Below are 288,358 nucleotides of genomic sequence, written 5' to 3' on the forward strand. Positions count from 1 at the left end.
ACAGATAATATCTTTTGCCGGACATGGTGGCACATGTCTTCAATCCTAGCACTCAGAAGGCAGAAGCAGACAGATCTCTATGAATTCAGGAGTCCAGCCTGGTCCACATAATGAGTTCCAGGACAGTCAGGGCTATGTAAAGAGAACCTGTCTCAAAAAACAAAAACAAACAAATCTTTTGTGCATATTTAGTCCTCTATGGAGTTCATCAGAAGTTTTGTTGTATTTACTCTGCTGAAAGCTGATGCAATTGTTATAAGATTATTTTTTACAACAGTAGAAGTATTTTAATGTGTTATAATTGCAACATCCTCTTAATAGTTGTTTAAAAAAATCTCAAAGATGATAACATTGTAATCCCTGGTTCTACATTAAGGAGCAAATTCTTCCCAAGATACTAATGCATAAAGTAGGATAGTAATAATAGGTATGTGGAAATGTGTGCCTGGGGAAAAATATAACCTTTAAAAATTACTTACAAGTAGAAATGCACGCCAAAATACATTTCATCACAAGTAAAACTAATTTTCTTTTCTTGCAAATACAATTACAAAAATATCAAATGAATTCCAAGGAGTAACTTAAGATCAAGTTCCCTAATTTTAAGTGCACATGTAGCATGGGTGGGATTGCATGAACCATTCTCCAACACAGCCACCATTTCCAGGGTTTACAAAAAATAAATTTAGAGTTTTTCCTTAAATAACTCTTATCTAGAGCATTGCTTAATTCACAATTTTAAACGAATGCTTTTCTACTTAAAACAATGGAAGAAGAGACAAAAGGCCTCCAAAACAGGCCTTCTGACCCCAAATTCCACCAAGTAGGTTTTCAGAGAGGTTCACAAAGCACTTCTGAGAAATTACCAATATGCTTAGACACGTCACCAACAATATCTCATTGAATAAGTTTTACATAATATATAGAAATTCTTTAATGGTCAAAAGCTCTAAACTTAACTAAGGTGTAATTTTAACCTCTCACCAAAATACCAAATACAGATCAAACAAAATAGATATTCTATAGCATTAGTATATTTAATATTCTGGCTAGGTTGCACTGAGAACATGGTAATTTACAGTAATTACAAGAAGATATATTTTCCTAAAGAGCTTTTGATTCATGAGGAGTTTGGTTTAGGGCAAGAAATGTGTGTGGTTATTTTTCTTTATTTGGTAGGAAGATATTATTTTGGTTATATGTTTAAAATGAGGGAAAATGTTGACTATCCTGGACTACTAGGGATAGTGTCTCCTCACCTATCTGCCTCATTAATTGTTGAGTGTCTGCATAAGAGAGTTTAGAATAATGTTAAGGATCAATGTTGTCAACATTGTTCTTAGCCAGTATACTCAGTTTACATTGCACACTTGCTACAGAGAATGGAATAGGAATGTTATGGGGGGTGGGGGGTGATACTGATCATGACAGAGAAAACACCTCAGAGACCCTTCCTGTCCCCAGATCTTGCTTGGCCACCCAAGGTGTTGAGAAGATCAGTGTCTCAGTGGTGGTCCATCATCAGGTGCAACATACCTTCTTAGAACAAGCACATAAGCAGAAATAGCAACAAGACCTAAGATGAAAAACATTTTCCCTTCCATCAAAAGCAACCCCAAAAAGTATCCTAAAGCCAGCTGGCCACAGCAAAGACCATCTGTGTGTAACAGAGCAATGGCCCCACAGAGAGCGCGGTCAGCAAGAGTACTCAAAAGCATTGGCAACAATTGTTGAAAGAAGCATACAAGTACCCCCATTGCTAAACACAACTGTATCATTATCATCTATGTTGTCAACACTATAAACTAAATATTCTACTCAAAAAATAAAAGTCTATGCCTCAAAGAAGAAACTCCAAATTAAAAACCATTAGGATTTCCATACCAAATAACATATTAGCTGAAATCAAAGATAAGAAATTTATACAATGCTCTCTGATGAACCAATCTAGATTAAGCCTGCTGTGTACAAACCAGGTCCATTCAGTGATGCTGGAGACAGGGAAGAAAATCAATTAATCAGTTCAAACTCCTTAATCATTTTAGTTCTGTATAGACTAAGATAAGTGTAGCTAGAGTTTTCCTGCCTGGCCCACAGTCAGGGCAAATCTCTCTCACCTGCCAGTCCCACAGCCACTCAGACCCAACCAAGTAAACACAGAGACTTATATTGGTTACAAACTGTATGGCCATGGCAGGCTTCTTGCTAACTGTTCTTACAGTTTAAATTAATCCATTTCCATTAATCTATACCTTGCCACGTGGCTCGTGGCTTACCGGCATCTTCACATGCTGTTTGTCATCGTGGCGGCTGGCAGTGTCTCTCTGACTCAGCCTTCCACTTCCCAGCTTTATTCTCCTCCTTGTCCTGCCTACACTTCCTGCCTAGCAAATGGCCAATCAGTGTTTTATTTATTGACCAATCAGAGCAACACATTTGCCATACAGAACATCCCACAGCAGATAAGCAATGCTGGTTCTGTGTGACTGTTTGCCTATCCACGAATGTCTATTGTAAGGACTACAATTAGAGTTGTTGAAAGATTAAAGAATCACCCAGGGCTACTGTACTGACCCTATGTTCTATACCATATTGGTTCAAATGCTAACTTCATTGCATGCAGATATCTGCAGGTGCCTGGCTGGCATCTGATCTTCTGTTACCTGCTTACTGCAAGTGCTAGTCACTGTCAAGTGTCATGGCACATCTATCCAAATGGTTCTTTTACAGTCCACACCTGTTCACATCCACAGCACACACATGAGTGGCAATCATGGCTGCAGGTACACTAAGAACTTATAACTCTGGGTAGGACAGAAAGAACTTTATGAAATTAGGCAAGCAGCTCAATATGAACATTGGCTGTTCTTGACACACCCATGATAAAGAAATGCCTAGTATTTGCTGCCCTGTCTTTCCCTCAACTAGCATTGCTTGACTGGCTTGAAGAGAAGACAGGAGATGGTTTTTCTTAAATAGGTAGACAGCTAGGGAGAGAGATGGTGCGTCAAATCAAATTGACCTCTGAGCAATTACACTTTAGATCCAAGAGGATTTACTCCCTGACATTTGCCCAAAAGAAAGCCTCTGCTTTGGGAGGCATTTTTCCTCTCTGGCAGCACCTGGGCTAATGGCCAGTTTGCATCCTCGCTCCCTCCCCATTCCAGCTTTACTGCAGGCTACTGATAACAAGGCTGAGTGGCCTCCTCAGCTTTTCTTCTTTGCCACCCCTGTCTTTCCCAGTCAGGTCCTTGATGTCATTTAAACTGGTTAAACGAAACCTGCCAGATCCAATTCAAGAAGGAGCCTAGTATTGATCCACATCCTACGAAAAAGTGTGTACACCCAGACTCCCTGTCTAGACAGCACCCCCTCCCTATGTTATGCTGGGGGTCCTGGCTTTGTGTGCTATGTATGCTGTCTCTGCTGCAATAAATCTTACGTGTGATGGATTGCAAACTTCTGGTCCTGTAATTCTTTACTTGACAGAGAAACAGCCTCATGGAAGGAGAGTAAGCAGGCACCAGTATCTTTTCTCTTCCCCTCCATTCCTCCCTTCTTCTCTCTTTCTTTCATTCTCTCCTACAAAAAATAATAGGAAAACACAAAAGAGGCTTCAATTAATTAATCCATATAAAGATGTGAAAGAGCACAGGTGAGAAAAAGAAAAGCTCATCTTTACAATAAACACTAACTAGAAAAAAAGGGAAGGTTAATATCAGGAAAAAAATCACTATTTCTAATGGGCACCTCTAATTTAATAATTTAGTCTCCCAAAAATCAATAAACAGATCAAAGTTTTGTGGGAAATAAGGTTTCTAATTTGGCACATTTGTGGTGGTTAATCTTGATTGTCAACATGATGGGATCTGACATCACACAGGAGACACCTCTGTCTGTAAGGGTATGGCCAACAAGAATGAACTGAATGGGGAAGACCCACCCACAGAATGAGTGGCATCTTCTTATTTGTTTGTTTGTTTTGTTTTTCCAGACAGAGTTTTGATGTGTAGCTTTGGAGCCTATCCTGGAACTCACTCTATAGACCAGACTGGCCTCGAACTCACAGAGATCCACCTATCTCTGCCTCCCGAGTGCTGGGATTAAAGGTGTGTGCCACCACGCCCGGTGAGTGGCATCTTCTGATGCGCAGATCCGAGGGGATGAAGTCCTAGGAAAAAGAAACGTGACTGCCTTTGCTCTTCTTGCTGAGCAGGTGCAGCAGCAGCTGTGGCTGCCTCCATGACTGACATCAGACTGCTGTCTCTACTGCCTTCCAACACTGGGCCTAGCTCAGCTAATTCCTCTCCCTAGGCCAGTGGTCTTCAACATGGGGTTATGACCCCTTTGGGGGCATCAAACAACCCTTTCACAGGGGTTGCCTAAGACCATATGCATGTCAGATATTTACATTATAATTTATAACAATAGCAAAAAATGACCGTTATGAAATAGCAATGAAAATAATGTTATGGTTGGGGGTCACCACAACATGAGGAACTGTATTTAAGGGTTGAAGCATTAGGGAGGTTGAGAGCCACTGCCCTCGGCCATCAGTACTTATGGACTGCCACTGGATTCCCAGCTTCATCATTTCCCCAACAATCATACAAATAAGGAAAATTCACTGTGTTAGGACAAAGAGTGTTTTACCTGTGAGAACTGACCATCTCAATGTTCCTTGGTTTTTTTTTTATACGCTATATCACTTACTCTACTTTTGTTGAGATAGAATACTTGACCAAAAAGTAATGTAGAGAAGAAAAGGATTTAGTTAGCTTACAGTTCCACAGGGTATTCAGTCCATGGAGACAGAGAAGACACCGCAGCACAGAAGAGCTAGGCTGGCCTGGCAGTCAGGAAGCAGAGTGATGATCACATTTCATTCTGACACAGGAAGAAGAGACAGGCAGAGAGACAGAGAGACAGAGACACACACACACACACACACACACAGAGGGAGGGAGAAAAAGAGAGGGGGACAGAGGGAAGGAGGGAAGGAGGGAGGGAGGGAGAGAGAGAGAGAGAGAGAGAGAGAGAGAGAGAGAGAGAGAGAGAGAAGGAACAACAGATAGAAGGTGGGCCATGCTATAAAACTCTGAATCACACCCCATTGACATACTTCCTCCAACAAAGGTTCACCTCCTAAACACTCCATAATCTCCCCAAACCACACTGCCAACTGGGAACCAGTGTTCAAAAACATGAGCCTATGGGAGACATGTCTCATTCAAGACACATTAAGAACTGTGTTTATAGTACAAAGAGATTAGTTATCTGACTCCACATTCCTGCGGAATGATGTTATTGTCAGTTCCATTTCACAGATTGGGAAAGAAATATAGGAAAGTTAAGCAAATAACTTCAGGGACTAAGACCTGGTTGTAGTATTTTAACTAAGACCTTTTAAATCTAAGATCTACTTTCATAGCTCACACACCGTGACTTACGTTGCATAAGATGAACATCACTTTTATTTTCTGTCTGGCTTATGCTTTTACACGTGAAATAATGCAGAGTTTGAAACTATTTTCTGTCTTTTGTGCACTTTAAAGATGAGCTGACAAGCGCATTCACTAAGAAGCGAATGTTAAATGACCAATGTGGGCAAACTGTGGTCCCCAGGGGTTGTTCATAACATCTTCTTGGTCCTGGCCTGATCTTCTTTGGCCCTAGTTTCTCCCCAATTCTAACTTCTGGCCTGATCCTAATATTTGTTGACTTTTCCTGCCCTCAGCCTGCTTTTGCTTTTGTGTTTGCTGAGGTTCTCTCCCCCAGTCCTTTCCTCTCCTACTTGAGAACTCTTTAATGAGCTGACTGGATGACTTTAGTCTTACTGCACTTGGCATTGAATTATTTAAGCTATGAGGCTGAATCAGTCATCAAAGAGCAAGATAATTGCATTTTAATGCAGCTAGAACTTTTCAAAGTTCAAATAATATTAGAAAACACATGAAATAGAAATTTGTTTCAGCAAAATCTGTAAAGATAAAAAAACAAAAAACAACAAAAAAAATGAGGGTGATGATGTTGATACAATACTTGGAAATAATGTCTGATAAGTTATGCAAGTTACTTTGATTGACTTAAAGATTTGTTTTATTCTCTCTCTCTCTCTATGTATGTATGTATGTATGTATGTATGTATGTATATGTGTATGTGCACATGAGTGCAGTTACCTACAGAGGGCAGAAGAAGGCTACAAGGACCTTTGGAACTGGAGTTACAGGAGGTTGTAAGCTGTCCAGTGTAGGCACTGGGAACTAAACTCAGTCCTCTGTAAGAACAGCTAGTACTCTTAAGCACTGAGACATCTCTGCTGCCCATTTTTCCTGGATCTGTAGAAGGCAAGGCCCCTCACTTCAAGGTAGGCTCTTGCAATCCAAGTCATGCTGTGAGATCACTGAAGCCTTTGTCACATTCAATAGCATTCAGTGCCTCCCTTTATCCAATTCTATTTTTTTTTAACATTCCTACCCAGGTGTGGAATAATAACCCCAAAGTTATTTTCCAGCAAATTTCTTATTTCTCAGGAAATCTGAGAAACGAAAAAAAAAATCTTTAAATTGAAATGTGTAACAAAGCTATACCTAGAGGTTAGTATTTAAGAGTGTTTTCATAGAGAAACTTTCTTTCTCTGAAAACTTTGCAGACATTTATCTCTAAAAATAAAAGCAACAATAAAGGTTCTTTTTGTTTGTTTTTAATATAGGGTCCTGTCCTATAGCCCTGGATGACCCTCCACACAAGGTCCTGCTACCCCAGCCTTTTATGGAGGAAGCACAGAAGTGTTGCAGGGCCTGGTAGAGATGCTCTTGTTATGCAAACGCACCAGCTCTTCTATAATGTCACCATAGACTCTGCTTGGCTTTCTTCTTTCCAGTGTGGGTACCTTGGAGCAGGAGCTGGGCCCTGGCTTTCATTTGTGTGGTTATTTTAGTGCCTGGTTCTTAGCAAGTTCTCAACTGTCAGTCATTAAATAATGAGAGGTAGGCAATTACCTTATTGCTTCTCCCTGCCATGACCAAGCGTATCTATTACTTAACAGTAATGAGACAACAGCCTAGAAGGTCATGGCTGCCTTTACTAAAATAAGGTATTGTGTATTTCTTTCTGACCTCTTTGATACTGACTACTGTATACAAATTTCAATAGTCTCCAGAGAAAATATACCAGTTCTTATACAATCTAGTCTCTTTTTATATTCTCCCAAATCTATCTGATGTATCTCAGTTTAAAAATCCTTGATAATTCAGACAGTCTGTGTGTTGCATATATATAGAATTATTCTACAGTTTAAAACTAGAAATGTTATTATACATGCCAAGCCAATCTCTCTATGTTACTAAACCATACATTATTTATAATGTTATCTAATCCCAGCAATTTGAAATATTCCATAGCGACATGGTAACAATTGCATATGTAAAGAGCTCAAATTCAGAGCTTATGGAAGAGGCAAACTCTCTTCAGTAAAAACTTAAATATTCTCTCATAAGGAACGATGTCACTGTTTTACTAGTTTGGTTTCTCAAACTTTCACCCAGTTCCTTTCAATTTTCAGTTTCATTTCTTACTGAACTAAAATTTATTTAAAAATATGTATTTATTTATATGTATATATAAGCACGTACATGCAATGGTGTATGTGTGTGTGTGTGTGTGTGTGTGTGTGTGTGTGTGTGTGTGTGTGCATGTGTGCATTTGGGTCTCTCCTTGCACTGTGTGGTTCGTGGGGACTGAACTCAAGTCCTCAGGCTTGGTAGCAATACCTATACCTGCTATACCACTTTGTTTTTCCCACTAAACTAGGGTTTCTAAGAATGCACCATGTTCAACTAATTTTGAATCCTTTTTCAGAAAAATGCAATCCCATGTTTATTAGACAACAAAGATATTGTAGATTAAGTCCTTCATTTTTGTTTGCCAACATTTATTTTAATTTTTCTCCAATTTGAGAGATACTATAACGGGGAAACTGAGATGTGATGAATTGGAAGGCAGAGCCTTGCAAAGAGATGAGTGTAAACTAGCGGAGCAGTTCAAAATAACCCACTTCTCTGTTTCTGTTAAAACAGCAGCGGCACGTGTGCGTCCGTGTGTGCGCTCATCCGTATGTGCTTATGGATACCAGAGGCTGATGGCAGCCTTCTTCCTCAGTTGGCCCACACTTTCCTCTTAATAATAACGAAGGGATATCATTGTCAGCCTACCTGATTGACAGGGTGGAAGACCGGCACAGAGAAAGCAAAACCAACAGATTTTATTCAAGCAAGTAACAGCCCCGTAAGGATGGGAGGAACCCCAGAGCTGGAAGTGGGATGGCTGTTTTCCAGGCCCCCTGGAAGCCCCTCCCCCACTTCCCTTCTCTCTTACTGGTGCCACCTGGGTATCCTCCCTTAGGCAAGTCCCTTCTTCCCTAAGAGATGAGGGAAGAGAGGTTTTTCGCACTACCAATGGCAAACAGCAACCCTGCTAAAGAAGCAGCCTTTGATTTCTTTCTCTCAGCCTAAATTCTCCTAACTCTCCCTCAGTATAGATAAAATTCCAATCTAAAAAAGCTAGGTAGTTTTCAAGAGTGAGAATATAACAAGGGATGGATTCTAAAAAGATTGTGGTAAGTAAAAAGGAAACAATACTAATCCTGAATGAGTTCTTTACTAAGAATAACAACGTCTGGAGCCACAGTTAGAATCCCAAACAAAGTTGACACTTCCCTAAGAAATCCCAGCTGGGAGTTATCCTAAATAGCCAATGTACAATGGGAAATGTTGCCAGAGATTCAGTAAGTGACATGTCTCTCACCCAGCCCCCTTTCTCTGAGTTGTCAACAAACTGAAACAAAAATGCCCAGCAGCTCTGTTACTCTTTGAAAGAAAGAGGATTAAACGGCAAAAATGCCTACACAGAGGACACACAGCTCAACTGCTGGATTGTCACTAGCCACCATCCAGGAAGCCCTGGGCTCCAGCACCAACTAAGTCCCATGTGGTGGCAGGTCTATAATCCCAGGTCTCGGGAGGAGGACCAGAAGTTCAAGGACAGCATGGGCTGCATGAGACTGTCTTAAAAATAAAAATTGCACTGGCATATATCAGAAAGCCTCTTCAGACCCAGAATCAGAATGGACACCAAATGAGGGCTGTTTCTGTTAACAGTTTCATAGAGCCTCTGGCTATGAGGGGCCCAGTGAGTTACAATATAGTTACTCATCCTCCACAATTCTAAGCACCCTAACACACACACATACACACACACACACACACACACACACACACACACACACACACACACACACACACACACAGAGAGAGAGAGAGAGAGAGAGAGAGAGAGAGAGAGAGAAATATAATGCAAAATTAATTACAGTTGAGTTGAATAGTTCCTAGTAGGTTTTACTGTGACAGAACATCCCAATAATAGGCACCATACAATGTAGTTCTCACACAAGACGACAGAGCATCTCCAATGTCAATTAAAATCAAGTTAAAACTTTGGCAAGGTGCCAGATCTGGAGGCCCAAGGGATATTTGACCCACATGTGCTAAGCAGAGTGATGGAGAAAGCCCCCAGTGCTGCATAGGTCACTCCACTTTCAGGATACACTGCAAGTGGAAATCCAAAGGGAAGTTTTCAGAGTGAGAAATTCTTTGGAAAAACTGTATATTTAGTAGGGAGTGTCATTCCTCCTGGTAGGCATGGTCTTGTTTCCTCACTCTTTCCCTAGATAAAACTAGGGGACCTTCAAAAGAGTCATTCAGAGAGTCTGGATGTTCTACTAATGGGAGGCACTTTATCTGTTATCCAGATGCTTGCTGAACTATAAAACTCCTTCAGTCTTGCATGGTGCAGCTATTAAAACTGATCCCAGTAAGAGAGTTTTTGGAGACTTGATGTGGGTCCCCTGGAATTTGGGGGGAGGGGGAAGGAGATCACTGCCTGGCTCTTCACAGATAAGCTGAACTATGGAAGTCTGTATGGTCATGGGTTCCACATCATAGATTTGGATATGTTGAGTTCGTCTATGGTCTTTGGCAGGTATTCACCCTAAACTAGTACCATGTTGAGATAACTTTGACAAACAGAACTGCCTTCCTAGATGTATGGGCCCTGGCAGGAAAAGTAGTGGTATGTGTACCAGGAAAGTGGAGATTCACAGGCATTTTTATTAGGTCAGTGAGAACATACATCATTCCCATAATGGGCAGATATCCAAGGAGAGAGAGAGTGGAGGAGGTCTCCAAATAACTCACTAAATCACTGGGTAACAGACAAAGCCGGCCTTGGATATCTGCCATTGAAGGAAATTTTTGTCATCCTGTAGAGTGAAAAGATACTTTGGCTCCTTTTCATATCATCTGCAGATCCATACCCTAACGGAGAAATCAGAATCAGCAGTAAATAGAAAAGTTATGGTGAATAAAGGTGGCTTATCCCTCTGAACATGAGGGCAAGGTAGGTTTGCTTTAAACAGAATATGTGATGATTATTTAAAATGAAATAGCTTGGAGGTTAGGTGTGGTGGTGCACACTTGTAATCTCAGTCGTTTCGAGTTGGGATCAGGAACATCAAGAGTTCAAGGCCATTCTGGGCTACCTGAGTCTGTGTCTCTGAGGAGGGTGAGAAAGAGGGAGATAGATAGACAGACAGACAGACAGACAGACAGACAGACAGACAGATAGATAGATAGATAGATAGATAGATAGATAGATAGATAGATAGATAGATAGACAGGCAGACAGATAGGCAGACAAACAGACAGATAGATAACATGTAAGAATTTAGTTTAGGCAGAGGTGTTTAACACTCTGAATTAAAGGCAATTCTCTGCCATTCTCAGCTACAAAAATAAAAGAATTCCTGGTGATTTTAAAGCATGTATACATTTTTGATATATGTTTTTAAATACCAGAGATAAAATCCCTATACTCTCTCTGTCTTGATACCTGGCAAGCCTTTGTGACTGCCGCCAATGAGGAGAGGCAGGCTGTATTAGTCCAGACATTCAGCAGGCTTGCCAGGTTATCTGAGGATTTGCTCTGGAAGCCTGCAGCTGCCATGAAAAACCTGAGGTATCTGAGGTTACTCTTCAGAGGGTTTTCGGAGATCAAATTAAGGAACTGGAGCGATGGGGGCTGGAGACCGACAGAGTCTATGCTGCTGTCAAAAGTTACCTGGTGGCATGCTTCAGATTTGCACACTTTGGGCTGTTATAACTGTACAGCATGCCTGAATGTCTAGAACAGACCTGGGACCCATTTCAGTCTAAGAAATGCTAGAGAAATGCCTCAGAGGACCACTGAAGAGAAGTGTCCTTATCCTGAAAAGAACAGTTGCCACATGCAAACTCTAGACATTGTTCATTGTGGGCATGATAGTTGGAACCGCCATGGCTGCTTAGTTCCCAGCCTGGGTGTGAAACAGAGGACAGACCTTGGAAGAGTCAGGTACAGAAGCTAGAGTCCTCCCTGAACTGTGTCCGATAATGGTGCTTAATTCTGGATACTCTGAGATACACAGATGACAGCCTTTTGATTTTATAAACCAGTTTGAGTGGGTCTTTCCACTATATTAGAGAGGGCAACAGAGACAGTGTGGCAGTACCAGCCAGGAGCGAGCAGAAGTTTTCAGGCAGGCAGGAGGGTACAGGTGGCATGGAGTGCCACCTCAGGTGTGGTGCTTGCATGGGCTAAGGGCAGGAAATAATGATTTCTGCTTTCCCGGAGCTTGTTTCCTAATGGAGGTAGGCAGATCAAGGGGAACAGGAGGACAGTAATTCTAGATACTGGAAAATGATACAAAGATAGTACAGAGCAATTCGAAACCCAAGGGGCCACTGCTTTCATTGGAGAGCAGAGAAGTCTTGACTACAGAGGTGACACTTGATCCGGATGAGAAGATTCTAGTCCATTGAAGCTGTGAAGAAAAAGCTTTGCTAAAGACAGTAGCACATTCCTGGAAGGCAGCAACAAAACAAAATAAAGATAAAGAAATGGGAACTCTCTATGAACTTTAAAATGAGAATAAATCACCTTAGGACATAGTCACAGTGAAAGATGCTGGTTGGGTAGTAGGTCTAAGCTGGTGTCTGTGGTGTCTAAGCTGATTTATTCTCCCCCTTCCCCTTCACTGTGCCCTTTCCCCCTTTCTCTCTTTTCTGGGGACTTGCCCTAGGCTGACTTTAGCTCAGGATGGCTCTAAGCCCATGACCCCTTTCCTCGGCTTCCTGTTGGCTTATAGGTGTGTGTCATTAAGCCTGACTGGTACCGTGCATCAGTAAGGAGCCTCAGGTCCACAAAGATGTTTCTAATTTACAGACCACATATTGAGCATTGCTTCCAAAGTGGGCTCTTATAGCTTGGCCCACAGAGAAATTAAAACATAACCTTTACAGGTACCTGTAGCAGTTTAACATTGGAAATAACAAAACACAACAACAAACACCAAAATCCTGAATGTTCACAAATAGTTTGAGAAGTATTGCCCTCGGCTGAGTGCTACAGTAAAGGGGTAAGCTAATTTAGCCACCACCACAGCAGAGATGGGGAACTCTTAAAGACCAAATACAATGGAATGAAAATGTCAGGTTTCTCTGTGTGACTGAAAGAGAGCAGTATCACAAAAAGTCCACCTTCTGTGGGTGACACCTCGGAAAAGCTGCATCCTTGGAGCTTCCTACATGGCTTGTAGGCAGTTCAGCTGGGTAGCACTTGCTCTTTACTATGAAAATTATAGTTTCTATAGTCTTGATAAGGGGCTTGTGTCTTGTCACTGCCTCAGTTTCCTGTGTCTGGTGTGTATTTTTTACTTCCTGCCTGTCATGAGCATCCCTCCTCCTTCTGGGAAATGTTTCTAGTCCCAGGAAATAGTCATACAGCAATTTTCAAGGAACAAATTAATCAAACACTTTTGGAAACAGAAGGAAGGCAAGATACAAACAGGAGTATACCAGATTACAATTAGGACAGAAACACCAGCCCTGTGATAAACTAGGAGAAAAACTTCACCTCTAGCTCTGTGTCTTCTGACAGGACCTTCAGTTTTCCTCTGTGCTTCTGTGTAAACTGAGAGGTCCCACACCTCTAGGTGAGACCAAGATCTTCCTTACAGACTCCTGTTTCGCTGCCTTTTCTAGCTATCTTATTACAAACTTCCATACCCTGAGTAATCTCAAGTGCTTTTTTTTTTTAATCTAAAAGGATTTATGCTGTTAGCTTGTTATGGATAGTTTAATATGTATATTTCTTCATTGTGAATGTTTCTATTTTCAAATAGCAAAATATCTAGTACAAACTAGTTTAGGAATGAAAGAAGATTTATAGACTTACATGGAAAGAGAATCAATCGCATGGACTTGAGGTAATATGCAGATATAGGAATCAGTTTATCATAACTACTAGGGCTGATATTGAATACCCAGTGCTTCAATATGTTACAGTGAGAACTGACTTTGGAATTAAATACACATCAGTGTGAATGCAGTGAGGCCAGGAACACTAGGGATGATAAGCAAAGAAGGTCACAGCTGGGCATAAGACAGAAAAGTAGATCTCGTAAAGGACAGATGGGTTGTGAGAAGGTCTGTGTCAGCGGCACAGCTGTTTGGCTTTCAAGAGACCTCCCCCCCGCCAGGGAAACACATGCTGGACATTATTTCCCTTTCACATATTCTTACTCCAAAGAAAGCTAATAGTAAAATTTCCTAAGAGGGCCTCTACCTGTTTTACAAAGGAGACCCTAGACCATCCCATAGATGAATAGTTAACCAAAAGAAGAATAACCATGCCTTGTTTGCATAGCTATGAAAACAAGCAGAGCTTGTACAACAAATAGCAATTGAGGAGTCTGTAAGGTCAAAGTCAGCAACACCAGCCAATAACTGCTAACAGACAATCAAGGTCAACAACCCAAACAGCTGGCTAGAGTTGGAAGTGGACAATGAGCGGTTTCAGCCACCTCTGAGCAAGTAAGAAGGAAGTGAATGTGGCAGGTGGACCAGGAGAGTATGCTTTGAATGTGATCTTCTGTACGGCCAACTAGTAACATCTCCTTAGTCTTTGGCCATAACCCGATAAAAATCTCCGGAATCAACTTGCCTTGGCAATCTACTCATTCCCTGTCTCACCGGAATTAAGAATTTAAATGTCCTTCTATACTAAATATATCTTAAGAGTTTCTCTCACCTTTCACTAATTTCTTAATTTTCTCTGGTTATCCTTAATAAAGTTTGCCTCAATTACTCCTTCAAGTATCAGCATCATTAACCCTCATTGGCATAAGAAGAAACTTGAGACCCATTGTCCCAGTCTGTCTTTGGTGTCTGTGATACCCAGCACTCTATGTCCTTAGATCAAGCACAAATGGCCTATGAAAGTCCCCTCTACTCTAAAAATCCTGAATCAGTGTGATCCAATGGCTCAATGATGTTCTCAAAAACCAGTTTTAAGGGCCAGGGAGATGGCTAAGTGGGCAAAGGGAGATGGTCAAGTGGGCAAAGGGAGATGGTCAAATGGGCAAGGGGAAATGGTCAAGTGGGCAATGGGAGATGGTCAAGTGGGCAATGGGAGATGGTCAAGTGGCAATGGGAGATGGTCAAGTGGGCAAAGCCCTTGCAGGCATGTGTGAAGATAAGAATATAAATCCCCTGTGTCCATGAAAGAGACGTGGGTACGATGGCCTGGCATAGGTTCCCAACATATCTGATGGAAATGGCAGAGGTCATAAAGCCAGCACACCTGTTTGACAAAGATCCAGCAAAGCTGAGCCACATGATGGCTGCCATGCCACCTTTGGTTTTCATTTCCACCTGTTGCATACTTGGGAGACTTCTAATATTTGTACAATATTAGATTGATGGAAAATTTCTTATGAGTCATTTATACCTTCTCCCAGGAATGATGCTTCTAAACTTCCCCAGGGCAGTCCTGAACACACTATTCCCCCAGCTTCTAGGGGAGATATCCTTATCTACTTGAAGGTCTTCCTCATAACTTAGAGGTTGTGACACACATGAAGAAGCCAGAGGTCTCTTTATGAGGCTGTGAGACATTTTTTGAAACATCTGTCCCTGTATTTACACAAGAACAAGATACTCAAAACAAAGTAAACGCAAAAAGGTCAACAAGATTTGGTGAGCTAGAGGAGTTGGCCGCAGTTTAGATTATAAGCTTCATCCAACTGTGCACTCAGACAATTATGTGGCATATACCTTTGCCCTACACAGAGACATATTGATGAGCAAAGTATGGAGTGCAAAGATTATAGAAATATGATGTGTCAGGACCTCCTTTTCTTAGAAAAGTCAGCACATGCAGAGCCAATCTGGTGTCATATGACTAACAAATAGCAGAATACCAGGATTAGACATATAGACAAATTCTATAAAGGTATAAACATTGTATTATGTCAGAATTTGAATAATAACTGCAGCAACTTTGGCCTAAGGATTTTTATTGGGCACTCTGACCATTAAGAGTTAATAATACACTGCTTGGAGTATGACAATATGCCCAGGCTGGGTTGAAGATTTTGTTTTGGTCTAATGTCTTTGTAGCCACAAAAGTCTGAAAACAGGCTGTCACGTGCCTCTAGATTCTTAAAAATTGGGTTATATGGTTAATCAATAAAAATGATAACTCTGTTTATTAATGATGTCCAAACCTGAGGGAAAATGATTAGAAATGAAAGCTCTGTTCTGTCATAGTTTATTAATGATGACTAAACGATGAGCAAAAGGCAGTGAAACACATGTCCAAAAGCAAAAATGATATGATCTGTTTTGAAACATCATGAAGGCATCCCTGCTCACTAAATTCTGTATGAATAGAAAAGCACTAAGGCTGCTAGTCAGTCAGACTGCAAGTTTCTCCCAGCCATCATGCCTGGCTCACCTCCTTCCCCTGACAACTCCTTACATACTTTGCTGGGACCTCTCCACCGCTGGGGATGGCTCCTGGCAGTTGCCCACCTGTCATCCCAGCATCTGAGGGGCAAAGACATGAAGCAGCAAGTTCTGTGTTCAAGTGAGAGACTCTGCCCCAATTTATATGGTGGAAAACACTCCAGAAAGGCACTGACAGCTTCTATACACATTCAAACTCTCTCTCTCTCTCTCTCTCTCTCTCTCTCTCTCTCTCTCTCTCTCTCTCTCTCATTCACACACACTCACACAGACACACACACATGCACATACACACCACATACACACACAATTATGTACACACATACACACCACATATACATACATGTAGACATCCAAGGGGGTGTACTTTTAAAAAGCATATACATTCTGAACATATTTTCACTCTCTTATTTATTATTTACTTATTTTTATGTGTATGGGTGCTTTGATTGCATGTATGTATATCTGTGTACCACTTGCTGCCTAGTACTTGAGAAGGGCAGAAAATGCCATGGGTAAGGTTGTGAACCACCATGTGGGTGCTGGAAATCAAATACAGGTTATTTGAAGAGCATCCAGAGCTATCAACCATTGATCCGTCTCTCTAGCCCCAGACCTGTACTTCTTGCCAAAGGAGGACTTTTACCTGAAAGATACTATACAACAAAAACAGTCCCTTTCTGCTATGTTATTGCTTATATTTCTTGGGGACAAAGGACTTATGACCTCAAAGCATAAATAGCAGGGAAGAAATGTTTTGTGTAGATAGATTCCGAGATGTTATGGTCTCTGACATAAACTGAGATGGGGATTCTGGAATAGTGTTTATGTTTCTCCTCAAAACAAACCTCATTCCAATGCTTTAGAATGCCCTTCCTCACCAGAATGATGTGGACCTTAAAGCGTTTGAATTTAAGGTCAGAAGGTCATGGCCTCCTAATGCCTTTTCTTTCCTCAGAGGACTAACACACAATCAGGCACACTATTGGTTTCAGAGCCTCCATCCTGCTATAAAAACTTTGTTATATGAAGAAAGACAGATTACACCTTCTCAAAAGAAATACATTTTACATTTTTCTCATACTTGGGATTCCCTGATCCATTTTCTCCCCCTTAATGGCTTTCTCCTCGACGCTTGTACATCCAGTCTCCCCTTTCATTTCCATCTTCCCTTTTCCAATCTTGTCTATTTCAAATGGAAAAAAAGATGTCTTCTAATATGCTTTATTTTTTAAACGAATAAACTATTTTCTTTGAGAAACTAGAAACCAGTTGAAACTGTAAAATCAGTCAGCCAATAGGTGAGGTTTTAAAATTAAAATTTAAATTTAAAAATATTTCTGCCAATTATAATAAACTAGAGCTGCACATGTGTTGGACATTAGCTACCCTTAGGCGGAGGAAGCTGCAAGCATGCCATCTAGTTTCCATTTAAACAAAGTATTGATAGTAGGAATCATGCTGGGGAAAGGTAATGGGAATAGTTCAGTGTTCCACAACTGGAACCCCCTAAATCACATGGCCCTGAGGAAAGGCTTTGGTACCTAGATTATACTAACCTCAGAGTCCTACAGAAACACCTACCTGCATGTGGCTAACCACTGCTGGGATAGCCGAATGAAAGCTGTGTTTGGGAAGCTCCTAAAAGAGACCTCTGACTTTCAGGGGAGCAAAAGTGTGATCTCAGGGATGTGTCTGCTCAGCTGACAGGAGTGGACATTTCACCTGTTTTCAAATTAAAGAGTAGCCAGAAAAGTAAAACTAGATATGCTTAGTTTATGTTTGTACTTGATCAATTATACTATCATAATTTATTTTTTTAATTTAAGCTAGTAAAGAAGTCACCAAAAACTTTTTTTTTCATATAAAAATGGCACAAAATAGAGTCTCTTGGCAATCTGCATGAGACTGGTTTACCTGGGTCACATAGTGCATCAGGTTCTAAATATTTTTAAAAATTATTTACATTAAATTAGTTGTAAGTGTGTGTTTGTGCACATGTGGGTCTGTGCACATGAGTGCAGATGCCTGTGGAGGTCAAAGACATCAGGTCCCCTAGAGCTGCAGTTACAGGCAATGGCAAATGGATGATAGGAATTGAATCTGGGGCTCCTTCAAGAACAAAAAATGGTCCTAACCACTGAGCGATCTCTCCACCTTCTCCAGCTATTTGAAGAACTGCCACACTGATGTCTATAGTAGACACACTAGTTTCTCCCCTCACCAACAGAATACAAGAGTTCTGCACCCCCCCTTCTCATCAGCATTTGCTGTATTTTGTTTTTTTAATCCTAGCCTTTCTGATTGAGGTAAGGTGAAGATTTAAAGTAGTTTTAATTGCTTTTTTTTAATGGCTAAGGATTGTGAACAGTTGTAAACATCTTTCTCAGCCATTTGTATTTCTTCTGAGAACTCTCTGTTTAGTTCCATGTCCCACTTTTAAATTGCCTTGTTTTCTTGATGTTTAGTTTTTCAGCTCTTTATAGAATGAGACATTTGCTCATTTACGTTCATTGCTACTCTATTTATAATATCGAAGTTGGAAACAGCTTAGATATCCACCAGCTGACGGATGGATAATGAAATTTTGGTACCTATACACATTTAGAATCTTATTCAATTATGAAGAAAAAAATGAAATTATGAAGTTTACAGGTTAATGGGTGGAATTGGAAGACATTTTATTGAATGAGATAACCTAGACCCAGAAAAACAAAAGTCACATGTTCTCATTCACATGTAGATCCTAATGCTGAATCTGTGAGTTTAAGTTGAAGCATCTGTGAAACCAGGAAACTAGAGAGGGACTGTAGTGGTTTGAATGAAAAAATGTCCACCATAGGCTTGGGTATTTGTTCCACTTGGTCCCCAGGTGGTGGCACTGCTTGAAGAGGTTTAAGAGGTGTAGCTTTGTTGGAGAAAATACATCATTGGATGTGGGCTTTGAGATTTTATAACCTGGCCCTACTTCTAATTCACTCTCTCTGTGTGTGCTTGCATTTGAAGATGTGAGGTATAAGCGTGCTGCTTTAGCTATCTGCCATGGCTACCTGCTGCAATGTCTCCCTGCCATGAAGATGAACTCTTATTCCTCCGGAACTATAAGCCAAGAGAAATCCTCTCTTCTTTAAGCTGCATTGGTCATAATACTTTTATCTAAGCGACAGAAAAGTAACTTCTACAGAAGTCTTTGGCGAAGTGGGGAATAAATATCTTAAGGGATGGTAGCAAAATGCAGGTAATATGAAGAGGAACGGGGGAATAATGGAGATGGAGGTTTAAGTGAGGAGAGGGATGGCAGGGTAGGAAGAGGAGTGATGAGTAATGGGATAACCAACACTAAAGATGTTTAAAAAGTTGCTTGGGAACCTGGTTATAAGACATATATCTAATTAAACTCTTAAAAGAAACCTGGGATCAGTTCCCATGAGTTTAGTTGGAGTTACCCCACACAGGGAATAATGCTCCTCCCAGAAGCCACAAGCTGACAAATAAAAAGTCAGGTATGCGATGCTTCCATGGAGTTGTTGGTCAGAAGTATTCCAGAAAGCACCACAATAAAACAGGATTCTGTCATTGCTCTTCAGAGCTTGATAGTAAGACTCCATTTGAAAGACAGTACATGCTTTGGCTGCAGGACATGGAGACATCAGTTTGGTATTGATAAGGGAGCTCTTCACCACTAGCCAGATTTCATAGTACTGGGGGTGCTATGCAGGCTACTGGTGAGGGGGAAATGTCAGCAATGGACTTACCTAGTTGTGAACCCTGTTAGCTACAATAATCATCAGCATGCCAAGATGTCAAGTGTGTAATAGTGGCGTGAATGTTATGTGGGTAACCGACTGCTTTCTGATTGGGTTTAAGGCCTGCTCCTCATGCCTGGTCTTGTAAACCTGCCAAGAACCAATTGTTGGGAAACTCACAAGCACCAGGGAAGAACCTGCTACTAATGTTCTGCTAAATGGACACAGGATCAAACTGACCTCTAAATCCATATCTCTCTACTCATGGACCAGTATAGCTCTATGACCTTACCATATCTCCGTTTCTTTGTGCAGTGTATGGTGGTTAATGTAAAAACTCACAAATTGTAAAAGGATAGGAGGTAAGTGTCTGTGGTGTACTTCTCCACAAACAGGGCTTCTATATCATACTCACTTCCCCAAGGTTGAGGAACCATTACAGGAGTGGGCACATAAAGATTGTAAGAACTGGAGGTCAAGGAGGACCAAAGCAAAGCAGAGTCTTCTTGACACAAAACATGCTTTAGTTAGGGTTTCTATTGCTGTGAAAAAACACTGTGACTAAGAGCAACCTGGGGAGAAAAAGGTTTATTTGGCTTACATATCCTGCATCATAGCAAACTGAGGGAAGCCATGACAAGGAACTCAAACAGGATAGGAACACGGAGACAGGAATGGATGGAGAGGCTGTGAAGGAGTGCTGCTTACTGGACACAGTTCCTTGTGGTTTGCTCAGCCTGCTTATTTTTATAGCACCCAGTACCACCAGCTTAGGGATAGCACCACGCACGGTGGAGTAAGGACATTTTCTCAATGGAGGTTCCTTTTCTAAAAAGATTCTAGCTATTGTCAAGTTGTCATAAAACTAGGCACCACAACTGAACCGCACTCATGAACTCACAGTGGCTGTGGTTACCTTCACAAGATCAAGCTAGACAATAGTCCACCACGGAAGGGGAAAGGAATCATGAACCCTCACCCCTAGTTGAAGCACTGTTTACAGCTGATGGTTTCTTGGGGAAGAAGAGTCATTCTTTTAAAGATGTGGCCCCAGGTAGGTCAAACATGCTCCCTGGCATGGTCCCACACCCAGCAGTATATACATAGCATAAATTGGATTTTATAGGCTATTAAAAATTTTAAAAAGAGGATGTAAAGTCAGGAGGGTGTGGAAGTGGATCTGGAAAGATTCAGAGGGGTGGAATGGGAGCGAATATGATCAAAATATAATGTATGCATTATCAAAAAATTAAATATTGTTCATTTTAAAAATAAGAACAGCTTAAGCATTATTTGGATCTAAGAAAAGTGGATGGCTGTGGAAAATGCCTCACTGGGGCTATGACTGAAATGTGGGCATTGTAATGTTCCTTTTGCTTTCAGATCCCCGAGTCTATATCCAATATAAAATATAAGGAATCCTTAATAGTGTGCATTAGGCAAAGCAAGCTGTAGTTGTTTGTGTTTGTTTATTTTCTTTCTACTTTTTTTGTTATTCTTTGACTGTTTTAGGGGGCTACCACCCAGCTCCCAAATAAATGTATACAGAGACCTGTTCTTTTTTATGAATGCCCAGCCTACCTTGGCTTGTTTCTAGCCAGCTTTCCTTAACTTAAATGATCCCATCTACCTTTTGCCTCTGGACTTTTTCCCTTTTCTTTCTTCTGCGTATCTTACTTTCACTCTTACTCCGTGGCTGCCTGTGTGGCTGTGTGGCCCCTCGGGTCCTCCTCTACTTGTTCTCTTGCTCCTTCTCTCTGTTCCTTTTTCTGTTTAGTCTCTCTGCCTGCCAGGCCTGCCTATCTTCTCCTGCTTTGCTACTGGCTGTTCAGCTTTGTATTAGACCAATCAGATGTCTTAGGCAGGCAAAGTAACACAGCTTCACAGAGTTAAACAAATGCAACATAAAAGAATGGGACACATCTTTGCATCATTAAACAAATGTTCCACAGCATAAACAAATGTAACACCTTAAACTAATATTCTACAACACCAAGCTATCTCACAGTTTGGCAACTCTTTCTTATCTCCTTTATGCTGGTCTGTCTTCCTCTGTTAGATTTTACTTCAAATTTGAAGTGCAGTGACTGGCCCAGAAGTCAGGGTCTCTTCCAAGGCTCTGATGAAGAACAAGCCTGGTGGAGACAGAACCATGGAGAAAGCCCCTCCTGCTTCTCTTTCCTTTGTTTCTAAGATGGGAGACCTGACAGAACAGACAAAAGTGGGGGGAGAGAGATAAGATAAGATGAACTTTCCCTCATCTGAACTACATTTTCACCTTCAAAATCCTACAGTTGATTCATATCCATGGATTCTGAAGACAACCAGTTAAGAGTTTGTATTTTCCTGCCGGGCAAATCTATGCTGATTCAAGTTTGTGGAACCAAGGGACTTGAGGGCTTGGGCTACACGTTTAACCAACTCCCATCAGCAGGCAAAAATATCCATCGAAAGACACCAGTTTCATTCCGGAGCTTTGTGTATTTTATGTGCTGTCTTTCTCCTTAAATATTTAGTAAATGTTAGAGAAATGCAAATTGATTTTTAGTAGACAAAACAAAATTACAAATCTGCCAAAAAATAGTATACTTTTATTCAGTGTTATATACCATTCTTGTAAATATTTCAGATTCTGAGAGTTTTAAATTATACACTCTAATATTAGACGAGAGAGAGAGAGAGAGAGAGAGAGAGAGAGAGAGAGAGAGAGAGAGAGAGAGAGAGAGAGAGAGAGAGAGATTTTCTTTCCTGGGGGTGGGGCTGGGGATGGACTGTGGGACTCCAGAACTGAGGTCAACAGAAAGACAATTAATTGTAAAGGGCACACAACAGAAAGGGGCATCCACTCTTCCCAGCAGCAGACAATTCTGAGCACTTCCCCATGTTTACTGTTTTGTTTTTCCTTTTAATTGGCTCACCCGGCTAAGAATGCATCTTGATGTGCTAAGTAACTTCTCAAGAAAGGGCTTCCCTTGGCCACCGAGTTTCTCAACAGGCCACTAATGCAGAGCACGGTCCTCACGAGGAACTAAGAAAACTGCAGCTAGTATATGAGTGCAATAGTCCAAGAGACCCGGAGCATAAAACACAAAAATTTCTTTCTCAACCGAATTCAAGTTTTTGATAAAATACGAGCAACATTTTAGAGCAAGTATTTCCCGCGCAATATTTGGAAAATACTTCCACTAAACAAACAAACAAACAAACAAACAAACAAAACCCATTTCCTTGGGAAGTCACATTTAGGAGCCTGCCCCACACCCTGCTGCCGCCGCCGCCGCCGCCTTCGCGCTGTCCGTCATCCACGCGGGCCGGGAGGCCGGGGCGCCGGTCGGTCGTTCCATCCCGGCGGCGGCTGGGCCGCGCCCCTGATTGGCCAGCGCGCCCCGCCGGCGTCACGGCTTCCCGCAGCCCCGCGGCCTCCGGGAGCCTGGTCGGCGCGCAGCGAGCCTGGCCGGCCGCGGGCTCCGGTTCCCCGGCCACGCGTGAACGTGCGCGCTCAGCCGGAGCTGCCAGGGCCGGGACTTCAGCGGAGAGGGGCGCAAGCGCTCTGGCCAGCCCGGGAGTGTCCGGGCGGGCCGCCGATCCCGGTAAGCGGCTGCCCCGCCCGAGCGAGCACTGCCCCCCCCCACCCCCCCCCACCCCCGGGACTCTGGAAGTTTCCCCGGCTGCGCGCTCCCCGCCGGGCTCTTCCCGCGGCCTGCGCCCGGGCTTGCTCGCCTGTTGCTCTGCGCGGGCCTGGGCGGTGCAGGGGAGTGCGGGAGGGTCGGGGCCTGGTAGCTGGGAGGGGGCATGCGGGAGACGGCTTTGTGTGGGAGCGCTGCTGCGCGGGACACGATGGTGCGCTTTGGGCTGGCATTCTCTTCTCGGGGGGCTCGGGGGCTGGGCAGTTCCTTCCCGGGTCACGGGCGGCGTGGGGAGGAGGAGGGGGCGGCGGCAGCAGCTGCGGACGCGAAGGGGGCTGCTCTGCGCTGGGAGGACGCTGCGTGGGCTTGCAGGCCTGCAGGAGGAGGCTGGGGTTTCCTTCTAGCATCAGATATGAGGACGGTGACTTCACCAGCTAGAGGGAAAATCCCTCTCCGTGTTTTTTTTTTTTTCCCCCAGTGTCCTGAGGGGATGTGTCAGAGAACTGAACCCAGGTCACCTCATCCGGTGTTGTAGGACAGCTGTCCTGTCAACATCACCTTTGTGTGTCCATAGACCTTCATTTAGGATGATGCCCTTTATAAAATGAGTAATCTGGGAACAGAGGGGATTGGGTCTCCGAGTTTGGGAGGTTTTTAGGTGTAGAATTTGTTCAAAGACAATGAAGATTGTGTAATGATCGAATTATCCAATTTAGTATATTATGGTTTTAGAGGATCCCTTAAAACCTTAATAAAATGTGAACGTCCTTGATTCGAACTTCTAACGCAAAGTTTTGGATAAGTGCACCTGGGCTGTGTGTCCCTTGATAGACTAAAGCTAATTTGGGATGCCCTGTAACTTGTCTTAATGTCTCTTCCTTACCTCATTGTTAAAAATAAGCAAAAATTGATGGGACATTTTCTCAACATATAGATAAATAGCTTATATGCGCACTGTCTTTCATAATGTGCTTTCTTTCTTGGATTCTACTGGTGTTTCATCTGGTTTTCTTTCTTCTTTTACCATGTTTTTCTTTTGGCACAGAAACCCTGGTGGTGGCTTGGGGAGGGAGTCAAGTTTGTTTTTAGGGTGCTCCAAATTCCAGGCACACAGATAATGATCTACTGAGTCCTTAGATGTGTCTTGGCATTTTAATGCTTTTTAAAAGGGGGCGCACCATGAGGAAGTAAAGGCTGTCTGTACAGCATACTTCTCTGCAGGTTGGAGGTTACTAGAGAGATAATTTTAAAAACGCAAATTGCATTGATTCAGTGCTGGTTGGCACTTTCGCCATTTAACTAATAAGGTAGGCAAACTGGTTTGCAACTGAAAGTTTGGACACATGGTTTGGAGGTAAGCTTAGGGGGTTTAGAAGCTGCTGAGCAACAAGCAATGAGTTGCTGGGAAGGTAACCTCCTGAGTTAGAGAAAGATTTTTCTGCAGAACACATCCCAAATCTGTCATCAAAGATTTAACTGGAGTTGGCTTGCAGATTGGCTCCACTTTTTACATTCATAATATGGCCAACAAACTCTGAATTTCATCAAATATTTTGAGGCAAAGTTGACATACTGGACTGGATATGCCTCCAAATATGGTGTTTACCCCATCTGCCAGTGAAAGATCTACACTCAAGAATGGAGAAAGAGTTCTCAGTGAATTCAGGATTGCTGGATAGTGCATGGGAAAAGGTTATATATGCCCCACTTTCATGGGTTTGTAAAAATAGACATTTGGCCTTAGGTAGAATTTCACTGGGTATAGTTACTTTGTTTCAAGCATCTGTTTGCTGATAAGAAAGGTATTTTCTCTTGTAAATTTAAGCATTGTGTACTGAAGAGTTATTTACACAAAATTGAGAAACTCTATGCACTGTGGCAAAACTATTATAATTAGATGATTTTAGTGGGGCTCCATGGGAGGAAAGGCGGCTAGGAGAAACCAGTGCTTGTTAACCAGTTGCCCTCAGTGTCTTAGGTAGTTAGTAGATAATAGTTAGATAGCAGTAGGTAGCTTAGGAGACTTGTTGCATTGGTTCAGGCATTGCCAGGGTTGTAGGGGGTTCTGGAAGGGGAGTGCAAAGTAAATATAAGACAGTACTCTGGAAGCTTGTTTGATGCCTTTACTGATCACAGGGGAGAATAGAAGCTCTTACATGCGGTCTTGAGATTCATAAAAAAAAAGCAGCCGATAGGTCTTAGGTCTCCAGACATGATGAAGTGACGTAGTTATGTTGCTGATGTCGCTGTAAATGTAAGTTAGTGGTTTTTTCATTACGAAATGGGCATAGACCTGTAGGTGAAATGGCTGAGAAGAAGGTGGGCAGCAGGGGCTAGAGGGGATCTCAGTTTTTACCTTTCTAGAGTAGAATTGAAGTTTTCTGTCAAGGGGAAATGTTTGGGCGATGAAGCAAAAGTGCTAGGAAGCATGGGAATACAGGCTGAGTTTTGTTTTTCCCGTGTTTTTCATTTCCATCTGGGACCTCAGGGAAGTCATCCAGTTGCCCCCCACTACCCTTTTACCAGCAGCCCCTTCAAGACAATCCAGACTTTCCTGTCAGGTGCTTCAGGACTCTTCTGGCTTCTACCCATTGGTTGCTTCCAAAGCCACATAGTTTTGGGTGTGCATTAAAAGACATCCCATTCCCAGTCTGCTGTAGTTGACTCAAGAGCTGGAGAACTAGAAGGGATGTGCCCGAGACAATAGGGAGTGATAGCCTTGGTTTCACGCGTGTGGTATTTGGTTGGTTGGTTCCTGTCTCCTTACCTTGTAGGACTTCTCTCTGTGTTTTTTTCATGGTCTTCCCTCTGTGTATGTGTTGACCTAATTTCTTCTTAAGAGGATGCCCAGTCTCATTAGATGAAGACCACCAGTTACCCCATTTAATCTTACTTATTTCTTTAAAGAAACTCTCCAAATAGAGTCATACCTTGTCAGGTACCACAAGGATTTGTATTTCTCATGAGCTTTGGGGAAAGAGATGATGTATTCCTTAGCCCCTAAGAAAGAGAACTGTCTTAGAACCAGAAAAAGAGGCTGGCCCAGAGGGAAGGAGAGAGGTCACGGAGGAGGATGCTGGGTAGTCTAAACATTATTGTGGTAATATGATTCTTGTTAAGAAAGGGAGACTGCTATTTGAGGAAAGGCTATTTTGTCTCTGGCCCAAGGCCGATTGTTTTAAGTGTTCACTGGGTACTGTATGTCTAGGGCTCTTGCTTTTTTGAAGATAGAACTTTAGTTCTTTTTAGTGTTTTATAAAAGCATAATTTTCTTAAATTATTTTTCTAAGCCTTAAAAATAGTGAAGCATTCAATAAAGAAGAAAATGTTAATGTAAGTATGATGATTTTCATGTCTGATTAAAACAACACAGTTTGTTTTATTAACTTTGTGTTTCTGGAGACAGGGTCTAATGTAGCCTCAGCTGGCCTTGAACTCGCCTCGACCTCTGTGGTGCTGAGATTATGTAGGGGCACACTACCACACCTAGCACAATTGCATTGATTTAGAAACTATGTCCCATGTGTGTTTTGTGGCCTAATCTTTGTCATAGTCTTTTCTCCTTTTGAAAGTTCCCCTTTTCAGAAAAAAAAAAATAGAAGATTAAAAAGGCAGTGTAATCATATGTAATCAAATAACCAAAGCTCTCATTTGGATGTTGAAATTACATTTGATGATTTAGACATGGAAAAACCATTCTTCCAGTTCTGACCATCTGGGTGAAGAAAAATCAGCTAAACAAAAGAGAAAATCGAGACTATCATTCGTACATTTTCTTTCCTGTCTGTCTTTTTGCTTATGATAGTTAGACGTGTTGGGTTTAGGGAATTTTTATCTTTATTTTTCTTACTCTTATAAAACCATTTTACCTCCATGTTTAGGATATTCTATATAAATGCATGAAGGAAAAGTAAGAAAGCAAACATTTGTAAGAAAGATGAAAAGCACACACAGTAAACTAAATACACACGGACCCACGTCATTTTAAGGAAAAGGCCAGTTAGTTGTGTTGAATATTTACTGTTGGTAGTTTTGAGTATGTAGTAGATAGATCATTTCTTCTATTGATTACCTTTTTAGGGCTATATTGGCTATTAATAATTGTTTCTTTTTGTAATTCCCTTTTAAGGGTAACGGATATGAATGCAGAGGTAGCTTAATTGATTGTGTGTGTTTGTGTTTGTGTGTGTGTGTGTGTGTGTGTGTGTGTAGAGTGTGTGTAGAGCTTAGTAGATTGTTGCCTTGTCCCCCTTCTCCTTCTCTACCATGTTCTCAGTTTTCATGGGAGTATTGAGCATAGTCATCCTGTATCGCTTTAGAAAAGTATAGCATCAGGGGATGTGGAGAGATGGCTCAGCTGATGGACTGCCTGCCCTTTAAGCATGAGAATCAAAGTTGGGAATCCCAGCACTCATGTAAACGACAAGAGCAGGGCCATATGTCCAGTCCAGGATAGAGGGGGTAGAGACAGGAGGCTTCCTGGAGATTATTAGCCAGCTGGCTTAGGCAAGTTCAGTGAGAGACCTGTCTCAACTATAAAGGAAAACACCTGAGGTACACCTCTAGCTTCGACAGGTGCATGCAGCTCACCCACTTAGGCATGCATACACAGGGACATGTACATACATCTTACATGTATAGATACATGTCCATATATACAGCATTGCAGTGCTGCTTATGTAGCTTGCTGAGTATAGATTGGATCAGGCTGAGTCAGGAAGCATCTTTCATTCTGTCTGGTAGCTGACATGAGACAACAGGACAGATCCTCTGAGCCTCAGCTGCTCTCCGACAGCTCCATTACATTTGGTGAGTATCTCTTTTCAAGACAGGGTTTCTCTGTGTAGTTTTGGTGCCTGTCCTGGATCTCACTCTGTAGACCAGACTCACAGAGATCCACCTGGCTCTACCTCCCAAGTGCTGGGATTAAAGGCATGCGCCACCGCCGTCTGGCTGGTGAATATCTCTTTAACTCAGGAGTGTCAGACTTTAAGTTTGCTTAAGGAGGCAAAGGGCTGTTTAACACATTTGTTAATCTAAGACATTTCCCTATGAACCCTTATATTTCTTTCTTGCTTCCTTACCTACCGATGTCCCTTCTTCAGGGACCACCAACTCTCTCTGTCACTACAGATGAGCTGGCATGCACAGAGCTTGACTGAACGGAAGGAATTGATTTTACAGGCTGCTCCAGAGTTTTCACTATGTAATTATTTTAGAGTTCAATGATGTTACTTATAGTTACAGCTTAGTTCTGTTTATTGCTCAGTGCTAGTTCATTGAATGGATATACCATTAAAAAGACTTTGATGGTTTAGAATTCTTCTGTACTTTCACCCTTCAATTGCAGTATATTCATTTTCACTTCTGTGCGTGAGTAGAAATTTTATCCTTTTAAGTTCTATAGTTGAGAAATGAAGTAAAACAACACAAGACAGATTGACTGGTGAAAAAAATGTACACATTTAACCAGTGCTTGTAATTTTACTTGCATGAAGGTTACACAGTAAAATGAACACCTGACGTGGTTAGACCTGGGGACAGATCGGCATGTGTGCATGTGTGTTTGTGTGTGCGTGCATTGCGTGTGTGCATTGTGTGTGTGTACAGTAAAAATTGTTATTTTATTAGTGTGGGAAAGCTAACATATTTACTAGTAACAATAAAGTATATGTATATTATAATAGTAAGTGTGTGTTATTTTAACAGGAGGTGATTTTTGCCTCATTTGGGGTGGAAATGGAGAAGGCAAGGAATATTTCTATCTTCTGGAACTCACTGCCTTCAGATCAAAATAATCTTATTTTGCCAAAGGAGCATATTTTAGGATAGTGTATTCTGATCCTTGTGTTTTGGACTTTTATATTTGGCAGTATGTCTTGGTCTTCTTAAGGTATTCTTGGATGGTCATAGAATTTCAATGTCTTTATTAGATGTTACTTGATTTTTTTCAAGATCTGTAGTCAATAGTTTTAAAAATACTACTGGGACTTTAAAAAGATCCAAGATACTTAACTTTTAATAATATCAGGTGAATAAGTCAGAATAAATAAAGAAATAATTTGACAAATCCTTCCTCATGAGGGTCTGAGCATAGTAGATTGCATAATAAACCCTGTGCTTTATTTCCAGACTTCATGCCAAATTCTCTGCATGTGCTTGCATATTTTTAGTATTTATAAAATCATTTTTGTTAGAGTTATCTTTCAGTCCATAAGAAAAACTTATATAACAAGCATGTCTATGGCATTAAGCAGTAAATGAATAACTTAGTGTTGGGATTATATAAGTAATAGTTATTCTGTAAATGTTCCAATTAAGACCATTGAATATACCAAAAATCAGAGATGGAATAAACTGCACACCTATTACAATTCAATCTATCTGAACAGCAGAAAAACAGGAGACATATACGATCAAAAATGATTGCGTGTGTGTGTGTGTGTGTGTGTGTGTGTGTGTGTGTGTGTGTGTACTGCATGTGCAGATGTAGGTACCTGTGGGTTCATGTGGAGGTCAGAAGGGGATAGCTGATCCTCTGGAACTGGAGGGAGTGGCGGTTGTGAGCCAACTGCTGTGGGTGCTGGGAACAGAAATCTGGTGCTGTGTGAGAACAAGTGCTCTTTATCCCAGACCGTCCCTTCAGCCCCCAAATACATACATTTTAAAAGTTCCAGGAGCCACAATAAAGAAAAAAATGCAGAAATAGCTGAAATTTATTTCAACAGTATTTTATTGAGGCCAGTTTCTTCAAAAAGTTATTTAAATATGCAATAAAATATGAACTATAGATGAAGCATTTGTCTTCCTGTTTTCATAAAATGATGTCTCTGAAGTCATTTCTGTATTTTATACACAGAATCTCTCAATTTAGAATTTGCTGTATTTCAGAAGCTAAATTGAAATGCTGGCTCCTGGCTGCCATATTGGTCAACGCAGCACTTTAGAACATGCGTCTAAGCCAATTTTTCTCAACCTGTGGGTCATGACACCATTGGAGTCACATATCATATATCCTTCATATCAGGTATTTACATTAAGATTCATAACAGTAGGAAAATTGCAGTTATGAAGTAGCAATGAAATAATTTATGATTTTGGGTCACCATAACATGAGGAACTGTGTTAAAGGGTCACAGTGTTAGGAAGGTTGAGAACCACTGTTTTAAGCAATGAGGAAGGTGCAGTCAAAAAGAGATGGCTTCATTGCATCTGGAAAACGTGTTCTCCTGGCTGGACCCATTGAGCCTTCTTTGGGTCATCTTTGTCTTTAGTTTTTTGAGAGAGGGTGTCAGTGTCAGGCTGGGATCCTCCCGCCTCAGCCTTAGAAGTGCTTGGAACCTCGGGCTAGGCCATCTGTCCTTCCTGGCCGTTTTTAGTGTTCATATGTGTGTTTCTGCTTTCTGACCACTTAGTTGAAAGTGTGAGAGAAAACACAACAAAGCAACATTTTAAAATTAAGTGTGCTCTTTTGAGAGTTACGAAAACACAGCTAGTGAATGTAGTTGAGTAGTAGATGAGTTATTTAAAGAGATATGTTTATTGAAAGAGCAAAAAAAAAAGTTTTTTAATGACCTTTTCAGAGAGAAAATACCACATGTCCAAGTGAACCAGGAGATTCCTAGAGAACTGAATTTGGTAGCTAAATAATGAGGTTTATCATGTTAGTGAATCAGTAATTAGGACATTGCCTTGATGCTGTTTATCTTGACATACCTAAGGTTTGTGATCAGGGTCATATTACCATATACTTTTAAATAAGTTTTTCCTTATCTGACCTACTTGGAACCATGCCGGCAAGCCATGCCTTGCCACCCTTTGCTGACTTTCCTCCTGGCAGTCCTGGCTGTCAACAGCTGAGCTTTCTGTTGGACTTAGGCATAACATCTCCACTCTCAGAGGAGTGCAGGGTTTTCTCTAGCAATTATTCAGTACAGTCCATGGAAAATGCTTCTTGTCGTATTTAATCTTCTCCCTCTGTGTGTGCATATATAATTAAGGAGATCCAAGAGTAAATTTGCTTTGGTTTAGTAACTGAGATTGTGGCAGATTTTCTCTCTTAGATATGTTTCATTTCATAATATGTGAACTTTATTCCATCTTGGGGTTTATGGGAATATTTTTTATTCTGATAGGAGTGTTACATTTACCTTTTAGATGACTGACTTTTTATTTAGGGTCCTTTGATTTCCCCCTAATTTTAACTTGACTTTTAATCATTAAGATTATCTCCTATTAATATTTTTTTAATTATTGCAGAAGCCAGAGTGTTATCAAGTGAGTCGTATTTGGTATAAGCTAAATAATTCATTTGGTTTGGTTTTTGCATTCCTGACAATTGAATAGTAAGCTGTCTACTATGAACCATATCCCAGCATCTCCCCCACATCTTTACTTTGAGTTTGAGAAAGCGTCTTCAAGCTGTTCATGCTGCCTTTGAACTTCTAATTATCCTGAGTAGTGGAAATTAGTGATCTATGTCACCAGACCTGGCTTAATTGAATGTTAATACTATACCCTGCCTAGTGTTTGGCAGCAATAAATGCTTTACAAATCAGGACTGTTCAGCACACTCAAACATGAAGAGCCTAACAGAGTTTTACCACTAGTATAATTCTTACATGTAGCATTATATTTTTAAATATCCATTTTTGGAGGGAGTTTCTAACCTCAGTTCTCTCCTCCACCTTTTTAAAAAATAGAATCTTTTCTCATACACTATATCCTAATTACAGTTTCCCTCCCTCTACTCCTCCTGGTTCATCCCCACCTCCTCTCTCATCTGGATCCACTCCTTTTCTCTCATTAGAAAACAAAGCAGAATTCTAAGAGGTAGCAACAAAACATAACAAAATAAAATAAAGTAAGATAAAACAAAAATCATCACATCAAAGTTGGACAAGACAGACTAACAGAAGGAAATGAGCCCCAAGGGAAGGCACAAGAATCAGAGACATACTCAGGAGTCCCATAAAAATACTAATCTGAAAGATAGGGTATATGTGCAGAGGACCTGATGTAGACCCTGATGCAGGCTGTATGCATGCTGCTTCAGTCTCTGTGAGTTCATATGAGCTCTGCTCAACTGATTCTGAGGGCCTTGTTCTCCTGAAGTCCTCCATCCCCCCCTGGCTCTTACACTCTTCACCTCTTCTTCCACAGGTTCCCTGAGCTCTGAGGGGAGGGATTCGATAGAAACATTCTATTTAGAGCTGTGTGTTCCAAGGTCTCTGTATAAGTCTAACCTCAGTTTTAATTCTCTTTTTCATCTTTGCCTTCTTCATTTGTCTTTATGTTGAGGACCGGTTTAGAGACCACTGATTATCTGCTTGGTCCATGTTATTTTCTTTCTTTAAACTTTTTCTTAGATTTAATTATGTGTGTGTTTATTTTGCCTGCATGTATGTATGTGCACCATTTGTGTGTCTGGTGCCTGTGGAGGTCAGAAAAAGGTGTTGGATCTTCAGGTGCTGGGAACTGAATGGTCTCTCTGCAAGAAAACGTGAGCCGTCTCCCTAGCCCCAGGTTACTTTCTTGTGTTATTGGTCATTGGCACATGTTTGTGTGATGTCTCCTGTAGGTGCCATTCATCACAGGTTTGTCCAGTGTCTACTCTGTGCATCAGTCAGCACGTGGGTGAAGGTTTGGGCTGCTGTTGATACATCTCCAGTTATACTCTAGTACCATTTCAAATTCACTATGTCTGCAAGGAACCATTTCTAGCTCTCTAGGAGGCTGTGCTTTCCTAGCTCCTCTCATTAACTCACTAAGAGTGACAGCTGTACTGTGACCTTTTGAATTCTTTATGGTTTCTTGCCTTAAGTGTCATTCCCTCAGCAAGAAATTCCTTTCCTTCTCCTGAATCCCTCCTTTTCTCCCTTAATCCTTCAGGGTTGGGTTCATGGGTCACATCTCTAGATTCTGTTGATTCCAGATGATGATGTTGGGTGCTTAGCACATCACAATGTAGTGGTGGGATAGCCATTTCACAAGATAGGCTTGTGTCCTTATTCTTGGCCATTCTTGTGCCTTCAGTGACAGGCAAATGAAGTTTTTTTTTTTTAATATACAGTCTGGGTATTTGTCTTAAAAAAGATTGAAATTAATTATGAAAATGTGTAAACACTGGTCACTAAATTGTTCATGAAGATAAAGGAGATAAAGTTGTACAGATGGAAAAGAAGGAGGTTTAAAGTTGGAGACAGGGGTATTTAAAAATGTACTGTGATTGTGTAAGAATTAGTCCACCAGTGAAACTGTGAGAAATAAAGACTCATGCTTAGTCATGCTGAAAAATACCAGAATCTTCTTTTGAGGGTGAGAAGTGTGGCTCGAGTGCATTTCTAGTATGTGCGAGGCCCTGTGTGATCCTTGCTGTTGGCTGTCGATGGGACATGGTATAGAGTCACTCAGGAGGGACACTTCTCAGCACACCTGGGAGCCATCTTCTTGATTAGGTTAACTGCAGTGCATAGACTCTTTCCTAAAAGGAGGTGTCACCATTCCTTGGCTTTCGATCCACGCTGTAATATAAAGAAAAGGTGAACTGAGCACAAACATCCATTGCTCTTGGCTTTCTGAGCTTGGGTGTAATGTAGCCGTCCACTTCAAGCTCTAATTGAAGTGGACCCATGAAATGCAAATTGAAAGTAACTCTTCTCTCTTGATTTGTCTTTTAGGGCACTTCGTCATGACAATAGGAAAAGAAAGTTAGATTCTCTCTGTCATATTGGAATACCAAAAGAAGGAAGAGAGGAGGAAGGGAGGGTGAGGTGGGATAAAGTAGTTATTTGAAGGAGATGGAAGAACACTGGACTCTGAGCTTGTTTTAACAGTTACTAATTCTCCTTGTGCCTCACATCTAGGAAGATTTCAGTGTTAATACTTGATGAAATAATACACTCATTAACTTTGGACTTATTAGTTTGTGTCAATGTCCACATTTCTAGATTAATATGTGTAATTTTATTTTTGTGGTTGATTTTTCTAAAGCAACCAATAACATCAATTAATTTTATATGGTTAATATTGTAATAAGAATGTCTGACACATCCATAGTATTTCCAAGCGTTCACATCTTTTTTCAAGCTACATGCTTTGTTCTGTGGTGAGAAGAGTGAAATAGAATTACATGTTTTTCTTTGAGACAAGATTTGACCTTGGTGAGGAAATGAATTGGTTCCTTCCTAAACAGGCGTCACCTCATTAACAACACCTGGCTGTGCTCACTCTTGGCTTGTGAATGATAAGGAAGTTTGTAGGGCATCCTGAGCTCCATCTCTCTCTGTCTTTCAGCTTCTTCACTTTATTATATGCTCTTCCCTTCACCTCCATTTGCTTCTCTGTGTCTTACTGTCCTTCAGAACTACTGTCTTTCCGTTGACTTCTCTGTGTCTTACTGTCTTTCAGAACTATTCTCTTTCCGTTGACTTCTCTGTGTCTTACTGTCCTTCAGAACTACTGTCTTTCCGTTGACTTCTCTGTGTCTTACTGTCTTTCAGAACTATTCTCTTTCCGTTGACTTCTCTGGTTAGTACCACTTCATGTGTCAGTACTTTGACTAACCTGAAATCTGGAATTTGCAATTTGTCAGGTTTACTCACAGGGAAGGCTTTTTTTTTTTTTTTGAACCTTCAGTAGTATAAAAAGTGTTTCTGGCTGGGGAGATGACTCAGTGGATAAAATATTTCCATGCAAGAATGAGGATTTGAGTTTGGATCCCCAGGACCCATGTGAAAAAAAAAAAAAATCCAGGCAGCATTGGAGGTCTCCCGTGGTCTGAGAACTGGGAGGTAGAGGCAGAGTTGTTTGGCTAGAATAGCTGGGGGTCCATTAACTCTGGGCTCAGGTAGAGACCTTGCATCAATTAAAAAAAAAAAAAAGCAGAGATCTGTCATGGTTAACAGCCAATGTCAACTTCAGGCCTCCAAATACATGGGCACACATACACTCTTACACACATGTGAAGACACATATACACATATCATACCAACCATCCATACAAATGCAAAAAAGTTTTCAGTAAATGGGAAAGGTGTCAAAAAAGCTTGTGCTTTTCACATAGGTAACAATAGGGTAGTTTGCAGCTCTTACTCCAGAATCGAGTAACTGATTAAATTAAGCACTTATTCTGATAGCTGTTTGTCTTAGTTTCTGTTGTTTTGAAAAGACATCTTGACCACAGCAACTCTTATAAAGGAAAACATTTAATTGGGACTGACTTACAGTTTAGGGCTCTAATCCATTATCATCGTGGCAAGAAGCATGGCAGTGTGCAGACAGACATGGTGCTGGAGAGGTAGCTGAGAGTTTTACATATGGATCTGCAGGCAGCAGGAAAAGAATTGGCTTGAGCTTCTGAGACCTCACAGCCCACCCCCTAGTGGCACATTTCCTCCAACAAGGCTACATCCACTCCAACAAGACCACACCTCCAAGTAGTACCACTCTCTATGGACCAAGTATTCAAACACATGAGTCTATGGGGATCATTCCTATTTGAACCACCACACTATTGGAAATACAAAAATATAGAGATTAGTGTACAGACATTAAATAGAATACGAACTTGTAATCAGAGTAGTTTTGTATGTCTACTGCTCATAGGCATTTTACAAATGTTTGCTATAGCTGACATTTCCAAGGGGTTAGAACAGCTCAAAGAGGTCAAAACTCAACCTAAGATCTCATAATTAAGAAAATGAAAGTGTTTATTCAAGAGCATTATTTAAAATGCCACTATGAAATGTTGGAAGCACAGCTGTCTGAGCTACTTAATCTGAAAGCATACAACTGTTGCCTGTCCGACATAATTATTATTAGAACCTAAAAGTGGGACTTAGTGCAGGGGACTTCCTTACTTTTGGCCTATGGATTCCCAGGTTAGATGTCCATGCTGGCTCAGTTTATAGACTTCCTGAAAGGAGAAAACATTGGTTTCCTGAGCCTCTTTCTTATCCGAAAATGGGAGACTCTGAAAGCATCTGTGGAAAGGACATGTTTTCAGCTCAAGGAAACAGGGACATATGACTGATATTTCACAAATAGTCCTATTTTATACATTAAAAACGATGTGCATAGTGTTTTGTTCTCAGGAAGAGTCATTATTACAGTAGACTTAATTACAAGTAATACTTAGATGCAATTTTGTTTGTTTTTCAAGACAGGGTTTCTCTGTGTAGCTCTGACTATCCTGGAACTCTCTAGGTAGACCAGGATGGCTTCTAATTCAGAGCTCTACTGCCTCTGCCTCCTGAGATTGGGACTAAAGGTGTGCATCACCATACCTGGAAAGATACAATTGTATTAACAGCTGTTAGTGAACAGCACATTTTATTTATTTACTTTAAACTTTGGCTGTTATTATTTTTCAATTTATTTTACATACCAACCACAGTTTCTTCTCCCTTCTTTCCTCCTGTTCCCTCCACCACCTCCTTCTACCCCACTATCCACTACTCTGAAAGGGTAAGGCCTCCCATGGGAATCACCAAAGCATGGCATAGCAAATTAAGGCAGGACCAAGCTTCTCCCCTCTGCATCAAGGGTGAGCGAGGCATTCCACCACAGGGAATAGGTCCCAAAAAGCCAGCTCATGCACCAGGGACAGATCCTGGTCCCACTGCTAGGGGCCCCACAAACAGACCAAGCTACACACTGTCACACCCACATGTAGGGGGCCTAGTTTAGTCTCATGCAGGCTCCCTGGCTATCAGTCTAGATTTCGTGAGCTCCCTTGAGCTCAGGTCATCTGTCTTTGTGGATTTCCCCTTCATGATCTTGACTCCCCTTGCTTATATAATCTCTCCTCTCTCTTCAACTGGACTGACTCCTGGAGCTCGGCCCAGTGCTTGGCTATGGATCTCTACATCTGCTTCCACCAGTTGCTGGATGAAGATTCTATGATGACAATTAGGGTAGTCACCAATCTGATTCCAGGAGAGAGTAGGCCAGTTCAGGCCCCCTCTCCACTATCGCTGGGAGTCTTAGCTGGGGTCATCCTTGCAGATTCTCAGGAGTTTCCCTGGCACCAGGTTTGTCCCGAACCCCACAATGGCCCCTCTATCCATATATCTCTTTTCTTGCTCTCCTTCTCTATCCCTCCCCCAACTCAACCATCCTGATCCCTCATGTTCCCATTCCCCATGCCCTTTATCCCCTGTGCCCCTGTGCCCCTAGTTATCCATGATATCTCATCTATTTCCGCTTCCTAGGACGACCCATGCATCTCTCTTAGGGACCTCCTTGTTACCTAGTTTTTCTGGGGCTGTGCATTGTAGCTTGGTTATCCTTTGCTTTATATCTACTATCCACTTATGAGTAAATACATACCGTGTTTGTCTTTCTGGATCTGGGATACCTCACTCAGGATTTTTTTTTTTTCTAGTTCTATCCATTTGCCTGCAAATTTCATGATGTCATTGTTTTTTCTACAGCTGAGTAATACTCCATTGGGTAAATGTACCATATTTTCTTTACCCATTCTTTGGGTTGAGGGGCGTCTAGGTTGTTTCCAGGTTTTGGCCATTATGAATAATGCTGCTATGAATATAGTTGAGCAAGTGTCTTTGTGGTATGATTGAGCATCCCTTGGGCATATGCCCAAGAGTGGTATCATTGGGTCTTGAGGTAGATTGATTCCAAATTTTCTGAGAAGTCACCACATTGAATTCCAAAATGGCTGTACAAGTTTACAATCCCACCAACAGTGGAGGAGAACAGCACATTTTAAATAGTCAGACTGTTGCTTTTATTTGTAGATTACAACTTAACCTGCATTTTAGGTATTTCAGTGGTAAATATATTTAAGGGAATATTTGAGGGTCGATTCTGTCTGAGGAGCATGGTTACTTTTCTCAATCAGGAAAATGATGTGGAATATGGCCAAAGCTTTAATCTTTCCTCCTTCCTTCCTCCTCCATTTCCAAATTCTTTTGTAGCCAAATTAATTTTAGATAAGTTTTGATATTTTATCATATACAGTCTTCATATGTGATATTTTATCATCTGGAGGCTCACAATGACAGCTACATTAAAGTCTCGGGTATTGTGCTTTAAAACCTGGTGTTAGCAGGCACAGAGAGAAAACTTACAGAGATTTTACTATTCTAAAATAATTAATAAGTGTTGGTATATACCAGCTGAATCTGAGGGGTTTGAAGTGCTCCTTGGAAACCATTGTGAAGAGTGGGCTTAGAAAGTGAGGGTATACTTGCCAATAGCCCCTCCACCCCCTCCCAGTCCCTGCGTGGCCTTTCTCTGAGCTGACCTGGAACTCAACCAAGCCATTAGTCACCACAATCATAGTACAGGAGAGAAAACAGCCACATTAACTACCACTCTAATGTGCTGTTTTCTTACCAGACAACTTCTGATCAGAAATATGAGCCTGCCTTTTCTTGAGTTACTTGTAAACTTTCTCTTTACTCCTATCCAGATTCAGCAAAGGGAAATCATGAAAGCCACAAACTGAATTTAGAAGCGCTGATTGATGAGGCAGGATAAAAATATCTAATTACGGGCAGTGTTTTATAGCTCAGGGTAACTACGTAGGCGATATGATAGACGATACTCTTGATAATTTTTGTAGAAAAGATTCAATAACTGTAGAACCATTTTGGAAAGATAATGGACAGTGTTTGAGATCGAGTTACTCTTAAGAACTAGAAGGAAAACCCTAGAAAATGTCCTCGGAAGAGTTTTATAAACTTGAGGTAGTTGGACAGAGAGAACCTTGCCTCCTGCTCCACCCCAGTTTCCTAGGTCCATAGTGTTCTTCAGTGAAGGGAAGTTTGTCTCTATTACTACCTTTTAGGACTCCAGTGAGGAATCTCTCAGTTAGAGCTGAAAAGCCACATATTGTTCTGCCTCAGGACTGGCACTTCCATCTCACCAACGCAATGAAAATCCTGTCACTGAGTAGGCAGCCACGGAATGACAGACATCTTCAGTACCAGCCCCCTCTCATGCAGCTACAAACCATTACAGACCAACTGCCAGCTGTGTTTCTGTGTCTGTGGGGATGTGTGAGTCTCCATGCATTTTATAAGCACCAAGGACACAGTGTACCCAGGCTCCCTGGGGAATTGCCTCATTCCAGGCAGGCAAAAGGGCAAACAGCAGGAGCCAGAAGTAACTTCTCTAGAGAATTCATTTCCAGTGTAGGAAGTACACCTGAGACTTATGTGCCACAGAGTTTATCCTTCTGTGTCTTTGAGGTCTCCCAAGAAAACACAGTGGCAGGAGTGAGTGTTTTGTGGGCTCCTGGCTGCATCTGGACTCTCGGATTGACACATTTATCTGCCAGAGCCACCCTCGGAAGAATCCCTGTGCCTGGTTCTGTCCAAGAAATATGTGTGGCATCTGGTATTTTGGCCCTTAACGTTGAAAATATGGTAGAGCACAGGGGCAAACTGCCCAACAGCCCAAATTCCTTTGAGTTTCACTAGGGAGTGAGAGAACAGAAGAAAGTAAATCTTCATTCTTAGAAGTATTTCCTGAGTCAGTATGCTGATGGGAGTTGACTTGACAGCAGGGTCCTGTTCTATAGGGGTGTGGGTGGGAAATATGTGAGATGAGGGCCAAAGACGAGGTATCAGAACCATATTTTAATGTTTATCCTGGATTCTTCAACAAAAACTTGATGAAGGTGGAGGACAAAGGACATAAAGTGATACAGTGACGATAAGTAGAATTAATTTATCTGATACACTTTAAACATGTCCTGCCAGCTTGATGGTTGAATGAAAGCAGCAGCCCTAAGTTGTAAGAAACTCAGAAACCAGCGATTTATGTGGACCAACCCCGGCGAGGCCACAGTGTGTCAGCTGTAGGTGTGCTGAGGCTTCTTCCAGCTCTAGAATTGACATCCTAGTGAAGTCCAAGCAGGGAATAAAGGAATTTAACTCAAAAACACTACAAATGGCAATTTAAATGTGGAACTCAGGAAGTCGAAGTAAGTCCTTATAAAAACAGTACTTTGATGTTTGGGGGTGTCTGTAATTTAGGAAAGAAATACATGTGTTTTTGAGAATGCCTCTCATCCAGGCAACCATCTAAAAAAATGAATGTAGACACACATGTAGACCAAACACCCATACAGAGAAAATAAAAATAAAAGGGAAAAATAAATAAAAGTCAATTCAAAACCTGCTTCCAGGTAATCTGAAAGTTATAGCAAAGTTAATGAATGTTTGTTAGTTTGAATGTGTTTGTTGTATAAACATATCAATAATTAATAAAATGTTCAAACTTTATTTTCCATATTTTTTTTTTGTTCTACGTGGGATCTTTGTCTCTCTAAAAAGGGGAGAAGTCTTAAGAAAAGGAAGGAGGTCAATAATAGTAGGAAATTTCTAAGAGATGGAATGAAATAATACTATTTTTATTCAAACTTCTTTAAAGCACTGGATTCTCAGTTAAAGCAATAGTTTCTGTCTATGAACTTGTTTATGTAACTACATTAATACAGTTTCCTATGGTAATGTCATATGTTATAACTTCATTATATTGCTTTGACATTTGAATATATGTGAAAGATAATGAATTTCTTTTAATTGAAACAGGTTTATGTTTTGGGTTGCCCATCAATTCCTTGAATGAGATTTTTAAATGTTTGTGTTGCGTTCACATCTAGAAGCGAGCTGCAGCAGCAGGAGGGCCCAGCCTACTGTGGGTGATCTGAACCTGGGAAGGTTGTCTTGGGTTGAATAAGAGCAGGCTGAGTGGCCATGGAAAGCAAGCCAGTAAGCTGGATCCCTCCATGGTCTCTGTTTCAGTTCCTGCCCTGACTTCCCTTCATGATAGACTATAACCTGCAAGATGAAATAAACCTCTCCACGTTCACTTTGGTCATAGTGTTTTCACCACAAATAGAAAGCAAACTAAAATACTAGAACAGAGCATTTTCATTTGCTAGTTACTATGAGATCTGCGTTGTGAGGATGATTTGCTGTTTGAAGCATGGATAGATTCTTTACTGTGTAAGTTCTGTGCCTGCATACTTCCAGAACAGCTTGTCAGAAAGCAAAATTGCCAGTTAGTACCTGCTCCTCAATAAAACCAAATATTCATATTCTGTTTATTTTTCATTCCTTGTGAAAAAGTATTATCAACTCATTGTTGGGGGATCGTACGGTCACAGGTAAAGTCTTCAGAGACTTAGTAAGGATTTTGGAACTGACATTATCATAAACATTTACAGAAAGCACACAGACCTAAAATTATAAATACTGTTTTAGTTTTCCTAAACAAATACAAAGATAGTAGGGTTGTCAATTAAAAGCTCACTTAAATTTTTACTTAAATTTGAATTTCATATAAACACCTAATTAGATTTTAGTATACACATCTCTGAAGTATTGGAAGAGATATACACTTCAAAATTATTTATTTTCTTATAATTCAAATTTAAGTAGGCATTGTGTTTATTATATTTGTTCAATCTGGCTGTGCTCAGTTAAGATGCAAAATTAAAGAATGCAGTGCTCAGTGGTTCTTCTCCCCTCTGGCCTGACTGTGTTTCACTGTGAGCATTTTTATAAAAACCATGGAAAAAGTTTTTATAAATATGTACTTTATGCTTCTTACAAATATGTCTCTATTTGTCTCTACCTATAATACATTTTATATTCTCTTATTTTATACAGGTTGTAACAACTTAATATACCATCTTACACATTTTTTTTAAAAAAAAATTGGTACCTCTACCAATAAGTGAAATGTAATTTTATTTTCAGTGTAATATGGAAAATAGATGGTAAAAGCTGCATTCAGCAGCACATACTTATCCTTGGTAGGCTGAGGGAAGAGGATTAAGAGCTTGAGGACTACATAATGAGATTGAGGTTGGCCTGTGCTACATGTGAGAACCTGAGTAAACAAATAGGGGCGATATGATAGAGTGTGGGCCTGGAAATCAGGCAGAGTAGATTTCAAGTACAACTTCCCGCCCTCAAGAGCTCTGTGACTTTGCAAAGCCCTCACACCTTTCTTGTCTGGAAGGTGGGAGAACAGTATATGGGGCACCAAAGGGTACTGTGGGCAACAAGATAGTCAGAATCCTTCTGAATACCAAATCCACCGAGTGATGATTGATGTGCCCTGTTCTTCCTCGTGCGTGGCTACAGACACAGACCTTAGGTTCAGTGATAGCCAGATGGCAATACAGCAAAAAGTAGAACACGTGGTGATTGGATGGGGAGCCACTACTTCTGTGACTCTCCCTGTGTTGGCGGATTAGTCCAGCACTTGAAATGCAACAGCCATGTTTTGAATGTTAGTATTAGTAGGCTTACTTTTTCTTGAGGAGTTTTCTTAAAATACTGCATTTTAAAAGTGATTTGTTTAAAATATGTGAATGTCATGTAAGTGATGAATGTTATCTTTCTTTGACAGGACTTACCAATATGTTCTAAAGCTACATAGTTCTGACTTGTTCAGATTGTTCTGACAGCTAGCTGTGTTGAATGTATATTCGAGTCTATTTAATTTTAGACTTTATTTACATTGAGTTTAGTTTTCTTCATTGGTTTAATCTTGTATAGGTGTGCTGGTTAGTTGTTTTTTTAAAGTTTTTTTAATCAACTTGACATAAACTAGGGTCATGTAGTAAGTGGAGGGACTTTTTCTTGATTAATGATTAATGTAGGAGGGTCCAGCCCACTGTGGGCTGTGCTACCCCTGTGCAGATAGTCCTGGATTGCATAAGAAAGCAAGCTGAGCCAGCCTTAAGAGCAAGAGAGTAAGCAGCATTCTTCCATGGCCTCTGCTTCAGTTTCTGTCTCCAGGTTCCTGCTTGAATCTCTGCTCTGACTTCCTTCAGGGATGGACTTTGTTAGGGAAACACAAACCAAATAGACCCTGCTCTTCCCAAGCTGGTTATGGTCAGTGTTTGGTTACCACAGCAACAAAGAGCAAAGCAGGAGATCAGGGAATGCTTTACATGGCAATTTTACCATCGAAAAGGGGAAACTAGGATGAGGTGAATTTTTCTCCTGTTGAGAGGCAGCATTTTGTAGTGGTTGAGCTGTGCACTCTAGAGCCAGACTGTGTGTTCGCAGCTTGACTTCATACTGGTGATGTCAACTGAGGCAGGGGACTTACCCTGTGTCTGCTTCCTCTTGTTATGTGTGAGTGGACTGTGAGGACTAAGAGAATAATTGAATAATGTGCTTTGAATGGTGCCCAGCATGCTGGGGGCTTTTTACTTGCCTGTGTAATTGCACAGTTAGAATAATGTTGAGCTGTAAAAAGGGAGGGATAATTGAAAGGTGAGTAGGAGAATTAGGGTCAGTAGTTTGGAGGGAGTAGACTTGATTTTTTTTCATACCCCCAAAGTTCTGTTCTTACAGGTTTGTTTATAAATAGAAATGGATTTTTTGGGATATTATCCTGTCACAGTTGTTGATATATAAATCCCTTGGAAACCTCTGAAGGCTACGTTTTTATTTTAGGGACATCAGAGTGGGCCAACTGTGGAACTGCTTTCTGTTGTTTTGTTTTAAATTTCTAAGTAATGCTTTTATCTGCAAACTACTGTCTGTGGCTTGCCCCTGAGCTGTCTTCCTTTTTGACACTTATGGTAAGTGCTCTTTGGTTGGGGAGCCTGAGGTTCTGTTTCTCCATCACTGGCTTGTTGCTGAATGTGGGCAATAGTATTTATCTCAGTTGGGATCTGCTTTGCAGATTCTTCATAAGCCTGCTAGCCTTGGAGCATGTCCTTAACACTGCCCATATTTCTCTGAGTTTTCATAGGGTACTTGTATTGTCCAAGACTTTATTGAGTATACCAATAGCATTTTTTCTTTCAAAACCTTTTTCATGTTACTTATTTCTAAATATACTCAGATTCAGAATAGATAAGTAAATTAACAAGGGATGTTAAGTTTATATTCTTTTATTTGATTTTTTTCATACAGTATATTTTGATCATGTTTTACCTCCTTCAGCTCTGCAAGTGAGCACACAGTCACACACAAAATCCACTAAACAAAAATCAAGCTAACAAACAAAAGACCAATAAGACCAAAAAAAAAAAAAAATCAAAACAAAGCAAAATGAATCAAAAAAGCACACAAAACCCATGAAGTTCATTTTGTGTTAGCCAGCGATTCCTGGGTATGTGGCCTGCCCTGAAGTGTAGTTGCCATGCCCAGGGACAGTCCATTGAAGAAAACTAATATTTTTTCTTTGCCAGGAGCCATCAGTTGCAAATAGCTTTGGTTAAGTATGGGTCCCTGTGACTCCTTCCCTCTTCTAGTTCTGCGACCCCGTCCAGCATGAGCCTGTGCAGACCTCGTGCCTGCTGCAGCTGTCTCTGTGAGCTCCTATCCGTCCTGTTGTGCTCAGAGGATGCTGTTTCCTTGGAGTCATTCGTCCCTGCTGGCTCTTACAGTCTTTCTGCCTCCTCTTCTGCATAGATCCCTGAGCCTTGAGTGGGGAGGGCTTTGATGAAGACATACCATTTAAGACAGAGTGTGCTCCAAGGTCTCTCCCTCCCACTGTCCAGTTGTGGGTCTCTGTGTTAGTTACTGTCTACTGAAGAAAAGCCTCTCATCTCAGGAAGAAGGTAGTTTTTGAAGGGCTGATTGTGTAGAATGCACAGACTTCTGCATTTGATCTCCAGCAGCATGGAAATCAATAAATCAAGGGGTTATTTTTTTGAAAGGGTATCTAATAATATGCTATTTTATGAAGATGATTCAAATTTCTTTGTAACATTAAAATATTTGTGATTTATTTATAAGATCTCCCTGCAGCATTTGTAAACTAAAACTTGCCATGATATCCTTTTTATTTGTTGTAGAACACATAATAAGTGACTTTGTTCGCTGGACAGTTGAGATTGAGATGCTAGGCCCATTGTTTATAGTCACATAGCTATTTTGATTTCGATTCTAGGTCTGAGCCAGGGTCTTCTCTTGATACTGGGGAACTGTTTCAAGGAAGCACCAGTCTTTGTGATATCTTTCTACTTAGAATGGAGCTGGTATTGTCAGAGTAATTTCCAAATAGGAATACAGAAAGTAAACACTGCCCTCTGTTATTGCCCAGAGCAAATTGCAGGCATTGGTGTTCTATGCAATTGTTTGACCACATTATGTACTGCCTGGTATTCTAAGTGTAGTTTCCTGTAGAGAGGTGGTTGGGCCAATTGGTGATTCTCAGAGTAATGACCTGTTTTTTCAAGACCAAGAATGAAGAACTTTGTTATTTATTTTCATATATGTTGTAATATTTTATATTTTAAGGTAGCATATAAAATAATATGCTTCACTATGGCATTTTTGTACATATGCCCTTATACTGTGTGATATTATTTGGTCAATAACACTTGTTGTTTTGTGGTCAGTAACAACTTGTTCTACTTTTTAAAATGAAGAAGAATCGTATAGACTCCTTTTGGCTCTGGACCAGGGACTGGCTCTCTCCTGGAGACTCTGTCCTTCCGTAGTGAGGAGATCAAGCTGTGGAGGTGGCTGTGAAGAATAGCTAGGGGATAAGGTTGGAGATGGTCAATGACAGTGGCTTTGCAGATTTGTGTCCATTATTTCAAGGGGCTTAGTGAAGGAAGTGTTACCTTAGCAAAAGACTTGTGTCAGTTGAAACAATTGGGAACATTTGGGGGTTGGCGTTTTGTTTTGTATTGTGTTTTTGTTTTTTGTTTTTTGAGGGAGAACATTATAGTCAGGAGACATTTTGAAAACCTTTGAAAATGTAACACTGTGCTTTTTTTTATTTATTCAGTTTATAACCCTTGTACTGTGGTGGTGTCATAGTATATTTTCAGAGGTGTGTGTATTGTCTTCCCAGTTAGTGCTGTGAGCATCTGGGGTAAGATAACAGCTTTTCACAGTTTGTTCACAGGATTTCTTCAGTGTACACAGTGAGCCCTCTTGTTCTGTGGTGTGAGGGTCTTGCTGTTAATTCAAGACACCAGTGGTCCACCTTGAGAGGCTCCTAAGGAAATGCTTTGGACACTTTGCCATCTTGTTTAGAACAGAACTTTCTTTCCTTCTTTTTATTGCAAGTATTATAGAAAGTTTTAAAATGATTCCTTCACTGCATATGAAGAAAACTGTTAAACTTAAGTCAATATAATTTTAATAAAAGAATTATAGTAGCACCAAGCACTTTTTAGTCTTTCATTTCTTATTATAACATAATGACTCCATTTTATTTCCTTTCTCCTCAGAGTTTTATTTTAGTTGGTGTTTTGAGTCATTATAGAGAACACTGAACTCTGAAAAAGATGCTAGAAACCATAGGTAAGACTTTTCTCCTTGTTTTTGTCAGAATTGAACATGCTAACACTGCTCTTTCAGTATGCTGTGTTCTACATAGCTACAGTAACATAGTTTAAATTTTTTTATCCAGTAGCATTAACTAGACAGTGGATTTCTGTGTTTGTGGAAATGTATTCATGTGGTTATAAAAAACAAACCATTCATAATAAAAAATAAACATGTGAGATAGTCTATAAATTACGAGTTTTAATAAGCTTCATGGAAGCCCTGTTTTGTTTTATGAATACAGTCATGGCTTTTGAGTATCACTAGAAAGCTTAACAGGAAGTTAGTACTGAAGCCTTCCTGTTAGTGCAGGTCAGGTGCTGCTGAGTGCTTGGTTCTGCCCAATAGGACTGTAATCATCTCTCAAATCCATTTCAAAGAGTTTAATTTCTGCATGAGAATTTGGGCTGAGAGATCTGGATTTCCATTGCAATGTATTACTCTCTTTCCCAAACCACAGTGTAGTTTTAGAAACGATTATAGAAAGCTGTCGTGTGTGGCACCCACTGCAGAATCTGCCTTCTCCAGGTCGCTCTCGGGAGACAGTACTGAAGGGCATGTGCACTTCACTCTGGCACTAGGACAATGCCTCAACAGTTACCAGTTTTGAGGGATTAGGACAATAAAGGGAAAAAAGAGCTGTTCGTGACATTGGACTTTTGATTCTGTTCCTACTCGGATCATAAAATTCTGTGTGGATACATTTTCCATGCCCCATTCTGTGTTGAAATAGGCAAGTTCCTTATAATACAGGAGAAGGAAAGGGAAAGTATGGCTTCCATTAAACCATTGCTTTCTGGATTTTATTGTCAGCAGTTACTAGTTATTAAGTAGCACAACTTTTAAAAATTGATGTAGATATTAGTAATGGATTTGTGTTCTGAGTTACCACGGAAAACAGGACACAGAACAAACAAAATTTTCATGTGTGTCTTTATCATTCTTCACTTAGAATTTCTGCAGGAACAATATTGTTTATTTCAGCTTGTTTTTGTGTATGTCCTCATTATTGATATGATTTTGTATTTAATTACCCAGTATCTGTGGAATGCCAGATGTGGTGCTACAAGTACTGTCTCTGGTGATCCCTCTTTTCTGATTACTGTGCTTGGCAATAGATGCATGTGCTGTCGTCATGACTGGGTTGTGACACATTTGAACAATCTCCATTTGAAGAAACAAATTTGACTCAAAAATTGTAACAACCTGTGTTTGTATAATTCAAGGTGTGTTGAAGTTCACTGGTAGAAACATGTATGTAGGTTGCTAGGACTATTAGGGCATACTGTGACAATGCTCTCTTCCATAACGTATCTGATTTGTAACATGTTTAATAGTAATTTGAATTATATTGGTTGGGAGCATTTGTAAATATGCGATTTAATTTTAGGGTAGAGCATTCCAAGAGTTGAACCAGGACTTTTGAAATATCTATTATTTAATACTCCTAAGTTATCAAGTATAGAATACTTTATTTTTTAATATGTGAAATTATTATATTTTGGAGATGATTCATCAGCGGCATTCACATCCACTTATTAATGGGTTAATTATCCATTTTTTCTTATGTGTAAAAATAATTTCATATATCCTTTTTTTAGAAGAAGAGATTTAGATCTTTAAGGCCATGCAAGGCTTTATGCGATTTTCACAAGAGCTGAAACATCTGGCACTGAGTTCAGTTACACATCATTTGTGTCAGTTTCTGTGACTTTACAACTATTTGCCTAAGTGTGTACTATACCCTGTTCCTGCTCTTGAGTGAATTTCATTGTAAGAGACTTAAAGGCTTACAGTGAGAGGTTGTGGTCTCCCTTTAGGTACTAATTCTATTGAAGCAGCTGGATTGTTTTGAAGCATATGTAAATATGCTACTTAATTTTGAGAAAAATATCTAAACATTAAAAGAGTGTCCTTGTACTGAATTAAAAATACGTACTGCTGTATAGTTTTGCACTCAGTTAAAATATGACAAGGCTAGGCACTTAGGGGGAGTTGTTTTAGGATTTCTAAAGGCGCAGCGTCTGTCTTCATAGATTTGACAAGTCTTTTGAATCCTGTTATTGACTGGTGCTTCTCTTTGGAGTAGACAAAACCAGAGCCCTGCAGGCAGCAGAGCGCTTGCAGAACAAGCTCAAGGAACGTGGGGATGTTGCAAATGAAGACAAACTGAGCCTCCTGAAGTCTGTTCTGCAGAGCCCACTCTTCAGTCAGATTCTGAACCTTCAGACTTCTCTACAGCAGCTGAAAGACCAGGTAGGATGTCAACCCCCAAGGTGGCCCTCATGATGTGTCCTAAAGATCTTGTGAAAGGCTTGTGCTTTTCCACAGGCTGGCTTGTCTATGCATTAATAAATAATGAAGTCACTTAAACCACTCACAGACATTTAGACTCACTGTGGCTTTTTCCCTGCTTGTTATTTTTGTCCCCGTTGTTGTGGATGATGTGACATTATGTTGAAAGCTCGTGTGGATGCTTAGACACGAGCTCCTACAGGAGGAAGGCTGATGAAAATGTTTGGGCTGGGTGGCTGCAGAATTGGTTTTCATCATCACTGAGCCCTGTTGTTATGTGATCTTGCTCATTCAGATTCAGACATCCAGTACAGCTACAGGATTTCAGAGTAGCACGAATTTGTATGTTTAATCATGTGTGTGAGGAAAGGAAGTCACCTCTATTTTGACAGCAAAAGGATAATTACATTGTCATCAGTTAAAGGAACTGCAATTCTCACTTCTTAAGAGTGTGCAAGTAGCACTTGCTTCCATGACAGCATCAGATGGTGATAAACATTAGGATTTCTAAATGTAACACCACGTTTTTATTCTCTGTAAAAATTATGAACATTAAAAAGTTTGAACGTTTATATTAAAACTGAAAGCATATCACATGACAGAATGAAAACCAAAGTCAGATGTTCTTTGAACTTACTTAATTTAATCACCATTTCACAGGTTTTAAAAATATTTTTAAAACAGTTCTTATCCTCTCAAGGTTTGAAGTCAATTTAATTATGTTCTCAGGTTTTTAGAATTAATTTAATGGTTATGGATGACTTGCTAGCAAATATTCTGCCTTAAAAGGATAAAAATGAAACTTAAAAACTAGTTTCATAATTCAGTGAACGAACAATTCTAACAGGATGGATGTTCCAGATGCCAAGAGATAGAGAGTAGGGCAGCACGCTTGTTGTCCTCCAACCTAACCCAGATTCTGGGTTTGAAATGCTTTTGAAATTCCCCAGAAATAAAAATCTTCAGAAATATTTTTTTATTGGGCTGAGGAGATAGATCAGTCAACCGAGTGTCCCGTCTCCAGGACCCTGTATTAACAAACAAACACATGAAAACAACAGCCACAGACAAGCTGGGTGTGAGTGCTGGGGAGAAAGAAACAAAGGATCCTGCATGCACATACACCTGCACATGGTAATGTGTAGACACTCATGCACCCCCACCAACTATTTTCTGTTGTAAAATTTCAGCTTAATTATTTAAAAAGTCATGGTTGTACATTTAAAAAAGAGTTTTTGTTGTATGTATGTGTTTCTCTTCTTGATAATTTATTGTAAAGATTGGTTTTCAATATTAATGGATTAGCAACCTTTTGGAGAAATTAGTGTCTAGAATATAAGCATAAATATGGTATGAGAAATTATCTGTTTTTTTTTGGTTTCTTTTCCAGAGTGTAAGGAAATTGAACAGAGGTCTTCTTAGTGTACTGTGTGAGCACATAGTTGAAATGAATGGAAAATTAAGTCCTATACCCAGTGTTAAAATAAGCTAGTAGTCAAGCAAAGTAGCTGGATCTCTGTCTACTAGCCAGCCTTCTGCAGGGAAGAGGGTTTGTGTCCACTGTGTCTGATGAAAGGACTCCAGTGGCCTAGAGGTTGCACTGGTTCTGCTGGTTCTTTTGTTTTTCCTTTTTTCTTTCTTGATATTTTTTTGTTCAATGTTTACATGTATTTTCCTGAGTATATTATGTGGACCATACATATTCAGATGCACCACAGAGGGCAGAAGAGTTTTACGAGGTTATGTGCTGCCAATTATGGGTACTGGGAACTGAACCTGGGTCCTCTATAGGAACAGAAATGGCTTTTGACCACTGACCCATCTCTCCAGCCCCAACAGTGCTACTTCTTATAAAAACAAATCTAAAAAGTGAGACAATTTCTCATCATATTTCCCACATATGGGAAAGAATAAGGTTTGGGTTTATCAGTCAACAAGAACAAAAACAAACAACAACAAAAAATGAAGACAGAAAATGTGTTACTGGGAGTTGGTTAGAAAGGTCTGAGGATTGAAGATGCTAACACTCAAAGTGAACTTGAGGAAGTGTGTAAGACAAATGCTGGAGACTTAGAATTAAACAATGGACTCCCGGATTTTAAACCAGGTGTCTGAGGAGAGATCAGTGTCCCTTGGTACTGCTCTCTAAGGGGGCACAAATTGAAAGATTCTGAACGTGACAAAGCTAACAGAACCCTGTTTTAACTGACAAAATGAAGAGCATTTCCTGGGATGACATGGGAATAGCCATCAAACAGCATGAATTCTACACATTGAGTAGGGGAGAGAGGTGGCTGTGGAGCCTAGAAACAAGTAGTAATGACCACTCTGCACATCTGCAATTGTGGGACCCAAAGGTGAACACAGAAAGAGTAAGAACTGTGTACTTTCACTAGATAATATGCACCAAGGCAGTAAAGAGCTTGCTATATAAATGTAGGAACCAGAAGTTGAGAAGTTGATCCCCAGAATGCATATAAAAAGATCAGTCATATTGGGAGGCACTTATAATCCAAGCCTGGGGAGGCAGACACAGGCAGAATCTTGCAGCTCACCAGCCAGCCAGCCTGGGCTAATCATTTTGCTCAGGCCAGTGAGAGACCTGTCTCCAAGAACAAAGTAGATTGCTATTAAACAGGACATTCAAAGTGGATCTCTGGTCTCCACATGTGTGTATATTAGAATATACTCATACACATGAGTATATATGTACACACAAATTATATGACAATCTTATGCATTTGTTTCTAACACTCAACTCAAAAGAAAGCACATTACCACAGTCCAGGTGTTCGTTTGTTTATTCATTCATTTATTTATTTATTTTTGGTTTCTCAAGACAGAGTTTCTTTGTGTAGTTTTGGTGCCTGTCCTGGATCTCGCTCTGTAGACCAGGCTGGCCTTGAACTCACAGAGATCCGCCTGGCTCCGCCTCCCGAGTGTTTGGATTGAAAGGCATGCACTACCACCACCTGGCTCAGGTGTCCTTTTATGGATGACAATTCATGCTTTTCCCCCTGAAATCAAGTCAATATCTTACATGAATGAATAGTTTATTTCCTGAGACCCAGTTGTAAAGTTAAAGAGCAGAAACAACATATGCCCAATCAGGAGACGCAAGTTAATTTAGGTGATGAGAAAGTGGCTCAGCAGTTACAGCTACTTGCCATTCTTCCAGAGAACCCAGTTTAGTTACCAGCACCCATTCACAACTAAAGTAACTACAGCTACAGGAGATCCAGTGCACTCTTCTGGCCTCTGTATGAACATATATGGTGTACATTCACATAACCATACACATAAATTGTTTCTAAGTGGAAATAGGATGTACCTCTAAGGCTGTGTGGAGCTACACAATTCATATGAAGCCTGCTGGGAAATCTATTGAGTATTGTAGGGAATCTCCCATTCTATGACCAAACATAGCCTGCTGTGATTTTTGCTACTTATGTAGGAAAATCTCTGATACTGTAGAGGATACTGAGACAGATTATTCCATAGGGATGTAAGCTTATTTAACTCTATAGACGGATCGACAGATGACAGCATGGACAGAGCTCTGAGAAGTGTTCAGGTCCCAGCACCAGAAATAGATAGCATGATGGGGATTCTGAAGAGAGACAAATCAGGCTACACATGGATCTTCTTACATATTTATGAGGATAGGGGATGTTTTGTGGAACAGTTCTGCAGTCAGTCTGTTGAATTCCCAGGCAGGAGGCAGGGTGCGGGATGGGAGCAGGATGTGTGTCCATCAATACCTCCTTTGATATAAACCTACTTCTTAGGTACCAGGAAGTCTTTTAACTAGGAACTCACAGACAGTGCCTCAGTAATAAGGCATCCATGAAAGGCGGGAACTATTGCAGACTATTGTGTCCTGAGTAGCCGCTGGACTCTACATTACATTCTTACAGTACATGTTCAAGATGAAGTTGTGAGGGCCTTGAATTCTGCTGCCGTGTCTTAGATAGATTTGAACTTGTGTTTCCTTGGCCATTTGTCCTGTAGAAGAGAAAACTAGTAGAAAAGGAGGGAGATGGGTAGCTGTGCCCTGTTTGTCACAGGGGCCCAAGAGGGTAAGTGATACCTTTATAATGCAGAGCTACAGGTAGATGGAGGTTTTTTCACTGCCTTTGGGATCTGCAGCCTGTTTTAGATCTCTGGTTTGTTTCTTTCAAGGATAGACTTGATGCTTGTGTGTCTCTCAAAGGTTGGTGACTTTTCCCAGGACTTTGAGATTTTGGATTTGCATATGTATTCTGTGAAGTTTCTCCAGTCTAGTATAGGTGCATGCTATCTTTACCAATTCCTTTTATTTACCAGTTTCTAAGTCCTGGTCCTTTTTATTTTTTATATGAGTCTAGTAAAATTTCAATAATTATATTATTTTCTATTTTAAAATTTAATTATAAATTTCTAGACATTATTATGTTAAATTTAAGAATACTAATTCATGAATGTTTATAATTTAATAATGTAAAGAATAAAATTTTTTCATGCTTTTAATCCAGTGACCATACAAGTTAACCTTTGCTAGTTTTAATTTGTTACCTTATACCTATCTTATATTTTCAATGTACAATATATGCACAGTAGGTGGAAATTACTGCTTGCATCTTTTTTACTATTGCCAGCACCCCCCCATGCCCAATATCATTCTCTGTCTTTTAGAAAAGCAGAGGAAGTGAATAACTGAAAAGCTTGAGGTATATATGGCATACTGAAGAACATGATCATATTGTTGCATTAATGACAGATGCTGACATGCCTTGTTGAATTAAACCTGCAATTTTTCCCCTCCAATCCTTCTCATTACTTCTATTCAATGATGTTTAATTTTTCCAATTTGCTTCTACAGTATTAAGATTGCCCTTAGAAATCAAACTGTTTCCCTTTGGCAAATTAAACACTTGACAGGTGTGTAACTGAGAGGGCAAAGAAGCCGTGCCCTGAAGGGATGTGCTATTTAAATATTGTCAAAAATATTAGCAGGTCTGAGAGTATAATTGATGCCTCTGTTTAACTCTGCCACATTGTGTATTGTTCTAACGCCAGCTAAAAGGATGTATGCTATTAAACCTGAATAATCTCTAATCGCTCCAGCTCATTTCCTATTGCATGATTCTTGTTTAAGTGAAAAGGAACTGCGACTGTGTGTCAATGATCTGTCAAATGCAGGTTCTCAAGAAGTGTCCTCACTGTCACCTAGTCATCACAGCTATTAACTACAGGGTTTAATGCGTATTCATGAAAAAATCTAGCTATTGTGGGAGAAATAAACACATTAGCCGTTTAATAATAGAAACTTGTCAGCCTTGAGGATATCGGATTTGCATATTTATTCGGTGAGGTGGCCCCAGTCCAGTATAGATGTGGATGCTGCTTTCCTGATTAATTAATTGCCTTACTTTATGAATGACCATGGCCACTAAATCAATCCCCTATGCTACTTGTAGGAACACTGTGAATTAAAATTATTAATTTTAAATAGAAATTTAGGACCAGGGCTTAGAAACTGGCATTGGCGAGATTATTTTTAAACCATGGCAACAGAGACTAATTCTAAGATCGGAGAAATAGTGTGGCTAGCTCAGGTTACCAAGCATGCTTCTCTGGGAAATGAGCCTTGGGCCAGGAATATAGGGGGCCACATGTTAGGGATCTTGTTAGCGTCTGTGGCATATGGTGTTCTGCTGCAGTGGTGGTTAATATATCAAGGATCCTAGTTCGTCCACTCCCACTTTCAAAAACATGTTGTTGAGTACACGTTTTATTTAGATGTGTAATGTACATGTAGATAACCTAAGATAGACTTCTCTTTGAAATTTAAAATATCTTTTGAAATAACTGAAGAGATGCTAGGCTTTACATGGGGTAAGAGTTGGCAGTTAGAGCAGTTAGATCATTTAAAAAATCACTTTCATTTTTGAAGTGCCATCTGCATACTGTAATATTGTTTGTACATATTTCTGTATTTGTAAGTTTTACCTGTTTACATTCTGAACCACTCCTATGACAAACAAGTGGAACAGTGGACAGCAGTGAACACAAATCCACACACACTGAAAATATAGAAGTAACCTGTGGACACCTGAGGACCTTGGTTTATAAAGCCCATATCATTGCATTTCAGTTCCTACGGGTTGGGGCAAAACCAAACCAAATGACGTAAGAACTGGGGTTATAAACTTCTTATTGTGAGGCATTCATTGAATTAAAAATTTCCATGGCAATGAGAGTTTTTAGCACAGTAATGGTTTTATAAAGCATTTATAGGCATTTATGCTGTCTTTTTGAATATCTAGAATCAATGAAAACCAAGTAAATAGTAAGATAGAGTTCTTACTATCTCAAGGGGAAAACAGAACACAGGAAAACAAAGTGGCAAATGCTATAATGGAAAGTATTACTTAGCTTTGACTAAAGGAATAGTCGCCGCTACAAGGGACAGTATTTAAGATGGATCATGAAAAATGAGTACTTTTCTGCAGAGGTGGGGGAACAATTTCAGATGGAAGGAAGAATAATTACATGTGTAAAAAGTGCTTTTTAAATGGGGTAGATTTTGGGAAAGTCATTACATACTCATCAGTGCCTAGCACAGGCTTGTCCTCCCCCACTTAGAACTGCTGGGTTTATTAGTCTGCAGGGCCCAGATTGAGAATCCCTTGTACAGAAGAGCCACATGCACACCTTTATTTTCCAAGGTCCCTTCATAATAAAATCTCGGAGAGAATAGGGATACAGGAGACATATTTCAGCATAATAAAGTCAATCCATAGGAAGCACACAGTCAATATCATCTCAAAAGGAGAAAAACTCAAAATTAGGAATAGGACAATAGTATCTACTCTCCTCCTTCCTATTCAGCATAGTACTTGAAGTCAGAGTTAGAGCAATAAGAAGTGAAGGAGATAAGAGGGATACAAATTAGAAAGGAAGGCAACCAAAGTTTCCTAATTAGCAGATATACTATACGTAAGACCCTAAATGCTCCAGCAGAAATGTCTACTATTTGTGGTCTTAGCCATAACAAAATTAAGGTAAGAGTTTTAGTAACATTTTGAATGTAATTTTACAATATATGAATTGTGCTCCAAAGGAATGTTATTTTTCATATTCTTGATGATAAGAATGCACCGTCACATCTTAATTTAGTAGTGGCCTTCCTTATGAAGGGTACATGAAGTCACACTAGGGATAAAGGTAAATGCTGCATGTACACCTTAGAGAGTTGCTTTGGTTGTCTGACATGAGCAGATTCATGCCTAGAGTCTACTCTGTGCATAGATATCTGTAAAACTGAAGAATCAAGTTCTTATCCAGATGTGGAGATACAGTGCCTTTAAGTCACAGCATCATCAGCTCTAATAACTTCTTATGCTTTGGATTGATGGAAAGATACCGTCTGGGGCTATGACTCAGGGGACAGAGCACTTGCTTCTCAACTGCAAGGACCTGAGTTTGGATCCCCCAAACCTTCACACAACCTGGATACGTTAAAATGTGTCTCAGTCTCAGCGTTTCTGAGGAGGTGGAAGGTGGAGACAGGAGAAGCCCAAACAGCTCAGGAGCCAGCTACCGTAGCACACACAGTGGCGGAGAACACAAGACTGTGTCTCAAATAAGGTGAAAGACAAAGATGGACAGCCAAGGTCTTCTGACCACCACATGTACACACACACACACACACACACACACACACACACACACACACACACACATACACACACACTTTTTTAACAAAAGAGGGACGAGAAATTTTGGTACTTGGGCATCTAAAATATTTTAGTATGGGGTAGGGGCGGGGAGGCAAGTGTGTGTATATGCCATGGCATGTGTGAAGAGGAGAGAAGACAACTTTGTGAAGTCAGTTCTCTCCTTCCATCTTCATGTGTTTTGAGTATTTGATTCATGTTACTAGATGTAAGTGACAAAAATGTCCTCACTGTCTTGCTGGCCCTGATACATACATACATAAACACACACACACACACACACACACACACACACACACACACACACGCACACGCACACGCACATGCACATGTACACAGAATTTATTATTGTGTGGAAAATGGACATGGGCGTATGTGGAGGTCAGAAGACAACTTTGTGGAGTTAGTTCTCTCCTACTTCTGTATGAGTTCTGTGTGGGTTCTGGGGATCAAACTCCGGTCACCAGGTGTGTAGGCTGGCAGCTTTACCCACTGGAGCATCTCACTAGCCCAGTACCTGAGCAGTTTACTATGTGATTTGACCTTGGTAATCTGAAAGATGCTATTTTGTGGTGTTTCTCTTAAAGAGTGGAAATGTTGGTATTTCCCCAGCTTTATTTATTACCTAACAAATTTGCCCCGTTCCTTCATTCTAATTGGCGATGAAATGTCCATTCTGCATTTGTAGGCTGCCTGCTAGCAGTTAAAGTGAAATGACTATCATTTCCTAGGAGTGTCTAGTTAAGTTAGGACTTGCTCTTGTGGAAGATGGAGGACAAAAAGAAAAAAATATATCTTGATCCCATTAACAGAATTATCCAAAAAAAAAAAAGCAATTTTCCCCAGTGTTCATTGCATATGAAAGTGGAAAAATATTTTTCTTGCTTCTGAAATAATTTTAAGATAAAGCGTTGTACCTGGCTAAGGTGAACATATATCTGTGGTTGCAAGGAGATAAGGGAGATAAACGGGATCAGAATGCATGGTATGAGATCCACAAAGAATATCTATTAAAGTTTAAAAAAAAAAAAACATCTGTGGTATTTCTTGAAATTCTGATGTACATTATATAGAAGTTAAGAGAATGAGTATTTTTTCACTTGTCATAAAGTTAGTTTACTGCAGAAATTTCCAAATACTTTGTTTCAGTACAATACCAGCTTTAAATGCTTGTTCTTAGCTAAGTGGTAAATGCAGAGGCACTGAGTGGACGGAGTTGTTGTTTTCTCTGACCAAGAAAGCACTGTTCAAATGGCTCAGAACTGAATTCAAATCCAGCCGCGTTTTGCTGTTGAAATTTCCTGTGCTTCTGAAACAACAAATCGTGATAATTATATGACATTTTGTGATGAAGATAAAACTACAGAGAATCAAAAATGTAAGTGAAGAGGGCTTACTGCTCTTCCAGAGGATTTGAATTTAGTTCTCAGCACTCACACCAGATAGCTCAAAGCTGACCTGTAACTCCAGGTCCAGGGACTCTGATGCCTCCTTGTCTGTACATGCACCTGCATGCAGAGTGCGCATAGACCCACAGATGCCTCCTTGTCTGTACATGCATCTACACATATGGTGCATAGAAACTTACAGAGGCCTCTTTGTCTTTACATGCATCTGTACACGTAGTGCACATAGACCCACAGGGACATCCTTGTCTGTACATGCACCTGCATGCATGGTGCACATTGACCACAGAGGCACACACACATACACATAATTAAAGATAAACCTTAAGAAAAGAATTTAAGAACAATATTGACTTTTGAATCTATAGCAACAACAATTAGCTTTAAGAAGCATTTAAATGCCTGGACCTTGGATTACTTAACTGGTGTGTCAGTCGGCCTTATTCCCATCTTGTCCAGTGAGGAGGCTGGAGCTTCTCCAGGTTGTGAGTCTTACTCAAGACCATGTAGATATACATAGTTGACTGAGGAGGAAAGAGCAGCTCTGTCTTACCTGAAAGTTTGCCTCTAAGTTTCCATTATTTCTGACTTTGGTTCTTCCTGTAAAAGAATGAATGAGACTTAAAGAAAAATTGAAAACAAATGTCATACCTGATATTTAAAATTAGATTAATTAAGATTTGCAATTACTATGAAATTCTCTTCCAAAATTTAATCATTCTTCTAATTATAAGACAGACGTTTCACCCTAATTTTATTTATATTTATTTTTTCTAGATATTAAAGGTCTGCTCAGTGGAATGGGTTAAAATGATGTGGGGATGGAGAGACAGTGAGGTGGGAATGGTATTGGTTTCTCTGGGACTCTGCCCTCCCAGCTGCATTTGTCTGCACGGTTACTTTGTCTTTTCTCTCTGAGCAAGCTGAGAACAGTTAATAGTTTCATTTGTCTTCTGGAGATGTGAGAATGATGGGAAAATGACTGTTAAGCCCTCATGTCTTTTCTAAACTCCAGTTTGCCTTGGCATGGCAAGGGATTAATTCCTTTAATCTTGATACTTTTGTTGATGTAGAACATTTGAGTGTACTTTGATGGTAATATTTTTTGTCAAGATACATTCCTTGAATTTTTCCTTTGAAAATTTGGCTGAGCAAACACATTTTGGAGATTTAAATGAATAAATGCTATCCTGAGCTGTGCATGAACATGTGCAGACTGCTGTGTGCTATTATCCTTGAGTTGGTCCTAGCACACACCAAGAAGAGCTTTGTAGCCACAAAATGTAGTCAGCAGTCAGGTTGGCTGGAAGTCCATTCTCTGTGCCTGTTTATCTTTAAATACTTTATATCTCATATATACTCAAGCTCCAAGATGATTGCTTAGCTAATTAACATTTAAATACTATTAAACATTTGAAGTATCATTCTTTTTTCCAAGAGAGAATTTTTAACATAAAAAGACGAGTAACCAGTGTTCCTTGGAGATGCTATGTTTTCTCTGAGTAGACACTTCCTTGAAGAACTATCTAGCGTGGTTTCATCATCGTCATGGTGGTGAACTGTTAGAATCTTATTCTGTGCCAGGACATACACTGGGTACAGTTCTGTGTCATCATCATGGCAACCTTAGAAAGCAGATGAGAGGGTATTCCTCACGTTCTGAGAAGGATATGGGGGCACAGTGAGATTACATGACAGAGCTGCTATCTGGACCCAGCAGACTAAGGCCAGGACCCAACTCTTGACTGTAGAGCTTCCTGTTGTTTATGTTTTATTGACTTCATAAATTATTGAGCATAATTTAAGGATTTCCTCATGACTTGAGGGCCCTTTAGGATTATTTATTTTCAGATTGTTGTAGTGTGATTTTGTATTATTTAGAGATAGAATGAGATTTGTATTCTGTTACTGATAGGTTTTAGTAAGTGATCTTAAGACTTTAATTGTATGATCTACACACACACACACACACACACACACACACACACACACACACACACATCACCAGTTTCACCACCACCACCACTACTACTACCACCACCACCAGCACCACCAGCACCACCAGCACCACCACCAGCACCACCATACTTCTTCGATGAGCCCTTCTCTCTCTTTACTCAAATAATGGGACTTAAATGAAATGAACCTGAAAGGCCTAAAGAATAAGCCCAATTCTTTATAGCACTAGTAAATATTAGCCTTCTGTTTTATTGGCTAACTTTTCTTACTGAAATTTAATATTCTAAGGCAACAGTTTTCAAACATTTTGATTTCATGATATGTCCTTAAAATTTATGAAGCACTCTGGTTAGGAAATGGTTCAGCAGTTAAGAGTGCTTTGCAGTCATGAGAACCAAAGTTTGGATTCCAGCACTCATATAGCAAGCCCTGCATTCTTAAATGCCTACAGCTCCAGTTCTTGGGGATCTGATGTCCTCTTCTGGCCTCTGTTACAGTGGTGCAGGTCCCTGTACAAACAGATACACATCCTCTCACACAGACACATACACATGCACACACACATAAATAAATCTTTAATAGTATTGATAAAGAGCTACAAATATTTTTATGAATTTTACTCCCAAGTATTGAACATAATAAAAATTAAAGTTGTGAAATGCTTTAAATATTTATTAATTCATATAAAATAATCATGGAAAATCCACTTTATATTTAAAAATTAGTGAGAGTAGCAACTTTGCCTTATGTTTTTTTGCACATTGCTCTAATACTTGATAGAAGAAAGTTGGATTTTCTTACTTTTGCATTGATTGATTCATTGATTGATTTTTTGGTTTTATCTAATATATATGGGAAAAATTGAGCTTGCATGGCTGTGTACACTGAAAAAGGAAAATAGCTTTTTAATTATTGTAGCCATTCCAAAAGCAAGAAAAGGTAGTCAGATTTGTATATTAGATTCTCTTTTGAGAAATCAGAGGCTGTGCTTTTCCCATTTTATTTATGAAACTATAAAACTTTTAAATGTGTAATCCATATAAATGATTCAAAAGTATCAGAAAAATTGACAAAAACTGTTAACTCTTCTTTTATTTTAAAGATTTATTGCTTTTGCCTGTGTCTTTGTGCAGGGATGTGCATGCACATGCAGTGCCTACAGAGGGCAGAAGAGGGCATTGCATCACTTAGAACTGGGGTTACAGGCAGCTGTGTGCTGCCTTATGGGTGTTTGGAACTGAATTCAGGTCCTCTGCAAGAGCAGCAAAGGCTTTTACTGCTGAGCCATTTCTCCAGCCCCTGCCGTTCTTTGATAGTGTGCCAAGAGTTGTGATGTTTCCCTAAAGGTAGATAGAATATGGAGCCTGAAAGTTAAGAGTATTTCATACTCCATTGCAATACAACCTACTTGTCTGTCTTGCGTTTTTATCTTTGTTTTTTTACCCAAGCATAATTTTATGTTACTTTGGCCATTTGAAAATTTGGTTATTGACAAAATTGAATTTTATATTTGATTATATAATATTTGAGATCTAATAACATTTGACATCTTATCGACAAAACCTCTTAGATATGGAATGGTGTCAAAGCTCAGCTGGCAGATATCGGTTCTAAAATTGTAATTTTCACTTGAAAGCTGAAGTTTCTTTATTAGTAACAACTACAGTCAGCTATTTTACTTGAGGTTGACCCCTGGTGTGACAGCTGCATTTTGTTCATTTTTGAGGAAGTGTCTTTCATCTACGCAAGAATACATAATCATAATTTGAATGTGAATCATATTTTCCGATATACACATTAAAAACTTGGCTGGTGCAGCTTGCAACTCAAAAGTATTAGTTTTCCTTGATCCCTCCACTAAGGTTTTTTTTTTCTTTTATATGATACTGTCATTAAAAAGACATGAACTCAATGTAAGATCTTTTTTAAAGGGCTTTTTACCACTACATCAGGAACTTTGCGGCCAGATATGATGGTTTGTGTCTATAATACCTGCATTTGGGTGGCTGAGGCTAGAGCAGTGCCATGAGTTTGCAATCAGCCTGGTCTTTACAGCAATGATCCAGTGTGAGACTTTGATTCCAAAAGCCAGACTGAAACCAACCATTCAACAAAGAAACAAATACACCTCTCTCCTGGCCCTAACATTTGCAAAGTGATTTAAAGGGTGGGAAGATAGACTGGTACTCTTGGCAGAGGGGCTGGAAGTATTTGTGGTCATTTGTCTTTTAATCTACCCCAATACAAATATCCCCCATTAAAAACAGTCAAAGTAAAGACACCATCAGTGCAGATGAGAGCTGGTCTGGGGCTAGGACACGGTGGTAGGAGTCCTTGCCTTGCACACCCGATGCCTGGAGGTGAACCCCATGACTGCCAAGACAGAACTATTAATTTTGGAATTAAAATCTCAGTGGAAACTAAGGGAGTAGGTTAAAAATCCTTTTATACTTCACTTAATTATTTTATTACATTGAGTTGTGTGTGTGTGTGTGTGTGTGTGTGTGTGTGTGTGTGTGTGTGTATGTACATGTGCTCAAGTGCACATACACAGGCCATAACTTGAATGTGGTGATCAGAGAACAACTTGAGGTAGTAAGTTTTCTCCTTCATGTGGGTCCCAGGGATTGAACTCAGGTCATTAGGCTTGGTGGCAAGTGCCCTTCTTCTCTTGCTGAGCCATCTCACAGGCCCAGAACTTGATGGCTTTAAAAGGTAAACTTTAGGTTTCTTTTATAACACCAGTGAAAAGAGTTTGAAACACAGTTGGGACTCTTCAAACTTCAGTTTCTTCTTCACAAAGATTACTCAATTATTTATACATATGTTATCAAACTGGGGGGAGGAGAGTCCCAAAATTTTCACTTGAGAATCCTTTAGAAACATTTTAACACCACAGGCCTTCTTCAGAACATTAATTTGTGTAGTCAGATGGAATACATTGAATTTGCTGCTTGGGTACACAGTTTAGTGTGTCTGGTGGCTGGATACACACACACACACACACACACACACACACACACACACACACGTATTGTAGTTTCAAAAATGAATAAAATTTTTGTAGATATAGTTTTGAGTGAAAACGAAAATGTCATAAAATAACATAACTTGTGAAGTGGCCGTTCATTTAAATTAATTGACGTTGTATCAAAGCTGAGTCTACAGTTTTGCACTTGATGCTGTCATTTACCTCACTAATCAGCCTTGCACAGGATAGATTAGTGATTATCCGTATGTACTAAATACCAGAAAGGAAAAGTCAAGAGCCTTACACCCTCTTTAATTCATCTCCTTCTCTAGGCTTTAAGTGTTCTTTGCCTCCCATCTTGAGTTTTATAGTGGGTAATTTATGCTTTCTAGCACTGGGAATGTTATAACAAATAGGCCACAGAAACTTAGCACTCAGCCCTAATAGGCACAGGTGCAGAGACTTTACGTCCCCACTACTCAGAATGACTCCTTGAATTCGTAGGTTAAGGAATTATTTTCTAAATTGAATCCTCTTATTTGTTAAATCTATCAGTTGAAGGCTGTTAGACTCTACTTTACAAATATCTGTAAATTACAGGTTCTAGACCACTATCTACTTTGCTTTTAAGAATTCATAGCTTAGAAAGAAAGTTAAACATCTCAGTAGTTGAGGGAACTAAGCTGCTTGAAGTATTTTATAGTTAATCTAAATACAAATTTTTATTTATATTTAGAATTGTGACTAGGGAAAGAAGTTTGTCACTTAACTGCCCCCAATACTGCACAGTATCATATAACTTGATGCTTAACAAATATCTAAATGTGTGAAAGGGAGGCCTCAGACAACATGTAAAATTGTGCTTATACGTGACAATGTTGTCCTTCCATGTAACTACATTCCATTCTGTCTGTATTTCATAAAGTTTAGGAAGTATGAGTTCCTTTGGTCCACGGTTGTCTCCTGATGGAACACACAACTCAGTTTCTCTAATTAGTTTTAAAAACGAGGATAATAAATCGGAGGGCTTCCATCAACTCCTGTTCAGAGTTTGTGTGTTCAACAGTACATCCAGATTGGCTCTAATCAGCACTGCACTGGAAGAGGTGGGGGGAGGGGGGCCTCCAGGTCCCAGGCTTGACATGGAGTCCTGCTATGTGGCCATTGTTTTCTTGTGCTGGCTGTCATTTCACTGGTAGATTTCATTGAGAAGTCTCAGCTTCTCTCCACCTTTGCATTTCATAGTTGGGATCAGTTCCAGAGAGCATTTTACACATTTTTGTAAATTTGCAAGAAAATAAGCACATTTTTTTTTTGCTCTGTTAGAAGAAGAGACACGTTGAAGGTTTCAAATCTGCTTCTCTTAAGAGGTGCACCTGGGGAGGCAAAGTCCCCAGGCAAGTCCCCCTGACGTTAGCACTAACATGGAAAACCACTGATACTGACAAGAGTTTCTCCGAAATTTACCGAAGCTACATTGTAAAAACAATGATCATTGCTTCCTTGCTAACACAGTTGAAGATGACATATTTTAGCATTCAGATGACAGGAACACAATGCCTGTCAGAGGCACACAAGCACTGTTACTACCATGTGTGTTCTCTAAGAGAACGGTGCTTTCATGCCATGCATTAGAAAGCACTGGGTTCTGTGCACTAATCATATGTCTCACATTGTAAACTTCAATAGAATTGATAAATAATGGTTTAGAAAAGATTGAAAGCTCTACCTTTTTTATAGATTGAATATGTATTTTCAGTTGTGTTAAAAGTGTAATGTGTATTATTTATATAGTCAAGACAAATCAATTTATAGGAAGTTAGCAGCATTCCTAATGCCCTCTTGAACATCTTCTCACTTAGAACAAACCCTTTCCTCCAGAGAAATCTCTGTGACTTTTATGTTATGGGAAGAATTTCAGTTTTATGTAAATGCAGGCTTTTGGTGTATATGCTTTGTGGCTGGCATGTTTGTCTCAGCTTGTGTCTGAGGTTCATTCATATTGCATGAATATGTAGTTCCTGCTCATATTTCATTTTTTTTGAAATACACTGCAATGTATTTATTCCACCTTCTGTCAGTTCAAATTATTTCCCAGTCCCCACTTACTGTAGATAACACTACAGTGAATACTGTAGAGGCTTGAAAGGTGCTGGCTACCAAACAACCTGCAGTAGGAACAAATTGAGACTTGATTTCATCCAGCAATCTACAGAACCTTGGTTACTGCTTTAACATCTGGGTACCAAGACAGGTAGCATTGAATGGAAAGGCTGAGAGTTTCTGAATATGTATCCAGGGCTCCTGTAGAATGGGCAGGCCACACCCCACAAGGGCCCAGATCAGTGATTCCTAGCTCTTGTCTGAGCTGATCCCTCAGTCAGCTGGAGGTAGTGGCTTCAATTGTTTTATCCCCCCTTTCCCAAGAGATCACCTGTACCCAAGGTTAGCCATCATCTCAGTATGTAGCAGAGGGTGACCCTGACCCTACTCTCTCCACATCCCAGGACCTGGTTCAGTTCTCAGACTCTACATGGTAGCTCACAGTCACCTATAATTCCACTTCCAAGAACTGTAAGGCCTCTCTGGCTTCTGTGGGCACCAGGACTGCATGTGGTGCACATGCAGGCAAAACATCATATACATGAAATATAAGTAAATGATAAATCTAAAAATAATTAAAAAATCTACTTGGGAAGTCTTCATGCCCAAAATACAGGTTTTTATCTAAAAAAATTTATTATTTTTACCTTATAAAATTTGGATATGATATGACAAAGACATAAAATATGTGTGTGTTTATAATTTTTCATATGATCCAGAGCATTTTACTGAAAATACCTTCCTTTTATCATCTTTCCTTTACTCTGATATTATTGTAAATCAATACAAATGGATCCTGTGATTTGTTTGTTCAATTAAGAAACCAATGTCTTTTCAAAAGAACAGTTTAAAACTTACTAGTTTCCAATTATTCTCTTTCTGTCCAGCCATGCTGATTTATATATTAACTTTACATTGACCTGCCTTATGAAATACATTGTTTCTATCATTGTACCTGTTCATCCATTGGTGTTTTTGTTACATTTGGCTATGTCATCTGCACAAAATTTCAGGGTTTGCTTCTTTAGTTTATACCTCTTTATTTTTCTCTTGCTTTATTGTACTATGTGAAATGTGCATGTAATAATGAATTAGAATTGTTGAATGTGTGATTTCTTCATTATTTATTTCTGCCTTTTTGGGTGACTTTGGATTTTTTCTTTGTTTTGGTAACATGGTGAATTAAACTAAATGCTTTTCAAATATTAGTTCAACTTTGCATTTCCAGAGTGTCTGTCTTGTACTCTGTCATTATCTTTGGATAGTGACACTCTTGCCTGGTATTTTTGTATCAGTCTTTAAGGGAGATTGATCAATAACATCTCTTTCTAGTAAAGTTCTTAGTAGGTTTTGGTGTCGAGGTGGAGCTGACCTCAAAGTGGAGAATAACTTCTTACCAATGAAAAATTTTGTATTAAGTGACAGTTTACAAAAAGAAGAGTCTGTCACTGTAAGCATTTAGAACTATTATGTTTGATGAAGAAGAAAAACAATTTTATTGACAATTTGGAAAATTGGTTTTTCAGGAAATTTCTTCATTGCATATAGTTTAAAACCCTTTTTGGCATAAGGATATTTGTTTCATGCTCTGCATTCTATTTGTATTCTCCTTCCTCATTCCTTTCTGTTTTTTACTTTGTCAAACATATTAACATATTTCTTTTCTGTGTTTTACTGTTTTATTTTAGCTTATTGAAATGAATGCCCAACACATTAGTATTTACATTTCCTCTGACATAACCATTTAACCACATAAAGTGATTTCTAAGCATTTTCTTTACTGCATCCAACAGTTTAGAATAACATGTTCATATTGTCATTCAGTTTAGAGTTGTTGCTTCTTCTTTGCCTCATGGGTTTGTATAGAAATATATTGCATACGGGCTGATGTTCGTATAAGGGAGAACATGTAGTTTTGTTTTTGTTTGTTTTTTTTTCTGAAATTGTGTGACCTCACTTAACATTACACATTATAAGTCTACCCATTTTCCTGAAAATGTTGTGATTTCATTTTTCTTTAAAATTGAATAGTATTCCATTTTATTTTTATTTATTATTTAATTGGTTTTTCTTTTTCTTTTTTTTTAAAGGTTTATTTATTTATTATGTCTACAGTGTTCTGTCTGCACATATCCCTGCAAGCCAGAAGAGGGCACCAGATCTCATTACAGATGGTTATGAGCCCCAATGTGGTTGCTGGGAATTGAACTCAGGACCTTTGGAAGAACAAGCAGTGTTCTTAACCTCTGTGCCATCTCTCCAGCCCCCTTTTTGGCTTTTCAAGACAGGGTTTCTCTGTGTAGCTTTGCGCCTTTCCTGGAACGCACTCTGTAGCCCAGGCTGGCCTCGAACTCACAGAGATCTGCCTACCTCTGCTTCCCAAGTGCTGGGATTAAAGGTGTGCACCACCACGGCCAGGCAGTATTCCATTTTATATCTGTACTAGATTTTTATTATCCATTTATCTATTAATAGACTACTAGATTGGTTCCATTTCTTGCTATGGTGAATGCTAGAGCAATAAACAAGGAGGTACAAATATCTTTATGGTAGTGTATGTAGCTCTCTGGATGTGTGCCCAGCTTTGAAATAACTGTGTCATATGATATTTCCATTTTTAATTTTTTGAGGAATATTGAAACTGAATTCTACAATTTCTGTGTTAATGTACAAACCCACCAACAGTGAATAAAGATCCCTTTCTCTTCACATCATCTATAACATTTGCTATCTTTTTATTGCGGCATGTGGTTTTGCCAATTTTGTTAACAATTAAGGGGTTTTAGCTTTGTTGTCTTATTTCCAGGTCCTCTGTCCTACTCTGTTATTTTACCTGTCTATTTTTATGCTGGTATCACTATAGCTCTGTAGTATAGTTTGAGGATGGGTATTGTAAAATGTCCTGTAGCATACTTAGTTTTCAGAATTGTTTGGTTGTTTGTGGACATTTGCGGTTTTGTCTGAATTTGTGAACTGTTTTTCTAAATCTGTGAAATATGAAGTTGGAATTATGATGGATACAGAATTAAATCAATGATAAATTTTGGTAGTATAGTCATTTTAATAATAATCTGCCAATCCAGGAGCATGGGAAGTCTTTCCATTGTCTAGTATGGTCTCTAATTTTCCTTTTCATTATCATGAAATTTTTTGTTATGGAAGACTTTCTCTTTGGTCAGGTATATTTCTAACTAGTTAAATTTTGGAGTTATTAATATCAGAGTATTGTTTGTGTATATAAAGACTATTTTTAAAAAATATTGACATTGTATCCTGTAACACTATTGTATTTAATTAGACTCAAGAGTTCTAGTAGACTGTCTTTTTTAAAAATAAGCCGGGCGGTGGTGGCGCACGCCTTTAATCCCAGCACTCGGGAGGCAGAGCCAGGAGGATCTCTGTGAGTTCGAGGCCAGCCTGGGCTACCAAGTGAGTTCCTGGAAAGGTGCAAAGCTACACAGAGAAACCCTGTCTCGAAAAACCAAAAAAAATAAAAAAAAAATAAAAATAAGTTATCATTTCATAAAGACAGAATATTTTAGATGATTTTTCACATAGTACAAACTCTTGAAATTTATCCACATTGTATCAATGTTCCTTTTTGTTACTAAGGAATGATCCATGGTATGGATATATCTACTGAAGGGAATTTTATTTGCTTTCAGTATTATTACTATTACAGATAAAGTTGCTACTTCCAGCAGTTTTGTAGGTTTTTTTTGTGAATACAGATTTTTGTTGCTGTTGTTTGTTTCGTTTTTGAGGCAGATTGCCACTGTGTGTCTTAGGCTGTTCTGGAATTCACAACCCTCTTGCCTTGGCCTCCTATATTACAGACATATACCACAAGTGTTTGGACTTCAACTTAGGATTTTGCTATTGAATAATGCTCAGGAGGTTCTTTGGTAAATGCATGCATATTTTTTTTTCAGAAACTACTAATTTATCTGCCAGTAAGAATGTATTTATGCTTTTCTACATCTTCCCTATTTCAGGAGGTGTAAAATGGTAATTTTATGCTTTAATTGACTTTTCTTAGCCACACTGACCATCTTTTGGTGCTGTTGTCCATTCCTGTATCCTACTTAGTGAAATGTTTCTGCTTTTTGCTCATTTTTAAATGACTTCTGAGTTTTCTCATATATTTTGTACACTGGCTTCTTGTCCGGTCGTTGACCTATTCTAGATTAGTCAGTGCTGTTACCACCCAGAAGATTTAGAGAACTTAAACCCTTGAGCCTAGTTTATCTCATCCCTGCCTCTTGTGTAAATGCAGGCCCTGATCCCCTCTACAGGTTTTTATTGTCTACTCTACTATTTTAGTAATAGGTATTAATTCACTCACATTTTAAACCCTTTTTGTGTTCTTTAATTATGGACCATCTCTATTTTGGACCTTCTATCTAAGATTAGCCTCTTTCTGCACCCAAATTTACTCTGGTATTTTTTCCCCTCTCGAAATTTAAGGCAACAGCTGATTTTCATACATGTGTTGTGGAAAAGGGAGGTATACCTACTTTCTTATACTTTTATTTATTGTTATGTATTTATTTATTTGGAGATAGAGTCTCTTGAACAAAGGATCCTCCTGTCTGTCTTATGTTGATATGATGGGTGTGTGCAGTCACCTCTGGCTTATGTCTTGGTTTTAGTCACCCTACTCAGTTATGGCCTGATTTCTCTTCTTTGATGACAAACTGAGGCTTTGCTATCACGGCTTTTCAGATTTTCTTTGCCTTGGATGTGTGCTGTGTCACTGTGATATGTTGTAGCCAGGAGCCTCTTAAAGTAAACGGCAGTGGTCTATATTATTGTACATGACCGTCTTCTACATTGTGGGCTATGGCTACTTCTCTGCTTCTCATTGGTAGAACATGCCACAATTCCTGATTTCTTTTTATACTTGATATATTTTTTCTTGCCTTTTTGCATACTTTCTCCTTGTTTGTTTGTTTTTGATAAAAGGCTTCTCTGATGTAAGCATTCCCAGAGGCTACTCTTAATTCCATTTTGAACTAAAGTGAGTTTTTGTTGTCTTGGAATCCTGCTGTGCAGTGGCTCCCTAGTACAGTTCCACCTGAGTGGGTGACTTAGGTAGAGATGCTGCCCATTTCTCCACTAGACAGCCACTGGACTTCAGCTGCCCAGTTGCCCTGGTTTATATGCATCTTCAGCTCGTGCCAGTTACATGTAGGTTTGTTTAAAGATAATTTTAAAGCTGTCTGCTGTCACTGCTGTAGAGGCAGTGGGACCTGGGGGAAATGGAGCCGATAAATGAGGTTGACTGAAAGTCTCATGCCATAACCAACTTTATTCAGAGCATCAGACAATTTATACTCTGAGAGTTAAGATAAGTCACCTGAATAATGTGTATAATCACAAGGATAAGCCACATGTGGAAAAAACATGTGTTTCCATAGAGGCATATAAACAAATAACAATCAACAGCTGTAATGAATCATCGGAAGAAAACTCACTCCTTTCTGCTACACTTAGGAGGAGCACAAAAACACATTCCAAGAACAAGTCTGTGTTTTGAAACAATGGAGGTCACAAGATTTGTCTGTTGTTTTCTTGGCATTTTCTCAAAAGCACTCAGAATTATCCTGACATGACTCCATTCTTGGGCCGTGTTCTGACAATCTGCCATTTATGTTTAATTTTATGTTTTTATGAAGCTATGTGATATGTGTGATGTAAACTTTTTCTATAGAAATATAAAATTCTATATAGGTGAATAAATTAATTGTGGTGGATTGGTTATATTGACCAAACTTTAAGATTGAGGAAAGATCTGTAGTGATGCAGAAAGTCTTGTAAGAGGGATTCTTATATTTTTTTTGTTTGTTTGTTTTGTTTTGTTTGTTTTTTGAGACAGGGTTTCTCTGTGTAGCTCTGGAGTCCTTCCTGGAACTCACTCTGTAGCCCAGGCTGGCCTCGAACTCACAGAGATCCGCCTTCCTCTGCCTCCCGAGTGCTAGGATTAAAGGCGTGCACCACCACTGCCTGCCTTGGATTTTCATACTTTTAACAACTGGCACCAAGCTAGAACCTGTCCTTGTATTACAGTTGGAAAATTTTTCTATTCAACAATGTACATAATCTTCATTTAAGTTCTAATTTAAGTAGCAGCATTAACCAAAGTTCACAAGTTAATATATGTGTTTATTGGGCACAGAAAAGCTCTTTGGCACTCAAATAATCTGCCAGAAAATATAAGTAAGATTCATTCCTGTGTCTCAAATCATATAATGAAGAGCACCTTTCTTCTTATTTCATACTGTTTTTTTAGACAGGGACATCCTTGCTACCCCCGGTCGTCCTAAAACTTGAGATCTTCCTGCCTCAGCCTCCCTAGAGCTAGAATTGTAGGTGTACATCCATGCCTGGGTTAGGAAACGGTTTTAATAAATCGTTGAAAATGAATCCAAATGTGCCTTTGTGCTTTTCCCTGAGAGTATAAGTTTTCAAACTTAAAAAGAAGTCTTTTGATGGTGTAATTAAATGACAGTTTTAAAATATGCGGGCTGTTTTCTGTAGGTAACCCTGGCTCTCCATTTATAGGAAAGCCCAAGAGCAAGCAAGAAGCCAGGGAAGTCGGTGACCTCTGTGAGACCCTTCCCAGATGATCTTCATAGTGCAGCAACACTTGCTCTCCAGTGACTTAACTCTTGCACTGCCCCAGCCCTGGTCCTCCGTAACATCATAGCTTGTACTTTGGTGGTTCATTTCTTGTAGAGAGAGACCATCTATTCTCGGGATGGGGTTTGTTCACTCTGGCTTACTGTAGCAGAAGTCCAAATATTTTTCACTATGCAAACATACCATAGGCATTAGGTCCTAGTGTGTGGGATCTTCAGCCTGTCACAAATTTTATTATGCCATCTGCTTCAACCTGAGCAGTGTGTCTTCTGCCGGCAGACTTTACTGAAGTTGCCATGGCTCAGAATAAAAAAAAAAATCAGTCTTGGCAAAAGAAACTTGCTTTTGAAAAATAATAATTGATCATGCCTGCTGTAGATTTTAAAATAAACACTTGAAAGAATTCCCAGAAGCTTCTTCCCTCTTTTTCATGGGTGACTAAAGGTAGCTGATATAATGGCAAATTTTTGGTAACTTTGGTAAGTAAATAAGTTTTCTGTTTTATTTTTAAAAATGGGTGATGAACTCTTATTGGGGCACAGGATGAAATATTTTCATAGAGTTCATCATTGGATGCTTTTTACCTTGTCTTTATCCTGGAATGGTATTTCAAGTGACTGTATTCTGTGTGTCACAAAGATGATAGCCACATAATGAAAAAGCGTCCTTGTCACACAGTGTTATTAGGTACAGGATTTTGTGTAATCCTGTCCTCTATGAATTGGAACCAATACCAGTGGAGGAGTTGTGTGGGTAAGTGTTTATTCTGCAAATATATGTTGAAGGCCTACTCTGTGCAAGGCATTCCTCTAGAGGACAGAGACCTGGAAGTAAACAGAATTTTTGTTTGGATCCCTCCACTGGGGAGTTTTACGTTCTGTTTACTCCCACTGGCTGAAATGGAAGTGATTTGACAGTGGATGATTTATCAACAGCATGGAAGTGCTGTCCTAGTTACCATTAACTGTCAGTTTGACACAGCCTAGAATCCACTGAAAAGGGAGTCTTCGTTGAGTGATTGTCTTTATTAAGTTTGCCTGTGGACATGTCCATTTTCTTGATTGGCAATTGATGTAGGCGGGCCCAGCCCCCTGAAGGAAATACATTCTGTGGGCTGGTGGTCCTGATCATAGACCTGAGAGAGAGTGAGCCAGAGAGCAAGCTGACAAGTTGCACCCCTCCTGGTTCCTGCCTCCGTGTTTCAGCCTTGAATTCCTGCCCTTCTTTCCTTCAGTGATGGACTATGGCCGGGGTCTAAGCCCCATAGACCTTTTTCTCTCCAGGTTGTGTTTGTTCAGAGTGTTGTATCTATCAAAGCAGGATAATGAAACTAGAATAAGAGCTCTGAAGAGAAGCAGGGCAAGGGCTGCCCCCAAAGCAAGGTGGAGGGTCCTATGTGGGATAGGCTATCAGGGAGGGCTTCTGCATGGTAAGGTTGAGTAGGCATGAATGAAATAAGTGAATGTGAATATTTTGACCTGGCTGGTGGTGTGAAAGTGACAGTGAGGATGTCAGTATAGCTGAGGCTAAGGGGATGAGGAAGAGGGGCAGAGCTGTTCTCGACATAACACTTATGAATCTTTCTGACACATAGTTGTAGACAAAAAGTTGCATCCCTGATACTTTGCAGAAATATCTAGTTAGGACTGACTGTTTACACTGCACGGGAACAATTGACCATCTGCATGGCAAAGGTAGGGTTGACTGCATCCACTGCTCAGTTAGGACTGTTTATGCTGTAGAGTTAGGATTGACCATTTGCGTTGCACAGTTAGTTAGGGTTGATGACTGTCCACACCGCTTTCAGTTACCTTTACGTGGAGCCATGTTAATCGCTATGGTGATGTTCTGCTTTGCAAAATGAAAATAATCATTTTTGGTGTTGTTATTCTAGGTGTAACAGGAGTTGGCCAGGTGGAAGTTCAGTCTAATACTTTTGAGAAACATTAACACAAAATTAAAGAGAAATGTGGCTTCAAGGCCCCTCTTGTATCTCAGAAGAGGGCAGAGCTGCTGCAGTTGGCTTAAACACACTAGCATTGTTGTTATTAATCTCTGTGTCCTCCTAGGTAAACATCACCACTTTGGCAAGTACAAATGCTGACCCTGCCCACACACCTCAGCTCAGCTCCGCTGTGATTCCCACTCTGCCAAGTGAATCGCTTTTACTATCTCCAAACAATGGGAACCTGGAAGCTCTTCCTGGACCTGGCGCTCCATCTGTCATGGATGGGAAGCCTGCCTTTGAGGAACTTGATCAGCTCATCAAAAATATGGCCCAGGTAAGAGCATTTCTCCCTGTGACTAGCACTGGGTGTGTTTAAGAAGGTGCCTGAGTCCTGGATAATTTGAGGAATGCAGTAGCATTTATAACACCTGAACAATTTTGGAGTGAAAAAGAATTTTGGGGAATTTGTATAGTTCAGATTTTTCTATTATCTTATATATTTTTTTTAAGATTATAATATATCATTTCCCCCTTCCCTTCACTCCTGCCAAACCCTTTTAAATTCATGATCTCTGTCTCTCTTTTTAGTGTTGTTATACACACACACACACACACACACACACACACATGCACGTTGAGTAGATGACATCAATGAAATATTTTTACCTGGCTGGTAGTGTGAGCACTCTGACTGTGTGGGTGCAATGAGGTTAGAATAGCTGGGGCAAAGGGAGTGAGGGACAGAATTCTGGGTGACAGGGCAGAGTGATCTGGACAAAACACCCATGAATCTTTCTAACGTGAAATTGTAGATAAAAGTTACATTCCTGATAAATGTACTTAGGATTGATCATCACTGCTTTCAGTTAGCTTCCTCTCCTCTCCTCTCCTCTCCTCTCCTCTCCTCTCCTCTCCTCTCCTCCCCTCCCCTCCCCCGCCCTCCCTCTTCTCCTCCCCTCCCCCCTCCTCTCCTCTCCTCTCCTCTTCTCTTCTCTCTCTCTCTCTCTCTCTCTCTCTCTCTCTCTCTCTCTCTCTCTCTCTCCTCTCTCCCTTCTCTCTTTCTGTGTGTGTGTGTTCGTGTTCCTAAATACATAAATATGTCCTGCTCTGTCTGTATAATATTACTTGTGTGTTTATGTTTTGAAGACTGATCATTTGGAAAAATGATCACATTTTAAATTTGGTATTTTATGCCACATTCCAGAAATATTCTTCTGGAAAAATGAAATGTTCTATTCTAGGTGATGAGTGTTAAACTGTTCTTTTTCTACTTTCTTCTTTTTGATAAACAAAGTAATGTCCCAGTAAGATGACTGTTAGCTGTAATAATGTTTCTTGTTTTGTGCAGCTTTGATTTTGAGATTTTTAGTTTGATTTTGATTTTGCTATGTAGTCTGGGTTGTAATGCTGGATTGCATTCCCTGTGTAACCCAGGCTTGTATACAACTCTCTATCCTCCAGTCTCAGTCTCATGAGCTCTGATTTGAAAAATGTGCTTGTGCTGCCTGCTTGTAATTGGCTTTTAATTTTATTTCCTGTTTTGTTTCCTGAACAGGGTCGACATGTGGAAATATTTGAGCTCCTCAAACCTCCATGTGGAGGCCTTGGGTTTAGTGTTGTTGGGCTCAGAAGTGAAAACAGGGGAGAGCTGGGGATATTTGTACAGGAGATTCAAGAGGGCAGTGTGGCTCACAGGTAAGACTGTCACAGCAACTTCCTTGTTTTTCATGTAACATTCAGGAGGGTTTTGATCACTTTGGGGGGGAAATGAATACTACCCAAAAAAGCTGAAATAATCAGTTATTTTAGAAGTCAATAATATTTTGGGAGTATAAATCAAATCCATTAAAGTGAGTCACAGGGTGGGTAAGATGGCTGAAGTGTTTACTGTGCAAGTGTGAGGACCGAGGTCTGGAGCCCCATTAAAAAAAAGAAAGAGGAGTACCCTTCCTTGCCCCGGACCCCATCCCTGGGCACCAGCCACTCCAGGGAAGACCTGCCCAACTTGGCCCCAGGTTCTGGCCACCGGGCAGGTTCCCTGCTAGCCCCACCGGGAAGGATCCCCTTCTCCAAGACCCCTGGCAGACCCTGCAGTCTCCACGCCCTGCCCCCACTCCCATCCCCCTGAGCCCCAAGCCTCTTCCTGAGACTTAGAGGCCGGCCCCCAGCTCCCATCTTGCTCCGGACTTCCCTTTTGGAAAACTGGTGAGTGCCCTTCCTTGCCCCGGACCCCATCCCTGGGCACCAGCCACTCCAGGGAAGACCTGCCCAACTTGGCCCCAGGTTCTGGCCACCGGGCAGGTTCCCTGCTAGCCCCACCGGGAAGGATCCCCTTCTCCAAGACCCCTGGCAGACCCTGCAGTCTCCACGCCCTGCCCCCACGCCCATCCGCCTGAGCCCCAAGCCTCTTCCTGAGACTTAGAGGCCGGCCCCCAGCTCCCATCTTGCTCCGGACGTCCCTTGTGGAAAACTGGTGAGTACCCTTCCTTGCCCCAGACCCCATCCCTGGGCACCAGCCACTCCAGGGAAGACCTACCCAACTTGGCCCCAGGTTCTGGCCACCGGGCAGGTTCCCTGCTAGCCCCACCGGGAAGGATCCCCTTCTCCAAGACCCCTGGCAGACCCTGCAGTCTCCACGCCCTGCCCCCACGCCCATCCGCCTGAGCCCCAAGCCTCTTCCTGAGACTTAGAGGCCGGCCCCCAGCTCCCATCTTGCTCCGGACTTCCCTTTTGGAAAACTGGTGAGTGCCCTTCCTTGCCCCGGACCCCATCCCTGGGCACCAGCCACTCCAGGGAAGACCTGCCCAACTTGGCCCCAGGTTCTGACCACTGGGCAGGTTCCCTGCTAGCCCCACCGGGAAGGATCCCCTTCTCCAAGACCCCTGGCAGGCCCTGCAGTCTCCACGCCCTGCCCCCACGCCCATCCGCCTGAGCCCCAAGCCTCTTCCTGAGACTTAGAGGCCGGCCCCCAGCTCCCATCTTGCTCCGGACTTCCCTTTTGGAACACTGGTCTGGCTGAACCAAGTGTGCGGATAAGGCCAGTAACGAAGCACAAGGAGATGGGCAGACGTCAAGGCAGAAACATATACAACAAAATGAATAGCAATACAGCATCACCAGGCCCTAGCCCTCCTCCAACACCTAGACCTGAACATCAGAAATTGGAAGAAGCAGAAGAAAACAGCCTTATGAATGACATCATGAAGAAGCTAGAGGCTTGTGTAGAGGAAAAGACAAAAAAATGTGAAGAACGCTGTAAACAACTAGAGGAAAGGGCAAACAAATTAGAAGAAATCAATAAAGTCCTGGAAGAAAACAATAAAATACTGAGAGAAAATCAAGAAAAATCAATGAAACAAATGAAGGAAACAGTCCAAGACCTGAAAAGGGAAATAGAAAAAATGAAGAAGACACAAACAGAGGGAATGCTGGAAATAGAAAATCTGAGAAAACGATTGGGAACTTCAGATGCAAGTATAATCAACAGAATGCAAGAGATGGAAGAGAGGATCTCTAGCGTTGAAGATACAGTAGAAGAAATACATTCATCAGTCAAAGAAAACACTAAAGCCAACAAAGTCATGAACCAAAATGTCCAAGAAATTTGGGACACCATGAAAAGACCAAACCTAAGAATAATAGGGGTCGAAGAAGGAGAAGAATACCAACTCAAGGGCACAGAAAATATATTCAACAAGATCATAGAAGAAAACTTTCCCAACTTAAAGAAGGAAATGCCTATGAAGATACAAGAAGCTTATAGAACACCAAACAGACTAGACCCCCAAAAAAAGTCCCCTCGCCACATAATAGTTAAACAACTAAACGTACAGAATAAAGAAAGAATATTAAGAGCAGCAAAGGAAAAAGGCCAAGTGACATATAAAGGCAAACCCATCAGAATAACACCCGATTTCTCAATGGAGACTTTGAAAGCCAGAAGAACCTGGACAGATGTAATGCAGACACTAAGAGACCATGGATGTCAGCCTAGACTAATATACCCAGCAAAACTTTCAATCACCATAGATGGAGTGAACAAGACATTCCATGACAAAGCCAGATTTAAACAATACTTATCCACAAACCCAGCCCTACAGAAAGCACTAGAAGGAAAATTCCAACCTAAGGAAGTCAGATACACCCTCGAAAACACAGGCAACAGATAAAGCCACAGCAGTAAACCCCAACGTATAGAAGTACACACACATCACCACCAAAAAATAACAGGAATGAACAATCACTGGTCATTAATTTCCCTCAATATCAATGGACTTAATTCACCTATAAAAAGACATAGGCTTACAGAATGGATACGAAAGCAGGACCCATCTTTCTGCTGCATACAAGAAACACATCTCAAATTCGAAGATAGACACTACCTAAAAATAAAAGGCTGGGAAAAGACTTTCCAATCAAACGGTCTTAAGAAACAAGCGGGTGTAGCCATCCTGATATCCAGCAAAATAGACTTCAAACTAAAATCAATCAAAAGAGATCAAGAAGGGCATTACATACTCATCACAGGAAAGATCCACCAAGATGAAGTCTCAATTCTGAATATTTATGCCCCAAACACAAGGGCACCCACATATGTAAAAGAAACATTACTAAAGCTTAAATCACATATAAAACCCCACACATTAATAGTGGGAGACCTCAACACCCCACTTTCACCACTGGACAGATCTCCCAAATTGAAACTTAACAGAGAAATAAAGGACTTAACTGATGTCATGACTCAAATGGACTTAATCGATATCTACAGAACATTCCATCCTAACAAAAAAGAATATACCTTCTTCTCAGCACCCCATGGAACCTTCTCTAAAATTGACCACATACTTGGCCACAAAACAAATCTAAACAGATACAAAAGAATTGGAATAACCTCCTGTGTTCTATCAGACCACCATGGTCTAAAGTTGGATTTCAACAACAACAAAAACTACAGAAAACCTGCAATCTCATGGAAACTGAATAATACCCAACTGAATCACCAATGGGTTAAGGAAGAAATAAAGAAAGAAATTAAAGACTTCCTAGAGATCAATGAAAATGAAGACACCACATATCCAAATTTATGGGACACTATGAAAGCAGTACTAAGAGGGAAATTCATAGCACTAAATGCCCACATAAATAAGTTGGAGAAATCTCACACTAGAGACTTAACAGCATACCTGAAAGCTCTAGAACAAGAAGAAGCACAGTCTCCCAGGAAAAATAGACGCCAGGAAATTATCAAAGTGAGAGCTGAAATCAATAAAATAGAAACAAAGAGAACAATACAAAAAATTAATGAAACAAAGAGTTGGTTCTTTGAGAAAATCAACAAGATAGACAAGCCCTTATCCAAACTAACCAAAAGACAGAGAGAGAGCATCCAAATCAACAAAATCAGAAATGAAAAGGGGGACATAACAACAGACACTGAGGAAATCCAGAGAATCATCAGGTCATACTTCAAAAACCTCTATTCGACAAAACTGGAAAACCTAAAAGAAATGGATAACTTTCTGGATAGGTACCACATACCTAAGTTAAATCAAGACCAGATAAACTATTTAAATAGTCCAATAACCCCTAACGAAATAGAAACAGTCATTAAAAGTCTCCCAACCAAAAAAAGCCCAGGACCAGATGGTTTCAGCGCAGAATTCTACCAGATCTTCAAAGAAGAGTTAATACCAATACTCTCTAAATTGTTCCACACAATAGAAACAGAAGGAACATTACCAAACTCCTTCTACGAGGCTACAATTACCCTAATTCCTAAACCAAACAAGGATACAACAAAGAAAGAGAACTACAGACCGATCTCCCTCATGAACATTGATGCAAAAATACTCAATAAAATACTGGCAAACAGACTCCAAGAACACATCAAAACAATTATCCACCATGATCAAGTAGGATTCATTCCAGGGATGCAAGGGTGGTTCAACATACGAAAGTCCGTCAATATAATACACCATATAAACAAACTCAAAGAAAAAAACCATATGATCATCTCACTGGATGCAGAAAAGGCATTTGACAAAATCCAACACCCCTTCATGATAAAGGTATTAGAGCGATCAGGAATACAGGGAACATACCTAAACATAATAAAGGCAATTTACAGCAAGCCAACAGCCAACATCAAATTAAATGGAGAGAAACTCAAAGCAATTCCACTAAAATCAGGAACGAGGCAAGGCTGTCCACTCTCCCCATACTTATTCAATATAGTACTTGAAGTTCTAGCCAGAGCAATAAGACAACATAAGGAGATTAAGGGGATACAAATTGGAAAGGAAGAAGTCAAGCTTTCCCTATTTGCAGATGACATGATAGTATACTTGAGCGACCCCAAAGATTCCACCAAGGAACTGATACAGCTTATAAACACCTTCAGCAACATAGCAGGATACAAGATCAACTCAAAAAAATCAGTAGCCCTCCTATATACAATGGACAAAGAAGTGGAGAAGGAAATCAGAGATACATCTCCCTTTACTATAGCCACAAATGGCATAAAATACCTTGGGGTAACACTAACCAAGCAAGTGAAGGACCTATATGACAAGAACTTTAAGTCCCTGAAAAAAGAAATTGAAGAAGATGTCAGAAAATGGAAAGATCTCCCATGCTCATGGATAGGCAGGACTAACATAGTAAAAATGGCAATCTTACCAAAAGCAATCTACAGATTCAATGCAATCCCCATCAAAATACCAACACAATTCTTCACAGACCTGGAAAGAATAATACTCAAATTCATATGGAAAAACAAAAAACCCAGGATAGCCAAAGGAATCCTGTACAATAACACAACTTCTGGAGGCATCACGATCCCTGACTTCAAGCTCTACTATAGAGCTACAGTAATAAAAACAGCTTGGTACTGGCATAGAAACCGACATGTGGACCAATGGAATCGAATTGAAGACCCTGACATTAATCCGCACACCTATGAACATATAATTTTTGACAAAGAAGCCAAAAGTGCACAATGGAAAAAAGAAGGCATCTTCAACAAATGGTGCTGGCATAACTGGATATCAACATGTAGAAGGCTGCAAATAGATCCATATCTATCACCGTGCACAAAACTTAAGTCCAAGTGGATCAAGGACCTCAACATAAATCCAGCTACTCTGAACCTGCTAGAAGAGAAAGTAGGAAGTAGTCTTGAACGCATTGGCATTGGAGACTACTTCCTAAATAGAACACCAGTAGCACAGACTCTGAGAGAAACAATCAATCAATGGGACCTTTTGAAACTGAGAAGCTTTTGTAGAGCAAAGGATACGGTCAACAAGGCAAAGCGACAGCCTACAGAATGGGAAAAGATCTTCACCAACCCCACATCTGACAGAGGACTGATATCCAGAATATATAAGGAACTCAAGAAATTAGACATCAAAATGCCCAACAGTCCAATTAAGAAATGGGCTATAGAACTAAACAGAGAATTCTCAACAGAGGAAACTCAAATGGCCGAAAGACATTTAAGGAATTGCTCAACATCCCTAATCATCAGGGAAATGCAAATCAAAACAACTCTGAGATACCACCTTACGCCTGTCAGAATGGCTAAGATCAAAAACACTGAAGACACCTTATGCTGGAGAGGATGTGGAGCTAGGGGAACTCTCCTCCACTGCTGGTGGGAATGCAAGCTTGTACAACCACTTTGGAAATCAATATGGCGCTTTCTTAAAAAATTGGGAATCAATCTCCCCCAAGATCCAGCTATACCACTCTTGGGCATATACCCAAGAAATGCTCAACCACACCATAAGAGCACTTGTTCAGCTATGTTCATATCAGCATTGTTTGTAATAGCCAGAACATGGAAACAACCTAGATGCCCTTCAACTGAAGAATGGATAAACAAAATGTGGTACATATACACAATGGAATACTACTCAGCAGAAAAAAACAATGGCATCATGAGGTTTGCAGACAAATGGATGGATCTAGAAAAAATCATCCTGAGTGAGGTAACCCAGACTCAGAAAGACAAACATGGTATGTACTCACTCATAGCAGGATACTAGACATGAAACAAGGATGAATTGTCTGCTACTCACATCACCAGGGAGGCTACCCGGAAAACAGGACCCCAAGAAAGACACAGGGATCGCCCAATGACAGAGAAATGGAATGAGATCTACATGAACAGCCTGGACATGAATGGGAGTAATGAAAGGCGAGGGTCGAGGGAAAGAGAGCCTGGGGGAGCGGGAGATCCCAGCTGGATCAACAACAGAGAGGGAGAACAAGGAATAGGAGACCATGGTAAATGAAGACCACATGAGAACAGGAAGAAGCAAAGTGCTAGAGAGGCCCACAGAAATCCACAAAGATACCCACACAACAGACTGCCGGCAATGGTCGAGAGACAGCCCGAACTGACCTACTCTGGTGATGGGATGGCCAAACACCCTAATTGTTGTGCTAGAAACCTCATCCAACTACTGAGGGATCTGGATGCAGAGATCCATGACTAGGCCCTGGGTAGATCTCTGGGAGTCCAATTAACGAGAATGAGGAGGGTTTATATGAGCGAGAATTGTTGAGACCAAGGTTGGATAAAGCACAGGGACAAATAGCCAAATGAATGGAAACACATGAACTATGAACCAATGGCTGAGGGGTCCACACTGGATCAGGCCCTCCGAATGGGTGAGACAGTTGATTGGCTTGATCTGTTTGGGAGGCATCCAGGCAGTGGGACCAGATCTTGTGCTCATTGCATGAGTTGGCTGTTTGAAACCTGGGGCCTATGCAGGATTGTTTGGCTCGGCCTGGGAGGAGGGGACTAGACCTACCTGGACTGAGTCTACCAGGTTGACCTCAGTCTGTAGGGAAGGCTTTGCCCTGGAGGAGATGGGAATGGGGGGGGGGCGTTGGGGGGAAGGTGAGGGGGACGGGAGGGGGGAGAACAAGGGAATCCGAGACCGATATGTAGAACTGAATTGTATTGCAAAATAAATTAAAATAAATTTAAAAAAAAAAAAAAAAAAGAAAGAAAGAAAAAAGGCAGGTGAAGAAGTCCATGTCTCTAACCCAGTTCTGGGGTAGCAGAGATTGGCCAATGCCGGAGTCTGCTGGCCTGCCAGTCTAGCCAGGAAGATGAGCTTCGTTTTCTCTGAGAGACTGTCACAAAAATGAGGTGCAGAGCCATAGGGGACACTTGATGTCCACCTGTGGCCTCCCTACACAGGTGCACAAGCAGTCATGCACATACATAAATACATCACACACATACACACAAGTAAAATGAGAGCTTTTAAATTGTCATAAACTAATTACATTTTAGTTCGGAAAGAAACTTTTGAATATAATCTTTTCACTGTTACATTTTGGGCTCCTTTGGAGTAGAAATCACCAGGACTGCCCCATTATAATTTGAGCTGTGCTTTATTAATATACTCAGAGCAGAAAGAAATACATGTTTATGTAACAGGCTTTGTCAGACCACCAGCCCCCAAATCATGACACAGAGACTTATTATTAGTTATGAATGCTCAGCCTTATCTTATGCTTGTCCCACTAGCTCTTATAAATTAATTTAACGTGTTTCTCTTCATCTACATTTTGCCTCAAGGCTTTTTACCTTTCTTTCATTCTGTATGTCCTACTCCGCGTCTGGCTGGTGGTTTATTTTTAAAATAAAGGACCTATTATAATGAGTGCTAAAGTAGCCAGTAGTTGAGGAAAAAGTGGCCTTTGACAGTGGTTCAGGGAGCAGTGGAATTGCCACAAGCACTGGAGTCAAATCATGCAGTAGAAGCTTTAAAACCATGTGTGTTCTACAGTAGGTGACCTGAACACTTAGGCCACAGGAACTGTCATTTCCTTGAGTGTTCACATCTTTCGTTACTTCATTTCTTTCCTTGATAGAGATGGCAGACTGAAGGAGACAGATCAGATCCTCGCCATCAATGGCCAGGTCCTAGACCAGACAATCACACACCAGCAGGCCATTAGCATCCTGCAGAAGGCCAAAGACACTGTGCAGCTCATAGTCGCCAGAGGCTCCTTGCCTCAGGTCTCCAGCCCCCGAATTTCCCGCTCTCCATCTGCAGCCAGCACAGTTTCAGCCCACTCAAATCCAGTGAGTAGACAAGGAACAGGATGCATCATCTGTGGTCCTTTTCAGCTGGGCTCCCTCTCTGATGCCTGTCATTTCCTCATGTCTCTTAGAGGTTTTCTTGCTTTTAGTTTTTAAGATTTTTTTTTTAAATATATTCCTACTTGGGATATTTATTTCTGAATTTTGATTAAGTTTTGAATTTCTAAAATAGGCTTTACTTTGCATGATACTTTGACAGCATTCATACAAAATAGTCTCTTAGTAAAATTTACTTTGCCAGTAAGTAGATAAAAATCTTTATTTTGATTTGTTTTGTTTTCCTTTTTCTCCCTTCCCTCCCTCCCTCCCTTCCCTCCCTCCCTCCCTCCCTTCCCTCCCTCCCTCCCTCCCTTCCTTTCTTCAGGGTGTATGTGGTGAGTGTGTGTGTGTGTGTGTGTGTGTGTGTGTGTGTGTGTGTGTGTGTGTGTATGCATGCACATGCTTGATGGTATGTGGCACCATACCTCATGTGGTTACAGTTAGCAGTTAGTGATGGTATAGACTTACACAAATTAGCATCCTGCCTCAAGGCATGATTTGACAGAGGACTCTCCTAATCTAGTGCAGCTGTTGTGCTGGAACTTCTTTTCAAGGAACTTTTACAAATATCTTGCAGAATCAGTGCCTGTTTGTGTGGGTTAAATGCAGTCACACTATAGTGATATATTGATAACCATAGGAAGGATCATATCAGTAGTGGGTGTGGTCTTTTGAAAGGGAAGTATACCAAATGAAAAAGCTGGACTTGGTTAGCACTCATGATTCTGTATGAACTCCGTATTTAACACGAACGAACTGCTCATCTCAAGCTTTCATTTTAGATTCATTGGCAGCATGTGGAAACTATAGAACTGGTAAACGATGGGTCAGGTCTGGGATTCGGCATCATAGGAGGAAAAGCAACTGGTGTGATAGTCAAGACCATTTTGCCTGGAGGAGTGGCTGACCAGGTGAGCTACTGTGATAGATGTTTTTCTGTTCACCCAGAAGTGTGGCTTCATCATTTAGATTTTCTGTTAAAAGAAGGAAAATTTCATCAACTAAGACTCTTTTGTTTTATTGAACTGACCTTCAAGTATTCTCTAAGACTTGGAAGAGAATACTTGAAAGTGGATAGGGATCTTACTTAAAATACAGTTAGAGGCAATGCACTGAACATCCTGAAGAACCAGGGACTGAATCAGGGTGAAAGTTTCAATCCCTGTAGAAACTTCAACCCTTTGTTTGATAGTTATATATTTGTAAACCTAGCAGCTGTCTACAACCACATTATGTAAAATGTACATTATTGTTGAGGTAAAACCAACCCATCTTGTCCCTTTAGTGCTGTGCTGTGGGATGTTCTGTATGTTAAATTTGTTGCTCTGATTGGTTAATAAATAAAACACTGATTGGCCAGTAGCCAGGCAGGAAGTATAGGCGGGACAAGGAGAGAAGGGAATTCTGGGAACAGGAAGGCTGAGTCAGGAGAGATGCTGCCAGCCGCTGCCATGACAAGCATCATGTGAAGATGCCAGTAAGCCATGAGCCACGTGGCAAGGTATAGATTTGTAGAAATGGGTTAATTTAAGATAGAAGAACTAGATAACAAGAAGCCTGCTGCGGCCATACAGTTTATAAGCAATATAAGTCTCTGTGTGTTTACTTGGCTGGGTCTGAGCGGCTGCGGGACTGGTGGGAGAGAGAGATTTGTCCTGACTGTGGGCCAGGCAGGACCAGAAAAAACTCTAGCTACAGTGCTGGGTTCCTGTTTTCACCTTTGTTTAGGGCACACGGCGTGTTTTCTGTTTAGTTTGTTGAGGTGTTGGTGTTTATGAAATGTGCCATTTATTGTGTGTAGGAAATCGCTCAGTGCATTTATTACCTGTGTTTAATATTTTAACTTTATAGAGCTATAAAGCTATTGTTTTCACTCACAGATTTGAACTTAAATTGGAAGCTGAGTTCATCAGTCATCCTCATATTCATGAATGAAAGCCCCAGTTAAGCAGCAACTCTTTAAATAGTGGTATTAACAGTAACATAACATTTCAGTGTTAGCCAACATCTAGCAATAGCAAATGAACTTCATATGCTTGAGAAGGGAGAACACCATTTATATATTTTCCTTAGTACACATAAAATATAAAAACATTCAGCTTTAAATCCATTAAAGTTAAATACACAGTTAATCCTTAGTTGGACTGGCCACATGCCTGGTGTGTCCCTCAGCCACATGTCACTGGTAACTGGCACTGGACAGTGCAGAGTAGCCTGTCATTTCAGAGTTTTTCAGATAATGATCTTATCTCTCATCTATCTGAATTTTCCTTTCACTAGTATGTTATCTGCAAATGCATTCTTTGGCATATTTATCATTGAAATGGCCAGATAGAAACTGTAGGAGCATTCAAGTACTTTCTTGTATTTTGTATTACAATCTAATTAATATGAGCTGTGTTTGAATAGTTGTTGGAGCCCACTGAGGTTTCCTAGTAGCTTTACCCAGTAGGACTGCATAAGAGGATGATTGGACCATGGGCCTGAGTACCAGGTGTTTGTAAGTATCTAGGAAGGGGGAGGTCTTTACCCCTCCCCTTGGCATTGTTATAAAAACCCTTTTGAATAAAGTTCGGGGCTGGTGGGTTATTGACCCAGGTCCTCCCAAGGCTATCCTGTATTCTGTCTTTCCTCTTGCCTTCTAGTTATCTCTTTCTTCTAATATTTCTCACTTCTCCCTACTCAAGAGTACCCTGGGTCATAAAAGTGGGGGCAGGTCCACCAAAAATAGTAACTTCATACTTCATCTATGCCTAATGACACTTTCTTCTTGTTCTTCAAAAATAAAAAAGTCACACAGAGTCATCTTTTGTCCTTGTGAATTCTTAACTAGAAATCAAATTGAAAAAAATCACATTAGCTATTGATTTAACAAATGTAGACAATTTCTAAACAGTCTTATTAAATAAGAAACACAGAGCCAAGTACAGGGGTGAAAGCCATAGAGATCAGAGAAATAGCCACCAGCTAACCTTAGCTCACCACATTGCTGTAGCTTCCCAAGAGAGCCTCTTCCAGTCTAACCTGTGCCTTTATTGCCTTCCTGTTCTGCCTTCTCATTGGCTCCAACCCTAGCCACATGACTTCCTTGACACTGCCTTTTTATACAGACCTCCAGGTCTCTATGGTTGGTATTGGGATTAAAGGTACATGTCACCATGCTTGGCTGTGTCCTTGACCACACAGAGACTCTGCCTGCCATGTGATTGGATTAAAGGCGTGTGTTACTACCACTGTCTGACTTCTGTTTATGGCTGACTATGACCTCTGATCTCCAGGCAAACTTTATTTATTAACATACAAATAAAATATCACATTTCAGCACAAATAAAATATCACCACAAATAAACTATCTGTGAGTTTCATTTGCTTTCACAACATTGAATGGTGCTAGAGTGATTCAGAAGACAATTAATAGTACAATTACACATTTAATTCCATGATTGACATATGCCTTATTATTTCCTTTTTTATTATTGTCTCTAGATCATTTAGAATTTTTCTAGTGCAGTTATAATGACAGTGCCTTAATTATTTGAACTCTTTTTTTTTTTTAATGCAGCATGGGCGATTATGCAGTGGAGACCACATTCTAAAGATTGGGGACACGGACCTGGCAGGAATGAGCAGTGAGCAAGTAGCACAGGTCCTCAGGCAGTGTGGAAATAGAGTTAAGCTGATGATTGCCAGAGGTGCTGTAGAAGAAACTGCAGCACCCTCCTCTTCGGGTATCACCCTCTCCTCTTCTCTGGTTTCTACATCAGAGATGCGTGTAAGTAGCTGAAAACAATGAATGTAAAGGTCTAAGCAAATAGCATGCAGAAGTTAGACTTACTGATATGGAATGTAAGTTTTTAAAAAAGGAACAAAAATATATGTAGAGATAGCAATGTTTTATTTATTGACAATAGCTTGCTTAAAGATTCTAGGTGACAATTTCACACTTTCCTGTAAGTAGCCTTTTTATAAGGATAATATTTTGAAGCACATATGAAATTTTAGGGTTCTGTTCCCCTAATGCCCATATTTGAGTCTGTCTTTATCTTAATTAGAAGCCTCTTTGTGAACTGGGTCATCATTCTAATCACAGCCTTTCAACAATTTTTCTTTAGAAAGTTTATTTGTGGAAGTTGGGAACTGGGAGGTTGGATTGTAGGAGTGAGGTTTAAGAAGCTCCTTGTGTCATTGTTTTAATATATGCAAGCTATGAACTATTACCAGATTGTGACGAGTGGTTGTCATTGTAAATATTTGGTTAAAACAGCAGCAGCTGTGCTTTGGCACGGTACAGGAACATGGTTCGTTGGTGGTGTGTCCCATTTGGTCTTAAATTGGATATGGAAAATTTCAAAATTCTTGGAAGTTAGAGGTCATCTCAGTTGGTTTAAAGGCCATAAGATTATCTAATGGATAAAATTTTAAAAAGTCTATCCAGAAGTGTCTTAAATATTTTAGAAACAAATTCTACCCATTTCTAGATCTTTTTTTCCTATTGCATGCCAGTCCTGTATCCATCCCCCATAGATGTAAAATATCCATGTTTCCTTTTATTGAAATTGCTCTAACCACTGGTTACAAATTCTTTTTTTTAATAGCCTAACATCTTCCATAAGCCCTTTAAAACTTTATTAGAACACTTGAATTTTCCATGATTCTGTTGTTTTTAGGACTAGATTTGGTTGCTATTTTTTACAGAGAGAAAGAAGAAAGCAAGCTTGTTTATGAAAGTGTTTAAATGGCATTCTTTTGTGGAAAACAAAACATTTTATTCAGCAATATAGAAATGAATGCAATACCAAAAACTACTTGATGTAATGAAAGCTTAGGACAGTGTCTATTCTCTGCATATCATCATTTCTGAAGCTTGTGCCCTGTTTAAAACCATTCGATAGTCAAATTGCCACCCTCTAAAATAGCACTCGAATAACTTATTAAAAATAGAAAACACATTTGTTTCAATTGAAGCAGATTTCATCCTGTCATTTTCTTGTAATTATCTAAACTTTAAACTTTTGCTAAGTTTGCACAGATAATTATGTGCAATAAAAAAAAATGAGTCCAACTTTACTTGTAAAATTATACTTCATTTAGGTGGACCATCAGTGAGATAACGGTTTACTTTAAAGGAAGTCAGAAAATGTTACAGGCCAGCCCCAACCTACATGCCTGTTAAAGCCCCTTGCCTTGATTTTTCTAGGGTTTACTAGAGAGTCTGCTGACATCACACCAATGTATAGGACCAATGACTTATTGATAACATCACATGCCAGTTCACTAATGCTTAGTTTAGGGAGTCTTTCCCTTTTGTCTAACATACAACTAATAACTGTATTAAGTACATGTTAGAGAAGGCTCAGACCCAAGAAAGCCCTTTTCAGCTACCATCCCAGAGCAGGAGGGTGCCAGTGTAGAGAGGCACACGTTCTTTGTGAATATCTTTAATTTACAAACAAATAAGAGACCATTTTAAAAAAACTTCCTTGGTGCCATTTAATTCTTTTTAAAATAAGTCACCAGTCTATTTATAACAAAGCTGTAGGGGAGACCCACTCATATTTATGGTGTTAGAATCAACTACAAATTGTAGGTAAGAGTAGGAGCTCTCTGTGGCCCTGTGTTGTACAGTCTTACACACTGTACCTCATTTACAAACTGGAGCCCTGCAACCACACCGTTGGGATTTGAGTTCCACCTCTCCAGATATTAACAGTTTGTCCTAGGAAATATGTATATGCCTCCTCCCCCAGGGAAAAATCACTGCAATTGTATCTGTCTTACTGGCTTATAAATGATGTAGGCAATTCTAGGTTGTTAGAAGAAACAAGAAATAAAGACGTGCCAAATGCCTTATAATGAAACTCCTCAGTAGATGGCAGCTGGTCATTGCTCTTCGTGGTAGGTGGCTGTCCAGAAAGATTAAGTGACAACACTGGATCTTACCTTTTTTATATCAATTCAAAACATGACTTCTTTGAACTTTAAACATCCCAACTCCTTTAGAAATGATGATGAGCTATGTATGAAAATACTTTGTTAACTAGAAGCTATTTAATCTTTAACATTTTGTGTATACAGTAACTTTGTCTGAGAAGGGGAGGTTCCACTTTCTTCTCTACATTCTTTTCTGAATGAAACTGTGATGCTCAGTTTATATTGTCTGGATGTAAAGGGCCAATTCTGCAGTATAGTTGAACTGATACCTTAGGCCAGACTAATCCTGAATTGCATCTTTGTTTTTTAAATTTGACCTTATTTTTTTCTTATATGTTGATTTTTCTAAAGATTTATTTGTTAATATTTCTTTAGGTTGATGCATCTACTCAAAAAAGTGAAGAAGGTGAGATGTTTGATGTGGAACTCACAAAAAATGTCCAAGGATTAGGAATTACCATTGCTGGTTATGTTGGAGATAAAAAATTAGGTAATAATGAACTTTAAATATTTTCTAAACATTGCAGTGGCCTCTAATATCTGTCTTATGAGATATTCAATCATTGTATAGTTTCTTTTCTTGAATAAAGTTGTTGGCAGCTTTCTTAGAAATAATTTGGTATAAGTGACTCTGATATGACAGGCTGAACAATCGCCTTATTCTTTCTACTAGATGCCTTTGTGGCTTGTTACTAAATACTTATTCATAATTAGGATTTTTATTTGGAAGGTAGAAGATGGCTATTCTTTGTGTGTGCTTATAAATAGTGAAAAAATACTTATTTCTAATCTTAGAACCTTCAGGAATCTTTGTAAAGAGCATTACAAAAAGCAGTGCTGTGGAACATGATGGAAGGATCCAAGTTGGAGACCAAATTATAGCAGTAAGTTGCACATTTAATAAAAGTTTTTGCAATTTTCATGATTAAGAATTATGTCCCCTGGGAGTGGAGAGATGGTTTGGTGGTTAAGAACATGTATTACTCTTCCAGAGAACCTGGGTTTGATTCCTAGCACTTGTGTTGGGTATCCTAGAACCATATCCATACACATCCATGTAAAGAATAAAATCTTAAAATGCAGAAATAATTTCTTATGTATCTATGTATGTACGTGTGTGTGTGTGTGTGTGTGTGTGTGTGTGTGTGTGTGTGTGTGTGTGTGGTATGCATGCAATTGCATGTTTTTGTGCACGTGTACTCACTGTTCCATGTGTGCCGGAGGCCAGGGGTCAGTGTTGGATGTCTTCCTCTATAGCTTCCTATGTTTGTGTGTTTGTTTACTGGGACAGTGTTTCTCACTGAGCCTGGAGCTCCTCAGTTGGCCAGACTAGCTGGCAAGTTAGTTCCCTGGGATCTACCGGGGCTCCACCTCTTCCGAGTTGAGGTTCAAGACTATGCTGCTATGCCTAGGTTTTATGTGGGTCCTAGGAATCTGAACTCAGGGACTTCCGCTTGTAACTAAATTTACCCACTGAACTGTGTGTATCAAACATTTTGATTTTACTTTGTAAAGAACTAAATTAATTGACATTAATTTTGTGTGTTTCTATTTGTGGTATGTACATGTACATGCATGTGTATATGCAGATGTGTCTGTCTGCTGGTGTTCGCTCGCACACATAAAGGCCAGAAGTTGACACTGGGTGTTTTCTACTATCCATCTCTGCCTTGTTTTTGAGATGGGGTCACCAATTTGCTGGAAGGACTGAGCCCCAGCGATCTTCCTGTCTCCGTCTCCTAGCACTAGGATTATAGACTTGTACTACCACACTTTACACCTTGGTACTGTGATCCTAGCATTGGTCCTTGTGCTTGCTCAGGAAGCACTTTCCCAGATGAGCCATCTCCCCAACCCCAGATCCGTTAATTCACTCTAGCTTTAGGGGTTTGAGGCTGACATTATAATTGCCTGTTTACTATTGTCAGATTAAATGGAACATTGGATTCAATTTTACTTTTCTGAAGTCTAAAATGGAAATTTCTTATATAATTTTTCTAATGTATTTGAATTATGATCATAATGAATTTGTTACAACAACATTATATAGTACATTTTCTTGTGGGTATTCTGAAGGAAGACTAGATGTTTACTGTACCTGGACCTACATTTCAGATCTGCATATTTTTTTAACCTTGCAGAATGACACTGTCAATTAGATGATCTCCTTTCAGTCCTTTAAATGAACAGAGTGAAAGAAATTAATCCAGACATCTTTAATCTGATCATTATGCTATTGTAGTAGCACTGTGTTTTAAGTATGTGGCTGTTTCAGGTAGTTAAGAAAAAAGAAAAAAACTCACCTGCTGTTCAGTGGATACTGACTTCTTCAAATTACTCTGATCTAGAAATTACTTTAGGTTAAGTGCACTAAGGAAACCTGTAGATGATATGATCTTTTAGGGATTCCTAGCCTACAATGAAAAACTTCAGCCTTTGAGGTGACCCACAGGTAGGAAACCTGTTTGTGGACCTCCTCTATCTAAACGTTTGTAATTATAGGATCTTTCTCTTTGCCAGTGTTTATTTTAATATTCAATGTCATTTGAAGACATTGGTGGAGAATGCTGACTTACAGTTTATCATTAATTAAGTTTATTAGTCCCTTGGAATCTTACTAATCAGAACAAGTCAAGTTAAGATTAAAGTGTCTTTACTCACAGCAGACCAAGTGGCAGCCCAGATACTGTTGGTAGATACTGGATAAACAAAATGTAGTATACAGATGCTACTGTGGCTTGCTTTTTGACCTGCTAAAGAAGGAAATTCTGTCACACACTGCAATGTTGATCAATCTTGAAAATGTTATGCTAACTGAAATAAGCAAGTTGTAAAAAGACAAATATGTGATCCCACTGACATGACCCAAGCTTGTCAGAGAACAGGGTGGGGGTGTGGGGGGGTTGGGTTTGTGGAATTGTGTGATTGGAAGTTGTCATTCAGCATGACAGTGATTCATTTACATATTGCAAAAAAAACAAAACAAAAAACCTAGAGATCTTTTACAAACTAGTCTGAAAATATTTAACACTAAGAACTGGATGGTTAGAAAATGTGAAATTGGTAGGGTTTTTTGTTACATGTTTTCTATCACATTTTAGGGAAAAAAGATTAAAGATTATTATTTCTGTCCTTGGAAAGTCTACAGTGTGTCTCCTAGAGTGTTCCTGACATCAGCCCTGTGAATTCTTAACTTTATCTGCTTTAGTCCAATTGAAAGATCAAGTTGAGTTTCTGACCCATTTGGGTATTAGCTGGGAAGGGTCCTCCAAGTGTTTCTATCTTACCATGAATGGAAATGAGCCATCACACACTTTTTATGTAGGGAGTAAGGGAGAGGTGAATACAGTGTGAATCCATGTACAATTGTCCTAGTTAGGATTACTATTGCTACTGATGAAACACCATGACTGAAAGCAACTGGGGAATGTTTATCACTCTAAAAGCAGTGGGACCTGAGAGAATGGAGCCCATAAGTGAGGTGGAATAAAGTCTCACACAATAGCTAACTTCATTCAGAACATCAGACAGCTTATACTGTGAGAGTTAAGAGAGGTCACTTGAGTAAAGTTCTCATGAGTTCAAGCTATATATAATCAACAAGAACAAGCCACATGTGGCAAAACCACGACAGTTTAAACACTTCATTGGATAACAGCAGAAGCAATGGTGAGCATCTGAATGAAACTCCTATCTACTGCACCTGGGAGGAACACAAAAACACATTCCCAGGACAATTCTGTGTTTGGAAGAAACTGGGATCACAAGACTCTTGGCCTGTTTACTTGGACTGTTCGTACAAGCACTCAGGATTCCCCCCACATGACTCCATTCTTGGACCATTTTCCAACAGAGGAGGAAAGGTTAATTGGTTTAATATCACTGAAGGAAGTCAAAGCATCAAACAGCAGGAACCTGGAGGCAGGAGCTAGTGCAGAGGCCATGGACGGGTGCTGTTTATTGGCTTGCTCCTCATGGCTTGCTCAGCCTGCTTTCTTATAGAACATTGAATTAACAGTCCAGGGATAAACTAGACCCTTCCCCATTAATCACTAATTTAGAAAACATCCTATAGGCTTGCCTACTGCCCCATCCTACAGAGGCATTTTCTTAATTGAGGTTCCCTCTTCTCCGATGACTATCAGTTGTTTTTTTTTTTCCGTTTTCTTTTTTTTAAGACAGGGTTTCTCTGTGTAGTTTTGGTGCCTGTCCTGGATCTCACTCTGTAGACCAGGCTGGCCTTGAACTCAGAGATCGGCCTGCCTCTGCCTTCCGAGTGCTAGGATCAAAGGTGTGTGCCACCTCCACCCAGCGACTAAGTTTTAATGAGTTGACAGAAAACAATCCAGCACAATAAATGAGTTAAAAGTTTACTTTTTATTCCTTCAGCTATCTACATCAACTTACTAGATGGTGTTTCAAATCAGAATTATAAATAATTTATATATTCTATAATTTGTACCATTCAATTGTATAATTCAGTGTCTGTTCATATGCTTCCAGTGTCGGACATTCAGCATTGCAGTTGGGTATTGATTATTTTCATGGCTGTATTCCTTGCTCCCTGCTTCCGCTGTCCTAGGCCTATGCAGTCCGGGGTCTGTCTCTGCAGACTTGCCTTTTCTGGGTCATTTCCTGTCCGTCCAGTCACATAGGATTTGGTACTTTGTGACTGACTGCTTCATTTAGCAGAGTGTTTTCAAGGTCCGTCTGTGTTGTAGAGTCAGTTTCCTTTGCCTTTCATTGTTAGTAGTTCACTGTGGGTAAGTTTGCCCCATTTACCTATTAGTCATTTCAACCATGAGAGGTGTTTGCACTTGTTGACTGGTAGAGTTAATGCTGCTGTGAGCAGTCTTGTACAAGGTTTTATGAGGATGTGTTTTCACTTTTCTTTTGTATATATTAAGGAATGGAGTTGTTGGATCTTAGCAATGATAGCTCTGTTTAATTGTTTAGCAAACTTTTTAAAAATTTTTGAATTATAATTTAATTGGGTCATTTTTCCTTTCCCTTCCCTTTCTCCAAACCTTCCCATATACCCCTCCTCTCCTTCAAATTTATGCCTCTTTTTTTTACTTATTGTTATTCATACACACACACACACACACACACACACACACACACACACACACACACATATACGTATTTCCAAATATAATCTGTTCAGTCTATACAGTGTTACTTGTATGTATGTTTTCAGGACTGGCCATTTGGTACTGGACAGCCAATTCTCTCCTCTCCTCTCCTGCCCCCAGCTTTCTTCACTTGCCTATAGGTTCTTTGTGTAGGTTTGAGGCTCATGGATTTTTCTCAATCCATTTTGGATATCCATTGGTGTCGTCCTTTAGAGAGCTTCTTGATTCAGCTACATTACCTTAAGGCAGAATATAATGCCCCTTTAATTTCCCTTAAGAGAACCACATTAGACCCTCAAAGTAGCTGGTATAGGACTTGCTGTATTAGTGTATTTTAATTAGGGAAATGTTTACTGAGGGAGTAGGTTTATTACAGATTTTTAAGTCTCACAGTAACTTGCCTCTAGGTTGTCATTATCTTTGTTCTTATGTGAGTGACCCTCAAAGATTACTTCTCTTAGCCAAGGAAGGTGATAAAGAAATGTACTCACAAAGGGGAGGTGTACTTTGCCTGTCTTATATTTCTTTTAATAAGACTGTCTTCACTGTCATCCATATTCTAATTTTACTTTTTAGCAATTCTTTTCAAATTTAGAAGCGCCTTAACCCCTGGGAAGCATTGTGCAGTGCTCTTGACCATGTGTTCACTTAGTGCAACGTGTCACCCTCTTGTGGTCCTCCCATAAATTGGTGGTATTTCCTTCCTTCCTAGTTGCAGTTTTACAACTATAGCCTTTATTTGTTCTGGTTTTGTTTTGACAGCAAATATTGGAGCTATGGTCTATTTTTAATTTGTAGTTATTGAGGTGCTGAGAAGATTAAGAAATTATTTACGATTTTGAGGAAGCCTTTTAAACTATTTTGCTCTTTACAGATTGTTGTCTGTGGACCCCTAGTGTTACGCTGTGTACAGTACAGGGGCAGGAAAGTACGAGTGTTTTCCCCCCAAATGCTCTTCCATGTTGGCATTCTGTGTAACAATTATTTGATAAAGGGCTTTTTTTTTCCTCTCAGAATGTTAGCTAATTTTGTCAACAAATAAAATCAGAATTCCTATTAGTTATTTAGTGTGACACATAGTTAGAACCAATATAGAATTATGATTGATAATGAGAAATGGCAAATGTACCTTTTCTGTGATAGATACAGATTCTCAGTCTCTGTTAGTAGATATAGGTTCTTGGAGGATGGTTTGGCAAGCTACATGGAGTATGCTAAGGAAGCAGGTTTTCTCAACTGTGTGCTTGGTATTTCTTCTCCAGAATTTCTCCTGCTAATTATGGAGCCTGTATTACATGTTGAAATGGTGGTGGTTGTGCTCTTTTCATGAATAGAGGCGGTTTGCCTTTGTACCTACCTCTGATATTCTCCTCTGTATCATATCACTAAGGCAGAGCTGACCCCATGGCTCTTCTGCAATCAAGAGTGGCCAGAGTTAGATGAAGTTTCTCAAATGGTGTTTTGTGTAAGGTTTTTCTTAATGAAACTTCTTAGAAAGAGTGATAAAAATTGGTTATAGACCAAAATCTTGAAAGGAAAAGTTCTGTGCATTTTAAGAATTTTCATGGGTCTTCAGTGTTCAGATTTGTCCAACCCCTGCCTCCCCCCGCCCACACACCTCTGACAGCAGGATTGGCTCTATAGTGCTGCCAGGCAAGGTGCTGGCCTGCTCTCCTGAGTGTTGCAGTTGGTGGGAGATAGGGGCAGCTCTCCCACCTGCCTCAGGTGTTGTTGTAGGGGGGGCATCTCTCCCCTGCCCATGCCACCATATGGCAGTTGAAGGGTAGGGCCAGGTCTCCCGTGTTCACATTCTTGGGGTGGTTCACCTGCTCCCCCATCAATAGGCTCAGCTCCACTGTGCTGCCCAGGCGAGGTACAGGCTCCACTTTCCCCAGTACTGCAGCTGGTAAGGGGAGGGTCAGCTCCCTCACCCACCACTGGTGGCAGGGGCAGGTGGAAGGTGGGCATCTTTCCCTCACCCTTGCCACCACAGGTGGATGGGGGTGTGTGGCCAGCTTTTCCACTCTCACACCCTCAGGGCTATCTCACCCATACTTCTGCCAACAGGGTCAACTCTATTGTGCTGCCCAGGCCAAGAACAGGGCTGGCTTTTCTGAGGTCCAGCTGGTAAGGGGGAGGGTCAGCTTCCTCATCTGTCAAAGGTGGTGAGGGGCAAGGGGTAGAGGGGGCCATCTCTCCCCTCAGGGCTGGCTCACTCCCACTTTTGCCAACAGGATTGGCTCTATTGTGCTGCCCAGGTGAGGTGCAGGGCTGCTCCCCCAAGTGTTGCAGGAGGTGGTAGGCAGGTAGGTAGGTAGGGGGCAACTCCTCCTCTCCTGTGATCTCAGGGCCAGTTCTACTTATCTCAGGCATTGATGGGGGTGGGGTGGGGAGGGCAACTCTCCCCAGCCTGTGCCACCATATGGCAGATGAGAGGTGGGGCTAGGTCTCCCATGCTTATATTCCCAGGGCCAACTCACCTGTGCCCTATTAACAGGGTTGGCTCTGCTGTGCTTCCCAGATGAGGTACAAGCCCCACTTTCCTGAGTGTTGCAGCTGGTAAAGAGGTCAACTCTCTTGCCAGCTGGAGGCCGTAGGGACGGAGGGGGGGGCATCTTTCTGCTGTGGGATGTTCTGTATGCTCTGAATGTGTTGCTCTGATTGGTTAATAAATAAAGTGCTGATTGGCCAGTAGCCAGGCTGGAAATATAGGCGGGACAAAGAGAGAGGAGAATTCTGGGAAGTGGAAGGCTGAGTCAGGAGAAGCTGCTAGCTGCTGCCACATGAGAAGCAGATGTTAAGATACCGGTAAGCCAAGAGCCATGTGGCAACTTATAGTTAAATAGAAATGGACTCAGCAAGAAGCCTGAACCATTAGGCCAAACAGTTTAAGTAATATAAGTCTCTGTGTGTTTACTTGGCTGTGGGACTGGTGGGTGAGAGAGACTTGTCCTGACCGTGGGCCAGGTAGGACCAGGAAAATTTCAGCTACATCTTTCTCTTGTCCCCACCACCACAATGAGGCAGTACCAGCTATGTCCCTCTCATGCCCTCAGGGCTGGCTTACACACACACACACACACACACACACACACACACACACACACACACACACACACACATACACACAAAACTAAAATCTTTTAAATTCAGAAAACTTTCATGTATCTTTGTTTAAGTATAATTGTATTCTATTTGGCATCTAATGTACCTTTTGACCACCTCCAGTATGTGTGTGTGTGTGTGCGCACATTTGTGTGTAGGTGCACATGTGTGCCCATAAATGTAGAGAAGTCGATGTCAATCAAGTGTCTTCCACAGTTTGGCAGTCAGTCTCTTACTGAACCTGGAGTTTGATGATTTGGCTATACTGGGTGGTCAACAAGCTCCAAGGACCCCCCTTCCTGTGCCTTCCATGTGCCATGGTATACAGAGGTTAGAGGGCAACATGCAGGACTCCATTCTCTCCTTCCACTAAGTGGGTCTTGGAGATCAAACTTAGGATGTCAGAATTGACAAAAAACATCTTTGTCTGCTAATCCGTCTCCTTGGTTCTGTTCCCAGCTTATGTGTAGGGGTTCTAGGGGACTGAGTTTGTGTCCTCATGCTGGCACAGCTAACCCCTTACCAACTGTGCCATCTCCCCAGCCTGGAACCCCCTCTTTCTTCTCTGAGCAGATGAGCCACTGTTAGGCACACGAAGATTCAGCTGACTTGCCTTCAGCCTGCATTCCCAGACCATTTCTAGCAGAAGGTGTTCCAGTTACTGCTGTAGGAACCTTTCTTCTTCCTTGGCTATGGATTCTGTTGCAGTTTTTTTCTTTATTACTCTAATTTGCTAATCTTTCCAAAGGGAATCAGAAAAGTCAGTAGTGGAGAAGAACAGAGTCAGGTACCCGTGTCCAGGATCCCGTGTAACTCAGGGATTGCACAAGAGTTAAGGAATCGGAGTTTGAGACTCGTCCACAGGGCAGTCTCTAGTGCCACTGACTATTTCCACTAGAAGAAAAAGTAATTAATTACTCATTTCCTCTTCTGTTGCCTTCTTCTCTTCTGTACGTTCAGATGTCATGTATTGTTATATATGTTACATGTAGACAACAGATGTGTCTATGCATCTATGTACTTATTTACACTTAAATAAAGCAAATGGGTTTAAATGTTAAATTTGAGGTTTTAATATATCCTTTCAGAAACTTTTGTAGTTAGGCTACACTGGTGGAGGATGCTAGTCTGGATCTCATAGCTTTCTATTCATCTAATAAATATGTGAGTGCCGAATGTTTCGCTTCCCTTGTTCACAGACCATGTGAAGGACTGTAGGTACATGCCAGGGTGTGGGGTGAGCTTTCCTCACTACCTTCTGTGTCTTGATCCCCTGGAGTGCTGGTTTCCAAATTTGACTGCATATCAGGATCACCTAGGGAGTTAGAGAAATGATTTTAAAAGTCACACCCTGAAACTCTACCACAGAATCTATAGAAATCAACGGAGGTTCCCGCAGAAAAGTTCTGAGCAAACCATCGTTGCCCCTAGACACTAAGTGTGTGCTAGGGCATTGTGTCCACTTCCTAGTTATAGAAATGTCCATTCCCTGCCCCTTTCTCAGTACTAAGCAATAAATCCATTTTGTGAATTAGTGGTACAAAAGCGCTGTTAATTCTTAATGTGCCTTGTTATTACAGGTAGATGGCACCAACCTTCAAGGTTTCACCAATCAGCAAGCAGTGGAGGTGTTACGTCACACAGGACAGACAGTGCGCCTGACACTAATGAGGAAGGGAGCAAGACAGGAAGCAGAACTCACCTCTAGAGAAGACACTTCAAAAGATGTGGACGTGCCACCTGGTAGTGCCACTGTAAGCAAAGGTAATTCCGATTGGACCTGGAATTAAGTCTCACTTAGACTTAGCGTTTTCTCCTAACTCTAAAGTATTCACTTCAGGGGGATGCAGTTCTGTTTGATGCTTTTAGAAAGTGTGTATGTGCGTGTGTATGCATGTGCTGCACGTGCATGTGCAGGATGCCTATGGAAGTCAGAGGACAGCCTCAGGTGCCAGTCTTCTTTTCCCTTGTTTGAGATGGGTCTCTGTGTTGTTCACCATGGTATATGGCTGAGCTAGCTAGCCCACAAGCTTCTTGGGAATCTCCTCTTTCCACCTCTCATCTCACCATAGGAACATTCAAATTATAGACCCAATTTACTCTGCACAATTTTACCTGGGGTTGGGGGATTCAAACTCAAGTTCTCATGCTGTGCCCACTGAATAATCTCTCCATTCCATGTTTGAATTTTTATTTGAGACACTGATAACTAATTGCACAGAATCTCCTTAAATTATCAGATTGAATTCTAGAAATGCCACCCACAGGGTTTTAGAGATGTGTCTGCTGGTAGAGTTCCTACTACTCAAGCATGAGAACCCAAGTTTGATCCCCAGCACCCATAATAGTAGCTGAGTGTGGCAGCTTGTTTGTGATCCCAGCACTAGAGGGCAAGAGAACCTGGGGATCCCTGGGAATCTTTAACCTAGCCTACTTGGCACATTCCAGGTCCTGGGGAGAGACACTGTCTCAAAAGCATAGCTAGCCAGCTCCCGAAGAATGGCATCTAAATTTGGTCTCTGGCCTCCACAAGCGTGTACACATGCATCTAAATATACGTGAAGACACACATCTATGCTCACACTCACAAATTCAAACGCAAATGCCGTTCATAAGCTGAGATCCATGGATACCCCCCTACAAATTACTGAAATAATCTTCAATGTGAGGCTGTTGGCCAGAAGTTGTTATTTCTCACACTATTGAGTTTGTTGATGTTTGTGCCATGTACTGTGTAACACATTCCTGGGAGATGGGCAGGCAGGCTTCAGTAAAGTCCTAGCCTACATACAGGATGATGATAAACACATATGATTACTATGGAGTTTGTCTCTTTAAAATTGACTCTAATCAGTGATTCAAACAAGCAACGTGGGTTTAGAAAAATTCAAATGCTTTTATTATCTTATGGATATAACTATTATAATATTTTTATCTTTAAGAAAATTATGAAAAAGATGAAGAGTCTTTATCTATGAGGAAAAATCCCAGCATATTGCCGTTTGAAGAAGAAGGTAACACTTAGAGCCAGGCTTCAGTGTTTGTTGTGTTTTAGAAAGGATGTTTGCAAAGAGCTTAAGCCTTTATGACAATCTGTGAGTTACTAAACCATGATAAATATGCTACTAACCTCTCAGGAAAAGGATGTTGATATCCAGATTTGTCAATAGGACTAACTACTTCTTCATATTAAAATAATTCATTTATAGTTGGTTAAATTTCTTGCTGAATCAGTCTGTTCTTTGACATGTGTACATGGGCATGAGTGCACACATACATGCACACACACACATACATGCACACACACACACACACACACACGTACAGGCATATCCACCGGAACTACTCTTGAGGCAACAATTGGTAGTGTATGTAGTTTTAACTTAGTGTTTATATATAGTTGATGTGTCTCTACCCAACTATGAAACAATAGTAAAATATAAATTATATAAAAAACAAACATGGAGACTCTTTTAGATTTTTTGGAATGAAATAATTGCTTTTTGTTGTGATGATTGTTTTCTGAGACAGAGTCTTGCTATGTGGCCCAGGCTGGCCTTGAACTCACGACCTGTCTGCCTTAGGCTCCTGAGTGCTGGATTTCAGGCACATACTACCACTTCTGCATGAACTGTCTCTTTGGGGAGGCTGATATTTACATTTCAGTTTTTCAGGGGTTGCAAGTTTTAACGTTAAGGACTTGGTTTGAAAGCAGTTCTGCAGAGAAATTGTTAAGCCTGTCTAAGCATTCTTCTTACTGTAGATTTCCTAGGATCCCTTGTTTTAACATATTTCACACCAGATATGCCATGTGCCTCCTGCCTATTTCCCCTGTCCTATTTTTGGGTATTTGGTGACTTAACTCCTCTGAGCAAATGGAACCATTCCTCTCTAGCAGTGTGGATTCTGCTGTTCAGCAGGTACGCTGAAGCCTCTTCAGTGTGTCTGTGGTTTCATTATGGCATTTCTTCAACTGCCGAAAGTTTTAGTTTACTTTTATTATTTAAAGAGATTTTTGTGTATGTAACGATATCCTGGAAGGAAAATGTGTAGTGTTCATACATATTAATTACATTCTGCCATTTTTACACTAATTAGTAAAGAAAATACTTAGGCTAAAGTGAATATCAGGAGTGGGGGAAAGGATAAAAATACTTAGAACATGACTTGAAATAGGAAGTGAAGATGGGCACGAGGGGTTATGTTAAAGATTCGGAATCATCTGTTTTGCTATGGGAAAGGCAGCTAATGAGAAATTTACATATGTATGTGGAAGGGCAGTTGGTGGTCGGCACCTCCAAACTTACAATCAGGAGTCCTTAAATTATTAACAAATAATAATAATAATAAATCAGTAACCTGGAAATGGTTCTAATGTGCCTGCTCTGTCCATCCTGTCAGGGTGGGATGCCACTGCCCTTTTGCAGAAAGGTGACTCTGTGTAGGATAGTCACTTGACTGTTCATTTAGATTGGAGAGCAGGGCTCTGTGACTTTTTGTTTGTATTTTTAAATTTCTGAAGTGTAGTCTGGGGGGAGATAAGAACAGCATGGCTTTGGGTTTGCTGGATGAATATGAATCTCAACAGTGTCATCTGATTCCCCACATTACATTTATAATCCCACATTATATTCTTGTTGAGCTGTGTGAATACAAAGGAATGATTTAACTGGGGAACTCCAAAATGACCTCTGATCCCAGAATTTGGTTTAAAAATTCCTTATGAGCCCTACTCACCCCTCATGGAACTAAATTTAATTTTGAAGAGCAAACACGTATTCACAGGGATAGTTTCTGGCCCTGTTTTACTTTGTTCTCTAAGCTAGAGATTGAACCTAGGACTTTGCACATGAGCAAATTACTTGCTGTCCTGAATCCTTTTTAAAAATGGTTATCAACTCTGTCCATTTTCTCCAGAAAAAATCAGAATCATTAACCAAAGCATGATGAGCTCAAAGTTCCCATGAGAGAGAGAAGGCAGCTGGCTGAAATCTGAATTTTGAAATATTCTTTAAGTTCATTTAGAGACTGGAGGAGAATAGAGGTTTTTAAAAGAAAGCCATTATGAGTAAGCATGGAGTGATGTTAGACATGTTGTAGATTGGAGCTGGAGCTCAGCTGAAGAGCTCTTCTGAACATAGAGACCCACAGAGATGCTCCTTCATCACTCCCAGCTTTCAGCTGCACGATCTGCATTTGGAACTACTTCCGTCACTTGCTTGATGCCTTTCTTTCCTTTTTGGCTAAGTAGTGGCATTCTGACAACAGGCTTTTATCTTAATATACAGTCTCAGTTTCTCATTGTTTCACTCTTATTTATATTGTCCTATTATTCATGGAGTTGTATGTTATCAATTGATATTGTTTGTGATTGAGGTAATATCATAGCTCCCCTTTCTCCTGACCACACATTTTACTGTAATATCACCAAATATCATCAGTAGACCAACTTTTGTATCTGAGAGCAGCCCAGAGCCCTTACCATTTTAATGAATGTTAGATAATATATGGAGATGCTAATGAAAAGTCTAGTTAAAGCTTAAAAGGTGTCCATTTAAAAAGAATAGTGTTGCATATTTAAAAGGTGTCCACTAAAAAAGGATAGTGCTGCATATGCAAGCATTAGTCTAAATTAGATCATTAAAATTCAGTAAACTATGAGGAACCTATGCATTGACTAAAGAGTCTGACACAGTGTAACACAAAGGGTTTGCTAGATCTTTCATTCCAAAAGGCGGAGAAGGTGAGTTTGGGGTGCTGGCAATAACTTCAGTATTTGGACTATTTCAGGGTATCCGTTGTTGTCAACTGAGCTGGAAGAAACAGAAGATGTGCAGCAAGAGGCTGCCCTGCTGACAAAGTGGCAGAGAATTATGGGAATTAACTATGAAATAGTGGTAGGTTAGCTTGCTCTTCATGTTTCCTGAATTTGCCTATGTGGGCAGGAAATCCTTGGTGAAAATAAGATAGATAATCATTGAAATGAGCCCTGGAGAGAAATCAAATGTCTAGAGCTCTTCAAAGGCTGTAATGGTAGCTAAGAAAACAAAATACATGGTTTGTAAGCTTGAGAACTCATGTGTCATCATCCTTTAATATTTCTGGGAGTGGTGTAAGTAATATCTACACAAGAACGGTTTTCCTGATTTTTAAGCATGTGATTTACAGAAAGAACCACAATAGAATGACACTTTACTTCAAATAAGCTAAAGTTTATCATGACAGAGTTGTAGGCTTGCTTTCCTTTCTTCCTCTCTCCCTTCCTTCCTTTCTTTCCTTCTTAAAAAAATCACTTCAGGCAAGGTCTCATGTAGCCCAGGCTGACCTCAGACTCTCTGTATAGACTAAGAGAACCTTAAAATCCTGGTCTCCACTTCCCTAGTGCTGGGCATACAGAAGTGCACCATACTCTATCCCTCATCCCTTTTATCATTCTCGTGTGTTTATCTTCTGTAATAGATTGGTTCTGCTTATTTTTTCGTACCACTGATGTCATGGCAATGTTTGATGTTTACCAACAGTGTTTGTATCTAGCTAAGATACTACAGTTTGCTATTCTAAAAAGTTACAAAGTTGACACATTACTAAAATATCAGGAAACTCAAAAGCAAAGTAAAATACTACATGCAGTATAATTTTTCATATGTACAATATCCATATACCCTTGGGTAAGAAAAGGTAAAGAGAACAGATAATATATATTAAAAGTAGCACCGACCTTCATTGCTAAACAGTATTCTCAATTTTGCACTTACTTTCATAACAATACCTACTTTTAAAAGCTCAAGGTAAGTTATAGTTAAATAAAAATAAGTATAGCCATGAACATTATAACTCTAAGTTGTAGAGGAATACAATGGGATCCAGGTGAAGAGTGGTTCATTTAGCACTGACTTTGTGGGTGAGATTAATGTGGCTGGCATGTACATCAGACACCTGCTGTTCAGGTGGTAATTGAATAAGGGGGCCCTTGACAAGCCCTTTCATCTAGATCAGAACCAAGACTGAACTTTTAATGCCTTTTGTGCACCTGTTGTCTGGATGATATTCCCAGTACTCTGTTAAGAGTAGATGTGTGTTATAAGACAGGACCGTGTAATTTATGATCCTTGCTCAGGTAAATGGGAGCAACTGTGCCTTCTCCTTGCCTTTTGTGTACTTTATAATCACAAAGGGGCGGTGTAGCAGAGAGGGCTGGCGACATCAGTGGGGACCTGGCAGTTTCTTAGAATAAGTGAGCTCTAAATTAGGTTTCCAGGGCTGAGAAGAATGTTGCCCAGCATCACAGTTCAGAGTCAGGTGATTTCATTCTGATATTGACCTTCCCCCAACTACCATTAAGATATGAAAGGTCTTGTTTGGGAAATTTGTTTGTGAGGAACGGCACATGGCACCCCATGGTATTCATAGCTGCAGTATGCAGCTTTTCAGGCTGTCAGCTTCCCTTGGGTCTCTAGTAGTTTCTGCCTGCCTCTTATTCATTACCTGCATTCTACCCATTTACTACTTACTACATTCTCAGTAGGCCCTGGAAATGGTCCTGAGTGCTTGTGGCTGGGCACTTCCCTTTAGTCTTTGTTGGTCTGTGAAACTATTAGACATCAGTATTTTCCACTGGCAACTCTCCAATGATATGCAGCTTACAATAAGATTTTTGAAGTTTTGTGAGAAATTTGACTATTTTGCGGGGTGGTGTGTGAACTTATAATATTTACATGAGTAGAAAAAAAACCAGAAGCATGTTAGAGTAATGATTTTTCTCATTTCAGGTGGCTCATGTGAGCAAGTTCAGTGAGAACAGTGGACTTGGGATAAGTCTGGAAGCAACAGTGGGCCACCACTTCATCCGATCTGTTCTTCCAGAAGGCCCTGTGGGACACAGTGGGAAGCTCTTCAGTGGAGATGAGCTATTGGAAGTGAGGAGCTCTGATTTCCCTTTTTTCTAAAGATACAAGATGGGAAAGGCTGCTGGAGAATTAATGGTGATGAATAACTAAATCTTAAAGTCAACCCAAAGCTGAAATAGCAAAACTGTGTGTGGACACCGAACTACAGATCTGGTTCTGTACATTCTGTTGTGGTGGTATTTGTTGTGTTGTGTTTTATGCTGGTTTAGCTTCCAAACCAGACTATGAAACTCGCTTTGACAGTTTTTCAATGTGTATTCAGTTCTTAGAATAGGCAGCACTTTCATATGCTTCCATAGAGAGTAGCAGCAGTGCGTGTGTCCTTTCTGTCCCCACTCGCTCAGTTCTTATCACTCGGTAGCTATCTACTGGTATTTGTTTCTCTGCAATCTGTCAATGTTTTTTAAATGTAGAAATAAAAAAAATGAAAAATTTTTGTTCTCAGTTTTAAAACTGGTTTCACATACTATATATGCCATTTTTAGGTTTTTTTTTTTTAGTAAATTGATTAAATGCTAATTCTTTACAGTCTTTTCTACTACATCCTTTGGGAATACTGTTATTCTTTCTTCCTACCATACACTAGCAGATCAACCCTAAGGATAAGTTAAGGCGTTTGCCCTGAGTGCTTGAGAAGCTCCAGTTACAGCAAGACTCTAACTGTGCATACAGACCCTGTTAGGTAGTACTCACAAGGGTCTAAATGTCGTACTGGGCACAGCAGAACCACAGCCATCACCATAGTGAAATTATGTTCATGGAAAAATGGTGCTCTCATTTTTCTTTGTATTATGAAACTTTATCTTATGGGGACCATGTGTGTTATTCTGCAGGTGAATGGTATCAATTTGCTTGGAGAAAATCACCAAGATGTGGTCAGTATTTTAAAAGAATTGCCTATAGATGTGACAATGGTGTGCTGCCGCCGAACTGTGCCACCCAACGCCGCATCAGACTTGGATGGCCTGGACATAAGTGAACTTGAACTAACAGAAAAGGTATCACTTGCAGAAACAAGGCTCATTTGAACATGTCACGGCAAGGCTTAGGAATGTTCAAATGTTAAGATTTTTATTTTCATTAATACTTCATTGTTTTCACATAGTCTATGCTTATAGAATAGATTTAGAAGTCACACAGCCCTGGGCTTGAATCAGAATTGATGCTTAACTAGACAAGTCACCTGTCCTTTCAGAACTTCAGTTTTTGTTTCTGTAAAATGTAGGTTAGGAGGATGACCACCTCATGGAGACTTTCTCTTCCAGTTAAAGTAGTTACACTGGTTACCACTGCATACTGTGTATTTGATGATAGATACCACTGAATACTGTGTATTGATGGTAGGTACCACTGCATGCTGTGTATTGATGGTAGGTACCACTGCATACTGTGTATTTGACGGTAGATACCACTGCAGGCTGTGTATTTGATGGTAGGTACCACTGCATGCTGTGTATTTGATGGTAGGTACCACTGCATGCTGTGTATTTGACAGTAGGTACCACTGCATACTCTGTATTTGATAGTAGGTAACTGTGTTCTTGCAGCATTCCCACTGACTAGTTTTGTCTTAGTTGACAGAAGTATGCAAATAGTGTGTATGGTGGACAGGTGGAAAAACATACTTTTATATACCTACCCAGGTGTTTCTGGTTTGCATTTAACCATTTAGTGACTAGGTAAAATATAGAAGGATACATTCCAGTGTATATATAGGTTTTAATTTATTTGTGCATTTTAGTGTGAGAATGTAAGAAAGTTGAACTCATACTTCACATCAAATAATTTTCTGTGATATCCATTTTCCTGTCTGTATATTCTTATCTGTTTGTATCACAGTGTTCAGAGGAAATCACCTTTTTGGAAGATGTGCTGAACACATTTAGCATAGGACCCTAGTCAGTTCTCAGGAGGAAGGAATTCCATTTACATTATCCTGAAGGACTCAGTACAATGAAATAATTTTATACTTAGAAGGATAAAGTACATAGTTTATTTTTAACATCATAATAAGGCAGAACAAGAAGCAGTATTCTAAATTGTGTGCCACTTGAAGGCTGAGCCATGTACGTTCATGCACATGTTCACGTGGTGTCGATGGGATGGTCCCAGGAGGGCAGGGGAAGGAGATTTGTGTCCATGGCTCTAGGCAGTGCAATAGAATATCAAAAGCAAAGGCAGCACACAAACTAGAATTTTATTCTGACAAACACCTTCTTTTAAAATTTGCATGTTCATACAGATGAATAGGGTTGGATTGGCCAATTTCACTTTGACTTGTTTTTCTTGAGAGAAGCTAATGTTTGAAGTCCAGTTTCTGTGTCAAGTGTCTGTAAATGTCTCCCTTACTTAATCCACCTATTTCTATGTATTCTGGAGACCTTACTTGCATGCAACACAAAACTATACACATACCTACATTTCCTTGAATTTATCTTACTTATCATGAGTTCTTTTTAGTTAGTAACAAAACACTTCTTTTTATTCTTCATGTAGAGGTGATTCAAACTTATACAAGAAGGGAAATTCACCCGTAAACCATACTACAGATGCATAACCACTGAATAAGCATATAGGAAATTCCAGGTTTTGTTTCCAAGGCCTTTTATGACATGGGTTTTTGAGAATGTTTTGTTCTGTACAGATACAGGAACTCAACTTTTTTTTTGCAGTGTTGGTACATGTGTCAAATGCTATTCCCTCTGAAATAAGAGATGCCTTATCTGTTATTCAGCCTCATATAGATTTAGGTGAGTTCATTGGGTCCTCAGAGACAGAGGATCCCATGCTGGCAATGACTGATGTGGATCAGCATGCTGAGGAGAGTCAAACACCACTGGCCATGTGGGAGGCTGGCATTCAGTCCATAGAGCTGGAGAAAGGGAGCAGGGGCCTTGGCTTCAGCATTTTAGACTACCAGGTAAATAGATCCTATTTTCCTAATTGCTGAAAGGATACCATATTTTAAAAGTAAATTGTTGGTAGCAGATAACAAGAAAATACTATTTTACAGTTCGTAATGACATTTAGTTGTTCAAATTAATTGCTCAGCATAGTAATGTAATTGGTATGATTTTTTTTTGTCATGAAAGGTTTCTTTTATCGTTACATTTATTAAACTATTTTATGTTTCAGCTCAAGAATTTGAGCAAAACACAGAATGATTTTTAGGAGTATCATAATACAGTGGGTTCTTTTTGTCATTTGAGGAATCTTTTTATTTCTATGCTTTTAACTGACAGTTTGTATTTTAGTGGTGAGCCATAAAGTATTTGCTATTTATTTCTTTTGTATAATATGGAAGATGAGCTTATACTTGGACGTATCACAAATTCTAACATTCTGGTCATTTTACTAAATTTATGATTGTTTATAAATTGGCTCAGTGTGGCTTGCACCCTTCCCTGAATTGTTTTGTGCCAAGCAAATGTGGAAATGCTAATCCCTGTTTGATAAAACACAAGTGTTACTCTTAATAGTTTTGAACTCAGGCTATCTCTAATGATGTCAGACCTTGTGCTTGTAGCACAAATACTGCATGGCTTCTTTTTGTATTTCTTCATTTCTAAAGAACAAGACATATGTCAGAGTGTATCCATCTACTATACAAATACTATGGTTACCAATGCCCTTGACATCCAGCTTCAAGTCATAGCATAAAACTTTTTTTTTTTTTTTTTTTGGTTTTTCAAGACAGGGTTTCTCTGTGTAGTTTTGGTGCCTGTCTTGGATCTTGCTCTGTGGACCAGGCTGGCCTTGAACTCACAGAGATCCACCTACCTCTGCCTCCTGAGTGCTGGGATTAAAGGCGTGCACCACCACTGCCTGGCCATAGCATAAAACTTAACAGTTTGCCAAAAATTAAAATTTCATCTTGAAGTTATTTAATATTATATAGTGGTCTATTCACCAACACTAGCAAATGAGGCTTTCATTGTTTCTGGTGAACTCCTCTGATCTCTCTAAAATGAAATAGACGTCAACTTGCCCTAGGTATTTGTTAGAACCTCCATGAAAGCCTTAAGACACTCAACAATTAGAGGGGACAACTTGTAAAATATACTTCTGGTGTCAGAATGAGCTGACTTCTTTTCGCCTTCCTGCCCTGTTAGGACCCCGTCGACCCAGCAAGCACTGTGATAGTAATTCGTTCTCTGGTGCCTGGTGGCATTGCTGAAAAGGATGGACGGCTTCTTCCAGGAGACAGGCTCATGTTTGTCAATGACATTAACTTGGAAAACAGCAGTCTTGAAGAGGCCGTGGAAGCCCTGAAGGGAGCACCCTCAGGCGTGGTGCGGATAGGAGTGGCCAAGCCTTTGCCTGTAAGAACTTGGATTTTATTGATTTCTTGTAAGGGAAATGACTGGAGAGACACTTTACTGCCACTAAGAAGAAAACAATAGTAATTTAGAAGCAAAATCTTTTTGTAGCTAGTTTCAGGACAATATTTGTTTCATATTCTTTTTGCACTGAAATATACCATGAGTATTTCTGTTCCTTAAAGTAGAGCTTGATTAATAATAAACTTAAATCTGTAGGCAAATAAGAAAAATGCGGTGGTGGCGCACGCCTTTAATCCCAGCACTCGGGAGGCAGAGCCAGGCGGATCTCTGTGAGTTCGAGGCCAGCCTGGTCTCCAAAGCGAGTTCCAGGAAAGGCGCAAAGCTACACAGAGAAACCCTGTCTCGAAAAACCAAAAAAAAAAAGAAAAATGCTTTTCTTATAAAAGTCCTACATGGATTACTGATACCAGGTGATGTAGCAAGACAATTAAAATTTCCGTTTTTGTTAGAAAGTGGAATACAAGTGTAGAGTCCCCAGTGTCTCAGGACTGCAGTATGAGTTCAGGAGAGGAATTCAAGCAGATGCACTCCTGTGCAGGTAGTTTCATTTGGTCCTATGAGCTGTGTTGTATTTTACATCTCAGGTTGTCCCCTCTTAATTGTAGGGGAAGGTGATTGTTTTAAGTGTTTTCAAAGTTTCTTTCAAGAATTCTAATGGCTACCTGGGAAGAGGTGCTTTCCACTTAGGTTAGAGAGGTTGGATGGGGTCATCATGTCCTCACTAACATTCCTTATCAAGTAAGTTGCATCCTTTACAATACTTGAGAAAAACATTGATTTTCTTTAATGGTTTATTCTGCGGCTTTTAAAGGCACAATACTTAACTTTGCCTTTAATTATTTTGCCAGAACAGTTAGCAGATAAAAATGACCAGAAGATTATTATAAAAATCATTGATTATGATTGTCATTTGCAAGAATAAAAAGATAGTAGAAAGGGATTCTCATCTAATATTTGGTGCTTATCCTAGGGGACAAAAGGCCTCTGTATCCTTTCAAATGAAATGATTAGGGTCAGTATTTGTCTAACTTTATAGTTTTCGCTCTATATTGAAGTCATATGTTATCACGTGAAGACTCCATTTCCTCCCTTCATTCTTCTCTTACCCTCCCTTCCCCTTTCCCATCCTCTCTGTTGTTCTTTCTTTCTCACAAACCCCTTCTCCACACCAATGTCCTGCAGCTTTCTCCAGAAGAAGGGTATGTTTCTGCCAAGGAGGACGCCTTTCTCTGCCCACCACACTCCTGTAAGGAGCCAGGCCTGCCTGACAAAGCCCTCTTCAGGGCCGACTTGGCTCTGGTTAGTGGCCAAAACTGATTGATTTTTAATAAAAGTTCTGCTGCAGATTTATTGAATCGCTTGCTTAGTATATGTGGAATCTCAATGTGTACACATGCACACGTTGCTTTAAACTAGAGAGTGTGAATTAGGTCTTTGACATTAAGTATTATGCCAATATTAATTTGGAAGGAAGATAATTCTTTTTGTTAATATTTTTGAATTACAAACTCTTGAACAGCTATTTTCGGAATGTTTTGATGTATTTATAAAGATACCATTCATTCACTCATACATTTTTTTTTTTCCTTTTTTGAGACGGGATCTCACTATGTTGCCATGGCTTGTCTGCAACTCCCAGTCATCATCCACATGCCTCTTCCTCCTGAGTGCTGGGATTAAGGGTATATGTAGCCATTCCCAGCTCATCATCTTTAAAGTACAACATGAAACAATATCCTCTCTAGGCTTTGGATGGCATTTTTGAACCCCTTTTAATGAAAGCCATTTGAGAGGATTACTTCATTTCATAGAAACTCAGTGCCTTGTAGTAATCACAGGAGTCCTCAATATTCTAATGAGCTCTGTTTCCTTGAACTGGCCACTCAACTTCCTGAGGGCTTTATGTTTCATCTCTGCAGTAATTGAGCTAATTGAATTTTAAGATTGCTAAGATTTAAACGTATCAGCGATAGCTGTACACATTCTGTTGGACTACTCTTTCTAGTAGTACTTTAAAACAAATATTCATCTATAATCTGACATAAGGCTCAGTTAATACTAGATAGAATACACTATTTATTTCTCAAATTATTTTACTTAATGTCCATTTGTAAAAGATATCCTCCATATTGTAGCTTATTAGTGAATTTGAACAAATATTTAAAATATGTTAACAGCCTGTGAATTTTATTTTGAGACTCACTTTGAAATGTTTTAGTAGTATTTTAATAGCTTTTTACAGTAATATGGCTTGCCATGTAAAAATGTTTAATTACTTAATGCTTCTGGTAACTAGTCCGTGATTAGGACCCTTCATTGTTAGTGTGATTCTAGCTCAAACACAAAGCTGCCCTTGGTTTCTATATCTTAGCTAGACAATCACATAGCTGTCTTTATGAATAATGGTTTATTAGCTGAATATGAAGAATGATAACCAAATTCTTGGCATCATAAAATGTTGTGTATTTTCCTTGCTTATGTAGCTGTTTAAACTTAAAATTAATTCCTTTGCTAATCGCCACCGTTAGTTCTTTAGTTGATGGGATGCAATAGTGTCCAATGGCAGCGGCCTCTGCTGTGGGTGGTCTGCCCATCTGGGTGCTGCTCTATCCGTGCAGCTTTCAAGTGGGTAGGAGTAGGGAAGGCACATGCAGCAAGCAGGACAGACCAGGAAGGTGCAGCTGTGCCTTTTAGCTCAAGTAGTGACAGTGACATGTGACGGGGTGTGGTAACCAGTTGCTCTTATTTTATTCCCAGATAGATGCACCTGATGCTGAGTCAGTAGCTGAGTCAAGATTTGAGTCTCAATTCTCTCCTGATAACGACAGTGTCTATTCTATCCGGACCTCCGTGTTATCTCTTCATGATAGTGCCTGTAGTGATGGCATGAACTACGGCCCCTCTCTTCCATCATCTCCTCCCAAGGTACAACAGAAATATCACTTCATTTTAGAGAAAAGTCTGTGTATAACTTTGGAAGTACGAGTTCCTCTGAATTGTAGGAGTAGCATGTCTTAGTCACTGTTGTATTTCTATGAAGAGACACCATAGCCAAGATAACTTAAAAAAAAAAAAAGAAAGCATTTAATTGTGGGCTTGCTTACAGTATCAGAGGATAAGTCTACTATCACGACAGGGAACTGGTAGCAGGCAGGGAGACAGGATGCTGGAGTGGTAGCTAAGAGCTTATATCTTATCCACAAGCAAGAGGAAGGTAGATGATGAGAATGGGCCTCGAGTGAGCTTTTGAAACCCCAGAGCACACCACCAATGACACACCTCCTCCAACAAGGCCACATTTCCTAATCCTTCTAGACAGTCCAGTAACTGGCAACCAAATATATAAGCCTATAGGGGCCATTCTCATTGAAACCACCATATAGCATATTAATGATGTCACATCTCTGCAGTCACAGATGTAGCTGGAGTTTTCTCCAGTCCCGCCCATGGCCCACAGCTACACAGACCCAAATAAACACTCAGGGGCTTATATTAATTACAAACAGTATGGCCTATTGGCTCAGGCTTCTTGCTAGCCAGATCTTACAACTTAAATTAACCCATAATTCTAATTTATGTTTAGCCACGTGGCTTGGTACTTTTTCCTGGTTCTGCCTTCACATCTTGCTTCTTCTGTGTCTGGCTGGTGACTCCTGACTCAGCCTTCCTGTTCCCAGAATTCTCCTCTCTCTTTGTCACACCTATACTTCTTGCCTGGCTACTGACCAATCAGCACTTTATTTATTAACCAATCAGAGCAACACATTCACAGCTTACAGAGCAATATCCATAGCACTTCCCCTTTCTTTTTTTTCAAAAAGGAAGGTTTTAGCTTTAACATAGTAAAATTACATTTAACAAAACAACTATCAAACAAGAATTACAGTTACAATATCTAGTCTATTTATAATATCTAGTCTCTTTGTATTTGGCAAAATTAAAGAGGATATCCTATCTATCTTATATTTGTGAGTCTAAGGTTTCATATCTAACTTATCTTTTATCATAACTAAGGAAATTATAACGATCTAGTCTTCAACTACATCAAAGACCTCAGAAGGATATAATATTACCTGAAAAATGGGAGAGGGATGCAAGCAACCTTTCGGGAGTCTTGCAGGGTAGACAGAGATAGCTGGCAGCCTGGACAATCATCCAAAGTTCCTCTGTAAAGTTTGGGCATCTGTCTTCAAGCCATAGGCCTAGAGTCTCTGAGTCACTTCTCTCTGTGTCCTGTAGAATGTCTGGCAGTTTCCTCTGTGAAGCAGGAACCTGAAGGACCATTTTGCTAAGCAAAGTTCAGTGGTCACCTTCCTATGGGTCCTGCATGTCCAGTCAATCAAGCAGTCCAGGCAAGAACAGTTTCTTTCCCAAATGGCTATTTTTGCCAAGAAGAAAATAAATTCCATATAGTGTGTCTTTAATACCCATCCTCCTCTCTGAAGTAAATCAGTGCTGCAAGGAGCAGACATGTCTCACTGTCCAGAAAGTCTAAATTTTTAAAACATTTTAAATGCCACATTCTATAGGTCTTTGAATTATTTGAAGATTACCTACCTAATTGAATTATATCTGTGTATACCTAGAAAACTTAATATGACTAAAAGTTTGACTATCATAGAAGACTAATTATTAATCTGTATTTTTTAATTATCCATTACAATCTAAATGAGTTACATAAACATAATACCTCAAACAAGAGTAGAAATATATATACAGTATAACAAAATTAAGTTTAAACTTGGATCAATAAACTAAAATCCATAGCAATGTAAAACATTTCTAAACAAGTTGTTGCTCTTTAAAATTAGGTTCATTAATCTACCCTTTCATCCTATCATATCTATATCATATCTTCTTTTCTTCTTTAGAAAGAGATCACATTTATAATCAACCTGTTTTAAATAAAAATATTGGTTTTCCTCTGTCCCACACCAGAGGGCTCTTTTGATATGGGACAGAAGAATCTCTTAACCTTTTCTTTTAGCAATATGCTTGAGTTTAGAGAAGGAACAAGCCAATTCCATCTCCAAAGCCAGCTTGGTATATTTGGGAATTTGGGCGTAGCTTCTCATACTACTTCCTGCTGGATGAGGGTGCTGTATTCTTATGGGGACATAAAGAAAACTTTAGGATTATGGAGTAGTCTGTGAGGCTGTATTGTCTGAGCCAGTTGCCTTGAAATGATTCTGGATGTTGGATCATCTGGGCCCTGGTGTCATCGGAGACCTTTCAGGCAGTCTTGGCTAGTCAAACCTGATGTATCTTAATCTGGAACAAATCCATAACCTCTTGCTTTCTGTGGAAACAAAAGCAGAGCCTCCTTTCCAAAGCAACATATGCTTAACATCCAAATTTTGAAGTCAAAGTACCTTTAAAATATACATATTGGTTTAACTGAGCGGCCTTTACAATCAAATATCTTTCTGCAGTCAAAAATCCCAAAGACAACACAGTCCAGATTCTCTGTGTGATATCCATCTTTATGTGCCTACTTTTTTATATTACTTTTACTTTTTCTTTAAAGACTTTATTTTTTAAAACTATTTCTTTATATAACTGCATATATTACCTTTTTTCTCTCTTCCAAGCCTACATACATTTTTACACACATTGCAAACCACTTAGAGGTTTATCCAATCTGAATCTGTCCTATTGTGAATTTATTGCTTTAAACTGCAGCATTTTCTGCCCACCTCAGCTTCCCAATATGGCCGTGGTACGTTTACCACCAGTTCTGGGTCTGGGAGCCATATACCATCAACTCTTAGAAGCAGTGGGTCTATGCTTCTATCAAAACAGCATGTAGCGCAGAAACCTTTTTTTTTTTTTTTTTTTTATACTAGCAAAGGCTAAATCCATCACACAGCATAATGTGCAGCTTGCAGATGCTTCATTCCTGCCATGGTGCAGGTCAAACCCGCATGCTGCCAATCTTCGAAAGAGTAGCTCAAGCACGCAGGCTGTGGCTAACTTGAGAGAGACAACTAGGAAGCTGTTTTTAGCTCCATTTTAGAATCTTTTTTTTTTAAAGCTTTGTCAGATTTTAGGTGGAAACTCTTGCCCCACGTTCTGGCGCCATTTGTAGCTGGAGTTTTCTCCAGTCCCACCTGGGGCCCACAGCTGCTCAGACCTGAATAAACACTCAGAGGCTTATATTAATTAAAAATGTTTGGCCTATTGGCTCAGGCTTCTTGCTAGCCAGATCTTACAACTTAAATTAACCCATAATTCTAATTTATGTTTAGCCACGTGGCTTGGTACCTTTTCCCTGTTCTGCCTTCACATCTTGCTTCCTCTGTGGCTGGCTGGCGACTCCCGACTCCTGACTCAGCCTTCCTGTCCCCAGAATTCTCCTCTCTCTTTATCTTGCCTATATTTCCTGCCTGGCTATTGGCCAATCAGTACTTTATTTATTAACCAATCAGAGCAACACATTGCAGCATACAGAGAGATATCCACAGCATACAGATTCATGTCAGATCCGAATAGTTTCACTGTTGTTGATTGTTTAAATTACCGATGACTGGTTCTGATGTTTGCTAGACAGACTGATAGAACAAAGATTCAAAGGGTTTTCTTTTTTAAGATTTTTCTCAATGTATTTCTCAAATTATGCTTTTAGCATCGTGTTTGGAAAACTTAGAATGACTTTGTTGTTTTAGTGTTTTTTTTAACTAACTTTTAGACAAAAGAATATACTAAGTTTTTTATTGTAATTTAACAATTTATACTTAGTGTTGCACATTTTAATGTAAAGTGATGTCAAAGAATATTCTACATAAAGATTATAGTGGAAGGCAGTATGTGTTGATGTCAGTGGATATGAATGAAGGGCAAAGTCACTGTGTGACATACCTGCTGTCATTACTTTAAAAATGGATTATTAATGTAAATGCTAATACTCTATCAGTGTTCTTGGTGACATAATGTTCAAAAATAATATTTTAAAACCTGTGCAAACTTATAAATATAAGCTGGCATGTTGATGTGTATTTTAATTTGGATTTTCTGATTCCTAGAGATTGTGCTTCTCTATATTTTAGCCATTATTTTTCATTGATCTCTACATCTATTCCAGTCATTTTTACTTTATATTGGCTGCTTATTCTGTTGATTTGTTAGAATCTCAGAGAATTGATTTCTAAAGCAATTATACATATATACATGTATTCTGAATATTTGTGTACTTTTGGGTAGAGAAAAACCTAAAGTGTGTGATGTGGTACTTCCCAACCCCACGTTACTTCCAAGAAAACAAGGACATGTGGGGTCTCTGCTCTAGCTGATTTCTCTATTGTGTACAGTAGTGACTGAGAATAGAGCATCTAGACAGTTTATGTGTGAACATAATTTCTTTTCTGTGTTAGAAATACACAGTAAGCGAACATGAAGATAAGGAGACCTGACAACATTTTTTCTTAAATTAATACTATGTTTTCTGCTACATTGAATTCAGTGGGAAAGGGCTCCGTTCATGAGCAGGTTGAGGAACAGAATCCCTGGTGTCTGGCTTTGTTTCCCTTCTTTCCTGATTAACAACTGGTTTTGGCCAGGACATTTGCAGAGCATTTTGTGTTATGTCTGAAGTGCACCTGTTACCCTTGCCCATGCCACCGGGCACCCTCCTGGAATTGGTTTACAAGGCACCATCTTTAGTGAGCAGCCACTCCTCGCCTACACACCTGAGGTCCCTGGCTACAACCTGTCTGGACTGTGTTCATCCTTGACTGGCCTCAGGGCTGGAAGCTTGTTTCCTATCCTGGTGGGATCTCCTAATGCGTAGCATTGCATACTTCTTGCCAGTGGGACAGATTGCATTGTTTAATGTAGTAATTATTACTTAAAGGGATCGCACAATCTGCACACTGAAAAGCATATATTTTACAGGGCAAACACTGGCTATATGCAGCACAACATATTGACTTGCTGAAGTCTGTTGCCTCATTTTTTTTTCCTAAGCAGTTTACTCTTTTGTTGAATCAAAGTTTGGCAAGCTGGCCTGACAACTGAAATATTTAAACTAAAAAGCAACAAATAAAACATTAATGAGGGTGTTTAAACCTCCTGTGGGCTTTCAGTTTCCTTAGTTAGATACTGCAACTCTGGTGATTTCTTGTGTTTTGCTTTTGTTTGTTTTTGTCTCTGAATTTTGTTACCTAGATTTCTACTAGAAAAAATTATAAAACTGAATAAACTATATGATCTATCCTCCCTGTTTGCATTAAGTTTATCATAAGGAGTTTGTTAAGGAATTAAGAATCGACTTTTACATAAAATATAAGCTCACCTCAGGACTTCTCAATGAATAGAATGAGGCCATTACCATCTATGGCTGTTTAAGCATGTGTGGTTGTACACTATATGAACATATTGTACATATGGGTATTTAAGAAAAACAAAGATGCCCATGTTCAGATTTTAAGAAAGACAAAGCGGAACCCTAGGACCTCAGTATTTCCTCCAGTTTTTTACTTAATATGTAGACTGGAAATGGATCTCCCGTCTGTGGAGACATTTCTTTACTGCTGGGTTGGTATGCCTTGGAGCATGAGCTTGCCTTTGGGGGAAGCCTTGAGCTTCAGAGCCAGTTTAGTACAGCAGGCTCAGCAGCTGTGAGCTGCTGCCTCTGTTTACAGAAGTCTCCCATTTTGGCCTGGGGAGTGTATATTGTATTTTAGTTTTATTCATTAATACTTACAGATTTAAATTATCCACATCTGTGTCATCTGAATTACAGGCAGTTTATTAAATACTCATTTTGTTTGAGCATGGTGGCCTCCTCATCACTTGCAGGCTTTTATTTTTTTAAAACAGGGTCTTAGTATGTAGCCCTGGATAGCCTGGAACTTGCTATGAAGACCAGGCTGGCCATGAAGAGTTCTGCCTGTCATTGCCCCACCCCCACCACACCCCCAGTGCTGGGGTTCAGGCTTGTGCCACAAAGTCCAGTCTGTCAAAACTTTAGCAGGCAGATTTAGAGTTCTAGGCCAGGAATGATTTACATAGTTAATTCCTGTCCCAAGGAATGCAGGAAGTAAAAAGAAATAAAAGGTATATTTTCGTTGTATCAATTAGCTATAGCCATTGAACTTTTTTCCTTTTTTGTTGTTCTAAGTTTAAATTTGGGGGATTAATTTGAAAAATAATTTATTACTTTTTATTTAGTGCTTCTAAAAACATGACAAAATGTAGTAATAATTGTTTTCCAAAATTGAATGTCAGTTGACATCTGTTTAAAGATTCAACATAGTTTCTGAAGAAATCCTTGCTTTAAAGAAAAGGACCGGGGATGGGGATTTAGCTCAGTGGTAGAGTGCTTGCTAGAGCGCAAGGCCCTGGGTTTGATCCTCAGCTCAAAAAAAAAAAAAAAAAAAAAAAAGGACCTAAGAAAACAATTGGTAAAGATTTAATAGCTGTATGTTATGTCCCCTGCAATCTATTCTGTTACACTCACATTCTTAGCCTGTCACCAGGGATGAAATTGTCTGTCATGACTGACAACTAGTTCTCCAGGAAATTTTGTGTGTTCTAGTACAGGGGAAGTTTTGTTTGTTATGATAAACCTTCCTGTTCACTTACCACAGCAAGCACTTTTTATTATGCATTCCATCATAATAAAAAGCAGCCCAGGCATCCTACAGATCTCTGCTTTGTGGCATTCTCTAGCATGTGATTCTGCTGCATATATGGTCCCATCTATCCTGGGATGGTTTTGGAGACGGGCATATGATTGAAAACTACCTGAAGCACTTGAACCAGCAGGCAGAGAACAACAGTCAACTGTCCATGCAGGAATTGCTGGCTATTAAGAAGGAAAGATGCTGCCCTTAGCATATTAGGAGCCATATGAAAATAGTAAAGAGAAGCGTACCTTAACTCAGAAAATGGGACAGTGGTGGTAAGGTAGGAGTTGTGACTGTAAAGTGCCGCAGGGATTCTCTGCTACATTGCTATTGCAGCTGTCAGAAACTTTATCATTTGAGTAATCTATATCAGTCATTATCCAGAAAAGGAGTTTGGTAATGAGCAACATTCAATCTTGCATTAAACTTAAGAAATGAGAAATTTCATTTATATTTGATCTTTTAATTTCTCACCTCTCTCCATTTTTCCTGAGAACAAGAATATATCAAGTATTAGTATATATTTTTGAAAGACTTTATTTAAGATACCAAGAAGCATGGGAAAATGGAAGGATTATTTTGAACACTGGATTAGAAGAAAAACTGTTTTACTTTTAGATCCTTATGATGTATAAACATAAAACAGTAGGCTATTCAGCACCTATATGTTTCTGAAGTAGGCGTGTGTTACCTGCCTTGTTGATTAGCTGTTCCCTTTCAGTGTGTCTGTGCCACTTTCCATGAATAATGCATGGACATTTTGTCATAGAATTTCCAGTAGGCTCCAGCTAACAAGGGTGGAGAGACTGCTTTTTTTGATGAAAAGCAGTTTTGATTATGTTTTTTCGAGCCATGGGTGGGATGATTTTCCAGTAATTATTGTAATTAATTTAGTAATTCTGAAACTTACCAGTCCTTTGGTAAGTATGTTATTTTTTATAAGAATAAAATAACTGAAAAAAATTTAAAAATTGAAAAAAAAAAGAATAAAATAACCGAAGTTGGATACTGGAGCCAACAGTCCATCTAGATTGTAGGGTGTTGAGGTGGCCTTGTCCTATCCTTTGTTCCTAAGGATACTAGTAATGTTAAATACTTCTGTGAGAGACCACTACATCTATTCTCTGTGCTAGGAATATTTGATAATTTGGAAAAATGGTACCTTAAATTGTAGACAGGAAGTACAATAGATTGTTTCATATAGTTAAGTTCATAACAAAAAGGAAGAGACCCACATCTGAAGTAGATTCTAGATGTCTAAAATGTCAAACAGTTATTTGACAAGTAGAGGAAAATACTAGAAGGTGTCACCCTTCTTTTGTGTGGAATTGTGAGTAACACATGAAGCCCAGAATCCCCAAAATGACAAATTTGGTTATATAAAGAACTTTATCTCAATAAAAATGACATATGCAGACTTAGAACCCTGGTAAAGCTTTCGGGCCAGACTTCACATCCCAAAAAGAAGACGTGACTGCACCTGGTAAAAGGTGCAAGGAGGGATGTGGAGAGAGTATTCATATGGGGTGCACAGGTTCACCTACACTAATCGTCAGGAGTCTGCATGGTAAAATGTTGCCCAGTACACTTCTTCCAGATCTCATTTCTAAGAAAGTATAGTCTTTATAAGAATAGTTCATAGGCACTCCACTGTCTCCTTCTGTGAGAGAACAGTGTGATGGATGAGCAATTGCTCTACTAATTCAAGCTTGGTTTGGCTATACAACATTGTGTTACGTAAACAATTGTAGTAGCTAAGGTCTGTTGGGCATTTCCTATTAAGTCAAGCCTGTTTTTAACTCTTCTGGGCCCCTCAAAAGCCCTGTGCTAGAATCTATTATTTTTCCCTTTGAAATAGGTGAGAGGAACAGAGTAGAGAGTGAGAAGTGTGAACTTTGCCAATGCTTAAACTAATTGCGAACCAGTATCTGAACTGAGACTTCAAGAGTGACAGTCCACCATTGCATGTCAGCAATAATTATACTCATGAGGAGGGTGGAGTGGACTTTAAAAACTGACATCAAGATATAAAGACAGTGGAGAAAAGTGTAAATACCACTTAGTGATGGTTCTGTTTAGATGTTAAGATATTAACTTCATGTGCAAGTATATATACATACTTGCATGAATATTTTACAGGTGCATAAAATGGGCGGATCAGTATCTGATTCCAGACATATGTCCTGGGGAAGTAAATGAACAAAGGAGTCACAAGTACAGGCTTCCATAGTATTCTCTGGCCATAAGCAGTATATATTTGTACCAAATGAATCTTTTATGTGCGAATGTATTCTTAAGACCTTTGCACTTTAAAAGTATTGAAAATGCTATGGATGTTGTTCCATGGTACAATGCTTGCATAGTGTGTACAAAGTCCTGAGGTTGACCCCCAGTATCATAAGAAGGAAAACAAAAATGTTGATAAGACAATCTAAGGGAAACATATACTTATTAACAGCAGTGTGTAAAGCAGATGCTTGCCCCGAGGGTGTAAATGCTAAAATATGTCTGTTGTGAGGAGACATGTGCATTCATATAGGTCTGTAGAATTTTAAACTTTTAAGGAATTTTAGAAATTTTCTAATATGTAGCTGTCAAGACAGGTTCTTTTATATACAGATTGCTAATAATGGAAACTAGATTAGAACATAGGTTTTTTTGACTCTCTGATATAGTATTACTTGTTAGATCTTAACAGAACATACAGATTTTCCTACAGTAATCTGAATTTCAAGACTTCCTATTCTTCTGCATGGATACCATTAGTTATCTATAAATAACTTACTCCTGGAGGGCCCTGGGATTCCAGATCCAGGCTGTCATACTTGGTACTCTCAATATACAGCATCTTCCAGGAAGTGTAACTTGGGAATATGAGCTGTTTGCTTCTCTGTGTAGCTTTAACTTGGAATTGTTTTGCTTGTAGCTAGAACTAAACATTGTATCTAAAATTCTTATATGTGACCTATTCTATAAGTGTAACTCAGTAGAACATGAAATACAAGATTTGTAAGAAATGTAATAAAAACATTTATGAAATTAAAAATATGCAGGAAACATGCTCAGTGAAGAATATATGTGTATATATAAGGTTTTAAAAATAATGAATAAGTGTGTTTTATTTTTCACTAAATAGTAATTCACCAAAAAGTGGCTTATAATAAGTTGATATAACTCTTAAGTCTCAGTTTTGGTGAGTGGCTTTGTCTGTTCATTATCAGGATGTGATTGCCAGTTCTGACCTAGTGATTGGTCTTCAGATGTCCCTGGAAGAACTCTACACACAGAGCCTCCTGCAGGGACGGCAGGCCGCCTCTCCTCCCACAGACATGAGCATGGCGGCGCCTTCTGGTTTGGCCATCAGTGACTACACACCTGCAAACGCTGTTGAACAAAACTATGAATGCGCAAACACAGGGGCATGGACTCACTCACAGTTACCAAGTGGCCTGCGCACCACAGAGCTTGCTTCTGCACCGCCTGCTGTAGCTCAAAAGGTATCCTGCAGCTAGCTCCTGGTGGTGTGACTAGGCAGGTGATGGGGGAGGGGAGAGAGAAGAATTACATCCCCAGTCTCTTCTACTTTGGGATGAGTGCTTGTGTGACTCTGCGGTGACCTATGAACTCGATTGATTGTGGGTTCTTGCTAAAGCACAGCTCATGGGGAACGTGTGTAATGTCGAAATGGCCACTCCAAAGTCTAATCTTCTTTTCATGTGACTGTCTTTTTTCTTTCTTTTGGGGTTCCGAGTATTTAACTGAACAGAGCTCTCTGACTTCTGATGCTGAGTCTGTCCCTCTGCAAAGTATGTCCCAAGAAGCTTTTGAGAGGACAGTTACTATAGCAAAAGGCAGCTCTAGTCTGGGTAAGTTGCTCCTCAGACCGCAAGAGGACAGTGGATTTCAACATCATTTTTATCTGTACAGAGTGAATGATAAAAATGTTCTTGCTTCTTTTTATGTGCTTGTTATTTTTCCTGACATGGGAACAGGTTTGTTTGTTTCATACTAGCTTACATCCCTTATTCTCTTATTTCCAAGTATTCAAAAAAATCTCATTTGCATTCAAGTAAGTTATATGAATTGTGTGTGTGTGTGTGTGTGTGTGTGTGTGTGTGTGTGTGTGTGTGTGTGTGTGTGTGAAGTAGCAAATCAGAAAAGGAATTCTTAGAAAATGAGAAGTCAGCAATTGGAATTCTAAGTTCTTTGAGAAAGTAAGTTATTACTTTCTTTGAATATTGCTAGTTATGCAAGAGTCAGATTGTATTTAATTTCTTTCATTCACCGATAGAAATACTAACGACTGCCAGGTGTTGCCACTACCAAAATATAAATGCAGTTTATTCATAGTCTACGTTTGTGCCTGGAAGACCTCTACACACACAACCTCCTGTGGAGATAGTCCTCTGTCACTCCTAACAGGCTTTGGCTGCTTCATAATCACAACACCTTCTAAATGGGCCCAGACTTCTTGAGAAGCTGAATCCCTGGTGAGAGTAGACAGAGCTGAGGGGACAGAGCACACCTGTACCTGCATCGAGAGGCAGCTATTCTGTTGTTGGGACCGATGGAGGACCATCCATCAGAACCTCGAATGCCCAAATGTAGCCCAATTGTTAGCTCACATCTGACACTGTCTTCCTGCAGTGGCCAGTCATCAAGCATCCTTTGAACAGGTATCCCACGACTGTGACTGGTTTCTGTTGAAACTTAAGACTCAGAAGTGATATTCCCAAAACCTCCGCAGACTCCTAGATTTTGTTCCGTTTGATGGTAACTGGATACCTACCAATACCAGCTGATAGGAGAACTGTAGAATAAGATGTGTATTGCTTTACTACATATAATTGCATATGAAAAATGATAAAAAAGAAAATGAAAAAAACTGCATGAGTCACACAATTCTATTTACCTTATTTATGAGATACACATTTGTTATATAGGATATGTACAACATATCAAACTGGTCTATGGCATATAAATATCATTATATATGTTACATATTCATATTAATGTGTATATTATTTAATATATTCATATTACATATGCAATAAAGCATATATATTAAATTCACTGATTGGCTTTGGCTCTGGGATCTTCCTCAACTCTCAGTGATCTTAAGATAAGTTTTGCAGACATCTATTTAGCTCTGACTGCTGCCCAGCAGAGCATCTGGAGCCAGGTGGTTCTGTGCACACTTTCTAGGATGTTGCTAAGAATTCTCAGCAAGTTCTATACCTCATATTTTGGGTTGTGGCAAATGTAAGATTCCCCATTCTTGTAGCAGATTTACAGCTGCTGTGTATTGTGGGTCTCTGAGAAATGATAATGGAATGTAGCATGGTGACTTTTACAGAAATGTAGACGCCTTGTTACTATCAAATACTCATGACAGAGGAACCTCATTTAGAAAACTCTACGGAAATGTATTTACCCCACCACTGAACAGTTGCTCTTCTCTTATCTCGGGCTCACTGCACAGAGACCCTCAGTGTAACTCCTCTTCTCCACACTCAGACGGGTGATGAGTCCCTCCTGATTAAGTCTCAGTGCTGCATGTATGAGTAGCACAGTAGACGTAATGCTTCAGTGCTTTTATAATGTCATATGGCGATTGGCCTCCTGTCTCAGGCTTATGTTTTTGCTCTAGTTATAAGTAAGTGGGCCATACTGTATTGACCTTTGGAAACTATTTCACATGGCATAATGTTTTTAAATCTCAAGTGGCATACATCAGAAATGTCCTTCTTTTTTAGGCTAAAAACTATTTCATTGAAAATAAACACTGCATTTTCTTTACATATCAGCTGATTGACATTTGAACTACTTTCTTGTTAGCATTTAAGTTTTGATGGGAAATGTTATAAGTTAATTAAGATCTTGTTAAAAACCAGTAAGGGCCGGGCGGTGGTGGCGCACGCCTTTAATCCCAGCACTCGGGAGGCAGAGGCAGGCGGATCTTTGTGAGTTCGAGGCCAGCCTGGTCTCCAAAGCGAGTTCCAGGAAAGGCGCAAAGCTACACAGAGAAACCCTGTCTCGAAAAACCAAAAAAAAAAAAAAAAAAAAAAAAAAAACCAGTAAGGATTCAAAGTATCCTTTATCATATCCGGAAATCCATTTAAACTTCAGTTTTAATTAAAATATAAAATATCCCTCAATTGTGAAGAGAGTGGTGTTGATACAGGAGATCACAGCGTATAACCTTATGGCTTGTGCTACAATATTTGCGTGTAAGTGCCGTTCAGTTGTGCTGATATTTATTATTATTATTATTATTGCTTCATTTTCACTCTAAGAATTAGGCTACATACCGACTGTATTTTTTAGAAGTTTAGGCCCTGGTTGTTTGATATCTTGGTACTCAGCAAGGTTCCTCTTACATGTGTGTCCAAGCTTTGGCTCTGTGCAGCTGAGTACAGCCATGATTACAGCCCAAAACAAAATTGTAAAGTTACTTCAACATTGTGAGATACTCTTCCGCAACTTTTAAACTTGAAGGTTTAACTCCTGAGCGTGAGCCTTGTAAATGACATCATGTCACAATATCAAGATTTTGAAAATGCCTCCTAGCTTTTCAGAGTTAAAATTCAAAGCCTATCATGTTGAGAATATTTCTCTTAATATTTCATTTGACAGGAGATTTCAATATTCAGATTTCTACAGTACTAACATATAAAGAAACCATGAAAAAGTCCCATTTAAAAATTTTATAAACATAAATATTAAAGTAATTCAGTATGTATAGCTAAGATTTCATGTGGGAAAGTGTTTCCATGATAACCTAAAGTAACATAAAGCTTGATAAGTCATACCTTAGGAAATCTCAGCAGGTGAGTTCATTCCGGTAGGCATACAGCCACATTTGCTCAGGTTCATAGTCTGCTCTCAGCCTGTCTGAGTTCTGCAGCCTCTCTCTTCCGGATGGTTTACCTCTTTTCCTAGTGACAATGAAAACAAATCCTTAATAAACAACAGGTTTCTGTAAAAACCCTCGCCACCAGTTTCTTTCAATTTCTATGAAACATTTTTGCTGGTGCAGTTTTTAATATTGTCTTTGGAGACAGGCAGCCCTCAAATTCATGGTTGGAATTACAAGCATGTGCCACCATGCCAGTGGGTTATTCTTTAACCGTATTAAACTAAGAGATTAGAATATATAGGTGTGGGGGTGGCCACACCCACTTCAAGTTCTGGTGGGTATACTTAAAGTTCTGATGGGTAACCAAGGGCAATGTCAATATCCTGTCTTGTTTTGGAGACTTCTGGGGTCTCCCTGAGCAATGACTGATAGGAAGGTATCCCATGACTTGCACTGTACTTTTCCTTAATAACTCATATCTTCTGAGACCAGCATTGTCCACCCATACAGGGCACTTCTTTTAGAACTTTGTTTTTAAGTATATTTTGAAATTAGCTTTCTAACTAGTGAGCTCCCATAAGACTTGCTCATATCTGTGGTTTGGGTTAATCCACACACTGCCAGCTCTGTAGCTTTGGATCTAGAGTGCTTGTTTCCTGACATTTGGTGTGTATATGTTTAGAATTGTAATGTCCTCTTGATGGATTGTGTGCTGATTATGAGGTAAACTTTATCTGTTCTGACTAGTTTTGTTTTGAAGTCTATTTTGTTGGATACTGAAATAGTTACACCTGCTTGTTTATTTGGTTATATTTGATTGGAATAACATTCCATCCTTTTATCCAAAAGTGATATAAATATATAGAGGTGAGCTATGTTCTTGAAGGCAGAAGAAAAAACATATTCTACTCCGTTTTCAAATCTAATCCAGTAGTCTGTGCTTTTCCTGGGGGAGTTGAGACTATTAGTATTTAGAGTTGTTATTAAAAGATGAGTTCAAGCCCCAACTTTTCTGTGGCATTTTTTTATGTATCTTTTCATTAACTGACCAAGTATTGTTTGTTTGTTCTTTTTGTCATCTGTAATGTATTTATTCTTCTCTTGAGGTAGAAGTTTTCCTTCCAGCATCCTCTGTAGAGCTTGCTTGGTTAGTGGTCATAAATTCCTTTGTCTATTTTTACCATGGAAAGTTTTTTATTTCTTTCAATTTTAATAGGTAGTTTTCCTGAGTATAATAGTCTGTGTTGGCAGTTGTGGTCTTTCAGAGCTTTAAATGTATGTTTCCAGGTCTTTCTGGCTTTAAATGTTTCTGTCAAGTGATCTGGTGTTATCCTGATATGCCTTTGTAAGTGACTCAACCCTTCTCTCTTGCAGTTTTCAATATTCTTTTTGTCTGTTTTTAGCATTTTAGCTATAAGATTTCCCATAGCCAGGCCTGTGGTGCTGGGATATAAATATTATAGGGAACATATTCAAAAATACTTTTGAAAGATATAATTTGGTATAGTTGGTATTCATATTTAGATTGATAATAAAATATATTTTATTATGAAAATAACCTAACAATGAATTTTTTTACTTTGTCAAAGTTCCTATTTAAAAAAAATCATTATGGTGTGATTTATACCTGTAATTTTAGCACTTGGGAGGCAGAGGCAGGTAAATTGCTGCAAGTTCAAGGTTAGCTTGGTCTGCATAGCAAGTTCCTGGCTAATCAGAGTTGCAGAGTGAAAGCCTGTCTCAACAAACCAACAAAAAGCACCAGGTGTGGTGGCTCTTGCCTTTAATTTCAGCATGCTAATCTGAGTACTTGTGGGGCAAAGGTAGTAAGATCTCTCTGAAGCCAGTTTATTCTACATAGTGAGTTCCAGGTCTACCATAGCTATATAGTGAAACTTTGTCTTAAAATAACAATAATAACAGCAAAAAGGAAATAAAAATCCTTAACTAACAAGAGAAAAAAAGGAACAAGAAAAATACTTAAGGACTGGAGAGATGGCTCAGCGGTTAAGAGCACTGGCTGTTCTTCCAGAGGTCCTGAGTTCAGTTCCCAGCAACCACATGGTGGCTCACAACCATCTGTAATGAGATCTGGTGCCCTTTTCTGGCTTGCATGCAGACAGAGCACTATATACATAATAAATAAATAAATGAATCTTTTAAAGAAAAGAAAAATACTTCTTTATATCTCTTCCTATCTTGTTTATTCATACACTCTTGTTTGAAAAGAAAATATTACCACTTTACTAAAGTGAATTATGTTGTATTTGAAATGTTTTAAATGTAAATTTAGAGGTTTTATGTATGAATAGGGTCCGGATAAGCTGTTAAGGTAAAGTAATTCAAATAGCATATGTTGATGACTGCTTGGAGAAAGCGATGCAGAAACATGAGGATGAACTAGTTGTGTTGGAGCATACTGCAAATCAGCTAAAGGGGAGAAGGGGGAGATAGTAATCGTATATATGAAAGAAGGCAGCTGTGCTGTAGCTGGGACTCCAGAGCCAAGGACTATGTGGTAGAAAGGAAGGACACAAGTTTCAAGGAGAGCAGGTCTCCTGTGTTCTCTGTACTGTACCTGAGAGATATACTGCATCTTAGGAAACTGTTGAAGGGTTTCATGCAGAGGACACATAGGATATGATTTGTCTCTTCTGAATTGTTTTTCTACTCTGAGTATAGTGTATTGGAGGAGACAATATCAGAAAGCAGATGACTAGTTAAGGGGCTGCAAAATTATAAGCAAGAGATGGTGTTGGTTTGATCAGGATTTATTGAGAAATGTAGAAAAGCAACTAGATTCAAGGTAGTATTTAGAGATAGAAATGGTAGGTCTTAAGTATGTGTTAAATCTAGAGAGAGATGTCAGGTAGTAGCTAAAATGATTCCGGGACTGGGGAGATAGTTCAACTGGTGAAACACTTACCAATCAAGTGTGAGGGCCTTAATTGAGATCATCAGAACCCATATTAAAAGCCAGATTGGGTGTTCACAGTTGTAACCCCCGCTATGTTGAGATGAGAGACAAAAATGAACAGGCTCCTGTAGCTTGCTAGCCAGCTAGCCTACTCTACCTGGTGAAGTTCCAGACCAGTGAGGGACTTTGTCTCAATCAAAATATTGAAGATGCCTGAGGATGTCCTCTGACCACCACACACACTCGTACACACATGTATTCATAGGCCCGTACACACGCATACACACACACGCACACACCAATATACATGCAAAAAATGACTCCAGTGTTTCTTTTTGAACAATGAGGAATACTATGATAGGATGGCAATGACTTTTATCAAGAAGGGGAAGACCATAGAAATGAGAAGAAGTGAAAAATTAAAAGTTATACAGCAATACAATGACTTATGATTACATTTTTGTCTTGATATGAAATCCAAGGAATATGTGAAGACAGTATCTAATGCCCACATTGGGACCTGAACAGAGTTAAGAGACAAAAATGGAATGGAAGAGAATTCATTTCTCTTGGTTTGGGTCAATAGACAACATTCAAACAGGGTAGGCTCTGGGGTCAAGACTTTAGCATAGGCTACAGGATGCTGCGAGTTGTTCTGTGTTTTATGTCTAAAGAAACCTATGTAAGATTCAGCACATAGCAGCCACATGCTGTATAGACAGAGATGAATGGGTGAACTAGACATAAGGTAGTAAGCACCATCTTAGGCTATCCATTTGGACTCCTGCCTTTATTATGTTATGTGTAGAAGATGTGAACTGCTGTTAGAAAACCAGTCTGATACCAGACGGTATTTTCTCTAAGAGGGCTTGTGTCTTAAAAAGTGGACCACACCAAATCGTGTGAATTACATTCAGTTTTGTAGTGTAAATTGTTTTAATGTCTTATGTATTAAACATGGAATAAATTACCTTCACACAATTTCACCAGCATGTTGAGTCACTTGAGAATGTTTTACAATGGGCCAGCAAGAGGACTCGGCAGGTCAAAATGCCTGTCATACAAGCTTGATGGCCTAAGTTCCATCCCCAGAAACAATGGCAGAAAAAGAGCAGGGACAAAAAGTTGTCTTCTGGTGTCCACATGTGCACCATGACACACTCCACACATATCACACCAACACAACTACAACTGACAAAGTAAATGAAACACTATTTTTAGAAAAACTTTTTAGTAACTAAGAACATGACTCACATTCTTTTATCTACAAAGCCATAGTGAATGGTAAATTCTAGTGAGTTTGAAAGTCTTGTCTGTGGTCCTTGTCAGCCTTGCTTTCTTCTCACAGGAATGACAGTGAGTGCTGATAAAGATGGCCTGGGAGTGATCGTGCGAAGCATTATTCACGGAGGTGCCATCAGTCGAGATGGCCGGATTGCTGTCGGTGACTGCATCTTGTCCATTAATGAGGAATCAACCATCAATTTAACTAATGCCCAGGCACGAGCCATGTTGAGAAGACATTCTCTAATTGGACCTGACATAAAGTAAGTGTCATCTGGACCCATTTGTCTTGGGAAATTCGTGAATTTCATCTCATTTATAAGAATAATTTTCTCATTGGATGCACAGAATTAGCATGTTCATTTCATGTCAATCACTCCACGCTTTGTTTCTGATTAGTTCTTGATTCTAAATACAGTATAGCTAAGATTGTGATGCTGTTGAATTGTGCTAACAGTGTGGTGTTATGTTTGATTTTGCATTTCTGGTGTTTCTGTAAGAACCCTAGCTGTGAGAGATAGCCCATGTTTCACATGTCTCATAATCTCACACAGTCTCATGGGGAGGCTACAACCCTCAGTATAAAGGAGCATGCACTGCTGAAGTGCTCCATAGGAATCCCAGAAACCAGCCAGTTCTCCAAGTGCCAGGCCTGAAGAGCACAAGGCCTGTCAAGCACAAGTCATGTTCTCGAGCTCTCTTGTGCCCATGGGGATTCACTGATCTGTGTGGTAACTTCTGCTTATAGACCCTGTAGCTTATTTTGCCAGGAAGTGCTTGAAATTTCCTGCAAGTCTATAATGTTCTAAAAACACATCGTGTGTGTGTGTGTGTGTGTGTGTGTGTGTGTGTGTGTGTGTGTGTAGTTTAACTTTTAGCTCATTAGATATTCCTTGAGCCAACATGAAATGCAGCTCAGGGTTTATTGCCATGCCTCACCAATGTGGCTCTCCCGTCTAACATTCATCATTGAATATTCATGTTTATTGTGCAAGGGATCAAAGCATAAATCAGGGCTCAGGGGAAGGCTATTTACCTTAAATGGGTAGTGGTTACTCATGTTGGGGCACCTTGATATAATATTTTACCAATGGCATTCCATTGCAGAATATGCATGGTTACAGCATACTGACCATGTGGTTTCTGCTCTGCCATTCATGAGCAGTAAGCGCATCCCATTGCAAGCAGCTCGTGCTGTCTTAGTAGAAGGGCTGTTACAAGGACAGAACCTTCACTTGTGCTTTCATATTCCACATGCCCTTTTGACTTTACTTTATAGGAGAGCAGATCTTCAGATCATGTGGCTGTTTCTTAGTTATCTTTTAATGAGAAGAGTACAGGAGAACATCATTTTAAAAGTCAGTCTTTGTGCTACACAAATGGAGAAATGTTTCAGGTCATTCCTTACTGCTTGTGGCCAGCCCTTCTTTTTGCCTAAAGGCAAATGATGTAGAGCACATGGAAATGGTTCCTTGTAGGATATTTCATGATGTGTGTGGTATGACATGCAGATGGCCTGGTGATTGAACATTCAGTTCTTGTTCAGTGATGCTTGTGTTGGGTACTCGCAGCATCAGAATCCATACTTGGCACTGGAATTCCCCCTAAAAGACTGTTGAAATTCAAAAGTATCTCAAAGTATAGGTCCTGCATCTAGTTAATTGCAGAGAAGTTTTCAGTTGATTTAAAGTCAAAATGTCTCTTCCCTATTTCTTATGATTTGTATTGTGTCTCTGCTTTTTCCCCTCACTTGAATATCCAGCCAGAAACCTCTAGTCCTCTGAGAGCAGCTGCATTCTTATAACTTTGAAAGACATCTAGAGGACTAACTTCTTAAACATGTTATCACATCTCAGAAGTCAAAACACACTGTGGCATTTACATGTAAAACAGGAAGAAGAAAAATCTGCCATCTTCAGGAATTAACCAGTTAGTATTACACACACACACACACACACACACACACACACACACACACACACACGTCTGTCTTGTACACATACACACTCACTATTCCTCACACACTAGTCAGTCTTTTTCACATAGACACATATCAGTCTTCTTCACACACACAGTCATTCTTACACACACATGTCAGTCTTTTTTACTAATCAGTCTTTCTCTGTTACACACACACATCAGTCTTTCACACAGATATTCAGACTTTCTCTTAGGCACATGCTAATTAGCCTTATGCACACACTTCTTTCTCATACTCATCTGCACCCACACACCAGCGTACTCATAAAATCCCCCAGTTCTTTTTAAAGGCCAACTAATGCTGACTCAGATGACTATAGATGGACGTACTGAGCAAATGGTAGAAATCAGTTCATTCTTCCACAGTCCTTTTGCAGAAACAGAAACGTTTTGTGAATCACACTGAGCAGGGCTGCCGAACAGTGTTCTCTGGGTTTTCTCTGAAGTGTTAGTGGCCCTATCCCTCTTCTGTCACTTCCATTTCATAAAGGAGGGTTTTAGAGCTACTTTGAGGTCACTGTGGCCATTCCCCCAAAGGGAAGCCTGGTTGTTCCTTTATTCTGCATGGAACCATATCACTGCCTTTGGTCAATTAAGTTTTGTAGTCATTGCCTGGCTCTAAGCTCTGTCCAATCAATTTCTCTGTGTTGCTTATTAATGGGGAGTGGTGGAAACTCTAAAAATAAAAAAATCAAAAATTCTGGCTCAGCTACACAACTGATTGGCCTTAGGAAAAGGATTGCTTGTTGAGACAATGCATGCCCTCCCTTCTCTCTCCTTCAGGATAGATAATTATGAAGTTTGTGTGCATTTAGACATGCCTAAGAGATAATTCAAGTTACTGGAGTTCAAGAACAGCCAGTTAAGTTCCAGGCCTCCTTGTTTCCCATGGAAAGCCAGATGTGAATCCTCACCAGAATGCATTCTGTTTCTTTTCACTCTACCTTGCCAGGAGCTCTTACACATTTCTGTAATAATAGCCAGGGTTTTGTGCTAGCAGCAGCTGTTTATAACATCTGCCAGATAATTACTGAGCTGAATCAGAATTCACCTGCCTTAACCCAATGTGTGGGATGAATTCCTGATCAAGGAATAAAAGATTGATTGCAGTTACATTTTTCCATGCTTGTTAATAATCACTGCTATAGACACCAGGAAAGAGCAGATGCTTTTCTGGGGGAGGTGTAGATGAGAGGGAGGTGGAAAGGGGGAAAATATCCAGGAGCACCCACTTTTAACTACATATGTATGCGTCTCACATTCAGCACAAGACATTGACATTTGTTAACACCATTGTAAAAAGATGCCGCGGCGTATGCTTCACATTCTAGATTCTCTGCAGCACCTGCTGACGATCGAGCCCCCTTTTATGTGTGAGTATTGGTGACTCAAAAGCTCATTATGGCTGTGTGTTACAACTTGTCTGTGAAAACCATTTCATGCTTTTGTAACATCCCAGTGCAGGAATAGATCCAGATTAGATTCAGTGTGTGCAGTTTGGCTTTTTCTTCATTTATAAGAACATAAATTCCAGCAGAGCTGTGCAGTTGCTACATTTCCTCATTGCAGTGATGGTTGTGAACTCATTTGGAAATCCGTGTTGCCAGCCACTAAGCTTTCAGACTCCTTTGTGAGGCTGATCCTGTCTGCATGTGCAGGCACAGCCCCCAGATTAGTAGTTGTTATTGCATGTCAGCATCACTAAAATCAAGCCCTTTTTCTTCCACTCCATGTGTAACCAGAGGTTAGGTTACACTGACGCTCTTAACTCAGCTCCCAAATAATCTGTTTCCATGTCTTTCTGCAGCTTGTCATTCAGCTTTGCTGTCTTCGGCTTGTACAGAGGTTTTATGGCTTATGTGATTGGTCATGTGCTGGAACTGCTATGAGTGTGTGCTGTTGCATTGTGGGAAAGCCTGTTCTGGTGGCCTCTGTCAGTGGTGGGCTGAATGACCATGGCAGTGGCTTTCTTTGTTCTTTCTCCTTGCTAACAAAATATCAAACAGGTATTTATAAAGCCTTCATTTAGTACCCTCTGATAGAAATAATTAGCAAACACAGAAGACACGTCATGAGTGTTGCTTGGGGTTTCAAGCTGGCTAATAAAGAAACCAGGCAATGCTTGTTATTAGTATTATTGCTTTCATGCCCTACTTTGCCAATGTATTTTCTCTTGGTTTTAAGAGTTTACTTATATGAGTTCTCCAAAATTTTAGAATTAATATGTTCTCTAAAATCCTGTTGCCTTAGATTGTACATTAATTTTTATATATCAAATACAATAGGGTTTTCCTGATATAAAATATATTGCATGTTTTTGACTCATGGAATTTGAAGAGAAAACAGCAAATCTATTCAGTATTTTTGTAACAACTCAAAGTATTTTATTGTTGTTGTTATTTTTTTTAATAGGTGAATAAATTAAGCTGGGCCACTGAAAGGCAATGCTTTTGCCCTGCCTAAGGAAATTTTCCCAACTGGTGTTTTCTGCTCATAGTTTAGTTCTTGGGGTAGAAATGTCACAAGGAGATTCCCAGGGGCATTGAGTGTTCTTTTGGTGGGCTGACGGTGGTGTAGCAAGCTGTGTTCTGAGAGGATGCTGCCTCACTGTCAGTGGTGGCGTTTAGCTTATTTCTACAGCATAAAAGAGGACATACTTATGGTTGAGGGTTTGGAGGTTCAGCCGTGTTGTCTCACCTCAGAGCACCTCAAACCCACCAGACTGAACTTCGGCAACATGAAAGAGGGCATGTCTTTATGGTATCATCAATGTGCTTGAAATATATCCTCCTAACTCCAAAGTAGTAAATCAGTGCAATTTTTATTTTCTTACAGTATAAAAAATAGTCCTTATATCTTTACCTTCCAGGGCCAGGATCTTTTGGACTCCTCATAATGGATATATTAATTGCTTCAAGAGTTTTTGTTATTTCTATATTGAGCATGTTAATACATACTCTTTTTTCTTAGTTGCATAAGCATGTCTGCCCTACTGATATCAGGTACAGTATTTCTCTAAGTAGGCATTAATTGAAGGCTCTTGACCAACTTACTTACACATTTTGTCAGTGTTGTAACTAGCTGCACAGAATAGCAGTGTATTCGAACCTTGCAGTGTTGGTTGCTAAGGCCATTGCTGTATTCTGATTCCGAATCCAGTGCAACATTGTCCACATGAGGAGTACTCAGTTGTAGCTAGAGTTTTCCTGCCTGGCCCACAGTCAGGACAAATCTCTCTCACCTGCCAGTCCCACAGCCGCTCAGACCCGACCAAGAAAACACAGAGACTTATATTGCTTACAAACTGTATGGCCGTGGCAGGCTTCTTGCTAACTGTTCTTACAGCTTAAATTAATCCATTTCTGTAAATCTCTAACTTGCCACGTGGCTCGTGGCTTACCAGCATCTTCACATGCTGTTTATCGCAGCTCAGCCTTCCACTTCCCAGCTTTATTCTCCTCCTTGTCCCGCCTATACTTCTTGCCTAGCCAATGGCCAATCAGTGATTTATTTATTGACCAATCAGTAACACATTTGCCATACAGACCATCCCACAGCACTCAGTTGCTCCTTGTTGGATTTCCTAGTTTACTTTCAAGTGTAAACAGTTGAATTTCTTCCAGGAAAAAAGATAAAAAGAAGTTTCTACACATTAATGAATCCTTCTTTAACTTAAGTATGTTAGCTTCAGGCTTCAGGTTTTCAAGGTCATAAATTAATAGAGCTCACTCAATCACTGATTATGCCAATTAATGTCCATAATTAACTTATTATAAACAACAATAAATTCTAGATATTTAGTGCTTAATAAAGTAAACCTAATTTATTTCTGCTAGGGAATCTATCTTATGACAAAAATAATATTAATATGGATATTTATTTACATACTTATTTATTTTGCGGTACTGTTGATGAACCTAGGCCCTGGGCATGGTAAGCAAACAGTCTACAATGGAGCTATACTATAGTCCTATTCATTCATTTATCATTGTAGTAAAGGGCGCAAACCCAGGACTTTTCACTATAAATGTTCTGCTGTTGAACTGCCTCCCTTGCTCTCTTATCAAATTTTTAGCTTCCTAATCTCAAAAAAAAATTACATTGGCTTTCTCATTTGGAGAAATATATAATCCTATTTTCTTCCCTGTGTCGTTGTTAATAAATTAGCAGTTTATTAGTAGCATTTGCAATTTTTATTTCACTTGTTGTGTTTGCCTGTAGAGTATTTTGCCTTTTGAACTTTGGATCACCTAGTGAGCATGCTCATTCCACACATCATATGCAGTGTAGATGTGAATGGGCAGTATGATTGTTTTCTGTGTTTGGAAGGCTTTCATAATAGAACTCTGTTCCCTTTGCTTTCACGGATTATGTTTATTTCCAGAATTACTTACGTGCCTGCAGAACATTTGGAAGAGTTCAAACTAAGTTTTGGTCAACAATCTGGAGGAATAATGGCACTGGATATTTTTTCTTCATATACTGGCAGGTGAGTAAATAAGTCTACAACAAAACAATCAACGATGCAGAAGATTAAAAAAAAATAAGTCTCCTTTTGTATCAGTTACTCAAGTAATTATCATTTAGAATTGAAAATTTGGGAAATATATGAATATTCAAAGCAATAAATTAAAACAATCTTTTATTTGCCCACCTAACATAGCACTTTTAACATTAAGTTTTAGTGATTCTCCCCACATTATTTCATTAATTCTCTGGACAGCACATTTTCTGTGGTTTTATATAATGCTTTCACTTGTCCTAGAAATATCAAACAACTCAATCATAAACACTTTTTAGCCAACATATTTATTCTCTTTGAAGACTCTTAGGCTCAGAATGTTGGTATAAAGGGATAGTAGGAAACCATGCTTAGCTTTTTAAAGAGCTTGGTATACAGTATGTTAAGAACCTTTAAGTAATAGAGTGTTCTTCACTGTTACAAAAAGACAGAATTGGGGCTTGTTGGTAGTACTGATTGAGTTCACAGCAGGAGAGAAATGTCAGAGTGCTTTCTCTGGAGTTCTGTGGGTTGCTTTTTGCGGTGACACTGACAGTTGGATACCAGATTTCTCGTAAGAATAGTGTAGAGCATAGAGCTTCACAAACATTTGGAGGCCTTCTCGAAGAATCCTGCATCCACAGAGGGTGTCAGAACACCCTGGTTCTGAGTGGCCCTGAAGGAATTATGATATAGCACCATTGCTTCATCTACAAATTATACAAGGCCACAGCGTGCCGAGAGTAGTGGAGATTGGAAAGACATGATCTGCGCTTAATAAAGAAAAAGAAAATTACAGTCTTTTGGGCCTCATGACATTTATGGCAGGAGAACCCCACCCTGTACAAAAGTTGGCCTAGGCACACTGCAGAATTCCTGTCTCAGGCTTAACAGCATGCGTTGATTGTAGTTTGCCAGTGTTCCCTGTCAAAATGGAAAAAGTAATCTTTCTTCTGTCCAAACAGAGGACCCGTTAGGATCTCAGTAAGTTCATGGGCCTTAAAACATTCCAAAGTTTTAGAAGGAAGAGGCTACTTTCACTACTGTTCCTCTCAGCATAGAGAGAAGAATGGCCTTGGTCGCCTGCCCAGTGATTAGCTGCTCCATTGTGAAGAAAGCGTATTTGTCATTAACAGCAGGATGCTTACAAAAGGCAGTCTGCATCTTACAGAGGAGGAATCTGCAGCAGCAAGTGCTTAACTTCTGGAGTCCCACAGCTAGTTTCAAAGCCAAACTCAGGATGTAATCAGTCAGACTCTGAGATCTTGACCATTGAATCCAAAGGAAGAACTGAACAAGCCCTTAAAACAAAGAGGCAGTGCAGCACAGTACAATGGGGCCAGGATCGCTTATGCATAGTCTATGCATAGCTTTTGCATAGATCTCCCAGCTCAGGCTTTAGGGCAGATAACCCCTCCCCCTAGCCTATGGCTGTCAGTAGCTGTTACAGCAGCTGCTCACATTCTCACTCTGTCTCCTGAACCCCTTTTTTCTTCATCTCCTTTTCATCTCTTTGGCTTACATTTCTCTGGTTCCTTACCAGAGGACTTGGACTGTTTCTCATTCAGCTCCTTGACATCTTTTTTAGACTACACCTCTTGGAACTGTTGCTAACCATCCTGGACCGTTGTCAGGTTTAGACTCCAGAAAGCACAGCTTTTCCCAGATCTACCCTCTTTAGTTTACATAAAAGGGGACTTCAAGCGCAGAGCCGCTGGTAGGGCCTGTAGCAGGTAAATTTCATTTTAACAATGTTTAAACAGTATTTGACCATTCAGGTCAAAGAAAAGGATGTTTGTGGAGAGCCTGGACATTCGTTTGTCAGCACTGTGAATCATGTTCAAGTGCAGATCCACGAGATCTCCTGACTTCTGGTTGCAAATCTGAAGATCATGTAGTTTGAATGAGTTCAACATTCCTATCAGTGAAGAATGCTATAATTTGACACGTTTTCTTTAGATTTTTCAGTTCTATAAAATCAACTGATGATGAATTCTCTTAGGGCAGAGAAATATTTGCTGAATAATTTTCCTATAGAATCTCAGGGTTTGATGCAATTTCCCCATTCCTTTCCTTCCCCCTCCTTTATTCTGCCACATTTCATCAGCAAATGGACGAGGCAAGACTTTGTGTGCAGCAACTAACTCTAGTGTAAAGTTATTATTTGTTTGGTTAGTTTTGTTTGTTGGTTTTGTTTTGTTTTCTATGCTAGGAAATGTTACAAATTTGTAGGTCAAATACAGTGAAACTTCAGACAGCTCTGGGTTTTTTGTTTTGTTTAACCAACAGTTAAGTCCATTCAAGGCAGTGCTGCTCGGAATTCTCACTGTGTATTTCCTTAACCAGAGACATTCCAGACCTGCCGGAGCGAGAAGAAGGAGAAGGGGAAGAAAGTGAACTGCAGAATGCAGCCTACAGCAGCTGGAGTCAACCCCGGAGGTAAGGACTGCTTCTGCTGTGAGTTTACATGTTTGAAGAGAGAGAGAGAGAGAGAGAGAGAGAGAAGGGCGTGTGGTCCGGAGGAATGGCCTACAGCTTGCTACTTATGGCATCAGACACTCTTTTTAAACACTGTTAATTCTTTATTTCTTTGTATGTACATCAGAGAAAATCAGTTTCACACAGTGTTAAAACTAACTTACACACAAGGATCTATAGTAAACATTAAAGACAATTGACTAGAGAAAAGTATGCACAGGTAGTTGGAATGAATAAGTTCTGAATAGTTTTAGATATAGTGCCAAACGTTTGTTTACATTTTAACATTGTTTGCTTCCATTTAACATGTTTACATTTAAAATTAGATATATTTAACCATAATATACATAAAAAACATATATATTACTTATGTTTTATATACATATATAAATGTGTGTGTGTGTGTGTGTGTGTGAGAGAGAGAGAGAGAGAGAGAGAGAGAGAGAGAGAGAGAGAGAGAGAGAGACAGAGAACTATAAGTATGAAAGAGAGATAGACATATGAGCAAGGAACTTTGCTGTCACAGACTGAGATTGTCCAAGGCCTTACACTTGCTGGCATGGATCCTATGCAGCAAAGAAGACTGAGCTTGAATATGCTCAGACAAATCACTGTATCCTGAGGGACACACTATCATGCCCATGCAGAGTCAAGTCAGCTTCTGAGTCTTCAGTAGGTCTAAGACTGTAGCTAGAGTTTTTCTGCCTGGCCCACAGTCAGGACAAATCTCTCTCACCCGCCAGTCCCACAGCCGCTCAGACCCGATCAAGTAAACACAGAGACTTATATTGGTTACAAACTGTATGGCCGTGGCAGGCTTCTTGTTAACTGTTCTTACAGCTTAAATTAATCCATTTCTATTAATCTATACCTTGCCACGTGGCTTGTGGCTTATCGGTACTTTATATCTTTCTTGTCCTGATGGCGGCTGGCAGTGTCTCCTGACTCAGCCTTCCATTTCCCAGCTCTATTCTCCTCCTTGTCCTGCCTATACTTCCTGCCTGGCCACGGGCCAATCAGTGATTTATTCATTGACCAATCAGCAACACATTTGACATACAGACCATCCCACAGCACCTCCCCTTTTCTTTTCTTAAAAAGGAAGGTTTTAACCTTTATACATCTCTAAAGTTAGTTTGGTATATTTGGGAATTTGGGCGTAGCTTTTCTTACTATTTTTTGCTGGAGGGGGGCGCTGTATCTTTTGGGGAAACAAAGAAAATTTTAGGATCATGGAGTAGTCCGTGAGGCTGTATCATCTGAGCCAGTTGCCTTGAAACGGTTCTGGATGTTGGATCATCTGGGCCATGGTGTCATCGGAGACCTTTTAGGTGGTCTTGGCTGGTCAAACTTGATGTGTCTTAATCTGGAACAAATCCATAGCCTCTTGCTTTCTGTGGAAACAAAAGAGACTCTTTTTTAAAGCAACATATCTTTACATCTAAATTTTGAAGTCAAAGTATCTTTAAAATATACATATTGGTTTAACTCAGTTTCCTTTACAATCAAATATCTCTCTGTAGTTAAGAATCCCAAAGACAACATAATCCAGACTCTCTGTGTAATAGTCATCTCTATGTGGCTTATTTTTTATATTAATTTTACTGTTTCTTTAAAGACTTTATTTTTTAAAACTATGTATTTGTTTGTTGCTAAAGTTTTTCTGCCTGGCCCACAGTCAGGACAAATCTCTCTCACCCGCCAGTCCCACAGCCGCTCAGACCCGATCAAGTAAACACAGAGACTTATATTGGTTACAAACTGTATGGCCGTGGCAGGCTTCTTGTTAACTGTTCTTACAGCTTAAATTAATCCATTTCTATTAATCTATACCTTGCCACGTGGCTTGTGGCTTATCGGTACTTTATATCTTTCTTGTCCTGATGGCGGCTGACAATGTCTCCTGACTCAGCCTTCCATTTCCCAACTCTATTCTCCTCCTTGTCCTGCCTATACTTCCTGCCTGGCCACGGGCCAATCAGTGATTTATTCATTGACCAATCAACAACACATTTGACATACAGACCATCCCACAACATAAGACTAAGACATCAGCCCTGCCTCTGAGAAAGATAGGATGTCCTTGACCAGGCAAGATCTAGAGATATATGAAGCATAGAACAATGTAGCATATTAAATATCAGTAGGAATGGCTCAGCCCCTTCAAACAGCCCTGAAGTTAACCTTTACCATGAAGCCTTGCATTGTGATGTTGCCTATTTACAAATGACTCTTAACCTGCAGCCAGACATTTCAAAATACAGAAAAGACTATTTTTATGTCATTTTCAGAGAAACTAAGTATCTCCAGCCATTTAAAAGAAATTTTCAGTTTAAATTTCTTCAATAGCCAATTTGCTTGCTGTCTCTCTACAGCATTATCCATGTTGAGAAAAGGATATATGTGAAAGATCTTTGACAGATAATCCATTATAAGGTGTTACATGTTTTATTTATTTGTATTAATAGATGCAGAAAGAAATTAAAGTTATGTCAGGGCAGGGTGTTACAGATCAACTTAAATTTTGTTGGAAAAAGTAGTAACAGTAGGGAAGGTAAACGGGCTTAGTTTTAATCACACACTGATACAAAAAATAGTTTAGGCAGTGTGGGAATGGTTGGAGGCAATATGAACTGTACTTGAGTCCCTTTACTTCTGTACAAGTGTCTTAATTTCTAAAGCTCTTCATTTGTATAATTGGGTTAGTTATGGAGTCTTTTAAATTTGGAGGAAGAATCAGTAAGTTCTGCATCTTAACTGCCCCAGCATGGCAGTGGGCAGTCCTCAATAGTGCCTGATCCAGTCTGTGTGCCTTCGGGAGTAGCTAAACAAAAGGAAGTTGTTACAGAAAAAGAAGCACACATCCTTGGGACTGGAAAGTTTGTATGCTTTGCTCCTCAGTTTTGTCTTCACATCAACCTAAGAATTCCCTCTGTGATTTACACAAATAAAAGGCCTAAGGCTTCCACAGAGGCTTTTTTAACAAGGCATTTAACAAGTTACTCCAGGGGAGTGTTCATAGATGATGAATGGTTAAGAAACAGACCAGCACAGCCAGAGCTTTCTGGAAATGAGGGCCTACTTCTCAGTATTGGAAATACAAAATCATCAGAGATTTGTTTAGAAATAGAGGATATTTGTTAGTTAAGTGTTAAGGATTATAAAATGTAAGATCTATGTTATATTCATTACTTTAAAATCTGATTGAGGCCACAGCTGATACTTGAGTGGCTTACAGTATGTTGTTACACCAAATTATTCTGTGCACCAAATGTATATTTGTATGTATAAAATCTTATTCAGGGTATGTATGTATGTATCCAGAAGTATAATTACTGGCTAAAAATTTATATGCATTTTTAAGGACCGTAAAATAAACTTTAGTAATTGAATTTGCCACACATATCCCACACTTCAATATCTTTCTCAAATGTTGCAAAATAGAAGCCACAATGGAATCTTCACATCAGTCTTTAGTGAACCTGGTTAATAATTACTTACTTCAAATCTACAGTGAAAAAGACTTAAAACAAGGTTTTTTTTCCTTGAAACTGAAAACAACTGTGATGTCTAAAGTCTTAACCAAATTGTTTATATAAATAGGGTTTTCTTTTGTATGAGTACCTCTCTATTTCCTGATATCAAGATGATATAAAAAGCTTTAAAATATTGACAGGGATAGAGCCATGGCCAAGCCTTTAACACAAGTTCATTCCCTGGACCAAGATCTGGTTTTGGATGACTTCCAGTAATTCTTGCAACAAGAAGCTCCAAGGGTCTAACTTTCTTGGGAATCAGAATGCACATACATATACCCAGAGGAAGACACACACACATAGCATAGTTAAAATAAAAACAAATCTTTAAACTAATTTTCAGTCATGAATGTTTTTCTATAATAATTCTGGTAACATGGGTTTTGAGGCATCTAAATGATTACAGAGATTTTCTCCATCATGAATTGGTCCATGTAACAGAAAGCAAGCATGTAGTCTTGAAATTGGAATAATCTATCATTTTCAGTCTGTGGTATCATTTGATAAGATATAGAAAATGGAAGAAATCAGTCATGATGGTTGACCTGAGTGTTTACATCTGCACACCAATTCCAATTTACATTTTCTGCTTTATGCTGCAGGACAAGATTGTGAATTTTTAGCTGCCTGCTTTAGCTGCCATGTCTGACTCTTGTTTCCATGCCACTTTTACAGGGTTCATGTATTGCTCTGGAACCAAGGGTCAAATTAAACCCTTTTCTAAGTTCACTTAGATATGATCTATTATCAAAGCAACAAAAAAGGCAATGATAACACATCTATGAAATTTTACACCAGAATTCATTATTTCATGTATTTGAAGAGAAGTATGAAACCTAAAAGGATTACCGTATCATTTAAATTTATAGGCCTTTTGTCCATATTAGTTGACAGGTGTAAACAAAATAAAAAGAGATATTATAATGCTTGAACAGATTATTGACACATTTTAGATTTTTTTCCAAAATAATTAATCTTGTGTAATTGAATGTAAGTATGTTGGCTGAAGATCATACTAATTCATATATATTCAGATTTCCTTTGGTATGAGTTTTTTTCAGATCCTCAAAGTCTAATGTTATATTCAAAGGCTTTAAGAGACCAATTACACACTAAAAGTTTTATAGTACAGGGTTGCTCTGTGTTGTGACTAGGCATTACCACATTGATTATATTCATAGGGTTTCTCTCCAGTATGTGTTTTTTTATATACTTGAAGATGACTGGGCTGTGCAAAGGCTTTACCACACTGTTTACATTCATAGGGTTTCTCTCGATTATATGTTCTATATGCATTTTAAAAGTTTTTTTTTCAAGTTACTGTCTTTCTTTTTATGGTGATCATAGCAGCTTCCACTTCTCTTTCAATACATGAGTGTTCACCAAATGACATGTGTGACATTTTTCAAAGTGTTCTGTCAATGGATAGAAAATGACACTTTGTCTTTACACACTTGAGGTTTGAGGAGGTGGGTACTTACCTGCTTAATTGTCATACAGATAAAGTAGTATACTTCCTGCCATTCCTGTGGAAATCACCACCGCCATCATTAGTTACCATCATCATCATCATCGTCATCATCATCGATTTATCTGGTGCTTGCTCTGTGCTCTATGCCAATGTTTTGGTTTTACAATTATATTTTAATTCTGCAGAAGACTGTCTTATTAGAGGCTTTTATTGACTGCAAATCACAGCGGAGATAAATAAGACAAAGAGACTAAGTAGGTTGCCTCGTATCATTTCATTAAGTAGCAGAAGAGCAGGGCTGGAGTCCAGGGACTCTGCTCACATAGACCAGCTGTCTGGTCCTAGAGCCAGAACGTGCTCTGCAAAGTGTTTCTTGACAGGTGTCTTTCTTCCCCAGGGATATCCACCGTGCTGCGTCTAGTGACTGGTCAGCCTAGCTTCCTGCCTGTGTGATCATTTGACTCTTGTCTGCCTTGTTTAAGGATTCACAGAGTGTATATCACAATAGTCTGTTTAAACTGTAGATCCACTAGAGAGCTCCATGCTGTTTGCCACAGTTCCTGAATCTGTGATGCTTCCTTTAGAGGTCTAAAGAGTATGTACCTTCTAGGCTTGCTATGAGGATTAAGTGGAAGCAAATTTATTTCCTTTGAAGAGTGGGTTATAGCCTTACTATAATTTGCTGCTTATATCACTTCAGAAATAATTTCAACACTTTTTTTTCAATGAACAGCCTTAAGAGACATTTCCTGTCATTCCTTTTTAAAATTTTCTTTTTCTTTTTTTTTTTTAGTTTTTCAAGACAGGGTTTCTCTGTGTAGCTTTGCACCTCTCCTGGAACTCACTTGGTAGCCCAGGCTGGCCTTGAACTCACAAAGATCCTTCTGGCTCTGCCCCCCGAGTGCTGGGATTAAAGGCATGTACCACCACCACCCAGCTAAAGTTTTTTAAGAGCTCAAGAGTCCTACCTGGCTTCTAATGTGTATACATACATTGGCTAAATTTCTTTGACCAAATTACTGTTAAAACTAATTCAAGAAATATTGAAGTGGGGCTGAAGACCCTTCCCTCTTCATGGGCACAGGCAAGCACATCTGCACATATATGTGTGTATACTTCACACTGACACATTTGCAAAAACAGGTACACACATCTGCATAGATATGTGTGTATACCTCATACTGACACATGTGCATTTGTGCATATACATGCACAGACATACAAACAGCTACAATAATATATGTTATTATTACAAAAATAAAATATGAAATAAATAAATATAATAAAAATAAATATTAAAATAGAAAGGGATGTTGGCATTTTTTATTTTTATAATCTAGTGAGAAAATGTTGAATGAAATTTTAGATTGTTTATTCACAAAGATTATGGTCCAATTTCTTCCAGCTATACAGATCAACTTTCTAAGACTATATATATTCAGTTAAAAAAAAATTGCCTGACCAAAGAAGAAATATTTCTGTTGTGCATCTCATCTGACACACCTGCTGCCCTACACTAGTCCTTTTTTTCTGCCAATTCATTCACTTTGCAGCAGGCCTATTTTCCTCTCATTGAAACACCCCAAATGTCAGCATTGAGGACACAGTGAGCCATGCTGTCTTCTTGTCCTCAATGTCCAACATCATTGTCTTCCATGAAGTCCGGAATAGATGCAGGGTCTTATCAACACCCTGAACCTCTTCCTTACTGAAAATCACCTCATGCTTGCATTCCTCCTTTTTCACAGGGTGGTCCTGTAAGTCCATCCTTACCTCTTTTTCCTTTTGTAGTGCTTGCTAGCAAACACCAAACAATCACTTTACCAACTAAGTCCTCAGCCTCTATCCTTAACTCTTTAGCTGTTGACAGTTATTCTGTGTGAGTTCTGTGTTCATTGTGTGGATGGGGATGGACAATAGCTAGGGCTGCAAGGTAGTAGCATATGAAATCAACTTACAGAACAGCGAGGAACCGCTGTGCTTCCTGGAGTGGAAGGTACAAAGCAGTTCAGGGTATTTCGGGAGGTGCTGGAAAGATCATTTCATGTAGAATATTTACAACGACTGCCCTTCATGCCCTGACTGTTAATGACCAGGTCTGCTCTGGCAAGAAAGACTCCCACAGAGGCAAGCTTCTGATTAGTGTGTGCAAAAGTGTTCTTTCCCTGAATTTGGCTGCTAAACCTAGAAACTGCCATCTGTTCAGTGGTAGCTGAGTCTCCTGATCACGTAATGTCTGTATTATTAACACTCCTGTAAAATGGCACTTCTTTGCTGGCCTGCACTTTAGCCTAGAATGTGAGTCCAATATCAATACCAACAAAACATGTAATTTTGAAAGTATTTAATTTAATCTTTTATGAGTAGGGTGCCATTGTGATTAGACATATTTATTATTCTGTTTCTAAGTGTGTTATTCAAAGGCTTTAAGAACCTTTACTATATAAATATAGTGCCATCTACAGAAGACTTTTCATCTTGTAAAACTAAGACCTTGTTCATTGAACAATACCTCCCTATCCACTTCCCAGCTGAGCAAACCCCATTCTATGTCCTGTCTCTGAATACATCTCCTCTGGACTTCTGTAAGTGCAACCATAGGCATTTGTCCTTACTTCATTTAGCTGGCCAATTTATATAGCATAGTAAACTGTTTGTGTATGTTAAAACATATAGCATTTTCTTCCTTTTTAAGACAGAATAAAATTCCATAATAAGCTATGTATCATTTTGTTTGTTCATTTTTAAATTTTAAAATTATCTACTATTGTATGTGTGGCATGTGTGCATGAGTATGGGTGCATGGACAGGTTGGAGAACAACATCTGGAAGTTGGTTTATCTCCTACCAATAATTTGAGGCAAGCTCACTCCAGTTTCTGCTGCTCAGTATAAGCCAGGCTAGCTGTCTATGAGCTTCTGGGTAGTTCTTCTATGCCTCCCATCTCTTTACAGGAGTACTGGGATTACCGATGTGAGCCAACACGTTTAGGTTAGGTGTGTCAGGATTGTGCAGACAGCATTTTGATGCACCAAGCCCCCTCACCAGCCCTTATTTTTCATTTCTAGTAGACCTCTTAACTGTTGTGGATGGTGCTTTTCTGATGTAGGTATTTAAAATATCTCTTCACAACCCTGATTCTTTTGGTTGTGTTCCCATATGGTAGCTGTGTCTTTAATTTGCTGTTATGGCTGTACCTGTCACATTCACACCAGCAATGCATAGAGCTCCAGTTTCTCTCCATTCTCATAGACACTAGTTATTTTCTGTTTTGTTAATAATTTTCATCCTAATGGGTATGAGGGAATGTATTCTTGGGTACTGATTATGTCTCTACAGATGTTAATCATTGTTTCATGTGTTTAGAAACCATTTATAAGCCTGTAGCTAAATTTTTTTTCAAGATCTTACTTAATTTTTGATCTAGTTGTTTGGTTTTTTGGTAACTGGATTTTCGAAACTTCATTCATACATTCTGGATATTAATTCCTTATCGGATGTGATTCCCAAATATTGTTTTCTTTCTTTAAGTTACCTCTTTTGCCTCTCATTTTAATGAAGTCCAATTTGTCTCTATCTTTTTATTGTCTGTGTTCTTGGTTATCTGTCCTGGCTAGTTTTATGTCAATTTGACACAAGCTAGAATCATGAGAGAGGAGGGAGCCTCAATTGAGAAAATGCCCCCATAAGATCCAGATGAAAGCATTTTCTTAATTAGTGTCCAGTGGGCTGGGCCCAGCTCATTGTGGGTAGTGGTGTCCCTGGGCTGATGGTCCTGGTTTCGATAAGAAAGCAGGCTGAGCAAGCCAGAAGGAACAAGCCAGTAAAAGCACCCCTCCATGGCCTCTGCACCAGCTTCTGCCTACAGGGTCCTGCCTTGTTTGAGTTCCTGTTTTTAACCTCCCTTGATGATGAACAGTGATATGGAACTGTTAGCTGAACTAAACCTTTTTCTCCCCAACTTGCTTTTGGTCAGGTCATGGTGTTTCATCATCAATAACTAAGTCATCTACAGGACATTCTAAAGTTCAGGAAGCTTTTCCTTTGTGTTTTTCTCTGGGAGTTTACGATTTTATTTTATTTTTTATAGGGTGGAACTTTGGAGAGAACCAAGCAAGTCCTTGGGCATCAGCATTGTTGGTGGCCGAGGGATGGGGAGCCGCCTGAGCAATGGTGAAGTGATGAGGGGCATTTTCATCAAACATGTCCTTGAAGATAGTCCAGCTGGCAAAAACGGAACCTTGAAGCCTGGAGACAGAATAGTTGAGGTAACTTCAGTGAGCTTTCTATTCAAAATCTTTTTCCTCTTTCACTTTCTTACCAAAAGAGTTGCCGTCCTAGCCCCTGTGTTAGTTAGACATTTGTAATGACAAGGATTTTCTTCTTTTTATCCAGTTTTTTTTTTGTATGTGATGACAAATTGTGTGTGTCATGTAAAAACAAGTATTTAGAAATACAGACAATCAGTTTTAAAAGCATTGGTCCTAAGGAATATAAATTTAAAAAAAAAATCTTAGGGAAAAATTTAAAATATTTAATATTGTGTATGTACAGGGAAAATATGCATCTTGTCGTTAAGTTTTCCAGGAAGATATTATTTCAAGGAATACTGTATTATAGTCATTTCTATGTAAACTTTGTTGAGTGAGGTTTTGTTCCAAGTGAGTCTTTTCTTCTAATATTTTCAATGCTGTGAACTTGATGACTTTTTAAATGAATGTTTCAACAAAACTCGGAGCCTCCTCCTCAGTACTGTGCCCCTTCTCAAGACGGCCCTGTGTATGCACGTGCATGGCATGCACTTTGCTCTTTGTAAGAGAAAAACATATAGTCAAATCATATGCCAGCCATAATTAAACGTTAACATCTTGCACAGGGTTCTTGTGTTCAGTAGAGCCATACAGGCGTCTATTGATGTGTATGTATTACAAGAGCAGCTACGATGTTCCCAGTGCTGGGCTAGGAGCTAGGATCCACAGTAGACAGGCAATGGACCTGCCTGGCCAGAAGGAAGCAGAGAAGTAACCAGAATACCTCAGAGCAGTACAATAAGTTATCTAATCAGATTAGGCACTGTTAGATTTCAAATGTTGAGAAGTGGCTGTCTGATCGAGTTTTGCTAACCTACAGAGTGAAAGGACGGGAGTAGCCGGTAAGTGAAGATGTTCATGACTGTGATAGACATTGTGTTTCCTTATACAAGTGATGGTCCCATTTTCCCAGTCAGTAAGACTTACACATTACAATGCCTTCCTGGTTCAGAAGGTTGCTTATTGCATAGCAGTCATAATTGAGAATGTACACTTTGGCCAGGCATTTAGCTCAATGCCAGGGTGGTCACTGTATGTGCTTGCAAGGCCCTGGGTTTAAATCCCCAGAACTGTAAAGTGAAAATAGAATGTCTTAGTATTGTCTAGCTCATTCATTCTCTGTCTATTCTCTGAGCCTGAGGAAAGGAGAGATTGAAATTTGAGAGGAAACAGGCATCTTGTGCTTCTCTTTTCCCTGTGACCATCTATAAGAACAAATGACAAGGTAGACTGGCCTACTCTCATTAAATGATACACTAGTCTCTTTAATGGAATTCTTTCTTATAGTCAGAACTTCATCTGAAGTTTCAATTTTAAGTTGTTACTAGGGTGTTTATTTTATGTAGTTTAACTATTAAATACTTTTTGCCTAAAAAGAAAAATAAGAATTATTTATAATCATCTTTAGATATGATTGGCCATAGTTTGCCCCTAAAATGCCCTTTAAAACAATTAAATATTGCTGGACAGTAGTGGCGCATGCCTTTAATCCCAGCACTTGGGAGGCAGAGCCAGGCGGATCTCTGTGAGTTCGAGGCCAGCCTGGTCTACAGAGCGAGATCCAGGACAAGCGTCAGGCACCAAAACTACACAGAGAAACCCTGTCTCGAAAAACAAAACAAAACAAAAACAAATATTAATTAAAATTAGTAAAGACTAAACGAGATTAATTAAAACATCTTTTTCTAATTGAAAAGAATGTTTTGTGTGTGTTGTAAAATACCTGCATTTAGGTTAGTGGTGACTTCTTCAGTACATGATGTGCAGGGTTTCTCCAGGAAATAGGAAGCCTAGGCCCTTGTAGTGCTGGGATTCTAGAACAGCCCTGAACTAATGTGCTTGCTTTGGGACTTGAGTAACAATGTTTAGTTGACATACAGTAGGATTGAATATTTACTTGCTGGAAACATTAAAGGCCATTTTATTATGAGTTAAAAGTTATTGTCATATCACCAAAGTGTCAACCTGAAAGGGGCTTTTAACTAAATGTATATAATTCTGTGTCAGGACTTAATGACTGGTTTTCTTCTACAGAATTGTGTCTGCTCTGAGCTTTACTTGGTAACTGGAAATGACAGCATTTATAGTTTCGCCCTTTTTCTTTCTTTCTTTCTTCCTTCCTGACCATCTACTGCATAAGCTGAGCTGATCATTACCCACAAAGCATTACAAAATGACTTTCATTTTTCAAATTATTTATATAAACAAACAAGCACAATTTCTTGGCTTCCAAATTCTGTTTCATCTACTGCAGATTCTTTTGCAAAACTAACCTAACAGTAGCCTCACGTTTCTGAATATTACAATTTTGTTTATTCTTTAAATTTTTTGAAGAGACACCCATGAATAATCACTCTCCCCCCACTTGTCATGTCCTAAGTAAATCACTTTGTGAAGAATTAGAAGTACCACACAGGCTTTGATGAAAGGGACCCTGAATGCATCTCCCCAGACTGTTTCTTTAATGATGCTTATCTGTAAACTGATTCATAAACATAAAAGAGCAGCTTATGCTATGAAGAATACAGACGCAGAGCCCTCAGTCCAACTGATTATGACTCCAGTTGACTTTGGAAGACCTGTATCCACACAAGGTGCCACAAATCCATGGAGGGATGAGAAGTATGCAGCCTAAAACTTCCTTTTGTTTTGGATACCAAAACAAATCTCTCAGGATCAAAAGGAGCTTCAGAACTCCTGATCCAAATCGCTGTTCTGTTCTTCTAGCTTGTTGAAATGTTAAGCTGGGGCCTTCCATTGCAGGTGGATGGAATGGACCTCAGAGATGCAAGCCATGAACAAGCTGTGGAAGCCATTCGGAAAGCAGGCAACCCTGTAGTGTTTATGGTACAGAGCATTATAAACAAACCGAGGGTAAGCGAACACAAAGAAAGGGCAAGGTAGGCATACTGAAGTGGTGCTCGACTTGGAGTCTAATGTAGCAAGCACCAGGTTGTCTGCATGTGCACCTACCAGTTTTTGAAGTCTCAGAAGGTGTTTATAAAAGGTTTCCTTTGCTGTATTGAAACAGTGAGCTGCCCTGCAAATCTCTTCTACTGTATATGTGAAGTCTTCAAAATATGTGAAAGAATTAAGTTGTCACCATGTCAAGTTGATATCTTGCTAGTATTCATTCTGATTTCAAAAAAAATAAACAAATTACTGAAAGGAATAGAATGTGATATGTAGATTAAACACTAGTCATTTTTAGTTGAGTCTCTTGGAAACTATAAAGACTTCATTTTTTTCCCTCAATTTATTCTTTAGCTAGAATCTCCTACCTATGCAGTCACAGCATCAGATGTTTAATGTATTTGTGTATTCCGCTGGATACCAAATTCTCATAGACTACATTCTCCTTATGTCCAAATAATTTCATAGTTCTTTTTCAGATATAATCAGAATGCAGGTCATCACAGATCCTTGGAGACATTTAACCCATCAGCTATCATTGTTAAAGTAGTTTAAACATTTATTTTAGGGAACAATCATGGTGTTATGTTCCTGCAATCCCAGCTGTCCAGAGGCCGAGACAGGAAGATTTCAAATTTGATGCTACTGGTAGTACCTAGCAATGAAATAAAGAATGAAAATAAATTTTAAGAATGTATAAGTGTATCACTGGCTATTATGACTAGAAAGGATACAAACTGCAACTTAGCATATTTGATATGCCCTAATGATGCTGTAGGTGAACATTTTGCTGATAGTTCAATGTTTTGGATTCCTCCTTTATGCCTCACTGAAAAGTCTCTTCATATGCAGTAGTTATTAAAAACTTTGTTCCACATACACCAAGACCGTTATTCAGAGACATCTATGTGCCCTCAGAGTGGAGTTTTCTTAATACTAATTTCCCAAGATTCCTCGAGCTCCTGAAGCTCCATGAGATGCTGCTTTTGGAATATAAAAGCTTGTGCACCTGTTCCCCTGACCGCTGTTTGCTGGCAGGTCTAGGGTTGGTTGGCTTTGAAAGAAAAGTGTTTGTACATGTGAGGGCAGCCAAGCCAGGCATCATGTGAAACATAAAATATGTGGTGTTATATGCAAAATACATTGAACTTTAACCTGGAAAATTAAGAATGTATGATATTAATACTGAAATGATGGAAGGAAAGTGGCAGGCACCCTGTGAGATCAGTGAGATGAACAAAATGAACCTTCTGGACTCCCGATTATAGAGCCCAGGTTCATGTTACTGGTCCATCTCCTTGTTCTCAAGACAGGTGTGGCTCTGGTTTGGGCTTCACAGTGTGAAATGGATGGAGTGGTTCTTAATATAAGCAGTTCTCTTCACATCTGCAGTTCTTCACCATTCAGTTGTTTATTGTTAGGTAATAATTATCCATTCAGATAGAAAATCTGCCAAATGATAGGGCTGCCTCATGCTGCATTCTTTGCAAATGCTATTCAGTTTGTTTAAATAACTACAAATCTTCATACATTTGGTATCATTTGTTGTGTTAAACATAGACACAGCATGGTAATATTGTAAATGGCTGTTTAAGTTGAGTTACAGCCATTTTTTGTGTATGGGAGGGTTTATTCTCTTTTTTTGTTTTATTTTAATTTATAACTCATATCATTTAGGATAATATTATAAGCTGCTGAATAGTGATTCTTAATATTACTTTGAACACTTAAACTACAAACATTTCTTTCAATGCCAATCACATTTTCTAATGAGCTGGAAAGATATTGTCTCATACACCTGGAAAATATTCCTATTTTTTTTATTTGAGGCATAATGACACCTAATTTTATAGCAATTATTCCAGGATAAATCTCGCTTAGAAATGACATGTTTAGTCAAGTTAGACACATTTTGCTTTGGGAAACTAGAATTAATTTTGCATTTAAAATGAGATATTCTTTGTTAGTGGTGATTTACTTCCAAATGGAAGTAATCAGGCCTCTGGTTAGCTAAAGGAAAAACACCCCCAATGCACTTACCAAAGAATCCCCGTGAGACAAAGTTTTCTTTGTAAGAAGAAGATAAAGCTTCTGGAAAATCTTACACAGTTGAGAAGGCAGTCTGTCTGTCTCTCTGTTCTTTGACTGTTCAGGGGTGAGAACTTACAGTTTTAGTGTCCTCTCAGTTATAATGTTTCTTCCTTCGATTGTCCTAAGGACTTGATTTTTTTTTTAAACAAACGATCAGTTTCATAACTGTCCCTATTGTAGAAGTGACCTACCATCCCATATACAATGCCCTTCCTCTGGCCTTGTACTATGCAGACAGCGCCAAATTGAAATCGTGTAAGGTCCAAAGAAAAATGAAAACTAGCGTTCTCTCAGAATCTCGTCTCTTGTCATCATGGTTCTGTTTTCGTTGTTCCACGTAGTTACAACAGATACTCAGGCCCTGGATCTGCTGTGCATGATCACCAGAAATAACCTCTTCCCACATGAGTAGGTCTGCAGTGTTTTCCACTGCCCAGTCATTTCTTCCATCTCACTAAGTGGTCATGTTTCTTGGCACTTGGAATCCCCTCTTGAGTAAAGCAGGAGTTTGACATTTTAAACTGAAAAGCAGGGAGGAAGTTGAGAGGCACAGAAATGTCATTGTACCCATATCTTTTCCTGCCTTGCCTCTTGGGAAGAAACATCGCAGGAAGCACAGATTGAAAGGGTGATGTGGCATAAGCGTTGATGCTGGCACCGGAGGACCGTGTCTCCAACGTGCTCTCCCATGCAGGGTAGAGTCACGTGACCAGTCCCTCCACTCCATGCCCGGCAATAGGGCTTTTGCAGAGAGAGTAACACAAACATTTAATTGGAGCCAACATGAATTTTAAATGTCTGCAATTTTCTTTGAAAGATACAGTCAATAGAAGGAAAAGATAGCGAATGTGAAAGGAAGGATTTATTGTGCTAAGGAAATTACTTTTTTTCTTTTTAAATATGAACGTGCTAAATTCTCTTTGGCTGACTTCCTGTCTTTAATACGTATATTCAGCTTTAACAGTCCTGGCTAGGGGCTTACTACAGGCAAGTCACAAAAATCTAGGAGAAACACTCTAAACACAGACTTTAAATATTATCCAAAGCGTAAATTCTTCAGTAATGTGGGAGATGTCAGAGTTTTTCTTTCCTCTTTTTAAAATATGAATCTCTGTCAAATCTCCACAAAAAGTAGAATACACTATATAGTGGTTCATTTTCGTTTTCATCTTTTAAAGTTTAAAAATGAGATTGTTCTAAATCAGCATCTACTGGCTGGTCAGAGCACAGTTTCCTTAATGGGGCACAATGTAAAGAAGTGAAGGTTACTGACAGGCTAGCAGGTAAGTGCTCACTGTGCATTCTACACAGACTGTTGAGAAGTAATGTCATTCACAGCTAAAAGTAAATGGAAAGCATGTTATGGCTTTCCTTCTGAAACAAGAGTATTGATGCTCAGGAATCAGAAGCTAGTGTGTAACAAGGGAAGAACACATGCATTTCACTCCGCAATAGTAAAACCTTCAGAGAAAATGGAAGAGATTTGAGTCAGCTTGACAGTCCGGTTCTCTTTATGGAGTGATTAGATTGGGCTGTAGGCTTGGGTCATTAGAAACAAACCATTAGGAGCTGTTTAAGAAGAACATGCTTTGACTACTCAGGCAGACTTTGGTTTCTTATATGCAGCTCTCTAAGCCAGTAAGTACTTTGGTCCTGAGATTGTTTTAAATCCATTTCTTGTGCCTTCAGCCCATCTTCTGTTTCCTTTTAGAAATCCCCTTTGCCTTCCTTGCCGCACAACCTTTACCCTAAGTACAGCTTCAGCAGCACTAACCCATTTGCTGACTCTCTGCAGCTCACCACTGACAAGGTTGGATAACGTGCATTGTCTTGTCCTTGCCTTTGCAGATGTTTGCTGTTGGTTCTATGTTGTTGTCCCGGTTCACTCTTTATTACATGTAGTCAGAAGAACAAAGACAAACCACTGTGTATTCTGGGTGGGCATGCAGGTCCTTTCCAAGTACTTTGTCCTGCCAGAGAATATTTTTTTTCACCTGAAATTTAAAATTTAAAAACAGAGTCCAATGTTTTTCTGCATTTTAGTGTGGTTTAATTTTCTAATGTTTACATTTTTGTTGCAATTTGTATAAACTACTTTTTATATATAATTTCCTTAACATCTTCAGACATGTACAAGATGATCATAAAAGCTCTGCAAATAATTGTGTGTGTGTGTGTCTGTCTGTGTGTCTGTGTGTCTGTGTGTGTGTGTGTGTGTGTGTGTGTGTGTGTGTGTGTGTGTGTGTACATGACAGAACTCCCTGAATATTCATAAAGTAAGTCTATATGAATGCCAGATCAGGAAATGTAAATGCTTGTCAGTCATACTTGGGTATTCTCATATTCTAATGAAATAATAAAAGCAAATTTGAAACAAAAATTTATATAAAAAATTCTTTTATACCACAATTCAGTAATAGAAAGGGAGAAGCCATCAAAATTTTCTTTTAGAAACCACTTTATGACTATTCATTGGATTTTCATGTTACTGTGTCATGGATGAGAGAAGATGCCGTACCTGAAGGGCTGTGTTTTCTATTGCTGTAGGAGCTACAACATTCAAGTCCTCTCGTCTCCCCTTGTTCCCCAACTGACCCTTTTGCTCCCACACCGTTGAAGGTTTGTCTCCATGGGACATTTTTTAAAATGGGTGTGTTTTTGTGTGACGTGCATGTTCCTTTTCCCCCGACCGTGCACACGGGCTGGGGCTGATTGCCACTGCATTTTTGTTTGTTGCCAACAAAGTTAAGTGACCTTCTAAAATATATATATTTTTTTGTTAACAAATTTCAAGAAGTGTCAGTAACAAGTCATTATTTTGTCAATAACAAACATTATTTTGATATAGGCAAGTAGAAGACTTAATTGTCCCTCCAGGAAGAAGGCAGATATTAGTTCTATGATTAGTCAGTTAGCTTGGAGTACAATTTTGGTGTGTAGTCACAGTGTGAAAGTATTGTGCCTGTAATCCTGAAGAGGTTTTGAGATTAGCAGAATTTTTTTTCTTCATTATTCAGTAAAATAACAAAAAAGGTAGAAGAAAGGACTATAAAATATACGTCCATCAATCTGAATTAATTTATGTGAGCCAAATAATACTTTTTGATGATACAGAGAAGTGATTTTCTTTTTAACCAGAAAGCTTCATAAGTGCATATCTTGTCGTCTTTGCTGTGATGTCTGAATTTTGGTTGGATCTAGTGAAGTTTCTGGTGTGCTTGTACATTTTTATTTGTACATTATTTGAGAGATTTATAATACAGCATTCTGGAAGACAACAGAGATTTCATGGCACTTGTAACTTTTTATTTGTTTGGCCAATGATGTGTAAACAGAACATTGTCATTACAGCAAATTCTGTGCCTGAAAATTAATTACCCTTGAATCTGTCAGCCAGCCCTGTGCCTTGCTGGTAAACTATGTGCATTTTGAATTAGCAAAAGGATCATATTTAGTGCATGAAGTTCTAGTGTTGATATATTTCATGGCATTCTTAGCACCAGCTCATCATTCCTGATCCCTGATGACCCTGATCCTGAGACACAGGTACTGTCTTAACTGTGGAAACTGGAGAAGACAGCAAGGCTTAATACAAAATGCAGTGTTGTAAGAACTGAATAGAAACAATGGCCAGCAAGGTGGCTTAGTGGCTGAAGGTGCCTGCCACCAAGACCAGTGGCCTGATCTCAGTCCCTGGAAATCAGCTGGTGGGAGAAGCAGCTCTGGCAAGCTCTTCTCTGTACCCACACACACTCTGCGGCCTGTGCACTCACCCACACTATCACACTAAATAAGTAAAAGTAATAGAGAAGAACTACAGAGAAAGAAGTCTAGCACCTGATTTTAAACAAGATTTTCCCTTCCTTGGCCTTAGTTGTTCATCTGCAAACTTAATGTAACAAACTGGAGAACTTAAGAGTTTATAGTTCTTTCAAATTCTAACCTGCTGCCACATAATAACTCATATAAGAATTTGATTATACCAAATCACGTTTTGAAATAGTACCAGTAGTCCTAAGTGATGGCAGGCATGTCACATATGGCTTTGTATAAAGGATCCATTGTGAACTACTGTGGCAATAAAAGGTTGAAGGTGATCTAAAATCCAAACCCAACAGATCTGAGTCTGGCTCTTTGTTAATAAGCAGGCTGTCCTAAGAAAACAGCCTGTGTGTGTAGTGCTATTTTTTGGATTCAAGTAGCAACGAAGAATGTTCATGTGGGGCTGGGTCCGCAACTCAGTAGAATACTTACCTAGTATATGTAGGATCCTGGGTTCAGTCCCCAGATCCACAAAAAAAGAGGAGTCTTCATGTGGAGTCTTACTGACAAGTGTTGATACTGTTATTATTACATTTATTTATTTTGTGGGTATGGATATGTGGGAGTGCACATGTAAGAGCTATGTCATGGATATGGAGGTCATAAGTCAGCTTGTGGCAATCAGTTCTCTCCTTTTACTGTATGAGCCAGGTATTGAACTCAGGCCTTTGGGCTTTTCCCAAGTGCCTTTACCCACTCAGCCATCTCAATGGCTCCTACTAATAAGTTTTAAGAGATGTGTTCTTTGTTAATTTGCTTTCTATTGATTTGTTTATTTTTTGATAGACTTGAATGACCTATAAAGTCTTACACACATCCTTACTTTTTTTTCCCAAACAGGGAAATTTGAACAATTTTCTCTCTTAGGTCATTTAAGCTTTCGAATTGAATTATTCATTGTTTGCATTAGCCAATAACAATTTAATGAATTGTGTTCTGATACCTGAATCCTGTCTAACATTTCTTATATGCACACATAAGCTTTCTGTTATTTGGAGAACATTTTAGAGCTGGCCTTTGGTTTTGGAATTATATTCTTATTTGTTTTCCTTTAAGTTCTCATGAGGTTGCACATGCCCACTGAATTCTTCTTGTTCCCACAGGCACCCAGCCAGTCAGAATCAGAGTCAGAGAAGGCTCCATTGTGTGATGTTCCTCCCTCCTCCCCTGCAGTGTTCTCAGAAATGGGGAATGATTGTGCAGAACCATCTGCAATCACAGTCTCAGAAGATGTAGACAAAGAGGATGAGTTTGGTTACAGCTGGAGTAAGTTGTCTGTTTGTGATGCTCTTAATTGTAAGAAGTATTAAAATAGCTCTGGGTTTGTTTTGTATGAACAAATATTTCTGCTTTAGTAATGTATACTGCAATAGTATGTGGGAAAACTACTGTTTATTTTTCTTGAACCCAGCATGCATTCCTGAGGCATGACATCACATTCTTCCTTTACATTAAATGCACATTTCTCATAAAGCCCTTTTACTTCTCATATGAGAATTACAGCAGTCAAGAGGACCTCTCAGAATCCAGTACTGAATCAACTCTCTTGAATAACCACTGCCCATTACAGGCCTTAGATTCCTCCTTGTAGCATCTGATTGTCATAGTATTATGCCCTGAGCTTCTGGTGTTTGGGGTACTAGAATGGTGACATTATAATTATTAAGATCAACTCTTTGGGCATCTGGGAAGTGGTCTCACGTTTTGAATGCAGGTCTCTCAGGCTACTAATATTATATTAGGTAGTATGTGTGGAATGCTGACACAGTGCCCCATCTCAGAACTAAGCCAGGAGTCATGAATGTGTCATCAAGTTTAAAAGTTTCATTTAAAAAATTGTTTTAGATTTATTTGTTTGACTGAATGCATGTGTATGCACCACATATGTTGCTGGAGCCCTGGGTGATCCTAACAGCGCCTCAGATCCTCTGGGACCGGAGTTAGGGGTAGGTGTAAAACACTCTGTAGGTGCTGGGAACTGAACATGGGTTCTTTGAAAGAGCAACAAATGCTCTTAACATGGAGCCATCTCTCCAGCACTCAAAAAGTTTCATTTTAAAAACCTAATTATTTGCTTTAAGAAGGATGCAGTATACATACTTTAGAAAGCATAGAATGTGAAAGTTACCCTGGTTAATTGTGAAAGGGTTGCAGAGATGTTTATTTAACCAGTGTAGGAAAGAATCAACGTAAGTGCAGGTCACTAGCTCTGTAGGACTTTTCTAAGAGATGACTTGTCAAATGTGACCACTTAATCAAAATTATCTGATCTTACAGGTAGTTTGTTGTTTCTGAAATCAGGTACCACAGAACATAATGGCTTAAAATCAGAACTTATGACTAATCCTGTGGGATGGTTGACTTGCTCACTGGGGCCAGGCTCCTAAGATGATTCACTGTCATAGGCAACAGGGCTGGCCTTATCAGGTGACACTGGCATGAGCTTTTGCGTTGGGTACCTACATGGGGCCATACCCTCTCAGATTGAAGTGGGTAGACAAACTTGAGCAAAAGATCTGGTATCATGTAGTCAGGGCAGATTGCTTAAAGCTGGGATTCGTAGGTTGACTTGTCCTGGCCTGATGACTCTGTACACCAGGGAAGCCCACTGTCTTCCTTCTGAGTAGTTGCCCAGCATGATGTGACAGATGGTACAGGTTTTCTTCTGTTGGAGAAGATTCCACTGACCATAAACAAAAGTATTCTGGGTACTTCAGCTCTGCTCTCCTGTCCAAGTGATTGATTGATTTCTCTGGTTTAATCATAGTCTTCTGAGAGTTTATAAATTTGAATCACTTCTGTTGGACTCAGTGCCACCAAGGTGAACTGATTAGTCTGACATTATGCTGTGTACACCCTCAATACAACAAAATCTCCCTGAGCTTAGTTATTCTGGGAAAACAAACCCAGGCAGCCAGTCTGTCTAACTTATAACTGCCAAGAAATCATTTTTAAGCAAATAATATCCCTTAAGATAAATCTAAATAAGCTTTTATAGTAAAGCATTTGGCTGTCAATTAATTATAAATGCATTTGTTGTTGCCTGTAGAAAATATCCAAGAGCGTTATGGAACCCTGACAGGCCAGCTCCACATGATTGAGCTGGAGAAAGGTCATAGCGGTTTGGGTCTAAGTCTTGCCGGAAACAAAGACCGAACCAGAATGAGTGTCTTTATAGTGGGGATTGATCCCACTGGAGCAGCAGGAAGAGATGGACGACTGCAGATTGCTGATGAGCTTCTCGAGGTAGGTGCTGGTAGACAGTTTTGAATTTGCTCTTGGCTTCATCAATACAGTTTCCAGAAAGTCGCCCAGACACTGTGGAATGACTAACAAAACCATCCATTGCCTAATAAAATTGATACAATGCAGCAAATTTGGCTCTACACCAAATCTCTGCAACATAGTTTGTGTCCCAGTAACTCACATTAAAGGTCATGACTCTGCAGCACCAGAAACAGTTTTTGCCCCAAGTTAGTAATAAAAATCACACTTCAAAAACATTTGTGTGTATGTGCTTTGTTTTTATTAGGAGTTTTTGAAATGCCAAATGACCAAGCATTCCCCAGTAATGATGCTGACCCAGTAGACATTCTGGAGGTTGAATCCCTAATGAAATAAGTATTGAGGGTGAGGTGAGATGAGGCCAAGGCTAATGTAAGCAGTAACTAGGCCTGCCAAACAAAATAGTTCTACAGACCATACTTTATAGTGTTTAGACTTCGCGTTTCCCTTGCCTCCTGATGCAGGATCAGCGTGACTTCACACTGCCTCGGTGCTTGTCCACTTCTTTGTGGATCTCTGCTGTCTGGACTAGCTCTGGTCGCAGTGTCTCAATGACTGGACACCTGGGCAGGCAGATTCATTTCTCTAGAGTATTGAGCTGCTTACAGACAGTCTGCTGCTGTGCCCTGAGCCTCCCTGGCGTGAATTTAAATTCCCTATTTCCCAAGACACGCTTCTTAAGACCAATTGAGAGATGTGACAGTGGGCTGGCTTACCCAGGTGGTCTTTGCAAGCCACAGAACCCTTGTCTGTCAGGAAGTTCACTGTCTTCTCTCCTCCTTTGGTCAACATGATGTTTCTACAAATTGCCCAGGGATATCAGAGTTCATATGTGTCACCTTAAAGTTAGCTTTAAACATGAGATCTTCTGTATTCATCATCCAAATTTTGGTTTGCGTTTTAGAGAGTAAAAATTTGTATAATACGATAAAGAGAGCAATTCACTTTTTATTAGCTAGACAAGATGATAAAAGCTAAAGAGATGAAGAGATTTAGGTTCAACTAATGATACTTATTCCTCGTAGATCAATGGCCAAATATTATATGGCAGAAGTCATCAGAATGCTTCATCAATCATTAAATGTGCTCCATCTAAAGTAAAAATTATTTTTATCAGGTGAGCGTTTTCTTTGTTTGGTTTGCTAAATACTTAGTATTTTACCTCTGAATTATTTTCATATACATACATACACACACATATATGTTAAGCTGGGATTTAAGACCTTGGGGTTAGAGAATTTGTTCCTAATAATCTTTATGACTCTTCAAAATAGAGGATGAGAATGATATCATGATATGATGGACTGATGCATTCTTACATTGTTTTAGAAATGAAGATGCAGTGAACCAGATGGCTGTATGTCCTGGAAATGCAGCAGACCCTCTGCCTTCTCTCTCAGAAAGTTCTCAAAATAAGGAGGTATCTGTAATATGTTTGTTTGTCTAGGAAAATTTGGTTGATACACCTAATTAATTTAGCTAACCATTGTAGAACATTACAGGGAGTCAAAGATAAGCTATGATCATAATGTTCAGGTTGCTGCCACCAAGCAGCATAAGACTTTTGTAAAGGCACCTGAAAAGCCTGCATACACAGCAGTAAGAGGGAAAGAGTGGTCTGTTCTGCTCTGGAGAGACACTATGGAGAAGTTACATGTGAAGAATATGGTGGGGGATTACGGGACAAAGGTGCTTTGGATAGAATACATAGGCTAAGGAAGAGCACACGCTCCATGGCTACCTAACCTGAAAACTGCAAACAGCATTAAGGAATGGTATGAGGGAAGTGATGTGGAGTGCAGGAAAGGGTCATTGAAAAAGGAGACATGCTCAGACCTTGAGAACCACTGGAAGACCATCCATTTCAACTCCAATCATCATGAAAGTTCTGTTTTAAATGGGTGGGGGTCCCTGCAAGCTGCCAGAGAAAGGAACTATGAGAGACTAGAAGGAAACCCAGTTTAACACAACTTAGCTGGACTGGTTCAAACTTCTGGGGTCTGACCCCAGCCAGTTTATTTTAGACATATTTAAGTACAGTGCAATTTTGGGGAAAAAAATGTTCTGATAAGAGTTATCTCAGCCCCATGTACAAAATAAAGCTTAAAATGTGACTCCATCAAAACTCTTGCAAAATACGTGTGACTTCTACCATGAAGTGGGTTTTATATCTCACCTTAAGGCCCAAGGATCTGGTGTAGTCTTGGACCAAGATAGCATAGAGGTCACCGGGCTATAAAGTACATGTGATATCTCCCCTAAGGATGGGTTCTGTTGAATGAGAAGCAATACTCAAGATAAAGGTGTCGGGGGGAAGAATTTGGGATAAACAATAGTCTGGAGGGGGCGTGGGATTCAGCTGTGGGCAGGCCCTACAGCCAGCACAGATTACAAGACGCTTATCGACATCCACTCTCAGCTTTCTGGGCATCAAATATGCGTACAGCTCCCTTCCATGGAAGAGACAAGTCTGCATGCTCAACATTCCTGGTTTCCCAACATTCCTTATCTGTGAGCATGAGGACCTTGTGCCCTCCTCATAAATGAGTGATAGTTATATTTTCAAAATCTTACTATTAGGCATTTCAGGGCAGAGAAATGAAGTTCAAAGAATTACAGAAACAGAAGCAATTCAGGAGAAAATACAATGAAGACCCATAGTACAGGGAAGAAGAGGCCACATCAGAGGTTTTAGACCCACTCCAGTAATACTCATGCCCACACAAATGTACTCATTGAGAAAAGAGTTGGGAAGTTTTCATTTAATAGACATTTCTTGAATAGTTGGATGGTTTGGGTAAAGAATGAAACGGTGATTTTAGAAGGAAGTACAAGGCTTTCTTCCATATACTGGACTTCACTTAACTGGGAACCTCCACAGGAGGAGCTGACCTTTTCATAACCCTCCCACTGGCTACCTCAGGCTTCCTGTTGGGGAGTGGTATACGTTCGTGGACTACTTGAGCTGTGGCTTTTTCGGCTTGCATCGTTGACCAGGCTGCAGGTTGGGAAGGCTGCTAAAGGGTGCATTCAGATATGTGGCGTGGAGTTCAGAGACAACACGCCACAGAGCATATTGCATGTGTTGGCCCTGAAAATGCGGGCTTACAAACAACATTGCAAGAGAAGGGAGCAAGGGGCAGACTGGGCGATGTGAACACTAAGGAAGAAGGTGAAAATGAAGTTACAAAGGGGGAAAGAGCCAGCAGGCCCTCGTGCAGGAGGAGAACAAAGTGGACCCCATAGCCGGAGGTGCGGCAGAGAAGGCCAAGAACAAGGTAGCGAGAGAGGCCCCTTGAATCTACAGCTAGGTGACGGCAGGAAAGCAAATGACACAAAGCCAGAGAGCAGCAGCTAGAGGATCACAGAGAATTGCGTGTGGGCGGTGGTTTTTTGTTTGAATTGAGAAATCTTTGGATTTGTGTCTACGAACAATAAAAGAAGATGACAGACAGAAGAGCTTAGAATTAGAGGAAGCATGGGGTGCACCAGTGGTGAGGGCAGGATTCATTCTTCCTTCAAGTTTGAGCAAGGGGACTTATTCACATATAAGATGGGTAAGGAGGCCGGGCGGTGGTGGCGCACGCCTTTAATCCCAGCACTCGGGAGGCAGAGCCAGGCGGATCTCTGTGAGTTTGAGGCCAGCCTGGGCTACCAAGTGAGTTCCAGGAGAGGCGCAAAGCTACACAGAGAAACCCTGTCTCGAAAAACCAAAAAAAAAAAAAAAAAAGATGGGTAAGGAAATGATAGTCTGCTTCAGGCTGCTTCCTCATAGGACCTAAGTTAGGTAAGTTATAAAGTTACAGCTGGCAAACGTGTATTTTCATACTGCACCAACTGTGCCCCTTAAATATTGTAGCTTAATGATTTTTAAACTATTTAATACTTTCTGAAAACCTATTACAACTTGTGGAGAAAGAATAATGCATGGCACCCTTTCAGTCAGAGAGCAGGCTGCTGCTGGACTCCATTATGGAGTAAACCCAAGCAAACATCCAAGCCATCTGAGTGTGCTGTGCTCCAAAAACAATTGCTATCCAATTATACCTCCCAAATATTTTAATATAAAACACACATAACTACCATCAAATATTAAAATAGATAACATGAAATAATTTTGATTAGGTGGTTCTTACATTTAAACAAACATATATACCTAACAATTACCTTTTGGACATTTTTCTTTGTCAGGTGGAACCAAGTGTTACTACTGCTGCAGCTGTGGACCTCAGTTCACTTACAAATGTGTATCACCTGGAGCTTCCCAAGGTACATCTGCTTTGACTGGGACTTAAATGATTGAGTACCCTTACACACTGGTCCTGTTCTCTGGCTCCCTGAAGTATGGTCGAGAGCAGCATCTGCACCATCTGGGGTCTTGTTAGAGATGCAGGTTTTGGGATGCACCCAGAGCTTCCTGTGAGTGAAGACCTCTGGGGTGGGCCTAGAAATCTGCTTTAGTAAGCCACTGTGACCCAGCTTTTCCTGATTTTAGTGTTACTCAAGAGGATGAAATTTGCAGTCTCTCCTTGAATCGTTTACTGTGATGCTGCTTAGTGAACACAGCCATGAAGAAACAAGTTCATAAAACTAAACTAACTAGAAGTTCAGCTGATAGGCTGGTGCTTACCGAGGTGTTCGCCTGGGAAAGGTCTCACTTTCAGGCTCAAATACAGAAGTGGTTTGCTGAAAAGAAACACATGTTTTCACCTACTCCAACTCCGTGAAAAGCAGGTGGATTTGGGGGATATGAGGAGTGGCTCAGGCATAGGAGGTGAAGGAAGCAAGGTAAGGCAGAAGGCCCTGTGCAGGAAATGCTGCCAACATGGGGGGCTGGAGTGGTCCATTTCCTCCAGCCAGGAGGCACTGAGGCCTGATGCTGTGAGCGTGGATCATTCCATCAGGGCAGAGGCTGTGCTTCATCAGAGAAGAGCTTTGTTCCATTAGTTTCCTCCCATATAATTTGGAGATAATAGTAGTACTTTTGTCTTAGTCAGCCATGAAGATTAAATGATGAAGTACTTATATAATAGCATAATTCCTAGTACACAGCCAGAATATTAGAAAAATATGGCTATATTGATTTTGTTTCTTTTTATAAAGAAAAAAACCTATACAACGGTGGGCTGGTGCAGTCTTTTTTAATAGGATATTTTTATTAAATTTTTGAGAATGTCGTATGTACACAGGATATATCAAAACATTTCTCTCCAAGTCCTCCAAGCGCTTCCCAGCCCTTCCCAACTTCATGTCCTGCCTTCCCTCGCCAGTTTGTGCTGCCCAATCCTCCTGGGCGGGGGACAGTCCAGTGGAGCACAGTTGTCCTACTGGGGTAACACCCTTAAGCTGTCAGATGTCACGGGCTCACCACCACCATCACCAGTGCAGGAATGCTTGGTTATGTGCAGGCAGCCACAGCTGCTGGGAGGTCTTATCATGGGTATAAAAAAGAAGTTTTTATTATTAATTGTTTTGTTTTAGACAGAAGGAACAGAACAGAAGTCATTAAAAGCTTTTCCTCATACATTTTAGTTACAATCCCTCCTGGTGCTGTGTCAGAGTGATTATGTCCTCTGTGTTCCTGTCCAGATTTCAGGGCTTAGTTTGTTTTAAATCTGTAAATACCAAAAACACTGTTCAATAGTATAATTATATACCTATAGTTTAATTATACTTTATTGGGCAGCACTTAAAATGCATGCTGAAATTTTGGTATGAATGATTTTTTTTTGGTTTGTTTATCTGTGGAAAAGTTGAAAATATGGTAAATGTCTCATATGACCTTTTATAGCAGTTCCAATTGATTTCCTAATGCTTAGTGTATGCTAGAATAAAAAATGCCAAAGACTACTAGAGAATGAGCATGGTGGATAAATGAGGCACACAACAGGACAGCAGTTGAGAACACAGACTGAGAGCCAGACCACTTGGAGCAGAACCCTGGACGTAGCCCTTAATAGCTAGCTATGGCAAGCACTGTTACCTAGGGCAGATTCCTGATTCAGTACATGGCTTCTTTGTATTAACTACCCTGACAAAAGCAACTTAAGGAAAAATGGGTTTATTTTGGCTCACATTTCAGGGGTACAGTCTGTCATCACAAGTGAATCATGGCAGTATGAGTTTGAGGAAACAAATGGCCATGTTGCATCTGTAGTCAGGAAGCAAAGAGAAATAATGTTGACACTCAGTTTACTTTCTCCTTTTCATTCAGTCTAGGATACTGACCTGTGGTATGGTGCCACCTGCAGTTAAGGTGGGCATTGCCACCTCTAATTAGCCATGATTTTATATATATATATATATATATATATATATATAATCCCTAACAAGTATGCATAGTGGCTAACCTTATCCAGGTGATATTGCACAGGAATGTCTTGAGGTCTGTCTGCAAGGTAATTCTAGATCCTGTCATTTACAATCAATAGCAGTATTAGAAATGTGGGGTGTTGCTGTGACGAATCTGACCATACTATTTTTTGAGAGGATTGTAACATTTTAGAGCTTTGGATTTGAAAAGCTGGTGAAATCTCCAGGGAGTATGTCCTCAGTTTCATCCTGCAGAAGCTTTGCTCCAGAGGTGGCCAAGGCTGCATCTGAAGCTGGTCGCCAAACTTGGTAGTGTGTAACAGTCACCCATGTGTCACTGATTTTCGTGGCATGAAAGTTACAGGATTGAAGTGATCATAAATAGGAGCTGTGGCTTGGCATTAGGGAAGGCTAGGAGAGGCCATTGGTGAAGGTGCAGCCTTAGCTTCAATGGAGACCCCCAAGACTGAAGGAGTTCTAGAGAGAAGCTGAGGCTTGGCACCATGGGCCATGTGGCCATTAGTGAATGTGCATCCTAAGCTGCAGTTGAGGTCAAAGGATTAAGGGAAGTCGTGGAGAGAAGCTGAGGCTCTCCACTGTGGCACAGAGTCAGAGTCCCTGAAGAGAGCCCAGAATGGACTCTCGGTGAAGTTGAAGCCTCGGTTGCAGTTGAGATCGCAGGATTCAAGTGATTGATGGAGAGCAGCTGAAGCCTGGCACCAGGGGAGGTCACTGGTGAACACACGGCCTAAGTGGGAAACGCCAGGACTGTGAGAGGACTACTGATGACAGCGGGAGGCGTGGAATGGTGGAGTGAACCTAGGAGATGAGCCCCATGTGCTATGGATGGCAGAGCTAGAGAGCAGGGCCTGTTGGAGTCCAGAAGATCATGAATGAGTGCACGATGTTGGCCACTGAGCTATTTGCACTGTTTTGAAGTTTGGTTTCACTTTGTTTTCATTGTTACTGTGCTTTGGGTCTTCCCTCTTGGAATAACAAACTATGAAAGTTGATTTTCTTTTACTTCGTAGGAGCTCACAGTTAAAAGACTTTAGATGTTTAAAGAGACCTTGGACTTCCAAAGTTTTGAAAGTTTTAAAGATTGTGGGGTTTTAAAAATTATACCTTATTTAAAATTGCAGAATTACATGAGATCTTGAGAATAAGCAAGAAAGAAGATGTTATGGTTTAATAGTGGTGTGTTTGTGAGTCAAGTTGACATGTAGTTGTGCTGGTTGGTTTCTGTCAAATTTGACACCTGTGAAGAGGGAACCTCAACTGAAGAATTTCCTCCAACAAACTGGTCTGTGTTCATATCTTTGGTGCATTTTCTTGGTTTATAATTGATGTGAGAGAGCCCAGCCCACTGTGGGCAGTGCCATTCCTAACAGGTAGTCCTTGCTTGATAAGAAAGGAAGCTGAGGAGACTGTGGAAAGCCAGCTAGCAAGCATTTTTCTTCCGCAGCCCCTGCTCAAGTGCCTGGTGCCTACCTTGAGCTCTTGCCCCATCTTCCCTTGAATATGGACTGGTACCTGGAAGTGTAGGATAAAATAAACCCTTTGGTAAATATTTATCCCAGCAACAAAAAAGCTAACTATAATACTCTCCAAAATAAGGATAAAAAATAGTACTCACTCTGTAGTTATAGTGATAAATACACACATACACATAGTGTATCTACTACCTGGTGTACACATGCACACACACACACACACACACAACTATTGGGTATTATTATGTTCGGAAAGAATAAAAGATATCTCATTGCTGACATGTATTCTCTCTTCCTGACTTGTTGAGTTATTTCATATTTGTTTACATTACTTTCTCCTTTGTTCAGAACCTTTTAAAAAACTTTGATTGTCAAACAGATCAGTCAACATTTCTTTTGTCTGGCACTTAGTAATGAGGTAGACAGAAGCCTGCTTTGTCCACAACATGCCATCTCACACCCTGACAGGTCTCAGATGAGTCTTTAAGCTCATGTTCTTCTGTCTTCTTCTGAAATTGGGATTGCCCGAGTCAGTTATTGTTGGGTTGGATGAAATCTGGAGCAGTATTCCTTCATGCTACATCCTAAGCTTTGTTGTTGCCCTTTCCTCTCCTGCGGATTCATTTGCAGATGCCTATTCTATGTACTTCCCTTTCTGATGATTCTATCTGTTGAAAATCCAAGACGTTTGACAATGTTAATACCTTGTCCACAAAAACTTCCATTGACTATTTAGTTTTATTGTAAAGTAAAGTATCAGGGAACTGGAATGTATTCTTTTATTAATTACCAAAGGCAATAAGGAGAATATTTAAGAATCTTTTAAAATAAGCTAGACAAAGATGAAATTATGATTTTCAGGATTTCACTTGTGACTTTGAAGTCACTAAGTTCTTTGGGTTTTCTTTCCTTATCTAAAAGGGAGAGATTACACATTCATAGTGGAGATACTATTCTGAAGAGTAAGTGAAATAAATAAAGCACTTGCCAGGGTCCAAGTTTCCATAATTGTTCTCATGAACATTTTTAAAGCTATGAAATTCTGATTGGCCTGTAGAATGTGTCCTTGGAGGTCTTTGCTAAAAGTGATAAATAGTAGATCCTGCTAAGCCTGCACATGCCTCATTCTGAGATGGCATGGTACTGAAATGCAGTGAAGTAAAGACACAAGAGCCTTCTAACACTGGTGACTCATGTCCTTTGTCCTTTAACCCTCCAGAAATTTTCAAATTATGTTTGCTTGAAATATAATTTAAATGTAATGGAATGTTCATTATGACATTTACTAGTCATGATGATATTTACTGCTTAGTAACAATGGAAGAATGTCATTACTGCCCCACTTTTAACTGCTGCTTTCTTCCTACCTGAGGCCACATCGCTGGTGTTCCTGAATGGTCCACTGTGTCCATCCCCTGTTCAGAACTTGGCATACAAGTGTGAGCCTAATAACAGGCCATTTCAGTTCTATTGCAGAAATACATACAAAATAAAGTAGAGTGGCTTCCTGTGATGCTAATTCAATTAATCAGAAAACCTTGATCACAAATTTACTTTTAGTACTCTTTACCCTAGAAAACTATACATCATAGCAAGCAGCAGATTCTATGATTGGCAGAAATCACCTTCACATTCCTATGATTTTACATAGTGGAAATCCTCAAATAAAATTATAGGTTTTTCTTCAGAATTTTAGAAAAACTTTCAATTTCTGATAATAACGGTAGTTTGTTCAGTTCAGACTCATCTGCAATCCTTGTTGATAGTTTTCTAACTCTGTGACTGCATGACTTCTCCAGAATCACACCGCATGATGGCATTTTAAAACTAGCTCAGGACAGTGTTTCTTATATCTATCCTCCTGAGGAAGGACTTCACAGACTGTGGCAGAAGTGAGCTGGAGAGTTAACAGTTAGGTAGGAAAATGCACACTCACACATCTCACTCTCCTTTTGTATGTTTCATCCTGCTTCTCTGAAACAGTTTGTCTACAGTATGTGTACTTATTTCTATAGTGTCCTTAGTGGGGTTAGGTTATAATATGCATGCAGATATTTGGTTTACTGCTCCTTTAGAATTCCTGTTGCAAACAACAACAAAAAACACAAGCCATATAGTAACGAACAGGAGAAAATTAATTCCATCAGGCTTAATGAAAGATTTTTGGATTCAGGTTAGTCTTCAAGTGTGATTGACTCCAAGACTAACTAGATTCATCAAGGGCCAGGTCTTTCTGGGCAGTCATGCACAGTGTTTACCAACTCCAAAGCTGATCTTCATAGCCCTCCAAGGGCTGCCAGTCATAGTTCGAGCCTGTGATACCTCTTCTACATGTGATGGGGTAGAAGTAAGGGTACCTGTTTTCCAAATGTCAGGAGATCCATCGTAACTACTAGCCCAGGTCACCTGTGAACTCCAGCCAGGGACTGTGACAATGGTAATCAATTATAGACTTGACTAGAGGTACTCAATTCACATCTTTGAAGCTACTCACCTTCATTTACATAACAAGTCACCACAAACCCCAATGAACATGAAACAGGCATTTGTTGTATCTTAGTTCCTGTGAATGGGGAATTTGGACTACATCCTCTGGGTGATCAGGCTTAGAGTCTCTTGTATAGTTCCTGACAAACAGACAGGAATGGCCACACTCACTCACTGCAAGCTTGGACAATTGCTTCTACTTCCAAGGTGATATCCTTAAATAAACGTAGATGAGAGATCCTCATTCTTCTTGTGGCACATCTTGAGTGTTCTCTTGCCATGGCAGCAGATTTCCTACAGAATCACAGATCCAAGAGAACCAGAAAACAGCAAGCCTTAGATTTCCCCCCCTTAAGTAGGAACATTAAAGATAGCATGTGACATGCTTCGGTAGAAGGTAGATTCAAAGCCGGTAACCTACTCCGTGATGGCAAGTGTTGCTCCACATGTGTGCTTCTGAGAGACTGTGCAAATTTGCTGTTTTCTCCATCTTGCTTTGTGTGAAACTTCTCTGTGTGAAAACTATAATGCAAAAAGTGACTAGCTCTGGCTGGAACAGAAGCTCAACACTCCATTTTAAATGTAGTCAAAAAGGAAGGTAAAAGCCACTGGTACTGATTTTTTTTAATGTTGAAAAATACAGATCCATATGATGATATGTAGCCTTGGCCAGTTTGGGGTCATGGTTTACACACACAGGCAAGTATGCTCATTCTGCCGCAGATGAAGACTCTTTTCTTGAGAAATGCCTCTGAGGGTTCTGCAGCAGAGCCTGCAGCAGGAATTGCTCCTATCATTAGAAAGACTTTGAATTGCATTTGTAGCTTTAGGTTGATGGTGTGTTGGGTCATGATGGCCCCATATCTTTACATTTGAGTAAAATAAATCCACTTTGACTTCCCTGCCTGATCTTCATTTACTCCTCTAGGATCAAGGAGGTTTAGGTATTGCTATCAGTGAGGAAGACACGCTTGGCGGAGTCGTCGTCAAGAGTCTAACTGAGCACGGGGGAGCAGCCAAGGTGACACTTGTTAACTTTCTAGCTGCTGAGAAGTGGTGGAAGGGGGGATTGCACAGAAACATTGACTCAGATCTTCCGCATTTCACCATAGGATGGACGGCTTAAAGCTGGAGATCAGATCTTGGCTGTAGATGACGAAGTTGTCGCTGGATGTCCTGTTGAGAAGGTATTTTTGCAAAAAAAAAAAAAGAAGAAAAAAAGGCAGTGGCACTACCAACCCGTCCTTTGGCCTGGCTCAAGTGGGGGCATAGGAATTAAGCCTGGAGAGATATGTGAAATGGATTATTATTTCCAAAAAGAGGTTTTTCCTCAGGTCTCCCACTTTTTGTTTTCTCTTTTCTAATCACAATGATGTTATTATTCTGCCTGATACATTATTTAGTATTCATTGTTATTTTTGATAAATGTTGCCTCTGTTTTCTTTTGAGAAATCTGGAAATACAGAATAGTAACTCACTTCATGTTGAGAATAAGGTTGTATTTTCCTTATGAATGGAACCTTAGGTAGCTGTCATGTATATTGTTATTAAATAGATTTGAAGATGCAGTCATTACATGCCTGGCATTTGTGGGTGTTGAACAGCTCTTTGTATCTGGAGTCTGAGTCTTATGTACTATTTGTACATAAGTGCCAAGAATAAAAGCTGTGTTTTCCTTGGGATGAGATATCTTTCTGCTACCCCTTCTAGGGTATAGTTCATTTTTACATTGGCCACCAAGAAGCTTAAAGCTATTTTAAAATCTTTCAGTTGTAACAACTAAAGCTTGGGTCCTTTAACCTATAAACCTGATTTTGCTTTGCTTTTGTCTTGACTTTACTGTTGCTGGATTTGCTGTCCTACCTTTACCATGTGCTCATCAGTGTGTGGGAGGGAAGTTTGTGGAAGCTGCTTCAGATCCCTTGCAGAATCAGAGAGTAGGCAGAATGCTTTCTGTGTCATCTAGCATTGTAGGGATCATCTGCCATCCTGGGAATGGACAGACTTGATTAGAAATGTAGTAAGTTGAAACCCACTTGTAGCTAGAGTTTTTCCCGCCGGGTCCCGCCAAGCCCCGGCAGTCCCGTAGCCCACTTATAAAATAAACATACAGACGCTTATTTTATTATTTAAGCTGCTCAGCCACTAGCTCAGGCCTACCATTGTCTAGCTCTTACTCTTATACTCAGCCCATTTCTGTTAATCTATATGTCGCCACGTGTTCTGTGGCTTTACCTGCAGCCTTTACATGATGCTCCCTGGACGACAGGCTGGTATCTCCCTCTCTCTGCCTTCCTGTTCTCTCAATTCTCCTCTCTGCTAGTACCGCCTATACTTCCTGCCTGACTACTGGCCAATCAGTGTTTTATTTATCAATCAATCATCCACAGCGGCCACTCCCCAATATACTAATATAAAGAAGCTTGACAAAGCTATTCTAGGAGAGTAGAAATTAACCATAACCATAATCTCATTGGACAGTTGAAGGACTAGAGGAGGCATTTCTTTCTTGGCTTCTCCAGAAACCACAGGGAAATCATTTGTCTCTTTTTCCTTGATAAAAGATGAGTTAGAGCCCAGCAGCACTGAGTCTGGGTGCGGCAGGGGGGTGTAGCTCAGTCAATGGAGTATCTAAGAGTCTGAATCTGTGGGGCTAGAGTCAGGGTTCAGTGGTAAAGAGTGCTTTTAGTAAATTCTGTTCCCAGCACCCATGTCAGGCAGCTCCCAACTGCCTTTAACTCCACTCCAAGGGACCCGACGCCCTCTTATGAACTCCACAGGCACCTACATACACATTGCACACATAGGCACACACACATACACACACACACACTCACACACACATACACATACACACACACACATGCACACACACGCGCGCACACACACACGCACACCCCAAATAGTAAATAAATAAGTAAATATTTAAACATAAGGAACCTGAGTTGGTTAGTCAGATCCCATGTTGAAAGAAGGAGGAAGAGGAGGAGTAGGAGAAAGAGAAATAAAAAGCTGGTATCGTGCTGTGCCAGCTTTTATAATCCTGTGATGAGGAAGCATAAATCAGAAATTCTCTGGGGCTCACTGGACCTCCATCCTAGCCAGATCTGTGAGCCTCAAGCCTTTGAGAAACCTAATGGCCTTGACATGACATGCCCACATGTATGCACCTGTGCACACACAAACCTGCACACACATAAACATGTACACAGGCATACACACACAAATACACAAAAGAGACTGCAGCAATCCTGGTGACTTTTATTTGTATATGTTTTCTCATTTGTCTTTGAATTCTGTTCTCCTTCACATCAATATCGGCCAGTTTATCAGCCTTCTGAAGACGGCAAAGACAACTGTGAAACTGACCGTTCGAGCTGGGAATCCAACTTGCCAGGCTGTTCCTTCAACAGCTTCTGCAGACAGTGGAGAAAAGAAAGACAGTCCTCAGTCTCCTGCAGTCCCAGCTCTGGACCCAGAACCCATCCCAAGTAAGGACTGGCTTGCGAGAGTCCTGCTATAGGGCAACCTCAATAGAGGGTCTTCCTTCAAAGCAGGCATGCACACAGGGTAGTTTGAAGGGCGTTGAAGTCAAAACACCTTTAGTAACTGAATGGTTTACAGAGGGTGTAACTGAGGAGAGTGTGGTTCCTGGGCAGTAGACCTGTGTGTATAGGTTACCCAACTGTGATACCTTAGGAAACCACTGTACTGCCTGCTTCAGCCTCTTCTCCCTAAACCCAGGGAGTGGTCTTCTTTGCTCTCAAGTTCATGTTAAGGGTACATGCAATCACAGGTATCCATGGACAGAGTCAGACATGTCATTTTGTAACTTCTGCTGGTGGAATGGGAAAGGAGCTGTGAGCGTCAGTTTCCTGGTATATGAAGTGGATACATAACGATCCTGTTTCACAGCTAGAATCAATACTGGTTGCTAATGCACTAAAGCTAAAAGTGCCAGGTATTGCTGTGTACATGACAGATCCAAGTTGGGAGTTCAGGGAAAAGGAAAGCTCATGTCAGATGAGATACTGAAGGGTGAGACTTTCTTGTATCACTAAACTCACAATTTAGTATATGGAACAAATTATTAATGGTGGTGCACACCTTTAGTCCCAGCACTCAGGAGGCAGAGGCAGGTGGATCTCTTGAGTTCAAAGTCAGCCTGGTTCACAGAGGGAGTACCAGGACAGCCAAAGCTGCACAAGAAACCCTGTCTCAAAAAAAAAAAAAATTACTTGACTTACTTTTTAAAAAAGAATGTCCGTGGATAATAAAATAATAAATAACTGTAAACTCTCTAAAGCAGTATTTAGAAATGATTTAAACATTACCTCTTCTGTGGAAGGTGGGAAAGGGAGACACTTCCTTGACTTATAATACAAGCTGAAATAGTCCATTCATTTGACAGTTTGTTAAGGAAAAACAGGCTGAAAGCATTTATAATACACCTATTGAAAAGTCTTAAAGTAAAACATCGCTGATAACAGTAATCCTATGTTTAGAAGGGCTGGGAAATTCATTGAAATAAACCGTTAATACTTTAATGAAGATTTTCTCATTTAATGTGGGATCCTAAATAGCACTGTGTATAAAATATGAAATGCTTAATGAAAACTTAGCATAAATGAAAATATCATACACCTGTTTTCATCATTTCTGGAGTCAGAGCATAATCTATTTCTGGTTTCCTGCAAAGAGAACATCTTGTCGACAGCATACACCTCACCAAGAGGGGCTCCCCAAACCTGCCCTTTCCTGGGTCATCAAATGTGTGTCTTGTGCATACTCAGAAAACAAAGCAGGGGATTGTTCTCTTTATTTTTTCACACTGTGTTCAGAAAGGTATGTAGCAGGATTTAATGTTGAAAGTATAAAAATACCACAAGACTCAAGAAGAAAGATAAGAAATAAATAAAGGGAATATTTTTGCATGTATTTATATTTGTGCAAATATGCTCTGAACTGATTACATAAGAAGAGATGCTTCATGATACAAAGAAAAAGATGATAAAAACTGCTAAATCGTGATACAGCACCATGACCAGAATTAATGATGAGCTGCATTCCCCTGAGTGTGCTTGTGAGTCTGTGCAGGCCAGCTCAGCTCTGAGTGTGATGAATACTTCTTCCGTAGGGAGTGTGTTTGGCTCTGGAAAAGTATAGGTTACTGAATTCAGAGTAGAGGCTCAACCCGACTCTCAATTTATTTCCTTTCATAGTTTGTCCTATTTACCGCCAGCAACTTAAAAAATACAAAATAACATAAAAAAAATACCAAGTAATTTTATGCCTGGCCCCAGCTTAATGATGATGAATTAGTCATACTACTTTGATATTTTAAATACAAAATGGCTAAAATATTCAAGACAGATTTGAAGTTGCCTTTTCCCTAATCTCTTTCCTTTCTCCGTCCTCATAGGTAACGTGTGTGCTGAATTTGACATGCAGTCTTTCTAAGCAATTTTTATTTGTGGCTTATTCATTCTAAATTCATTTTTAGGTACAAGCAGGTCGTCGACACCAGCAGTCTTTGCTTCTGATCCTGCCACATGCCCCATCATCCCTGGCTGTGAAACGACGATTGAGATTTCTAAAGGGCAAACAGGACTGGGCCTGAGTATTGTTGGGGGTTCAGATACACTGCTGGTGAGTACCCTACCCAGTATACAGGCACTCAGGTGGTCCCTGAGACTACAGGGAGATTTCTGTCGCTTTTGTTAAATGTGATGTACAGGTGGAGAAAGAAATATATCATTGATGACAAAAACTAGGATTATGACTCTGACTTTGCCAAAACTGACTTAAATAGGCTCTGTTACAAATAAAATTTCCAAGTGTTTGTGTCACTTCACCGGTCCCTTGGCATTGTTTAACTTCCTTTTTACTTATACCCAGGTTATCTCAGCCCCATATTGAGAAGAGTATGAAATACTTTATACATAATTTTTGACATGTCAAAATACTTTAAAAGTTTTTCCATTTGTAGATTACAATCGTGCTATATCTATTATATTTGCATATGCTTTATAAATTTTATGAGTTTTATTTTGGAATTTCTCTATTAGGAAAAAGTATACGCTTCTTTCAACGTTTTAACAAAAATTATGTCATCAGATGTTTCCTCACATTATGATGTGTGGCTCACATATGGACTCATAAAGTGCATGCCCTTTTAGCTATATACAAAGTACGGTGTCCTTGGATTCCCATCTTCTCAGCATTCCTAGGGAAAATGGATAACACATGAGTATGTTGTTTTGGGCTCTAGGGTGCTATTATTATCCATGAAGTTTATGAAGAAGGGGCAGCATGTAAAGATGGAAGACTGTGGGCTGGAGACCAGATTTTAGAGGTACGAATGCTTATTTTTTTTTTTTTTTTTTTTTTTTTTTTTTTGGTTTTTTTCGAGACAGGGTTTCTCTGTGTAGCTTTGCGCCTTTCCTGGGACTCACTTGGTAGCCCAGGCTGGCCTCGAACTCACAGAGATCCGCCTGGCTCTGCCTCCCGAGTGCTGGGATTAAAGGCGTGCGCCACCACCGCCCGGCACGAATGCTTATTTTTAACCTAGAGTAAAAAGCAAAGGTCAAGGGTGATGGACTTTTCTTCCTTCTTTCTCTCCCTTCTTCCTCTTTCCTCCCTTCCTTCACTCACCTCACCTGGCTCCTCACCATCAGTGCCCTGTTTTGTACAGGTGAATGGTATTGACTTGAGAAAGGCTACGCATGATGAAGCGATCAATGTCCTAAGACAGACTCCACAAAGAGTACGGCTGACGCTCTATCGAGATGAGGCCCCATACAAAGAGGAGGATGTATGTGACACCTTCACCATTGAGCTGCAAAAGAGGCCAGGCAAAGGCTTTGGGTTGAGTATCGTTGGCAAGAGGTATGTTGGGGAGAACAAACCCAGGGCCCTGTTGAAATTGATTGTAGCCTTCATTGAAGGTTTTATGTTCTGTCACTATTGACATTTATAAGTCAATGTGTTGGAGGGTTATATACTCTTAAGCAAAAGGTCATTTGGTGTGAAATGTCTGTCTGCCAAGAGATACATTGTGTGTCCTGAGGAGCAGTTAAATAAGAAATAGTTCATGACCTCAGAAAATTCATCCTCAAGGGCTAGAAAGATGGCTGATTTGCTTCTCTTCCAGAGGATCTGGGTTCATTTCCCAGCACCCATACTTGGTGGTAGCTCACAGCTGTCTATAACTACAACTCCAGGGGATATGACACCCTCTTCTCACCTCCTCTGGTACTCACACACAGGTAGCATACACATACACTACAAAAAAATAATACAAATTTTAAAATTAAAGTGTTTTTAAAAATTATGCTCTGATGAATGAAACTCTGATTCTTGTAGCAAGTGAATTTATTGAGAGTGACAGGCACATTGGGAGTACTAGAAAAGGAAATGAGAAAGGGACCAGCTGAGTTCCCTATTTAAGAATGAGGACAGGTGAAAAGTTTCAAGAAAAGAGGAGACAGAGGATAAATAGTCTAGGGATGAGGGTCATTGTGAAGGGCATGTACCACCAGCAGAGGACTGAAAGCATAAAGCAGGGTATTAGAGAAGATATATAATATTTAAAGGATATTGGTATGTAATCTATATTAACCAATGTTTATAGAAGTAAGATTATCCAATAGTGATTTTTTTTTTTTTTGAGACAGGGTTTCTCTGTGTAGCTTTGCACCTTTCCTTTAACTCACTCTGTAGCCCAGGTTGGCCTTGAACTCAACAAAGATCTGCCTACCTCTGCCTCCCGAGTGCTGGGATTAAAGGCGTGCACCACCACCGCCCGGCCTCAATAGTGAATTTCATAAACATTTCTTCCTTTTGTGTTATAAGACCATCAGGATCAGAATCTGTGGAATAGTTAAGCAGATGAGTCAGAACTCAGAATCAGCTCCTGTGTAGGCTGCAGTAGCCTTGAGTTACCACCAGCTGTCCTTAGGCTGGCACAAACAGCCATGTCAGAGCAGCCTTCCAGTGAGGCACCCTCCATGGGTTGTGCTTATCTAGGCTGCAGCCACACTTCTATATTGGAATTAAAACACACATTTACAAGTTTGTTTTTTTCAGAGAAAATCGAAGACCTAACTTTTTTTAATGCATAGAGAAAGTGCATGATGCTACTTGAATCTCAGTGGGAATATATCTGGGAAAAGTCGGCTCTTTGGGGGATACAGTACCACTTGCAAAAATCATTTCAGATGCAAGGCTGCTGTGGTCTGTTAGATGACCAGAACACTATACGAACGTCTGGTAATAAATCCTAACTAAACCCTCTAATCGTAGCTTCCTGTTTAAAAATGAGAAAAACCATGGTTAGATGGAATGATTTTGTGGTCAGATTACCGGTATGTTTGAAGTCTTCTTGTGTAATTCAACTTTTACTGTACAATCCTATTTACAGTTACCTTTGTGTCTTAATGGAAAATTCCAGAGGTTTGTTTCAGTCTTGTGAAACAATAAGATTAATGTTTGTTTGTTTTGAATAAATCTATATTTGTATGTAAAAGTTAAATCTGTTATACATAGTGACTTAAAGACATCATAGTAATGTGGTTAAACTGTAAGGAACAGTTTCAGTTTGTAGTATATATCTAACCTTTATTTTCAGTAAGGTTAATGGCATTGATGATAATCTCAACATACTCATAACTGCAGGCCAGTGTTCATAGACAACTTCAGTGGGGTGTGGGGGAAAACCATATGCTTAGTACCCAGCCACTGATTCCTCAATGCTGGTTTTACCACCTCCTTGGTGCTGTGCCCATAAAATAAGAATTGTACTCACTTATTCAGAGTACATAACTAAGGAATACTAAATATGCTCCAAGAGATACTTTCAATCTATGAGATATCCTTTTAAGATACAATTCATTGTCACTTCTCATATTCTGGCAGAGCTACCCCAGCATTACACAAAACTACAAAAATGTTAAAGAGAGAAACTTTTCACTTAGAAGAACCACTTCTGATTAAGTAAGCCTTGCGCTGCAGCTGAGAACCAGTCTTAATGCTGAAATGTACTGTTGTTTGCAGAAATGACACTGGGGTATTTGTATCAGATATTGTCAAAGGAGGCATTGCAGATGCTGACGGGAGACTGAGGCAGGGGGACCAGATTTTAATGGTGAATGGAGAAGATGTCCGTAATGCCACCCAGGAAGCAGTTGCTGCCCTGCTAAAGGTAGAAATCAAGTAACAAGCTTAATTTTGTATAGTAATTATATGTGTTATTAGTCATCTCAGATAAAACAATAAATTTATGATCATTTGTTATGTTGTTGTATATTTGCCTAGCAACTTTGTTAGAATGACACAAATACTTGAAATAATAGCAAATTTTTAAAGTGAATGCTAAAAGAAAAATATACATTCAGACCACAAAAGTTTTCACATCTATTCTTCCCTGTTTCTTTCTGGATATGTTCTTATAACTTGGTTTAAGTAAAGTCACTCATTTGAGGCATTAGGAGGCCACCCAGGCCCCACAGCATCGCAGGAGGTAATGTTTTCTGGCCTTTCTTTTTCAGCCCCTTCCTGAACCCCTTTCTAGGCACAGCAGAATTGGTTTTGTGACACCAAGTGGCAGAATGTCACTTTGTTTCACACAAGCCCGGTTCCCATCTGACTCAAGCCTGTTGCTCTATTTTAAAGTGAATGTCAGCCGGGTGGTGGTGGTGGCGCATGCCTTTAATCCCAGCACTCGGGAGGCAGAGCCAGGCGGATCTCTGTGAGTTCGAGGCCAGCCTGGACTACCAAGTGAGTTCCAGGAAAGGCGCAAAACTACACAGAGAAACCCTGTCTCGAAAAACCAAAAAAAAAAAAAAAAAAAAAAGATTAAAGTGAATGTCAGACTGTCCTGGACTATGTCATCCTCCTGCTCTGAAGGGAGCTTAGTACAGACTCAGTCATAGCACCAACACTAGGAATTACTGTGACGGTTCTGAGGCTCCCACCCCCAACAGCACTTAGAGCTTTAGTGCATCTTACACTGTCAAGCAGGTTTCCCCCAAAGAAAGCACTTCATGAGGAACAGTTCTCTGTTGGAAGGTGGAGTCACCCTGAAAATAAGCTGTGAAGTACAGAATATTCATTAGAAAACAACTTGTGGGAGGTAGAGTTTCCCTGTTAGGAAACAGTTCAGTTTCTAGAGGCGATTGTGTTATAAATGAGGTGTTGTTTACTGCGTTTTCCTTTGCCTGATGTATTTTTCTCCTGAAGTTTAATTCAGCATGGACTTGAAAACACCATCATTGCTTATTCCCTACATCTGGGTCTGAGGGAACACAAGCTTGTGTGTGAGTCAGGTCCACAGCCGTTAGGGCTGCTGGGCATGTGCTGCCATGGGAACCTCTCAGGCTGGACTCCCAGAGGTCTTTCCAGGTGAAGCTCCTCCTTAACCTCTGTGGTGTGGATAGATAGGACCTGGCACACCACATTAATTATTAGCTATCATTAGTTATTAATGGAGCACGCATTAAACCTGTTGTTTATTAAAGTCATCAAAACAAAGTGATCAAAATTGTTCCTTTTTGTGGACTCAGGGGAGTGGTGTTTGAGGCAGGGTCTTACTGTCTAGCCTAGGCTGTCCTGGAACTCCCTGTGTAGCTTCAGCTGGCTTGGAACTCATGGCGACCTACTTGCCTAGCCTCTTGAGTTCTGGAGTTATAGCCTCAAGCCTTGCTTAGCTAGTGACCAGAATTCTTTAAGGAAGAATATCTTCATTTTGGAGATAAATTAGGAACGTTGTTAACTCTGTGAGACTGGCCGATCTTACAGAAAGAGAGAGGAGGCGGTCACAGCAAGAGAACATAAGTGATTTTAAAGTCAGTCCAGCTAGCTATTTTAAAAACAGTCAGACAATACACAATGAGAGCCATAAACATTTATATTTGTATGTTTGGCTTGCTCCAGCTTGTGCTGTTTTGTCTAATTCTTTATTTTATAAGAGACGGTCTTAAATATACAAATAATGGATATACATAAATTTTATTGAAGTGTTTTTGGAATAATAGGAAAATTGACTCTAAAAGTCCTAGATCTCAGACACCTCCTTGTGCCCCTTACATTATTGTTAGACCACACGCATTTCTTACCTGGTGTCAGCTCGTAACATTACATTTGTAGAAGTATTTATGTAAGTATTATAGAGTAGATCTGCTCAACTACCATGCACCGAGGAAATTTGACTGAATTATTTGAGTATCTTTTCTATTAAGGGAAATGTAAGTTGTGTGGGCAGTGGATTTGAGCTTTGGTTTGCATTTTAAACCTGGGTTTCCCTGCTTCATTTGCCCTTCTTATGGTCATGGTGTTTCATGAGAAATTACTTAATTCTCAATTTCTGTTTGTCTTGGTAGAAATGATCTCCCTGTGAATTGTGGAATGCTGAAATGGACACTTAATGGCTACTATATTATTATTAATTTTTTATGAGTTTAAATGTTTAAAAACCATTTTTTAGAAAGGATTAGTGTTGCCCTGTCTATAGAAATCACAAAAGGAAGATGCCTTTAGTTTAGACCATGTTTTTCTAAAGATGATTGTAGAATTTTGTTTTAACATTTTCATAAACTTCCTCCCTTAGTGTTCCTTAGGCACAGTAACCCTAGAAGTTGGAAGAATCAAAGCTGGTCCATTCCACTCAGAGAGGAGGCCTTCTCAAAGCAGCCAGGTGGGTAGATACAGAGTTCATGAACAAAGCCAGTCCACATGCAAAAAGGAGCTCAGAGTGTCCCCAGACAGCCTGCCCAGGGTTCCAGATTCAGATCCAGCCCTCTAGCAATGTGGAACTGAGTGTAGAGTTCGACAGTGAACATGGCTGGTAGGGCCACTGGACCTTGAAGGCTCTTGGCAATTCAGAGGGACTTTGTTTCCAGCATTCTTCTTCCATAGTCTCAAAGTTAGCCACCTAATCAGTGTACCAGATCCAGTCAAGGTGATGTACTTTTAAAGTAACTGTCAGACAAACATCAATCACTATTCACCTAGGAAATTCCAGGTAGGTGATTGGAAGCCATCTCCTTTATAGAACTATGACTTTGAAATAACCTGATTCATGGGCTAGGGAGAGAGTGTATGCAGAGTTAGCATGGCGACTTAAGTTAAATCTCCAGGACCCCAATGAAAGAGCCAGCTTCTGTGGTGCTTTCGATCCGAGTTCTGGGGTGGTAAAAGCAGCTTGGTGTTTACTGATCTGCCAGCTTCACCCCATTGGCAAGTTCCAGGCCCCAGAGAGAAACCTTGGCTCAGAAAGCAAGGTGAATGCCTCCTGAGGAATGGTACCTAAGATAGACCTGTGCCATCCACTCATGCATGCTTACATGCACATGTAGGCCCCCTGACACATACACGAACACACACACACACACACACACACACACACACACACACACACACGATAAACGAACAATTTGATTCTTGGCAAGATTTTCTCCACAGTATTATCTTCTGATGACAGAGTCTCCTTTTCCTAAGTCTGTTCATAAAGCACATTTACTAACTTTTTAATTACTGCCGTCAGGTTCCAGCTCACTGGCCCTTGTTAGGTAGTTTGAAGCCCTGGCTGTTATGTAGTTGTTTAAATTCAAAGGAAGTTAAGTCTTGAGAGAGATTATGAAAGACCACTAAAATTTGACATAGGTTGAAATCAACTTCAACTGTCCTTTCATCTTCAATTATTTGTATCATTATTCCTTAAACAGAAAAAAGAAACCAATAACTATGCTTAAGTTGCCCTTTAAATTGCCAAATACCACTGTGGTTTAACAGTATTTCTCATTAGATGAGATAAACAAATGGAATTGTGAAATATTTTGTACTTAGGGGAATTACAATTTCCCAAACTGTCTGTAATAATTGCTGTACATTTTAGGTGAGTGACAGTAGCCTGTCATCCTTCACTCTCCCCCTTTCTGGAATAAATGCATCTGAATCATTGGAAAGCAGCACGAAGAAGAATGCACGTAAGATTGGCTTAACATTTTATGCATGAAGTGTACTGCTCTGATTTTGGCTGTTGACACTAATTTTTTTTTTATTGTTTACCACTGAGCCCATTTCCTCCCCAAACCATCTCATATCCGAATGTAAATATAAAACATGCACTGGCCAAAATCCTGAGCAAATGAAGGCATGCCCTGTGGCAATTTTTCCCACTTATGTTTACTTTACAAGTTATAGATTCATTATTCTCAAAATCCTATAATTTGTTTCTTACCAAGCAGAGTAGTATATTTGATTTTGTTCCTTTTCTGTGTTGAATGTAACTCCACTAAATCAGAAAATACCACTAAGCAAAGCCTTATTTTTTTCATTAAAATTACAAAATTTTGAAAAAATTGACACAATTCTCCTGTGTTTTAATTACATAAAATCATGGCGCAGAGGATTTTTGGCTTGATGCATTGGTTGAGAGTTTCTCAAATTGAAGGAACTCGCCATATGGCAGTCTCTATTTGCAATGTGACTAATATTCTAGAAATTTAGACACTTAGTGCATAGATTTTTTTAACTCATCCGTAACGATTCCTCTCAGCTGTGTGAGCAGCTTTCTATCCAAAGCATAGTCTGCTCTTGATTCAGTCAGAGTAGATTGTACAGTTACATAATCAAAGCTGAAACAGGGAAGAATGGAATGGAATGGTGTTCCCATTGGAGAAATAGAGTTCCGTGTGAAGTGGATTTAATCATATGTTCTGCTGATAACCAAGTGCACTCTTATGAAAAAGAGAGAACCCATGCAGTGCCATCCAGCTCTTTGCATTGGCTAAAATGGTAATAAGCCTAAAAATGTTTTAACAGATATTTTATCTGCTTCTGCCTTTACAGTAGCATCTGAAATTCAGGGATTAAGAACAGTCGAAATAAAAAAGGTAATTTGCTTTCTTCTAAGGCATTTTTGTTTGTATTTTCTTGTTGAGTAGTTTATAGTGCCCATCTGAAAAATCTGTATGTACATTGTAAGCGGTGGAAATAGTGCAATTCAATCATTGTCAAATTCCTTAGACATAATGAAAAGCCTTTATTTACATTTTCTGTACTGTCAAAAGTGTCCCTACACAAAATAATTCCGTGCCTCTCTTGTGCTGATGAATAAACCTTTATTTCAGATATATGACCTAATAATAGCCATGTCTAAGAGAGAACATAAGGCATGGTTTGCTGAGACTTATTGCACAACCTTCTCAACATTGCATGCCATCATAATATGCTTCATGTTCACTGATGGCCTCTGTAAGACCCAGAGTTTTGTTGGGGACAGTGCATGATGTGCTCCAGGCCTGGCACTAGAAAGTGCCATGTTCAAAGTCAGGAACTATCTGGTTCTGTAGTCTTCTTGCTTCCAGAGTTCTCCTGCCTTTTATCAGTCTCAACAAGATTTAGTATGTGTTGATTGCATTTTTCCCAAACAGATGCTTACTCTCCTAAACCTCTTGTGTCAAATGAAGTATATTCCACCCTCATACCTAGAAGATCCTAACTGACAATAGAATATTGTGTGTCAAAGAACAAACAAAAGGTCAGTTTAAAATCTATCTGTTCCATGACAGGGGCCTGCTGACTCACTGGGAATCAGCATTGCTGGAGGATTAGGCAGCCCACTTGGCGATGTTCCTATATTTATTGCAATGATGCATCCAAATGGTGTTGCGGCTCAAACCCAGAAACTCAGAGTAAGTTTTCCTGCTAACCACGATGGCCTTAGCAAATCTAGCAGGTGTTTCCAGCTTCTCAATCCAGCCGCCTATGGCCAGGGATTAAATCTGCTTTTAAATAGTTAGTGAAGCTTAGGCTGCACTTACTGTAAATGAAAGATAAAGAATAACAAACAGGACCACGATGTCATCAGGTGCAAGACTGTAAGGCAGTTACAACTGTGGAACACGCTGAAAAGGTCACAGAGTATGTTCAGAGCACAAGTCCGGAGGGAAACTCCCACTGGTTTAAGTGCTGATTTGACATACCAAATTGAAAAATGTTATTTACTTCATCTTATTAAAAATTTTACTGAAGTTTAATGCAAATATGATTCAAAATACTACAGAACATACAGATTTGTTTCCAGGTTGAGGGATGGCCCGAGTGTGGAGCAGTGTTGGAACACCTGCTGGCCCTGCAGACATGACTTCTGCAGCTGGGTCTCTGAAGGAAAATCTCCTAGGCCCGAGCTGCAAGCGAAGTCTCCAAAGGAGTCATATCTTAGTTAAATAGCCTCTGGTTTGGGAGTGAGTGGTTAGCACTTCTAAACTTAGGATGGATGCTGAGAAACTGATTATCCCATAGTGTCATAGAGTCCATGAACGTCCTAAAGGACAGCAAGTGATCACTTTCAACTGAGTCATAGGACTCTCTTGCAGCTGCTCAGCTCTGCCCTGTGAAATAGCCAAGCAAGCATGCTGTCTTCCAAGCAGATTTTATTAACTGAAGCGGCCAGTGTGCCAGCTTAGCTCTGCTGCCCTCAGTTTGCCAACCTCTGACTTACGGTTTCATCTAACACTCATGGTGATTATGTCCAGAGAAGATCTGGCTTCTGAATGACGCTGATACTTTATGGTTTTAATAAGAAGTACTATCTTACTCAGGAGAAAGGAGGGCCAGGGAAGAGTGACTTTCTTCTCATCACTCTCCCCCTCCCCTAGAACTATCAAGTTCATGTGCGCCGAGTCTCTTTTTGTAGCTCCTTCTTAGATTTGAGTTAGTGGTCTCCTTGGTTATATTTTGGTGGTGGGTGGCAACTTAGGCATGCTGAGTGGTAGAGAAGAAGGACTGTGCTGGCCTGTTAGCTCTGCTCTGCATTTTGGCTATTTGTCTTGCAGGTTGGGGATAGGATTGTTACCATCTGTGGCACATCCACTGAAGGGATGACTCATACACAAGCAGTTAACTTGATGAAAAATGCCTCTGGCTCCATTGAAATGCAGGTACGGCTTTTATTCCAGCACGGTTCAGAATACAGGTGGCCTGAGGACACAGGAGCTCTGGTGCTAAATAGAATGACTCAGTCTCCTGCTACTATTTTATTTAATATATCCCTTGAACGTCAGTGATTCAGATGAGAGCTCCAAGAAAGCATTATGAAACATGTTCTGTAACATTTCATCCTGATGCCTTCATTATTTCACATTTTATATCTAAAGGGAAAAGTACAGGGCCTTAGCAACTAATGATTAATTGTTAGAATTTTGTGTGCTCTCTGAGTGGCATGTCTTCTAAAGATCTTTGAAAAATAATTGCACATGAGGTCATGATTTATAAACATCAAAGAAAACTGTAGAATTTAATTTAGGATGTTTTTACTATCTGGACTGTTAAGAGGTGTCTGGGCATTGTGAAATTCCTTTCTTTTTAATAATATTTTAATCATTTCTTTGATTAAGTAGACAGTAAAATACTCATTTTAAGCCAAGTTTATTTCTTGGAGAAAAGTCTTTTGGGTTCTCTTAAGCTACATGAACATATGTTCTTCTCTTTTTGCTTTGCCCACACACAGGTGGTTGCTGGGGGAGATGTGAGCGTGGTCACAGGTCATCAGCAAGAGCTTGCCAATCCGTGTCTTGCTTTCACAGGGCTAACATCAAGCAGTATATTTCCGGATGATCTAGGGTGAGCACAGACATTACTGGTGGTATATCATTTGTTGCTTTCAAATCAAATGCTCCAGACACATGCAATCTCTGTCCCATGTTCTGGCACTCAGAGACAGAACAATGGGAGAAGTAGGAAGTAGAAAGTGCCAATGCTTTTCATTGTCATTCAGTTAGAGGTGTCATTCCAGACAGCTGCCTGGTCTGAAATGAGTAAGTTACAGACTGTTACCTGGTCAAAGACGGTTACCTAGTCAGAGATGGGTAGATTACAGACAGTTACCTGGTTAGAGACAGTTATCTAGTCAGAGGTGGGTAGATTACAGACAGTTACCTGGTTAGAGACAGTTATCTAGTCAGAGGTGGGTAGATTACAGACAGTTACCTGGTTAGAGACAGTTATCTAGTCAGAGGTGGGTAGATTACAGACAGTTACCTGGTTAGAGACAGTTATCTAGTCAGAGGTGAGTAGATTACAGACAGTTACCTGGTCAGAGACAGTTACCTAGTCTGAGATGGGTAGATTACAGACAGTTACCTGGTTAGAGATAGTTACCTAGTCAGAGATGGGTAGATTACAGACAGTTACTAGTCAGAGATGGATAGATTACAGACAGTTATCTAGTCAGAGATGGGTAGATTACAGACAGTTATCTAGTCAGAGATGGGTAGATTACAGACAGTTACTAGTCAGAGATGGGTAGATTACAGACAGCTGTTCATCCTACTACACTTTCCCAGTTTTCAGTTTTGATTTTTTTTTTTGGAGAGGATGTCTTACTCTTCTTGATTAAACTTTTGATTGAAAACATTGAATATATTTGAAAACAACACTAAGTGTAAAAGTACTAGAAAAGAGGAAGAGTGAAGAGTGGCACATTTGAATTTTCAAATTATTTGCTGTGGCTCCTACATGGCTCACAACTGATTTTCCCCTCTGGAGTTGAGACTAGTGTTTATAACTCTCCATTATAGTCTTCTAAATTTTTACCCTCTTCTCGCCCAATAAACTGAAGAAAGAATGAGAATTTCTTTGCTGTGAGATCATGCAATAAATAACATCTTCCTTATCGATAACGTGCAGAAGAAGCATGCTAACTGTAGTTTGAATCAGATAATGCACAAAGCACAGAGAGTAATGATTGTGTGTGTGTGTGTGTGTGTGTGTGTGTGTGTGTGTGTGTGTGTGTGTGTGTGTTGTGGGTGTGTGTTGTGGGTGTGTGTATATGTGTGTGGTGTGTGTGTGTGTTTAGTCACAAACCTCTTTTCCCCTTCCCTTTTCTGTAGACCTCCACAGTGTAAGACGATAACACTAGACCGAGGACCAGATGGCTTAGGCTTCAGCATTGTAGGAGGATATGGCAGCCCTCACGGAGACTTACCAATTTATGTTAAAACAGTGTTTGCAAAGGTAAGCTTTCAAGTTTTAACCATTCTGTTCCTTGCTAGACATTAATTAATTAACGCTGGTCAGCAGCTGGCTTATTAGTTTATGGCCTGAGGTGATGCCAAATGGTTAACGATGATATTTTCTTTCTAAATTCCCTGCAGGAACAGGTCATTAAATATTTTTGTCCAATTTGAGGTTTAGTTATGTTTAGAGAAAAATAAGCTCAAATTGAAACTCTGTGGAAATTCAGCAATATACACAAAATGATTAAGCCTGTCCTTTTCATTTGAAAGGAAGTTGTACATGGTGACCTTTTGAAAATGGACTTTCATATATATCTATTGTCAAGGACTGACATGTTTTCCTCTGTGTTCTTTTGTAGTTGCAAAATACAACATAGGTACAGAAAAATACACAAAATGCATCTCATGTTATAACTAGGGTGTTTATAAGTTTAATTGAAAAGAAAAGCATGTTTTAAATTCGAGGAGTGGTGGGCAACCCTGTCATCTATGATGAAGCAGGATAGCAATCAAGAGGTTCAATTGCTTTTGAAAAGAAAGCTCTGTAGAGAGCTGTAGTCATCTACTAAACTAGCTCAAGAATGTTGACAATAAGAATAAAGAGACTATAATTTTGATGAAGTCATTAAAATAATGGAAACACATACAGTGGTTGATACTGTGTTGTTAAGACCTATTTTCAAAGACTATAAAATTGAACAATGTTCCCTGCAGAAGAAAACCAGGAATCCCACATTGTACAGTGTAAAAGAAGAAAATGAATGTCAGGCCTGCAAAGACTTCATCCGGGCTCTTTAAAGTGCTACGGTCCTCTATTTTATGGAAGTTTCATTCTATTATTTTAGAAAAATACTACTATTTTCAACCAATTTAAAGTGTTGTTCTTGTGACAAGCTAGCTGTAGGCTTAATTTGTGAGATTTTTTAAAAAGTTATTGGTATATCCAAAAATACAGACAGCATTTGCCAATGAATAGAAGCACCATGCAGTCCTTTTCCTCGGCCTAGGAACGATTTATTTAAGGCATGCTAGTTAGAACATATTTTAAGAATTTCATCATTATACACTCCTCATTAACTTTTCCATATTTTTAATCTCATATTTAATTGCATAATTATCTTCTATATGCATGCTTTAAGATGGAGTTCTTTTTTAAATAGGATGTCTGTGTTTAATCATAATTATTTAGGGCCTATAGAAATAGGAAGACTCTCTCTACCCTTACAGTAAGAACCTAGACAGCTTGAGCAGTTTTTCTTTCCAAAGCTTAGAAAAAAATTACAAATAGCAGTGGTTGGGAGGCTTGTGTCTGGCTGTATGCTGAAGATGGAATTCAGGGCCTCATCCATCCTGGATAAGTACTGCACAAGCAGCGTCTCCCCAGCCCTGGAATGGCTTTCAAATAATCACTTTGCCTTACCCTGCTCTGGTCAGCCTCCATGTGAGCTTTCTGTTTTTGGACATGTATGGATTCTGGAGTCTATAGCTTTGTTTGATGAAGCTGCTTTCGTTGCTCACTGATCTCTTGTCTTTCTGTAGGTCTTCTTTATGGATAGAAATCCCTTGTTTCTATAAAATCGTTCCTGCTAGGCAAATGCCCAAATATTCTTTATTAATTTTAGTTGCTACCAACTGCTGTGCTTAACAGCCAAAAAAACATCCAGCTACGCTGTTGACTGCTAAATTCACTCCCAGATTGGAATCTCAGTGTTAAAACCATTTTGGAGAAAGGCCTCTTTTGTGTGTGTTCATCATGCCTAATGGGATGGGGCGCCAGGAGCAGTGTGTGTGTGTACATGCAGAGCAATTTGCATTCTTGTTCAGCTCTTCTTTGTGTGAGGCTGAATTCTTTCACAAGTAAACAAGCCTACTTTATAATTGCAGGGAGCAGCCGCGGAAGACGGGCGTCTGAAAAGGGGCGATCAGATCATTGCTGTCAACGGGCAGAGTCTAGAAGGAGTAACCCATGAAGAAGCGGTTGCCATCCTTAAGCGGACAAAAGGCACTGTCACCCTCATGGTTCTCTCCTGAACTGGCTGCCAGAGCTGAAGCAGCCCAGCCACTTGCTTACCTCCTGCTGTAACAGAGTGGAACTGTCCCCTGGACTTCCTATGCTGTGTTCAAGGGGGGAAACTACAGGGGAAGAGAAACATTTAGGGATTTGTTACTGACAGCTGAGCACACTTTTTCTTTCCCCTTGCATTTCATGCTCCTAACCTCATAGAGAAGGAATATTTACATAGGTAAACCTCATTTTTATTTTTGAAGATCTCTAACAATTTATAGTCACGTGGAAAAAATTATTATGTGCTCATCTTGGTAATATGGAAACAAAATAACTCAAAGGTAGCCAAGAGAAATAGCTTCAGAAAATTAGGATAAAAAGTAAAAATTTCCGCCCCAAAAAAGGAGACAATCGTGAGTTTTAGAAAAGTGCCCCAATCTGGCAGACCCCCGCCCCCAAAAAAATGTTCACAATAATCTTGACTAGTCTACTATTTTAAAACTGTGAACATTATAACATATTGGATCGTCTTATCTCTAATATATATTTTTTCTGCTAACATTGTTTACTAAGCTTTAAAAAGAAATTGTGTCTAATGTGTATCTTGGTATTCATTTTCAGTTTTTGACCTGCTATAATTTCATGTCATTATAAGTACAATAATGATGCTACCCTGTGTTGGCAGCAGTTCTTCTGGAAAGCAACCATCTAGCCATGGAAGACATAGGAAGGAGCCAGAACCTTCTAGCGCTGACTTAACAGATTGAAAATATGTTAGTGTGGTGTGCTTGTTGTTTTTCCATTAGTATTAATCTTAATGACAAAGAAAAAGGCAGTATGTTAGTAATTATTTTGATTGTATGCCATTAATAAATTTACAGAAAAATTAAGGGGGTTAACATCACTTCACTTCACTGCCGTGTATTAACATCTTATAATACAATAGTTTAAGACTAAGGGGAACAGATGGAGCTGTTTACTGAGACAACTGGTGAGGAATTATCATGTGTTCAGTCCCATTTTAGAGCGTGAAACTCCTACATTAGAATATATAAAGTCACTTTAAATATTATCTATATTTGTAGCAAAAGTAGTGTACAGATATTTTATTATAACATTCTTGTGTAAATGTAAAGTGAATAAATAAGTTTCTGTGGTGCACAACAAAAAAGCAGATGCTTTCCTTGTTCTTTATGTTGGGAAAAAAAGCTTTATTATTCAAGATTTACTGTTTTCTATTATCGAGTCTCACCATAGATGCAATTTAAAGAACTCTGGACAACATCTTTGTGCAAACCTCAATGTTCTTACCTCCACAATGTTTCCTAACAGCAGAGATTTAAAAACTGCTCGTGAGCTGGGGAAGACGACATAGGAAAAGTGTTCCATTGATGTTTTTCAGGGATGTTACAAATACAGTCTTATTACTGTACAGTTTATAGACTGCTAAAATGCATCCAATGGAAATTTTCATACTGAACAAGGCCAGTTTGGATGGAGAACAGAGTGAGAAAGCTCTGTCTGTGGATTCTGTCTCAAATTCACTAGTGAAAGTGCATCCTTTCTTACTGGTTCTCTTTGTAAAATGATAGCTCATTTTGTTGAAAAGCTTTGAGTTAATTTTTCAAATATAAGAAAATATTTTTATATAATCACCTTGTGAGTTTAGTTGTCCATTCAAAACTCAAAATGAATGAACCAAAGTACAGATTGTAACATATCTTCAGTCAGTCCTTGACAGCTGAGGTGGTTGGTTAGCAAAATCCATCTTTTCATGCTGATAACCTATAGGTTTTTGGCCATCTTTTAATGACCCTCTCTCATGAAGATATGGCTAAATCCTTGCATGGTATACTATGGATGCTGAACTTAGCCACTTCTACAAGTTTAAAGTCAAAAATATTTTAATAGGGGATACTAGTATCAGTACTGGGAAAAAGTCAAGCAATCAAATTAATGTTTGAGGCAATATGTTGAAGGTACTACCCCTAGTCCCTGCCCCTAGAAAAGAAACAGGCAGGTACGTGTCTTCCACTTAATGGTGTCCTAAGAATCTATACCCACCTGAATCTCAGAATTTAATCTTTTTGCCAATGTGGTTAAAGACAGGCTGTATTAGAATGGGTCCTGTCCTGTAATTGTGACAACTCAGCCATGTGAGCAAAGATGGCCATGTGAAGATGGAGGCTAGGACATCCGCCAAGGCACCCCTAGGACCATCACCCATAAAGGCAAGGGTTCATTCTCATGAAGTTCTTTAGGGGACATCTTGATTTCAAGTTCCTGACCTCCAGAATTGTGAGAAAATAAACTTAACTTTGTTTCAAACTACCAGTTGGCAGCACTTTATAAAGGAATCCCTAGATAATTAATAATGCACTTTAATATCATGAGCTACTATGATTAGATTTGTGTAACAGAAGAAATTCTGAGCCTCTCTCAGTGAACATGAGGAAGAGAAACACAGATAAAGTTGAAAGGAAAAGAATGTAGATTCCACCAGCTTAGTAAAGAAGCAAAGGCACATGCTTCTTATATTATTCTTTGCTATAAATGTATGTTTTATGTTATGGAAGAACACCCTTAGGCAAACAGTTTAAAATTAATCACATATTATTAGTGTTGTATATGATACAAGACAATGGATTGCCTATAAATTCAGTGTTACTGTTCAGTTAAACTTGGAGACTACCACAGACTTCTGGTGCTGTTCCTCAGTACTGCCAAGGGATAATTTTAGCAGTAATGATGTGTTAACTTCACACTGGCCCATTTGTAGCATCTGGAGTAATAAGGAGAATAACAAGTCAAAGAAATTCGTGTATCAGAAGATTGAATCATGATGGAGAAGACACAATGAGTTCTTTTTCTTTTCCTTCATTCCTTTTGTTTTGTTTTGTTTTTTTCTTCACCTTAAGAATCCTGAGAAGGCAGATGTTGACAGACTTGAAGAGAAGAAGGGAACTCTTCCTTGTCTGAGGTAGATGGATGGCATTAAGCCCCTTTAGATTTGCTCAGGTAGTTTGTTGTCTGAGTGCCAACACCCCTCTTCAGATCTCCCAGCAAAGCTGGAGTTGAAAGGTTGCCTGCAGAGAGACAGGAGGGATGGGCTTTGTGCTTGCTATGTGGGAATGTCAGAACTCTCATCACATGCTTCCCACAACCCGCTGTTGTTTCCAGTTCATGACAGATCTGGAATGCATTTGATTTGTGCAAAGATGTCCCTGGACTTTGTCTCCTAGGAATTAATGTTAAACTTTGCCCTTTGAAAGGGAGCTGTTTGTTAGGCTAGATTGGTCTCCAGTACTTCAAGAGATTAAAAAAAAAATAAAGCTGTTGGTGCCAAGAAAATGTCTATATAAAAGAGTAAGAGACCCAGGGAAAATAAGTATTCTTAAAATGATTTCTGTGTGCTTTACATTTCAGCTTCTCTTGCCTCAAGATAGAAGTATTCCAAATTGTCCATTTCATTGTAAACTACAGGCAAAATATTTGTGTAGGCCTTTGACGATAAGCCAAGTGCTGGAACTTTAACAGTAGGCCCTAAGTGAAATTCTGTCAGAGAGGTAAATGTGTGGTAATAATCTCAGAATTGTCCCATTGAAAATATTTGAATTTTAAAGCATGGCACTCAGAAGACTGCCTTAGGCATCTTAGTGGAGCAGGCTTCTCTTGGTTTTAGCACTGAGTATGATTTCTTAGGAGAGTCTGTCTGTAATCCTGTGGGAAAGCTGCTCCATGCCACTGTCCTGCCATTCTTCTCCTTTTATACCTATAATTTTGTCTTTTCACGGTGCCGCGAAGTTTCTTCATGTTCCATGTGTATGTGTAAGAGTCTTGTATTCTTTGCCAATAAAGCATTTTCTGATACTCTGTCTTCTACCTGACCCATTCTATTTGTAAGGCTTTCCCCTGAGTTCCTGAGTTTTTCAATTCCACCTTCATTTCGGCTTCAGTTCTCTTGAATATTTCTCTCTCTTACAAAATTTGGTTTTCTAGTCTGGAATTGTCTTTGTCATTTCATTCAGCCCTGTGTTTGTGTAGCCATGGACATCGCTAAGGTGTTTATTCCTATCAACTTTAAGTTCATTCAGCTGTTTCTTGTGTCATTAAATATCCTGTGAGCCTTTCTCTCTTTCTCCTTACCGTGTGTGTTCAGAAATATACTTATGTTTGGGAAATACACATTTTCTTCTTTCTAGAAATGATGATTCTTGCCTGAGTCTAGCTGGCAGTACTACACATTAACACTTCCATTCCCCTAAATGTCCTTAACTTATAGGTACTTTATTCCATTCAGTAAAATTTACAGGTTTACTTTAGTTTGGGAGATTAAGTGAGATATCAGAATATAAAATATTTCTATCATGTCAAGAATAAGCAATCAAAAATTAGAGTAGTTTGTACTTTCTTAAAAGATACAGAACAAAAACATTTAATGTTTTCTTCAGTCTTCAATTTTCATTTTTTTTATTCAATATTGTCTTTTTTCCTGTACACAAGTGAATACAAAAGTTGGATACAAATCAACTTACAGAAAATTTTCAAAATTCCAGTGCTTTAAAATCTTTGTAATATTTCCCTTGCTTTCATATACCTGCAATATTAATTATTAATTTTCCCTTATAAATATTAGTTATTATCCTGGTTAGTTTTATGTCAGCTTGACACAGGCTAGAGTTATCTGAAAGGAGAGAATCTCAGTTGAGAAAATGCCTTCATAAAATCTAGCTGTGGGGCATTTTTATTGTGACGGTGGGGGAGGGCCCAGCCCATTGTGGGCGGTGCTATATCTGAGCTGGTGATCCTATGTTCTATTAGAAAGCAGGCTGAGTGCACTCCTCCATGGCCTCTGCATCAGTTCCTGCCTCCAGGTTCCTGTCCTGTTTGAGTTCCTGTACTGACTTCCTTCAATGATGAACAGTGCTGTGAAAGTGTAATCCAGACAAACCCTTTCCCCTGACATGTTGCTTTGGTCATGGTGTTTCATCACCACAATAGTAACCCTAACTAAGACAGTCCTTCAACTTAAATTGTCTTGAGAGAAATCTTAACTCACTACTTTGTCTGAGAAGTCAGTATGACAAAAGTTCTACCTAGGATCTATTGTCTTAAGTTGAGGCATGCTCTTTATTAAAAAGGGAGAATTGCTATTGTCAGCAACTCAGTAGAGGCTTTCTGGTCTTAAGAAACTGAAAATACTTTTCTCTTTCTGTGATGCTGTATTTGCTAGTGTGTGGGCCACCTGAAGTGGTGTGTTTCCCCCTTGAAAAATTATTCCAATACAAAGAAAACTTTGTTGATAGGATTTTTGTTCTTCAGCTGTGAAAGCTAGCCAGTTATTTCCTAGCTACAAAAATTGCTTAATACTGTTCATGCTATAAAGTGTTCACGAAGATGAATCAGGACATGATATCTATTGACTTAGTTTTGGCAATCCTAATTTGAAATAAAGGATGAATGACATACATTAATGAGGTAAAATCAATGCCGTGGTAATATTAAATAAAACAAATGCCTCTTGCACCTGGAGGGTTCTGCAGATGGCAAGCTTTCTTAATTGTGCACCCTGTTGCTTTTAAGAGTACTGATAAAAAGTCTCTCAGCTGAGTATACAGCGTGCACTTGCTGGCTCCAGAAAAAGTTGAGGGAGGCAACCAATATACAAGTCTTTTATTTAAAAAAAAAAAGAAAAGTACAATTCTTTAAGTGAGATATTTATGCAATTTTTAAAACAAGTCATTACAATCATTGTGTTTATCTTTCCTGTGAATGTTGTGTCTGAAAATGATTTCCCTCAAGCCAGTAAGGAATTGCTTAAATGCAAGCATGCTCTTACTAAAAGGAATAATGTTGGTAGAATTCTAAATAAGTTAATTTTCTAGGTATAAGTTAAACTGGTCAGTTATTGATAAGATGTTTATTAACCTAATTCTTTAACAAGTAACTTCTCTAGAAAAATATCTTGCAATAATTAGATTGTGTATAGGCAATGGTCTGCTAGAGGATTTGCAAAAAACCTGAGCATTTAATCTACATATGCACTTGCGACACATACACCACCAACTACTTCTTTTAATTTCAGAGTGATGGTTTAAATTATTTTATTTATTTATTTATTTATTTATTTATTTTTGGTTTTTCGAGACAGGATTTCTCTGTGTAGTTTTGTTTTGGTACCTGTCCTGGATCTCACTCTGTAGACCAGGCTAGCCTTGAACTCACAGAGATCCTCCTGGCTCTGCCTCCTGAATGCTGGGATTAAAGGCGTGTGCCAACACTGCCCAGCTAAATAGCTTTTATAAAAATATTTGGTATGTGTAGTGGGTAGACATTCCATTAGATTCAGGTTCTTTAGGATAGGACACCTTTTGGAATGATCTTTGTAACATGCCATTTACCTATGCTCTATACTTCTCTGGATTTTAGTATGTGTTTCTTGCTTGATATTGTTTTCATTGGTTGTAGTTCCATCTTATCTAGGTCATTATCCCTCATTATTCCTGGACAATATTTGATAACCATTCCTTTGTATATAGTCTTGTATTAGGTTAGAACTTTCTTATTTAGACAAAAAGGGGGAGATGTAGTGGGTAGCCATTCAAGCATGGATCTGGAAGTTCCAACCCCCATTGAGACTTCGGCAACTGTCATGCCTACAAGGCGGGGCCAAGGGAGGCGCCTGGGGACCCGAGATCTGGATCGGAGAGCGCGCTCTCGGTTGCGGGACCCTGGATGGTGGAGGTGGCCCAAGCAGAGCTCCAGAGAACACCGCTGGACTGCGATACACTTTCCCCAGACCCCGCGACCTACCTATCCCTTAATTTGTAAGTTACGCCATTAAATAAATCTCCTTTTAACTACGTGGAGTGGCCTTAATAATTTCACCAATAGGTATGCATACTTATTTTTCTCATAATTAGATATATATTGGATACTTATTTCTTACAATTAGATATATGTTGGTTACTTATATTTTCCCAGTAAAGATCAAGAAGCTGGAGAGATGTCTCCATCAATAGCATGCCTCTGCAAAAGCAAGAGGACCTGAGTTTAGATTCCCAGCACCTGTGTAAGTACCAGGTGTGATGGTACACACATGGAACCCCAGCCCTGGGGGGGGAGCAGAAATATGGGGATCCTTTGAGATCATTGGCCAACCATCCCACCTAATTAGTGAGCTTTGCATTCAGTATCCAGCCCTATTTCAAAATAATGTGGAGTCATCGAGGAAGACACTCAGCCATGCTCTTTGGCCTCCACACCTGCTGGCACACAAAGACTTGCACACATGCTTGTCCACATCTACACAAACCACAAACATGTACATATCCTAGAGACACTGAAGAGAAGACAAGCACTATGGTTTGGGTCTTAGATGTCTTTCACCAGCTATGTGGGGGTCCTGGTTACCAGTATATGAGAGAACTTGGAGGAGGCAAGGCTCACCTAAAGAAGGAAATTAAAGCATTTGAGGAATGGCCTTGAAATATGTACTGAAACCTGGTCCCTTCTTCTCTCTGGGGCTCACACCATGTTATTCTGCCTTAGTACAGTCCCAGAAGCAATGGGCAAAGTAACCACAGACTGACACCTGCAGACCCTGAGCCAAAATAAAGCTTCCGTCCTTGTGATCAGGTGCTTTCATCACAGCAACAGCTAACTAATTAGTAAACTATGATTTTGCTACCTAGGAGCCTTATTTATTTTCAACTTTCAAGTTAAAAGGTAAAAGATGACTAGAAGTTCTATGACATTCAACATGAGGATTCTGAACACTTGAGAAATTCCAGTTGCTAAAGAATTTGATGAGATTTTAGAACATGTCGATTTAATGGAGGAAAAAGAGATTAGTATCACAAATCACGTTTGCCTTCTCTAAATAGATTTCTTTGTGGGAATAATATACCCCCATGAGATTTTACAACTCTAACTATGTAACAAATATGATTTTTAAAAAAGATGTTAGTTTTAATTATGTGTAGGGGAGTGTGTCTGCATGAATACAGGAGCCTAGGGCAGCCAGACATGGGATTCCCTGGACCTATAATTACAGACAGTTGTGAGCTGCCTAACATGGGTGCTGGGAAGTGAACTCAGGTCCTCTGGAAGAGCAGCAAATGCTTTTAACCATGGAGCCATTTCTCCACAGGTGCCAACAAATGTGAGCTTTGAAAGCAATGTAAAACTATATTATTGGGATCATTTCTGTGGTTCATTAAACCACAGAATGTGGTTTGTATGTATTGGTCATTGTTCATATATATGTAGTATTTCCACCATGTGTTTATAGCTAGTTTGATTAAAAGTCATTAATTACATTGACAAGGCACTCTCTACATATAATGTCTGTCATTTTCCTGATGTATACTCTAGAAACAAAATCTACTGGTACAAAAATTAATGAATAACATACCACATAATTCTGCAAAAATATGAGATAAATAGACTTTTTTGTCGTAGTTAAGCCAGAACTCCAGAGAACAAAAGCTCTCTGATGTGAATGGGCTTGTTGAGGCTTTTGAGGTTCCATCAGGAAAGGAGTAGGTCCAGGATAAGTTCCGCAGCCGCCAACAAAAGAGCTAGGTACTGGAAGTGCATCTGACCAGCGTGGGAGCTAAGCATAGTTTTGTATCAAAATTCATGGAAGAAAAAACATTGTTTGCACTGAATCTATAAATGACTATAGAATAGAGAGGAAACGTTTAGGGGTAAGTGGATAGTCTGTAAGGAAAAATATATGTTGCTTCCAGATTCATGGAGATTATAATAGCCTAGAAAGTTAACTAAGCAAGGTAGATTGGCCTAAGGTCTGCTAGTCTCCTATCTGGAGTTTGTGTTGAAATTTCGGCCTGCATCTAGGAATATTATTGTCTTGTGCATGATAAGCCCACTGGTAAGCATTAGCCAACTGAGTTGTGTCATCTCTCATTCCTCTTTGCCATCTTCTGGCCTTTAGGATCATATTTAGTTTCACAAAATACTTCATCATGAATACATAGTTCTATAAAAGCCACAACTGATCAATTGAAAGAAAAGCCCTCATCCTCCTGTAGCATGGCCTTTCCATCATCTTTAACAACTCTCTGTTGTAGATATGGGTGCTTTATGGCATGCTTTACTGTTTCTAATCTGTATCATGAACTCAGTTTACTACATTAGAAACAATATTAATGCAAGAATTTTGCTCAGAAATGGAACTGGTGGCAAGAGGTGAGAAATGGATGAAAGGGGAAAGAGGAGGAGGAGGAGGAAGGGAGTTTGGAGGAAGGCAAGAACATCTGCTTCAAATCTACTCACTGGATTTTTGCCCCAGGCTATGAAAGTCTTCCTCAGTCGGTGGGTGAGCCCATTTTCTAATTATAATTTTGGATGAAAAGCAGAACTTATAAAATCTTGGATACAATTACTAACTTTATAAACACTTGCTGAACAACGAATGTGAATTAAAGGTTGTAAATATGTGATAGAATCATTTGGGGACAGTCTTGGAAATGGAAAAAAGAATAAAGAATACAAGAATGATGCAAATTGGGCTAATAATAGTTTTCATCTGCTGTCTCTTCTATTCATTTAAAAAACACTTTAGTTTATGAAAAAACCGAGAGAATGGTGGTGTGTCATGGGTATCTTTCACACAGTGAAGAAACGGGGAAATGTGCATTGTCTCCAGCATGTGAGTTTCAGAAAGCAACTGCTGCTCGTTTTTGCAGACTCCAGAAGCGGGACCCAGCAGCTGGTTTCCATGTGAACGCACGGTGTCTAAGCAGATGCAGGCAGCATGATTCCAGCCTTTCAGAATAGCAGTTGTTCTGAATTAAATCTGCTTCCAAGATGGTCTTGACTATAAAACCAAGAAGTGTGTGATGCGTACCTTACTTAAACCCACTTTCCAAACTAAGTGCAGCACCTACTGACAGTATGTCTTTATAGAAATGACCATCTGGGTATTATTTACTCCTTGATCTACACCATGAGCAATATTGATGATAATCACCATGTTCCTATCCACTAGTCCCACAGAGGCTGGTTTGGTTTTTTTTTTTTTTGTTTTATTTTGTTTTGTTGAAAGCAACAGAGACTTTCTCAGTTCTTGGTGAGTTTCCCTTGGGATGATTAGGTACCAAACCATCAATGGTCACCAAAGCCACCCTGAGCTTTTGAAGTTGTTTTCTCACACCCAAGAAAAATAAGAAAACACAGACATGGAGTGAGAGGGGCAAACAGACTGATTAAGGAAAAATAAGGAAGAAATCCTAAGAGTAGAAGGGGATCCCAATGAGAAAAGCAACCAGGTTGGTCTGGCCAATGACTTTTTAATGGAAGAAAATGCATGGAGACTGAGGTAATATTCCTTGAGATTAATCATTTGAGTTCATCTCAGACCAAGCTGGTAAGGAGATCCCGTATCATATGCATGCTTCCTTGGCCCAAGCAGATGTAATGCAGTCAGGAGAGTGGTTTCCAGATGAGCTCATAGCCACCGTGGCCCTCTACCTTTTGGGTTCATAAACTTAAAGGCTTTCAGAGCCTCATGGCAAGTGGTATTAGAGATGTGAATTAAAGTCCACATCTAGATAATCCAGATGACACTTTGAGGATTAAACTATCAACCACATTGGCCTATCTTTATGAACACTTCTCTAGTGTAGATTTGGGGAACTATAATCAAAATAAAGTTTTAAACAAATACTGACTGTGTATGGCAGTGAATTTCGTATCTGAGTTGAACATTTTTTGCCAGTATCCTGTATGGACATTTTAGACAATATTTTTCAGACACGGATGACCATGTCCCTAGACTAGTGACTATAAAGACAACACTGATATTATCTTTCCTCCGTTTGCTTCTTCACCAACTACGCTCCCCTCGTGCACAGACGGGGTATGCCCTTGTCATTCATATCTCATTGCAGTAGGTTCTTTGTAATCCCAGCATGCCTTTGTCTCTGTGATTGTCTGCATTCTTGCTCTGATCATGGAGAGAATGACTCTTACCACCACCCCTTCCTGGAAGTGGAGTATAATTAATTAAGATGATAGGTAAGAACAGTCTACTGATTGCAGCTGAGCTGAGAATGGGAGGCCAGCAGGGTAGAACCATAGTTCCAGACCACTGTGTAACTGCAAAAGCTGAAGTATGCAGATCGTCAGAACTGTCCCACTGTCACCTGCAACTGATGTCTGTAACCCCTTCTTAGGAAATGAAGAAACGAATGACTATGGACATCAAGTGATGGCATAACCACTGCAGTGTCTTCCTTCCCATAACCTTTCATCTTCTGTAGTAAAATATGATATTCCTGACTGCTCTAAAGTGAACACTATGGAGACGAAAGTTGATTAGAAAAAAGCCCAGTTTATTTCAATGGTCTGTGCCTTGTGTCTCTTCCCCCAAAGACCTTGAGGAGTTCAGTATGCACAGGCTTGCAGAGTGCAGTCTTGGTCATTTGGGCAATGTGTCTTTTTCCCCTGACAAGAACATTGTAATTTACTTGGGCTTCCTAAGGCTGGGTCCTGTAACTCTGTAAGCAAAGTTATCTGCAGTTTAAACATAGAGCAGTTCTGCATACTTTGTGTTCACAAAGCTCCGGAGTAAAGAATAAGGGGGCCTCTTACATACTTATGCTCTGGGTTCTATAAATCTAAGGAAAGAGTTTCCATCAGATAACCTCTTAAGGATTTTAGTGAAATCTGGATTTTCTTCAGAGAGTGCAATGCCACAAAGTGCAGTTTCCGAAGGAGTGGCCACTGGAATATTCCTGCCTGTCATTATTTGTCCATTTTCACTTTTGCCTTTTTTTTTTTGAGCTCATTATAAATCTTGCATCTGTAAACACTTTATCTCATGGAGCTGAGGTCTAAGGCTTTTCACCAAGGCATAATCAGTGGTTTACTCATAATTTATATTCAAAGAAACACAGACTGACAAGGAGAAGAATATAGCTTCTATTTTTTTTAACCAAATCATAGCTGTTAAACCTTTAGTACACTTATTATATCCTTAGGCTGCCAAATCAGAGAAGGGGTATGAAACTATATCCTCCTTATATCATCCCACAGTACATTTTCTCATATCACCTGTGGTCCCATTCTCTTTCTCCACCTCACACGGGGGTGGCCACTTCTGCCTGCCAGGCATAAAGTTACCCTGCCTGTAACACATACAAAATACTCGTCATCTTCAACTCAGACCAGTTTTTACTGTGTCCATCTTTGCTAAGTAGATTCAGCATATTAATGAATGAAAGCTCCTGCTGAGGCAGGAGGATCATAAGTTCAAGGCTAACTTGAGCTACATAGTGAGATTCTGTCCCAGAAAGAAAAACTGCTTGGAGAAACCATGGCTAGAGAAGACGGGGTAAGCACAGCTGAGCATGTATAATGTAGAGCACAGTCATGTCTCATGGTTAGTTCTTCAAGTAAAAATGTGTGCCTTTTACACATTCTTTCTCATTCCCTCCCTCCCTCTTCCTCTCCCTCCCTCCCTCCCTCCCTCCCTCCCTTCCCCTTCCTTCCCTCCCCCCTCATGTGTGCATGTGTGTGTGTGTGTGTGTGTGTGTGTGTGTGTGTGTGTGTGTGTGTATCTGTCTGTCTGTCTCTGTCCCTGTCTCCAAATCAAAGAACCATTTCTTAGCTATCAAGGAAACATAAGCAAAATTTCAATCTAGCAAAAACATTTCAGAAAGTATGGGTTTCTGTTGAGTGCTTTACTCTCCCATGGATTTCAGAACAGGATGGACAAGAAGAAAGAAAGAGAAGGAAGCCTGCACTGTGGGCACTGGGGAGCGGGCCTTGTCCAAAGTTGTCCAGAAGTGATCATTGCTATGCTCCTTTGCAAGTGACTTAGGATGCTATGACTCTGCCCTTTCTCTCCCGCGTTGCTTGTGTATAACCCACCATCTGGCAGAGCAGCCACTTACAAACTCCACAGATGAACAGTGTACTCTAGAGTGGGTGAATTGAATGGCTTTAGTCACATGGAAACAAAATTCTTACCTCCTGCCTGGGTGTGTGGCATCCTCGGGTACGTGGGAAGTCGAAGGTGAGGACTACTAGGCCCCAGCGGTTCTAGACCAGCCTGGAAACAGAGACATTGACTTTAAGCAAACAACCACCACCAGCAGCAACAGCAAAGCCTTCAAATGCCTGCTGGGAGTGGTATAGCGTTGCATTTCAGTTGCGATGTTCTCTAAGCCTGGCATCCAGGACTATAGTGGTTTTCCTTTGTGAAAATTCTTAAGTCCCTCTGCAAAGTAGGACTTAAACTCCTAAGGGCCTTAAGTTTTGACTTTTCATTTGAGACTAATTGGGGATGGTAGGGTGCTCTGTTTTGAATATGGTCTGGGTCTGAATATGACCCACAAGGGCGCATGTGTTGAAAGCCTGGTCCTTGATGTAGCAATGTTATAAGATGGTGGACCACGTAGTAGGTAAAACACAGAGGGAAATAAATAAGGCATTGTGAACTCTGCCTTCTGAAGGACTGGATGGGACTCCATTTGGTTCTCATGACAGGTTGTTATAAAGGAATAGCTCTGACCCCTTCTCTTGTGTGTGTGTTTCTCTCTCTTCTCTCTCCTCTCTTATGTGCACATACACTGCATATAATCCCCTGCCACAGTAATGACACTTGCTGTGTGCTCTTCTTCACCATGTTGATCTATGCACAGCTATGATGATGTCATGCTCTTTGACTTACAAGACTGTAATCTAGATAAACATTTCTCTATAATGTATTCAGGGATTTCATTATAGCAACAGAAAATTGACTGATACAAGTGGCATGGTAGTTGAAACCAGAAATTAGAACTTAGTTTGCCACTGATACAATTAATGGTTCTGAGTACAAACTGAGTTGAAAAGGGATTCACTTGTCTCCCTTGAGCTTGAGCAGAAATTATTAATTAAAAGAAAGGGGCACCATAGGAAATGTGGCAAAGAGGCCTTGGTAAGTTTCCCCAGTGCTGTGCTTGTGAACCACACTTCCTTTCGTCCTTCTACCTTGCCCCATAACTTTCCACTGCTTACCAAATCTAGGGCAGACATTCCTAAGGAAGATATGCTACGTCCATGTGTGTGCTTCTCTGTTGCTAATCTGTCTCTCAGTGCAGGGACTCCAGGAAAAGACATTCTCTCCCTCACATGTCCAAAGCACCCCTCGTCCAGTGCCCAAGCAATGGACTTAACGGTTTTGAGTATGGCCTGTATTTATTGCCAATATCTGCCTGTGCTTTGGAAGGGGCACAGCTGTGCAACCTCTTCCTCCTCTTTGCTCTCTCTCTATAGGGGCTGGAAACATAGTTGCATGGACACCCTCTGCCTGTCCACTGACACCAGCAGTGGAGCACCCACCTTTCCTGAGTGGAAGGACCCTTTTACTCTTTGACTGAAATCCTTCTGGGTCTTTACAAGATTGACTCTTACCCCAAAACTTGGCTCAGAAAATGGGTTAAATTTTTATGGTTGATTGAATAGCAAACACTACTACTGTGTATTCTGATGAAATCGTTTCCTAGAGAAGCTAGAATTGGGGGTGTGTTGGATGTGTGTGAGGGAAGCCAGGCTTAGAGAAGGAGGATGAACAGAGCATGTGCAAATCTAGAAGAAGGCCTTGGGCATTCAGTGCTCTAGACTGAAGTGTAGGGTGTCCTTAAAACCCCAGTTTTCCTTCCTACTCTGTGGCTTTGTTTTCTTTTGATCTACATGTGTCTCTGAGAACATGTGTTTGGGGACCAGTTGTTCATTCATGCCACTTCTTGCTGCAGCTTGACTTAGGCTGCTGATTGCATGAGAAACAAATGTTATTATCTTAGTATTGGGGTATCTATCACTTAGCTTTGAGTTTTTCTGTTTAATTCTCTATTTTTGTCTGAGGGAGGGAGGCTCTGGATCATTGGTCCTTTTTATTTAAACTACTTTTCCAAACCTGATTGACATAGACTGCCTTTCTCTGGGATGACCTTTTCCTCACCAGGCTACCATAAGTTGCTCCTTCAAACCCCCTGCCTGCAATCCTTTGCTTTTCATATGTCCCCTGCTTAATGAGATCATATGCACTGAAGTGTGCCACATGTAAAATGCCCAGAATATAATGAACACACATGCTTATGTATTATTCCTTATTAAAAATAAAATCTTATGGAATCCAAAAATAAAATGCTGAATGTTGATTTAATTCAGAGATGTGTTTTTGGAAAACGTCAAAAAGCATAGCAGTATATCATAATCACTCTTCATTGAGTGAAAAATATCCCTTTCCAAATCTCTTTGATAAAAAACTGCCTGGAGGGATTAAAGTTCTGAGTACCATGTTTTGGGAAACCCACCTCTACACTTTCATCTGATATTCAGCCATATGTTCTAGTCTCTTAGGGTCTGCAAGCAAGAGCTGGGTCTCTAGCTATTTGTATAAATCAGAGCAGTTAAACCACACATCAGGCTGTAACACATGCTTTTGTGCTTTCTTTTCCTCATTGAAGGGGTGTGGTATTTTCTCCTACAGAATCTGCACAGAGTTTACAGCAAGGCAGGGCTTACTTTTGAGGTATTATAAACTACGTTTTGAGCAGCATGAAGGAAAACCTCGGTGTGGTGTGGACATTGAGGATGCCTGGGGCTGGAGAAGAAAATGATGGATCAGTGCTCGGCTACTCACTAAGTTGTCCCATGTAATTTAGTTGATGTTGAAAAGTTGGAGTGAGGGTACAAACCAGTCCTTTGCCAGTCCCTGTGTCAAACTGGCTCTTCTCACATTGTACATTCTGGTGTGTGTGTCGTTTTCATATTCCAACATCTGCCATCTTTATTGTCAAATTTTATGCAAACATGTTCTATAAGGTAAATATGCTACTATTCCAAGCTAAATATTTGTCAGGCTCGAATGTTCTTCACTGTCAGTAAGATTAAACAGTTTGGACTGAACATGGTGGCCCATGCCTGAAATCTCACCACTAAGGAGGCTGAGTCAGGAGGATCATGAGCATGAGGTGAGCCTGGGCTACACAACAAAGCACTGTCTCAAAATAAATTTAATCCAGTCCCCTAATTTTATAGATGAGTTATCTTTGAAAAATAGTCAACAATCTATTATCAAAACTGCCATTGAAAATCAGATTTTTCTGGCAAGTGATTTTTAATTTAACTGAAGTGTTTGGAAGTGGGTTTCCTTAAAGGATCAAATAATTTAATATTATCTCACCATGTTCTGTGTTGAGGGAATTGGCAAGTGTTAAGCATATGCTTGTGCTTATGGGAGCTGGGGTGAAGGGGACAAATGGACAGCAGCTGACAGTTGTCATTAGTTGCTTAGCTGAACTCTCCACAATCCAGACAGTAGACCACCCCAGCTACCAGCCATCTGTATACATGTTTCCACCAGGAGGCTGTCTGAGGTGGCTCAGCTTCCACTCCCTTCACTGTGGAGGCCCCTGCAGGTGACCAACTTTCTCAGAGGTTCTTAATCATGCCAGTAACTCCAAGTTGCTCGTGTGGCTGTGCCCACAGTGATGTCAGGCAAGTGCCCATTGTTTCCTGTCACCTGCTAGTATTGGCACACTTAGACGGAACACTAACCCAACGAGGCATTTTGATTACTGTTGTGTTTACTGTTGATAGGCTAACACACACTTGATTCAATGTCGATATTTGTGTCATAGTGATTTCAGTATCAGGTTTTGTACAAATTTAAGGTTTGGGCAACTCACAAAGCGTGTATGCACTATGGAGTCAGTTGAAGTGTGTGAGACTAGAAAGCTATCCACTAAGTAGAGGGACAGCAAAAAGTGGGTGAATCTCAGGTTAGTGCTGGATACCGTTCATGTGTTTATATAAATTTATAAAGTGAGTTTCAAAGAGAAAAGTTGAAAACTGTAAAGTTAGAATTATCTAGAGAAAATAAAAATGATAAAAGGGTCTTGCACCCACATTGAAATACGTGGCTCACTGGGGACTGTCAGCCTCAGGCAGCACTGGCTTGGGCACATGCAGTGCCACAGTGACCCCACTGGACCCACTTCCTCCTCCATCCCTACCTTTCAAGGTGGAAAACGGGAACAGACGCAAGTAATTAAGTAAACCATGGATATTTTGTACGTGTCAAGCAGAGAGTGAGATCCTAGCAAAATCCTTATAGTGCTGATGCTATTTGGCATGCTCTACTCAGTAATATAAATGACTGAAGGACCAGATCTCACCCATCCTTGATGCCCCCATAAAATTGTCTTTAATTAAGTTTACTTGAAATTCTCTATAAAGTAAGCCCAGGAGAGAGAATAAAACAAATGCTCTAAGGAAGTTGTATTTCTGATGTCCAACCACTAGAGGGCAGGAGAGCCCATGCTACCTCCACACTGAGGCCCTCGTCCCTGCCCCACCCACTCACCCTGACTGACTAAATTGTCTCTGCAAAAAAGGTGCCTATTCTCATTTCTGAAGTACCGAAACTTTACAGTTCCCCAGAGATGTGTACAAAAGCATAAAGCAAGTACATCCTTTTCAGATTACATTGTTTCTGTTTCTGTGAAACTTTGGGGTTTGTTGTTGTTTTTAGCTTTTTAGGAAAAAAAAAAGGATGGAGTCACAGGCTTATATTGTTGAAAAAAATAAAAAAAAAACATTAAATCAGCTAATTCTTAAGAAACAACTCCTTTATGAAAATCCGATTTTAAAATGGGACAATTTAAAAAATGCAGCTCATTGTATTCCAAACACAACATTCCATATAAGAAACCTAAAACAATATCCACACTAAGTGCCAACGCTCAGGAGCCTGGCTTTTTTACTAATGTTCCTACTATTTGGCAGAATCTTAAAGTGACTTTTAAAATATACTTTAGAGGTGTCTTTCCCTGCCCTCTCAAGAAAGCTTTCATTCTGGTAGACTGAGAGATTTGGTTGCCTTTTTCCTTGGACTTGGGTCGAAGTCGATTTTGTGTGTGCTGCTCTGGTGCCTCGGTGGAAACCATTTCCTGTGGTACTGCTCTCCCAGAGGCCAGCCCTCTCTTCTCTTCTTCAGCATCTTGTTGGTATGGTCCAACTTTGGAACACATGGAGGTAAGCTTAGCTGGCATCTTTGGCTTGAGAAACTTAGAATTACCTTTCTCTAAACATACAAGGGTATGAACTTTTCTTACTGCAGAACAGAATTATCTGAGAAACGCTTTTTTTTCTTCTTCTAGGAAGCACACACATAAGTTTAGACTCCAGCCTGTTTTTATATATATATATATATATATATATATATATATATATATATATATATATATATATATATATATAAATCTGATCCAGTGCTGGTCACAAAGTGCATCTCATTTTGTTCAATGAAAATTTGTATCCATTGAACATGAAAACTAAGGCATATTACCCCTGCCTGGTAGGAGGCTTTGGTAGCCCCACACTCCTGGTGCTCTGCCCTTTAGTGAGGGATTAAAAGCTTGCTGGGTGTGGATGTAGCCCAGGGAACTTCCTGGCAGGTTTTGTGGAAGCCCCATTTTAAGCTGAGAGTTCCTGGCTGGGTTTAGCTTTCCCCCTTAACGTGTAAGTCAACTATTACTCACGCTGAGGTTCAGTCTACACTGATCTTTAGGGAACTGCAGGACTGTGATAGTAAGGAAATACTGTACTGTCAAAGCATGGAACTGGCATTCTTAAACGAATGTCCTTGGAAGGCTGCCACAGGCCATGGGTTTCCACTGTCTTGGAGTCTGCTTTGGCGGGCCATCTGTGTTAACCTCAAAGACGTTATCTTAATTTCCTTAGAGCAACAGATAACTTTGTGAACCTTGGAGCAGTCATTGAAAACCTTCCTTTGCAACGTGGCTTTTCTGAAATTGAAACCTATCCCAACTCTAGTTCAGTTGGCTATTGACTCCCCCAGGACAGAGTGATTTCACCCTGCAACTCTACTGTGAAAGCCTTTCTTCAGGGAAGCAGCCCTTTACAAGGTAGTCATTTCTTTTCCACTGGATACAATTATATGTAAAAGAGATTGTTGGCAATGTTAAGCTTGAAATGTAGCTACTGTTAATCCCGTTCAGGTAACACTCCAGCATGTGCTGCCAAGGTACCCTCATTGGACACAAAGACCAACCTGACCTGGAAAATAATAATCAATTAGTCTTTTTTATATGCTGCTGTCTCTTTAGACTCCTATTCTTTGTTTGGGGGAAGCCTCCAGCATGTTAGCTTTTTCTTTTTTTTGGAAAAAACAAACAAACAAACAAAAAAGACCACTCCGGTTTCTTAATTCATCCATCATTTACACCGCACTTAATGCCCTGACCCTCTCGCCAACCACCTCCATCCAATCATCTTATAGATGAGGGAAAGCAATGATAATCCAGTTAAATAGTTGGTCAAGCATCACACTGAAATTAGGAACAGGGTAACAATCAAGGGCATGCTTTTGAAGTTGATAAAGACTTCTATTTTGGGCAAAACCAGAGTTGAAGTTTCAGGTCGGGTGGGGTGGGTGGGAACAGTAAACTGAAAAAGAGTTTGAAGTGGAAGTTACATCAGAGTGTCATGGCTAGCAAGTGGGAACAAGGGCAGGGGCCCCCTAAGGGAGTCTTCAGGCTCTTCTGCCCTGACCTCTTTTTCAACAGGACAGCTGCCCTGAAGAAGCCTGTACACATGAGGGCCGCTGCTGTGCGATCCTGCCCCACCGTCAGGCACACGGCCGCGATTTTACAGAGCAGGGGAACAAGTTCAGGCAACCTAGATTTTTATCTGCTTTGCTGAAAGGGGCTGGTTACATTTTAATCTCAGTTATATAAATGTTTGTTTTGAAAGCAAACTGGCACGTCTCTAGTCTTTCCCCTTCCTTTGATAGTCAGTAAATAACCTCTCATTTCCGTCTCTGGCCCTCCTGACCTCCCTCCCTACCCCATCCCCCCTCATAAAAGACACGGAATATAGAAAATTAAGTATATCAAATGATGTAGATTATTGAGTGTATAGTCTTGCTACTTGGGTTGTTTAGATGTTCTGTGGTACTAGCTAGTTAGAGTCTAGACTTGTTTTGTGTGTGTGTGTGTTGTATGCCTATTACATGTGGGGGTGTGCTGGGTGGGTGTATGGATGTAGGTGTATTCATCTGTGAAGACCAAAGCTGAAGATTCGCATCAGTGTCTTTCCCCGTTCCTCTCCACTTGGTTTACTGAGGCACAATCTCTCACTGAACCGCTTACCCTGGGGATCCCCTGCCTCTGCCCCCTGTACCACTGAGCCTGCCTAGCTTTTATGTGGGTTTGGGGCGTCCAAAAATCTGGTTCTCTTGCTAGCACAGGCAAGTGCTTTAACAGAGTCATCTCCCCAACCCTAATCTAGACTTCCTAAACATCAACTTGAATAGGCCTCATTTATTTTCAGTCAGATATACCCCTTGTCTCCCTCTGGTTATGTCCATTTTCAGTCATGCAGACTCCTTACCTCACCTAGAAGCTGTGCTGTCGTCTATCTCTATAGATTTAATTTTCCTTATTAGAAATTCATAGAAACTAATTCACAAAACCATGTTTTTCTGAATTGGTTTCCTTTGTTCAGCGTGTTTTGGAGATTGTCTACATTATGTCATTAATCTGCCCCTGAGTAGCATTCCTTTGTTAAAACAGGCAAAGTTTGTTCATTTGTTTAATTGCAATTTACCCTTGTTTCAAGGATCCAGTTACCATAAATATTCATGTCAACAATGCACGGGAGTGTTCTTATTGACATAGCCCGTGCTTCACTTCAGAAGAATCTACTACAATTTCTCTGTGGAAATGGAAGTGTATTTTTGACACTGTAGGAACTTTTCAGCCCTTGCAATGGGATCTGAACAGTCTTAAGTTCCCACCAGTGGAGTCTGAGTGAGAACTTCAGTATCCTCGAAGCATTTGGTGAAGTCAGTCCTCTGAGTTCAGTTGTCGTAATGGCTGCCCAGTGGCTTCTGTGTCATCTGATCATGAGCAGCGCCTGTGGGCCTCTTTCCCTGTGCCTGCTGAAATCTGTGTATTACTTCAGTGAAGCTCTCCACATCTCTTCTGCCCTTTTAAAAACCTGGCTTAGCCGGGCGGTGGTGGTGCACGCCTTTAATCTCAGCACTTGGGAGGCAGAGCCAGCGGATCTCTGTGAGTGCGAGGCCAGCCTGGGCTTCAAAGCGAGTTCCAGGAGAGGCACCAAAACTACACAGAGAAACCCTGTCTCGAAAAACAAACAAACAAAAATAAATAAATAAATAAAAAACCTGGCTTGATTGTTCTCTCTCTCTCTAAATTGTGAGCACTTTCATTTTAGGCCTGTAATTTGTGTTGAGCAACTTCTGGGTACGGTGTGAGATGTGTATCTAAGTGTTCATTCCTTATATGTTGTTTGTGCATGTCAATCATCCTAGTGTCCTTTGTTAAGAATGCCGTCCTTTCTCTCCTGCTTTACTTGGTTAGTGAACATTAACTTATCCACATAGCTGTAAAATTACTTCTTTTCTTTTGATTTATTTCTCTCTTTATATGCTAATACACAATCTCAATTATTTTATTTATTATATTTTATACCTTGAAACATGCAACATAAGCTGGGCGGTAGTGGTGCACGCCTTTAATCCCAGCACTTGGGAGGCAGAGCCAAGCAGATCTCTATGAGTTCGAGGCCAGCCTGGGCTACCGAGTGAGTTCCAGGAAAGGCACAAAGCTACACAGAGAAACTCTGTCTCAAAAAACAAACAAACAAACAAAAAACAAAAAACCCAAAAACAACAAAAAAAAAAAAACCAAAAAAACAAAAACATGCAACATAAATCTATCCTTGTTCTTAATGTTCAAAATGTTTTGACTACCTTAGGTCCTGCTCATTGTCATTTAAGTTTTAGAGTCAGGTTTTCAAAGACTACAAAATAAACTTCTTAATATTTTGGATGGAATTGTGTTGAATGCGTGAATTAGTTTGGAGCAAAGTGACATTTTAACAGGATGAGCCTTTCCGTATCATGAAGTTCCATTTGTCACTTATTGATGCTATTTCTTTAGCACCTTCAGTTATGTTAAGAAAACCTCTAATCCATCTCTATCTTGAAGTGTTTTACCTACTTTCTCCTCTATCATTTACAGAGTTCCAGGTTTTATGCTAAGGACTTTCAAGTCTTTGGAGTAGATTTTGTGCAGGGTGAGAGATTGGGGGCCTAGTTTAACTTGTCTATGCATGGATATCCAGTTTTCTCAGCACCATTGATGAAAAACTATCTGTTCTCCAATGGATCCTTTTGTATCTTTATACAAATTAGGGTGGCTGTTGTGTTGGCGTATGTCTGGGTCATCTATTCTGTTTCACTGATCCATATATCTATTTTTGTGTTACCTTCATGCTGTCTTTATTACTGTGGCTCTGTAGTATAACTTGAAACTGGGTATAGTGAAACCTTTGGCATTGATCTGTTTGCTGGGCAGTGCTCCATATATACATCTTCAGATTTTGAAAATATATTTCCATGAAGAATGGCAATGGAATACTGAAGGGGATCATGTTGATTCTATAAATCGCTTTTGGTACCATAGCCATTTTCATAATATTAATTCTTCTGATCTATCGGCATGGGAAGTCCTTCCATCATCTAATATCTTCCTCAAATTTTTATCTTTGGTGTTTTAGGGTTTACATTATAGATTTCTTTTACTTCCTTGGTTAGGTTTTTTTCTAATGTAGTTTTTATTTTGTTTTGCTTCGGGCAATTGTGAAGGGGAGATTTTCCAGAATTTCTTTCTTGATCTTGATTTTTTAGGCAGGTTATTGCTTTTTGTATATTAATTTTGTGTTCTACCAGTTTGCAGAAAGTATTTATTAGCTCTCAGAGTTTTCTGTTGGAGTCTTTATGGAAGTAGACATAGAGAGAATCATATTGTCTTCACATAAGGGGAATTCTTCCTTTTCTTTTTATTTTCATTGTCAATTGCTCTAGCTAGCACTTCAGACACTATACTGAGTAAGAGTAGAAAAAAAAAACTGGAAAGAGTGAACATTTGTCTTGTCCCTGATTTTAATTCAAATGCTTTCAGTTGGTTGACTATAGGTTTGTTGTCGATAGCCTCCATTATATTGAAATATGTTCCTTCTGTTCCAAGTCTCTTCCTGGCTTTTATCATAAAGAAATGTTGGGTTTTTGTCAAAAACCTTTTTTGAACCTATTATGATGACCATGTGATTTTTGTCCTTAATCCAATGAATGTGAAGGATTACAATTATAGACTTGTGTATTTTGAACTATCCCTGCATCTATGGAACAGATCTGTGTAGTTCATGGTGAGTGATATTTTTGCTAAGTTTTTGGGTTCTATTTGCCAATATTTCATTGAGAATTTTTGCGTCTGTGTTCATGAATACTGAATTATCATTTTTTTGCTGCAGTTGTCATATCTCTATCTGGTTTGCTATCAGGGTAATACTGACATTGTAGAAGGAGCATGGTAGTCTTGTCTTCCTATCCGCTTCACGGAATACACTAAGCACATCAGGGCCAGTTCCCTGTTCAAAGTCTGGGAGACAGCTTCACACACACACCGAAACAAAACAAAACAACCCCCCCAAAATCCAAATGAATAAATACATAAATGAAAAGAAAAAGAGTAATATATGATTAGAAGAATTGAGGTAATAAAGAGTGGAGGGTTTTAATAATTCTTTTAAAAATTATTATTTGGATTTATGAGTTATTAAGATATTTTGATACATGTTTATAATGTGTAATGCTAAAAATTAGGGTAGTTAACATTTCTTCTCTTTAAACATTAAAAAATTAATTTATTCGACTTACTTTTTTTTTTTTTTAAGACAGAGTCTCATATAACTTAGCTAGCCTCCAACCTTGAATTCCTGTTGTTTGGTACTCCCATCTTTCTGTGTCTACTGTGACTATAGGCGTGTGCCACACCATGGATCTAGCTAAAATATCTGTGTTTGAGAGCGTATGTGTGTGCATGCAGCTTGCACAGTTCCCAAAAAATCTGACACTATTCTCACTTTCAGTGGCTAAAATCCTGTGTGTCCACTCTGCTCTGGCATTACTGTTTTTGACTATTTTGCTTCAGGTCATTTATAGTTTACCTTGATGATTTCACAGAATTTATGTGGTGATATTTTATCTGTGTACCTCAATAAAGTTTGTCTGAGGATCAGAGGAAAAAGCCAGACATTATATTAAACATAGAAATCAGGCATTGGTAGCACATGCCTTTAATCCTATCATTCAGGAGGCAGGGATCTGTCTGGATCTCTGTGAGTTCAAGACCATACTGGGAACAGAGCCAGACGTGGTGGCACACACCTTAAATTCCAACACTAGTTAACCATAAAGGTCTGGAGGTCTGTACAGACAGACAGGAAGTGACAGAGCTGGACAGGAAGAGGAAGAGATGTAGCTGGACAGAGAGAGCAAATGAGATGGCAGAACAGAAAGGCATATAGACGTGGGTATACAGGAAGGAGGTCTCTTTTGGAAGCTGAGGGTTGGTAAAGTGAGGTTGGCTTGTGGCTTTTCCTATTCCTCTGATCTCTCAAGTTTTAACCCCAACATTTGGCTCCAGGTTTTTTATTTAATAAGACCGTTTAGCAATTCATCTACAGATTTATATTGTTAGATTTTTTTTTAATCTGGGACTCTAATTATGAGCACAGTAAGTCACTTGATATTATGCCATGGACAGCTGAGTCTAGTTTTTGTTCATTGGTTGGTTTCACGTGTTTGAGTTTCCATTACCCCATCTTGAATTCTAGTATCTTTTCTATGACAGTGTATATTTCTCACCATGTCCACTGAATTTTAAATTTTATGTCTTATATATTTTAGTTCTAGAATTAACATTCTTATTTTTCATACTGTGGTGATATTGTGTTCCCCAAAATATTGTGTACCCTAATAAACTTATCTGGGGTCAGAGAACAGAACAGCCACTAGATACAGAGGCCAGAAAATGGTGGTACACACACCTTTAATGCTAGCATTCCTAAGGCAGAGATCCATCCGGAACTCTGTGAGTTTAAAGCCATACTGGAAATAGCCAGCCATGGTGACTCACGCCTTTAATCCCAGGAAGTGAGCCTTTAATCCCAGGAAGTGATGGCAGAAAGCAGAAAGGTATATAAGGCATGAAAACCAGGAACTAGAGCTGGTTAAGCTTTTAGGTTTTGAGCAGCAGTTCAGCTGAGATCCATTTGGATAAGGACTCAGATGCTTCCAGTCTGAGTAAACAGGATCAGCTGAGGAATTGGCAAGGTGAGGAAACTGTGGCTTGTTCTCCTTCTCTGATCTTCCAGCATTCACCCCAATACCTGGCTCCAGGTTTGTTTTTATTAATAAGATCTTTTAAGATTCGTGTAACATCATACCTTTATATTCATGACATTACAATGGTGTTATAACTTTAGTATATATCATAATTCACTTAAAATCTTGGCTAATTTCACCATCACTTTAATTTCTGGCCTATTTCTATTAACTAGTTTATCATTCTTTTTAGATGATGCCATACTGTCCTAGTTTATTGCATATTTAATTTGATATGTGTAATTTTCACACAAAAGTAATTATGTTTTAAAATTATTTATTTTATGTGTTCTAGTGTTTTGCCTTCATATATGTCTGTGTACCACATGCATGCTTTGTGCCAAGAGAGGCCAGAAGAGGATGCTGGATTCCTTGAGACTGGAGTTACAGACAGTTGTGTGCCACCATGTGCGTCCTTAGAATCAAACCCAGATCCTTTAGAAGAGCAGTTAGTGCTCTTAACTGAACAAATTTGTTTGACCCATCTGCACCAGATATGCTTGATCACATGTTGGGGCAGGGTTCACAGGCAGGAAATACGTCAGGATGTGTGCTTGCCCATGATTGGACCTGATGGGAAATACTTAAACTGATGCAAAACTTGAGTCGGGGCCATTGCTCAGGGAACCAGAGATGGATCTGGCTAGAACCCATCTACCTGGCCAGTATTTAATTAAAGCTTGCTTCAAATTTAGCTTTAAACTGTGGTAGTGGTCCTATTCTCAATTGGTGAGATTAATAGTAGCTTTTCCTCCACAGGTTTAAAGTCAATGCAGAGTGCCTCAGTCTTTCAGTAAGGGTGTGTGAATGTGGATAAATTCATCTTATGAGACTTTGCTGTCTCTTCCTTAGTGGACTTTTATGTTGGGCATGTGTAATTTAAGGTTCAGGAACAGACTCCAGGGGACACCCGCTCAGATTTCTGCAGACATTTTCAGTATTGGTTCTTTCTCCTGTAAGCTTCCTTCAAACCCCAGCTATATCACCCTCCCTAAATTATGAGTCTTTGCTTTTGTCCTTCTGGTTTTTAGCTCTCCTGAAAATTTTCCAGAAAGTAAAACCAAACAAAACCCCAAGGCTCTTGTTAGTACGGAGAATGTAGCATCAACTCAGTATTGTTTTACCTTTGGATTATGGGATACTATCTGCTGTCCATCATTTAAAATTAGCAATCTTACACCGTCAAGCCTAAAGTTTGTTTTCTCTTAAACAGCAAGCAGGCAAGTGTAGTTGCTTGAATGCAGCAGAGGAGGAGCAGCAACCGTTCAGTTGTTTCTTAGAAGTCTGTGCATAAGTTACAGCGTAGCAGGGCAGCGGTTCTGTGAAAGGAGTGTCTGCCTGTACATCAGATTTCATGCGTTACTTCTAGGGACATTCTTAACCAAACAAGTATGAATTAAGACTACCATACAAAGACAATATGTCATTCAGAGTATATAGAAATTCCAGAACTCCCTGTGACCACGCATTTCAATAGCTATGATCACATGTTCTTGAGCATGGACCAGAAGTGTGTGGTGTCTAGAGGTGCCGTCTGTGTGATATGTGTAGCTCTTCTTGGAGGACGTAGGAGAAAGGACCTGATGTTTCTTTTGAGACATGGTTTTGGGATTGAATTTAAGATATTGTAAGACATTCCAGAAGGAAAGGGGCAATGAGTAGAGATGTACAACCTAGGCTACGTGTGCTTTGGAATGTATATATGTAAATATAATCCATTGAAATTAAAATATAAATCATGAAGCATTTGCTCAGCATATACAGTATTCAAACCAATGTGGTGCTTGTGAAGTATTTATGCTTATCGCTTGACTAAGAAATATCTAATTAGGGCCATACAGCAGGAAAATGAGACAGATACTGAGTGTGCATCAGGGAGGGCTGTACCCTGGTCTGGAGTGCATACCGAGCCCAGCACGCCTACCATCTTCCCATCTGAAGTATCCAGTGGGATTCACAGGAGGTTAGGTACTTTCTCAAGACTTTAAGCTATATACACAGTGTTCTCATAACTCCAGGCTGGGCAGCATTTTCTCTTCAGAAGGGAGTGATGTTCCTCTTGACACTCTACTGCTTGTGAGCAGACAGAGGCTTACTCAGACATAGGCTGCTTTCTCAACTCTGCCCTAGCATGAACTCCATATAGCCACAGGCATGCACTGGATAACAGCCTTTGTTCTCTTAATCCATTTCTAAATCATTTTATCTGAAGCTTTTCTACATAAAGGCATAAGAGGCACTCTAGGGCAGGGTAAAGTACAGAAGGTGTGGCTCTGTGTGAGACAGGGATGTTTGGTGAACAAAGATATGTAATCTTGCCCCCAGGACATATTGATCATCAGGGAGTGTCACCCCAAAGTTATTTGATATATGTAATTTTTTTTTGTATTGAGCAAAGAATAGTTTGTATTGTATAATAATAATGTCAGCCTGAATATTACAAAGTAATTTAAAACTGGAAATGCTGTTATTTAATATAAAATGCCCTATAAATAAAGATATACTTTACCTATCTTAATTTCCTCTGTTGTCCCCCACTCTTCACCTCATTAGTAGCTTATACCCTCTGTGAAGTTAGTGATTTTTAAATATAATATTGATATTAATTTTTTGAGAAGTTCATATGAGCATACCATTGTATTTTAGTCATATTCATCTCCCACACTTTCCCTAACTCCTCCCAGAGCACCCTTCCCAGAACCCCTCCCAAGTTCATGTTCTCCATATGTTGTAATCTACTTTGTCCAGTCTATGCTGTCCATATACTCATGGGTGTAGGGACATCCAATGGAACATGGTAAGACTTAACAGAGCCCACAATATTAAAGCAAATTGACACCCTTCTCCTAGAGGCATCAACTGTCAGTAGCCTCTCAGTTAGGGATGGAGCCACATAAGCTGGTGTTGGAATGTTGACTGGCTTGTTCTAGTGCAGGTCTTGTGTAGCCAAGCCACTGTGAGTTTATGAATGCAGCCCTCCTTTCATTCCCAGAAGGCACTGTTTTGGTCTAGTCCTCCCTGATCCCTGGCTCTTACAATCTTCCAGCTCCTTCTTTCACAATTATTTCTGAGCTTTGGGCGGAAGTTAGTATAGATGTCTCATTTATGGCTGAGCACACCATAGATACTGATGCTCTGTACTTTGACCAGTGGTGAGTTTTGGCATTAACCACCATCCTCTACACAAAGAAACTTCTCTGATAATATCTGAGAGCCTTACTAATCTATGGATGTAGAGATATAGATTTAGAAGTCAGGTTAGATATTATGCTCATTTGGCAAAATAATAGTAGTAGCCTTACCCCTGGAACCTGTCTGTTCTTCAGCCTGAGGTTCTTGGTTCCATTTATGCATAAGACATGAATTTCCTCCTGTGGAATGGGCCTTAAATCCAAACAGAAACCAGTTGGTTACTTGTATAAAATTTATGACACTAATGCACACATGGGCATATCTTGACAAGCTGATCATTACTGCAGCTGCAAGAGTTCACGGGTGAATTCGACTATTTTTTCCCCACTAGCAGCCTGAATAACACCTTCTATGCAGAGAGAATATCTTCTGGTCAGTACCAACTTGATTTTTCCATGTTTTGTGACCAAATTGGGTGGTGCCTTAAGCAATAGAATCTTATCAAAGTTCTGAGAGAGAGCCAAGAGCAATGACAACGCCTGTAATGCTTGGGAGTTATTAACCAAAAACTCCAAGGGAGGTGTTCCACACCTGCCATAGACTTTTTATTTAGCTACCTATGGCTTCTAGAAGAAGTGTTATCCTCTTTGTATATAGTAACTCCAACTTTTAAAATATGAAAATCTACAGCTATACCATAGGGAATTGGCCCAATTTTATCTGATCTCATGAATACAAATATAGTTGTGAAGTTAATAAAATTGTACTCTTTGTTCTTCACTGTGTCTCCTTATATTTCAGACACTGCAGCATTGGGTTACTGGTTGGTTTGACTGATAGATATTTTTAAGTGAAGCTTAATAGTAAAGTGATGAAGGGATGGGACAAGGAGGAAAGAGAGTGTATGGTAAGGAAGATATATGGGTTGAAAGTATGAGGTAGTAGTTGATCAATTTTCAATGGAGAAGACAAGACTGTTTTAGGCATAGAACAATGAAGGACAGTAATGGATATCTATTTTGGTAGAAAAGAAGTTGAAAACCCAGTGAGTTAACAAGATACAAAATTTCAAGTAGTTATAAAATATTAGAAAAATTAAGACATGAAAGTGTTAGGGAAAAAACACAAAATCAAAAGCAGGTGCCACCAAAAATTAAGCAAACAAACATCATACACACACACACACACACACACACACACACACACACACACACACACACACACACACGTATGTACACCCAAACTCATGTACAAACCAACTCACAAACAAACAAACAAACAAAAAAACCCAACCAAATGGAGAAAGTCAATAACCCTATTAAGGTCTGTACTCCCTGTTTCTGTTTTTCAAGGGTCAAGGTAGAGTGTCCCAGGGGTGAACCATGTGAAGTCCTCCCATATAGATAGTTATTGCTGATTTGTAGGTAAGGGTAGACCTTCTCAGGACAGGGAGGGTGCTGAACTTTAGGTACTACTCACAGGTTTGGTGGAACGTTGTGGCCTAATGATGAACTTGCTGCATGATGATATACAAGAGTAGATCCTTGTCCAGTGGAAGCAGAACTTAGAGTAATCAGCACATAGAATTAGAGAATTGTCTCCTGGATATTTTACTTTCAACATGTTTTTAAATGTATATATGCACAGTGTGTGTGTGTGTGTGTGTGTGTGTGTGTGTGTGTGTGTGTGTGTGTGTGTTTATGTTTGTGCTTGCATGTGTCCCGGTGCACATAGGGAAGGGAAAGAACAAATTGTGGACATCAGTTCTCTTCTGCTACCATGTGGGTTCTAGGATCAAATCCAGGTTGTTAAACTTGGTGGCAAGTATTCTTACATGTTGAGTCATCATATCATCCCCTCAATATCACTCTTAATGAACAAAATACTAACTACACAGCAAGTCATGGAGTAAGAAGTAAAGAAAGGTATATATAGAATTAAAAAGAGTAAAAACCCAGAGGCAAAAGATAGATGAGATAATTTAAGTTAAGAAAAGCTGGCAAGAAACAAGTCAAGCTAAGCACGGGCATTCATAAAAAGAATAAGTCTCTGTGTGTTTTATTTGGGAGCTGGGTGGCAGGCCCCCAAAGAGCAAAAAGAGCAAAAGAGTAATAATATTAATAATAATAATAATACAGCAACATTTTGGCATACCAACACAGAGCTCTCTAATTTACATAGAACCTAAGAAAGCTGGGGAAAAAAACAAAACAAAACATATGGCTCCTTTAAGAAACCCTGCTGTACAGCACAGCACTTAAAGAGCCCTTTTCATGCTAAATAAACACAAACAAACAAAACTATAAAAAATGCCTGCCACAGTGCAGGGCACCTGTATTCCATAGCTGGAGGGTCGAATGCAGTTCCAGGTCATGCACCTCTGCCTGGGCTGCAGGCTTTAGGCTTGGCTCTCAGGAACCTAGAAGGTGGAATCAGCAGATTGAGCCTTGCAGAGGACCCAGTGTAGCTTAGCAGTTTATAGTTTGCTCACACAGTCAAAAAAAGGTAAAGTATATGCAGTAAAAGAGGTCCAGATGGAAAAAAAAAATCTAAACAGGTTCCAGTGTGTTTTACAATGTGCGTAGGCTTAAGGAAGAAATAAAAAAAAGAGTATGGACAGTCATAGAAAGAAATAAATAATTTAAAAATAATAAAGTAAACTCTATAACGAGAGAGCAAAAGTAATATAAAAGAAAAAGCCACATAACAATGGGAAATACACAGGGAGTCTGGATCCTATATAGTGTCACGTTGATTTTGAATTTTTTGAATGTTGATGAGCAAATGACAGCTGCTGACAGACAGGAGTTGTGAACAGGACTGCAAAATTGAATCAACCTAGATACTTTAGGGCTATCTTAACTTTTAAAAAGAAGTCAAATGGAGGTCAAAAATGCTTTGGAGACGAGGTTTTGCTTTTGTTAACACAGGAAAGAAGAGGTTGTGAATTTGTTCCAGGTTAATATTGATCCCTGTGTTTGATCAAGGGAGACCTCCTGAAACTTGACAGGTGATATCTGTCAACAAAGGTTGCAGCTGGTCTTCCCAGGACTTGGCTATTATCTCAAATTTTCTCAGGGATCCTTAAAGATGCCTTCACCCATGGATAACAGGAAGCAGTCTGGAGAACATGAAATCCACATTCTCAAGAGATTGGATGGTGGTCTTTGGTTATTTGGTGGGTTATGGATATTTGTTATCATTTAGGGGAATATAGTATATTGATATAAATTTAAAGTTATTTTTGTTACACTGTATATATGTGTCTACTCTTGTTTAAGGTATTGTACCTATGCAGTTCATTTAAAAATGTAAGGTAGAATTTTAGAATTTGAACATTATTATTATAAACTATTTAGGACAATCAAGAAACACAGGTTAGTAGTCATTTATAACAATCAAATTTGTAGATATGTTAGGTATGTTTTTCAAGATCATATAGAAACTTATTTTAGATAGATAGATGGTCTTCAAACACTTCAAAGACCTATGGAATATAACATTTAAAATGTTTTGTTAACAGGGGGTTTTTCATGACAATGAGACATATCTGGTCCTGGCAGTACCAGTTTACTTCAGAGAAGTTGATGGACATCAAGAAACTCCTTATGAAATTTGCTTCCATTGTGGTAAAGCTAGCCATTTGGGCAAGAAACTGCTCTTGCCTGGACTGCCTGACAGTATGCTATACAAACTGTACAATCAAGACACACAGGAAAAAGATTGTTGAACTTTGCCAAGACAAGGCAGGACAGTCCTTTGAGATTCCTGCTTTACAGAAGAGTCTGCCAGATATTCTGCAGGACACAGAGGAAAGCAACTGACAAACTTTGCCAGTACAAGGTGGGACAGTCCTTCAAATTTCCTGCTTCACTGAAAAGTCTGCCTTTTCTAAGCATGTAGGCAGAATATGGATGCCCCAACATTGCAGAGGACCTTTGGGTGACTGTCCAGGCAGTCGGCTGTCTCTGTTATTTCTAGAGTATTGGAAGTTGCTTGCAATGTACTTCTTGTTTACTCAGGTAATATTATACCCTTTTTGGGTCTTTAATGGAGTTAAGACTAAATAATTAGAGTTTTAGTTTTCCTCAGTTATGATAGAAATTAAATTATAACTAAAACTTTGGAGTAACTAAGATGGAATGGATGGTGGAGTGTTTTCTCTGAATTTGCGAGACACAAATGGATTGAATATTATAAATGTAATTCTTACTTGATAACTGTTTTTGTTGTATATAGTTTTACTATGTTGAAGTTAAAACCTTTCATTTTTATTTATACAAAAAGAGGGAAATGTTGTGAAATATTAATTTAATATGTGTTACATTTGCTTATACTGTGGAACATTTGTCTAATGATGCAAAGATGTGTTGCATTCTTTTATGTTGCATTTGTTTAACTCTGTGAAGCCATGTTACTGTGCCCATCTAAAACACCTGATTGGTCTAATAAAGAGCTGGATGGCCAATAGCAAGGCAGGAGAAAGGATTGTGGTGGGAGTGGCAGCCAGAGAGAATAAATAGAAGGAGAAATCTGGAAAGACAAGATCGAGGAGAAGGATAAAGGGGAGGACTCCAGGGGCCAGTCACCCAGCAACACAGCCAGCCATGGAATAAGAAGTAAAGAAAGGGATACAGGAATGGAGAAAGGCTAAAAACCCAGAGGCAAAAGATAGATGGGACAATAAAAAGCTGGCAAGAAACGAGCCAAGCTAAGGCCTAGAATTCATAAAAAGAATAAGCCTCTATGTTGTTTATTTGGGAGCTGGATAGTAGGCCCCCAAAGAGCAAAAAGATCAAAAGAGTAAAAAACAAACAAAACCCCAGCAGCACCTGCCTCCTGTGATGGAGGAGGCAGGAATGGATGACATTGGAAATGGCCTGGTTTAAGCCCATTCCACTTTACCAGTTAGGGTTTGTTAGACATTGTGTAATATAGGCCTGTGACATATTCATTAGATCAATTCTAAGGCAGAGGATTGCCTAGGAGTAACAGGCCACGGACTACTAAACATGATTCAAGGTAGGGCTTTGAAGAGTTGGTAAAAAGTATTTTGTTTGGTTTTAGAAGAAAGATTCCCACCCCCCCCCCAAAAAAAAAAAAACAATCATACATTCTGGGGAAGGTAAGACCGTTGGGTCCATATGCAAGTCCACGTCTAACTATGGTACTCCATTAGAAATTTACAGTGTGACTTTAAGTAGAATATCTTCACTCTGAAAGCCAGCCTCCTCTCTGGTGGAATGCATAGAATGACACTTACCTCATAGTGTGTTGGAAGTTTATATTGAGATAAAGTTTGGAAAGCATTTCTCTCTGGGCCTAGCACACAGTAAGCAGTCTATGTCCTTTCAGGTTGTGATACTCAGTCCTAGGGGCTGTAGTCTCAGTATGAGTGGCACTGGATGCTGTAGAAAGGAGAGACTCCAGCCAGTTACATAGTAGACTATGAAAGAGGATAACTGAGAGCTGTGTCCCCACTTTTCTTCAACTAATACAGAAGGCCCATCTACAACCACTAATTTACTAAACCAGCATAATCCCTAACAATAGTTCTTAAACATTTGTCCTTATGACCACAGATGAGCATAGTCTTTACCCCTCATTAAGGAAACTTCTTTTTGCAACAGACTGAAACCATTATAGAAAATCATGGCCAATAAAAATAGTGAGTTGTGAAGCCCATTCCCAAGGGATGGCTCTATAAAACACCCCCTCCTGCATCTAAGGCTCAGGATCATTGCAGGATAGGGGGCAGAGAGAGCCAGAGGACCAGGGAGTTTGTTGTGAGATTGTGTCTCCTAGTAACACCAGAAGCTATACCCATAGTCTCCCTGACGTAACTGCCCAAGTATGAGCTGAACAAGGATGACACCAATAAACACGCCAAACTTGAAGGTGAAAGCCCATGAGACCTTGACCCTACACCAGAATTACAGGCAACTGAGGGAAGCTGGGAGTGGAAGAGGTGACCCTCCCCAGGGAAGTCAATTGCTTGTCCAGTGCCAAAGGGTCAGTCCTATAAACAGACATACCTTTAACATTGTATGGACTCAACAGGTTATATATATTTAGGGATATCTATGTATATACAAATATATGTATTTTAGGAATATCTATGTATATACAAAAATATGAATATCTTTATATACATACATACATATATATATATATATATATATATTCAACAGATTATATTTAGGAATATCTGTGTGTATACAAATATATGTAGATAAATTTCTAAATGGTCTTATTAAATAAAAAACATGGAGCCAGATATAGGGGTGAAAGCCTTAGAGAGATCAGGGAAATAGGAAAAGCCACCAGCCAACCTTACCTCACCAACTCTGCAGCTTCCAAATGTGAGCTACTTCCTGTCCTACCCATGCCTTTACTGCCTTGCTGTTCTGCCCTCTCATTGACTATCTTAGCCCAGCTACTTCACCTCCTTGTCACTGTTTGTCTGTACAGACCTCCAGGTCTCTATGGTTGGTGCTGGGATTAAAGGTGTGAGTAACCTTGGCTTTGTTCCCTAATATGGCCTTGAACACACAGAGACCTTGCCTGATGAGTGATTGGATTAAGGGCATGTGCTGTATGACTTCTTGTTTACTTAAAATAGCTGGCCTTTCCCCCTGATCTCCAGGCAAGCTTTATTAAAGCACAAATAAAATATCACCACATATATATGCATGGAATAACAATAAAAAAGAAGTTGTGTATTTAAAGGAGAGCAGGCAGAGGTATACAGGAGGGTTTGAAGGGAGAAAATGGCAGGCAGAAATGTTATAATTAAATTACACTCTCAAAAAAAATAATATGGGTCCTCAGTTTCTCCCCTGTTAAGTAAGAGGCTTTGGCCAGATAGGCGTTAATGTTTTCTCACAATTCTTTGATCTACAGTTTGATTCAGCCTTTTATCCCAGCACTGTCCACAGACAGGAAATCTCAAAAGACAATGAAATTCATTGAACACAACTTCCCAGTGGGTAAGGGAAATGGGCCAGACTTTTCTGCAAATGTGTGGCATTTAGTGCTCAGCAAGAAAGGCTCTTTTATTTTATAAATCTTAAATGGAGTAAGACTAAGCTGTGTGACTAAGCTTAAAATGTGCCCCTTCCCCAGCCCAGTATTTCTTAAATCTGGTTGATCATTACTGAAACTATAGGCAGAGAAAACAGATATGGAAGCCTGAGAGATCAAGGATGTGGGAAAATATGAGAAAGTCAAGAGCAGAATCAAGTTTGAACCACCTCTTTCTTTGAAAGGGTTGAGCAGTTGCCAGAAGACCTTAGAGGGTAGCCTGGAGCTCTGGCCTGCCAAGGGATCACTCCACACCCACTCACTGCAGTCGCCCATAGTAACCTAGGCAGTGAGAACACACAGGTAATTCAAAGAGAAGGTATCACGTTGATTCCCACTTTCTTAACAGATTTTCTAAAGCGTCAATAAGTTTATGTTAGCTGGAACAAATGTCTGAATTTAGGCTTCAAAAATATTCCTTTCCCCCACCCCAATCTGTATAATTACTGTTTTTTTTTTCCTCCAAAAGTCTTTCAAAATACTATAATTAACAGATTGGCAGATAACCCATATAACCGCAGTTAAGGCAAATATAGTATGCAGCTGTCTTTGCATTAAGTGATTAAATCAAATAGCACAGTTTTGAAGTACATTTATAAAGCATAAATTTACCTCCTGGCAAAACCGTCTCAAGTAACACACCCTGCACCATCTGTTCTCTCTGTCTTAATACCATATTTCCCAGGACGTTAGTGATGGAGAGCAAAGCGGCCAGCTGCGCACAGCCAGGAGTTGCTGCAGGATCCTTGAGTATTCAGCAACTCCTGGATTCTCTTACAGATGTTCAGTAATCATGCATCTCATACTTGCACACATGACATTCCTATGTGACACACACACACTGCACACATGAATTCAGCTCAAGAAGATCTACTGTTTTGATATTTTTGAGCATGTAAATGCTTTCCATGAAGGAACTATATGGATATGGTTTTAAATGAAATTTTTTGTTAAATTCTTAGGGGTAAATTATTCAATAAAGAATAATTAATCATTGCCTCTGTGACATACTAGATATGAAGTACTATGGATAGCATAATAAATAGCAGCAGTCCTTGCCCTCTCAGAACTTACAGTCTAGCCTAGAAGTCTTTTATTGGTATACAACTTTAATTAAGGTTGAGGGTTTTGACATAGCATACAAGCTCACACAAGCATAGCCTCATTTAAGGTTTATAAAGTAAGTGTGAATTATCTCAAATATATAAAAGTAGTAAGTGAAATAGTGCAATCATACACCATACCCAGCCTGCCCCCCACAGTATTAATTCAGTGGATGAAACGGAAGCATTTCATTATGCAGTGAAGAAACCTGAAGGTAAGTATAGAGAGAAATGCTAAGTTTGATGATGCTGACTGTTTCATGGGGTCTCTGGGATATCAAGCAAGTATTGAGACCAGGAGTGTGAAGGTAGAGACTAGAGCAATGGCCATCACCCCTTGCTGCTTATTACAATCTGTTGGAGAACCCTTTAAAAACATTCACACTCAGATGTAAGCCCATGTCAATTCATTAGAGCTCCAAGAATGGGGCTTTCAATAAAATCTCTCTTTTTTATGTTGTTGGGGGTCATTTTAATAATCCCTACTCAGCCGGGCAGTGGTGGTGCACGCCTTTAATCCCAGCACTCGGGAGGCAGATCCAGGCGGATCTCTGTGAGTTCGAGGCCAGCCTGGGCTACCAAGTGAGTTCCAGGAGAGGCGCAAAGCTACACAGAGAAACCCTGTCTCGAAAAACCAAAAATAATAATAATAATAATAATCCCTACTCAGTAGAAAGTGACATTTGAGCTAGAGTCCTAATGGGGCCAAGGGATGATACTACACAATGTATTAGCACTGGCCACAGGAGTGATAATTGAATTAAATTCAAATTCAAGTGCTCAGTCACATTTTAAGCACTTAACAGCCACATGTGACTAGTGATTAAGGTATTAGACTACATAGAATTTAAGTCTCTACTGTCTTTCCATTGCATAGTTCCAACTATTTCCTAACAGTGGCCCATGGGCTACATGTTCCCCAGGGTAGACATGAATGCAGCTCAACCCAGAATAACAAATTACTTAAAACATCAAGAGGGGCTGGGGAGATGGCTCAGCTGGTAAAGTGTTTGCCATGCAATCACGAGGACCTGAACTTGATCCCAAATACCCACATGAAAAAGCCCAATATGGCATGGGCCTATAATTCCAGTGCTGGGAAGGTAGAGACAGGAAGATCCTTGGAGCTTGCAACAATAATTTAGCTGAATTTACAGTCCTCAGAGCTAGTGAAAGACTCTATATCAATTAATAACGTGGAGCATGATTGAGGATGACCCAGAGTTAACCTCTGGCCTCCACATAACCCTCCCCCCACAAGACATGTATACACATATATGAACAAATGAAAACACTTTATGACATGTTTGTTAACTTAATTATGAAGCATGGGCTTTATAGCACGACTGAAGACGACCAGTGCCAACCTCTGACCTCCACATAAGCCTTCCCCCAAGACATGTTTGTTTGTATATACAAATGAAATTTTTTTGTGTGTGAATTGTTTGATAATTTGATTATGAAACATGGGCTTTGTAGATGAAAATATCATGTCAATGTCACACCTGATAGAAGATGAAGAGAAATTGTATAATAATGCAAGTGAGACAAGGAGTAAGGAATGATTGAGCAGTTGTGGGAAAAGGACTGGGCACCCAGGGTGGTAGAACAGGTAAGAAATGAGGACTGTGAACTGGGCAGAGGCAGCCAGTACAGTGAGGTTCCCCAATCAGGCTGAACACTTGGATTTGAGAAGGTAAGAACGAGCAGGTGTGGGAACGTAGGACACAGAACATAAAAACTCTGTCAAAGAATAATGGCCTGTCATCAGTCAGGATTACAAGAGAAAGTGATTGGAGACTGTAACCCTAACTGTAATATGCCCTCTTCTGTGTTGGCAAAAATGTAAGAAGTCTAATGAAGACCTGGTTTTGTCTGCTAGGGCACATTTCACCCAATTCTAGTTTTCTCTGGGCAGGCAGAGCAGAAAGTTAAATATGGAAAATGTGAAAGGTCTGCTAGGTTCTCTGTTTTTATTTATATTTTTATGGGTGTATGTATGTGCCTGAGTGTATGTAAGTGCTCCAAATGCATGCAGGAGCCCTTGGAGGTCAGATGAGGGCATCAGAAACCCTGGAACTGATTGTGAGCTGCCTCATGGTCACTGGGAATCAAGCCCAGCTCTTCTAGAAAAGCAGAAAATGTTCTTCACCACTGAGACATCTTTCCAGACCATACTCCTCTGCTCTTAGAGGTGCAAGCCAAGGCTTTGGGTCGTGCATCACCACTGTGAAGCTGTACCTGTCCAGACTGTACTGGTGATACTTTATATCTTACATTGAAAGAAACTAAAACATGTGCTGAACCTCACAGCCAAGATCACAATATACCTTGAGGTCACTTAAGACTTGGCCTGGTATCCTGCTGTGTACTTAGCCTACTTGTTTAACCTGCATTTAAGAGAACAACATTACAACTGACCTCACTTGTTTGGGGTTTCCCATGTACTTTTCCATGCACTGACTCAGAGCAACATATGTGTGTATATGTGGTCATTGTATATCAAACCCAGCAAAAAGGTCAGATCTTACATAACAAATATCCCACACAAATGTTGGAAGGAGCACACACACACACACACACACACACACACACACACACACACACACACACACACAGCTTGGCAACAGTGTGTTTGCAGTTGCTGTTTGTTATCTGAATTAGTTGGGTCGGCTGGAGTTAAGGACTTCCTCTCTAAAACTCCGTTAAAGATTTCTGTAAAGAATCCCCTACTACTTCTCTATGCAATGTTTTCAGGGTTGTTCAATAAGTACAGAGCAATGCTTGTTGATTGGAACACACAGGCCACAGGGACAGATAAGATACACACAACAGACAGACTACAGACAAGCCAGCAGCACGAACCGAGGACAGATGGAAAATGTAGAGAGAGAAGTGGAGGATGACAATGTGGGTTCCCTCCATCAGAGAAATCTAAAGAGTTGTGCTTCGCTGACCCTCCTGAAGGCGACGCCAGCGCATCGGGTGCCTCTACCGCTACCTTTAAAGCGTTTCGTTGACGTACTGTGCATGCCACTCGGCTCGGCAGTCTCACTTCATGTGTGTAAAGGAGGAAATACAAGCATGTTAAATGACTTTCCCAAGGCCTCACAGCTAAAACTGGAAACAATAGCTGACGTGTAGTCCAGGTTGTCCAGTCTCCACACCGGAGACTCCTTTGTTGCATACTGCTTTGCAGGTTTCCAGATGTTGCAAGGAGCAAAGTGGAACACAAAGAGTTTCTTCAGCACGGTTTTCAAAATGAAAGTACTCAAGGCTGGGAAGCAAGCAACAACAATACATTGAATCAGCTGGTAGGGGGTGGGCAGAATCAGACGTTCAAGATTCTTAATTTTTTTTCCACTTATGTGAAACATCAGGCGCCCCCTCCCCTTTTCTGTTATCACATGATAGTTCTTTTAGAGGTATAGAATATTTGACATTTTGGAGAATTTGGCATTTTATAAGACCTGGTGTTTCTACACATATTGAGACTCTGACGACTTATTACTAGATAAATGCAGAGCTTGTAGTTGCTGCTTCATCTAAAAATAGACACATCTTCTTGCTGAAGCTGAGTGATATGTGTCAGCCAGCCTTGGCTGCAGTAGTCAGGCTGAGGGGGAGATATGTCAAGTTTTGTTTTGTTTCAATATTTATTAATGCGTAAGTGGCCACATTTAATATGCTCATAATTTACTAGTAGACTTTATCTGGAGGCAGAACTAGAGTATGTAATTATTGTGACTCACGTGTCCTCCAGGCAGTTTTCAAATCCGACTTTTGTTTGCTGTCACTCGGGTTGAACGTTTAGTAGCACAGCAATTCATAAAGAGGCAGTTCACAGAAGACTAGGATCTGGCCTAACTCAACAGTCCCCACTTTAATAGTCAGTGGGAGTTGGCTTTAAATTACTCAGCTTATAATTTACATCCGGAACAGACAATTTAATCGTTTTAGGATGTGTTCAAGCACAGCTCACAGTTTAACAGCCCGCTCCTTCTATTTTCCAGCCCCTCCCTGTCAGGAAGACTCTTGTGTTTTCACAGAGAAAACAGCTTTTTCTCTCAGTCCTCCTTCAGTTAAACTGTGTCTGGAAACACATCATGAGAAATCATGTGAGGTGAAGAGCAACACAAAGCACTGAGGAGGAAAAAACCCAGGAGGTTTTGAGGTTGTCTAAAAATTAAGTGAGAAAATGGAACAATGATTTTGACAGCAGGTGGGAACTCAAAGCTGTTAATTAAGAGGGCAACCATTAAGAACATGAAGACTCAAGTTTCAAGAGGTTTACTAATTCTTTTCCAGTGTTTTGTGAAGATTTGATTATATGGTACTATTTTAAAATACCATTTTATAGTTTTAAGAAATGACAGAGGAAGTAGCTTAACGAAATGATCATCCTGGAGGGACAAGGATGACAGCTAGTATTTGGCAGATATTCATCATACATAACTCAAAAGTATTATTTACCCTGTGGATAAAAAGACAACTAATTATAAGAAGTAGTGATAAAATTAAACATGTGTGCTCATCTCAAATAAATTGGGCATGTTGGGATGAATAGATAGACAGATGAATGAACGGATAAATGGATAGATGGAAGAACAGTTTGATGGATAGAAGGGCACAGGATAACTATACCCACAAGAAAGTATCAGCTAATATTAGTCCAATCATGTTCATGTCAAACAGACAAAAGTAAGATGAGCCAAAACAACAAAATCTAATAGGAGGGTTATACTCCCTATAAGGACAGAGGAAATTGCTAAAGGGAAAACAGATCTTTCTGATGGGAGCTTTGTCTTAACATGAGCAATTCCACAATCCCTCAATAAATATTTAACAAATGAAAGTAAGGAGAGAGGGAGAAAGAAAGAAGGAAAGAAAAAAGAAAGAAAAGAAGGAAGGAAGGAAGGAAGGAAGGAAGGAAGGAAGGAAGGAAGGAAGGAAGGAAGGAAGGGAGAAAGGTGATGTAATTATATTTGAAAAAACAGGAATGGTGTATCCAAAACAGTCTAAAGAATCTTTATGTCACAGAAGGAACATACTTAACATGCTAATAGGAACCACTTTAGGCACAGAGGTGGGGCCCATATTCACAACTTGATCCCTGAAGGAATTTAAAAGGTGTGCCAGATTTGAGATGACACCTGGGAAGTACTGCCCAGGACAGCACTGGTTATCTGATCATTCAAGTGAAGGCCTAGAGGGGTGAATAGTGCTGCTCCTCACAGGGCTTCCTAGTGGCAGGGAAGTAACCTGAGAGTACAAAGGAAACAAAGAGTCAGGTGAATCGGGTTCACCTCCTATGTCTCCACCCAGCTCCCTTCCCTCCACTTCTGTCCTACCTTTAATACCCAATGTCATGTCAGCATCCATCCCAGCCTTGCTATGTTCTTGCTGCTGCACACTCTTCTTTCCTTTTGTCTTTTTCTCTCCCTAACAACGTACTCTGGCCAGGCTTCCTTCAGCCTCCTGAAACATGAGACAGTTCTATGTTACATGAAAGCACATCCCCACCTCTCTTTTCTGCCTACCATTAGACCAAACTCTCTCCTCCCTTTCAACTTCGTTCTGTCCCTGCAGTTCCCCTTTCAGCTACACTCCCCTCCTCTATTTCCCATCATCCCAGTACTAATCACCAGTTAGGCTGTGTTTCTTCTTTCTCTTTCATTCATACCCACAACGAATAGATTAGTACACACAGTACTATCAGTGTCCTTTTACTACCCCCAAATGGCAAGCACTTAATGGATGACTGTTTTGTGAATTACCCTTGCTCTATCCATGAACACTGACTGGTGGTACAGACAACACTCACTCTCAGGGGAAAACTGGTATAGCGCATGGTGCTCTGAATACTAGAGGATGCACAGAGGAAACTGACACTTTGACTTTTTCAGGAGACAGTTGCTCCTGAACATTGAAAACACTTCTAACTCAAAGAAGAAAAATGCCCCAAACAAGTTCAAAAAGGATTCAACCAATGATATAACTACTGCTGTACAAGTCCCAATGTAAACATGAAAAACCAAAACAATACGTCTCCTTTAAACTTTACCCATACCAGGTCAGTGTCCCCCAGTGAGAGTGACTCAGGTGAAAATCCGACAAAAAAAATTCAAAAGAATGATATTAAAAGAAATAAGAGAGGACATGAATTCACTCCTGAATAAATTCCAAAAGATTGCAGACAAACACCTGAATGAAATAAGGAAGTCAATGGAGAATATGAATATGGAAGTTAAGAGAGGATAGGAATACAGAATTTCATAAAGAGATAGGAATACTGGAAAAAAAAGTGAAATGTTGTTAGAAATGAAAATTTCAATAAGTCAAATAACAAGCACAGTGGAAAATCTAGCCAATAAAATGGATCATAGGAAGGATAGACGATCAGGGCTGAAAGATAAGGTAAAAGAATTGGTACAGGTACATTCACTAAAAGACAATTACATATATCTTTATAGTATGAATGGAACCCAAGATCACTAGCACATTATGAAAAGAACAAATCCATTCTTTGTTGGCATAAAAAAGTAGAACACCATTCCCAAAACATAGAAAATACTTTCACTACAATCATGATAGAAAATTTCACAAATATGTGGGGATTCCCAAGTATAAGAGGCATATAGAACACCAAGTAGATAAAACCAGAATAGAAGCTCCCTATGTCATAAAACGGTTAAGCACTAAATATGCAGAACCAAGAAAGTATGATAGAAAGTGAAAGAAACATCAAGTAACAGGTATAGTTAGATCTATCAGAATATCCACTGTTTTCTCAACAGAAAGTTTAAAAACTTTAATGCTGTATTTAAACTACTGAAAGACCACAGTTGCTAACCCAAAGTACTACACCCAGGAAAACTGTGTGTCATAGCTGATAGAGAAAGGAAACATTCCATTAGAAGACTATGATAAGGGAATTTATGGCCCATAAACCAGCTCTTCAGAGGATACTGACTTCTGACTAAAGGGAAAGATAAACACATGTAGGAAACTATAAGGAAAAACAAAAGCAACAACAACAAACTGTTACAACTGTAGTTGAGAAAAGAATATTAGAAAAACATCAAACAAAACATAATGAACAAAGTTATAGGAATTAATACACATTTTTCAACAAGAACTCAATATTAATGGCCTAAATTTCCCAGTCAAAAGATACAGACTAGTATATTGATTAAAAAACAGTGTCCACCTATATGATGGCTCCAAGAAACACATTTTTCCATCAAAGACAAAGACTCCTGAGGGTGAAAGATTCAAAGAAGGCATTCCAAGAAATTGGAACTATGAAATGATTGGGTATTGCTGTTGCTGTTCTAATATCAGACAAAATACACTTCAAACCAAAATTAATCAGGAAAGATAGATAAGGTGACTTCATTCTGATTAAGGAAGCAATCCACCAATAATAGATCATTACAATTATAAACACATATCACCAAATGCTAGCACACCTAAGTTTACAAAACAAATACTACTAGATTAATCCCAATACATTAATAATCAGTGACTTCATTACCACACTGTCACCAATAATCATTTAGACAAAAAATAAACAGAGAAATATCAGTAAAAGACCTCATAGCTCAAATGGGCTTAATTCAAATGTATAGAACATTCCATTCATAATATACATTCTTCTCAGCATGCATGGAACTTTTTCTAAGATGGACACAGTGAAAGTCAAATATAAGAAAATTGAAATAACTTCTCATATTCTATATGATCATAATGAAATAAAGCTAGAAATAAACAGCAGGAAAAACCAAATGATATTAATGAACTCACAGAGATTAAACAACACAATATGGAATAATGAACAGATCATTGAAGAAACCAAGAAGGAAATAAAGACATTCCTACAACTAAATGAAGATGAAGGCACGACATGTTAAAATCTATAGGATACAATGAAAGCATTTTAAAGACAGAAGTTTGTAGCTATCAGTGACCACATTAGAAATCAGACAGACCTCAAGTAAATAACTTAGTCATGCACCTTGGAAAAATAAGAACAAATGAGACACAAGAGCAATAGATGTAAAGAAATGTAGATAGATATAAAGAATTGTAAATAGATGTAAAGAAATGATTAATGGCAGAAATTAATGAAATATAAGTGAAAAAAGGAATACAAAGAAGAAATTTTAAAAAGTTTATTCTTTGAAAAAATAAAGAGAGGCACTCTCAGTCATACCACACACCAAAAGAAAGAGACAACCCAAAACAGTAAAATTAGAGATGAAAAGAGAGAAATTAAAATACATGATAATGGAAATTTAGAAAATCATAAAGACATACCATAAGAAGTTAAATTCTACTAAGTTGGAAAGTTAAAAAGAAATGGATACATTTCTAGATGCTCATGGACAACCACAGTTATATCAAGATGTGACAAATAATTTAGGCACACATACACCAAGCAATGAGGCTTCAGCGTTAATTAAAAATCAACTAAGAAGAAGTTCTGGCCCAGAAAGATTCATTTTAGAATTCTACAAGACCTTTAAAGAACTGCATAACGGTTAAAGTTAATTGTCAATTTGAAACACACTAGAATCACCTGAAGATAAGCCTCCAGGCATATACATGGAAGATTTTCTTGACTAGATTAATTAAGGTGGGAAGACCTACCTGTAGTGGGTGGCCGAACTCCTCACGGGCATCCAGAGTTGTAAATGGAGAAAGGGAACTGATGGCTATGGATGTACTCATTTTTCTGTTGCTATGACAGTAAACGTAATGTGACCAGTTGCTTCAAGATACTGTGACCTTGATTTCCTTGCCCTGATAGACAGTACCTTGAATGGTGGGCTAAAATAAATCCTTTCTTCTTTAAATTGCTTTGTCAGAATATTTCAGCATAAAAACAGAAAAAGAAATTAAGACAAAACACTAACACCATTTCTTCTCAAATTAGTCCACCAAATAGTAGAGACAGAATTTCCAAACCCATTTTACAAAGCTAACATTAACCCATACCAACACCAGATAAAAACACACACACATAAAAATTGTAGATCAACCTGCCTAATGAATACAGAAATAAACATTCTCAATAAAGCACATACAAATTTGATTTAAAAACACATCAACAAGATCACATATTGTGATCAAGTTGGCTTCATTATAGAGATGAAAGGCTATTTCAGCCTATGCAATAAATTAATAGAATGCATTACAAAAATGGACTCAAGGACAGAAGTCACATGATCATCTCAATAAATGCAAAACATGTTTCACACAATCTAACATACCTTCATGGTAATAACATGAAGAGAGTTATAAGCAAATCAAACATATCTCAATAAGGGCTAGTCAATGACGTAGCTACAATCTGTTAGATCAGAAACAAGACAGGGGTGCCCTCTCTCTTTATTCCTATTCCATATACTTCTTGAAGTCTTAGCTAAAGTAATAAGACATGAGAAGGAAATTAAAAAAAAAAGAAGTCAAACTATCCTTATTTACAGATGATATAATTCTATACACAAGAGACCCTGAGGACCCCACCGGAAAACTCTAAGAGCTAAAAGCACTTTCAACAAAGTGACAGGATACACAGTTAACATAAAAAAAAAAATCAATGAAAAACTGATGACAAACAGGCTAAGAAAGAAATCAGGGGAACAGTCCCATTCACAAAGGCCACAAATCCCCGTTTACCTTCCCCAAACCTAAACAATACAAAACCAATCCAACCTGGGAATAAAACTAGCCACGGAAGCGAAAGGCCTCTACAATGAAAACTTGAGAACACGCTGCAGAAGAGAATTGAGGAAGGAAGATACAAGGAGAAAGACTTTTGTGCTCAGGGTCTTAAACAAGAGTGTGAAAATGGCCATCCTACCAAAAGCCATCTCCAGACGGCAGTCAACGGACTCTGCATCGAAATCATCGAAATCACCATGCCATTCTACACCGAAATAGATAAGAAGAACCATAAATTCATATTGAAACTCCAGAGACCCTGTATAGCTAATGCAGTCCTGAGCAAAAGGAATAATTCAGGATATATCATCATATATGATTTTGTTAAACTACAGAGTTCTACTAATAAAAACTGCATGTTATAACAAACAGACAAACAGATCAATGGACTGGGAAAGAGGACTTCCAGATAAACCCCCACAGCTACAGCCACACAAGTTTTGACAAAGACGTCAAAATACACATTGAAGAAAAGGTGGCCTCGTCACCAAACACACGGGAAGGGAACTACATCTTTATCTTTAACTCTGCATAAAAGTGTACTCCAAATGTATCAAAGACCTTAAAGTAAGACCAGAAACTAGAACTCTAGAGGAAAAAAGTAGGGAAAACACTTCAAGACACGGGCATTCATAAAGACTTGCTGAACACAACTCCAGTTGTTCAGAGAGTAAAGATAACAACAAATGGGATTTGGAAGTAGAAGAGATCTCCTGGGTAAATTGGGAGCTGGGGTGGGAAAGTGGGGGGATAGGAACATGAGGGATCAGGTGGGGGGTTTTGGGGGGTGGGACAGAGGGAACAGTAATGAAAGAGATGTCTTGTTTGAGGGGGCGCATTTCAGGGTTAGGGAGAAACCTGGTACCAGGGAAACTCCCAGGAATCCACAAGGATGACCCCAGCAAAGACTCTTAGCAATGATGGAGAGGGTGCCTGAACTGGCCATCTTCTGTAATCAGATTGGTGACTACCCTAATTGTCATCAGAGAACTTCCATCCAGTAACTGATAGAAGCAGATGCAGAGATCCAGAGTCAAGCACTGGGCTGAGTTCTGGGAGTCCTGCTGAAGGAAAGGGGGAGGGATTGTATGAGCCGGGGTAGGGGGTAGTAGAAGTGATGGGGGGGGTGGGGTGTATGTGTCAAGGTAATGACTTGGCAACCCACAGAGACAGCTGACCTGGGCTCTTGGGAACTCATGGACTCTGGACCAACACCTAGGGAGCCTGCATGGGATCGACCTAGGCCCTCTACATGTGTGTGACAGTTGTGTAGCTTGGTTTGTTTCTGGGGCTCCTAGCAGTGGGATCAGGACCTGTGCTTAGCACTTGAACTGGCTTTTGGGAACCTATTCCCTGTGCTGGGTTGCCTAACCCAGCCTTGATGCAGGGGATGGAGCTTGGTCCTGCCTGAACTTCATGTACCATGCTTTGTTGACACCCATGGGAGGCTTGCCGCTTTCTGAATGGAGACTGAGGAGCAGTGAATGACGGCAGGGCGGGGTGGGGGGAATGGGGGTGGGGGGACAGATACAGGATAGCCAGGGGAGTGGGGGTGGGGTAGGTTGGGGGGTGGGGGAACTGTGATTGGGAGGTAAAATAAATGAAATTTTTTAACAAATAAATAAATCACCGCCCCCCAAAAAAACAAAACAAATAAACAGACAAACCAAAACAAAACAAATGGGACCTTATGAAATTAAAAGTCTTCTGTACAACAAAGAGACACTGACAGAATATAGAATCTTCCCTGGCTGAGCATCTGACAGAAGGCTGGTACCCGGAATATACAAAAAAATGAACAGACTGAAAACACAGAAACAAGCCCAGTGGAAATGTGAATGAAGAAACTGAAACGGAGTTCTCAGGAGAAACCCAGATAACTGATTACAGCTTTTTAAAAGTGTGCAATGTCCTTAATAATTGGGACTAGCAAAACTAAGTCAAGATTTCTTCTTACTCCACTTAGAATGACTAGCGTAAACACACACACACACACACACACACACACACACACACACACACACACACACACACACACTAGATAGCAAATGCTACCAAATAGATGGGAAAGAAGAGTCTTCGTCCAGTGTTGGTGGCAAGTCAATGCAGCCACTGTGGGAACCAGTTTGGACATCTCTCAAAAAATACCAAAAAACAAAACAAAAACAGAAACAAAAACCCTGAACCACCACATGACCCAGTGACAGCACTCCTTTATGTATACCTCATGCTATGTGAAACCATGGAAGTACTTCCGCACTGATGCTCATTGCTGCTCCATTCACAGAGGAAAGGAAATGGAATCATCCTAGATGTCCACCAGCTACTGAATGCACATTGAAAATGTGGCGTGTATTCAGCATAAAGAAAAATGAAAACGTGAAAAGTGCAGGAGAAGGGGTTAGAGTGTGAAAATATTATAGTAAGTGAGGTAACTCGGGCTCAGAGAGATGAACACTGTTAGGTTCTGGCTCCGAGCTGAGTCCTGGTTTCTAACGCTTAGGTATGTGCATTTATGTTGGAGTTAAGTGTGTAAAGCACATGAGAGTAGAAAGGTACCCACGGAGCAAGTTGAGGGGGTCAATGGGACATATCTAATATGAAGTATTTCCAAAGAGAAATACTGAGGGTAAAAGGATTCAAGTGGAGAGGAAGGTAAGGGAAATGGAAAAGAAGAGGTTATGGCGAGCGATTCAGCCAACACTAGTGTGTGAGTGGGCCTGAGGAAACCTTCCACAGGTGTCAGCTTATATTCTCTAAAATAGAGGGCTAAACTTAGTTCATTTCCAGATTTTGATATACCTTTTCCATTCCTATGATCTCTTCTGGAAGTCCCTTATCTTACCTTATGGAAATAAGAGTAATTACTGTTTTTCTCTTCAGGGGAAGGGAGGAGACATAGAGCTTTCAGGGGATTTTTGCAGTCATGTTGTTATGTGGAAAGGTTTTCTTGTTTCTTGGATATGATTTTGTTCCAAGGAAGCCCTAAACTGTGAAGTCTCCATATGATTTCTGAAAAGTAACATCTGGAAATTTTTTGTATGTTCAGCCAAAAATAAGGTTGCTTCGAAAGGAAGTTTTTCTGAGGTACCTCTGTGATTGAGATGTGTTTATCGAGTGTCAAAACCTTTGTATTATTTCATTTTTTAACTAAGGTCACTTCAATGAAATCTAGCACATGCAGGAAGACATCCTATAGCACTAACTTGTCCCAATTTTCTACGTATGCAGACACTATTTTGCTTTGAACTTCTGAAATTCAACTGCATACTGTCTTAAGGTTTCTATTGCTGTAATGAAACACCATAAACAAAAGCAACTTAGGAAGGAAAAGGCAGGAACTCAAGGCAGGAACCTGGAGGCAGGGGCTGATGCAGATGCTATGGAAGAATGCTACCTCCTGGCTTGCTCCTCATGGCTGCTCAGCCTGCTCTCTTATACCAGGCAGGACTGTCCATCCACCCAGGAGTTGGACTATGCCTTGTGGGGTTAATCATCTGTCAGTGAAATGTGCCACAGGCTTGCCCACAGGCCATTTTGGTAGGGGCATTTCTCAATTGAAGTTCCCTCTTCTCAAAGGACCTTAGCTTGTGTCAAGTTGACATAAAACTGACGAGAACAATTTTGTAGGGAATCTTTCTAATACTTTAGTATCAACAGCCATGTAGTGTTAGCATGAGCACAGGATGACTGTGTTCATCACTACTCTATTCACATCCGCTAAGAAATAGGAAAGAACCTAAATGTCCTTCAGCTGATGAAAGGATACTAAAAACTGGTACATTTAGAAACGGAATTCTGTTCAAAGACAAAAGGTAAACGTTCTCTCTTATTTGTGGCTCCTAGATCCAAATCTTAGAAGAAGTGTATAACCTGAAGCAAGCACAGGAACCAGCAAAGTGAAAATGGACCATGCGATAAGGGTGGAGCTCTAGAGAGGGAAACAGCAGCTCACTGGTGCTATGAAAGGAAGAAAGGAGACAGGCTTTAACTGAGGGGAGGGAAATAAATAACACATGATAATTGAAAAGGCAACAGAGAATCATTTTATGTTTACCTAAAATTACATATTATATATATATATATATGCATAAATATATAGTTTCAATAAAGTTATACAACTTGGGATGATAATGCGCCCCTCAAGAGTCATAGACTAACAAAAAAAAAAAACAGTTCCAGGCATGAGAAACCTCCTTTGAAGTTGTTGCTTAGGAGAGTCCAAGAAATCCCTTGAACAATGAGAACAATGAACTTACTCTGGGATGCCAAGTGCTGAGAGCATTTACTGCCATACAGGACCTAGCAAGGGCCACAGATTGTACTTGCTCACAATCCTCTGTAAGTCTCCTATTATCTAAGACAGCCACAGATTTCTTTCTCTTTCATGCCTGGCATTTTTGAAGAAAGCAGCTGATGAGCCATTTTTACGGTCCTGTTTTCCCATCTGGAAACAGTTGCTGGAGCTTGTTTTTGCTCAGAATTGGAAGAATATTTTCTTGTATTGTAGTGTTCTGGTTGGGTAAGAGATGCACAGAGGAGTTTTACTAAGCAGAAGCATCTCATGTTCAATCAAGCATAGCTGAAGGTTGGAAGACATGATTATGTGCCTGCTGTGGTCAGAATGCTCATATTCTACTCAAATCTATATGCAGAAATCTTTATGACCATAGTGATTGTAAGAGAAAGTGGTATCTTTTTAATAAATCATTTTGTCTTGAAGTCAAGGCACTCACAATTCAGAGTGATACCCTGTTCCTTCCTCTATGTGAGAACCCAGTGAAAAGGCACAGTCTTTGAGAAAAAGCTATCTATACAGATATTATATGATACATATATAATATATTTTAAATTACCCTATCAATTATCTTACTATCTATTGAAAATATGTAGCTAAAACATTATCAGGTATGTGGAAAAAAACAGAATATACCTTCTTTTTTTGGGGTAACATACAGATGTGATTCAAACTATGTACACAAAACACTGCTCCATATGGCTCCACCTGTTCTTTTAAAAAAGTGAGTCTCCAAATCAGTATGTATCTTGGTTTCCAGGTGGGATGGGAAGCTGGGAGAGCTGATGTGCTCTGTGAGAAACAAGAATTTGGAACAGTGTTGTGGTGGTGACAAGGAGACCTGGAACTTGGTGGTGGTGAATGGGGACTCACAGGGCAGTGCCCTGTGTGAGTAGAGTGGACAGAGCCTGAAAAGACTTGGATGGAGAACAGCCATGTGGAGGAGGATGTAGGTTGTAGGAGGATGGGCGGTGTGTCCTGTCTCCATTTACCATCTGTATAAGATAGTTAGCAAAAGCTTTGCTCACTAATGCTTTAATGAAAGTGTTGTAATTGGGGAATGTTTGAAGGGGAGACTGAGCTCAGTTTATGCAAAGATAACAAGATATGAGGAAAGTGGGAACTCATGGAAGTTGGATAAGTGGCTGTGGAGCCTACATGGGACTTGACTAGGGCCTCTGCGTGTCGAGACAATTATGTAGCTTGATCTGCTTGGGGGACCCCCTGGCAGTAGAATCAGAATCCATCCCTGGTGCATGAGGGGACTTTTTGGAGCCCACTACCTGCGATGGGACACTTCAGGCAGCCTTGAGTCCGGGAGAAGGGCTTGGACTTGCCTCTACTGGATGTGCCTCCCCATGGGAGGCCTTGCCTTTTGTGGGGGTGGGGTGGGGGTAGGTTGGGGGGAGTTTGGGGGACAGGAGAAGGAAAGAGGGGGATCTTTGATTAGTGTGTAAAATGAGTGAAAAATGTTTCTTAATTAAAAAATAAAGGTATGAGGAGAAGCTGGAGTAGAAGAGAGGCAAAGGATTTCAAGACTAAAAACTTGGACCATTGGCACAAATTCTAATGTAAACTTTAGACTGTCATGCCTGAAGAGTAGATATGTTCAAAGCCAAGATCAGCAACAAGTGAGTCATGTGATATGCTAAAGGATAGACTGAACAATAGCGGAGTCCAGGGAAAGCTGGGGATCAATGGGTTTACATCTCTGCCCTCATCTCCCAGTCCTCCATGCAGGCTCAGTGCCACTTGCTGCATGCAGCCCTGAAGGAATTCACTGGGGCATGGCCTCTTTGCTCAGCTGCCCATGGGTGCAGTGTGTTTCAGGTGATGTAAATTGGCTTTTTCCTTCTGAAGATACATTTGTTCCTTGGAGAAGCTTAAATCTACTTCCTGGAATACAGACATGATGTTCTACATCCTACATCCTCTTAGGGTTACGATTCCTCTTGTTTTGTCAGCTTTGGGGAAAAATCCAGATCAGGTAAGTGCTCCTGGAGCCCAGCTCCCAGAATAAGGGAGTTTTGGTTTTTCTCTTATTCTGTTTTTTTTATAACACATTTGAGATGAAAACTCCTGGGAACCAGTACAACACCACCATTTTAGGAGAACAACTTGGGCAGAAAAGAGGCTAGAGTGGGCACTGGACTTCCATGCAGACCTCACAGACCATCGGCCTGGGGAAGGAGAGTTTCCCAGGTAGATATCAGCTCTTGCTAATTGGGAGTGCTGCACTGGCTTATGAGGATCTTCCAGCCCAGTGTACAGAATGTTTCCCCATACTGTTCAGCTTTTCATCATCTTCGGTGTCCTTAGACATTCCTCCGCATGAGCTAGGGCTGACATGGAGGGCAATGTTCACCCTCCGCTGGGGGAACAGGTGCTGACCCATCTGTACTCTCTTGGATGACACAGAAATGTCTCCAAACAATGTGAGGGTCTTCCCTTCCTTAGGAGGACCTCATGAAGAGAAGGGGTTTCCAGAGAGGAAATATTGGAGAACTGTTTTATCCACTTTATAAGAAAAATAAATGGGAAAATTATTTTGATTCAACCTAGAAATGCATATTATTCATGAATAACAAGTGTTCTCTGCTTACCTAGAGAGGGGAGTACAAGTCTACGGCTCTTCATCCCTTCCTCATCTTTCAGCAGCAATGCAGATAGTGAGGAAGAGGATCAAAGGTAGGCTATTAACAAGCACACTGTGCCAGTTCACCCAGTGCCAATCAGAACCCTGAAAGATACACAATCTTGCCATAATCTCATATATTCAAATCCTAAACAACCAAAATCTCTAAAATATAAAATCTCTAAAGATAAAAATCCTGATGATCCCAATTCAAAAAAATAAAAAATAAAACCCAAATGTTGAAATTTGGAAGACAAAATCCTGAAAACTGCAACCCCATTGAAAAAAAGAAGTAAACATCTGCACAAGAGGGATGCAGAACTGAATTTCAAGGAAGCCATTAATACAGTTTGGATGGTATATGGAACAGATGTTCAATTGTGTTATTACATTCTACCTCTGTCCCTTCACACAGCAGCATGCTTGAACTCCAAAAACTGCCCTGTCAAAGAGTAAAGTGAGTTCTGTACCCCAGAAACTTTCTAAATCAAAGACATCTGCCAGTGCAGGGTTCCTCCAGTGTTAGGAAAAGATATAGAAATGTATGATATTGAAATGATAGGACAAAAGAGTAGATTATTGAATCTACTTTAATCCAAAAAACAACTATTAATCTTATATAATTTACATTAATATAGATTTTGGTTTATTAATACAAATTTAAGGTCAATTTTGTTATACTGTATGTATATTTCTACTCTTGTTTAAGGTATTATGTTTATGTAACTCATTTAAAATTGTAATATATAATTAAGAAATACAGATTAATAGTCATCTATGATAATCAAACTTATAGTCAAGTTAGTTAAGTTTTCTAGGTATACATAGATATATTTCAATTAGGTAGGTAATCATCAAACACTTCAAAGACCTACAGAACATGATGTTCAAAATGTTTTAAAAACTTGGACTTTTCTGGACAGTGAGACATATGTGCTCCTGGCAGTGCCAATTTACTTCAAAGAGGCATTGGAGATACTCCATATAGAGTTTGCTTTCTCTGTGGCAAGAGATAGCCATTTGGGCAAGAAACTGCTCTTGCCTGGACTGCTTGACAGTATGTTGTATAAACTGGACATACAAGACCCATAGGAAAGTGACCACTGAACTTTGCCAAAGCATGGCGAGGTGGTCCTTCAGGTTCCTGCTTTGCAGAGGAGACTGACAGACATTCTGCAGGACATGGGGGAAAGCAATTGATGAACTGTAACAATAGACAAAACAATTCTTCAAATTTCCTGCTTCACAAAAAAGTCTGCCAGAGACTCTAGGCCTGTAGGCTGGAGATGGATGCCCCAACATTGCAGAACTTTGGGTGACTGTCCAGGCAGACAGCTGTCTCTGTCAAGTGGCTCAAAAACACCTATGGTTCCAAGTCCAGATGAATCCAACTTTTCTGTCAGATATGTCATTTCAAGGCTCAGGGATTAATCTGTCTAAGGCAGTGAAGGAATGGAGAAATGACAGACACACAGAAATGCTGAGATTGGGTGGTCTGGGCTCTCTGATGAAGAAACCAAACTGTGCCCCCCATATAGTTCAGTATGTTGATTACATACAGTTGAACAGGGAGTCTGGTTATTTCATACAGATAAACAGGAGATGGGGTTAATATATACCTGAACCAAGAAGGCAGGCTTAGCTAATCTCCATAGGAACACTCTCTGTAGAGTAGCAGTCTTCAGGCCCCAAACATCTTGGGGGAGAAAGCTATGATGGATATTTTCTGCACATACCATCAATATCTACACATGGATTGGGAAGGAAGACTTTGCCATTTCCCTGAGCCTAATCTCAAGAAGGTTTTGTTACTTCTATAGGGCTGAAGCCTTAGTCTTTGACATGACTGTGCCCATGGTAAACAATGCACATTCACTAAAGTCTACATATATCTTTTGTGAGCACTGTGTACTTATGGACACATATTAACCCCACATATACAAACATTTATGTGTGTGTGTGTGTGTGTGTGTGTGTGTGTGTGTGTGTGTGTATGTGTGTGTAATTTAAAATTAAATAAATAGTTTTCCAAAAAGGGAGATAAGTTGAATTTTTCATCTATGGGAGCAGACACCTCTGTGTTTTTATGTCCTTACACCATGGATCTCCCACACCTATTGGATGTGAAGTGACCAAAGAATCACTGTGGGTCCAGGGAATTGCTTGTAACTTCAGAGTTCTGAATAGAACTCTGGTAGATTGGTATATAATAGCAAGAACTGACTAAGAGAATTTCATCAGATCAAGAAGCTTCTACACAGCAAAAGAAACAGTGAACAGACTGATGAGACAGCCTACTGAGTGGGAGAAAGTCTTTGCTAAGTACTAGTATGGCAAGGGATTAATATTCAGAATAAATGACGAACTATTCAGAATAAATGACGAACTCAGAAACAAATATCCAACCAGAAAAATCTCCAATCACCAAATGGGCATATTAGCTGAAGAGACCAAATGAAGAAGTCAAGTGGCCAATAATAAACATATGAAAAAACATTCATCATCCTTATCGGACTGGGAAGTGCAAATCAAAGCAACATTCAGAGTCTATTCTACCCCAGACAGAAGGGCAATCATCAAGAAAAATCAACAGATAAATAAACAAAATTCAGAAAATATTAATGAAGATATTTGTAGGGGGTATAAATTAGAGTATTCATTATGAAAATCAGTGTGGAAGTTTCTCAAAATTAAAAATAGAGCCACTATACGATACAGCTATATCACTTCTGTGTATTTAGTCTAAAAAAATCTAAACACCTTACTATAATGATACCTATACATCCATTATAATGACTTGAATAAAATGTTCTTTATTATTGCAGTTATCCAAACACTTGGTTCTGGGCATTTGAGTACTTGTTTCCCAGTTAGTGGTACTGTTTAGGGAAGCTTGGGAGATGTGGATATTGGACGAAGTGTGTCACTCGAGGCTGGCTTTGAGAGTTCAAAACTTGTGTCATTTCTACTTCACTCTCTCTGTCTTGTGCTTGTGATTCAGCACGTGAGCCATTAACTTCTTGCTCCAGCCCATGGCTGCTGCTTACTGCCATACTTCCCTGGCTTGATGGACTCTTAACCTTCTGGAACTGTAATCCCAAATAAACCTTTCACTCTCTAAGCTGCATTGATCACAGGGTTTTATCACAGCAACAGAAGAGTAGCTAATATATCCATGTGTATTGCTGCACTGCTCAAAATAGCCAAATACAGAATCAGCCCACGTATCCATCAGTGGATGGGTAGAAAGATGTAAAGAAATTGTAGTATATGAACATAATAGAGCATTTTCCAACCATAAAGTAGAACAAATTTTTATCAACTTCAGGCAAATGAAGGGTCCTAGACATCGTGTTATGTAAAATAAACCAGAGTCACAGAATGGAGAAGAGGAGGTGCAAGGGAAATTAGAAAAAATAAAAAGAGAAGGTGAATATGATTAAAATACTTTATATTCATGTACAGAAATGCCATTCTAAAACATATTATTTTATTCAATTAATATATGTGAACCAAAAATGGACTAGAACCTTTGAAACCGTCACACAAAATAAATCCTTTGTTCTATACATTGTCCATGTCAGCAATAAAAAAAAATGGCCTAAAATGCTGCAGACATGTAGTTATGTGATGATGTAGAAAGTTACCAGGCAGGGTAGTGTGTGCCTGTAAACCCAGTACTCTGAGGTGGATGCAGGAAGATCAGGAGTTTAGGGTTATCCTCAGCTACATAGCGAATTGAAGCCATCCTGACTTATAGGAGACCTTATCTCAAACAAAACAAAATAGAAACCTTAGTGTTCTAATACATTTTCCTCAATTTAGATTTTGAAAGTTCATTATCATGAGTTTCTAAGTATTTAGTGTATATAAAAATATTAAAACTTTCTTAATAAGTGAAGAGATGTGTGGTGATATTTTAATTGTGCTGAAGTGTGATTTTTTTTGTATGTTGATAGATAAAGTTTGCCTGGAGATCAGAGGTCATAGTGAGCCAGGAACAGAAGTCAGGTAGTGGTAGCCCACGCCCTTAATCCAATCACATGGCAGGCAGAGTTTCTGTGTGGTCAAGGACACAGCCAAGCATGGTGAGACAAGCCTTTAATCACAGTACCAACCATAGAGACCTGGAGGTCTGTATAGACAGGCAGTGACAAGGAAGTCATGTGGCTGGGCTTAGAGCCAATGAGAGGGCAGAACAGGAAAGCAATAAAAACGCAGGTTAGGCAGGAAGAAGCTCTCTCGTGTGGGAAACTACAGCTTGGTGGTAAGCTAAAGGGTAGTCAGTGGCTCTTCACTTATTCTCTGATCTCTTTGGCTATTACCCCGTATTTGGCTCTGTGTTTCTTATTTACTAAGACTGTTCAGAAATTCGTCTACACAGATGTCCTATTTGTTTATTTGCATTCATGAAAGATGTAGTTTCTAAGGACATAGACTTTTTTTTGGAGACATGAGGATGCCCATCACAGCTTCTGATTGATCTCAGCCTCACTGCCCATCTCAGTATTTCAGGTGACTACAGTTGTAAGACCAGGTGCACACAACTGATTACCCTAGTGTTTGCATTCATACATCTAATACTTTATCTACTTTTATGGATATTGTTCTTATACTTTCTATATCTCATTATTCCAGAATGTTTATGCTGTTGTGGTGACTGTGTCTTTGGAAATTTGGCATGCCCCTATTGTACTGAGTGCTTTATATGTCTAAATTCCCCTTTTCATGAAGAACTGAACGCAGTCTTGGTGGATGATGAGGATGTCAATTTCTACATTAGTGATTAGAGGACCACAGGAAGGAACCAAAGCCCAGGAGGTTGTCACAGTCCCTACTTTAATTACATAGAATGACAGAATAATGGACAGATCAGTGCGGTTTGTTCAATGGAGATAGTGTGAGATCCAGCATGTGTCTGTTTGCTCCAGAGAAAGAAAGCCAACGAGCAGAAAACTGATCCGAGAGGTTTGCAAGTCCAACACCTGCAGGATGAGATGCCAGGTTGGGAGCCCAGGGAAGAGCTGGCATTTTGGCATATATCTGAAGGCTAGCAGAAAAATTGCCTTTGTTTGTTTGTTTTTTGTGACAGGGTTTCTCTGTGTAGTTTTGGTCCCTGTCCTGGATCTCACTCTGTAGACCAGGCTGGCCTCAAGCTCACAGAGATCTGCCTGGCTCTTCCTCCCAAGTGCTGGGATTAAAGGCATGAGCCACTACCACCCTGCTAAAATTGCCTCTTTATTTGGAGAAAACAGTCTTTTATTTTTATTCTGATGTTCAACTTGTCATTGTCAAATGATGACCACTTCTAAAGCGGGACAGTGAAGTATGGGGCCAGGTAAGGTTTATTAAGGAATGAAATCTATAAGGTAATCTCACAACACAGAACAGAGCTGAGATGCTGCCTGGTGATTCAGGTGCTGCTGTCCTGCCATTCTGCCCAAGGTGATGGAACCAAACTGAAGCCACGCTTCTCCACCGCTCCCTGCCTGCTCCTACCAGCCCAAGAGAAGGTGGTACCCTTCTTCTACAGATTTTAAGGGGTCACATATCTTCAGATAAGACCACACCATAAGGCCAAAGGGGGAAAAAAAAAGAAGAAGAGTAAATGCTCTTTTCAATTGGTCATTGAACCGAATGGCAGAATTCCCACAACACACTTCTGTGATAGAAGTCAAATTACTTTATTCAAAATCCTGCACTTTTAAAGTTTTTTTATTAGTTCTTTGAGAATTTCATAAATGTGTTTTGATAATATTCACTATGTCTTCTAACTCCTCTTGATCTATCTTACCTTTCCTACCTACCCAGACTTGGTCCTCTTCTTTTGAAACACATCAGGTCCAATCTGTACTGTTCATGTATTCTTCGACGTGTAGTCTTCCACTGGAGCATAGCTGACCTACTAGTGGCTCCACTCTTAAAGAAAATTGATTCGTTCTCTTTTGGAAGCTATCAGTTGACAACAGTTATCCAGTTAGGAGTCAGATGTTATGCCTAGTTTCCCTTTCCATGATGAGATTTTGTCTGAATTAAGCTTACACAGGTCATCTACATCACTTCCCAAGTGTTGTGAGTTCATATGTGCAACTGCCTTGCTATGTCCAGAAAACAGGTTTTTTTTGTACTAGTCCACTGCATCTGGCTCTTATAATCATTCTGCTCACCCCCTCTTCAATAAGCATTGAGTCTTGCTAGGAGAAGGGTGTGATGTAAATTTCCCATTTAAGGTTGGACATTCCACAGTTTATTATTCTCTGCATCTTGACAAGTTGTGGGTCTCTGTTAATAACATCTACTTCAAATAGAAGCTCCTCTTTTAAGGGTTGAAAGATAATACATCTATGAGTATAACAGCAAAAAGTCATTAGAAGTTGATTTACCAGTATGCCCATTTAGCAGAATAATAGTAGTAGGTCCTTCCATAGGGTCTATGACCTGTCTATCCATAAGTTCTTGGCTTGATAATGATAAGAGGTATGGGTTTCATCTTGTGGAGCAGGACGTAAATTCAACTGGAATGTAGTTGTTTATTTTATTATTTTATTTTATTTTGGTTTTTCAAGATAGTGTTTCTCTGTTTAGTCTTTTCTGTTCTGGAACTCACTCTGTAGATCAGGCTGGCCTTGAACTCAGAGATCCTCCTGCCTTTGCCTCCCGAATGCTGGATTTAAAGGAGTTCGCCACCACTACCTTGCAGTTATTTTTATAATGTTCATGCCACTATTACACCAATGGGCATGTTTTCCCAGGCCAGTCAGTATTGTAGTTTTCAGAGTTCACATCTGGGTAAAACTAATGATTACTTTTCTCTCCTGATAGTGTGTATATCACCTTCCAGAGTTATGAACATGAACCAGTAAAGATGAAGTGTCCACATCATGACAGACTTGAATTATCTGTGTTCGTTCTATAACTCAAATATGTCATGTCTTCAGTTCTAGGGTCTTACCATCAAGTTCTGGGGCATAAGCAATTCTGCTGGCAATAGTTTGTGATGTTTGGAGATATATGAGACCACATGGCCAGCAACTCCAAAGCAGGAAACCCATTCCTGTCACTGGGCTTTTTGTTATCTTGTGGTACCTTGTAGCATGAATCTTAAAGAGTCTTATTAATAAAATCAAACCTGAGGCAAGTTATTGAGGTGAACACTGGAAGATCAGAGAGCCAGAGCAAGCCACAGCTAATCTCACCTGTCCAACTTCTCAGCTGGTCTTGTTTCCTCAGGCTGGAAGCCTCTGAGTCCTCATCCAGAATGGGTCTCAGCTGAATTGCTGTTTAAAAGCCTGAATGTTTAACCAGGGCAAATGCTAAACCAGTCAAATGCTTAACCAGCCAAATGCTCCTAGTTCCTGGTCCTCACGTCTTATATATCTTTCTGCCTTCTACCATCACTCCCTGGGATTAAAGGCTTGCTTTCTGGGATTAAAGGCATGATGAGTCACCATGCCTGTCTGTATCCTTGAACACATGAATTTCTGCTTCTGGAATGCTAGGATTAAAGGTGTGTGCTACCACTGCCTAACTTCTATGTTTAATATTGTGGCTGTTCTGGATCTGACCCCAGATAAGTTTATTAGCATGCACAATATTTGGGAGAATACAATACCACAGTACCTAGTAGGGGCATTGTCACCTCTTAAACAGGGTGACTCAATTTTAATTCTTTTTGTATGTTTCATGACACTGTTTCTGGGGAGATGTGAATAAAATCTACTCAATCCAGATAGTTAATCTATGATAGACCAAGATACAGACATCACCAAAGTCCAACTTTGGGAACCAAGGAGTTTTATTGTGGTTACTTATATGAATATGGGTAAAGGGTCATTTACAGAAGCAGAAAAGACGGAAAGACCAGCTACATCACCAAAACCCACCTCAGTACAGGTGGCATCTTACAAAGTTGGAAACTGAACGGCCTGCAGGCAGCTGAACAACAGGTTGGAGAATGGTCTTTCCAGGTGGCTCAGTTGGTCTGAGACTCTTCCTGGCAATTTAGCTTTCTGAGCATGTCCTAAGCAGTCCTTGCTTATATGTTCTTGTGGCAAGGGTGGCCTAGGGAATCTGGTCAGTTTGAGGGACTTCCTGAAGCTATTTTGAATTGTTTACTTCCTGAGCTTAAGGAGCTTCCCTGTAGGATGGGATGTTTCATCTCCCCCTTGATCATCATGTTATTAACCTCATAAGCATCCTGTGTCTTCATGAGCTTCCATCCAAGATTGAAGGTTTCAAACTATAATGAAACTGCTATACAATAGTGTGTGTGCATAACTATTTATCTATATATGGTGTGTGTGTGTGTGTGTGTGTGTGTGTGTGTGTGTGTGTGTGTGCATGTAAAGTAGTAAGTTTCCACATGATATCGAAAGGTCTTTAGTGTTATTTATCCATCCATGTATTCCTTCTTCCACCCAGGGCCCACATATAAGCTCACACTCCTATAATCACTTGATTTTTGACAGAGAATCTAACAACACATATTGAAGAAAAGACAGCATCTTCAACTAATAGCATTGGCCAAACTGGATAGCTACACAAAGAATTAAATTGGATTCTTATATCTTACCCTGCATGAAATTCAATTCCAAATGAATCAAGACTTCAACATAATACCTGAGATCTTGAAATCTGATAACATTCACAATAATATTTGAAAAAATACCTGGCACCTTGACCCAGCCAGGCAGAATGAATATTTGGATGCATATAATAATGAACATTTAGACGGCTACTACTGATGGAACAACCAGTGGATGTGTTTTAACTTGAGCAGATAGGGCTATGAAATGAATATGCTTTGCTGAAAAGTTAAATCATTTCTGTTAAAAAGAATAAACCAGGAACTAGAGAGAGAATTCAAGTGATTGCTGTGTAAGCATGAAGACCTGAATTCAAATCCCTGGCGTCCACATAAAGTCTGGGCATGGCAGCAGGTATCTATCATCTCACTGCTGAATCAGAGAAGGTAGAGACAGATAGATCCTGGGGTTTCCTGGCCAGTCTAGATAAACTTGGTGCCTCCAGGTTCCAGTGAGGGACCTCCTTTCAAGAAATAAGGTGGAGAATGACATAGGAAGACACCCAACATCAAACTCTGACTTCATATATGCATGTGATGTCAAGCTCACTTGTACACACATGCAAAAACACCTGCACAACCCCTAGAGAGGGAGATTGACAGACAAACAGAGAGACAGAGACAGAGGATGAATTAGTATTGTCAGCATAGAGGTGAATGTTAAGGAAAAGGTATTTTTTAATACTTAAATCACTTTTAAAAAAGAAAAAAAAAACCCTTTATCTATATTGTGAACCATTTGAGTGTGTGAATACTCTTTTGCTAGTGAACATTTTAGGAATCAAAACTGGAGGTTATTTGGAATGAAAATTTAATGTCCAGATTGAGTTATTATGTAATAAGACATAAATCAAAATTTGAAGACTTCGAACATTTAAGAAACTCATTATTTATTTATATTGACTACACATTGTATTTTCCATATACTGAATTGATTAAAATACATTATTAAAACTAATTCTACTAATGCACTCTTTGAGTTTTTAATCGCTTAGTGTCTGTCTTACATTTACATAAATGGTGCTGACATGTAAAATACATTACCTTCCTCTTTCTAGGTGGAAAACCGTATTATTTATTTCTTTTCTTTACCTTTAACATACTCCTTTACCTTGGTTGGCCATTCTTTGGATAGTATGTGTGTGCAGCAGCACTGGATAGTGAGATGGAGATGTGTCTGCTTGGAGTAGCAGACTGATTCCCATACAGGCCTTTCCTGTACTTTCTGCTTCTCTTGCTTCTACCCAATCCAGTTTCTACTCTTATGCATTTGGCTCTTCACACTTTGGTAAATCACAAAAGCAAATGACTTCACTCACAGCCCATTGTTTGTTATTAGTACCCAAGCTTTTCATCTGCTTGCTTGCTTGAACAAAACACCCCGTTAACTGTTTCCTTTACTTGGCATTGAGAACTTCCCACAAGCCTTCTTTGAGCTTTCTTGATTCCACTCTTGTGCGCCTAGCCCAGTCACCGTGGCCCTTTGTTAACTGTGCCTTCCCATCTTCTGGCACATTCTTATTTTGTTTCCCTTCTGTCTTTACATGCATTTTCAGATACTATCTGTATTCTTTGTAAGTTTCATGTATTTATACATTTTCTATCTGCCACATCTATCGCCCTCCAACTCTCCCTAGTGTCTCCACCCCATCCCCCTCCCAACTTCATGTCCTCTTTCTCTATTGTTATTAATACCACCTGCTGAGTATAATTAGTGCTGCCTACATGCACTGGGTGGGACATGAGCAACCTGCTACCAACCACTTCCCCAAAGGAGAGTGATTTACCCTCTCAGTAGCCACCAACAACCATTAACTCCTACAACAGGGGTGGGGTCTTGAGAATTCCTCTCTCACCCATGCTGAACTTTTGACTGGCTGGTTTTGTGCAAATCTTGTTGTACAGGTAACTTCAGCTGCTGTGAGTTGATGCATGTAACATCCAAGCCGTCTCCAAAAACCAGAATTTAGCTTTCCTTCCAGTCTACCAACTCTTACACTCTTTCCTACCCACTTTCCATGAACTTCTCTCTGAGCCTTGGATGGTGGGAGATTGATAAAGATGAGCCATCACAGCTGAGCGTTCATAGTTGTTTTTGCACAGTATGCAAACAGTGTGCAAGGAGGCATCTAGCAGGAAGGAAACTTAAGTAGCAGACAGGGAAACACTTGGCATTCAGTTGTAAGGAGGATAGTAATCTGGCGTATCCAGGGTCCTCCTCAGCTCCTGCGCTGAAGTTGCCTTCTCTCTGAGCAGACCCAAGTGAGCCAGTACCCGAGTATGGTGGAACACTAGGACTTGCCCATGTTTTCAGGGCCTGTCTAATCAGCAGTCTTCTGTCTGCAGCCTCTGGAGGTTGGCTGAGCTTATCTGATGCTCCCCAAGATCTTTCTGTACCTCTGGCTTTCATTCTGGAGGATCAGAGTTTCATTGAGGTCTGATGGTTTTTTCTGGCCAGACCTGCTCCCAGCTCCTCTTAACTTTCTTATGTACCATTACCCCTTTACCTCCAATAAACTTTCTGCTGTATAATAAATTTTGTTTGGGGGCCTGCTTCCAAGTGATATCATTCTTTAATACCTTACCTTTCTTACTTTCCTCTGGTTGCCTGATTTTTCAATGTCTATTTCCTTTCTCAGGAAATGGTCAGATTCTGTAGACTTAGAATCCCATGTACTTGTACTATGGATTGACTAAAATCTAATTGAATGAAGTATCTATTGCCAAAAACTCTGAGGCAAATTAGATGCATTCTTATTTTCTACTATATTTTATAATCACAAATTTGAAATGCAACTCAAATAAAATAATTCAATTTGTAGCTACCTACCCAACCCTATGCTTTATAGACGCTCAGGGCCAGAGTCGTTAAGTGACTCATCTCAAATTGTGAGAGCTGTAAAATTAACTTCCTTCATACTTTAATTGTCTCAAGATGGTTCTGTATTTAGTGGCATTTTTCATCAGAAGCCTCAGGGCCTAGGTGTGTTCCTCATCTACTAATCTTATTAAATTACTTCCTAATGTATTTAACTAAGATTATTTAACTCATCTAAGGTTGTATAGAATAATTTTGTATATATGAGGATAGTCCTTTCCTTGAGGGAATATACTCTGCCTATTTCTGGGAAAGTTTTTGTCAGTGGCTAGATTCATAAACAAGTGATCACAGAAAGCCACATATATAGGGGATAAATATTAACATATAATATATTAGCATATATATATATATATACATAGTATATATGCTAATGCTTACTTACTTAGGCTGTGTCAGCAAATGAATATGACTGTTCAATACCAAGGGCATAAAATGAAAGTGTTAGTAATCAAATATGGAGTATTTGCTGGTGTTCTATTTTCCTTGTTCTATCCTTAACTACAAGCCCTCCTTCCTCTTCATCCAGATGGCTGCTCACATGATTATCCATTATTCAGTCAACAATTTACCCCAGGAGACAGAATCTAGAATTTCCTAGGAAGGCATTATTAGCCATCTTTCCTGCAGACATGGCGGTGCATCTTGGGAAGAGAAACTCAAATTAGCTATGGGAAGGTAAGATAGAACTGGGGGGTGCCTCCTCAGACTTGGGCAGGAGGCAAGGAAGGAGGCAGTCTATAACTGTTAGGCTAAGTCTTGAAAGGACTAAACACATACACAACCATTTAATTTTGTCCCCAGGAGTCATGCAAGCCATTTTCTTCCCTGTGTCATTCTGTCAAATGTATCCATGTTTTCATTAGCTGCTGAAATTATTTTTTCTCTTCAATGAAGAGTTACACTGTACTTTTTTGTGTTAGTGAGCATTTATCCTCTTACCTTACACTATTACAATCATTAACTGTGGTGTGTAAATGTAGTAGTTATTACTGACTAACTTTTGTTGAAAATGCACAATAACAGAGGGAAGGTAGGGGGAAAAAAAGACATAAAAAGCATGCAGCCAGAATTCTCTGCCAAGTAGCAGGGCACAGAACTCGTGACATTTAGCTTCTGTGCCCAGCGGCTATGTCCTGGGGTTTTATTGAAAGAGAATACTGATCAGCCAAGAAACATAATATTCTTGAGAATTGCACATCATGGCATGGAAGAAAATGAAAAATTGTATTGAAAATATCCAAGAGTTACCCTTTTTCTCTTCCTTTCTGTTTAATCTTGTGGTTTTGGAAAGGAAACACATTTCACTGTGGGCCGGGAAGGTGTCCCAGGTAAGATAAGGAAGCTGTGTGTCCCTGGAAGATTGCTTACCCCAAAGAAAAAGACACACAACAAACCATAAGGAAAAGGAAAAGAAAATGTTGGAGGCTGGTTTACAACCACAACATCGGTGGGGGGAACAAACGGATGAACACATGGCTCCGTCACTGAAGAGCCTCCGCGCTGTCAAAGCACGTCAGGATGTCCTGCATAAGCAAAATCTCCACCATGACTTCTCTCTGTATCTGGAAACATGCAGCCAGTGCCGTCTTTCACCCATGCAGCAGGTTCCTCTGTGAGTGTGACTGTGCAGCTCAACAGCTCAAGGAATGGCAGTATTGCAATTCTATTATGCATTAAACTGGCCGTTGTGGCCTGCTTACCTGAAAGACGTTACCAGCCTAGTTACATGAAAAGTCATTTCCACAGGCACGTTTCTGTGCTTCCTTTAAATAAAAACAACAACAAAAACCAGCAAAGTAACATTGAAGTCTTATTTAAGGAGAGGAATTAGGTTCAATTTTAGGGAGGGGTGGGAATATTGATTCTGGATAAAAACAGGTACCTGTAGATTTATCATGGTTGACATGGATTCTTCTGGGTCTTTTTTTTTTTAATGTATCATAAGACTTGAAATTAAATGTTGGCTGAATTTCACATCTGTGAACCAAATGGGGCAAGAACAGAGAATTTAGAAAATGTATTCACAACCCAGATTCTTTCTCTTTGGTTGCTCTAGGCACAACTGCACACACAAGAAGAAAGGTCGGCTGAGGGCACAGTCAAAGCGTCTGAGGCTCAGGAAGGCACACTGATCCTTAGTCCTCCTCCTGGTGAAAGGATTCCTTCAAAATCCATACACATTGACTCCATTGTTTCCTGCTTTCCCTTTTCCCACTAAATAACCTTTAAAATGCACTAACCCTTTACCCTGGCTGACTTAAAACTCCTCTGGGAAGGCGAGCATACAGCTGCAGCCCCACAGATCCTAAGAGCATGGCCTCCAGAACTGAGACCAGTTTGTCCACTACGATGAATTATACATAACTGCCAGGCTATTTCTTGGCATGGAAAAAATGTGATATGTCAGATTAAAATTAAATATTGAGTAGGCTGTCTCCTAGCAACACAGATTAAAGAAAGATGCTTCTTTTTATACCAGTGAAGTATGGGAGCTTCCACCTGAAGTTGAAGGAATTTTACTGTCCAAACATGACACAGAACACTGAATACAGAATGCCCAGCTCACCCTTCAGCTCCTCTCTGGCTTCAGTAGGAGGCCCCACAGGTGTTCAGAGAAGACTTGAGTCAACTTTGTGCAAGGTTTCCAGGTTTTTCCACATACCGCTTCGGGCCTGCGGCTGGGTGAGGCCTGCAGTTAACTCCAGAGACATTTGTGAAGTGGATGGCAATAATGATGCTGACCACAAACTGTCAGAGAAGCTGCTTTCTACTCCTCACCCAGGAGTGGAGTACAAGTAGGCACATAACAGGAACCACCTGTGGACAGAGTAGCTGGCAAAGTGCAAGCCACCTTGGTAGGCTTGGGAAGGAATGGAAGAATCCATGATCCACATTCAGGGTACTAACAAGCATTGCAGAAAACCTCAATATAACTTTCTTTTTTGGATTATTTCCTTATTAGTTTTACATTTTTAGTAACTTATTAGAAGATAATTAAAAGATGATCCACATTTTTCAGAATGAAATAAGCCAAGTACCAAGAAAAAGATTATGATTATTATTATTACTACTATAACAGACCTATTGCAAATTATGGCAGCAAAAAGACCCAGTCTTTTCAAGACACTAAGTAACAATGCCTGTGAGCTTATACTCAGAAGGGTCTTTTCTGTTGCAGAGAGGTCTGTGTAACTCAGTGCTTATTTCTAAGCCAGAAGTTCCTTTGCAGGTACTGACCTGCTATCTCTAAGGGTGTTCCAGTGCCCCCAAGGGCTTTTACATGTAACAAAAGAGAGAAAAGTGCAGCTTCCTATGAAATAATCTTCTGTGTAGGCATAAAGCTGGACCTGAGACCCAAAGGATCTCTGAAGTCGAGCTGATGAGCTAGTCATCAGGAAACCTGAAGTCATTTCGAGATGTGCCATAGCCAGAAAATAGAAGCCATAAACACATGCAATATTAATAAAGCAATTACTGTAAGTGGTAGGATATTCTGCTTGGCAAATCTCTTGCCACTTTAAGAAACATCTGTCTCTGCCATTAGAAATTACTGTTTGAAAAAAAAACAAGCAAAACAAGCTGTGCTTTGTGTTGCAGTTTTGCGTTCAGTGGCCCGGTCAGTGAGTTTGCTGCCAAGGCGTCAATACCAATTTTGTGGCCTATTCCCTGGGTTGGTTTTCTTACCAATGTAGCCAGTTGTGCTGATAGTAGGCAAAGGAGCCATTAGAAGATCCACTGCATTACTCGAGGTGCCTGAATGTAATCACACATAATAAAAAAGAATAAGAGAGAAAGGAGGAGTCAGTGGACCCCACACATCTTTGTCTAATAAAAACTGGCTTGGACCGTTTTCTAAAAATTGTTGACTCCCTAATTTTTTGGTTTTCTGAGACAAGGTTTCTCTGTGTAGACCCAGCTGTCCTGGAACCCACTCAGTAGATCATGCTAGCTAGCCTTGAACTCACGGAGATCTGCCTGCCTCTGGCTCCCAAGTGCTGGGGTTAAAGGTATGTAGCACCACCTGGCTGATTCCTTAATTCTTAACAAGGTGACTGCTCATGCTGTGTTATAGGGTGCCTCAGGTTTTCGTGACTGATAGTGAAATGAACTGCCTGGAAGAGGAGGAGGTTGTAGGACACCAGTGAGCACATTTTCAGGAGCCCACTGTCTTGGTTCTGTCTCTAACTGTTGAGTGTCAGGAGTGTAAACTCTCTGAGATAATTTTCATAGTTTTGAAAACAAGACTTTATTTCTTGTCTCCATGCTTCAAAGGGAATCAACTAAAACTGCTCCTGGAAATGCTCACACTCTGAGGAGACCTAAATCGGACAAAAGCTCCCCACGTGCGTAGGTTCTGGGTCATGTTACCTGGGACAGCACCCAACTTCTTAGTGGAGAAGAGAGAATCCACATCCTCAAGCTGTCACTGTGCTCATCCAGGCAGTCTATTGAAAAAGTCATGCAGGAAAGAGGAGTAAACACTCACATCATTCATGAAGAAAAATGCACAGAAAAAGCGTAACGGTGGCTGCTGAAATGGAGAATCACACCAGAAGAAAATGATAGAGTCTCCCTTTCTGTTGCTGTACTGATTTGTAGCTTTGTAGATCCCAGTGGATAACTGAATTCAAGAGCCATAGGCTTAGAGAGTTTGAACCCCTAGACACTCATGGTGATTCATTGTATAATATCTACTACAGAATCACAACTAATTAAGTTTCCACATTTCTGTTTGCACTCTGTTCCTTGTAGAGTGACACTTTTTTCATGCTTCTCTCATTTTCTAAACCTATCCTCTAATGTCCTACTTGCTCCTGGTCTCTTTTCTCTGTGATGTATTCGCCACATTGGCTCTAAAGAAATCTTTCTACAATTCAGACATGATCTATGATTTCCCATTGAACACTCCTCAGTGACCCCACACAATCCACTGAACCAAGTTCAAGGTCTTCAGTTGATCAACAGGACTCATGATAGGATGTTTTGTCTGACCTTCTGGTTCCACATGCTACAATTCCTTACATATATGATCCTTATAGAACACTCAAAATTTCTAAAATCTTGACATTCCTTGGCATGTGCCATCAACTTGTCTCACACTCCTGGTCCTCCAGGCAACTCACTTCTTAATTTCTTCCAGTCTAGTAGTGAGTCCCAGATGAAATTTTGTGGCTACCTCTCTCTGTGCACATTTCATTTATAGCATCATTCTCTGTATATTCAGGGCAGTCGACCACAACGTGGTGGAAGGAACAGATCTTCACAAACAAAGAAACTTTAGCTTAAGTCTTTTCTTATAAACTACTCCCTACACCGAGTTCCTTATATTCATAGAGTCTCAGCTTTTCCATTTATCAAACAGGAATCCAAATGTCCATGTTTAATAAAAATGAGCATTATACTATATGGTGTATCTGGTGTTGTACTTGACTCAATAAATGTTTATCATGGACTAGTATACTGAAGCTTCCTTGTGAACGTATTTGTCATCTGAATGTATGTCAAATCAAAATGTAAGGCCCATTCATCTTCCTGGCTATAGCACCTGTCAAAGATACAGGAATGTGCTTGTGTACAATCAAGATCTGCTCAGAGGACCAAAAAAAAGGGCACATGGATGAATAATCCCTACATTCCAGGACATTTGGAATCACAAGTCCAGCAGGATAAGAAATAATGACATTGAAAGTGACTGTAAATTTCAACCACACTAGAGCATCCTTTCCATGTTTGATTCTTTAATGTTGTTGTTCTGACAAGTTGACATTGTGTCCTTCCTAAAAGGCAAGCTATCATCAACATATGAAAAAAAACATGGTAGACAACACTGTCCAGCCATATCTTTTTGTATTCCTCTAGTTATTTGGGGATGGAACCCATGGCACAAAAATGGCATGCCATTTTATCATTCAAGGGTAGCACAGCATATGAGGCAGGCAATGGAAGGAGAAGGAGATGAGAGGTAAAGGAGAGGCCATACCAAGAAGGACCTTGATATTCATGTTTGAACTTGGACATGGTCCTTCAGCAGTTTAATTGGAGGGACGATTAGGGAAATTAGAAGACCAAATATATTGCACATAGGGTGTGTTCCCAATACTGAAGGGACAGAAATCTAAGAAAGGTGACTTACTTATGAAGCTATTGAAAAATAATCAAGGTGACAAGGGCCTGAGAAACAGGTCAGGTGTCACAGCCATCTCCAAGAGCGTGTGACCTGGGCCATCCCCAGAACCTGACAGTTAGAGAGGCTCTTCCTGATTTAATGCTTCGTGGTTACTGTCCTGAAGCTCTTACCAATTATTGAAAACAGGGTCCCACATTTCTGTCAAATATATGTATTTATTTACTTTAAACACTTCTCTTTATTAATGTTATAAGGAAATGGAGGCATTAGAATTTTCCTACAAGAAGAGTTGAATTATTTCTCCATATTTCCTTTTCCAGTTCTTTGGTAGTCATTGGTGAGATATAGGGTCATGAGTCAGCAAGATGGCTCAACAGAATGAAGGCTCTTGCTGTGCAAGGCTGGGCACATGAGTTCAACTCCCAGAACCTACCTAAAGGTAGAGGGGAAGAAATGACTCCACAAAGCTGTGATGTCCACATATGCTCTGTGACACACACCTCACCTGCATCATGCACGCACACACACAATTAATAATAATAATAATAAGATATGGCATCATTTTAACTAAAGAAAACAAATGAACAAAAAAGCAAAACCTTTTGATTCAAGCAGTCTTCAGTTTGGGGTCCTACATTTTGATTGTGTGCTTTGCTGTGTGAATTCCTCTGTCCTGGCAAAGGTCAGAGGAGAGTAATTATGAATCACACAGTGACACGGAGAAGATCCATGTTCTGCTCTGCTTTGATTTCCCATAAGTCCCCAGGGCTATTCTAGTTGCCTGTGCTTGGTGGAGTGGTTATTGAGTGAGGGGAGATTTATTTTACTAAAATAACTTAAAAGTAAAAAGTAGACCTTTTTTGTTTGTTTGTTTCTGTTCTTCAATATAAATTTGAGACCATATTTGAGCAGTAGGAAGCCGGGATTTACAGAAAGACAAAAGTATTATTTTTGTTTTGTCTTTCCCTAGCTAAAGCAGAAAATTGTGTTTGGTGCTCCCAAATAAAAGCAAAATCACATAAAGGGACTAGAAAACCCCAAACCAGCTCATTCTAGATTGTGGAAGGGATGGTCTGAGTGTGAGACGATCTGCAGATTCTGAGGTTCCAAAAGGACAGAAGTTTACCCACCCCAGGAATTTTATGGAAGGAAAAGTGACAGTGGATGTCTGTGCATTCCTAGCTCTGTGGCTGCCAGTTTTTCTGTGACCAGAACCTGTGGAGTCTCCATGACATAATGAGCCAGCTCATGCTCTCAAGCTCTGCCCTACTCTTTCATCTCGATGAAGGTTAGATTTGCTAACAGCCTGTTTGGATGGGAGCTTGTGGTCAAATTTACATGAATGAGAAAGAAAAAAAAAAGCAAAGTGATTTGATAGAGAGATAAACTATTTGGCATTAAGAAGATAACATTAGATACAGTGTCTTTTTGAGATAGGGGTTTTCTGTGTAGTCCAGGCTGACCTTAAACTCTAAGGCTTCCCACTTCAGCTCATGAGCTCTGGGATTGCATGCATATGACTCGGTGATCTGGCTAAATCTTACATCCTTAGCCCGTGGAAAAGAGACCTTTCATACGAGTATAAATGGACTATATGTTTTACTGCCTATTTTTGGTCATTTATACTATAAGTAACTCCACTTGCCATTGACCATTTTCATAAACCTATTTAATAACCTTGAATTATTCATTTTATGGATTTTTTTTTTTATAAATGATGTAAGGGCTTGCTTTCAGTCTGTCCCTGATATCCTAAACAAATCTAGCCGTGAAAGCTTTGTTTTCTTGGTTTCACTAAGGTCGTCTCTGGTATGAATTGTTCCGACTTGAGGGGGGAAAAGAAGCACATGTTCAATTGTAGTATAGATTTGTTTGTATATCCCAATTTCAGAAATACCATAGTGAGGTGGAAAATACACATTACGATGGAAGGAATATGGTAATAAAAGTTTTTATTTTATGATGTTTGATTTTGTGTTGTTGTTCTTTTACAACCCCAACAGCAAGCATCTTCAAATACGGCTGATTCTGAAGTGTAGTGAATTCCGTGTGTATTTTCAAATCACTGTGATGTTGTATCCAACTGTGCCCAATTCTGAAGCTCTGTCTCTCCAGGTTTGGAAAGATGAGCATTGTATGGTATAATCCTCATGTTGCTATCAGTGTCAAGTGGAGACGTTAGGACACAGGAAAGAAGGCTGACAGCTGCCTCTGCCTCCGTCAGCACACTGCTATTGAACAAGATTCTAAACAAAGTATGAGACAAGAATTAAGACTTCTCATAGTTTCGCCTTCTGGACACGGAAGTAGCTCATGCAGAAAGAAAATCAAACCAGAAGGAAATCCTCCAACTGAAATAATCGAAACAGCAATATGCACCACTGGTTTGCTTCTGTGTGGCTAGTTTTTCAGGATTCTGTACTCACATGTTGTGAATATGTAATAGATATGACAGTGAAAGATATGAAAATCATTTTTTATGTGTATTGGTGTTTTGCATGGGTATTGGGTCCCCTGGAAGTGGAATTACAGACAGTTGTGAGCTGCCATGTGGATGCTGGGAATTGAACCCAGGTCCTCTGGAAGAGCAGACAGTGCTCTTAACCACTGAGCCATCTCTCCAGCCCCCCCCCAATTTTGTTTTTAAATTTTAATAATTTGAATATAATCAATGAAATTAGAGAGTATTTTTCTATCAGATCAAATTTACTCAGAAGTTATTTTTGAAGTTAATAGTTAAATAACATGGATATTAGTGTTTATTTAAAAGTACCTTAAATATTTCTGAAGTTATGGATTTACTTATCATAATTATATACTTGTTTTTTAATGTCAGAAAAATCCTTTCCCAGACTTGACTCACTGGGAAGAAGTTTCTTTTTTCCAGGCAGAGTAGCTGAAAATAGACTGGATGATTTCCAAGATTTTCAAAATGAGTTTTGATCTGGTTTAAGACAGTTTTAAATATTTTTCAAAGACAAGAACATTTTGAGAAATTTTTAAGAGTTAGAAAATGAAGCTTTCTTAGCAAGAAATAGATCTTAGAAATTAACTGTTTAAAAGCCTACCAGAGTCCATTTAATTGGAAAAAATCCAATCACGTATTTCTCTCTCTCTCTCTCTCTCTCTCTCTCTCTCTCTCTCTCTCTCTCTCTCTCTCTCCCTCCCTCCCTCCCTCCCTCCCTCCTCCTCCTCTCTCTCCCCCCAGAACCTGAGAAGCTAATTTTGAAACTTAATGGGAAACTCAACTCAACTCCTGGAAATTGTCACAGCAAATCTCTTCAAAGAGCAGGGTGGGGACATCCACAGAATCGACTGCAAGGCTGAAGATGTGTAGTTATGAAAACAACATGGAGAGAACAGGCCAGGAGTTGACCAGGAGGTGACCAAATGTATGTATCATCTGACCTTCTCCACAACGCTGTCTAGAGGTTCTGAGTCAAGGCTGCTTTCTGGAGAAAGAGATGCTTCAAAAAGTGAGACCAGAGCAACTAGACGTGTGTAGGGAGAGGAGTCCGACTCTCACATGAAGGAAGCCAGAAATGACGCTTTCTGCTAAATTTAATTTCTGCTTATCAAAAGGCACTGTAGAAAGCACCAAGGGAAGCCAGTCTGAGGGGGGAAAATCCTCCAACCTATATAAATAACAGAAAACTTACACACATATCACATGAATAGCTTACTATAAATGAATTTTGAGAAAATTCCATTTCTAAATGGACAGGACACATCTGTGTCCTTTAGAAAGGAAGACCCATAAACGACCAAGTGTACTAAAGAATGCTCAACAACAGGCAATGGCAGAAAATTGGAAATTAAAATCTAAAACATCATACCAGTACACATATATACTATATAGTGGCTAAATTGAAAATGAATACATAATGGTAAGTAACAATCCCCAGTTTTACTAAGGATGTGCAGCAACTCCAACACTCATACATACTGGCCGACGTTGCAAAATTTTGTGTTTAAAACTTGGGTTCCATCTCTAAGCTCTCTTACTCCATATAGGAAAATATTACAAGCTGTGAAGAAAACAGAACTCTAGACTACTTCTGTTCCCAAACATTGTGGATAGAGCTTGCATTATTAGCACGTGGACACTTGTCATGACTCAATGGACTGCTTACTTACAAACACCCATTTTATTTATTAGGTGTACATGATTAATACAGTTACCATACAGAAGTCTAACTTCGGGCTGTTACACCTTAACTAACCAGTGCCTCAGCTCAACGAAAGAGAAGGAGGGTTGGGAAGAAGGCCTCATGGAGAAACTACTTGCTAACACCCCAGGACAAGGGGCTCTGAGAGCTCACTGGGCCGATTTGCCGAGTGGCCATGTTTGGAACATTAACGTGGGGAGGGAAGATGACAGGGTAGCTCTTAGGCACAGACAAGCACACCCTGCACACACACGTGTGCACACACGTGCACCACACACACACATAGAAAAGAACAGCAGGTTTAATTTATTAAACGTATTTCCCTTCTGAAAGCTGCTGAGTTTCTGAGTTTAGGTGATTTTTCACGTCATTTATTTCTGCTCTCCCATTCTCGGGCCGCTGGCTGTGCATGTAGGGGTCCATATGCCTGTGACCGGGGCACTCGTCGTACCCTTCCACTCGCTAGCTGTGAGGATCGTTAGAACTTACCAGGACATTTGCTTTGTAGGCGATTTTATTTAGGCAGCACTGGGTCCCTTGCAGAGGCTAATCAAGTGCAGAATAATAATAATAATAAAAAAATACCTGCATCTCAAACTAGGAAAGCATGTTTTTTAAAAGCTCTCAAAGTGTTGAGTTACCCGCCTCCCCCCCTCCCGCCCCCGCTAGAAGCAATACAGAGAATTGAGTCTGTTGGAGAACAAAGAAAATTCCAGCTTCAGGTGGGCAGTACCCCAGCTCCCAGTACCGGCCTGACAGCTTCTTGGCAAGAGCCATGGTATCAAGCCTGACTGGATGGGAAGGAAGTCCTGAGGGGAAGCGCAGGGTGGGGGCCGGAAGAACAGGGGGGAGGCTGGAGCCTCAGCTGCAGCCTGCGCTCGGCATCTACGGTGCAGCGCCAGCGCCACCATGTGGCCGTCCGTGGCTCTTCGGAGGGAGGAACTGATTCTCAGCACCTTTGCAGAAGACAAAAAGTCCAAAGGCCTGGGAAATCCTTGAGAAGGAGCATCCTCCAGCTCCTTTCCATCTAAAGTTGCCAGAGACTCCTGACAGCTCAATTAGTAAGCCATCTGGAATGCTCGCTGTCTAGGCACTTGGTATTTGTTTCTTCATTCATCAAATATCATTCAACAGCACGTGCCAGACACTGAGCTGAGCAGATGAGAGCAGCACACACCGAGGTCCGGTGGGGCGGGTGAAAGGAGCGGATGGATGATCAAAGTAAGACGAGGGCTCCAGTGCGGCAAGGAGAGCACATATGGGGACGTGAGGGAGCAGTCAACATTTACATAGATTCCACCTCCATCCTCCCATCGTGATTTTCACAGGGATTGATGATACCTCAGTAATGGTGGGCTGAGTATGTTCTCTGTCTGCTACCGCTGCAGGCTTTCACAAACCCAGACCAGAAAACATTTCAGTCGTTGTTAAGTGTATCTTCTGTGTGCCGAAGAGAACTTTCAACGAAGACCAGTGGTATAATTCGCTGTTCTTCATAGTTGAGTCCCTGCCTCTTGCCTGTGGTTGTGGCTTTCATTTCCTGTAGCCACGCGTCTTCTGTATCCTCCAGCTATCCCAGTGTAAACAACTGTTCTAAAGGTGCTTCAAGTTAGTTTTGAAACGTTAAGTAAACAAGGCTTCCTCGAGGACTTAGGGAATGCGCTGGATGTCCTGTTGTGCACAGGGGCACTTGTGTTCCATTAAGCCATGAGGGTCACACTTGAGGAGTCCCTAATGGGGCTCTACCATCTTTTCATTTGTGGAGTTAACCCTCCCCTCTCAGTGTCTCTGCCACCGCAGGGTTGTGTACTTCATAAGGACAATCACTGAGAAGTTTAGATTCAAAATAGCAGACAACAGGATGCTGAAAAGACACCCGCTCACACCCAGCTTCCAGACCTGGCAGCAGAGCCACTGGAGAAGGACAGATGACAAGGCGGCTCCCAGAGGCACACAGGAAGTCACTCCCTCTGCCTGCACCCAGCACTTGGGCGCTGGAGCAGAGACAACTGCTCTAACAACTCCGAACGGGGAAAAGGCAGGTAATTAGTTGAGCCACGTAACAAGTTGGAAGATGTGATCTTAATGAACACAACAGATTTGGTAACAATTGCTGGAAACCGCACTGTCACCATAATTTATGGCTGTGCCCTTAAGGGACTGAGACTCTTCACTAATCGTTATGCATCATCCTGTTAGGGTGTTCACTTCTTGTTTACGTGTGTGCTCAGCCCAGCGACAGGTTGGCTTCTAGGCGGAGGTCACCTCTCACTCCCAAGTCCAAGAGCGTACTCTGTGGTTCTTAGGATTCATTGTCTATTTGACTGGATTTAGAGTCCCCTAGAAGATTGGGTGTGTCTGTGGGAGCTTTTACCCTGAGAGAACTAACTGAGGGTAAAATCCCACCATGATGTGGACAGCAGCATCCTTTCCATGAGCTGAGACCCTAGACAGAATATAAAGGAAGAAAGGAGAAAGCCAGTTTGTACCAGCATCTTCTTTTCTCAACTCCCTTGCCTGCTAAGTTGGGTGCCTCTGCCTTCACACCCTCCCCTCCTATATTGACTAAACCCCTTGAAACCCTGAGCTGGAATGCAACCTCCTGTCCTGACCCTGTGCCATCAGGCTTTTGGCCGTGGAGATAAGAGAAGTAACTTGAACATACATTTTCCATCCGGGTTGTGCCACGTCCTGGATGTCAAGGTCAAGTAGGAGAGGTCTCCCAGGCCCATAGTGCCTTTTCAGACTCATCACCTTCTCTGGGGGTCAACCCACAGTACAGGATCATCCCGTACTTGCAATCACATCAGATTCCAGATCATCTTCTCTGGGAGAGTCTTTTCATCTCAAACACAACCTTGCAGGGAAAAATGAAATAAAACTGAAGTCGAATAGAGTTGACATGCTATCGCTTGTAAAATGTAGTTACAGTTCCATGTGGTTGGAGTGACTTCCTTCAGTCATTGATCTTCCTGGTTTGAAGACAAATGTCATTCTGCTCACACTATCGTTTGAGAGAAAGAGAAAAAATTCTATTGAGGACACACCAAGTTTGTGATCAGTCATTAAAACTCCTCTGCCTAGATGTCACTATTTTTGAAAGACCTGGCTTTTAAAAAACTGAGACTCTGCATGTATTTGACAACAAAACTGATATGTTAAAGATATCTGTGTTTCTCTGAATCAAACTTTAAAAGACATAAATTAAACCTATGTGTTTCTATATAAAGTACAATAGCTAAAGTTTTATAAAATTCTTAAGGCCATTGTTGGGATAAAATGAATGAAGTGAAGTAAATCATCTCATAAAATAACAGTATTTTTCAGACTCCAACAAGTCATGAAAAAGTGTGCTTTGTTCTGTTACTGTTGAGGATTTTGTAGCTTAGACATATGGACAATTGTTTTTTTCCTTTGCAAAAAGAAGCCACTCAGTTCTCATCCAGGCCAACTTCCAGAAAGGCAGCCTCCGCTCAAAGGCAGAGCATCCTCACTGCAGAGCAAAGGCATTCTTAGTGTGAGAGGGAGAGCATCCTGACTGCAGAACATCACAGAACATCCTGTGAGCTAATTCCTTCCCTCTCAATGAACCACTTGCACAGAGATGCGGGATGAAGGGCCTGAGCCTGAGGCCATGGTTCATAGTAGCTTCCTTCAAGTGCAGTAACAGCGCTTGTCATTCTAGACCACAAACATTTTCATGCAATAGAAACAAAGTTCCACATTAAAGTTCTTAATATTTTCATAGTCATTTTTTGAGAAACTTAGTGTCTCCAAATCTTCCCAGCCTAAGCCCTCTACCACTAACCCTGGTATGTCTGCACACAGTGTGAGGAAGGTTTGCTGTCATGTGAACAGCCAGGACAAAACCCTCGGGACCATGGGACATTTCCTTCCATCAGTCCTCTCGGCCTCTAAGATCATACCAGTTTAATACATGTGAATCTGGAACAGTCTGAAAAGCATTTCAAATCTATTTATCCCTCTCATGCTCTCATTGGTTAACTTTCACAAAGACATTAAGATCATTTCAGATATAAAGCAAGACTATTGTACATTGTGTCTTTAACATGCTTTCTCTCTGCACGTGGATTTGAAATTCAGAGTGTAAACTGCATGACATTATGCATTGATTCATCATCCTCATGAATAATAAAAGCTTGGCATAATTAAGGATGAGGGCGAGAGACTGTACTGAAGATTTTGTTCTATTCCTCTCCCCAAAGTCCCTCATGGGAGCCATTTTATAGCACCATTAGCAAGCTGGAAACAGGGACCTGACTGTGGTGCTGGGAATCACTGTGTGCACATGCTGGAAGCATCTTCCATGGACTAACATATGCACCCTTCACACAGGGCTCCAGGTCGTGCTATTCTCCTCCCACTTTATGTGAGAAAACAGTTTGGAAAGGAAAAGTGCTTTCCCAGAGTCCTGTGGAGAATATATAGTGGAGGTAGGGTGGTTGGCAGGCACTCAACCTCTGTGATGAACGAAATCCTCTAAAACTTTTACCTGGAGACGAGAAACCACCCTTAGCTTGGGATCTCTTCCTGACTCCACCTCCATGCTCCAGACTGCACAGAGAATCTGCCTGCCTGCTGAACTTAATTCTCTAACTTGTCTTCCCAACTAAGTGTCAGTGTCCTGTGCACCGGTGGGCTGGCTGGGTTCTGTCTCCCACCTACACCAGCTCCATCCCCTCCCTTCTGGGTCCCTCCAGTTGCTCCAATCTCTCCCTTCTCCAGTTAATCCCTGAGAAAATTACCAGACCATACCTCATATCAGCCTTTGCCCTGCTAAGGCTAGGGCAGCTTGGTTATAAAATGAATAGTAAAATCTTAACGTGTTCAGGTATAATCTTTATTCTGTTTCTGCCACATGGCCACCCCAGCCTCCATCCCTGTGTGTACTTCGTTGTCTTGTTAAAGTGTGGTTTAATTTCCATTTGTTGTTTCTCGTTCACAAGCCCAATATCAACCCACTGCTTCCCGCTGGCTTGTGTCTCTCCCATGAGCCTGGTAAACTTTCTCTCACAATCTTCTCTCTTCTCTCTATTCACCTCCTCTGATATTTCATGGTTCAGGTTTCTTACTGAGATTTCCAATCAGACTTATCCATCTTGCCCCTGTCTCTATGATCTCTTTCATTAATTTACTCAGCTCCTCTCTGTTAGGGTAACAGTACCAAAATACACATGTCTATCTGGCAAATTTCCTGTTCAAAAGCTAAAATAATTTCCTATTTCCTATAGATTGTCTCTCCCTCCAACAGCTTCCCCCCGGTCATATTGCCAATGATAAGGGACTTGTTCATATTTCATCTGCTGGGGTCTTTGTGTTTCCTAGCTTGCCATCCAACAGTGTTTTGAAAACTAGTCGTGGAACAATTTCAACCACACACACACGGTCTAACTGTGCCTCCCACTGGGAAGAGCATCGCCATCATACATACAATCATCATGTTCAGGCATGCTGAGGAAGCAGGGGTAAACAGGTTCACCTTTGTGGAGTTCTGTGGGCAAGGTATGGTTCTCTTCTCCTCACAGTTATTTTTTGACATTCCCAGGGCATCAGAACCCCGTAATGCCATCTTTCCCTGTGGGTTCTCTACCTTGTCAGGTCAGTTGTTGCCTCCCCAAGCATCTTGGTTAGAGGGGGCGTCTGTGTCAGGAGGATTCCCACTGCTACCACAAATGCTTGAGGTAACAGACTTACAGAGAAGGAAAGTTTCTTCTGCCCTGTGGTTTTTGGAAGCGTTGATCTATTCTGGGCTGGCCCTGTTACTCTGGGCCTGTGGAGGAAGCAGAAACCTGACTGGGGACAAGGTAGAACAGAACTGCTTGCCTCGTGGCCAGGGAGGGGGGAAGGGAAAGAAGAGGCCTAGCCCACGGTTGGAAGGCAAGAGTTTCTCAGTGGAGTCTTGCTTCTGTCTCTCTTCAGCAGGTGACAGACTAGCTTACCGTGCAACAGAGGCAGGAGAAAAGGCTCCTAGCCTGGTGTCTGAAAATGAATTAAAGGAATTGGGTCAGATCTTTTAGAAGACCAAAAGAGAATTTGCCTTAGTTTCCAGGACATAGCCTTACATATGTAACTATCTTGAAATCTGTGGGGGTGGCGTGGGGTGGGGTGGGGAGGTGAGTTAACTTAGCAGTTAAGAACATTGGCTGCTTTTTTCAGATGACCTATGTCCAATTCTCAGTATCCAAATGACAGCTCACAGCCATTTGTAACTCTAGTTCCAGAGGATCCGATGCCTTCTCTGAGCACATAGTACATAGATATCCATGCAAGCAAAACACTCATATACATAAACTAAAAATAATTTTTAATGTATGATGCAGGCTGTTTAGAGAACTTGCTTTTTTTATGAAATGCATCATCTACATTAATTCAAAATGTTTCTATACAAACCATTTTTATGTACAATATAACAGAGAAAAACTATGCATCATATATATGATCCAGCTTGTCCTTGATGGCAAGAAACTTAAAATATGGGATTAAATACACATAGTGAGTTCTGCTTCCTGGGCAGACCCTGAATCCTAATCTCCAGGTTTTTTCCTCCTCTAAGAATGAGGCAGTTATAGTTGAAATGACAGAAGAAAGCTATGGCGCCCAACCTTTCTAATGCTGTGACAGTTCCTCACGTTGTGATGACCCAAACCATAAAATTACTGTTGTTGCTACTTCATAAATGTAATTTTGCTACTGTTATGAATCATAATGTAAATAATTTTGGAGATAGAGGTTTGCCAAAGGGGTCGTGAGCCGATGGGTTGAGAACCACTGTGTTTGGGGAAAAAAGGAGTCTGTGGCAAATACTAGGATGGAATTGGAAACTCTTATCTTCTCTGTCTGTCTTGTGAATACAGGGGAAGCTCTGACATCCACTGAGAGGACATTTCCCATTACAAAGCAATTGTCACAGGCAGCCCAAGTGAGTCAGTCACCTAAACACTAATCCTCCTGAAAACTGTCTCAGAAATTCTTGAGTTCATTTCAAAATGAGATGTTCTTTGCTGAGACAGGTTAAATCATTTGTTCTCTGTCTAAATGTTCTGGGTTCAGACCATCTGGAGACTCTTAGATGCTTCCCTGTTTTTGCTTTTTGGAAGCCTGGAAGGGTTAGTGATTTATAGCTTCTGTCGGTTATAACACACTATTTGATTTCTCCCCCTGAGAGAATTTTATGTCGTTTGGAACATTTGTGCGGTGATGTAGCATGCCACATATGAAGCATTCCTCATGATACAAGCCAATCTATCTTCTGCATGTCCAGTCACATAGTTGGGTGGGGTGTGATCTGGAGCAGATTTCATTGAAGAGCCAGGATTGTATGGAATGCAGTTATGGCCCGTTTCAGCCTGTCTCAGATCATCATAGCTCTGCCGGGCTGGGACCAGAGGACAGAAAGCACCCATTTTTCTGTGGTCAGTCATTCAGGCTTCCTAGTGAGTTTTATAGAGCTCCGGTGCTTTCAGATGCTCTGCAAAGAGTGACCCGGAGTAGCTGCAGGTGCCAGCAGAGTAAAAAGGGAATGTGAAAGAGAGCTCTAGAGTAGAGTAGAGTTGGACAAAGGTGCTATGAATCAGGGAATGGGGAAGATAGAGAAGGGATTGTAGTCAGCGAAAGTGGAGGGTAGAAGGGTAAAGGACTCTGAGAATGTCTGAAAAAGCCATTGGGAATATCATTTTATGTTTACTTAAATTATATATCTGAGAACCAGAATGTCTGCCTTGAGATGGTGTCTTCTATAGATGACAAGAAAGCTACTTGCATGAAATCTCAATAATATGGCTGCTTAAACAAGACTATATATGCCAACTAGTGTAGCAGTGCTGCCCCACAAAGCCATAGACTGTCTAACAAAAACCCCAGTGCCAGACATGGGGAACCTCTTTTCTTGTACTTGGTCAAGGAAATCCAAGTGACTCCAAACAATATAGGCTGTTACTATTGCCCCTGGTTGCCTTCTAGAAATTGAGGTACATTTGTTTTGTCTGAGAGTCTTTGCAGCTCAGCATCCTTTTGTCTAAGAGGGATTCTCAGGCTTTTGTGTTTTACTCTGAATCTGGTCAGTTTCAGGGACTTCCTGAGGCATTTTGAGTTGTTTACCTTTCTGTTTAAAGAGCTTCCCTGCAGAAGGGAATGTTTCAGTCTGGGAGGAAACTGTTACACAGCTCAAGATGCCAAAAAACAAACCAAAACAAAGACAAACAAAACAACAAAATCCAAACACCAACGAAAACAGACAGCAATAACAATGAAAACACTCTCCAGGATACCCCACCTGGTGTGTCTGAGAATTTACAAGTATTCAGCCTGCTTCAAGGTGTCTCTGAAGAATACAATGCAAGCCTGGTAAGCTGGGCTTGAGTGCTAGGTTATGTTCTTTTATAATGCCAACAGACAGTTAGTTCCCAGGGGCACAAAGGGAGAAACATTCAAATACTGCAGCATTTATGAGCTGAGAATTCTATCTTTGACCTCTGTATTTACTTAAACTGATAAAGTTATTCTTCTACTGTACCATATTTACCTAATATCTCAGCCTTTAGTCTCTCTATCCACTCCCATATTCACCTTAATTCCAAACCAGACCCATCCTTCAAGTCCTCCCAGCAAGGGGTCAGCATGCATTGACAGTTTCTGACAGTTGTCCCTGATTCATTAAACCCATCACCTACTGTCAACATGTTAACCTGTATTGTCTGGAAACACTCGCTGTTTTCATACAGGCTCTTTCTCATTCCTATTTACGTTTTCACTTGTGTATGCTTGAATCATTCCAAAGAGCAGCCATCTTGAGGGTAAAGAGTTCCTAAGAATAATGCTTGCCATGGTAGGTATTGAGGTAATGAACCAGAGGCACGCAAGGAAAGCAGAAAAGATTAACCTGGTGTGCTTGCTAGTTCTAAGTCAACTTGACACAAGTGAGATCACTGGAGAGAGGTGAGCTTCAGTCGAGAAAAATGCCTCCACAAGATGGCAAGCCTGTGGGCATTTTCTTAACTAGTGATTGAAGGAGGAGGAGTGTCCAGCCCATTGTGGGTGGGGCTACCCTGGGCTGCTGCTCCTGGGTTCTATAAGAAATTTAACTGAGCAAGCCATGAGGAGCAACTCAGTAAGCAGCACTCCTCCATGGCCTCTGCATCAGCTCTGCTTGAGTTCCTGTCTTTATTTCCTTTGATGATGAACCCTAATGTGGAAGCATTAGCCACATAAGCCCTTTCCTCTCCAGGTTGCTTTGCTCATGTGTTTGATCACAGCAATAGTAACTCTAACTAGGATACCTGGTGTGTCTTGCAAGCACTTTCCATCTGCCAGTGCACACACCCAGCAACTGAGCAAAGGCATGGAAGCCTCTACTTCGGCCTAGTGGTTATGTGAAACTTGAACTGTGTTGGAAGCCAGCAGCTACTTTGGTGAGAACTGTGACTGTAAGCCAACATTCCCAAAACTAAAAAAAAAGTTTAAAAGTGAAAAGTATTTGGAACCAAGTAAGAGAGCATAATAACAACAGCCAAATTCTGGATACACAATATCTGGAGAGATTTTTCTCAGTTAACAAATATGTTTAAAAAAGACAGGGTGCAGGGAGCCCAAAGGTATGTTACCTGCCTTTCTGTAACTAAGAGGCCAAACTGCAGAGCATTTATTATTTTCAGTTCGGGCTACAGTTTCCACACACCTGCATATTCTAGTCATCAACAGAACCATCTTTTGGGGTAAATTCAGCAAATCTGACAGCGGACCTCATAACTAACAAGCCAATTCCTTGTGTTCATGAAGACTCTGAATCTTGTGTTTGTCTTGAATACACTTCAAAAAAAGCAAAAAGGATTCATCACTTATCCCAAGCATTTTCTGAAAGAAAAACAAGATGAATCATAGAAGCAATGGTAAGAGAAGGGTGATTGATAGTTATTCAGTGTCTAGAATGAAATCATGGTAATCCACCTGAGCCCTATTAAAGAAGGACGGTCTCTGTCAGTACATTATCAGGAACTGAGCCAGACTAGGTGAAACACACTGAGGAACTCCTTGTTCTATTTTACCCTCATTCACACTCTCACATCAGTGGGGGCATACTCACGAAGAAAGGCAGTTGGTTTGCTGTGTCGTTGGCATATCTATGACATGAGGCATTTGTCTTGTAGGACTCTTCCTGGGGAGATATAAACAAGCACTGTAACTTTCATGAGCTTCCTATGCCTAGGAAGTTTTGTTGGCTTGCTGAAGGCAGGAATATCTCCAGGAAGGCAAGTTCACCTTAAGCCATGCTGAAGAGATAGGCAGAATAACTACATGAGTTCAAAATTATAAATGTGAATTTTACTTTAAATTTCTTTCTTTATTCCTCACTTTTTCATTGGCATGTTCTTGGGTATTTATCCTGAGTCTAGCAACAGATCACAAAAATGACTGCATCTAATTCTCGCTTGCTGAACTCCTTACCTTATTGTGGTTACTTACAAAAGCATGGGTAAGTAGCTGCTAACAGCTTTCTTGACAAATAAAAACTACGTAGTTAAGATACACCATGTATGGCTTTGCTATGTTTATTCATTATGAAATGATTACTTTTGTTAAGTTATTTAACATACCTATTACTTCATTTATTGCCAGTTTGGGGTGGGGTAAAAACAATTAAATCTATTCTGAGAAAATATCAACTGTATGATGCAGTATTATTCATATTATACATCACATTTCTAGAATCTAGTTGATACTTTAATTAAAAATTAATCTTTTAACTGACATCTCTATGTTTCCACCACCCTCAGCTGGTGGCAACCACTGTGCTAGCCTCTGCTTTGTGAGCAAGAACCTTTTTTTTTTTTTTAGGTTACAGATATAAGTGAGATCATGTAGCATTTTTCTTTCTATTTCAAGCTTATTTTGCTTATCTTATCTACACCACATTTTCTTAATCTAGTTACAGCCATTTCCATAATGTGATTATTGTGACTGGTGTTGCCACAAACCCGGGAGTGTCATGGGGAATCTTAGCGGGCAGAGTGGTTGTCTAAGGGACCTGCCATGTTCATTATGTGAGACAAAGAATTGTACTTCTGGAAGTGACTGAAGACTGAGAGAAAAAGGAAACAGTAAGCTTCTTAAAAGTAGAGGAACATCTCATATCAGGATTGGAGAGGCCCCAGAGCTGAGAGTCCACAGAGTGGGCTTTATACAGGCCCTGGGCCTCCCATTGTCTGACCCTTTTTCCTTTATTGGTCCTGCCTGGTTATCCTCCCTTGGCTGGGCCTTTTCCTTCCACTGCTCATGGGTTTCAGCCTAGGACAAAAATCAGCTCTCTTAAAGGGCCCTGTCTTTGCATCCACCTGAGTTCCCCAACTCTTCCCCAGGAGGCAGGTCTCTCTGCAGAGAACTAACTCCATTTGGACATGTAGTCATAAGTGGAATTGATGGTGTCATGGTTGTCTATGTTAGAAGTTTTGAGGAAGCTCCACATTGTCTCATGCGATGATTGTGCCAGCTCACATTCTCACCAACGTTCTCCGATACTCTTACTTTGATCACTCTGTCCTTCACTGCCTTCTTCAACAACTTACGCTCAAATAGTTCAGTGACTGTGAGGAAGAAATGCAGCGAGGTGTTCAAATTCAGGCCTCTGTTGTGTTCCTGCTCCTTCTGCCTTGACAAAAATAACTTGGGGATGAATGTGTTTATTTTAGCTCACAATTCCAGGTTACCATTAAACATTTCAGGAAATGAAGGCATCAGGAACTTGAAGCCACGGGTCACATCCACAGTCAAGAGCAGAGAGAATGAATGCATTCATGCTTGTGCTCAGCTCCCTGTCTTACACAGTTCACCATCTCCTTTCTAGGGAATGGTGCCACCCACAGTGGGTGGGTCTTTCCACATCAGTTAGAACATTCCTCACAGCCCAACCGAATCTAGAAAATTTCTCACTGAGATGATTCTACTTTGTGTCAAGATGACAAAAGTAGCCAGCATCCCCTCCATCTCCCCTACTTCTACTCCTCTACTCACAGAACCTCCCCCTCTCTCTCCTCCCGTTCTCCCACCTCCCCTCTCCATCCCCTCTTCTTCTTTTCTAAATGCTAAAATATAGAAGGTACGCGATCCCTCAATAGTAGCGTAGACATCTGTGTTTTCTGGACACTAATAAGAGATGACTGCACAAGCAGAAACTTCTTTTCTGGATTGCTTCACCTTGTAAATTGCCATGAAGTTCGACTCCTGAGCCCTCCTGTTGGTGTTGCCCTTCATTCATTACGTCCAGTTTCCAGCATAAGCCGGAATTAGTGGGAATCCAGGGGAAGTGCGTTCTGTTTAATTTGGTAGGAATGCTTGCATCTTATGGAGGGCCAGTCACACACGCACACACACACACGCACACACACACACACACACACACACACACGCACACACATCCTTTATCCAACTGAACTTTCACAGATTTATTTTAGCTTTTTGGGAACGCTTCTGTGCAGAAACAAGTAAAAAGTCATCGAATTCCTCTGTGTCATGACAAACCGTGTACAGCTGGGGAGCAGGACACTACCGTGGTAAAGGAGCCCGGAGGGTGTGAGGTGAGATGTTGCAACCGCTGTGAGCATGCTGGGCTTGGGAAGGAGTATGAGTGAAACCGTGCTTCTCCAGAGAGGAGTGGTGGGCTGTTGCGAAGTATTATTTTAACTAGGCAAAGATGTGTGACATTTGTTTATGCTGCAGAATATTACTTAAACTAAAGGTGTATTACATTTGTTGCTGCTGCATTTGTTAATGATATCAGGATGTGTTACACTTGTTGATGCTGTGTTTGTTTAATTATGAAAAGGTGTGTTGCATTTGTTTCACCTTGCCTGCCTAAAGGCACCCAGTTGATCTAATAAAAAGCTGAATGGCCAATAGCTACGCAGGAGAGGGAGAGGTGGGGAGGGCAGGTAGAGGGAATAACTATCAGGAGAAATCTAGGCTGGAGAGAAAAGGAAAGGAAGAAAAAGAAAAAGAAGAAGGAGAAGGAGGAGGAGACAGAGAAGAAGAAGGAGGAGGAGGAGGAGGAGGAGGAGGAGGAGGAGGAGGAGGAGAAGAAGAAGAAGAAGAAGAAGAAGAAGAAGAAGAAGAAGAGGAAAAAGAAGAAGAAGAAGAGAATGAGTGAGAAAGGAGAAAGAGAGAGACAGGCCTGGGGCCAGAAGCCAGGCAGCCGCCAGCCAGACACAAGAAGCGGTGAAAATATGACATACAGAAGGAAAGAAAGGTAAAACACTCCAAGGCAAAATGTAGATGAAGAGAAACAAGTTAAGTTATAAGAGCTAGCAAGAACTAATAAGTCTCTGTGTTATGATCTGAGAGCTGGTTGGTGGCCCAAAAGAGAAAGTCTGGTACAGTGAAGGGTCTCCCCCTCAGTGTATAATTTTTGAACAGTCACCAAAACCCCAGCTTGCAGAAAGAAGAAACTTTTAAATCATGAACTTTTTAGGACAAATAAAAAGAAATTTGGGCCGGGTGGTGGTGGCGCATGCCTTTAATCCCAGCACTCGGGAGGCAGAGCCAGGCGGATCTCTGTGAGTTCGAGGCCAGCCTGGGCTACCAAGTGAGTTCCAGGAGAGGCGCAAAGCTACACAGAGAAACCCTGTCTTGAAAAACCAAAAAAGAAAAAAGAAATTTATTGCATAATTCCCCTCCCCATCAATCTGAATTCTTCAATTACAATCTTTCTTCATGCTGTTCTTTCATCAGTCTTTCTTAGTGAAATGACGAAATGGTAGAACAGTGGAAACTCCTATTGGGAAAATATCCTTTCTAAAAGAATTCCTGGTGCTTTCGTCATGAACTATAGTCACTGCTGCAGCATTTGTGAAATGACCCTTAGGGATGACTTCATACAAGGGTCGGCATGAATGTCATTTGCATAAACCAAGCTTCCTGTCTTCTACATTCTGTGATCACTTGGAGATGGAGCAAACGGAGAAATTAGAATAACACAGACCTTGATAAGAGAGAGTCTGCTGAGTGGCCAGCACAGCTCTTACCATACAAAGCAAAGCCAGCTTCCATCATATTAAGTTCTCTGCCTTCAGGCAACAAAAGAATGTCCTGGGAAAATTTATGAAGATTTGAAAAAGACTGATTGGGGACTTTTTTTTAAGAAGCTATAAATCTCTTGGGAAACTGATATTTTTAAAAGTCCAAACTATAAAACAGCAGACAAAAATACATATAAGCTGTTAAGAAGAAATGCCACAAAAGTATTTACTTAATTATTGGTTCAATATACACAGGAGGAAAACCTTCCCTTCCATTTGCCCTGTATCCTTTTGAAAGAGCAGTGGAGACAAGCAAGTATCAGATAGGAATCCCGGATACTTTTCTGAAAGATTCAGAAGAAAGCGGCTGTGTAAAGACACATAGCTGTGCAATTTCTGCTTTGATAATAAACTAAAAAGCCACTTTCCAGAACTCTGTTTGCTGATTAATCTGCTCTTTTTAAAGTATGTGATTTTTAAATCCTCTTAAAATGACAGTGTACAAGGCATGTTGAAGCATCTTGGAAGATCTCAATGCTCCCAGCTGCTTTCTTAATTTTAAAATATTTTCTTAAAGGGGATTTCCAGTCTGTTGGCAGGATCCAGACAGAATTTCTGTTTTATTTCTTGTTTCTTTTTCTATTTTTGGATTTCATAATGTGGTTTTCTGTGGAGAGACAGTAAAATGCACTTATTTATAAATTTATATTATTTCTTAATTATTACTCACTAAAATACGTGTTTACACTGGCTCCCAGTTGTCCTTATTAGTAGTGGATAATACAGAAAGCTGTTCGGTTCCCAAAAAGCTTCTTAAGGTTGGCTGTGGCAGTGATATTATAGATAACTCACCAAAAGTGACTTGGTCTTAGCAATGAGCCAAGAAGTCAAACCACAGAAAATCAATACTGAGGGATAATAGAAATACGAGACATTGCAAGAGAGGAGAAAGGGACAGAGGGCAGATGTCCTCAAGATGCTACTTTTCAGGTTAACAAAGATGTACCGAGGGCTTCAAGCTGGGCAAGAGACAGTGCGTGCAGTAATTGATCCCAGAAGTGTCAGCCTGTGAACTGTAACAACCACCTTACTTATATATATAAAAAAAAGATCATTGCAGTTTTGATGTGGATTTGAGATAATAAAAAACAAAACAACAACAACAAAAAAACTATCCTTTGGGCCCCAAATGCCACTGAGTGCCTCATGACTGAGGGGCCAGGGAAAGATTAGATTCAGATATATACGGAGAAGAAGAGGCATTGTATGCAGTGAGACAGAGAGCTGGGACTACAAGTCACGAACCTTGCAGAACTCCGGAAACCATCCAGCAGAGGGGAGGCTCAGCTCAGTTCAGCACTGTTTCTCTCGATCTTGCACCAGAGTGTACACTGTCTTCGACAACTGGGTCTTATCATCCAGTTCTGGTGGGAAACCAAGAGGAATGGCAAAAACCTGCATTGGGGAGTCTCTGGGACCTCCCTGGCCAGCACCTCATATGGAGGTATCCCATACCTTTTACGAGCAGTATTGTCCAGTCATGAAGGGCATCTCCTTTCTAACTTTTATCTTATATTTTTAAATTAAATCACAAGGTAATAGGTTTCCATGTGGCTTTTACATATGCTTTCGGTTTTGGTTATCCTCTCCAACCCTAATTTTCTCCATTTCCTGCACAAAACTGGGCCTTCAGAAGACCTGAACTGTCAACATTCAGTCATGGAAAGGGGAGGGGCTCACGGAGCGCACCCTCCAGTGTTGAACTGTTAGCTTCTGACATAGTCTGGGGGAAGGAGAGTCATTGTCTTTAGTAGTGAACTCACTGGTATGTCACCAAGCTCCACCATTCAGAAGGACAGCACTGGTTAAACTCAGTGGGTCACATACCAAAAGAGAAGGATATGGCGGTTGAAAAGGACTTGTAGGGAGGAGGGGTGACTGATGGGGTAGGAGGTATATAAGAGAGGGTGGAGATGAGAGTAATTAGGATGCAATATATACATGCATGAAGTTGTTAAAGAACACATTTAATTGATAAAAATTGAGTTTTAATTGCTAAACATATAAAATATAACAAGTATTTAGGCAGCCACTGTTGATATTGGAAACTATAAATACTTCCTCCAATCAGTAAGGAACAAGAAACAATATACTTAATAAAGAAAAATGAAAAAAAAATTTGCTGATATAGCAAAATAATCAAAAAAGAAACAATACAATAGAGACAATGACAAAAACATGAACAATAAATTCATAAATGAAGAAACTAGAATATCTAATGCATATAAAATTATGCCCAATTTCATTATTTTGTGACCATCATATTAGACAGAAAAAAAATCTAATAATGCTTACCATGTGGGGAAAAAAAGGTGAACTATAATACTGTGACTGGAAGTAAAATTTAGTGTAATCAATTTAAAGAAATAATCTGAAATTTCTGTTTTATAGGTTCAATTATGCCTAGTCCAAAACAAATATATTATAGTCCTTACTCCCCTCCAGTACCTCACAATGGGACCTTATTTGGAAACAGGGTTATTGCAGTTGCAATTATAAGCATGATGTCATACTGATGTCCTTCAAAGTGTCCATATGAAGACACAGGGACACAAGGGAGTCCATGTGAAGATGGAGGTGGAGGTGGCTAAGTTACCATACACCAAGGTGTATCTGCTATTACTAGGAACAGGAAAGACAAGAAAGGAATCTTCTGTGGAAGGTTTTTAGGGAAAATGGTTTCTTGTACATTAGTCCACCCAGATTGAAGCATTTTGTTACGGAAATCCATTTATCTAATGAAGCTGAAAATATGTGTGCTGGTGTCCTTATTTATTGCTCACCCTAAAGAGTTTCCCCACATTCACTCAAATAACCTCATGAATTCAAGCCAAGTCTTCCTGAAGTATCCCGAGATAGCTGTTTATAAGCATGAGCAGAGAGATGGAGTGGGGTGAGGAAATCTAATGTGGGTTTGGGTAGTATACTCACCCTAGCTTCCACCAAATTACTGAATTTTTTATTTGATTTATGATTTCCCTTGAATAAAGAATTCTCTGACTAAAAATAAGTTTGAAAACAATTGGGATGATAAAATATTCTCTCAAATGATGACATTTCCCTTTGATTTAGTATAAATTGGTTCTTTTTTAGGACTTCTCTTGTTACTGTTTGGTCTACAAAATATGCACTATTCTTGTCTTAGTTAAACTTTTTCCCTTCTGGTCTTTTGTTCTGTATGCAGCTCTAATATTATTTTTGAGGTATGTCAACTAATTTGTCTTACCAGTCAAGTAAGGGTTCTACTTGTCACATTTTGAAAAAGTAACTGACTATTATAATAACCAGTTTTAGGTGGTGCATGGTAAGCGCCAACATTTATCTGCTAAGTTTTGCATGTGTGTCTCAGGTAGTGCTGACAGTACCTGGTGAGCTCTGTACTTCATCGGCTGTCTGCTGGCCCATCACTCAGCTGATCTGTTCTGGATGTTTTGTCCCTGCTGTACCACTCTACTATATTGAGATTCATAACATACTTTATTTACTGGAGCTTTATGAATCTTCAAATCAAGCATCACTCCAAATTTGTTCTTCTTCAAAGTGGTTTTGAACATTATGGATTCTTCATTATATATTCCCACAGGGCCCCCAAAGCAATGTAAAATGAATTACAGGCAAATGATTTTTTTAAAGTATAAGGTTCTAGAATAAAATGTGAAAGAAAATTTCTGAGCTCAATGACAGAGAATGTTTAGATATAATGTAAGAAACACTATTCACAAAATAAAACACTACATTACTTGTTATCAAAATGAAAACTTTAAAGATGAGATTAACACAAGAAAATTTACATACTAGGAGACACAATTTGTAAATTATGTATTTGATAAAGTATATGAATCCAGAATATATAAAAATATCTCAAAACTTAATAAAACCAAAATAACTAAGTAAAGATGGACATGTTGTTTGTAAAGATACTTCACAAACTGAAATATTTAGAGGTAAAATAACTAAATGTTAAGATAGTGAACATTATTAGAAAATACCCAGTTTAGGACTATATGGACAATACTGCATCTCTATTGGGTTTAACACTAAAAAAATTGGTTAAGTGTTGGCAAAAATGAAGTGTCCTAAACTCATGTGTAAGAATAGAAAATAGAGCAAGTGTTTTAGAAAATTATTTGGCAATTTCTTTCAAAGTTAAACACACCCTATGATTTGATTCAACCTTCTATTCATAAGTATTTATTCAGAAGAATTCCAAGTATATATTTGTACAATGTCTTAGTTAGGGTTTCTATTGCTTTGAAGGGACATGATGACCATGGCAACACTTATAAAGAAAAACATTTAACTGAGGTGGCAGTTTACAGTTTTAGAGGTTTAGTGCATTATCATCATGGCGGGGAGCATGATGACATACAGGTAGGCATGGGGCTGGGGAAGGAGCGGCTACATGTTGATATACAGGCAACAGAAAGTAGACTAAGTGTCACATTGAACAAAGCTTGAGCATAAGCATATATAAGCATATATATATATATATATATATATATATATATATATATATATATATATATATATATGAGACCTCAAAACCTGCCTCCATAGTGACACACTTCCTCCAACAAGGCCAAATCTACTCCAACAAAGCTACACCTCCCAATAGTGCCACTCACTTTGAGGGCCATTTTCTTTTAAATCACCACATATAACAACACAGGAACATGAAATTTTTTTTTTTTTTTTTTTTTTTGGTTTTTTGAGACAGGGTTTCTCTGTGTAGCTTTGTGCCTTTCCTGGGACTCACTTGGTAGCCCAGGCTGCCTCGAACTCACAGAGATCCACCTGGCTCTGCCTCCCAAGTGCTGGGATTAAAGGCGTGCGCCACCACCGCCCGGCAACATGCAAATATTTATGGTGTTTTATTTGTAAAATAGAAACAATTCAAATGTAAACAATAGATAGATGGATAAACAAATAACTGTCCAGCCTGGGCTACAGGAAATCATCTCAAAAATCCAAAACAAAACTTCCAACTAACCAAATAAAAACACAAAATAGTGTTTGGTATTATAAATGATTTTTTAAAGTATTTAGGTATTTATGACAATCACTGTCTTACTGAATTTTCACTTAACTCTCATCCTTCATTGTACAAAGATTCTGTTACACTATATCCATATTGCTTATGGTCCAAAGACAGTATGTAGTAAACAATCAGTGAGTGAGTGAAAAGATGGCCGCACAAGTGTCCATCCCCCTTAGGAGCTTTTCTATTGGTAGGAGCTTGTCCCTGCTCATGATCCACAGCTTATCATCAACACAGCCTGTGTTCCATGTGGCTCCTTCTCACGGTGGTCTGGTTTGTCTACCTCCCTGGACCATTGAGTTTGTGCCTTTGGATTTTACACATTGGTTCAAGAGATTTGTCCATCTTTCTCTGTATGATATAAGACACAAACTTTGAATTTTGAAGATTCCTGGTAACTTCATTTATCTTTTGGTACACTGAGAAAAAATGATTTGAATTACTTAAAAGGAAGAATAAAGCCAGTAAAGGAGAGAGTGGGGAGACTCTAGGTCTCACACTAGCCAAGGCTGGGCACTCTGGTAAGACTCCAAGTCTCACACTAGCCAAAGCTGGACAATCTGGCAAACAAGAGGAGTTAAACTTGGGCAGTGGCTCCTACTGGTAGCTTATTTCCCATATTTATAGGTGGTCTGAGGGCATTTGGGTGATCAACACTGTTTCAACATGAATAAATATTGTTGTTCTCAGATGTAAAGTTGGTTATAGTTAAATTCTGTCATCAATGTTACACAATATCAATGAAAACAAATGCAACAGTCAGCACAAGTATGTATAATGCTCAGTTTTGTTATTTGAAGCTGCTATGTATCAGTTTCCTTCAAGACTGAAACTTTACATTTTGGAGGAAAGTTTGCTAAGACATAAGATGTTAAACAGGTGATAAACAACAAGGTGTTCTAGGGGAAGCTCACTAGGACCCAGGATGTTAGAAAGGAGATAAAGTAACTGGATGGTCTAAGGCAATTGTTCTGAACCTTCCTAATGCTGTGACCCTTTAATACATTGGTGACTTCCAACCATAAAATTATTTTCATTGCATCCTCATGAATGTAATTTTGCCACTGTTATGGATCATAATGTAAATATCTGTGTTTTCTGGTGGTATTAGGTAATCTCTGTGAAAGGGTCATTTGACCCCCAAAGGGGTTATGACCCACAGATTGAAAACCTCCCTTCTAAGAGGAGATGAAACATTCTATATTGCAGGGAAGCTCATCAAGTTTAGGAAATAAACAACACAATAGCTTAAGTGAGTCCCTGAAACTGATCAAATTCACTAGGATCCTTTCTCTCTGAGCATATTTAAGCTATAAGACCTGCTGAGAGACACTCTCAGACAAGCTGTGATGTCTGGAAGAGGTTCATAACAACTGAGCTGCCTAAAGAAATAGAGACCAGATGAAATGCTTGGAAGAAACGAAGACCCACTAAGTTCTCTAAAATACATGGAAAGAACACTCTCAAACCTGTTGAGCCTCCTGCAAGTCTTTCAATGAACTTCAAGGTTCCGGCTTTTGTGAGCTGTCACCCATCCTGGAGTAGGCTTATAGTGACGCAGTTGTCTTTGAGTCGTTTCTGCTCCTGTAAGCAACCCCTCACCCATATTCTTGTAACCACAATAGAACTTACTGATGCACCAAGTTGGACTTTGGTGGTTTCCATACTTTGGTCTATTATTGGTTTCCTGTCTGGGGTAAATACATGTTTTTTTCACATAACCTCAGGAAGAGTTTCACACAACAAAGTCCTGGTGTCTAAACCAAGTATAAAAGGATTGTTCATTGCACTGGTGTACTAAAAAGTAGAAATCTGATAAGCCATTTCCCTTAACTCATTACCAAGAACATAAAAATTGTTTTGAGTATGCTGTAGTTGTCTATGGAAAGCAAGATAGTTAGCTCACAATATGGAAATAATACTTAAAGCTTTTTCTACTTTTATGGAGAGAATAAGTATATTAGAAGAAGGCTATTAATAAAGCTAACATAAAGTTGGCTGATTCAAGACTAATAGGATTAGTAAAATTACCAACTGGCTAGGAAAATCCCCTAAGAAACTCTCAGCCCAGGTGGTCATCTGACATTGTCCTTAGGGTGGACATAAAACATCAATGATTTTTATTCCTTCTGTCTTGTTATTTTGAGAATCTTTAGGCCCCTGACCTAAATCTTTGAAGGTTTCCTTGTGTCCAGGCTTATCGGCTCTTGCAAAGAAATGCCTGAGGGCCACCATCACACCAGCCACTAGTCAACTAGCCTCAGCATTTCAAAGTCAGTCGAGGCTCAGCTGGGAATAACCATCCCTACTCAAAATAGGAGGGCTTGAGAAGAATGTTTCCAATGTCATTCTGGATAAATTAAAATATGGTCTTTCCAAAATAGTACTAAAAGGACACATTTATTGAGAGATGTAGGTCATGTCACAGAAAGTGGAAAGTGTCATATATCCATTTTGTTTTCTATTCTGTGGGGAGAAAAGTTGCATGTAGAATTCAGAAAACTAGGCTAAAATTATGATTAAAACATTCTGGGCTTGTAATCTATAAATATTCTGCCTTTCTCTCTCTCTCTCTATTTTCCTCTCACAGGCCTTTGCTGTTTCTTTTCTCTCTC

General features: G+C 39.9%; 1 protein-coding gene across 16 annotated transcripts; it reads left to right on the top strand.

The window, feature by feature from the left end:
* Positions 1-23,090: 23,090 nt before the first annotated feature.
* On the top strand, positions 23,091-198,452 carry Mpdz (multiple PDZ domain crumbs cell polarity complex component). Of its 16 annotated transcripts, none has more exons than XM_052714985.1 (49): positions 23,091-23,239; positions 46,470-46,542; positions 48,656-48,822; positions 73,733-73,945; positions 75,167-75,306; positions 83,509-83,722; positions 84,562-84,690; positions 87,342-87,551; positions 90,086-90,200; positions 90,506-90,594; positions 99,531-99,714; positions 100,893-100,964; positions 103,741-103,847; positions 105,720-105,866; positions 106,691-106,855; positions 108,592-108,777; positions 109,970-110,179; positions 111,383-111,499; positions 112,958-113,125; positions 123,048-123,323; positions 123,578-123,692; positions 130,951-131,149; positions 134,198-134,239; positions 137,251-137,355; positions 139,714-139,806; positions 148,943-149,120; positions 151,926-152,036; positions 155,878-155,976; positions 156,714-156,785; positions 159,092-159,254; positions 161,038-161,234; positions 162,299-162,390; positions 162,603-162,693; positions 165,465-165,542; positions 172,494-172,586; positions 172,678-172,752; positions 174,891-175,056; positions 177,069-177,214; positions 177,837-177,920; positions 178,260-178,453; positions 180,620-180,767; positions 183,171-183,257; positions 184,458-184,548; positions 185,414-185,457; positions 186,136-186,258; positions 187,402-187,506; positions 188,076-188,188; positions 189,457-189,580; positions 191,467-198,452. In XM_052714985.1, the coding sequence occupies exons 2-49, from the start codon at positions 46,527-46,529 to the stop codon at positions 191,611-191,613; spliced, it is 6,300 nt and encodes a 2,099-aa protein (XP_052570945.1). In that variant the 5' UTR covers positions 23,091-23,239; positions 46,470-46,526; the 3' UTR covers positions 191,614-198,452. The 16 variants fall into 16 exon arrangements, with proteins under 16 accessions (XP_052570945.1, XP_052570943.1, XP_052570946.1 ...); XM_052714983.1 differs by having other exon boundaries at positions 123,048-123,322; positions 123,568-123,692; XM_052714986.1 differs by having other exon boundaries at positions 123,087-123,322; positions 123,568-123,692.
* The last annotated feature ends 89,906 nt before the right edge of the window (positions 198,453-288,358 follow it).

Source organism: Peromyscus californicus, unplaced genomic scaffold (assembly GCF_007827085.1).
Source record: "Peromyscus californicus insignis strain IS unplaced genomic scaffold, ASM782708v3 Scaffold_5__1_contigs__length_169319896, whole genome shotgun sequence".
NCBI lineage: Eukaryota > Metazoa > Chordata > Mammalia > Rodentia > Cricetidae > Peromyscus > Peromyscus californicus.

What these genes read in the sequence shown, in the direction of transcription:
- Mpdz (XM_052714983.1), top strand. An exon ending in TTGGAGACCAAATTATAGCA is followed by an intron (nt 90,595 to 99,530) that starts GTAAGTTGCACA and finishes TTGTTATTACAG; the next exon opens with GTAGATGGCACCAACCTTCA. An exon ending in ATCACCTGGAGCTTCCCAAG is followed by an intron (nt 165,543 to 172,493) that starts GTACATCTGCTT and finishes TTACTCCTCTAG; the next exon opens with GATCAAGGAGGTTTAGGTAT.